General features: G+C 41.0%; 3 protein-coding genes and 1 non-coding gene across 21 annotated transcripts; 3 read left to right on the top strand and 1 right to left on the bottom strand.

The window, feature by feature from the left end:
* Positions 1–12,257: 12,257 nt before the first annotated feature.
* Positions 12,258–64,772, top strand: VPS26C (VPS26 endosomal protein sorting factor C). Its single transcript, XM_007183763.3, has 8 exons — positions 12,258–12,907; positions 49,615–49,758; positions 50,869–51,018; positions 56,645–56,725; positions 58,822–58,896; positions 60,629–60,779; positions 61,063–61,215; positions 64,470–64,772. The coding sequence occupies exons 1-8, from the start codon at positions 12,851–12,853 to the stop codon at positions 64,550–64,552; spliced, it is 894 nt and encodes a 297-aa protein (XP_007183825.1). The 5' UTR covers positions 12,258–12,850; the 3' UTR covers positions 64,553–64,772.
* Positions 64,773–112,572: 47,800 nt separating this feature from the next.
* TTC3 (tetratricopeptide repeat domain 3) lies at positions 112,573–256,711 on the bottom strand. Of its 12 annotated transcripts, none has more exons than XM_007183754.2 (46): positions 256,499–256,711; positions 243,704–243,858; positions 242,916–242,958; positions 242,442–242,592; positions 241,883–241,970; positions 240,631–240,684; positions 239,395–239,515; positions 237,292–237,377; positions 236,127–236,221; positions 234,950–235,012; positions 222,857–222,911; positions 206,920–207,082; positions 205,923–205,968; positions 204,976–205,096; positions 204,366–204,429; positions 201,809–201,869; positions 198,679–198,763; positions 187,051–187,185; positions 186,320–186,400; positions 183,728–183,840; positions 181,144–181,264; positions 178,946–179,068; positions 178,091–178,192; positions 176,337–176,429; positions 175,610–175,674; positions 174,473–174,609; positions 172,612–172,938; positions 170,254–170,505; positions 167,495–167,541; positions 166,452–166,508; positions 165,366–165,439; positions 157,911–158,075; positions 151,667–152,714; positions 150,677–150,742; positions 149,516–149,665; positions 134,299–134,438; positions 131,288–131,356; positions 130,230–130,326; positions 128,460–128,560; positions 124,917–125,007; positions 124,407–124,508; positions 121,887–122,224; positions 119,757–119,883; positions 119,444–119,578; positions 115,241–115,333; positions 112,573–114,088 (listed from the first exon to the last, which is right to left on the bottom strand). In XM_007183754.2, the coding sequence occupies exons 2-46, from the start codon at positions 243,845–243,847 to the stop codon at positions 114,014–114,016; spliced, it is 5,964 nt and encodes a 1,987-aa protein (XP_007183816.2). In that variant the 5' UTR covers positions 243,848–243,858; positions 256,499–256,711; the 3' UTR covers positions 112,573–114,013. The 12 variants fall into 12 exon arrangements, with proteins under 12 accessions (XP_007183816.2, XP_007183819.2, XP_057401582.1 ...); XM_007183757.2 differs by having other exon boundaries at positions 241,883–241,967; XM_057545599.1 differs by having other exon boundaries at positions 256,608–256,700.
* On the top strand, positions 217,798–217,870 carry TRNAG-CCC (transfer RNA glycine (anticodon CCC)). Its single transcript has one exon. It is a non-coding gene; the product is annotated as a tRNA-Gly (tRNA).
* Positions 256,712–256,769: 58 nt separating the features above from the next.
* Positions 256,770–268,374, top strand: PIGP (phosphatidylinositol glycan anchor biosynthesis class P). Of its 7 annotated transcripts, none has more exons than XM_007183751.3 (5): positions 256,770–257,061; positions 257,500–257,603; positions 263,695–263,767; positions 265,758–265,876; positions 268,016–268,374. In XM_007183751.3, the coding sequence occupies exons 2-5, from the start codon at positions 257,522–257,524 to the stop codon at positions 268,144–268,146; spliced, it is 405 nt and encodes a 134-aa protein (XP_007183813.1). In that variant the 5' UTR covers positions 256,770–257,061; positions 257,500–257,521; the 3' UTR covers positions 268,147–268,374. The 7 variants fall into 7 exon arrangements, with proteins under 7 accessions (XP_007183813.1, XP_007183814.1, XP_007183812.1 ...); XM_007183752.2 differs by having other exon boundaries at positions 256,826–256,953; XM_007183750.3 differs by having other exon boundaries at positions 256,909–257,002.
* Positions 268,375–288,358: the final 19,984 nt, after the last annotated feature.

The raw sequence follows: 288,358 nt of genomic DNA, 5'->3' as shown, positions 1-288,358 counted from the left end.
TTGTTTTTTTTAATTTTTGGCTGCGTTGGGACTTTGTTGCTGCACGGGCTTTCTCTAGTTGCAGCGAGTGGGGGCTACTCTTCATTGCAGTGCACAGGCTACTTATTGTGGTGGCTTCTCTTGTTGTGGAGCATGGACCCTAGAGCACACGGGCTTCAGTAGTTGTGGCACCCAGGCTCAGTAGTTGTGGCTCTCAGGCTCGAGAGCGCAGGCTCAGTAGTTGTGGCGCACGGGCTTAGTTGCTCTGCAGCCTGTGGGATCCTCCCAGGCCAGGGATCGAACAACCCATGTCCCTTGCATTGGCAGGTGGACTCCTAACGACTGCACCACCAGGGAAGTCCCAATAGCTTGTTTTTTGTATTGATAAGTAGTGATCCATTGTGTGGATATACTGCTATTTGTTTGTCCATTCACCACTTGATGAATATTTGGGTTGTTTCCAGTTTTTGTCTATTATCAATAATGCTACTATGAGCATGCAACTACAAGTCTTTGTGTAGACATATGTTTTCATTTTCCAGGTAAACACCTAGGAGTGATCATGCTAAGCCATGTCATAAGGGTATGTTTAACTTTACAAGAAACTGCCAAACTGTTTTACAAAATGATTGTTTCATTTTGCATTCCCATCAGCAAGTGAGGGTCCCAGTTCCTCCACAACCTCACCAATACTTTTATAGTCAAACGCTTTCATTTTAGCTATGCTAGTGGTGTGTAGTATATCTCAGCATAATTTTAATTTGCATTTCCATAATAGTTAATGATGCTGATCATCTTTAAGTGTGTTTATTGGCTATTCATATTTTTTTCTCTTGTGAAGTGCCTACTGAAATCTCTTGACCATTTATTAATAAGGTTGTTTGTTAGACAATATAAATCCTCCAACTTTGTTCTTCTTTTTCAAAACTATGTTGGCTATTTTGAGTTCTTTGCATTATCGTGTAAATTTTTAAATTAGTTTGTCCATTTTTACCAAAAAGGTTACTGAGGTTGCTAAATGGGATTGCACTGAGTGGAAGAATGGACATCTTAATAATATTGAGTCTTGTACTCAATAAACATGGAATATTTCTCCATCAATTTAGGTCTTCTTTTATTTCTTTAAGCATAACCATGTTTTTAGTGGCTGATAATTTCTCACTGATTTGAAGGTATAGTTTACCAAACCATGACTGTTTTGTCAATTAGGTTGTTTCCAATTTTTCATGACTAATAATTTGCTGTGAATACTGTGATGTTTAAGTTTTTTTTTTTTTCCAAATTTAGGATTATATTGTTTAGATAGATTTACAACAGTCAAATTACCGGGTCAAAGAATATTAACATTTAAGAAGCTTCAGTATATATTGCCAAATCTTTTTCTACCTTTGTCGTACCATTCACATTACTATTATAAATGAATGAAGATGTTTGTTTCACCTCTTATCTGCCAATATTGAGTATTTTTTGCTAAATTAATCTCTGAAATGGAAGATTTTTACTAGCATTTCTTTGGGGTTTTTTTTTCTTTTAAGTTAAACATTTTTGCATATGTCTGCTTACTACTTAATTTCCTCTTTTGCAAATGTTATTCACATCCGGCATTTTAAAGTTCTTCTTATAGATTTGACAGTCAAAATCTTAAGAATCATCCCCCAATGACCTTCACCCTTGTATAATTTCATCCCTTTTGAGTGTGGGTAGAAGCTGTGAATACGATGAAATATCTCTCCCAGGATTATGTTGTTATGTGTCGTGGTTAACCTTAAAATAGGGAGATTGTCCAGGTGGGCCTAAATGAATATCACAAGCCCTTTAAAAGCAAAAAGTTTTCTCTGGCTAGTAGCAGAAACGGACTTCAAAGAGATTCAAAGCATGAGAAGGATTCGATGCACTGTTACTGGCTTCCAGGATGCAGGGGTCCCCATGCAAGGACCAGAGAGAGATCTCCAAGAGCTGACATGGTCCCTGCTCATAGTCTTACAACCACAAGGAACTGAATTCTGCCAGTAACCTGAACGAGCCTGGACATAGATGCTTCCAGAGCCTCCAGATAATAGCTCAGCCTAGCAGACACCTTAATTTCAACCTTGAGTGACTCTAAGCAGAGATCCAGTTGAGCCCACCAAGACTTAATGACTGACAGAACTGTGAGCTAGTAAATGGGTGTTGTTTCAAATCCCTAAATTTGTGGTAATCTGTTACACAGCTTTAGAAAACTAATACAATCTCTATAATCAAGATACGATCTTTGCTATAATATTTGTTGCATATCTTTCCCAATGTGTTCTTTCCTTTTTATTATGGGTGTTCTCCCTTCATGTATCTTTTTTCCTTTGTGATATTTTCTTATCAGTCAACCTCTAGTTAGAAAATCTTTCCATATCTACTCTCACCATATCAAAGTTTAAAAAATTCAATTATATTTTCTAGCTCTTCTGTGTGGCTTAATTTTTTTTAACCAAAATGTGGGGGGTTTTTTGTTTTGTTTTTTTGGTTTTTTTACTGAACTAAAACATTTACATGGTCCCAAAGTCAAAATTCTATGGCATTCTGTGGTACATTCAGAGAAGTTTACCTTCCCCCCTGTCTCCCCAATCCTGTTCTGTCTTTCCTCCTTATTGAAGTTAAACGTGATTTGGTTGCCTATTACTGTATCACAAACCATCTGAAAACTTAGTGGCTTAAAATAATAGCATTTTATTATTTGTCACAGTTCTGTGGGCTGACAGGCTCAGCTGAGTGGTTCTTCTGCTGGTCTTATTTTGTGTCATTCCTGTGACTGTAGTCAGATGGCAGTGGGGGTGGAACATTCAAGATGGCTTCATGCACCTGTGGAGCCCTTGGGGGAATGGCAGGGAGGCTGGTCTTAGAGCCTGGGGGTTCCTTGTAGCCCCTCAACGTGGTCTCTTCACCAGGGCCTTGGGACTCCTTTTATGGTTTTCAGAGCTCCCAGAGTGCAAAAGCAGAAGTTGCCAGGCCTTTCAAGGCTCAGGCCTGGAATTCCCACCTCATGCTATTGGTTAAAGTGAGTCGCATGTGCAAATATCTGTAAAATGTGGCCTAGGCCTCTCCTTCCCACTTGCTCATTCTTTGTTGGAACTTTTTCGGGCTATTCTTGCTTATTTATTATTACAAATAAACTTTATAATCGATTAGCCTGGCTCCAGGAATAAAGAGAAGATGGTATTGTTATTGGCATGGCTAAAGTTATAAATTAAGTAGGGGAGAATTAACACTTTGATGACATTGAACCTTCTTATCCATGAACATGATATGCTCTTCCTTCCGTTCAAATCTGCCTTTAAGTCTTTTGCAAGACATTAATAGCTTTTCTCATACAGGTTTTTCACATTAAAAAAAAGTCCATGGGACTTCCCTTGTGGTGTAGAGGTTGAGAATCCACCTGCCGATGCAGGGGACACGGGTTCAAGCCCTTGTCTGGGAAGATCCCACATGCCGTGGAGCAACTAAGCCCGTGCACCACAACTACTGAGCCTGTGCTCTAGAGCCCGCGAGCCACAACTACTGAGCCTGCTCGCCACAACTACTGAAGCCTGTGCACCTAGAGCCCGTGCTCCACAAGAGAAGCCACCGCAATGAGAAGCCTGCGCACAGCAACGAAGACCCAACGCAGCCAAAAATAAAATAAAATAAACATTAAAAAAAAAACTGTATAAAAAAAAAGTCTATGCCTAACTTGTTTTATCATTTCCTTTTATTATTATTATTAATTTTTTGGCTGTACTGCACAGCTTGCAGGATCTTAGTTCCCTGACCAGAGATTGAACCTGGGCCCAGCAGTGAAAGAGCCAAGTCCTAACCACTGGACTGCCAGGGAATTCCCTGTTTTGTCATTTCCTGAACTCTTAATCCAACTAATTTTTGGCGGGAGGAAGGGATAGGAGAGCTTATGGTGAGATAGCAAAATCTAAATGAATTTTTCTTCTCACTATCAAGTCATTTAGTCTAATATCATTTGCTGAATAATCCTCTGTTTTCTACAGATTTGTGATAACTCGTTTATCATATATTAAAATCTTATATACTAATATATTGGTGTCTGTTCTGAGCTATCCTGTCCAACTGATCTTATGCCAGAATGATGTGCTTTTAACTCTTATAGCTCTACTTTGTGCTAAGTAGGACTCTTTTCCCTGCAATTAACTTTTTTAAAAGATACATCACTTTTTAGCATTCATTATGTTTTCAGAAGAATTTTAACATACTTTCATTAAATTTCCTCATTAAAAATTATATTGAGGGGAATTAATGAAGCCTAAAAATTAATTTTATAAGATTGGGCATTTTAAAGTATTTAGATATTCTATTCAGAAATACTATCCATCTCTCCATTTTTCATAATTCATATATCTTAATTCAGCCTTATAGCTTTATTCATGTAACTCAAGCATGTGTTACATTCAAATTACTCCAAGTATTTTAGATTTTTATTGCTATTTAGAATACAATCCCCATTTTCATTTTATTTTCTAACTGGTTATTGCTGTTAAATAGAAATGCCTATTGATTTTTGTATATGTAGCTGTTTTAAAATTTACAGGCACAACATATAAATGGCCAAAAAAGTAACAGTCTTCATTTCTCTATAAATTAACCCAGTTTAGCTCTCCAGCAATCATCTCTGCTGAGGGTGGGGGGAAAAATCAATCTTACTGTTCAGATGGAACTCAACTGATAGTGTCTTACCTTCTCCTTTCACATCCCCATTCTCCTTCTTGGCTGGGATGGGAGAGTCGTGTGGTTCAAAAATGCCATGTACCACAAAAACGGAAATATAGATCAATGGAACAGGATAGAAAGTCCAGAGATAAACCCCTGCATCTATGGTCACCTAATCTATGACAAAGGAGGCAAGAATATACAGTGGAGAAAAGAAAGTCTCTTCAATAAGTGGTGCTGGGAAAACTGGACAGCTACATGTAAAAGGATGAAATTAGAACACTCCCTAATGCCATATACAAAAATAAACTCAAAATGGACCTAAATGTAAGGCTGGATACTATAAAACTCTTAGAGGAAAACATAGGGAGAACACTGTCTGACATAAATCACAGCAAGATCTTTTTTGATCCACCTCCTAGAGTAATGAAAATAAAAACAAAAATAAACAAATGGGACCTGATTAAACTTAAAAGTTTTTGCACAGCAAAGGAAACCATAAACAAAATGAAAAGACAACCCTCAGAATGGGAGAAAATATTTACAAACGAAGCAACTGACAAGGGATTAATCTCCAAACTATACAAAGAGCTCATGTAGCTCAATATCAAAAAACACAAACAATCCAATCAAGAAATGGGCGGAATATCTAAATAGACATTTCTCCAAAGAAGATATACAGATGGCCAAAAAGCACATGAAAAGATGCTCAACATCACTAATTATTAGAGAAATGCAAATCAAAGCTACAATTAGATATCACCACACACTGGTCAGAATGGCCATCATCAAAAAATCTACAAACAATAAATGCTGGAGAGGGTGTGGAGAAAAGGGAACCCTCCTACACTGTTGGTGGGAATGTAAATTGATACAGCTACTATTGAGAACAGCATGGAGGTTCCTTAAAAAACTAAAAATAGAACTACCATATGATCCAGCAATCCCACTCCTGGTTATATATCCAGAGAAGACCATAATTTTAAAAGATAGATGCACCCCAGTGTTCATTGCAGCACTATTTACAATAGCCAGGACATGGAAGCAACCTAAATATCCATCAACAGAGGAATGGATACAGAAGATGTGGTACATGTATACAATGGAATGTTACTCAGCCATAAAAAAGAATAAAATAATGCCATTTGCAGCACATGGATGGACCTAGAGATTGTCATACTGAGTGAAGTAAGTCAGACAGAGAAAGACAAATATCATACGATATCGCTTACATGTGGAATCTAAAAAAATGGTACAAATGAACTCATTTACAAAACAGAAATAGAGTCACAGATGTAGAAAACAAACTTATGGTTAAGGGGGGAAGGGGAGGAGGGATAAATTGGGAGGCTGGACTTGACATGTGCACACTACTGTATATAAAATAGATAACTAATAAGGACCTACTATATAGCACAGGGAACTCTTCTCATTACTCTGTAATGACCTATATGGGAAAAGAATCTAAAAAAGAGTGGATATATGTATATGTATATCTGATTCACTTTGCTGTACACCTGAAACTAACACAACACTGTAAATCAATTATATTCCAATAAAAATTAAAAAAACAGAAAAGAAAATGCCATGTGTCTTGGCCAGTGACCCAGCTGCAGTAATTTGCAGTCCATTTCAGCAAAGGCAACACCACGCTAGAGGGCTTCTAGAGTAAGCTTGAGCTCTCTCCACCCAGCCCACAACGCACTCTGGCTGGATCTGCTCATCCTCTGCTCCTTCACGCTCACTCAGCCTCTCTGAGTTTTCCATCATTTTCTGCAGCCCTGTCCATCCCCATCTCCAAGTGGGCTGTTGACTTCAGAGGACAGATAGCCAGACCTCACCCCAGGATCTTTTTTCTCCATTCTCTGTTCATACCCCTTCCTCTAGACCAGACACATTCCATATCTTTGGAAAAGTGCTCTTTGTCACACATTTTTTGATTCAGGGTATAAATTTGATGTAAGGAATGTTGGAGGGCCCTACTAGGAATTACAGGACATAAAAAATACTTCAGCTAATAGTTAAAAAATATTATTCCACTGCATGTATTTATCTTGTCTTCTACTATGGAATTCAAAGATACATACAGAGCAGAGAGATGGTATAATAAAGCTCCATGTTCCCATCACCCAGCTTCAGTAATTACCAACATCTGTTTCAACAATCATCCTGCCCAGTCACAACTCCTCCCTTCTTCCTGCTGCTCCCCCTCGTCCTGGAGTTATTTTATAGCAAATCCCTGATTTCATATCATTTTACTCTGGCCAAATTTTCAAACAATTTTTTTTTTTGTTGGGGGGGCTGCATTGGGTCTTCGTTGCTGCATCAAACAATTTTTAAAATAAATTTTCAAACTCTTTTTCTAATAATTTTTCTTCCTTTGGCTGTATCCCATAGGTTTTGATATGAAGCATTCTTACCTTGTTATGTTTTAGATGGTTATTGTATTTTTATTTACTCCTTGACCTAATGTATTTGGGAAAGTATGTCTTAATCTCCAAGTGATCAAAGTTTTGGTGGTTAAAGTTTCTGTACTATACCTAGTTAATTGAATTTGAGAATGTCTCTGTGGCCTAGTATACAAACAATGCTTATAAATGCATCATGGACACTTGAAAAAGTGAATTCCCTGTAATTCCATCTTATTTGCTAATTGCTCCTCTTAGTTATTTTGTTAAAATCCTCTATGTCTTTTTTTTTTTTTTTTTATAAATTTGTTTATTTATTTTTGGCTGTGTTGGGCCTTAGTTTCTGTGCGCGGGCTTTCTCTAGTTGCAGCGAGCGGGGGCCACTCTTCATCGCGGTGTGCGGGCCTCTCACTGTTGCGGCCTCTCTTGTTGCGGAGCACAGGCTCCAGACACGCAGGCTCAGTAGTTGTGGCTCACGGGCCTAGTTGCTCCGCGGCATGTGGGATCTTCCCAGACCAGGGCTCGAACCCGTGTCCCCTGCATTGGCAGGCAGATTCTCAACCACTGCGCCACCAAATGTCATTGTTTTTTATTTGCTTGATCTCTGATATACTGTGTTGTGTTAAAATCTTTTACTTACTGTACCTATTTATCTTTATATGCCTGAATATTTTTGTTGTATATATTTTGTTACTATATGTTACAGGTTGAATTGTGTCCCCACCAAATTCATATGTTGAAGATCTAACCCCCAGCACCTCAGAATGTGACAGAATTTGGAAATAGGGTCTTTACAGAGTTAATGGAGTTACAATGAGGTCATTAGTGTAGGCCCTAATACAATATGACTGCTGTCTCTACAAAAAGGAAGAATTTGGAGACATATACACATACAAGGGAGAACGCCCTGTGAAAGTGAAAAGACAGAAAAAGAAGACAATGTGAAGGGACACAGGGAGAAGACAGCGGTCTGCAAGCCAAGGAGAGAGGCCTGGAACTGATCCTTCCCTCATGGCCCTAGGAAGGAGCCGATCCTGCCAACACCTTGTTTTAAGACTTCCAGCCTCCAGAACCTAACATGAAAGAAAATTTTCTGTTGTTTCAAGCCACCCAATTTGTAGTACTGTATTTTGTTACAGCTGCACTAGTAAACTAATACACTATAAAATTCTGCCATAGTTTTAATAGTCTTCACTATCAATTGATAAACGACCCCCTAGTCCTTTCTTTAAAATCACCTTTGACTGTAACATTGTACCCCTGCTTGATCTTCACATTTGATTGGCAGTCCTTTGCTCAGTCTTTTCATTAAGATCCTGTGCCTCTCTGCTATAACCCCAGGCCTTTGTTGTGCACACATTTGTGGCACGGTGATTGGTGATTGCATATGTGAGCTCTGGAATCAAACTGGGTGGCTGCCACTTGGTCGCTACGTGGTCTTCCAGTGCCTCAGTTTTTCCCTTTTACGAAGTGAGTAAACAGTACTTGTGCTTGTATCGTAAGACTGTTATGAAGATGGAATAAATCAAAACATTTGAAGTGCTTAGAACAGTGCCTGGCCCACAATAAGTACTTGATAGATATATGAGCTGTTATGAATCCTATTAACTTCCTTCTAACGAAGGTATTGTGAGATCACTTTACAGATGAAGAAAACTGAGGCTCAGAGAAGTTAAGTCAGGAAGCTAGCATGACAGGATTGTTGCAGGAAGCAGGCTCGGGATGGAGATTAATGTTCAGGAAGCATATTAGGGGGTGAGCAACAGGTGTGGAGGGATAGGGTGAAGAACCAGGGTTGGGTTGGGCAGAGGGAGAAGTTGAACTGTCATGCAGTTACAACAAAGGCTCCCCATCCAATGGGAACTAAGTGGTTTAAAATATGTCCACAAATTTTTTGATGCTCCCTTCTAAAGGTAGAGCCAGATTCCCCTTCCTTCAAGTATGGGTTAGATTTAGTAACTCTCTTCTAATGAGCAGAAGAAAAGTGAATGTGAGAAGTCAGGCCATACAAGGCACTGTAGCTCCCTGTTTGCTCTCCCTGTGGGATTGCCTGTTCTGGGAGAAGTTAGCTGCCATGCTGTGAGGACTCTCAAGCAGCCTGTGGACTGTCATACAGAGTGAAGTAAGTCAGAAAGAGAGAAACAGATATCGTATATTAACGCATATATGTGGAATCTAGAAAATGGTATAGATGATCTTATTTGCAAAACAGAGATACAGACGTAGAGAAAAAATATATGGACACCAAGGGGGGACGAGGGGGGAGGTGGGATGAATTGAGAGATTGGGATTGACATATACACACCATTGATACTATGTATAAAATAGATAACTAATGAGAGCCTGCTGTATAGCACAGGAAACTACTCAGTGCTCTGTGGTGACCTAAATGGGAAGGAAATCCAAAACAGAGGAGATATAGGTATATGTATAGCTGATTTACTTTGCTGTACAGTAGAAACACAACATTATAAAGCAACTATACTCCAATAAAAATTGATTTTAAAAAAAAAGCAGCCTTTGGAGAGTCCCACATGATGAGGAACTGAGGCCTCCAGCCAACAGTCACGGGAGGGAGCCATCTTGGATCTCCCAGCCTTAGTCAAGGCTTTGGATGACTGTGGCCCTAACATCTTGACTGCAACTACCTGAGACCTTGAGCCAGAACGACTCAGTGAAGCTGCTCCTAAGTTCTTACCCACTTTATTAACTGTTGGGGTAACTTGTTATGCACAGTAGATACTAATATAGGGAGCTTTGGAGCTGGAACTGTCCCAAACCGTGGTGAGGGAAAGAGGTCTTCATATCCCAAACTGACTAGTCTGTCCCCGCCCCCTCTCCCCCCCCCCCCCACAAGGGACCATGCCTTTGGGCAAAGCAGTTTTCTTAGCTGAGGGCAAGTTTTGAAGAGTGACTTAACTGAGAACTGCTGAGAGCAATACTCTGAGTAGGTCAGGGAACATGTCCTTCAGTCCTGAAAGAAGGTCTGAACAGAGCATCACAGCATCCACTAAAAGATGTTTAGTGGGGCCTCTCCTCTTGTCCCAGAACAAGCACTAAGCTCAAGGCTGAAAACAATATAGTATCCCATCTTCTAACAAAGATGCCACAATTGGAGACAGACACTTTCCCCACGGATTAATAAAAGCTGCAGATCTAGCCCTGCTTCCACGGAATACTTTCTCAATCCTCTCCTTCTCAGTCTATATCAGAAGGCAGGCGAAGGAATGAAAGGAGGTAGTTGGCCTTGGGGAGTGCTTCTGGTGGAAAGTGATGTAGTGGGGAGGCTGTACGATCATCTCTCCGCTATTCTAGGGCCTACTGGAAGGAGAGGCTGGTGTTCCATTTCCTACCTGCAAACCTGTCTAGTCAGCATTCTTGCTGATTTACTCCTGTCTGTGTTTCAGGAGGGAGCAAGAAGATGGAAGAGAGATGGCAGAGTGGAGAGCAGAGGCCACGGGCAGCCTCCAGTCTGGCCCTTTTGTGTGGCAAGGGTGCGTGTTTCTCAAGAGTCAGGTGGACTCTGTGGAAGATAATTCGTCTCCAGCTTTCTTGCTGGACCCTCACCCAGAAGACTTGGTATACTGCTGGGTGCTGTCAGTGGGGTGATGGAAAAGATCAAGCTGAAGGTAGATCTTCCATGAAAACATATGCAGAGGACAAGGCCCATCAGGTCTTCCCATATGTACCCCATGAAAGGAGTTTCAAACAAGAGCCAGTTATCCAGAGAAGCAGGGATCAACTAAGAGAGAACTCTAGCAGTGGCCAGTTAAGAGAAACTTGCCTCAACACAGAAGAAGCCAGGCCTTCAAGAGGATGTTGAGGAAGTGTCTGAGAGCCAGAACCATGACTTGTACCTTAGCACCCTAAGAATCTAGGACCCCACTCAAGCCATGAGATCAACACTCTGACAGGGTCTGATTTTTAGTAACTGAATTGACCAGAACAGTATCACCTAAGGTGTGGTGAAGGGATAGAAAAGACTCAAAAGAGCAGCGATTGGAGAAAAATGGACTGTTCTTATGTTTGGAAGCCATCACACGGAGAGGGTCCAACAAACTGTTTACACTTATAACTGCCGGAACTAAAGCTCTTTGCAGTGCACCAGCATTCCAGAAAGATTGTGTGCAACCTACATAGATGAGTGAAATACAGCACACTTGTCCTCAACGAACAAGAAATGTTCTGTTACAAAATAAGTATAAAGCAGGTTTGCTGAAGCAAACAAGTCTGGAATGTGGTTCCTTGTAAGGTGTTTCTTTTCCTGTTTCCCTGCTTTGTCTACTGAGATGGACATTTTACCATTTGGAAATGATGGGTGAGTCTGGTGGAGAGGGATCCACGTCTTGAACTGCAAATAGACTAGACAGTGATTATTAAGTCCCTAATGAATTGTTTTAGAATTGCTGAGTTTGAGTTGTCAGGAAGGTATCCAAGACCGAGACGAAGCCCCGAGGGCACAGAGGAGCTGAAAACTGAATATTGGGAAACACCAATGTATCAACCTTCAAAAGCAATCATAGCTATAGCACCATCACTGTTGTCCTGTAAAGTACCTTACATTCCCAAGAGAGGCACTCGTGATACTAATTCAGGATACCGTTTTACGGAAAAATTCTCATGTAATCCTAAAAGTAACGCACTTAAAAAAACAAGTATCAGAATCAAAGAATTTTAAATAAACAAAAAGCACTGTATTAAGTCAGCTACCAAAACAATGAAAATTTACCTCTCTGCTTATTAGAAAAGTTCTTGTTTAAAACATTGACAAGGGATTTTATTTCAATCAACGTAGCATGTTGCCTAGCACCGTACTGCTGCCCTGTCTGGAGGAAATCCTCCCACAAAGCAATGTACTCCTTGTGTCTAGTCAGCTCTTGCTGGGAATAAAAAGAACACTAGGCAGGACCGTTTCTGCTTTGAGGTTTTCATTTCCATGCACTGCCGGCACCCAGGGCCTGCGAGCCGCGCCTCCCCACATTCTGCGCGCGAATATGAATATTCAACACCCCATTCCAGGGCGCGCGCCGGGGGAGTACCCACAAGCCCCCGCGGCCCTGCGAGGCTGGGCGAGGTCACCCGCGCTCCCCGAGACCTTGGCCCCCGGCCCGGCGGCGGGGGCGGGGCGGCCGAGCCGCCCGCCAATCCACGCTTTGCAGGCAGGGAGCGCGGGGCCGCAGAACGGGCAAGGAGAACTGCCTAGCCGAGGACGGACACAAGGCCTCCGTCTTCAGAGCCCCCGAAAGAAAGCGAGGGAGGACGAGAGACGACGAGAGGAAGGGATGGGAAGGGAAGACAGCCCCCGGTTATCACCGCCTTAAATAAAGCCAACTCAACAGCGGAACGCCTCTTTGCACCGCACACCCTGACGGGAGCCTCAGCCTCTACGTACAGGCTGCGCCCGCAACGCGCCCCTGACACCGCCCCCTGCCGCGGGGCACGCTGGGAGAGCCGAGTTTCCCCCTCCCTCTAGTAAACGGGCGAGCAGAAGGGTATTTCCGGTGTTAACGACTATCTTTACGGAAGGGGTGGGGTCAATCCTGTCCCGCCCTTCCTGGCCGGCGGGGCGAAGACTGACATTCTTCGGCAAGCGCTAAGGCCCGCCCCTGCACCGGAAGGAGGAAGGCGGGGGAGTCGAACAGGCGTCAGGCGCGGGGTCACGTGTCTCAACTGCTGGTGAAGAGAAGAAAAGGGCGGGACCCCGGACGGAGGGGCGGGGTGCTCTCCTTTCCCTTGGGTCACGCGCGGCAGGAAGTGGTTCCCGAAACGGAGTATTCGAGATGGGGACCGCCCTGGACATTAAGGTTAAAAGAGCGAACAAGGTTTATCACGCCGGGGTAAGTAGGGGTGGGTGTGCCTGCAGGTTCTGTTGTCTCCCAGGTCCCGCATACTTCTGGGTTTTCCTGGGCGGGGCAGGGCGCACCTCCAGGTAAGTCCCGGTCAGGTGCGGACCAACCAGGTGCATCCTTGCCAGGTGCGTCTCGCTTTAGCGGCTGGCTGCTCTGAGAGCGGCCCCCGCCGGCGTCGCCGCCACGGTTGGGGAGGCATGCAGGGCCGAGAGGCTCCCCCAGGGCTGCAGCGCTAACCGTCGGGCCCCTTGAACATCCAGCTCGGCCTTGGGCCCCCCGGGCTTGAGCTGTCGCCATGTGCACTGAGGGCGGAGGAGCTTGATGACCAAACGCCCCGTTCCTCACTTCTAAGTTCAGTGCAAAGGTCTAAGGCCAGAAAGGCAGAATTAACCTTGGAAGCAGAAATACGCACTTTAGGCCGTGCTCAGCTTTAACACCATACAAAAGTTATTTATTTCTCTTGTTTTGTTGTTTTAATAACATACAGAAGGAATAGCATATTAAAATGCAAGTCCAAAAAAATCTTAACTATGCCATTAACAAGTTTTGTGCCACTGGCTACTTAACCTCTTAGGGCGTCAGTTTCCTTATTTGCCAAATGAGGATGCAAGGTTCTAACTCAGGGAATCTCAACCCTTGCTATACATCAGAATCCATCACTCGGGAATTTAAAAATACGCTAATTGGGGTCTCACACCCAGAGACACCAGTGATTCTGATGTGCAGCCAGGGTTGAAATCACAGCCAGCTCTCACACTCTGTGGAATAAAATTGAGAGTAGTGGTTGGTCACGTGAATGCAGGGAGGTCTCAAAAGGGACGCTAAAGCCTTTCGGTGCAAGATATTTGCGGAAACCTAATACTTACACAGATTCAATTGGTCATCTAAAGATTATTAATTACAGAGGGGAAAAGTTACCTTTGTAGTGGAGGAATCTGATAGTCACCATCCTAACCAAGACCAACAATGAATACCACCTTTCCATCACTGTCACCACTAATGAAATTGACATGTTCTGGCATAATAATAGAGGGTTCTGCCATGAAAAACTGAGGATACAACTCACCTAGGTAGCCTTCCTGCCAAAAATGCTTAACTTCCCTCAGTTCATAAGGAAACAGGCATATTCATATTGAGAAACATTCTGTACAGTAATTGGCCTGGATTCTTCAAATATGTCAGTGTCATTAAAAGGAATTTTTTTAGATTCGAGAGATGAAAGGAATTTGAAAACCAAATACAGTACCTAATTTTTGATAAATTTGAATATGGGCTGTATGTTAAATATGAGTTTTGTTTTGGTGTTAATTTTCCCCAGTATGATATTCATATTTTGGTTATGTGGGAGAATACTCCACATGCTGAAGTGCTTAGGAGTGAAGTGTCACAATAACTAAATTTTAAATGGTCCAGCCATAGTGTGTGTGTGTGCACATGTGAGGAGAAAGAAAGCAAATGTGCCAAAATATTAATAATTGGTGACTCTAGTTGAAAGTTATATGGGTCTACTTTGTATTCTATTTTTTTTTTTTTTTTTTTTTGGCTGTGTTGGGTCTTCGTTTCTGTGCGAGGGCTTTCTCTAGTTGCGGCAAGCGGGGGCCACTCTTCATCGCGGTGCGCGGGCCTCTCACCATCGCGACCTCTCCTGTTGCGGAGCACAGGCTCCAGACGCGCAGGTTCAGCAGTTGTGGCTCACGGGCCCAGCTGCTCCGCGGCATGTGGGATCCTCCCAGACCAGGGCTCGAACCCGCGTCCCCTGCATTGGCAGGCAGATTCTCAACCACTGCACCACCAAGGAAACTGTGTATTCCTTATTGAGATCTAATACCATAAAATTCACCCTTTTCAAGTGTACAATTCAGTGGTTTTAATATATTCAGGGTTGTGCAACCATCACCACCATCTAATTTTAGAACATTTTTATCACCCCCAAAAGAAACCCTGTACCCATGAGTAGTCATTCCTCATTCCCTCTCCCTCTTAGCCCCTGGCAATCACAGATCTACTTTCTGTCTCAGTGGATTTGCCTAATTAGGACCTTTCATGTATATGGGATCATACAGTGTGTGGCCTTTTGTGATTGGCTTCTTTCACTTAGCATAATGTGTTCAATGTTCATGCATGTTGCAGCATGTATCAGTTCCTCATTTGTTTTAATGGCTAAATAGTATTCTGTTGTATGGATATGTCACACTTTATGTATCCATTCATCTGTTGATGGACATTTGGGTTGTTTTCACTTTTTGACTATTACGAATAATGCTACTATGAACATTCTAGTACAAGTTTTTGTGTGAACATATGTTTGCGTTTCTCTTGGATATATACCTAGGAGTGGATTTGCTGGGTGATATGGTAACTTTATGTTTAGTTTTTTGAAGACCTACCAAACTGTTTTCCAAAGCACCTGCACAACTTCATACTCCACTAGCGGTGTGTGACAGTTCCAATTTTTCCTCTACTTTGTATTCTCATAACTTTTTTGTAGCTTGGAAAATATCAAAATAAGAATTGGAGGAGGCAGTGACAGGCGATATGTACACTTAACTTTAATACTTATTATTTTCATTCAGAAGTTAGCAGATTCCATTCAAAGATGTTATAGCAGCTGAGATGCTGGAATGTTTTCTGTGGTTTAAGATATGGTACCAGTAATGAAAAGTACATTCGAAACAGTTGAAGAGATGGAATCATCCATTTGACCCAGCTGGAAGTCTTAACGCAGCCAGGACCACTCCTTGTGGGTGGCAGGGTGGAAGGGGGTATTAGCTCTGCCCATCTGGTGCACATCCCTTCATGCCAGGATTAGGAACAAAATCTTCACCTGTTGGCTTATGACAGTATTTCCCAGTCTTCACTTTTACACTTAATGTGTTTTACTCTAAATGCATTTTAAAAGGAGACCTCATATGGCTATTGTGAAAGAAAAGCCTGTGTAACTTCTCCTAAATAGAGGGTTGCTGTGTACAGTTGACCCTTGAACAACGCAAGGATTAGAGGTGCCAACCCCATGTACAGTCAAAAATCTATGTTCCACTTTTGACTGCCCCCAAACTTGACTACCAATAGACTACTGTTGACCAGAAGCCTTACCAATAACATACACTATTAACACATATTTTGTGTGTTATATGTATTATATACTGTATGCTTACAATAAAGTAAGCTAGAGAAAAGGAAATGTTACTTAGAAAATTGTAAGGAAGAAAAAATACATTTACAGAGTATTGTACTGTATTTATCAATACCATAGTTTATCTCTTTACAAGGTGACTCATCTGTCAGTACCTACATCAATATTGTCTTATATGATACAAAACACTGTAGATGCTATATGTATTACTAACACTAGACATCAAAAATCAAGAGATAATGTGAAAAATAAATTCACATTTATTTACAGGTGTAACAATTCATGCCCTGATAATGAATAAGCAGCAGTATGTTTGCTTTGTGGTAGCCTAGCCTATACACCGATGAATGCATCATTAAAAAATTGTTATCACATACAGTATTACAGTCATATTCACAATACAGTATTGGAAACATTGTTACATTAAAAAAAACTTACCTGTTATGATAGGCTGATACACAGTTTCTTCAATTACACAGAGGCATACTGTATGGAAATGTAATTGCTTGAAAGCAAAGTTGTGAAACAGTAAGAAAACTTACACATTAGTTTTATATTAAATATCCCTCACTCACCTTATGCCTTTGTAAAGATAGACTAGTATCTGCATATATTTTATGCATTCGTGACATACCTAACTTTTTCTTAATTTTTTCCATGTTTCTAGGCTATATGGTTTTTCTTGTGAGTTTTTTCAAATCGTCACAAATCTCAAAAACTTCTTCCAATATATTGAAAAAAATCCACGGTGGGCCCACACAGTGTAAACGCATGTTGTCCAAGGGTCAACTGTATATTTTTTAAAGCCAAAAAAAGTTATTAAATGAGTAAATCTAATCACCGGACAAAAATATACACCTGGAAACGCGTGCCGTGACTCATGTGTTGGGTGGACTCCGTCATCTGTGGTTAAGGATGGGTAGAGGAGGCAACCAGCTCTGTCAGCTGCTCCCGGAGCCCCAGGGGGAAGGACCCTCCGAGGTCTCAGTGCCCGCAGACAGCGCGTGTCTCGAGCCCAGCTTGCACCATGGTTGTACAAGGGGGGTCCTGTCTTTCTCACCCTCTCCACTCTTAGCTGGCGGCAGGTGGGACTAATAAATACAAGTTTTCAGTTTTCTCAGTACATCTCAACAGCATTGGTAAAGATTCGGTTGCTATAGCCCGGACTCATCCATGGGCCTGCCAGAGCGCAGCACCTGTAATTGTCCTGGTTTGCTCGAGGTGGCTGCCACCTGTGTTCTCAGGTTTTAAGTGCTTGTCATTCAAGTGAAACATGTTTGTCCGTGTAACGACAGTCTTATGTTCCACCTGAGGGACTCGGGAAACACTGGTGTAGGGTTTTGTGAGCCTGGCAGCATCACTCCCATTTTACTAACGAGGAAACTGAGGCCTAGACAAGTTAAGGAATTTGCCCCAGATCACCCAGCTAATGACAGCCTGGATTCCAATGCAGGTCATCAGATTGCAAAGCGTGTCCAGCCAACACTCTTATTACACCTCCTCCCTAAGAGCGCCCATTTTTGTGCAAAATGGAGGAGCTTTTTATGTAGGAATAGTAGTTATTAGTTTCCTAGGAGTGCTATGAATAGCATTGTAATATTTCAGTTAAAAAGCTGCTGTGATGAGACTCCTCGGAACATGTGCAGCCAAGTCTGTTCCTGTGCTTTTCAGTATCTTAGTTGTTGTGGAAGCATTTGAAAATGGTTTTGATTCTGTGGACACCAGAGAACCTAAGTTATTCTTTTTTTTTTTTTTTAATTTATTTATTTATGGCTGTGTTGGGTCTTCGTTTCTGTGCGAGGGCTTTCTCCAGTTGTGGCAAGCGGGGGCCACTCTTCATTGCGGTGCACGGGCCTCTCACTATAGCGGCCTCTCCTGTTGCGGAGCACAGCCTCCAGATGCGCAGGCTCAGTAGTTGTGGCTCACGGGCCTAGTTGCTCCGCGGCACGTGGGATCCTCCCAGACCAGGGCTCGAACCCATGTCCCCTGCATTGGCAGGCGGACTCTGAACAACTGCGCCACCAGGGAAGCCCCCTAAGTTATTCTTGGGTTTAAAATTGTCATTTGCGTTTTTTTCCTAGAAAAAGATGCTCATTCAAAGTGGTGGTGTTTTTTTAAAAAAATCACAGTTGAATAATTTTTAAAAATATAAACATAACATTTTACAGAAGGCTGGAAAGTGAAAAGTCAAGTTCTTCCTTTTTCTGACCCCTTTTTCTGTCCCTGGACGTATCTGCTGACAGTTTATGTACTATTCCAGACATTTCCTGTGAGTAATAGTTGCACGTGTACGCTGACACGCACGCAGACATACACAAAACTTGTTCTTTTTGCTGAACGGTATATCCTTACCTTGGATACCTTTCCATATCACCACATCTTCATCAACTCATTCTTTTCAGACTGTTATTTAATCAAAACAGATTTATTCAACCAGTGTCTGAATCTCCTTACAGGTCTGGAGAGAAGTAGGTAAAGAGAAAACAAAAGGTGCTAACGTACTTGTGCTCGAGTGGGTGCATCTCTGGTGTGTGAGGGAGCTCAGAGTAAGGTGTAGTCGTTTGGGGGTCGGGGAGGGCCCTTCTGGAGCTTCATTGAGGAAGTGAGGCTCCAGCCTACTTCTGAAAGCTGCGTGTGGGGCCGGGGCCTCCCTCCCCACCTGGCACTGTTTGTTTCCATCGGAAGGAACAGACAGTGCGAGCAAAGTGAGCAGGAGCTGGTAGACGTTTGTGGCGCAGTCTGAGTCCAGGGAATGGCTTCTTTCACTCTATTTCCCCGCCTTTCACTGCGGCTCATGCTCATCTCATTTGACAGTGATTTGTTTTTAATGTTTTTTTTTTTTACATCTTTATTGGAGTATAATTGCTTTACAGTGTTGTGTTAGTTTCTGCTTTATAACAAAGTGAATCATCTATACATATACATATGTCCCCATATCTCCTCCCTCCCACCCTCCCTATCCCACCCTCCCTATCCCACCCCTCTAGGTGGTCACAAAGCACCCAGCTGATCTCCCTGTGCTATGCAGCTGCTTCCCACTAGCTATCTATTTCACATTTGGTAGTGTATATATGTCCATGCCATTCTCTCACTTCGTCCCAGCTTACCCTTGCCCCTTGCCGTATCCTCAAGTCAATTCTCTACGTCTGTGTCTTTATTCCTGTCCTGCCCCTAGGGTCTTCAGAACCATTTTTTTTTAGATTCCATATATATGTGTTAGCATACGGTATTTATTTTTCTCTTCCTGACTTACTTCACTCCGTATGACAGTCTCTAGGTCCATCCACCTCACTACAAATAACTCAATTTCATTCCTTTTTATGGCTGAGTAATATTCCATTGTATATATGTGCCACATCTTCTTTATCCATTCATCTGTCGATGGACATTTAGGTTGCTTCCATGTCCTGGCTATTGTAAATAGAGCTGCAGTGAACATTGTGGTACATGACTCTTTTTTAAAAAAATATATATTTATTTATTTATTTGTCTTTGGCTGCATTGGGTCTTCATTGCTGCACGCGAGCTTCCTCTAGTTGCAGCGAGCGGGGGCTACTCTTCGTTATGGCGCGCAGGCTTCTCATTGCGGTGGCTTCTCTTTTTGCGGAGCACGGGCTCTAGGTGTGCAGGCTTCAGTAGTTGTGGTGCACGGGCTCAGTCGTTGTGGCACACGGGCTCTAGAGAGCAGGCTTAGTAGTTGTGGCTCATGGGCTTAGTTGCTCCGCGGCATGTGGGATCTTCCCGGATCAGGGCTCGAACCCGTGTGCCCTACATTGGCAGGCAGATTCTTAACCACTGTGCCACCAGGGAAGTCCTACATGACTCTTTTTGAATTATGGATTTCTCAGGGTATATGCCCAGTAGTGGGATTGCTGGGTTGTATGGTAGTTCTATTTTTAGTTTTTTAAGGAACCTCCATACTGTTCTCCATAGTGGCTGTATCAATTTACATTCCCACCAGCAGTGCGAGAGGGTTCCCTTTTCTCCACACCCTCTCCAGCATTTATTGTTTGTAGATTTTTTGATGATGGCCATTCTAACTGGTGTGAGGTGATACCTCATTGTAGTTTTGATTTGCATTTCTCTAATGATTAGTGATGTTGAGCATCCTTTCATGTGTTTGTTGGCAATCTGTATATCTTCTTTGGAGAAATGTCTATTTAGGTGTTCTGCCCATTTTTGGATTGGGTTGTTTGTTGTTTTGATATTGAGCTGCATGAGCTGCTTGTATATTTTGGAGCTTAATCCTTTGTCAGTTGCTTTGTTTGCAAATATTTTCTCCCATTCTGAGGGTTGTCTTTTCGTCTTTTTTATAGTTTCCTTTGCTATGCAAAAGCTTTTAAGTTTCATTAGGTCCCATTTGTTTGTTTTTATTTCCATTTCTCTAGGAGGTGGGTCAAAAAGGATCTTGCTGTGATTCATGTCATAGAGTGTTCTGCCTATGTTTTCCTCTAAGAGTTTTATAGTGTCTGGCCTTACATTTAGGTCTTCAATCCATTTTGAGTTTATTTTTGTGTATGGTGTTAGGGAGTGTTCTAATTTCATTCTTTTACATGTAGCTGTCCAGTTTTCCCAGCACCGCTTATTGAAGAGGCTGTCTTTTCTCCATTGTATACTCTTGCCTCCTTTATCAAAGATAAGATGACCATCTGTGAGTGGGTTTATCTCTGGGCTTTCTCTCCTATTCCGTTGATCTATATTTATGGTTTTGTGCCAGTACCAAACTGTCTTGATTACTGTAGCTTTGTGGTATAGTCTGAAGTACAGGAGCCTGATTCCTCCAGCTCCGTTTTTCTTTCTCAAGATTGTTTTGGCTATTCGGGGTCTTTTGTGTTTCCATACAAATTGTGAAATTTTTTCTTGTAGTTCTGTGAAAAATGTCATTGGTAATTTGATAGGGATTGCATTGAATCTGTAGATTGCTTTTGGCAGTATAGTCATTTTCACAATATTGATTCTTCCAATCCAAGAACATGGTGTATCTCTCCATCTGGTTGTGTCATCTTTAATTTCTTTCATCAGTGTCTTAGTTCATCAATAGTTTTCTGCATACAGGTCTTTTGTCTCCTGAGGTAGGTTTATTCCTAGGTATTTTATTTGTTTTCTTGCAGTGGTAAATGGGAGTGTTTCCTTAATTTCTCTTTCAGATTTTTCATCAGGAATGAAGAATGAAAACTCTCTTGCATATATAGGAATGCAAGAGATTTCTGTGCATTAATTTTGTATCCTGCTACTCTACCAGATTCATTGATTAGCTCTAGTAGTTTTCTGGTAGCATCTTTAGGATTCTCTATGTATAGTATCATGTCATCTGCAAACAGTGACAGTTTTACTTCTTTTCTGATTTGGATTCCTTTTATTTCTTTTTCTTCTCTGATTGCTGTGGCTAAAACTTCCAAACCTATGTTGAATAATAGTGGGGAGAGTGGGCAACCTTGCCTTGTTCCTGATCTTAGAGGGAGTGGTTTCAGTTTTTCACCATTGAGAATGATGTTGGCTGTGGGTTTGTCATATATGGCTTTTATTATGTTGAGATGGGTTCCCTCTATGCCTAGTTTCTGGAGAGTTTTTATCATAAATGGGTGTTGAATTTTGTCAAAAACCTTTCTGCATCTATTGAGATTATCCTATGGTTTTTATGCTTCAACTTGCTAATATGGTGTATCACATTGATTTGCATATATTGAAGAATCCTTGCATTCCTAGGATAAACCCCACTTGATTATAGTGTATGATCCTTTTAATGTGCTGTTGGATTCTGTTTGCTAGTATTTTGTTGAGGATTTTTGCATCTATGTTCATCAGAGATATTGGCCTGTAGTTTTCTGTTTTTGTGACATCTTTGTCTGGTTTTGGTTTCAGGGTGATGGTCCCTCATAGAATGAGTTTGGGAGTGTTTCTCCCTCTGCTATATTTTGGAAGAGTTTGAGAAGGATAGGTGTTAGCTCTTCTCTAAATGTTTGATAGAATTCGCCTGTGAAGGCATCTGGTCCTGGGCTTTTGTTTGTTGGAAGATTTTTCATCACAGTTTCAATTTCATGGCTTGTGATTAGTCCGTTTATATTTTCTATTTCTTCCTGCTTCAGTCTCAGAAGGTTCTGCTTTTCTAAGAATTTGTCCATTTCTTCCAGGTTGTCCATTTTATTGGTATATAGTTGCTTGTAATTTTTCATGATCCTTTGTATTTCTGCAGTGTCAGTTGTAACTTCTCATTTTTCATTTCTAAGTCTGTTGATTTGAGTCTTCTCCCTTTTTTCTTGGTGAGTCTGGCTAATGGTTTATCAATTTTGTTTATCTTCTCAAAGAACCAGCTTTTAGTTTTATTGATCTTTGTTATTGTTTCCTTCATTTCTTTTTCATTTATTTCTGATCTGATCTTTATGATTTCTTTCCTTCTGCTAACTTTGGGGTTTTTTAATTCTTCTTTCTCTAATTGCTTTAGGTGTAAGGTTAGGTTGTTTATTTGAGATTTTTCTCGTTTCTTGAGGTAGGATTGTATTGCTATAAACTTCCCTCTTAGAACTGCTTTTGCTGCGTCCCACAGGTTTTGGGTCGTCGTGTTTTCATTGTCATTTGTTTCTAGGTAGTTTTTGATTTCCTCTTTGATTTCTTCAGTGATCTCTTGATTATTTAGTAGCATATTGTTTAGCCTCCATGTGTTTGTATTTTTTACAGATTTTTTCCTGTAATTGATATCTAGTCTCAGCGTTGTGGTCGGAAAAGATACTTGATATGATTTCAGTTTTCTTAAATTTACCAAGGCTTGATTTGTGACCCAGGATATGATCTACCTTGGAGAATGTTCCATGAACACTTGAAAAGAAAGTGTATTCTGTTGCTTTTGGATGGAATGTCCTATAAATATCAATTAAGTCCATCTTGTGTAATGTATCATTTAAAGCTTGTGTTTCCTTATTTATTTTCATCTTGGATGATCTGTCCATTGGTGAAAGTGGGGTGTTAAAGTCCCCTACTATGATTGTGTTACTGTCGATTTCCCCTTTTATGGCTGTTAGCATTTACCTTATGTATTGAGGTGCTCCTATGTTGGGTGCATAAGTATCTACAATTGTTATATCTTCTTCTTGGATTGATCTCTTGATTATAATGTAGCATCCTTCTTTGTCTCTTGTAATAGTCTTTATTTTAAAGTCTTATTTTGTCTGATGTGAGAATTGCTACTCCAGCTTTCTTTTGATTTCCCTTTGCATGGAATATCTTTTTCCATCCCCTCACTTTCAGTCTGTACGTGTCGCTAGGTCTGAAGTGGGTCTCTTGTAGACAGCATATGTACAGGTCTTGTTTTTGTATCCATTCAGTCAGGCTATGTCTTTTGGTTGGAGCATTTAATCCATTTACATTTAAGGTAATTATCGATATGTATGTTCCTATTACCATTTTCTTAATTGTTTTGGGTTTGTTTTTGTAGGTCTTTTCCTTCTCTTGTGTTTCCTGCCTAGAGAAGTTCCTTTAGCATTTGTTGTAAAGCTAGTTTGGTAGTGCTGAATTCTCTTAGCTTTTGCTTGTCTGTAAAGGTTTTAATTTCTCCATTGAATCTGAATGAGATCCTTGCTGGGTAGAGTAATCTTGGTTGTAGGTTTTACCCTTTCATCACTTTAAATATGTCTTGCCACTCCCGTCTTGCTTGCAGAGTTTCTGCTGAAAAATCAGCTGTTAACCTTATGGGGATTCCCTTGTATGTTATTTGTTGCTTTTCCCTGGCTGCTTTTAATATTTTTCTTTGTATTTAATTTTTGCTAGTTTGATTAATTTGTGCCTTGGCGTGTTTCTCTTTGGGTTTATCCTGTATGGTACTCTCTGTGCTTCCTGGACTTGATTGACTATTTCCTTTCCCATGTTAGGGAAGTTTTCGACTATCATCTCTTCAAATATTTTCTCAGACCTTTTTTTTTCTTCTTCTTTTTCTGGGACCCCTATAATTCGAATGTTGGTGTGTTTAATTTTGTCCCAGAGGTCTCTGAGACTGTCCTCAATTCTTTTCATTCTTTTTTCTTTATTTTGCTTCCTGGCAGTTATTTCCACCATTTTATCTTCAGCTCACTTACCTGTTTTTCTGCCTCAGTTATTCTGTTATTGATTCCTTCTAGAATATTTTTAATTTCAGTAGTTGTGTTGTTCATCACTGTTTGTTTGTGCTTTCTTTCTTCTAGATCCTTGTTAAATGTTTTTTGTATTTTCTCCATTCTGTTTCCGAGATTTTGGATTATCTTTACTATCATTACTCTGAGTTCTTTTTCAGGTAGGTTGCCTATTTCATCTTCATTTATTTGGTCTTGAAGGTTTTTACCTTGCTCCTTCTTCTGTAACTTACTTTTGTCGTTTCTTTTTTTTTTTGATGGGTGGTGCTGTATTCTTGTCTTACTGGTTTGGCCTGAGACGTCCAGCACTGGAGTTTGCAGGCAGTAAGATAGAGCTGGGTCTTGGTGCTGAGATGAGCACTTCCAGGAGGCCTCACTCCAACTGATATTCTCTGGGGTCTGAGGTTCCCTGTTAGTCCAGTGGTTTGGACTCAGAGCTCCCACCACAGGAGCTCAGGCCTGACCTCAGGCCTGGGAACCAAGATCCTGTAAGCTTTGTGGCGTGGTTAAAAAAAAAAAAAAAAAGGAAGAAAGAAAGGAAAAAAAGAGCAGTATGATATCAAAGAATAAAGAACAAAATAAAATTAGAACGATAAAAAATATATTAGGAAAAATAAAACTATAGTTGAAACAATTGCAACAAGGTAAAATAAAACCCCAGCAGAAAAAAGAAAAAAAGGTGGGGGGGAACAAGCCAAAAGGAGAGATAGATCACTAACAAAGTATAAAGAATAAAATAAAATTAGAAAAATAAAAGACTTATTAGAGAGAATAAAAATATAAAAGAATCAACAACAGTGAATCAACAAGGTAAAATAGAACCCTGATCTAAAAGAGGAAAAAAGAAAAGAAAAGAAAAAAGCCTTTGTTATGGGGGCAGAGTTTAGGCGGGGGTGGGGGGATCGGGGGGTGGAGCTTAGGCAGGGGTGGGGTTTAAGGTGGGACGGGGCCTAGGCAGGTGGGGGTTGACGTTCGAGCGTGGGGCAGGGCCTCTGCTTAGGGCCTGCCTGGAAGGGAGAGGCAGACTGTGGGAAGCAGGGCTTCTGGAGTGTGGGCTTCCAGAGTTTGGAGGTGGGGCCCTGGTGGGGGTGTGTGGGTGGGGTTTAGGCCCCGCGCATTAGAGGGGGTCTCCGCGTGTAGGGGTGGGGCCCCGGGTAGGGGTGCAGGGGTGGAGCTCGGGTTCTGCCTGGCAGGAGGGAGGCTCCCAGGGCAGAGGCTAAGGCCCAGGAGCCCAAGAGGCTCCCCGGTGCCTAAGTGGATGGGGAAAGCACTGGCCATGTTCCCTTCTGTTCCTTCACGCCCCTCCCCCACTTGACAGTGTTTTGTTGTTGTTTTTTTTTTAATCAGTCATCAATTTTATACACATCATTGTATACATGTCACTCCCAATCTCCCAATTCAGCACACCACCATCCCCACCCCACCGTGGTTTTCCCCCCTTGGTGTCCATACGTTTGTTCTCTACATCTGTGTCTCAACTTCTGCCCTGCAAACCGGTTCATCTGTACCATTTTTCTAGGTTCCACATACATGCGTTAATATACGATATTTGTTTTTCTCTTTCTGACTTACTTCACTCTGTATGACAGTCTCTAGATCCATCCACGTCTCAACAAATGACCCAATTTTGTTCCTTTTTATGGCTGAGTGATATTCCATTGTATATATGTACCACATCTTCTTTATCCATTTGTCTGTCGATGGGCATTCAGGTTGCTTCCGTGACCTGGCTATTGTAAATAGTGCTGCAGTGACCATTGGGGTGCATGTGTCTTTTTGAATTACGGTTTTCTCTGGGTATATGCCCAGTAGTGGGATTGCTGGATCATATGGTAATTCTATTTTTAGTTTTTTAAGGAACTTCCATATTGTTCTCCATAGTGGCTGTATCAGTTTACATTCCCACCAACAGTGCAAGAGGGTTCCCTTTTCTCCACACCCTCTCCAGCATTTGTTGTTTGTAGATTTTCTGATGATGGCCATTCTAACTGGTGTGAGGTGATACCTCATTGTAGTTTTGATTTGCATTTCTCTAATAATTAGTGATGTTGAGCAGCTTTTCATGTGCTTCGTGGCCATCTGTATGTCTTCTTTGGAGAAATGTCTGTTTAGGTCTTCTGCCCATTTTCGGATTGGGTTGTTTGTTTCTTTAATATTGAGCTGCATGAGCTGTTTATATATTTTGGAGATTAATCCTTTGTCCGTTGATTCGTTTGCAAATATTCTCTCCCATTCTGAGGGTTGTCTTTTCATCTTGTTTATGGTTTCCTTTGCTGTGCAAAAGTTTTGAAGTTTCATTAGGTCCCATTTGTTTATTTTTGTTTTTATTTCCATTACTCTAGGAGGTGGATCAAAAAAGATCTTGCTGTGATTTATATCAAAGAGTGTTCTTCCTATGTTTTCCTGTAAGAGTTTTATAGTGTCCCGTCTTACATTTAGGTCTCTAATCCATTATGAGTTTATTTTTGTGTATGGTGTTAGGGAGTATTCTAATTTCATCCTTTTACATGTAGCTGTCCAGTTTTCCCAGCACCACTTATTGAAGAGGCTGTCTTTTCTCCATTGTATATCTTTGCCTCCTTTGTCATAGATTAGTTGACCATAGGTGCGTGGGTTCATCTCTGGGCTTTCTATCTTGTTCCATTGATCTATGTTTCTGTTTTTGTGCCAGTACCATATTGTCTTGATTACTGTAGCTTTGTAGTATAGTCTGAAGTCAGGGAGTCTGATTCCTCCAGCTCCGTTTTTTTCCCTCAAGACTGCTTTGGCTATTCGGGGTCTTTTGTGTCTCCATACAAATTTTAAGAGGATTTGTTCTAGTTCCTTAAAAAATGCCATTGGTAATTTGATGGGGATTGCATTGAGTCTGTAGGTTGCTTTGGGTAGTATAGTCATTTTCACAATATTGATTCTTCCAATCCAAGAACATGGTATATCTCTCCATCTGTTGGTGTCATCTTTAATTTCTTTCATCAGTGTCTTATAGTTTTCCGCATACAGGTCTTTTGTCTCCCTAGGTAGGTTTATTCCTAGGTATTTTATTCTTTTTGTTGCAGTGGTAAATGGGAGTGTTTCCATAATTTCTCTTTCAGATTTTTCATTGTTAGTGTATAGGAATGCAAGAGATTCCTGTGCATTAATTTTGTATCCTGAAACTTTACCAAATTCATTGATCAGCTCTAGTAGTTTTCTGGTGGCAGTTTTAGGATTCTCTGTGTATAGTATCATGTCGTCTGCAAACAGTGACAGTTTTACTTCTTCTTTTTCAATTTGTATTCGTTTTATTTCTTTTTCTTCTCTGATTGCCGTGGCTAGAACTTCCAAAACTATGTTGAATAATAGTGGTGAGAGTGGACATCCTTGTCTCGTTCCTGATCTTAGAGGAAATTCTTTAGTTTTTCACCGTTGACAGTGATGTTTGCTGTGGGTTTGTCGTATATGGCCTTTATTATGTTGAGGTAGGTTCCCTCTATGCCCACTTTCTGGAGAGTTTTTATCATAAATGGGTGTTGAATTTTGTCGAAAGCTTTTTCTGCATCTATTGAGATGATCATATGGTTTTTATTCTTCAGTTTGTTAATATGGTGTATCACATTGATTGATTTGCATATATTGAAGAATCCTTGCATCCCTGGGATAAATCCCACTTGATCGTGATGTATGATCCTTTTAATGTGTTGTTGGATTCTGTTTGCTAGTATTTTGTTGAGGATTTTTGCATGTATATTCATCAGTGATATTGGTCTGTAATTTTCTTTTTGTGATTTTTTTTTTAAGTGACTTTGCTATATTCTCTTCCCAGAATATTTATTTTCTTTGCCTTAGGTTTATTCTGCTCTTCTCCTGTGTTTTTTGTTTGTTTGTTTTCAGTTTTTTTGTTTGTTTTTTTGTTTTGGCCAAGCCTTGCAGCATGCAGGGTCTTAGTTCCCTGACCAGGGATTGAACGCATGCCCCTTGCAGTGGAAACGCAGAGTCGTAACCACTGGACCACCAGGGAAGTCCCTGTTTTCGTTTTTTAGCTTCATAAATTGGCTGTTTAGCTTACTAAATGGTAGCCATCTTTTTAAAATGCAGACACTTTTCTCTAAGTACAACTTTAGTTGCATCCCATAAGTTTTTGTTTTTAATAGGTTGGTGAATTATTATAAAGCAGACACCCTTGAAATCCCACCCAGGTTCTACAGGAAAGGAGCAGGGGACCAGGAGAGAGGGAGAGATTGGAAGAAGTCGAATCACTGCCTGGATGCTGGCAGAAGGTGCTGTTCCAAAAGACGGTGCCGCGGCTTCATGGTTGAGCAGCCTCACGTTTTGTGGGGATGTGGGAAGACCCCAAAAAAAAGCTCCACTGCCCTGTCCCTCGAGATTTGACTCGTAGTATTTTTATGATTGTCAACTTAAATTTCTTCTAGTTTCCATTATGATCTTTTTCTTTGACATACGAGTTGCTTAGAAGTGTGTGTTCTAATTTCTGTTATAAAAACTCTCACTAGAGGCTTATAGTAATTCCCAAATTTAATATTTAAATTTTAGAAAAGTCCTTATGAGAAAAGTAACTTTAACCAGAAAGTGAGGTTGTGATGAAAAAGAATGCCAGGAAATTCCAGTGGTCAGAGAAAAGAAAGACTAACACGGGACTGTTTTCTGTAATTTAGTAGTGACCTATAATGGATTACCAGCATACTTTATATATACCGCAATCATCGCACTAATTAACTTGTGTTGTAATTAATTTGTTCTCTGAGTTGGCGTAACTAAAATAATTTGTTTATATTTGTATTCCTAGACCTTTCAGTACCTGCCACTTGGTAGGTGCTCAGAAACTTTATTAAATGATAGTTGAAGACTTAAAACATAGACTTTAAGCAAAATTTATGACTAATGGTTTTATGAATGCATTGATCAGAAAAGGAAAACTATTGTCTTATAGGTATAGTACAGATTTTGCTTTGTAATTATAAATAATATTCTAGACATAAATTCTAGACAGATGCTGGTAAGATTCTTATTTTGATGTATCCCCACAGCTACACATGACCGCCCCCCCCCCATTACTTGTATTTGCTTTAGGACGGTCATTCTTTTTCTTTAAATAAGTTTATTTATTTATTTTTGGCTGTGTTGGGTCTTCATTGCTGCACATGGGCTTTCCCTAGTTGCGGTGAGTGGTGGCTACTCTTCGTTGCAGTGCACGGGCGTCTCATTGCGGTGGCTTCTCGTTGTGGGGCATGGGCTTTAGGTGCGCATGCTTCAGTAGTTGTGGCACATGGGCTCAGTAGTTGTGGCACACAGGCTCAGTAGTTGTGGCTCATGGGCTCTAGAGCACAGGCTCAGGAGTTGTGGCACACGGGCTTAGTTGCTCCATGGCATGTGGGATCTTTCTGGACCAGGGCTCGAACCTGTGTCCCGTGCTTTGGCGGGCAGATTCTTAACCACTGCGCCACCAGGGAAGTCCCTAGGATGGTCATTCATAAGAGAATGGTTCAAATAAATGTGGGAACAGGGACTTCAGAATTCCTGTATATATGGTTATCTTCTAACTCAGAAATAGAAAATTGTCCAAAATTTGATTCCCCAGAGTCTTTGTCACAATTTGCACAGCTCAGAGACAGGAGACCTTCCTCAGAGCTTGAGCAATGCCACCTTCTCCCTGAGACGACTCATTGAATCCAGAAAGTTAATTTGTGTTTCCAAAGCCCCATATATGATACAGGGCAATCAGGAATGTGAAGAAAAATTCCCTGCTTCAGTATTTCCAGGGAAAATTCCTGGAAATTTTGAGGAAGAGAACACTTAACTGATACTGTTTTATGATAACATGGTACCAGTACAGCCCTTTCCAACACACAGACTGCTTTAATCCTCACAAATACTGAAGAGATGGCATTTCTCTCCCATTTTATGCGTGAGAAGACTGAGGCTCAGAGAATTCAGTGACATGTCAAAGGCATTGATGTAAGAGTGAATGTTTGGAATCACGTCTTTTTATTCCCAAGCCTGGAACTCTGTGTGCCTTCTCCAGGTCTTAATTCTCATCCAGAGGATGGGGCTGATAACTGCTCAGAGGCTTTGTTGTGAGAATTAAACGAGAGAAAGTTTCAAGACATTTACTATAGGTTTGACCTGACGTAGGGGTCAAATGGTAGGTGGTGGTATCCTTACGCTTTTCCACGATCTCAGTTTGCACTTAGAATTGCTCTGTCTGCCTTGATGTTAATCATGTTGTTCATGCACCTTACAAATGATGCACCTTACAAATAGTAAGGGCTTATCAGATGCTGTACAGATTGCTGGATGTCTTCCCATGGTGAACTTGGAGAATGGAGGCCAGGGACCCAGGAGAGCATATAGAGATTACAGCATTTTGGGCACTGCAAGCTGGGTGTGGCTTGGGCTTTGTTATGTACTTCTTTGCTTGGTGCAGTAGATGTGTTCTTGAACCAAAAGTTTGACTCAAATGCATTCTAAATTACATTATATTTTCAATGTACTAGAGCTTATTGGCTAAAAGAACCCTACGGTAAATCTTTTTGCAATGTAAATATAGTTCATTTGTTTTTATAAATTCAGAATGTTTTACATTCTGAAATCCTGGCACATGTACTCACCAAAATGACACTGTTATATATTATGGTCGTGAAAAGTATAAACGGGAGATTTACTGTCCAGCATAGCCAGGTTACAGTGATAAAGGATTTATGCACAGTGGGCTGATTACTGTTACCACAAGAACTTCTAGGTTTGCGTTTTGTCTTGTTTGGCTTTCATGTAATTTCTTGTTTAAAAAAAGAAAAGTTTAAAGAGGAAAAATCCTTTATATGCCAGTTCATTATTATGAAGAAAAATTGCAAAGTTAGAGTGGTATGAAAAAAAGCAGCCTAACTGTTCTACTTTGTTCTGCTGGATTCTTGATACATGAACGGTCAGTTATAGTTGAATGCTGGTGCAAATTCTTAGGGTAGAACTTTGAGCTAGGAGGGATCTCAAGGTAACTTTGTGGGAGGTATGAACCCATTAAGGAACGCAGTCATCTGAACCTTAAGTGGGTGTTTTTTCTCACTAATTATCTAATACTCCTGAAAAGGCTTGTCCCCTCAGTCATAGCCCAACCCTTATATAATGCATGAGAAGTATTTTCAGAGTCGTCCAATGCCGTTTGAACCCTGGGATGCAGTCAGAGTGTTCGTTAGTTCTCCGTTTGGTGTTTGTTGCAGCAGATTCTGTCCTGGCCTGAGCATTAGTGACGCCTGCCTGGCCCCTGTGGGCGTGTCCATGTCTAGACTCGGGACAAGTCTCAGCATGTCAGGGACACCCTTGACACTCCCCTCCCCCTGCAGGCTGCTCTGACTCTGGCAGGGTGGTTGGGTTTTCCTCCGCCTTCTTCTTGATGCCGAGACCACAGTCCAGACCTCTGGCCTTGTGTGGTCCTGGGTTCAGCCTGTGCAGCCCGCAGTGCCCTCTCCGTGGGCCGAAGCCTGCAGTCTTTGACACCACCCACCCCTGCAGTGATGTCCCCCAGCGCTGAACTGCTAGCTGTGCTGCTCGCAGGCTGGAGAGTCTGCAGCACCTGTCTCCTCCCGTCATTCCCCCTCTCTGACCCCCCTCCCCACTGCTGCCCCAGCCTGAGTTGGCAGAGCCCAGCTGCTCTCTTCTACACATGTCCAGTCTAGGTGACCCTCCTTAGAGAGGGTCCCCGCTCTCAACTTGCCAGGAGCTTAATTGCTACTGTCCTGCTTACCTCCCCCTCCCTGGCCCTCTCCCTCCCCACCATCCTCCGGGCTCAGCCAACCAGACTCTCTGATATCCTCCCTGACATCCATCCTTGGCCCCCTCTCACTCCCGCCACTCTCCCTGCACCTCTGCCCCCATGTGCTCTCCAGGCCTCTTGGATTGTCATCTGCCCTCTTAGCACAGGCAGGTTCCAGAAAAGTTGTAAGTTGAAGCCAGTTTTCTATTTGCTTTCCTTTTTCATCTCAGCTCCACTTTGGGAATTTTTAACCCCCTCGCTCTGAATATGTCTTCATTTCATTCAAAGATTTTAATCGGCAGTTGTTATCTGTAAATGCACTTCATTTACCAGACAAATCTGTGACATCACCCCCTCCCCCAGTTAGGGTTCTAGGCTTCGACTTCTTTTGGGAGAACAGACTTACTCGTTAGCCATCGGCCAAGTGGGCTGACCTGCTTCCCCTCCCAGTGAGCACATGAAGCCCAGACTGTTGCAGAAGAGCATTATTAGCAAATCAACAACTGATGGTATTATGCCAACAAGAAAAGCACAACGTTCCAAAGCTCAGAAATAAACTTTGGCCTGTTTGGATGGAGGGTTTAGGGAGAGGTCAGTTCATGCAGTGACTTGCTTTAGGCCTGTCTGAACTCCTGCGTGGGGTGGTAGACCCAGTGAGCTGTACACTGTTGCTCTCTGGCCTTGGGGTCCTGGCTCTTTTCAGATACTTTTCCATATAGGCACAGTCAGGTAAAGGTATAATTTTTGTAAAATACTTTTGTGAAGTGAAGAATGCCTGTCAATTTCAAGTATTGTCCTCTACTTGCACACAGGACTTTCTGGGCACATTTATATGGTGAGAAGCTCTTTAAAAGATTGCTTTATCCGTTTCTTAGAAAGGTACAGTTTCCCAAGACTGAACCAGGAAGAAATAGAAAATATGAACAGACCAATTACAAGTACTGAAATTGAATCTGTGATTTAAAAACTCCCAAAAAACAAAAGTCCAGGACCAGATGGCTTCACAGGAGAATTCTAGCAAACATGTAGAGAAGAGTTAACACTTATCCTTCTGAAACTATTCCAAAAAATTGCAGAGGAAGGAACACTTTCAATCTATGAGTCCACTATCACCTTGATACCAAAACCAGATAAAGATACCACGCAAAAAAGAAAATTACAGGCCACTATCACTGATGAACATAGACGCAAAATCCTCAACAAAATACTAGCAAACTGAATCCAACAATACATTAAACACATTAAAGGATCAGACACCATGATCAGTTGGGATTTATCCCAGGGATGCAAGGATTTTTCAGTATCCACAAATCAATCACTGTGATTAACACATTAACAAATTGAAGAATGAAAACCACATGATCATCTCAATAGATGCAGAAAAAGCTTTTGGTAACATTCAAAAACTCTCCAGAAAGCGGGCATAGAAGGAGCCTACCTCAACATAATAAAGGCCGTATATGATAAAGCACAGCTAACATCATACTCACTGGTGAAAAGCTGAAAACATTTCCTCTAAGATCAGGAACAGGACAAGGATGTCCACTCTGTCCACTTTTATTCAAGATAGTTTTGGAAGTCCTAGCCACAGCAATCAGAAGGAAAAGAAATAAAAGGAATCCAAATTGGAAAAGAAGAAGTAAAACTGTCACTGTTTGCAGATGACATGATACTATACACAGAAAATCATAAAGACACTACCAGAAAACTACTTGAGCTCATCAATGAATTCAGTAAAGTTGCAGGATGCAAAATTAACACACAGAAATCTGTTGTATTTTTATACATTAACAATGAAAGTTCAGAAAGAGAAATTAAGGAAACAATCCCATTTACCATTCCATCAAAAACAATAAAATACCTAGGAATAAACTACCTAAGGAAGCAAAAGACCTGTACTCCAAAAACTGTAAGACGCTGAAGAAAGAAATTGAAGATAAAAGGAACAGGTAGAAAGATATACCATGTTCTTGGATTGGAAGAATCAATATTGTCAAAGTGACCATACTACCCAAGGCAATCTACAGATTCAGTGCAATTTCTATCAAATTACCAATGGCATTTTTCACAGAATTAGAACAAAAAATTTTAAAGTTTGTATGGAAACGCAAAAGACCCTGAATAGCCAAAGCAATCTTGAGAAAGAAAAACAAGAGCTGGAGGAATCAGGCTCCCTGCCTTCGACTATGCTACAAAGCTACAGTAATCAAAACAGTATGGTACTGGCACAAAAACAGAAATATAGATCAGTGGAACAGGATAGGAAGCCCAGAAATAAACCCACGCACCTATGGTCAATTAATCTACGACAGGGCTTCCCTGGTTGCGCAGTGGTTAAGAATCCACCTGCCAATGCAGGGGATACGGGTTTGAGCCCTGGTCCAGGAAGATCCCACATGCCACAGAGCAGCTAAGCCCATGCGCCACAACTACTGAGCCTGTGCTCTGGAGCCCACGAGCCACAGCTACTGAGCCCATGTGCCACAACTACTGAAGCCCACGTGCCTAAAGCACATGCTCCGCAACAAGAGAAGCCACTGCAATGAGAAGCCTGCGCACTGCAATGAAGAGTAACCCCAGCTCGCTGCAACTAGAGAAAGCCTGCGTGCAGCAACGAAGACCCAACACCGCCAAAAATAAATAAAATAAATAAATTTATTTTTTAAAAAATTAATCTATGACAAAGAAGGCAAGAACATACAATAGAGAAAGCACAGTCTTTTCAATAAGAGGTGTTGGGAAAACTGGAAAGCTACACGTAAGAGAATGAAATTAGAACATTCTCTAACACCATATACAAAAATAAACTCAAAATGGATTAAAGACCTAAATGTAAGACCGGCTACTATAAAACTCCTAGAGGAAAACATAGGCAGAACACTCTCTGACATAAATTGCAACAGTATCTTTTTGAATCCATCTCCTAGAGTAAAGGAAATAAAAACAAAAATAAATGGGACCTAATTAAACTTAAAAGCTTTTGCACAGCAAAAGAAACCATAAACAAAAAGACAACCTACAGAATGGGAGAAAATATTTGCAAATGATGCAACTGACAAGAGATTAATCTCCAAAGTATACAAGCAGCTCATAACAGCTCAATATCAGAAAAACAAACAACCCAATCAAAAAATGGGCAGGAGATCTAAAAAGACATTTCTCCAAAGAAGACCAGGTGGCCAAAAGGCACATGAAAAGGTGCTCAACATCACTAGTTATTAGAGAAATGCACATCAAAACTACAATGAGGTACCACCTCACACCAGTCAGAATGGCCATCATCAAAAAGTCTACACATGCTGGAGAGAGTGTGGAGAAAAAGGAACCGTCCTACACTGTTGGTGGAAATGTGAACTGGTATAGCCACTACGGAGAACAGTATAGAGGTTCCTTAAAAAACTGAAAACAGAGCTACCATATGATCCTGCAATCCGAATCCTGAGCATATATCCAGAGAAAAACATAATTCAAAAAGACACATGCACCCCATGTTCATTGTAGCATTATTTACAATTGCCAGGACATGGAAGCAATGTAAGTGTCCATCAACAGGTGAATGGATAAAGAAGATGTGAGATACACACACACAATGGAATATTACTCAGCCATGAAAAAGAATGAAGTAATGCCATTTGCAGCAACATGGATGGACCTAGAGATTATCATACTAAGTGAAGTAAGCCAGACAAAGACAAATATCATATGATATTGCTTATATGTGGAATCTAAACAAATGATACAAATGAACTTATTTACAAAACAGAAATAGACTCATAGACATAGAAAACAAAGTTATGGTTACCAAAGGGGAGGGGTGGAGGGATAAATTAGGAGTTTGGGATTAAAATATACACACTACTATATGTAAAATAGATAACCAACAAGGACCTATTGTGTAGCACAGGGAACCATACTCAGTGTCTTGTAATAACCTATAATGGAAGAGAATGTAAAAAAACAATATTTATATATATGTGTAACTGAATCACTTTGCTGTACACCTGAAACTAACATGATACTGTAAATTAACTATATTTCAGTAAAAATTTTTTACAAGGATTTCCTTTGTCTTTTATTGTCTGTTTTGAAGAGACAGTCTACTCTCTCACTCGTAGGCAGGAGAAAATTCAGGCTCAGAGAAATGGAGCCTTTCTAAAGGTGATGGAAACTATATCTTATCCTTCATTTCACAAACTACAGTGAATGTTTCCTCATAAACAGCTCAAGAAAATGAACAACATTGTTTAGAATAAAGATTCCACTCCTCCCCGCCGCAATTCTAAGCAATGAGACTCTTTTATTAAATGAAATCTTATCAATTAGCATTCTGAAATATTAATCTTAATAAATATAATATCCATTAAAATAGTTCATTTTATAAGCAGATAAAAGCAGAACTTTTTCATTTGAAGTAATCCCCCAACTCTGCCCTCCCTGACTCTTCCTCAAATCCCAAAGTGGCTGCTGAGGCATCTGCACACATCTGAAACTAACTGAAACTAACTACTAGTTGTAGGATGTAATGACTAGCCAGAGCCAACAAGGTTGAAGTTTTTCATATCATCCCATTTTATTTGATTTTATGCTAAAACTTACAGGCTCTGTTAACTTTTTGATATAACAGTGCATGCAACCAGGCTTAAAACATTTTGCTTTTATTTATTGGAGGATTTAAGTCAAAAAAAGGTAGGCTTCTAACTCCATACAGATCATAGACCCACCATCCATGAGTACCAAGGTTACCCATGGACTGACCATCCTTGGTTAGGCTTCTGCCAGTTTCCTCCTTGAAACCTGCTCACCTGGGGTTCTTGGGCCAGTAGACCCAGCAGAAGCTGATGGAGTCTGTCCTTCACTGTTCTCCCTGGTGTTTAAACTCATCCTGGGAAGGGTAGTATGAGATTGTAGGTAGCCTTTAACTCTTGATGGGAATCTGTACCTAATTAATCTATTCTGACCTTGGATTTCTGATGCCCAGAAAGAGCTTGCCCCTGAGGAACTGGCAGGGTTACACCAGCTGTCCTCCCAGCTGTTGGCAGGTTCTTGTGTTGTATGACATTGGCACTCATGCTTTCTAATGACGACTGGGTTCCATTAATCCTCACTACCCTGTCCCACCATGATGATATTCTTACTTAGGCTTACAGTTGTACTGTCACACACTAGGCATGACGTCAACCAAAAACTGGCCCTTCCTTTGTTTCATCAGAAGAGATCGTTTAAGACCATTACTCTAAAATGCAGATCATAATCTTTGGGAAAGGAGCACAAGTCCCATCAGTGAGGAAAGTAAGGGGTAGATGGGCAGAAATTCCCCTCTTCAATAATAATCAGGAAAAAAAACTTTTTAAAAATTAAAAAAAGATATAATAGTGTCCATTTGTTTTGGATATTTCAAAAGAGTTTATATTTGTTTTGTACATTAAAAAAAGTTTTCTTGTAACTTGCTGAGAACATTCAAGTAATAGGAGGGAGTATCAGATGAGAAGTAATATTCTGTGTCCCCCCTTCACTGCTCTGTATGCATTTCCCAGGACTAACGCTCCACACTCCCAGCCTCTGCTGCGGGATGGAACGGTGGCCCTGGGAGCTGCCGGGCCAGCCTGAAGCAGGGAGGCTGCACCTGTGCTGGGCAGCACGTGACTGCCCTGAGCTCTCCTGTGAGCTCCTGCTTTCAGCAGCCCTTGGCGTGGCCTAGTTTGCTTCAGGGCTCACCTCTCGCCCTCTGTTCCTGGAGTTTGCCTGTGCCTTGGATTTGGATGATGCACTGTCGGTCTCACTCATACTTGAGTTCCCTCTGACTGGTATTCAGTTTGGTGGTGGTGGTTCGTTATGTAAGTGTTGGGCTGGCTACTCAGAGCATTTTCTCTGGCCATCTGCCTGTATTCCACGGTCATTACTTTGGCCTGTAATCAGGCCATCTCCCAGACGCCTCTGCGGTCAGAGCTCCCCTAAACTCTTGGGTTTATAGTCTGGAGTCTTTGCATTCACTGAGGCCGATAGTGCCAAACAAGTATCAACACTATAAAGTTTCTGTGAGTTTTAATGTTATTGAAATCTGAAATCTAGTCATCTGTGTTAACTCATAATTTTGCTAATATGTAGTATCTAACACCTGAAACCACACAGCACACCAAGATTCGATTTTAATATTCCTGCGCTAAAGACCTCATATTTACTTACTCTTATTAATTTTTATTTTTCTGACTAGTGTTGGCAATCTCATTTTGCCCCTTTCATCTAAACTTTTATTCAGGGGCTCAGGTTTCTTTTCCAGACTCTCGAGAAAATTTCAGAACTAGGAATTTCAGAGATGGCTCCATCAGACAATAGCTGTGATCTTTGTCCGCCCGTTTTACCGAGTATCCAGACCTATCCTTGTGCTCTACTGACATAGAAGAAACCTGCTTTGTTTTACCATATTAGTACGCCATCAGAATGCAGTACTGAAATGTAAGCCCGCTGAGAACAAGGGCTTTACCTCTTTTGTTCACTGCCCTGTCCCTGGCGCCTGGAACAGTATCTGATGCATGGTGTGCATGCCGAAAATATATGTTGACTGAATGATTATATTATTTCTACTGTTTTGGCAGTAAGTGTATGTAAGCCACACAAATTAGTATCTCAGTATTTTGTTACAGTTCCATTGCTAATGAACTGCTTGATTTTTACTTAAATATTAATCACTTTAAGAATATGACCCTGTTGTCAACAAGGTAGGACAATTGTTTTCCTTTCTATACTTGATTATCTTTGTGAGTTTCTTGATTGAGGTATATCACATACAATAGATTGCTCTTTTCATTGCAAGTTTCTCTGAGACCTTAGCCGCCATCACAGTCAAGATATGGAACAGTTCTGGGACTCCCCCAAATTCCCTCGTGTCCTCTGTACTCAGCCTCTTCCCCCACACCCGCCCCAGCCTCAGGCAAGCACTGATCTGGTTTTAACCCCTATAGTTGGCCTTTTGCAGAAGGTCACATACGTGACATAAATACGGTTATACGACATGCAGCCTTTTGAATCTGGCCTTACCACTTAGCATAATGCCTTTGAGTCTCATTCAAGTTGCTGTGTGTGTCAGTAGTTTGTTCCTTTTTATTGCTGAGTTGTCTTCTCTTTCATGGATATACCACTGTTCCTCCATTCGCCAGTTGAAGGACACTTGGGTGATGATGAGTGAAGTTACAAGAAATATTTGCGTATAGATTTTTGTGTGAACATAATCTTCGATTTCATTTGAGTAAAATCTAGGAATGGGATTGCTCAACAGCATTGTCTTGGTTTTAATGATAGATTGGAGATGATGCATCTCTTCAAAATTCTCCTTTCTAGAACCTTAGTAAACACCACACAATATTGGCCCATTACTTAATATGTGGAGAAATATCTGGTGATTGTTCATTCTGTTTTAAAACAAGATGGAAAACAGTTGTTTTACAGAAAAATGGAGATGGGGACACCTAAGAAGTTGAAATCTCCCCAATGGGTCTGATTTCCCTTTTCCAACCAAAATGGGTCTCTCAGTGCCCCTAAGAAGGACTCGAGTCTTTCAACGAGCAAAAGTCCACTTGTGTTTTCCCACCTAGCTCAGTGATTTACCTTGTGATTTTTTTTGTTAGTGAACTGCTTAACACGTTTGATTCACTGTAAATGAAAGGGCAACTCACTCTTGGGGTACAGGATCTCTAGACCAATGTGGTATAAGAATCCCAGGCGGTTCTAAGAGTATCGCTGAAACGTTAGGAAGGAAGGACTTGTTCAGAGACTCAGAGGACTCCTGGGGACAACAGTGGCTGTCGAGGGTCCTCATGCTGCTTGGGACCATCAGAAAGGAAAATATTAGAGAGAGAGCGGCTGAGGCATTAACTCAGAGACTTTTACTTCGCTAGCAGTTTTGTTCAAGTCCAAAGTAAGAGGTAATCCGGAGAATGGGACTTTCTAGCGTACAATCTTTAGATCTTTTCCTGAGGAAGACCACTGTGCCCTTGGGTCATCAACATTTAAGGGGCTAGAACTTTGTACATTTTTACACTTAGAGGTCACCCAGTCTGGGATTGATCTTATTTTAAAATTGATATGTTATGTTACCAGTTAACATCAGTGCAGATGGTTTAAAACTCATGAGTTCCAGAATGGATGCGTCTGCCCTCCTTTGTCCATCAAGGTCCTCTCCTATGGGGCAACTAAAAGCTCTCGATTTCTCGTCATTTCTGCCAAAGATATTTTATGCATATACAAGTAAATATATATAAATGTTCTTTTTCTCCCCATTTTTCACAATGGTGCAACATGCAGCCTTTAAAAAAAAAGAACATCTATGCATATATGTACTAATATGAATATCTCCAAGATATTAAAGGGAAAAAACACCATTTTCTTATTGTTGGAATTTAGGTTGTTTACATTCTTTTGTTATTACAAACAATGTTGCAATGAGTAACTACTGTTCATAATCATTTCAACGTGCAAATGTCTTTGAGGAAAATTCCTAAAAGTGGTATTGCTGGGCCCAGGTGTTTGTAAAATGTTTTCGGTTTTGCCAAATGGCCCGTACAAGATTGTGGTATTCTCAGCTACCCTCAGCAATGTATGAGCGTGCCTGTTGCCCCCTCCTCTACCATAATATGATCATATATTTTGATCTTTGCTAATCTGATTAGGTGGAAAATGGTACTTAGGATAGTTTTAATTATCATTTATGTTATCATTGATATTGAGCATTTTTTCATGGGCTTAGGAGCAATTTGCTTTTCCTTTTCTGTGACCTGTTTTCATATCATTCAATTTTGCTATTAGGTTGTTAGGTGGTTTTTGTTTTGTTTATTTTTTAGGAGTTCTTAAAATATTAGAGAAATTAGCCTTTTACCTGTTATATTAAGTTGCATTATTTTTCTAGTTTATCATTTATATAAGTGATGTTGCTTATAATCACCTTTATGTAACAAACTATTTTTGGTTGTATTTGTAGTCATTTATTATTCAGAGTTTTGAGTCATTCTTAGAAAGGCCTTCCCCACTTTGATATGATAAAAATCATTCTCTGTGGTTCTAAAATTTTGGTTATTCAATTTTTACATTTAAGTCTTTGATGCATTTAGAACTTTTTACCTGCAAAGGTTTGCAGTATGGATCCAACTTAATTTTTTTTGCCCGTTTTCTGGATAATTTTTCCCCCCAGATCTCTGGCTGGTTTTCCAGTATTATTTAGTGAATATTCCAACTTTTCCATCTGGATTTAAAATGCTTCGTTTATCTTCTATTAAATTCCCATATATCTGGGTTTATTTCTGGAGTTTCCCTCGTTCCATTGATCTTTCAGCCTGTACATGCCCTGCACCACACTTTGTAAGTTATTGAGGTGTTATAATATCTCATAGGGCTAGTCCCCCTCATTTCTCCTCATTTCAAAATTTATTTATTATTCCAGGTGAGTTTTAAAATCAGCTTGTCTAGTCTGTCTCACCCCAGCCCACCTGTAAAAAAGAAAAAACAATTCTGATGTTGTTTTCTTTGGATTATGTTACCTTTATAGACTGAAAGTAGACACATAAAGGGTGTTTTTAAAAACATGGTGTGGCTTTCCATTTGTTTCTTTTGTGCCCTTCAACTATGTTTTAAGTTTTCATCTTCTAAGGGATTTAGACATTTCCTGTTAAATTGATTTATAATGTTTTAACTTTTTGTTGGTTTTAAAAAGAAAGTATTTTCTTCCAGTGTATCTTCTCATTGATTGTTGTTATGTACATGTTGCCTTATTGATTTCTGTATATTAATTTTGTACCCAGCTATCTTCCTTCCTGAAATTCTCTTCATGTTGATAGTTTTCAGTAAATTCTCTTGGGTTCTTTCAGACATGCAATCATGCCATCTACAAATAATGATAATTTTGCCTCCATTTCAGTCCATACTTCTTTCTCTGGTTTCATTGCATTAACTAGTACATATAGTACGTTAATAGTGATGATAGGGGTCATCCTTGTTTTATTCCTGACTTAAATGCAATGTATTTCATTTCCCATTAAGTTTGATGCTGGCTTCTGGGTAAGGAAATATCCTTCTATTCTTATTTTACTAATAAGAATTTTATCAAGAATGGATATTAATTTTAGCAAGTGACTTTTTAGCATCTATGGAGATGACTATACGATTTTTCTCTAGAGAGCTATTAATAGTGAGTTGTAGGGCTTCCCTGGTGGCGCAGTGGTTGAGAATCTGCCTGCTAATGCAGGGGACACGGGTTCGAGCCCTGGTCTGGGAAGATCCCACATGCCGCGGAGCAGCTGGGCCCGTGAGCCACAATTGCTGAGCCTGCGCGTCTGGAGCCTGTGCCCCGCGACGGGAGGGGCCGCGATAGAGAAAGGCCCGCGCACCGCGATGAAGAGCGGTCCCCGCACCGCGATGAAGAGTGGCCCCCGCTTGCCGCAACTGGAGAAAGCCCTCGCACGAACCGAAGACCCAACACAGCCAAAAATAAATAAATAAATAAATAAAATCAAGTAAAACTTTAAAAAAAAAAAAAAAAGACTGCATAATCTCTTTAAAAAAAAAAAAAAATAGTGAGTTGTATTAGTAGTTTTTCTCAACAGTTGAGCTATCCATACATTCCTGGACTAAATCCCACATGCTTATGGTGTAATATTCCTTTAAGTTGCTACTGGATTGTATTGCTAATATCTTATATAGGGCTTTTGCACTGGTATTTATAAGTGAGAAAAATCTAGTTTTCTTTTTGTATGGGTGTGTTGTGTGTATAGATATTGTCTTACTGTGGTGTCACTGATATATTTGCTTTATTTTTTAAAAGAAATTCTTTACTTTTCTGTGTTTTGGAGTAGTTTAACATTGGAATTTTCTGTACTTTACACATTTGGAAATGATCTGTGAAAGCCTCTGGGCCTGGTGCTTTGGGGGGGCTTATGTATAACTTTCTCTGATTTTTCTATGGTGATTTATTTGCTTAGCTTTCCTGTCTCTTTTGGAGTTAGTTTGGGTAAATTACATTTTCCTAGAAAAGTAATTCACTTTACCAACTTTTCAAATTTACTTATATGCAATTGAACAATGTGTTCTTTTATTCTTATTTTAATTACTGCTATATCTTTGATATTTTTTATTTCTCCATTAGATTAATAATTTGCTTTGCTATTTTTTTCCCTAAAGAAAGACCTGTTGGACTTACTCCATTCAGGGGGTGGAGGTCAGCATGTTGTATATTGAGTTCAATTAGTTATACTTTATTGATGTGTAACTAAGGTGCTTATATCTTTTCTTCTTTTTGTCCTCTTTTCCATCCTGGCTAAGGGGGGTAAATTAACATTTCCCACAATGAATGTGTTTTACTCAGTTTTCTCCTTGTATCCCCTGTGGTTTTTGCTCTGAGTGTTGATGCTGTGTTATTTGATCCACAGATAGTGATGCCACATGTCTCTCCTGTGGGCTGTACCCTTTAAAATCATACAGTGCCCTTCTTTGTCTGGTTTAATCCTTCTTTCTCAGAACTCAGCCTTGTCTGATATTAAGATTACAGCCCGCGATTTATTTCTTCCATTTGCTTCATATACCTTTGCTTATCCTTTCTTCCTCAACCTTTCCAAATCCACCCTCACCCCTGCCGTTTTTAGGTGCTCCTTTGTCGTACAACATAAAATTGGGTTTTGCTGTGAGATAAAATCTGAACGTCTGTTTTTTAATAGGTATTAATTTAGCCTGTTTATTAATATGACATGTTTGGCATTAATTCTGCCACTGGTGCTATGTTATCATTTGAGGGATTGGGTTTTTTTTAACATTTAAAAAAAATATTTATTTTATTTATTTATTTGGCTGCGCTAGGTCTTAATTGCGGCAGGCAGGCTCCTTAGTTGCAGCTCTCCAGCTCCTTAGTTGCAGTATGCGTGTGGGATCTAGTTCCCTGACCAGGGATCGAACCTGGGCCCTCTGCATTGGGAGCACAGAGTCTTAACCACTGTGCCACCAGGGAAGTCCTTGGGGTATTGTTTTTTAAGTAGCTTTTAGAACATCTGCCTCTCTACAGTCTTATTTGCTTTATGTTGTTTGTATGATCTTCTAATAACTTGGAGTTTTATTATCATTCTTATCCTTACAGCTTTTTATTGTACCCTAAATCTTCTCTGTTTAGATGTTATTTATTAATTCTCTACTATGAACAATGATGAAATTAGTATAGTTCCTCTTCTTCTCCCTTCTCTTCTACCAACTGATCTTAGTTATTTACAAATATTACCTTTATTGGTGTTCAACTTGCTAACTTTATTTGTACAACATTATTTGATTTATTAACTTTAAATCAGCACCGTGCAGTAGAACTCTCTGTGAAGATGTGAATGTGCTGTTTATCTGCCCTGTCCGTTGTGATAGCCACTAGCCATAATGTGGCTTGCAAGCAGTTGAAATGTAGCTAGGGCAACTGAGGACCTGAACTTTAAATTTTCCTTAATATTAATGAATATAAATTTAAGTTTAAATAGCCACATATGGCTAGTGGCTACCGTATTGGAGAGCATGGTTTCAATGATAACGTTTTTAAACCCCAGCTGTCAAGGACAAGGAAACCGCGTACATTGTACTGCCTCCCACTTTCTAGCCCCTTAGTTGCCCACCTGGTGTTATTCAAGTAGTTTCTGCAGTGTCAGGACGTGTATTTTGCACTCTGCTCTCACCATGAGCATCACGTACCTCTTCGTCTTATTCTTTCAGTTGAATGGATCCAGTCCCCACAGTTGGTTCTTTTGATGCAGGGTTTCTCTTGAAGAGTTATAGTTCGCTATCTAATCAGTTCCTCAAGAAGGCTTTTTATGCAGTGCTCCTTGGGGTTTTGTTTGTTTGTTTTTGCACATTTACTACTTCTTTTATATGTGAGCAACTGTTTAGGTAAGTATAAAACCCTAGTATCATCACGCTTTGTTTCCTTGAGCATTGTAATGAGTATTGCTGTACTTTCATTTTGAATTGTATTTTGCTCTGAAGAAGTCTGCTTTTCCCCCTCTTGTAAGTGACTTTTCTTTTGCCTGACTCCTAAAGGATTCTTTCTTTTTTTAAGTAGAATAGTTTTACTAGAGTCTATCTTTTTCTTAACTGTTCCTAATCCATTTGCTTTTTCAGTATTTAAAAATTACATCAGTAAATATGTTGTGTTCCATTATTTCAGTTTTCTTATTTGGGAACTTCATTGTGCATATGTTGGATGTTCCTCATGGTCTCTTGTATTTATCTTTTTCTCTGGTGATTCTTTTTAATTCTTTCTTAAATTTTCACAAGATTTGTTTGAATTTTCTCATTTCTGAGAAAATTTTGAGCCCCTTTCAGTTTCACCTCCTTTTCTGTGATGGTTTTGTTTTCTGAGCTTTTTTTATATTTTTTATCTTTTTCTCACCATCTTTTTTCTCACCATCTTATCCCTGAACTCTCGTAGCTCTGTCTTGTGTTCATCCCTCATAGAAGCAATTGCATCATTACATTTAAAAATTCACGGTGAAATGCATGTTCAGAGTTTCCATCTGCTTGATGATGCTGTTTTTTTCTGGTGGGGAGTCATTTATTCATTTGTAAACATCGAGTGCCTGCTCTTGCTGTCACTCTACCCTTGTGGAGTTTACATTCCAGGAGTACAGATGATAAGTAAAATAGATAAGCACTTATGGAGTATTTTAGAAGGCGACAAGTGCTGCAGAGCAAAGTTAGGGAGGGGGGATAAGTGAGTGTTGGAAAGGGGGTAGTGCAGTTTTAATAGGAGTGGTCGGGGAGTCCTCATGAAGATGCTGTCATTTGAGCACCAACTTGATGGAGAGGAGGGAGCGAGTGGGAGAGAAAAATTATCCATGGTCCTTGTTGAAGATGGTAAAGCAGACTTTATTCAGGGGGGAACTGTTGCGATAGATGTAGGGACCACTGCAGTGGGGTCTTGCAGAGGGGGAAAGAGGCTCAACTCTGAGTGTAGTGTAGGCAAGTGGGAATTATTGCCAGGGAGCAGAGTGGTGGGGGGGTCGCTGGATGGAAAATCACTGAGAAGAAACATCAGGAGGGTAAAGGAATAAACCAGCTCACAGGGTTCTTGCTGAAGGCAGGCCAGGTCCATCAGCCGCCCCCCGGGGCCAGGAGAGGTGGAGAATGAGGAACCTGGTCAGGTGTTGAGGGTGATGGATATGGAGGATGGTTAAACTGACCTAACAGAATTCTTGCTACAATCGGACAATGCAGAGAGGAACACGGAAATCAGAAGCCGAGGCCTAGTTGAAAAAGAGCTCAAGAGAGGCTGAGTAAAGTTTGGTCAAGGAGAGGGTCTTTGTCACGAGCCACGTGGGTTCTGGAAGAAGAGCATCCAGGTTGGGGTGGAGGGGTAGTGTGTGCATGTGTCCCGAGGCTGGATGAGCAGCCAGGAGGGTAGAGAGGAGAGGCTGAGGGGGAGGGTTTAGAATCCTTGCATTCCTGGAATAAACCCCACTTGATCATGGTGTATGATCCTTTTAATGTGAGGGGAGGGCTTAGAGATGAGGTCGCACAGGTGGGGCCGTGGAAGTGACTGGCATTTACCCTGTGGAGTTCCTGTATGTAGAAGAGCCACGTGGTCTGCGCTTTGTGTGTCCAAGCACCTCTGCTGGTTCTCTCAGTTCCTCCTTCTTGAAGGAGATGGTTTATTCCTGGCCCGAGCGGGCTGAGGTTTGACGTGTGAGTCTCTCTAGCCTTTACCCCCGCCCCCCGTAGGTGAGAAGCAGCTGGGGGGCGGGTCACGGCTCCTGCTTGCCGCGTGGGGCGTCGGGAGGCTCCCTCCCAGGTGCCCGTCACCTTCCAGAAGCGGCTTTTGACTGCGCGGCCCCTGCTCATCTTCACCTATTTCACGGCACTTAGCCGTCTCCTTGCTTCACCGAGAATGGCGTTTGTGGGTTTGTATCTTGTTCTTGGGTGATTTCCAGGAGGCCGGGCGGGGGCGATGCTGACTCGACGCCGCCGTCCTGCAGCCCAGAGCCCTAATTGTGGGTTTGGCATTGGATTCCCGAGAACAAAGAAGAAAAGAGCTGTGGAGTTCGCTAGCGGCCTCTTCTGTTTAGAGAATACAAAGTTACAAGCCGCAGCCTCTCAGCCCCCTCGGGAAGCCTCGGCGGTGGCTTCTGCGGAGAAAGCCGGCGGCCCGTCAACCGGGGAGAGCCGGAGCCTTTGGGCGCCGCCGCTTCTGGTTTGGCTCTGGTGCTGGGTTCCAGGCCTTCCTCTGGCCTCGGCTCCTCCGGGCAGAGCCTGGAGCCCCCCTGCTGCGGGCTGGCCGCGGGCGCCGCGCGGGACGCACCCCCCCCCCCCCAGGGCCCGGCTTCTCCCGATGCTGGTGGGAGCGTGGCGTCTGCGGGTCCCCTCTGAGGGCCACACGGGCGGGCATCTGTCTCCTCGTGTCGGCTGCACGCACACGAGTGCGGGGCCTGCGTCTCTCTGTGTTCCTTAACCTTTCTCAGGGCAAGGGCCTCCTTGCTGATGTGACAAAAGCCATGGCTCTTCTCCCCCCGAAAATCAGCACACACTGTACATTGTTTCCGGGGGTCATTGTCATCCTTACGTCCAGGAGGGGCTCCTCTTTGAAATCATGGCCCTCAGTGAGGGACCCCCACTTATCACGTCACGGTACCAGCGAGGTACCCTCGCTCTCCACGGCCCTGATCTTCTTTTCTCCCTGTTGAGCCTTCTAGGTGGAAGTCTGAGCGGGAAGTTCTTGGTGAGGTCTTGGGTTCTCCTTAATTTCAGTTATACAAGTTATCCTCTCCTCTCTCACCAGGATTAACCAAGAATTGTCTGGTACACCTAAAACAAATACAGTGTTGTGTGTCCATTATACCTCAATTTAAAAAAACAAAAAGAAGTGTCAGTCGTCTTCTTACCATGGGTCTAAACTCTTTGTTGAAATATCTGTTTTAAAATTCTTGGCTCCATGGGCTGTACTTGGACTAATTCTTTACCTTCTTATGTTGGTAGGAATTGAATGGACCTGTGTATTGTTAGAATGCCTAATTTATCTGCAAATATTATATTAATTTTTTATTCTCCCTACTATATTTCTTAATTGAAATCAAGGAATGACAAAAGAATCATAAAATATTTACTCTGCTAATTTCCAGGGTACTTCAATGCTTTTTCCTTCTTATGCCATAGGGATTAAGGAAGGAAACAGTTCTATTGATGTCGTGGTTATAATATGGTATTCAGTGGTCAGCCCAGATCCTGTTCCCATGAGATTAACTGAATACCTTACGATTAAATAGAAGCAGAACCAAGTACTATTGTGTTGTTTAATTGATAAAGTTCATGAAATTGTTTTCTCTGATTTTAATTCTGGGACATACTAGTAAAGCGTATTTCTTAAAATATACTAGTGGATTTCAATTCTTAAAAATTAAATTTTTAAATTTCATTTAGGTTGTACAAAAATTAATAGAATTAATTTTAATTAAATTTAAAAGTAAAATTAGTATTTCAGAAAGGTTTTCATTTAAATTCTCTTACGAGCTTCTTATGTTAAGAACAAAATGAGTTCTACCCCTTGAATTCTGCTTAAAAGGGAGCTGAGAGTGTTTGTTTAATTTAGACTTCAGGGTTTTGGGATGGGGAATGGGAAACAAAGCCAAAATACTTAGCATATTTAAGGGACATAGAATAGTCCCCGCTCCCAAAATTTCACATAATATGAGAACTTGGTGAAAGTTTTTTCACCAGATGACTAGAGAAAATAAAAGGTAAACAGATTTAAACACCAGGAGGACAGATTTTTTTTAATGCTTTGATCTCTGGGGCCATTTTTAATTTTTGTTGTTTTTCTTTTTTTCGTCTTTTTGTCAACAGTTCTTCCATCACATTACCATTTGAGAACAGTCACAAACCGTTTCTCGAGGTCATTTCAGAAACAAGTTGTTTTGTATTTATTGTGGATTTCCTTTGGTGGGTGCTAGTTAATCTCCTCAACTTCCTGCTCCACACAAACCCCAGTTGCAACTTGAGACCATCAAGTCCACGGTGACAGGAAGGAATGTAGTTAATGTCCATATTCTATGACTCAGTGATTATCTCCAGAGAAGTGAATGGATGCTCTGTTGTGAAGTCTTTCTTAAATGATTCATGAACCAGGGAAATCTGGGCTCGACTGTCCACCAGCGGGAAGCAGGACACAGAGGGGCTGGGGGGCTTAGTGAAGGGCCATGTGGCCATCGGGTGGTATGTCCACAACCTCCAGGCCCCCCACGAGGCTCTCTGGGCAGAGGACACCCGGCCAGCAGCCGTGCTCAGTTACTCATGCGTTTGACAGTGTGTTATCATCTTAGTCAGCAAAATTGAGAAAGAACCTAAAGAAAAGGGTCTTATTGTGTCATATTCCTTCTGAGGAGATCATCATACACGCTCCTGTGTAATGGTCTGTGAATCTGCCATTCCCCCAGGCCCTTCTCTTTGCCCTTTTGAAATCAGACATTTGTTTGGATTCTCCAGCGGGAACGAAGGTGTGTCTGGAAGGCGGTGATGGGATGAGATTCCTCGCCCCCGCACCCCCAGGACCCCCCAGGGCTGGCCCTTCCCCATCCTGGCATCCAGGCATCTGGTCTGTGATAAGCACTCAGTGAGTGTCTGCATCTTTGAACAAATTGATGGTTACGGAGGCTGACTTTGCTAGTAAACCAGGTGGATGAAAGAGCCGTGCTAACGTGTTGGGTGGCTGTCTCCCCTCCCCCAGGAAATGCTCTCTGGGGTGGTGGTCGTATCTGGGAAGGATTCGGTCCAGCACCAGGGAGTCTCCTTGACAGTGGAAGGAACCGTGAACCTCCAACTCAGCGCCAAGAGTGTGGGTGTGTTCGAAGCATTCTATAATTCTGTTAAGGTAAGAATGCTTGCGTTGCACGTTTTTAGTTCGTTTTTCAAATGTCTGTGGTGGTTTTCACTTGCTGTCTGGCTCGTTATTTGTCGCTATTTTGCAAGGAATGGTGGTAGTCATACTTTTACTATTTACTAATCAAACTGAAAAAACATTCAGATGTTTTGATTTTGAATATGTTCTGTTATTGAAAGTCTGCTTGTTTTTATTCCCATTAGATAGGATTAGGGGGACTTTAGGGGGGACTAATTTCAGCCATTAAAGAGAGCAGAGCTCTCTGAGAAGTTGTGCCTGGGCCTTCTGGCATTTACCTTCCTAAAACAAAACTGTTATTTTAACTGTTATTTTAATCCAGCTGCTGTTGGATATAGCATTCAGGTAAGATGCAGGTAGAGCCATTCTTTTCTGTCACTTAAAGTTCTATGTTCTAGAAAATGAACTCTTTTTTCTATACTTATAGTTTCCTTTTCCTGAAGGACATATTATTAACTCTTTAAGTTTTGAGGGGGAAAGAGTTGAGAGGAAAGAAAGGTTCATTAAAAGTATTCAGATTCAGGGCCTTCCCAGGTTTTTCCACAGTTTTCTTATTTTCTTCCATCGACACTTAGAGACTCACTTCAGAAGCTGTGGATTTTCTCAAAGTGATTGTAAATCAATGGCTTAGAGTACCTTAACTAAGTAAGGTGCAACACCTGCCTTTTAGGCAGGTTCCAAGTGTGAGTACTGTTTCCCTCCCAGGGCCCAGCCAAGGAGGCCTGCACGGGTGCCCAGGGCTGCACGAGGGCCCCGCACCTTGCCAAGTGCCGTGCACGTCTGCTTCACTCTGAAGGTGGAGGTGCCCGCCGGAAGGGTCGTTAGGATAGTCAACTGATATATTTCGCGATAAGGGATGGAAGTATATCAGTTCACTTCCTACTGTGCACCAAACACCTAAGCATCCAATCCTGCAAATGAACCAGAGATCTTGGGCCGACTCACCGCTGACAGGGCACCAGGATGGTAGCGGCCGAGGGCTGGGGTGTGGTGTCTCAGGAGATTATTTAATAGACACAGTAACGTGAAAGAAAGTACATCCAGAAGTGCTTGTTGATGGACTGACTTGGGTTTTCTTTACAGCCCATCCAGATTATCAATAGTACCATCGAAATGGTGAAACCAGGAAAATTTCCCAGTGGCAAAACAGAAATTCCTTTTGAATTTCCTCTGCACGTGAAGGGTAACAGAGTTCTGTATGAGACTTACCACGGCGTGTTTGTCAACATTCAGGTGAGAGTTTCCTCATCCTGTGTAGCTGACTTCACAACTTTTCTTCTGCAAAACAGCTTGGTCTTTCTTTCACTGAAAGTTCATAGTTGGACCCAAGAATTTAATACTGTATTTATTGCTGAGCCCTCCCATGTATATTCTCTATTGATTTCTCACTTTGCCCTGCAGAACATATTTTATGTATGACCATTATCTTTGATGGGGATCTAGGAGGACCCAAGCTGTAGCTTCTTTCCAAAATTCCGTTGTTTCTTTGGGGCTCAGTTCAGGCCACACTGACACTCTAAGGGGTGCTTTTATTGTTGGTAGTAGACATGCTCTCACTTCTCTCTGGCACCCACACTAACTCGTCTATTTTATACGTATAAATATCTCTTTGTTTCATACCCAAAGGCTCCCGCTCTGACATAGGCTTGTATTCTTTATTGAACAAACCTTGTAAATGAGGGGGAAGTGGATTTATGACTTCCCGTCTACCTCCGCTGGTTCAGGGTTCTTTCACAGTCCCTATTGTTGTCTCAGGCGCAGTTTGGAGTCATGACTCAGAGCGAGAGAAAGAGAGCCTTTCCTTTATTCAGCAGAAAGAAAGGTACTTTTGTGATATCAGCCTTGCAGCGGTTCCCCTGCTGGATGAAACAAAAGTATTTTGTCTTATGTATGTGCAAGAGGGCTGGCAGTTAGGAAATTTTTTGATTTATTAATTTTTAGCTGATAATTTGGTCTTGGTAGAGACCATTCCCCTGCTTAAAATATAGCACTTTTAAAATAAAAATCCTCCAAACACTTGTGAGAGTTCAACCAAAGGTTTGTCTGTATGTGAGTTTTATGTATGGCCTAAGAGATCGGTCAAGAAGAAACTCATGTAGTATGATGTACTCTATCGCAATAAATACCTTTCTGTAAAGAAAAACTTTTCTAGTCCTTTGTTATCGGTGCACCTGTTTCAGGCAGTAAATATACTGAAGGCTTTGGGCAGCTCATAAGAAGTAACAGTAAAGTGTCTAGGTTCAAAGGAGACCCCTCGCATAGACATACAGATCGCTGCTGTAGAGACCCGCATCCTCTGACCAGCTTTCTAGGTTGGGAATACTTTCACCATGGAAGAAAGTATTGCCTTTTTACTTTTTAGCAAGACTGAAAATATCTCAAACGTTGCATTTTCAAAATTATTTTTATTCTCTTGCCAGAATCAGCATCAACCTGCTTTACCCACACAGTAGTTCTTTGATGCTGCTTATTTAGTAAAAGAAGCATATATTCATTAGAAACTGAATAGAATAACATCAGATTTTCTGTGGTCATACTTCTTACTTGCCACTTTCTTTTCCTGTGCTTATCATTCTTGTTAAAAGATTAATTTGTTTAAAATAAAATTGGAAATCTCACGCTTTTCCAAATATTGCCAAGAAACCAGACAGGTATACATACAAAACTTGGGTTCCTGTGTAGCTGTGTGTAAGTTGGAAACTAGTTAAAATGCAAAAGAAGAGTTAACATGTGGTTAATTCTTTAGTAAGGTGAATAATCACCCCAACCCCCTTTATTTTGGTCATCAGATTTTACCACTTTGAGGGTTAACCTCAGAATGCTACAACTTGGAATTCTGCACCTCCCCAAATATCTCATAAATTTCTGAAAACGTAGAGATGTCTTCTCAACCTCAGATTTATAAGAGCTTGTCACCTTAACACTTACCACTAGATTCAACATTTATTAGAATTTTGCCACCTTGTTTCATCTGTATTTATTTTTTTTCTGAATCATTTCAAAGTTAGTTACAGAATCTTGACAATTCATTTCAAAATACTTCAATATCTATCACCAAAAAATAGGGACATTCTTCTACATGATCCCAGTTAACTATTTTCACACCTATCAGAATGAATAAAAATTCCCCAATATCATCAAATTCACAGCTCTTATTCAGATTGTCATTGCTTCTTTCGAGAAATATACTTCTTGAGAGAAACTAGGATTGTAGCATCTTGATCTCTTTTTCATTCGTCAGTTCACTCATTCACTCAGTCTCTAGATGGGGCTTTTTCTAGCCTCCCTGTTGGACAGTGGAGCAGGTGCCCTGCAGAGAGGTACCACACAGGGCGTCGCCTTCTCAGTGCCATCGCTTATCGAGCTTCCCGTGAAGAGTCCCGGGTGCGTGACTTGCGATAGAACGTGTTGTTGTTGAGCCCTAATAACATCTTTCTCAAATTATACGGGTGCAAAGACATTTTACATTTATCCTCTGAATTGTGTTGTAGTAACATAATGTAAAAACAGGAAAAGTCATAAGACAGAATAAAGGATTTAAAATGTAGCCAGTATTAAATTGCCAACTTGCAGGGGCTGGTTTCCTTGTAACTTCTTACAGGGCTTGATCCTGTTTGCTCTGATCCTTCTTCTCAGCCACGTTGCCTCCATCTCTCACCGTTATGAGTAGATAGAGCGCACAGGAGGCTGTCAGCCTTTCTGGTCGTCCTCTGTGCAGCCACTTTTTCCTTTAAAAGTTGTTTAAATCACGGGGAAGTTTTATTATGGTTGTTTTGCTCTTGTGGCCATACTAGCAAGGTTTTATACTCTAAAACACAAAACACAGCAGTACCAACATGTCTGCTGAAATTGTGTATTCAGAATTAAATGACGGAGATGCTCGTCCTCCTTATTCACAGTGGAAATATCCTTTCCAGGAGTCTGCTTTAAATCTGTTGACACGTGTTTTCTTTCCTCGTTCCTGTCCTGTGTTTACTGACAGTCGAAAAAATCAAATCTTGAGAGTTCCCTGGCGGCCCAGTGGTTAGGACTCTGTGCTTCCACTGCAGGGGGCACAGGTTCGATCCCTGGTCGGGGGGACTAAGATCCTGCATGCTGCGCATCCATAAAAAAAAAAAAAGATCGAATCTTGCACCTCCTTTTGGAGCCCTGCTCAAGTCTGACCCTCCTGACCCCCTCTGACCTCCTGTAGCTCACACCATGTAGATCACTCCTTAATAACTGGGAAGGATCATGATAGAGCGAAAAGATCCAGGGCTTTGCAGCAGACAGATCTGGGCTGGAGTTACAGTATTGCGTAAAGATTCAGAGGATGGGTTTCAGCAGCAGGCAGGCAGGTGTAAATTCAGATCCCACCTCTGTGACCCCAAGCAGCCCTTCATGACCCCTCTTCCTGGGGGGTTGATGAGGCCTTGGTGTGAAGTACTTAGCGTAGTGCCTGGCACATAGAACATGCCAAGTAAATATTTTCTGAATGATTAAATAAATGAATTAATGGTGACTATCCTTATATTTTGTCAACAGTTCTTACATTTGATTTGTATTATCAGAATTAATTGAGAAAGTACATGTGAAAGAACTTAACGTGGGACTTCCCTGGCGGTCCAGTGGTCAGGACTCCACGCCTCCACTGCAGGGCCCACGGGTTCCATCCCTGGTCCGGGAACTAAGATCCCACAAGCTGTGCTGTGTGGCCAAAAAAAAAAGAAAAAAAATTTAAGAACTTAACACAATTCCTAAAACATAACCTCAGTGTTTTTCCTCTTTTCTCCATCTTTCTCTCCTTCCCCTCACTTACCACCAGCTGCCTTATATTACTAATTATTGCTTTCACACTTAAAAACCTTCGGTGACCAAACGTTGGTGCCCGTTACTCACACTCTCTCATCTGCAAGTTATAGAAATCCAGCTCAAACTGGCTTAGCTAAAAAAGGGGTATTGGATCATGGAACTCTCAATTCCAGGGGACCGTCTAGGCCAGGGCGGACACCGGTCAGCCTCCAGCTCGGTGTTCTCGGGGGCAAAGCTGGTTGTTGGCCGGCGGCCGCAGGCTTACACTCTCCTGGCCTGGCAGCCCCAGCAGAAGGGACTGTTTCCCGTGGCCCAGCAGCAGTCCTGCCTTTCTGGTCACTTCCACACTCCCGTGGGATGGGGGGAAATCAGCCCTGCCCAAAGCCTTGAGACTGAAAATGAGGAAGGGACGTTCCCACTGGGAAAACGATCAGGGAGACCAGGCAAAGCCCGAATAAAATGCTGCCCGTTCTAGGCAGCGTGTGGGCTGTACAGGAGAAAGACAGTGGACATGCATACGTGCATGTATATATTGTGCATTATACACACAAACATAGCATATACATATATGGTACAGCCCTCACTGAGCTTGCCTGGTTGGGGAGACCAGATTGAAATCTCGATAGAGAATATCTATATCTATATCTCTGTATATATATATGAAGGCCCTTGCAGACAAAGGATGATTCTTTTTTTTTTAGTGTTTTAATCTCCCAGGAGTACCTTGAATACATAGCAGCTTCTTGTTTAACGTGGACAGATTGGTCATAATAGTTGTAGCTTCTTGTCTCAACTGTGCATATAGTTCCAGTTCTACAAATTATTTTAATGTTTTTCTCAGATGATTAAAACAACAGCTCACTTTATCAAACATATGTTCTGTGATTTTTTGTTTAAGATTAACTTTAAGACGGTGATCGTGCTGTAGAAGTTTGTTACCACACAGTCTCTCGCGGACAGGGCTGTGAAGGAACAGTCTCAGGTGAAGCCGAGCTTTCGGCTCGGGGCCCATCGCAGCAGGTGCACCGGCAGTGGCTAGTTAGAAGGGCGGCACAGGGACAGCAGAGGAGCTGAATACGGCCAAGTTCAAAGCAAGCGTGATGCTCCGTCCCTTTGCTGTCCACGTTCTCTTGCTCGCAGGATACGTCTGTGCTGGCAGATGGGGGAGGGCCGAGGGGAGGAACAGGACTGGCCATTGGGGAAGCTGGCTAACGGACTCTGGGGCTTCCTTATACGCTTCTCTTTACGTTTGCATACGTTTGAGTTTTCTAAAATGACAATTTTGCAGACACTCTCCCCTCTTTTTTCCTCCTGTGAGGAAGAGCTCATTTTGAGATGCCCTGGAGGCCCGAGCTCAGGACTCTGAGCCCTGTCACTAGCACCGCTTCTCTTCCCCACGTGGAGCACAGCTCTGCCCTTGCCCCGGCGCCCAGCGCGGTGCTGCCCACACAGAGAACCCAGCGAGTGAGAGCGACCTGGGGGCTGACCCACGTCTCCCAGGTTGGCCTGTGAAGTCTAGATGCCGTCCAGGGCTTTGCAGTCCTGCTGCCTGTGTTTTCTCATCCTTACTACAAAACAGCGCCGTTTTACCCAGAGCTGCTGTGTGCCGGGCCTTGGCTTATCACACTTTACCTCGTTGGGGCCTCACTAAGGTAGTGTTAGAGAGCAGGAAGCAGAAGCTCAGAGAGGTTGTGTTACTTGTCTGGGCTCACCCAGTAAGGCCGGCGACCGGATGTGAGCGAGCTTCTGCTTCTGCAGGCCTGCTTTTCCTGCTCTGCCTCTCTGGTCTTTCCTGTGTTCCAGGTGAGACTCTGCACCTGTGTTCCAGGGGGTCCAGCTACAGGGTGGCCATGGGAATGGGCTGCAGAATAACCTTAAAGTGTTTTTTTTAATAGCAGTGTTTTTGTTCTGAGCATTAACTCCCCCTATTATGTATATTAATTTCATATAACACATTAATTGGACAAAGTTTCCCTAAATATGTTGACTGACTTGCCTCTTTGTAAGTAATTCCAAGATGAAAGCAAACCATCTAAAAGGACGTATCCTCCTCTGCCTTTCCCTCCAGTATACCCTGCGCTGTGACATGAGGCGGTCCCTGCTGGCCAAGGACTTGACCAAGACCTGTGAATTCATCGTTCACTCTGCTGTAAGCTGCACTCGGGGGCTCTGGGCTCAGTAATAGGAATCTTCTGTGGGGTCTGGGACTGGACCCCACTTACAAGCAATAAGTTAGCCTGGTAGTGTTTCGTGCATGCTGGGGAGAGACTCGGGACTCCTGGGTTAGAGACGGGACTGTATTTCTCCCGGCGTGGCCGGTGTCAGCATGTGTGTCATTCCCCTGGGCCAGAGCCCTGTGGGGTGATGCCACGGGCCCAAAGGGGCGCTGCACCTGAGGGGTTTTTTGCCGCAGCTGCGGAGCCCCGAGCTGGGGAATCCGCCTTTGTTACAGCAGGCAGTGAGCAAGCCTGCTCTCTGTCCTGGAGGGAGACATCACCTCGTCCCTCAAGGCAGCTTCAGCAAGCAGCTGGGAGAAATGGCCCAGCCCAGGGAAAGAAGGCCAGGGCCTTGCATTCTCGGCCTGTGCAGCAAGAACGTGCAGGGATGCCCGGGCCGGGCTGGGGAGCCTCTCCCGACACCTTCTGCTAGTACTTTGCAGTGACAAAGTGTCCTTAAAGATCCCTCTCACGTGCCAGTGCTGCAGGTGACATGTGGTGGTGAGTAGTCATGCCCACGGCCCTGGATTCCTTTGTGTCTCAGCCTCTCCAGGTCCTTTGGGGCAGGGCCTTTTACACTATTATGAAACGTCCATGGGTATCTTTTAGTGATGATTAAGTGAAAATGTAAGACAGGTTTCTTGTGCATAAGATCGGCAAAATCACTGATGCACTTGCATCATTTTTGTGACTTTTTAGGATTTCCAATATTTGTAGTTTCCCTGTTTATAAATTTTTAATAATCATAGTGTTAAGTATTTCTTTTAGCGATTCAGTATTTTATGTAAAATATGATGAAAATATTTATCCTTTTTGGAAGTTAACTTGATTTAGATGGATATTTTCCTTTTTTCCATCAAGGGTTTTCAAAGTGAAGCAAAAAAACTTTTTCTCATGTAGATTATCCCCTAAAAAAGTCACATACCATTTTATGTGCTAAATAAAAAGTGAAGAAGAATGAGCCCAAATCCAGCCCCCCACCCAGAGCTGGGCCTGCAGACCCTGGCCCCCGGCCCATTGATGACCGCAGAGCCCGCTTATAGGCCAGCTCGGGCTTCCTCCCTGCTCCTGGGGGTTCACCCACGCTCGGCCTTCAAGAGTCTTCGTGACTGATTTCACTAGAAGCCAAACCATGCTGTGACCTGTAGTACATGAAGTTAACTATTCCTTTATATGCTGTGAGGAAGAATATATTATTCCCTAAAGAATATGTTCATGAACCTATTAGTAAAAAGAATATATTCAAGAAGAATATTTCCTAGAATAAGCTTCTGGTGAGTGAGTGAACTTGGCAAATTGGTCGGTGCCCTTTCTCCTCCACGGCTCCCCTGCCATCTGGGCGTCAGTGGCCTTTTGGCCCCAGCCCGTGAGTAAAAGACACTGGGCAGGCCCCGTGAAGCTTGGCTGCATTGATGGATTCTGCACTTATGTAATGCGGAGATGATCCTTGTTAACTAATTACGGCAACATGTAATTATTTATGTTAACGTATAATTACTTACGTTATAGGTGTGATTCTTCCTGGTAGACAGTTGTACAGCTGAGTGGCTAACAGCACCGGCCTTGGAGCCGGGCTGCCTGGGTTCGGATCTCCACTCTGCCCCGTGCTTGAGCCACCATTTGAGCCCTCTGTGCCTCACTGTCATCTGTGAAGTGGGACCAGGGCCAGTAACAGCTCTGCACAGGGTTATGGTGACGATTCAGTGGCTTTTATTCTCAGAAAGAGGTTCAAAATAAATGTCTCCCAACAACGCTGCTCTGTTTTTAAATTCTGGACCTGAAAGGGACCTTAGAGACTAAGAAACCTGTCCCCTCATCTTACAGATGAGGAAACTGAGTCACGGGGATGAGGACCTTGGACAGCACACAGCCTTGTTTCTTGGCAGAACTGTGTTTAGAATCCAAGCATCCTGCCTCTTAGCGCCAAGGTCTTCCTGGTTCACGATGCTACCTTGTGTTTCCTTAAATGGGGAAAGGCAAGTCTGACCTGTGGACTCTCTACTGATTTTGGTTTCTCCTCCTCTTGTAGCCTCAGAAGGGGAAACTGACTCCGAGTCCCGTGGACTTCACTGTCACACCTGAAACCTTACAGAATGTCAAAGAGGTAACGTGTTCCTTACACGCCAGTGCCAGGGAGGCTTTCTTAGTAACCGGATCCCACTGACAGACAGTCGCCCACCTGTTCTTTACTTGGCTATCAAGTCATCAGCAAGAGGAAATTTTTGTCTCTACCTGAAATAGTCTGTATTTTCAACTTTAATTTCTTTTTAAATTCAGTAACTACTTAGCAGAAGGATGGTTTTTAAAAGAGAGGGTATATGTTTATAATTTTTTACTGTCTTCTCCCAGTTTTACTGCACGGTGGTCAGAGACCCCCTCCCCTGAGCCCCAGGGCTGCCACTGCCTATCGGGGGGCCGCATCCCCTGGTTTCTCAGCTGGGCCCCTGGTCACTTGTCTTTTGTGGACGTGGCTTTTCCTCCCTACCCTAACCCTGCATTCTGCTCCCTGGACCCTCCTGACGGGGGTCGGGTCAAAGGCCAGTTTGGCAGGATTATTGGCTTCGTCTCGCGGGAGGCACAGCTGAGGCGGGGGTGTGTCATGGGGAGCCTTTCAGAAAGTCCGTTGAACATCTCTCCCTTCTCTGGTTTCTGGAGCAGTGACCCCAGTAGGCCAGTCAGATTTTCTTCTCAGGAATTTGAACCTTGATTGGAAACTTGCAGTTGCTTAAGAGAATTTTAATGGGAACTGCTACTGCTTTTCCTTTTTCTAAGCAAATAGCCTCTTTTAGTTTTTTTTAGAATTCTGTCTCGAATCAAGACTTTTTTAGAGTTCTTTGCCTTTGGGGGCCACCAGGTACAGAGCGCCCTTGCCCTTGACCTCCAGTACAGGGCACCAGCCACGCATGACCACTGACCCTTGAGATGGGGCTGGTCGGATCGAGATGAGCTTCAGGGTGAGGTACTGACTGCGTTTCAAAGGCTCGGTATGAAAAAGAGGATGTAAAACATCACTCATAACTGTAAACTACTGATTATGTGTGCAATTGATAATATTTTGGATATATTGATTAATTTTACCTGTTTCCTTTTACTTTTTTAATGTGGCTACTCAAAAATTTTAAATTACACAGTTGCTTCACATTTGTGGCTTCCATTATGTTTCTGTTGGACAGTGGTCTCAACTGTGAATTATCTGCAGTAACTGGGACACAGCCATAGGAAAGACCGCTAGGACAGCTGTCTCTAACTCTTCAGTTCTGTTTTCCCCATGGCATTGTCACTCACCCATGACCATTTTCCTCTGTCCGAAGAGAAAAGGTCCATAGGTTTTTTAGTCAAGCATTGAAGAAAATTGTTCTCTTTAAATTTCCTTGAAATAAAGTTAATGTCTTGGTTTTTCAAAATGGCATAATTGGGAACATTTGAAAATTGATTATCTTTTTAAAACCTCTTTTTTTCCTTTTGGTGACTGGTTGTCCTTAAACACTGTCAGCAACTTCTTTAGACATTTTTATGTTGTGTCCTTGGTGAGCAGGAGCATCCCAGACCTGATCTAGGCAATCAGGATGCTTCCGTGAGAGAGCTGGTCGTTCTGTGCCAGCAACATCAGGTGCCTTACGTCTGTAGATAGCTGTTGAATAATTCAGTCTGTTACTCAAGTTGACAGAAAATGTAAGTACTGTTGTACCTTTTTTCCCATTTTGTAAACCAGGGTCCCAGTGGATTTTATAAAAATTACCTGACCCTGTTTTCAGTTTTTATTTGTACCAAAGTGACTTGAGTGACTTCTCCTGGCGCCTCCCACTCCTGATGTGTCTGCCTTTGTCTTGTTTTAGAGAGCCTTGCTCCCCAAATTTCTCATCAGAGGACATCTCAACTCGACCAACTGTGTTATCACACAGCCGCTAACGGGAGAGCTGGTGGTGGAGAGCTCGGAGGCCGCCATCAAAAGCATCGAGCTGCAGCTGGTGCGCGTGGAGACCTGCGGTAAGGTCCCCACCCCGTCCCCGTCTCCCGTTCTTCCCCCTCCATCCTCCCCACCCCCGCTGCCGCCAGCCCTTAGTCACAAGCTCGCCTCTCGATTCCAAGAAACGTATGTTTGAGGAGCATGGGATGTGGAGGGAGGGAGGACTCCAGGATCCTGCAGAGATGGGGGGAGAGCAGGTGAGTGGGCTGATGCAGGTTCTCCTAGACTCACGCAGGGCCTGTGGCTCAGCCTGTCTGGACGTTTGCTGTGTTCTGACCGCGTGACGCTTTCTCCCTGCTCCAGGCTGTGCAGAAGGGTACGCCCGCGATGCCACAGAGATTCAGAACATTCAGATCGCCGATGGGGACGTGTGTCGGGGCCTCTCTGTCCCCATATACATGGTCTTCCCCCGGCTCTTCACCTGCCCGACACTGGAGACCACCAACTTCAAAGTGGGTACGTGTGCTGCCCTTGGGGTGCCCCCGGGAGGGGTGCGGCCACCGGAGGGGACGGGCCTGCTGGTCCGCTGGGGTCAGATGCAGCCCAGAGCGCCCAGTCCTTCGGTCACTCAACAAAAACGCAGGCAGAGCAGCTGTGTGGCGCTGAGGGTCCCCGGTGAGCAGTCCCGGCTCCGAGGAACTTGTGTCGCCGCCCCCAGGGAGACAGCGTGGGCCGGGTAGGTGACCACGAGCTCTGTGAAGGACACTAAGCCAGGGACCAGCCGGCCGGGCGCATGAGGAGGTCAGGTCGGCTCCCTGCTGGGCTGGCATCTGACGGAGACGCAAGACCTGAGACAGACCAGTGTGAACGGTAGTCTTCCCGCGGGCTTTAGCTCTAGCAGCTGAGGGTGTGTCGGTCGTTTTCCATGAATGCGTGGGTAGATATTTTGACCACAAGATCTGAATCACGTGACAGATGCAGTTTTCTATCCTGCTTTTCCTCCCTTCACTTTATATTATGCACCTTTCCATGGTTTTAAATATTCTGATAAAGTATTTTGATGGTGCATTCATCCTAATAAAATGCTCATGCTTACGAAGTTCAGTGGAGAGCTTACTCCCCACCACAGAGACACAGCAGGACGGACCCTCGGGCCCTGCCCTGGCTGACACGGCCTTCTGCAGACTGACCGGAAGACCTCAGAAGTGTCCCCGGGCTCTGCGTCGTGCGCAGGCCCACTGGTGAAGAGATAGAGTAAGGAGCTTGTGGTAAATGATTGTTTTTATACCCGTTTCATTGAGAAATGGGAACATAGTCCCAAAGGCCAATGTGTTTTCTTAATGTCATATTCCCCCTAAATCTTCTAACATACATCGTTACTAGTCCAGAGACAATCTTTTTTTTTTTTTTTTTAAATTAGACTGTGATTTTACTTTAAATAATTACAAATAATGTAATTTAAAATTGAAGAAAGTAGAGGGAATTCCCTGCCGGTCCAGTGGTTAGGACTTGGCACTTTCACTGCCGTGCCCCAGGTTCAGTCCCTGGTCTGGGAACTAAGATTCCGCGAGCTGCATGGTACAGCCAAAAAAAAATCGAAGTAAGTAGAGTTTCATCACTGAAGTTGAGTGTATTATGCTCTTTGTTTTACGAGAGGGAAAGGTGGTCACACCTGGCATCGCGGGGTGCTGCTCGGACCTTTCTGTGCCCTCGTGTGAGCATGAGCCCCGGAGCAGCGCCGGCCCGGCCGGCTAGAAGCACAGTCTAATACCAGTGGAGCCCTCGAGTGCTTTATCTGAAACGTTATGTGGTAGCGAGAACATAATGGGGTCAGGACACCCTTGTCAATAGAAAAGAGGGCGACAGACCCAGCTGTTCACCGAATACGGAAAAGCACAGCACAGTCGGCTGAAAGATGACATAGGGTCAAACTTGACCCGAGCTAACAAGGTTCCACGTTTTCCCTCAGAAACTGTGTATGGTTATTGAATAGGTAGTATATGCCCACTGTACACAGTCCAGAGGCACCAGGGCCTCGAGTGCAGAGTCAGCGCCTGCAGCCACCCGGATCCTCCTGGCCACAGCCTCGTGCCAGCCCCGCGCGTCCCACCGGGAGTGCTCCCTGCCACGCTGCCCACCGTGTTCTGAAACGGGTGTTTTCTCGGGGGCATACACTGCAGCGCTACATGAGCCGTGGCTGGCTGAATCCGCAGATGCAGAACCACAGCTGAGGAGGAACTGCTGACTAAGGGGCAGCCTGTAAACTCTGTGCGGATGGTCAACTGTGTGCAGGGTCGGCGTTGTTCAGAGGTCGGCTGTACTTGGATTTGAGGTTGAGGAGGAGCTTGTCTGTTGATTTCTCAACTTGGTTTTCCTACCTAAACTTCAAAGAAGGTCCAAAAATTATTTTTTTCTGCTATGCTATGCATTAGGCACCTCTACTTTCTGTGTGTTATATTTGTCAGACTTACTAAGTGTCCACATAAGATTTAATAATGAGGTGCCTGTGATTCTTCCATAGAAATAACACCCTCAGTCCATCAGCCAGGACATCACTGATGCTTTTGTCCTCGTGGCTCCTGTTTCGTTTGTTCGGGGGCTTGTGCAGTGCCGCTCCGTCAGCTGGGGGGGTCCCCCAGGGAGGAGGTGGCCCACGGTCATTGAGCGCCGCAGCCTCTCGTAGCCCTGGGGTTGCCGTCGCGTGGCTGGCGAGGTCGGGCTCCGGGTCTCGGGTGCGGGCAGGGTGAGCCCTGCGTCCCGCGTTAGGCGCCCATCTGGGTGTGCCCCTTCACCTTGACCGCAGGGGGCTTCGTGTGCACGGCCAGGCCTGTGGTGTCCTCCGGCCCAGCTCACGGTGGCCCCCCCCCCCCAGAGAGGACAGCGAGGTGGTTAGAGGACCTGGGGAGGGACGATGCCGGGAAGGGCCAGGGGCTGTTCCGGTGCGGGACCGTCATCGAGGAGAGGAGGGGGAAGGGACAGGGTGCGTGCTGCTGGTGCACAGCTCCTGCCCCGGCTGATGCTGGGCGACGGTGACAGCCACACACGGGGACGTTGTCCTTGGGCCACAGGCGGGGTCCTGGACAAGCTGACCCCAGCCCCTTCCCCAGCTGAGCCCCGTGCTGCGGTGCTGCCCGCCTCACACTTCATGCTGGGGAGGGACCCCAGCTGGACTCTCTTCGGGGGCTCCCTCCTCACACACGCCCCTCTTTCTGTCAGTAAGCTAACCCTTAGCGGCTGGAGAGCTGGGGAGAAGACTCCTGTTTGCTGAAAGGTAAAAGAGGAATGTTTGAACAGGTGTTGTAGGGAAATCAACCAGTATCCAAAGGAACTACAGTTAGACTGCTTGCTGTTTCTGAACATTGTTTCTTGCCTGGGCTGGGAGACGTGTCCCCAGACAGCGGCGGGCCAGTTTGGAGTCCACTCTTCCATTAAGAACTGTAGGAAATGTAAAAATAAAGCCAAAGAGTACACGTGAATTGACAGGATTCTAGAAGATTCTCTGTAGTAAAGACGAAGGACAAGGAGAGTGTTTGGGGAAGCTGAGGCCTTACAGCATGTTCCAAGGTGAGAAGACCAGCTTACTTAGGCAGTCCCGCCAGTGTAGCCGTCTACACTGACTCTCCCGGACGCTTGGGGTGATGTACGTGCAAACCCACACAGCACCCAGTGCTCCCTCTCTGTCGAGAGCTCGCCGCACCCATGGCGGGGTTGGTGTTTGGTTCCCGCTGCTCAGGGCCGGTGGGCATAAAGCCTGTCCTTTCTCTTCCCAGAGTTCGAGGTTAACATCGTTGTGCTGCTTCACCCTGAGCACCTCATCACAGAGAACTTCCCGCTGAAGCTCTGCAGGGTGTAGCCGGGAACAGGTGGAAATGCAGCCGTGCCGACCTACGGGAGCCGAAGCCGGCGGCACCGAACTTGCTTTCTTGATGGTTCTGTATCAGAAATGAGTCTGACCCTTCTTCCTCATTCCCTCGAAGCCCCTCTAGTCAGAGCTTCCCTTTGAAATTCGTCAGAATTTCTTCATGGCGTTGGCAAGATTGTTTCCCAGACAGTAAATTTCCTGTGACTCCTGACTAACCTGCTCCTTTTTAGGTTCAGAGCACAGTTGTAACAGAGTCTGAACTTTGCTGGAAAGTGAGGTCAGGGACAAAGGAAACCGCCTGTCTGGCCGACGGTTGTGGCCAGGGCTCCCGACAGCTCCCCGACCCCGCAGGGTGGCGACAGGCGTGCTGGTTGCTCATGACGTTGGCGGACGCCCACCAAGGAGGGTGCCGTGGGGCCCGCTGCAGATGCGCAGCGTGTTTCCCACTCTGTTCTCTTTTATAACATTTGTCGTGATAACTTCAGAACTTTTGGGGACCTGGGGAGAGTGTGCTTTGCCCTCCCGGGAGTGAGGGGATCTGGTGACCACGGCTGGTGCTGGAGTATTTCTGAATCTCAGGACCTGGTGGGAATTTGCCTGCTGCGTCTTCCCAGAGTCCGTTTAAGTGCGAGGTTCTGTCGGGGATAAAAACACGTGTCCACGCCCGTCGTTGTTGCCTGGGTTCTGAGTGGCAGGGGACCCGGGCCCAGGCCAGCAGTGAAGACCCCTCTGTGCTGGGCGGGACCTGGACCTGATGAACTTGGCCCACCTCCATCTCGCCTGAGGGACCTGCGTTGGTGGGGTGGGGGGAGGTAGTTTGGCCTGAAGCCATTTTCTCCCTCGCCTCCTGTGGGGACTTGCAGTGTACGGTGGGTCTGTTACAACACATTTCTTTCTTCACATCCTGCTGTTGTTTCTCTGGGCCCACAATTAACCTCAGAAGTAAGCCGCGCACTGTGCACGCTGCCTGGCCTTCCTCTCCTGAGGGAATAATTATCACCTGAAGAGCTGCCAGCAGCCCGGCCGCCTTTACCATTTTGTTCAACCTCGAGGGGCCCGGGTGAGGGCCATTTCCTTGCCCTTCTTGGACGGGCACCTCCACCGTCAGTTATTAAGGAAAACTCGGACGTTTGGGTATCTTGGGCAGCAGCAGTCCCACTACTGCCCTGGCTGGAGCTGGGGGTGTCCGTTGTCAGGTTCTGCCATTACAGCAGGGGGAAGGGGAGGTGAAGGAAAGAGGCCGTGAACCTAAAACAGTACGTTTTTTTGGGAAATGCCCGGTTAGGCAGGAGCACCTCTGGCTCTTGGGGCTCCAGCGGAAATGGGGCCTTGCTCTGGTTCTCAGCCACATCGTGAGTTCCACAGGAAAGGTGGAGAGGTCGGTCAGAAATAAAGCGTTCAAAAAAGAAGCCAAAATACCGTGCCTGACTTCACCCAGAGCTCATGTCCCGAGCCCACCTGCTCCGGTAGCTGGGGGGAGGAGGGTCCCTGGTGTCATTTCTGCCTTCTTCGTTGAGGCCCATAATTCCTGAGCCTGAGTCTGAATTACCTTTAAAACCTTTGGGGTAAGACTGCCCCCACCTGCTGGCGGCGCTTTGGGCTGTGGCAGATCACCAGTGCTCTCCACAGTCCCCGCTCTGATTCCCTTCCAAGTTCAGAAATAGAGTTGCATTTCTGTGGAGCCATGCCCACCTGACTGGGGACTGACTTCCAACTCCTTTGCAGCGGGGTGTGGTCATGTGACAGGGAGGACGTGGGCCCCTTCCTGCGGCTGGCCGGGAACAGGCCTTCTCCCCACCTAGACCGTGCCAAGCACAAGGAACATGTGAGCAGAACAGCTGGCCTCCCGCCTGTGTCACTGTCACCGGAGAGGGAAAGGAATGGGTCATCTTCAGAGCACGGGATTGCCGGGTGTCTGGGCTGCAGCAGCCCTGCCCTGGAGCTTGTGACGTAGGGTCTGGTCCCACCCGTGCCTCTCGTACAGCCCGAGGTCCACACGCATGTAGGATGAAGAAATACTCCTTCATCTTCATGCCCACCCTCTGCATCAAGATTCTTAGGGGTCCAGGACCTTGCCCGGGCCCAGCTGGTCAAACACCAGGGCGGGTGTAGACCAGCGCTCCCCGGAGCTGTTGCTGGTCTCATCCAGCCACCCCAGGACCCAGCTGACCCAGCCCTACCCAGTAAAACCTCCCTGACCAGAGTGGAAGGAAAACAGGCTGGTTTTCACTGTCACTAACTGTTATAGAGATCTAAAAGATTTGGTTAGGCTTTCCTGGGAGAAGTGTCAATGCCAAGATAAATTCTGTGATGACAGCTGTGACGCAGCCCTTTCATCCTGTGTTCTGGGAGGAGAGCTGCCACGGGCTGGCGAGTATGGTGCTACTGTTGTCTGGTGCGGGTTCCCACACATCCTTGAAACCTGCAGGAACTGCTTTCTCAAGTGAGGCCGCCCTCCCTGAGGGCCGGGCCGCTCCCACTCAGGGGGCTCCACGCAGATGGTTTGCAGTTGCTGGAGTGTTGATAGATACCGGCCATGTCTGTGCGTCTAACAAGAGCAGCAGCTCTGTGAGCATTCATTGTTATTCTGGATCAGACCCTGTGCTGAGTGCCATGCATGTATTATCTTAATTAATTGTGTAGCAACACTATGAGGAGGGAACTCTTATCCCCATTTAAAGATGAGGGGATTGCGGTTGATGGAAAGACACAAAGACATAATTTGTGCCTGCTTCTTCAAGACTCATCAGATTTGGGGGAGCATCTACTTATTGAAGACCAAGGGCTGAGATAACACTAGAATGTTTGGTTGCTTGTCATCTGGATCAACTGTCCTTTCTCCAAAAGAGGCCTCTGTTTGGTTCCCTTGACAAAGTCCAGTAGTGGCAGGAGGCTCCGTGAAGGTCCACGAAGAAGCAGCTCCAGAGAAAAGGATTTCTGAGAGATGAGGTTTGTTCAGCAAGGGCCCCACAACAGGGGATGTGATCACTGTCTCCCATCTCGATCAAGGATTAGAGTTTTAAGACCACAAACTCTGGGTCTTATGGGACAGAAGTGGGAGGAGCTTTTCTGTCTTCAGATGAGCAGCCACCTGGGGGAGGCTGGGCCAGCAACCCAGACCTACTGCTGCTGGGTACACCAAGAAAGGGGTGTGCTCAGACTTACCTGTGGAAAAGTGGTAGAAAATAGCAGAAAAATAAAATTCTTAAATACTCATTTTTGTTTTAAAATAGCTTCAACATCAGTATATATTAAGAAGACTCAAATTCAAAACCCAGTACAGTGAAAGAGCAGACAAGTTTAAGAATTGAGTATTTACTTCCTAAAATGTTCACCACCATGTTCTTTATATTTTACAGAAAATACATACTTTTCAATCCATGGAAAATTTGCAAAAATCAATGATACGTTCTTGCCACAAAGAAAAAAACTCAGTAAAATGTTAACATGTAGAAATTGCCCAAGTCACATACTCTACCATAATGCAATAAAATTAGAAATTGATACTAAAAGGAAAATCAAATTCAGTATAACCACATGTAAATTTTATAACATTCTTCAAAGAGGAAACTAAAACTTCATTTATGGACCCTTTTAGATTTAATGAAAATGAGTATACTATTTAGCAAGAGCTTTGCACTATGGCCAGTGCTGCAGTCAGAGGAAAATTCATAGCCTTAAATGTTTTTATTATACCAGAGAGAATGAAAACTAATGAGTTAGGCATTCACATTAAAACTCTAGATAAGCAAAATAAATAGGAAATAATCATGATAAAAGCAGGAACCAATTGATATTGATATGAAATTTAAAACACTGGAAATTTATAAATAAGTCCACAAGTTTATACTTTGAAAAGCCTAATTCAACTGGCTGATCTTTAATAGAACAAAATGAAGTGAAGGGAGAAAAATATGTAACACTAGGAACAATTTCATATTAAAAGGAACCTGATAAGAATTATAATATTACAGTATGTGCATTTCCTGCTAATTTGCAAATGTCGATAAAACGCAGAGTGACTCCAGAAAAGATGGGGTACCAGAATAAAATGGTAGCCTATGGAAGAAATTGAAAAAACTGCCAAAGAAGTATCACTGAAAAGGTGCCAGGCCCCAGATGGCTTTACAGCAGGTCTCTATCAAAGCTTTAAAGATTAGATAGTTCCTCTGTTATTTAACCTTTTGCAGGATATAGAGAAGGATGAAATGCCTTCTGATTTATTTTATGAAACCAGCATAGCCCTAATATAAAAATATGACATTATCAGTTAGGATTAGGTTTAGCTGTGAGTAAGGGAGACCCAAAGCGAAGAGTGGCTTAAACAGGACTCGTATAAATGTCCACAGGTAGGTAGTCCAGAGCTGGCATAGCAGCTCAGAGCCAAGATGTTCTTAGAGATCCAGGCTACTTCCAGCTCACTGTGATGCCTTTTCTAGGGTGTGACCCTTGTCTTCATGCTCTAAGATAGTAGCAGCTAGCTCCAGCCATCACATCTGCATTCCAGGCATCAGAATGGGAGAAAGGATGAAGGTGAAAAAAGGTCAAAGGTCAAGTACCAACTCTATTGAGGATCATCTTGATGGATGCCATAAGGTATATATTATTTTAACCTTTTATTTTGGAAATTTCAAACGTATAGAAAAGCACAGAGTCATATAGATTATGTCATACCCAAAAGATGTCTATTTGTTAACATCTTTATTGAAATATAATTCATGGACCATAAAATTTACCCATGTAAAGTACGCAATTCAGTAGTTTTAGTGTACTCACAGAGATGTGGAACCATCACCAAAATCTAAGTTTAGATTATTTCCTTCACTCTAAAAAGAAAGCCTGAAGCCATTAGCAGTCAGTCCCTTCCTCCTCAGCCCCAAGCAACCACTAATTTACTTTCTGTCTCCACAGGTTTGTGTATTCTGGGTATTTCATGTGAATGGAATCATATACATTGTGTGGTCTTTTGTGACTGGCTTCTTTCACTTAGCATAATGTATTTAAGGTTCATTTGTATTGCAACGTTTGTCACTACCTCATAACTGCTTTATTTTGGGGGGGGGGTGGGTAGCATATTTTAAGGTTTATTCAGTCCCATAGTTACTTTCCAAAGTTGTCCAAGAAAACTAAAGAGAAGCAGTTGGGAAGGGAAACGATGAGACGTTTGAAGTTTGAGTCAGTCTAATCTCAGTATATCCATCCCAGCTTAGTTCTAACTCATTTGAAGATAACTGTAGTTTTCCCCTGGTTTAAAATGGCAATTCACAAAGTAAGAATCAATCAAGCTGTTTCCCAGTGAATGACACTGAGCTTCACCAAAAAACTACCCTCAAGGAGCAAAAAGGCTACAAAGTAAGGAATCATTAAACTGACATTCCTGAAATGGGGAATTCCTTTTTAAGGTGAGCCATCCGTACGCTCATTGCATTTGAGGCAGCTACTGACAAATCCTCAACAAACCTAGAAATGAATTACTTAGTTCCCACAGCCAGCCAAAGGACAGGTGCACACTTTGTGCCTGTCTGTGCACCACATACAAATGCACTACCACGTGACAATGTGGGGTTTTACAGTTTTTTCCACAGCAAGACAGTAAGTCTTTCCACAAAGTCTAGAGCAGGGCTTTGGTTTTGGTTCTTTCCGGTACTCTAACATTGATAGCTGTTGGGACATTGTGAATAAGAGGTTAGTATCAGTGCTTTGCCGTGTCACCACGAGCCCGGGTTCAGCCATAGTCGTTCTGGTTCTGAACTGCATGGAGCTGTCAGTACAGGGGTCTCTTAGAGTCCAGTCTCTTACCCTCTGTGGCTCTCTGTCTCTCTTGAGTCTCTCTCTCTCTCACATCTACTTCTGCCTCTGCTGACATCTTGGCATGCTGGCTGTCAAGTGCAGCGCCACCTCTTAGTCTCCTCCCAGCGGCCATGCCTGGACCAGCCCCTCAGCCGCCTCGTGCTCCTTCTGTCTTGGCCTTTCTTTCCCTCCCCCTCCCTCATTAGTTTTTTTTTTTTTTTACATTTTTAGATGTATTTTTAAAATTAATTTATTCTAAGTCATTAATTCCACAATTATTTATTAAATAGTGTTATATGTGGGGCATTGTACTAAGAACTAGGGCACTGAGATACTTATTTCTTGTGTAACCCTAAGCAAGATAACTGAATTCCATAAGCCACAGTTTTCTCATTTGTAAAATGGGGCCAATGATACTACTTATTCATAAGAACATCATGAGAATTAAATGCAGTAATACATGTATATATGTATATTACTGCATTTTATTTATATAGTGTTTGAATATATACATAGGAATACATAAAGTACTTGAATTAAAAAAACTGTAGTCTTAAGTTGTCACTCAGTAGGTTGTTAATTTTAAAAAAATTTTTATTGAAGTATAGTTGATGTACCATATTTTATAAGTTACAGGTGTTTAATATAGTGATTCACTATTTTTAAAGGTTATACTCCATTTATAACTATTATAAAATATTGGCTATATTCCCTGTGTTGTACAATATATCCTTGTAGCTTATTTTATACCTAATAGTTTAGATTTTTTTTTTAATTTTCTGTTGCTTCTTTTTTTTTTTAAATTAATTAATTTATTTATTTATTTTTGGCTGTGTTGGGTCTTCGTTTCTGTGCGAGGGCTTTCTCTAGTTGTGGCAAGCGGGGGCCACTCTTCATCGCGGTGCGCGGGCCTCTCATTATCGCGGCCTCTCTTTTTGCGGAGCACAGGCTCCAGACGCGGAGGCTCAGTAGTTGTGGCTCACGGGCTTAGTTGCTCCGTGGCATGTGGGATCTTCCCAGACCAGGGCTCGAACCCATGTCCCCTGCATTAGCAGGCAGATTCTCAACCACTGCACCACCAGGGAAGCCCCTAGATGTATTTTTAATTAGTGGGTAACGACCATCTTTTATGAGAGGATTCCAAATGGTTAGTTCACACATGCATTTTCTTTATAGAGTAAAAAGCTGGAGATAAGGGTTTGTGATCTACAAATAGAACACTCTTAACTTAAAAAAAAATTCATGTAGTTTCTTTCAGATACCAGAGCCAGATGTTTTTGTTTGGACTATCAAATGGAAATGAACTGCCTGCACTCCTGGGCGTGCAGACCTAAATCCATTCTAGAATATGGATATAAGTATATTCCATGGCAGCTTTTATTTATATTTGAATAGACTACATGGAAGTTAGAAAAATCTTCTACCACAATAAGTATAATAACTTTATTGAGTACTTATTATGTGTCGGGTGTCTTATGCTATAAACTTTACATAGCTTATTTCATGTTGTCATTATCAGAAGCTTGTAAAGTAGATACTATTTTTTCATTAGTCATTTTAATTTTATTTTATAAGTTGGCTGATTTTATTGAGGTATAGTTGATTTACAATATTATGTAGGTTTAAGGTATACAGACAACACCTTTATTCACAATTTTTAAAAGTTATACTCCATTTATAGGTATTATAAAATATTGTCTATGTTCCCTGTGCCATATAATATATCAAGCTTTATATTCTAGCTTATTTATTTTATGCATAGTAGTTTGTACCTCTTAATCCCCTGCCCCTCTTTCGCCGCTCCCCATTTCCCTCTCCCCACTGGTAACTACTAGTTTGTTCTCTATATGTGAGCCTTTTTTCTTTTTTGTTATATTCACTAGTTTTACTTTTAGATTGTACATATAAGTGATTAACATACAGTATTTGTGTTTCTCTGACTTATTTCACTAAGCATAATACCCTCTAAGTCCATCCATGTTGTTGCAGATGGTAACAATTCATTCTTTTTTATGGCTGAATAATATTCCATTGTTCATATATGTGTGTGTGTGTGTATGTATATACACACATCACATCTTCTTTATCCATTCATGTATAGATGGGTACTTATTTGCTTCCATATCTTGGCTTTTGTAAATGCTGCAATGAATATAGGGGCATATATATCTTTTTGAATTAGTGTTTTTGCTTACTTTGGATAAACACCCAGGAGGGAAATTGCTGGACTGTATGGCAGTTCTATTTTTAATTTTTTGAGGAACCTCCATTCTGTTTTCCATAGTGGCTGCACCAATTTACATTCCCACCAACAGTGTACGAGGGTTCCCTTTTCTCCACATCCTCTACAACTTTTGTTACTTGTAGACTTTTTGATGATAGCCATTCTGATAGATGTGAGGTGATACCTCATTGTTGTTTTCTCCACACCCTCACCAATACTTGTTATTTATTGTCTTTTTGATAACAACCATTCTGACAGGTGTGAGGTAATATCTCATTGTAGTTTTGATTTGCATTTCTCTGATGATTAATGACATTGAGCATCTTTTCATGTGCCTGTTGGCTGTCTGTATGTCTTATTTGGAAAAAATGTCTATTCAGGTCTTATGTCCATTTTTTTAATCAGGTTGTTTGTTTTTTTCATGTTGAGTTGTATGAGCCATTTATGTATGTTGGATATTATCCCCTTATTAGTCATATCATTTGCAAATATATTCTCCCATTCAGTACATTGTATTTTCATTTTATTGGTTTCCTTGGCTGTGCAAAAGCTTTTAAGTTTAATTAGGCCCCATTTGTTTATTTTTGCTTTTTTTTCTTTGCCTTAGGGGACAGATCCAAAAATATATTGCTATGATTTATGTCAAAGAGTGTTTGCCTATGTTTTCTAGGAGTTTTATGGTTTCAGATCTTACATTTAGGTCTTTAATCCATTTTGAATTTATTTTTGTATGTAGTATTAGAAAATGTCCTCATTTTATTCTTTCACATGTAGCTGTCCAGTTTTCCCAGCACCACTTATTGAAGAGATTGTCTCTTCTCCATTGTATATTCTTGCCTCCTTTGTTGTAGATTAATTGACCGTAAGTGGGTAGGTTTATTTCTGGGCTTTCTATTCCGTTCCATAGAGCTCTGTGTCTGTTTTTGTGTCAGTACCATACTGTTTTTGAATACTGTAGCTTTGTAGTGTAGTCTTAAGTCAGGAAGCATGATTCTTCTGTTCTTCTTTCTCAAGATTGTTTTGGCTGTTCAGGATCTTTTGTGTTTCCATAAAATTTTAAAATTTATTTGTTCTAGTTCTGTGAACCATGCCATTGGTATTTTGATAGACATTCCACTGAATCTGTAGATTGCCTTGGGTAGTATGATCATTTTAACAATATTAATTCTTCGAATCCATGAGCATGGTATATCTTTTTATCTGTTTCATCTTCAGTTTCTTTCATCAATGTCTTATAGTTTTCTGAGTACAGGTCTTTTACTTCCTTAGGTAGGCTCTTTCCTAGGTATTTTATTCTTTTTAATGTGATTGTAAATGGGATTGTTTCTTTAATTTCTCTTTCAGATAGTTTGTTGTTAGTGTATAGAAATGCAACACATTTCTTTATGTTAATTTTATATCCTGCAACTTTACTGAATTCATTGATGAGCTCTAGTAGTTTTTTGGAGGCATCTTTAGGATTTTCTAGGTATAATATCATGTTACCAGCAAACAGTGACAGTTTTATTTCTTCCTTTCCAATTTGGATTCCTTTTATTTCTTTTTCTTTTCTGACCACTGCTGTGGCCTATGTTGGGTGGGTGGATGTGTGTTTGTGTGTATTTATTAACAATTGTTAATAAACAATTGTTAACAATTGTTACATCTTCTTCTTGGATTGATCCCTTGATCATTATGTAATGTCCTTCTTTGTCTCTATCAGTCTGTTTTGATTGATATAAGTATTGGGACTTCCCTGGTGGCACAGAGGTTAAGAATCCGCCTGCCAATGCAGCGGACATGGGTTTGATCCCTGGTCCAGGAAGATCCCACATGTCACAGAGCAAGTAAGTCCATGCGCCACAACTACTGAGCCCGTGTGCCTAGAGCCTGTGCTCCATGACAAGAGAAGCCATAAATAAATAAATAAACAAACAAACAAACAAATAAATGTATTTAAAAAAAGTATTGCTACCCCAACTTTCTTTTGATTTCCATTTGCATGGAATACCTTTTTCCATCCCCTTACTTTCAGTCTGTGTGTGTCTTTAGATCTGAAATGAGTCTCTTGTAGGCAGCATATATATGGGTCTTATTTTTGTATCCATTCAGCCACTATATGTCTTTTGATTGGAGAATTTAGTCCATTTACATTTAAAGTAATTATTGATATGTATGTTCTTATTGCAGTTTTTTAAAATTGTCTTGGAGTTGTTTTGTAGGCCTTTTTTGTTCTCTTTTGTAGGTCTTTCTGTTTTGTAGGCCTTTTTTGTTTTCTTCTCTTGTGATTTGATGACTATCTCTAGTGTTATGTTTGGATTCTTTTCTCTTTTTTGTGTGCATATCTATTATTTTTGGTTTGTGGTTACCATGATGTTTATATATAGCAATCTCTATATGTATGTGATTGTTTTAATTTGCTGATCTCTGAATTGCAATGCATTTTAACAACCCTGCATTTGTACTCTCCTCCCCTCACAATTACTGGTTTTTTTTTTAATTTTTTTTAATAGTAATCTTTATTTATTTATTTATTTATATTTATTTTTGGCTGTGTTGGGTCTTCGTTTCTGTGCGAGGGCTTTCTCTAGTTGTGGCAAGCGGGGGCCACTCTTCATTGCAGTGCGCAGGCCTCTCACTATCGTGGCCTCTATTGTTGCGGAGCACAGGCTCCAGACGCGCAGGCTCAGTAGTTGTGGCTCACGGGCCCAGTTGCTCCACGGCATGTGGGATCTTCCCAGACCAGGGCTCAAACCCGTGTCCCCTGCATTAGCAGGCAGACTCTCAACCACTGCGCCACCAGGGAAGCCCCCAATTACTGTTTTTGACATCATATTTTACATGTAATTATTTTGTGTATCCCTTAACTGCCTATTGTGGATATAGATGATTTTATTACATTTGTCTTTTAACCTTCCCTACTAGCTTTGTGCATGGATGATTTACTACCTTTACTGCATATTTGCCTTTACCAATGAGATTTTTCCTTTTGTAATGTTCACATTTCTAGTTGTGACCTTTTCTTTTTTGCTTAGAGAAGTCGCTCTAACATTTTTGTAAAGCTGGTTTGGTGGGGGTGAACTCTTTTAGCTTTTGCTTGTCTGTAAAACTTTTGATATCTCCATCAAATCTGAATGAAAGCCTTGCTGGGTAGAGTATTCTTGGTTGTAGGTTTTTCCCTTTTATCATTTTAAATATATCAATCATGCCACTCCACTCTGGTCTGCAGAGTTTCCTTTGAAAAGTCTACTGATTGATAGCCTTATGGGAGCTCCCTTCTATGTAACTTGTTGCTTTTCCCTTGCTGCTTTTAATATTCTCTTTCATTTTTGCCATTTTAATTACAATATGTTACAGTGTGTTCCTCTTTGGATTAATCTTTTTGGGGATGCTCTGCACTTCCTTGATTGGATGACTATTTCCTTTTCCAGATTAGGGAAGTTTTCAGCTATTATGTCTTTAAATATGTATTCAGTCCCTTTCTCTGTCTCTTCTTCTGGGAACCCTATAATGCAAGTAGTAGTATGTTGATGTTGTCCCAACGGTCTCTTAAACTGTCCTCATTTCTTTTCATTCGTTTATTGTTTTTCTGTTCAGCAGCATTGATTTGCACTACTTTGTGTTCCAGTTCACTGATTTGTTCCTCTATAATTTAGTCTACTGTTGATGCCTTCTACTATATTATTGATTTCCGTTATTGTTCATCTCTGTTTGTTTGTTCTTTATATTTTCCAACTCTGTTAAAAACTTCTAACTTCTCTCCTTGTGTATCCATTCTTCTCCAAAGTTCTTTACTCATCTTTCTAATCATTACCCTGACCTCTTTCTTGGGTAGATTACCTGTCTCTGCTTCACTTAGTTCTTCTGGGATTTTATCTTGCTTCTTTGCTTGGAATATGTTCCTCTGTCTCCTAATTTTGCCTAACTTGCTGTTTTTATTTTTATGTATCTGGTGAGTTGGTTATGTTTCCCAGCCTTGGAGAAGTGGCCTTTTGTAGGCGACGTCCTGTGCGTCCCAGCAGGGCACTCCCCTCTGGTCACCTGAGCTGTATGCTCTAGGGGTGCCCCCTCTGTGGGCTGTGTGGGGCCTGTTGTGGCAGATTGATGACTGTGGGTCATCTGCTAGGCTTGCTTGGCCCCCAGTCTGGTTGGCTGCAGGCCCTGTCTTGTGCAGAGGCTGCTGGCCACTGGTTGGCAGGGTCGTGTAATAAATCAGCTGGCTGTGGAACCCCAGGGGGCCTCGGGGCTAGTACTGGCTCACTGGTGGGCACAGGTGGGGTCCAGGAGAGCCCAGGGCTGGTGCTCGCCCTCTGGTGGGTGAAGCAGGTCCTGGGGCTAGCGCTAGTCCACTGGAAGGCAGAGCTGGTCCTAGAGTCTGGCTGCAGGGCCCAGGGCTTCCACAGCTGATGCTGGACTGCTGGTATGTGGGCCCAGGCCCTGATACAGCTGGCAGCAGGATCTGGAGTGTCCTGAAGCTCGTGTTAGCCTGCCAGTGGTGGGTCCAGGGCCCAGCCAGCCCCAGGGCTGGTGCCAGCCTGCTGGTGGGTAAGGCTCATCCCAAGGCTAGAGCAGGATCGCTGGTGGAGAGGCCAGAGATTCTGGGGCTGGTGCCTTGGTAGGTGGAGCTGTGTCCTGGGGGGTCCCAAGTCTAGTGCCTGCACACTGGTTTATGGGGCCAGGTTCTGCGCCCCCTGGTGAGCAGGGCTATGTGTCCAGGGGTGGCTGTGGGGTCAGGGGGACTTAAGGCAGCCTGTCTGCTGGTGGGTGGGGCTGTGTCCCCACCCAGTTAGTTGCTTGGCCTGAGGTATCCCAGTACTGTACTGGTGCCTTCAGGCTATTGGGTGGGGCCAGGGCTGGGTCCTGAAACTAGAGGGAGGATTCCGAAATGATGCTTGGCAGCAGCAGTATCCATGTGGCAGAAGGAGCTCCCCAAACTGCTGCTGCCTGTGTCGGTGTCCACAGGGTGAGCTCCAGTTGCCTCCCGTCTCTCTGGGAGGTTCTCTGAGATCAGCAGGTGGGTCTGACCCAGGCTCCTTTCAAATTACTGCTTCTGCCCTGGATCCTGGAGTGTGAGCTTTTGTGTGTGCCCTTTAAGAGAGGAGTCTCCATTTCCCCCAGCCCTCTGGGACTCCTGAAACTAAGCCCCGCTGGCCTTCAAAGCCAAACGTTCTGGGGGCTCATTTTCCCAGCATAGGAGCTGCGGAGCCCACTGTGGGGCTCAGACCCCTCACTCCCTTAGGAGGACCTCTGCAATTGTAATTATTCTCACGTTTGTGGGTCACCCACCCCAGGGTATGGGACCTGACTGTATTGCAACTCTGCCCCTCCCACCCATCTTGTTGTGGTTCCTTCTTAATATCTTTAGCTGTAGAAGATCTTTTCTGGTAGGTTCAGGTCTTTTTCGTCAATGACTGTTCTGTAAATAGTTGTAATTTTGGTGTGCCCATGAGAGGAGGTGAGCTCAGGGTCTTTCTACTGTACCATCTTGGCTGATCTCCCTAGTACCTTATTACTGTTTATTGCAAAATAATATTCCATTGTATGGACATACCACATTGTGTTTATTCATTCATCAGTTAACAGACATTTGAACTGTTTTCACTCTTTCGCTATTAAGAAAAAATTCTGCTGTGAATATTCATGTACAAGGTTTTGTATGGACATATGTTTTTACTTCTCTTAGATATACATCTAGGAATAGAATTGCAGGATCATATGATGGCTCTGTGTTTAACCTTTAGGGGAACTACAAAATGTTTTCTAAAGCATCTGCACCATTTTACATTCCCACCAGTAATGCACAAGGTTCCAACTTCACATCCTCGTCACCGCCTGTAATTGTCCACCTTTTTTATTGTAGTCATCCTAGTAGGTGTGAAGTAGTATCTTGTGATTTTGATTCTAATTTTCCTAATTACTAATGGTATTGAGCATCTTTTCATGTGTTTATTGGCCATTTGTATTGTTATATCATCTTTGGAGAAATATCTATGCTGATCTTTTGCCAATTATTTAATTTGATTATTTGTCTTTTTACTATTGAGCTGTGAGTGCTCTTTGTATATATGGCGTATGTCTCTTTTCAGATATATGATTTGCAAGTATTTCCCCCATTCTGTGTTGGTCTTTTCACCATCTTGATGGTATAATTTGCAGTATAAAAAGTTTTAAGTTTTGATGTAGACCAGTTTATCTATTTGTTTCTTCTGTCGCTTGAGCTTTGTTTGTTTGTTTGTTTTTGGCCACGCCATGCAGCATGCGGGATCTTAGTTCCCAGACCAGGGATCGAACCTGTGCCCCCTGCATTGGGAGCACGGAGTCTTAACCACTGGACAGCCAGGGAAGTCCCTGTTGCTTGAGCTTTTAGTGTCCTATCTAAGGAACCACTGCCTAATCCAAAGGTCATGAATATTTACTCGTATGGTTTTTTTTAAAAGAGTTTTAGCTATTAGATTTATGTGTATAATCAATTTTGAGTTAATTTTTTATATGGTGTGAAATAGGGAATCTAACTTCATTCTGTTATATCCAGTTGTCCCAGCACCATTTATCAAAAAATCTATTTTTTTCCCCACTGAATTGTCTTGGCGCCCTTGTCAAAAATTAATTGACCATAGGGACTTCCCTGGTGGTGCAGTGGTTATGAATCCACCTGTCAATGCAGGGGACTCAGGTTCGATCCCTGGTCCGGGAAGATCCTACATGCTGCAAAGCAGCTAAGCCCGTGCACAACTACTGAGCCCACGTACCACAACTACTGAAGCCCACACACCTACAGCCTGTGCTCCGCAACAAGAGAAGCCACTGCAATGAGAAGCCTGCACACCGCAACAAAGAGTAGCCCCTGCTCGCTGCAACTAGAGAAAGCCCTGTGCGCAGTAACGAAGACCCAACACAGCCACCTCTTTCCTTTAAAAAAAACAAAAAATTGACCATACATGTGTGGGTTTCTGGACTCTCAAGTCTATTCTTATGTCAGTACCTCACTGTTTTGATTACTGTAGCTTCATAGTAAGTTTTGAAATTGTCAAGTATGAGTCCTGTAACTTTTATCTTCACTTTCAAAATTCTTTTGGCTACTCTAGGTCCTTTGCATTTCCATATGAATTTTAGGACCAGCTTGTCAATTTCTGCCAAAAAAGGTAGCTTGTATTTTGGTAGGGATTACAAAGAATCTGTGGATCAATTTTGGGAGTATTACCGTCTTTACAATATTATGTCTTCCAGTTCATGAACATGAGAAGTCTTTTGATTTATTTAGACCCTGTTTAACTTCTTTCAACGTTTTATTGTTTTCAATGTACAATTCTAATACTTCTTTTGTTAAATTTATAAGTATCTTATTCTTTTTGATGCTGTTGTAAATGGAATTGTTTTCTTAACCTAATTTCAGGTTCTTCATTGCTAGTGTATAGAAATACAATTGATTTTTACGTATTGTTTTGTATCTAGCAGTCTTGCTGACATTTATTACCTCTAAAAGGTTTTGGTGGTTTTGGGGTTTTTTTGTTTTGGTAGATTCCTCAGGATTTTCTACATACAAGATCATGTTATCTGCAAATATAGTTTTACGTTTCCCTTTCCAATCTGGATGTCTCTTATTTCTTTTTTTACCCAAGTGCCCAGGTTAGATCCTCTGGTTTTGAGTAGAAGTGCCAAGGGCAGACATCCTTGTCTTGTTCCTGATCGTGGAGGAAACCTTTCAGTCCTTCACTGTTAAGTATGATGTTAGACGTGGGTTTTTCATAAATGCTCTTATCAGGTTGAGGAAGTTCCCTGCTATCCCCAGTTTGCTGAGTGTCTTTACCAGGAAAGGGTGTTGTATTTTGTCAATTGATTTTTCTGTATCGAGATAATCATGTGGTTGTTTTGACCTTTATTCTGTTAATATGGTATATTACATTAATTGATTTTCAGGTATTAACACTGCACTCCTGGGATAAACTGGCAATGTGTACACTTGGCCCTCTATATCCACGAGTTCTACATCCCATGGATTCAACTAACTGCAGGTCAAATTTGCCATTTTATATAAGGGATTTGAGCATCTGTGGATTTGGGTATACATGGGGCTGGTGGGGTGGGGGCATTGTCCTGGAACCAATGTCCTACACATACTGAGAAACAACTGTATAATTATTTCTTTTTATATGTTGCTGGTTTTGCTTTGCTAGAATTTTGTTCAGGATTTTTTGCATCTATATTTACATATTCAAAGAAGCAATTGGTCATGGCATCTATTCTTGATTTTCAAAAACTCTTATTAAACTAGAGAAATACAGAATTTAAAATATATAAGAGGGCTTCCCTGGTGGCGCAGTGGTTAAGAATCCACCTGCCAATGCAGGGGACATGGGTTCGAGCCCTGGTCAGGGAAGATCCCACATGCCGCGGAGCAACTAAGCCCGTGCGCCACAACTACTGAGCCTGTGCTCTAGAGCCCGCGAGCCACAACTACTGAGCCTGTGTGCCACAACTACTGAAGCCTGTGCACCTAGAGCCTGTGCTCCACAAGAGAGGCCACCACAGTGAGAAGCCTGCGCACCGCAATGAAGAGTAGCCCCTGCTTGTCGCAACTAGAGAAAGCCCGTGCACAGCAACAAAGACCCAATGTAGCCAAAAAGTAAAAAAATAAATACAATTTAAAAAATAAAAAAAATAAAAAAAAATAAAATAAAATATATAAGAAAATGGATTTATAAAAATTAATAGGAAATAAGCTATATAATAAAAAGTGTTAGAGATATCTTGTTAATTTTGAGAGCAAGAGGGTATCTGCTCTCCTAGTAAGTATTCAAATTTGCTGTTTGGCCAATGCAGTAAGATCAGAAAAGAGAGGGATTTACTAGATGCACTAGGAAGCCTCATAGTGATGGTTATATGTGCTTATAAAGAAATAATGTTCACTGCAGCACTATTTACAATAGCCAGGTCATGGAAGCAACCTAAATGACCATCAATAGATGAATGGATAAAGAAGATGTGGTACACATATACAATGGAATGTTACTCAGCCATAAAAAGGAACGAAATTGGGTCATTTGTAGAGACGTGGATGAATCTAGAGACTGTCATACAGAGTGAAGTAAGTCAGAAAGAGAAAAACAAATATCGTATATTAACACATATATGTGGAACCTAGAAAAATGGTACAGATGAACCAGTTTGCAGGACAGAAATTGAGACACAGATGTAGAGAACAAACGTATGGACACCAAGGGGGGAAAGCGGCAGGGGGGTGGTGGTGGTGGTGTGATGAATTAGGAGATTGGGATTGACATATACACACTAATATGTATAAAGTGGATAACTAATAAGAACCTGCTGTATAAAAAAAGATAAAATTCAAAAATAAAAAAAAAACCAAACCCTTCTAATCTGGATTTAACTGATTAGATCAGGTACTTCAACTATGATAACCCAGGAGGGTAGCTCCATCTGACATAGTGATAATCCAATCCAGGACCCCTTCCATGGGTTCATGCTAAGGGAAAAGGATACAGATCTGTTTGCACAGCATGCAGAGATCATGGGGACTGTGAGAGTGGGTGAGGAAAATAAAAATCCCTAGACTTGCCTTGGATCCCAAACAGCTTTTGTCTTCTTGTCTAGATGCATCCTAACAAGTTTTCCACTGAAACTAATCTGAGTGAGTTTCTGTTCCCTATATTAGGTATAAACACTGCAAAAGGAGACATAAAATTACCGTTATTAGCAGATAATGTGATTGAAAACCTTGAAACCCAAGAAAATCAACTGAATAAAAAAACTATTAAACTATAAAGGCACTTCAATAAAATAGCCCGTTACATATATAGATCTGTAAAAATAGCTTTCTAAACAATAGAAGATTTAATTTTATCAATGTTTCCATTCTCAATAGAAATAAAACTATAAAATACAATGAATAATTTTAATTAAACTTGTTAATAAAACATCTGCAACTTATTTAAAGAAATCTATAAAACATTTAGAAATACTTCTTAAAGTTGAGGAAAATGCCATGTTATTATATATAGACTCAAGTGTAAAGATATCAGTTCTCAGATAAATTTTTAAATTTTAACATTTAACTTTGTTCCATGCACAGCTTAATGTAATATTTTCTTTAGATCTAAGGTTCACATGGAAGAATAAATATGTTACGATATTCAATAACATTTTGGAAAAAAAAAAGTAATACAAACCAGATGTGAGATAGTATTATATGAAAATTAAAAGTGTGGTAGTAGTGCCAAAAGAGACAGGTCAATTAAATACATATAAAATCCATAATTGGACCCATGTGTATATGTAAGAATTCAGTATATGAAACAAGCAAGGAATACTAAGTAAAATTGGCATTTCAAACCAGTTGCAGGAGAACTGATAATATTATAAATAGTGTTAAAAAATTATATTACCAGGGACTTCCCTGGTGGTGCAGTGGTTAAGAATCTACCTGCCAATGCAGGGGACACGGGTTCGAGCCCTGGTCCAGGAAGATCCCACATGCCGCGGAGCAACTAAGCCCGTGCACCAAAACTACTGAGCCTGTGCTATAGAGCCCATGCTCTGCAACAAGAGAAGCCACGGCAATGAGAACCCCTCGCACTGCAACAAAGAGTAGCCCCCAGTCGCTGCAACTAGAGGACTCCTGCGCGTAGCAACGAAGACCCAACACAGCCAAAGATAAATTAATTAATTTTAAAAAATTATATTACCAATAAGCACCTCCAAAGGAAGTACATACCAAAGGTATAAAGATATGAAAGTAAATAATGACATCATAATACTGCAAGAAGATATAGATAATATGTAACTTGGATGGTGAAACTTTTAAAACATGACACTGACAAAAACCATGAAGAAAAATATTGATGAAATAAGTAAAAACCTTCAAAACATTACATTTTTCTATAAGTTAAAAGAGAAAAGAGACCAATTAGGAAAAATATCACATAATGACATGAAGTGTACATACAAGAGCACTCACACAGGTCAGTAAGAAAAATAAGAACATTTCAGAAGAAAAATAGGTCAAAATATGAATAGACAATTCAGAAAAGAAAAAATCAGGGACTTCCCTGGTGACACAGTGGTTAAGAATCCGCCTGCCAATGCAGAGGACACGGGTTCAATCCCTGGTCTGGGAAAATCTCACATGCCGCGGAGCAACTAAGCCTGTGCGCCACAACTACTGAGCCTGCGCTCTAGAGCCCACAAGCCACAACTACTGAGCCCGTGTGCCACAACTACTGAAGCCCACACAGCTAGAGCCCGTGCTCCATAAGAGAAGCCAACGCAATGAGAAGCCCACACACCGCAACAAAGAATAGCCGCCACTCGCCGCAACTAGAGAAAGCCCACGTGCAGCAACGAAGATCCAATGCAGCCAAAAATAAATAAATAAATTTATTAAAAGAAAGAAAAAATCATGTGGCCAACAAACTCATGAAAAAAAGGTCAGCCTCATTAATTTCTTCATGTATGCAAACATTTATTAAGCAATACTATTTATCAGCCACTGTTCTGGAATACCTAGTGATAGGGGTAAAAAGCATGATTTCTGTGGGAATAAAATTATGTAAGTTCTTTCTTTGATTCAGAAATGTATGAAATCAGAAATGTGGGAATCTTTTTTTTAAAAAAACTGTAATGCCATTCACATGACCTATAATCCTTTTTCCATTCAAGCTCTATGTTACACATTTCTGTACTTTCTTCACAATAGAAACTAAGAATACAAAGTATTTATAACTCAGGGAAATAAACAGAGAACCTATTCCCAATGAATCAGATTGAAACAAGCAAGGAACACTAAGTAAAACTTAAAACATGGTTCTGCTCCATGATAATCAAATTCTCTGTGGTGTTACTCTTTGCTAGTAACTATTACACATCAGTCAATTAATTTATAGATTAATTAATTAGACAAAAGATAAGTACTGTCTTCCTGCCAAACTTAATCTGAACAATCTTTAAAGACCTTCCAACGTATTCTTTAACTTCTAGGTTTAAACATATTGCTTGATAAAATGAGATATGCTGTCTTTTTCAAATTTTAAATTAAAAAATTAAATAAAATAGTGTTCATTAACTATGTGCTTTTTATTTTTACCTAAATTATAAATAAAACCACATCTTTTCTCTTGCTTGCTTTCTTGTTAAAATGGCAATACTACCCAAAGCAAACTACAGATTAAATACTATCCCTATGAAAATACTCAGGATATTTTTCACAGAACTAGAACAAATAATCCAAAAATTTATATGGAACCATCAAAGACCCAGAATTGCCAAAGCAATCCTGAGGAAAAAAAAGCAGGAGGCATAACTCTCCCAGACTTCAGACAATACTGCAAAGCTACAGTAATCAAAACAGTGTGGTATTGGTTAAAAAAAAAAAAAACAGACATATGGATCAATGGAACACAACAGAGAGCCCAGAAATTAACCCACATGCCTATGGTCAATTAATCTTCGACAAAGGAGGCAAGAATATAAAATGGGAAGAAGTCTCTTCAGCAAGTGGTGCTGGGAAAGTTGGACAGCTGCATGTAAATCAATGAAATTAGAACACACCCTCATACCATGCACAAAAATAAACTCAAAATGGCTTAAAGACTTAAACATAAGACATGACACCATAAAACTCCTAGAAGAGAGCATAGGCAAAACATTCTCTGACATAAATCATGCCAATGTTTTCTTAGGTCAATCTCCCAAGGCAATAGAAATAAAAACAAAAATAAATTTACAAGCTTTTGCACAGCAAAGGAAACCATAAGAAAAATTAAAAGACAACCTACAAAATGAGAGACAATATTTGCAAATGATGCTGCAGACAAGGGCTTAATCTCCAAAATATACAAACAGCTTATACAACTCAACAACAAAAAACCAAACAACCTAATCGAAAAATGGACAGAAGACCTTAATAGACATTTCTCCAGAGAACACATACAGATGGCCAGTAGGTACATGAAAAGATGCTCAACATCACTAATTATTAGAGAAATGAAAATCAAACTACAATGAGATACCAACTCACACCGGTCAGAATGGCCATTATTAAAAAGTCTACAAACAAATGCTGGAGAGGGTGTGGAGAAAAGGGAACCCTCCTACCCTGTTGGTGAGGATGTAGGTTGGTGCAGCCACTATGGAAAACAGTGTGGAGGTTCTTCAGAAAACTAAAAATAGAGCTACCATATGATCCAGCAATCCAACTCCTGGATATATACCCAGACAAAACTATAATTCAAAAAGATACATGCACCCCTATGTTCATAGCAACAATATTCACAATAGCCAAAACATGGAAACAACCTAAATGTCCAGTGACAGATGAATGGATAAAGAAGATGTGGTACATAAATACAATGGAATGCTACTCAGCCGTAAAAAAAGAACAAAATAATGCCATTTGCAGGAACATAGATGCAACTAGAGATTATCATACTAAGTGAAGCAAGTCAGAAAGAGAAAGACAAATACCATATGGTATCACTTATATGGCACAAATGAACCTATCTACAAAACAGAAACAGACTCACAGACATAGAGAACAGACTTGTGGTTGCCAAGGGGGAGGGGGTCAGGGAAGGAAGGACTGGGAGTTTGGGATCAGCAGATGTAAACTATTATATATAGGATGGATAAACAACAAGGTCCTACTGTATAGCACAGGGAACTATATTCAATATCCTGTGATAAACCATAATGGAAAAGAATATTTAAAAAAAAATATTTGTGTATACCTGAGTCACTTTGCTGTACAGCAGATTGGCATAACATTTTAAATTATACTTCGATAAAAAAATTAAATTAAAAAAAAGAAAGGGGAGAAAATAACAGCCGATACCACAGAGATACAAAAATATCCTAAGAGAATACTATGAACAGTTATATGCCAACTAATTTGACAACCTAGAAGAAATGGACACATTTCTAGAAACATACAGCCTAGCAAGATTGAGTCAAGAAGAAACAGACAATTTGAACAGATAAATAACTAGAAGTGAAATAGAATCTGTAATTTAAAAACTCCCGGCAAACAAAAATCCAGGACTGGATGGCTTCACGGGGGAATTCTACCAAACGTATAAAGAAGACTGTATACTTCTCAAACTATTTTTAAAAATTGAAGAGGAGGGAATACTCCCATATTCATTCTACAAGGCCACCATTACCTTGATACCAAAACCAGACAAAGACACTACCAAAAAAAAAAATTACAGGCCAATATGTTTAATGAATATAGATGCAAAATCAACAAAATATTAGCAAGCTGAATCCAACAATACATAAAAAGGATCATACACCATGATCAAGTTGGATGTATTCCAGGATCACAAGGATGGTTCAACGTACACAAGTCAATCAATGTGATACACCACATTAACAAAAGACAAAAGCCACATGATCATCTCAATAGATGTGGAAAAAGCATTTGACAAAATTCAATACCCATTCATTATAAAAACTCTCATCAAAGTGAGTATAGAGGGAACATGTCTCAACATAATAAAGAACATTTATGACAAATCCATTGAGCCAATATAATACACAATGCTGAAAAGCTGAAAGACTTCCTGCTAAATTCAGGAATAAGACAAGGATGCCCACTCTCACCACTTCTATTAAGATAGTATTGGAAGTCCTAGCCACAGCAATCAGACAAGAAAAAGAAATAAAAGGTATCCAAATTGGAAGGGAAGAGGTAAAACTATCACTACTTGCAGATGACATGACACTTTTTATAGAGAACCCTAAAGTCTCCACCCCAAAACTATTAGTACTAATAGATTAACTTAGCAAGTTTGCAGGATACAAGATTAATATACAGAAATCTGTTTCATTTCTATACACTAATATTGAAATATCAGAAAGAAAAAGTAAAAACAAAACAAAAATCCCATTTAAAATCACATTAAAAAAATACCTAGGAATAAACTTAACCAAGGAGGTGAAATACCTATACTCTGAAAACTATAAAATACTAATGAAGAAAACTGAAGATGATTCAAAGAAATGGAAAGATATCCCAGGCTCTTGGATTGGAAGAATTAATATTATTAAAATGGCCATACTACCCAAAGGAATCTACAGATTTCATGCAATCCCTATCAAAATACCCAGGACATTTTTCACAGAACTAGAACAAATAATCCTAAAATTTATGTGGAACCATAAAAGACCCCAAATTACCAAAGCAATCCTGAGGAAAAAGAACAAAGCTGGAGGTATAACCCTCCCAGCCTTCAGACTATATAGTAATCAAAACAGCATGGTACTGACACAAAAACAGACACATGGATCAATGGAACAGAATAGAGAGCCCAGAAATAAACCCATTCACCTATGGTCAATTAATCTATGATAAAGGAGGCAAGAATATATGATGGAGAAAAGACAGTCTCTTCAACAAGGGTGCTGGGAAAACTGCAGAGTTACATGTAAAACAGTGAGATTAGAACATTCCCTCACACCATATACAAAAATAAATTCAAAATGGTTTAAAGATCTAAATGTAAGACATGAAACCATAAAATTCCTAGAACATAGGTGAAACTCTCTTTGACATAAATTGTAGTAATATTTTCTTGGATCAGTCTCCCAAGGCAAAAGAAATAAAAGCAAAAATAAACAAACGGGACCTAATTAAACTTAAAAGCTTTTGCACAGCAAAGGAAACCATCAAGAAAACAAAAAGACAGCCTACGGAATGGGAGAAAATATTTGCAAACGGTGCTACTGATGAGGAGTTAATATCCAAAATACACAAACAGCTCATACAATCCAATATCAAAACTAAACACTCCAATCAAAAAATGGGCAGCACCAACAAGGATCTACTGTATAGCACAGGGAGCACTGCTCAGTACTCTGTAATAACCTAAATGGGAAAAGAATTTGAAAAAGAATAGATACATGTATATGTAAAAAAAAAAGGGCAGGGACTTCCCTGGTGGCACAGTGGTTAAGAATCTGCCTGCCAATGCAGGGGACACAGGTTCAAGCCCTGGCCCGGGAAGATCCCACATGCCGTGGAGCAACTAAGCCCGTGCGCCACAACTACTGAGCCTGCGCTCTAGAGCCCGCGAGCCACAACTACAGAAGCCCGCACACCTAGAGCCCATGCTCCGCAACAAGAGAAGCCACCGCAATGAGAAGCCTGCATACCACAACGAAGAGTAGCCCCCCCGGCAGCAACTAGAGAAAGCCTGCATGCAGCAACGAAGACCCAACGCAGCCAAAAATTAATTAATTAATTAATATTTAAAGAATGGGCAGAAGACCTGGATTGACATTTTCCCGAAGAAGACATACAGGTGGTTAACAGGCACATAACTGGTGCTTAACATTGCTAATTATTAGAAAAATGCAAATGAAAAGCACAATGAGGTATGACCTCATACCTATCAGAATGGCCATCATCATAAGGTCTACAAATAACAAATGCTGGAGAGGGTGTGGTGCAAAGAGGCTCCTTGTGCACTGTTGCTGGGAATGTAAATGGGTACAGCCACCATGGAGGTTCCTTAAAAAACTAAAAATAGAGCAATGACCCAGCTCTATTTGACCATATGACCCAGCAATCCCACTCCTGGATATATATCTGGAAAAAATGAAACCATTAATTCAAAAAGATACATGCACCCCAGTGTTCACAGGAGCACTATTTACAATAGCCAAATGCCCATCAACAGATGATTGGATTAAGAAGATGTGTAATACACACACACACACACACACACACACACACACTGGAATATTACTCAGCCATAAAAAAGAATGAAATACTGCCATTTGCAGCAACATGGATGGGCCTGGAGAATATCATGCTTAGTCAAATAAGTCAGACAGAGAAAGACAAATACTGTATGATATCACTTATATGTGGTATCTAAAAAATAATACAAATGAATGTATGTACAAAACAGAAACAGACTCACAGATACAGAAGATAACCTTGTGTTTACCAAATGGGAGAGAGAAGAGGGAGGGACAAATTAGGGGTACGAGATTAACAGATACAAACTACTATATGTAAAATAGATAAGCTACAAGGATATACCATAGGGTACAGGGAATTATACCCATTATATTGTAATAACCTATAATGGAAAATAATCTGCAAAAATACTGAATCATGGGAATTCCCTGGCAGTCCAGCAGTTAGGACTTAGTGCTTTCACTACCGGGGCCTGGGCTTGATCCCTGCTTGGGGAACTAAGATCCCACAAGCTGCGTGGTGTAACCAAAAAAAACAAAAAAAACTGAATCACTCACTATGCTGTATACTTGAAACTAACACAATATTGTAAATCAACTATACTTCAAAAAAAAAAAGAATTAAAAAAATACAATTTAAAAAACTTTTGGAAGTTCCCTGGTGGCCTAGTAGTTAGGATTTGGGGCTTTCACTGCCGTGGCCTGGGTTCAATCCCTGGTTGGAGAACTGAGATCCTGCAAGCCACGTGGTGTGGCAAAAAAAAAAAAAAAATTTATGGGTTCTAATGCATTGCTGATGGGACTGTAAGTTGGCATATATCTGGATGTGTGTACACACACGTATACAAATACATTTATGGTTCAGATTATGGGAAAAATAAAAAATATCTACAAAAATATTTTTTAAAGGTAAAGTATGCTATGATAATTTTCATATTACATGTGACGTTAAACCTTTGTCAACGTATACAGTTCATCCTGGGATTTATATAAACCTGAAACAAACAAGCCAACAAAACTGAGTAAAGGCTTAGAGAGTGCTTAAAAAACAGAGCTAGAAAAAGGCGTGAGACCTGGGAAGAAGAGATTGTGTAACTCAGAGCATCCTCAGGACTCAAGGATGGTCCTCACCTAGGCGTTGGCCAGCACACCTAAGTCCATGACCATGGGTCCCACCCACCCTGGGCAGTAATATCTGTGTCCAGATAAAGCCTCTCAGGCGAGAAGAGAGGAGTAAGGAAGGCTGCTGTTTCCTTCTTTGTTTTGCTTGAGTCTCTAAAGGTAGGAGAAGCAGAGTCTCTCATGTCTGACATGTAGCTAGTAACAACAGCTAACACTTACCTAAGTGCTTACCATGCACCAGGCAGTGTTCCAGATGCCTTATGTGTATCAACTGCTAATTCTCACAACAAGCCCGTAAAGAGAGTATTCTTATGTCCCCATCTTACAGATGAGGAAACTGAGGCATTGAGAGGCCAGTGTAACTTGCCCAAGGTCACCTAGCGGTGAGTGCTGGAGCTGGCACTCCCAGTCGCTGCTAGTCCCAAATACGCCCCTGACTATGGGAAGGGAGGTGACCAGGCCACTTCTCAAGAAAGCCCTTCCAGGCCTGGTATGCATGTGATTGATTCAGTTGTCCAAGTGGCCAACATCTGCAGGTACCCTGGTCCTCAACCTTGGTTGCATGTTGGAAGTATCCAGGGCAGGGCTTTTAAAAGCCTACAGGCCACAGCTGGACTGATTAAGCACTGAGGAGAGAGCCCAGGCTGGCAGCTGTTGATTCTCATTCGAAGCCAGAGGACCACAGCCTGTGCTGGGGATTCGCTCATTGAAGACAGTGATTTCTGGCAGTTCTAAAACTTCGCCCTCGGATATGGAGCAGTAATTTGGGGGGACAAGGTTTTCCAACCCCACCCCTGGGCCCAGCTCACATCACACAGCATGAGAGGCTTCAGTAAGTCTCCCGGGCCCTGCGTGGGGCAGGTGCTTAACAAAAGTTTGTTGAGGGGCTTCCCTGGTGGCGCAGTGGTTGAGAATCTGCCTGCCAATGCAGGGGACACGGGTTCGAGCCCTGGTCTGGGAAAATCCCACATGCCGCGGAGCAACTGGGCCCGTGAGCCACAACTACTGAGCCTGCGCATCTGGAGCCTGTGCTCCGCAACAAGAGAGGCCACGATAGTGAGAGGCCCGCGCACCGCGATGAAGAGTGGCCCCCGCTTGCCACAACTAGAGGAAGCCCTCGCACAGAAATGAAGACCCAACACAGCCAAAAATAAATAAATAAATTAATTAATTAAAAAAAAAAAAAGATATTCAGTCTTTAAAAAAAAAAAAAAAAGTTTGTTGAATAAGGGCCTGGAGAAGAGCTGATGAGATCACCAACCTGTGGTTAGTACTGCTGAATTGGCCATTGTTTTGAAGAACAGATGAGCTTAAAACCTAAATTAGCTCAACCATATTTAGTTAGTGACTGCATATAATCCCCAGGCCTGCCTCTGGAGCACGTAGAAAGATAAATCAGATCTTCCCTCATCTATGAAATACCTTCCGCCTTGAAGGATTCAAACAGCTGGCACAAGACCCGGCCCCTAACACGTGCTGGGTAAACATGGCCATTGTCATCCCCTCAAAGTGTGCAATGAAGAGGCAGGGACAAACGGAGCAACTTAACCAGCAAATATCTCTTGGCCACTCACCGCGGGGCAGGCATTATGCTGGGGACGGGCCCTGTGGTCAAGCAGATGATCCCTGTTTTCACTGGCCTCTCACTTTAGGGTAAGACAGACTAGAAAATAGAGTTACAGGGTCTGAGAAATTCTGAATTTATATTTGTAATATCCTAAAAATAAATTTTCATTTTCTCCTATTAGTTACTACGTCTATACTAAGGAGTCATGTTCTTTTCTTTTTATTGCCATTGAGAAAAATGTAAAAGCATAAAATGTATTTTCTTCTGCAGCATAATGAGACTAAGTGATTTCATAGTATGCTACTCTGGATCTTCAGATGAACCATTAACTGCTCCACCCAACTTTAAGAGGGAAATTCTCAGAGAAGGAAACTCATAAGATGCTGGTGGATGTAATCAGATTAAGACCAGGAAATTGATTCCAAGATGAGAGGATGAAAGGTGGTCCTGATATTTTAAAGTAAATATTTGGCTTAGTAAGAAAAAATGGCATTTAAAAAGTTATTTTACATGGTAGGAGATATTTTCTGGAAAGGCCTTTACCTTGGAAAACAATCTGAAGGCATCACCGAGTTTTCTACAATCAGGGAACTTTTGGCGTGGCTTTCACATAAAAAAGTGAATAAAGCAAATTATCTGTCCCAACATTCGAGACCAGCTCTCGTTTCTATCCTGCTTCCAGACAGAGAGGGACTTAAAACCTAAATCAGGGCCCTTCCTCTGCTGCACGGCCTCCAGGGCCTTTCCCCGCCTCCAGCACAGGGGAAAGGATATTCCTTTTAATAACTAGTACTTTTTATATTTTTACTTATAACCAATATCTACATGATTTGCAATAGTTTAATATTAGTTGAATATATTTAAATATCTCCTATAGTAACCTGATAAGAAATGAACACATAGTATAAGCCACCTACGCACATAATTTTTAAAAATCAATATAACGTTCAACTATAACACAAAGAAATAAAAGTAATGTGGTATAGGGACCTCCCTGGTGGCGCAGTGGTTAAGAATCCACCTGACAATGCAGGGAACACGGGTTCGAGCCCTGGTCCAGGAAGATCCCACATGCCGCAGAGCAACTAAGCCCATGCACCACAACTACTGAGCCTGCGCTCTAGAGCCCGTGAGCCACAACTAATGAGCCCATGTGCCACAACTACTGAAGCCTGTGCGTCTAGAGCCCATGCTCCGCAACAAGAGAAGCCACCACAATGAGAAGCCTGCGCACCACAAGTAAGAGTAGCCCCCGCTCGCCACAACTAGAGAAAGCCCACGTGCAGCAACAAAGACCCAACACAGCCAAATTAATTAATTAATTTAATTAAATAGAAAAAAAAGTAATGTTATAAAATAATATATATATTTCAACAGGTAGATGCTTAGACATAGATAAACTAGAAGACATCAAGACAGAATACTGAAATACTCAGTGCCTATACACACAGGTAGGATCACCATGAACGCGACAGCTACAAATGTAGCTGATTCAGGTGTGTTGTGCTGATGGATGATACCACTTTCCAAACTGGTGAACAACTCTTGGTAACATTCAGAGAAAAAAGTAGAGTCAAACCTCAAACCTCGGGAGTTCCCTGGTGGCCTAGTGGTTAGGATTCCAGGCTTTCACTGCTGTGGACCCAGTTCAATCCCTGGTCAGGGAACTGAGATCACGCAAGTTGCAAGGTACGGCCAAAAAAACCCAAAAAAAACAAAAACCCTCAAACCTCTATTTGCATGGTAACACGTTCCTGGAAAATTCAAGTACATAAAATTCAAAAGGTACTTGATATTTATATACATAAAATGAAGTTTTAGGGTCTCAACCGGTACTGTCCAATTCATAAGCCACTAGCCACATGTGACTGTTGAGCAGTTGAAGTGTAGCTACTCTGAATGTTGTAGGCTAGATTTAGAATTTTTAAAAAAAGGACATAATAGGGCTTCCCTGGTTGCGCAGTGGTTGGGAGTCCGCCTGCCAATGCAGGGGACACGGGTTCGAGCCCTGGTCTGGGAAGATCCCACATGTCGTGGAGCAGCTGGGCCCGTGTGCCACAACTACTGAGCCTGCGCTCTAGAGCCCACGAAGCACTACTGAGCCCACGTGCCACAACTACTGAAGCCCGCGCAGCTAGAGCCGGTGCTCCACAACAAGAGAAGCCACTGCAATGAGAAGCCCGCACACCGCAACGAAGAGTGGCCCCCGCTTGCCTCAACTAGAGAAAGCCCGTGTGCAGCAACGAAGACCCAACACAGCCAAAAATAAATAAATAAATAAAATTTTAAAAAAAGGACATAATATATCTCAATAGTAACATATATAATGTTTATATTGGTTGAAATATTATTTTGGATATACTGGGATATACTGATATATATCTTATTTTGGATATACTTGCCAAAATTAATTTTAATTGTTTCTTTTTACTTTTTTAATGTAGCTACTAGAAAATTTAAAATGTGATATGTGACTTGCATTATCAGACAGCAGCACTGATGTGTAGACTGAGCTTGGTGGGACTTTGGAAAGTTGCTGGGCAATGGGCCAATCCTCACTCTATGGGATTACCCAACTCATTGCACAATATCCCACATCCCTGGTCTTCCCCACCTGACTCCCAATCACTGTTAACAACCATAAACATCCTCACGTATCTCCAAAACACCCACCCTGCCCTACAGGATGAAGCTCCCAGGGCCTGCCCACCGCCCAGCCGCCTCCCACTCTCAGCTGCACACTCCATGCTTCCACGTCCCTGAACTCCTTGGACACCACTCACACCCCAATTTTGCCCCTGGATTCATCTTTGATGATGTTTCAAATCTCCCTCTGGCAGCACAGACTCAGGTCACTTAGTATATTTACCAACATGGTTCAAAAGCTGGGCCATAAAACAAATCTCAGTACATTTAAAAGGATTCAAATCATACAAAGTATGCTCTCAGATCACAACTGAATTATATTAGATCACAGTAGTTCAATATAATTGAATATCACAGTAAGATATTTAGAAAAACTTTAAATATTGGACACTAAATATACTTCTAAATAACCCATGGATCAAAGAAGATATCATAAGGGAATTTAGAACATATTTTGAACTGAATAAAAAGGAAAACACAACACATCAAAATTTGTAAGATGCAGCTAGAGCATGATTTAGAGGGAAATTTACCATTTAAATGCATATTAATAAGAAAGACAATAAGTTTAAAACAAATTATCTAAGAAGCTAGAAAAAGAAGAGCTATAAACAATAGAAAAATTTAACAAAGCCAAAAGTTGGTTCTCTGAAAAGATGAGTAAAATTGATAAACTGGCAAAACTAATGAAAAAAAAAAAAGAAAATACAAATAACCAATAGTAAGAATGAAGAAATATCTACTGGTCCTTTACATATTAAAACGATAGTAAGGAAATATTTAAACAACTTTATCCCAACAAGTTTGACAATTCAGATTAACAAAAAATTCCTTGAAAGACACAAATTACCATAACTGATTCAAAAAGAAATGGAAAATGGGAATGGCCCTGCACTTTTTAAATATAATCACTATATAAAACTTTTCCACAGAGAAAAGTCCAAATTATCAAACATTTAACAAAGAATAATACCAACATTATGCAAACTCTTTCAGAAAAGGGAACACTACAATTCATTTTACGAGGTCAACAAAACCCTAATACCACATCCTGACAAAGACATTCCAACAAAGAAATTTACAGACTGAACTCCCTCATGAACACAGATGCAAAAGTCTTCAACAGAATTTTATCAAATATAATCCAGCTATACATCTTGAACAAATAGGGGTTCTTGAAGGTTCAACACTTGAAAATCAATGTGATTTACCACATTAACAGAATAAAAGAGAAAAATCATATGATCACTAAAAAAAAACTGACAAAATTCAACATCTATTAATGATTAAAAAAAACCCAACAAAACCCTCTCAACAAACTAGGAATATGAAGGAAATTTCCTTAACTGGATAAAGGGCATCTAATGGAAAACGTACAGCTAACATCATACTAATGGTGAAAGACTAAATTCTCTTCCCCTAAAACTGGGAACGAGGTGAGAACGTCTTGTACCAGAGGTCCTAGCCAGTGTATTAAGAAAAAAGTAAAAGGCATAAGATTACAAGGGAAAAAGTAAAATTGTCTCTATTTGCAGACATGGTTGTCTACATAGAAGATTCTAAGGAATAAAAAATACTACTAGAATTAATAACATTTATCAAAGTTGCAGGATACAAAGTCAATATATAAAAATTATATTTGTGTGCCAGCAAAAACTTTTTTAGAAAATAAAGTTTAAAAATAGCATTTCCAGTAGTATCAAAGTACATAGAATACTTAGGGATACATTTAATGAAAGATATGAAACACCAGACTGAAAACTGGTGTCTCATCAATGAGAAAAATTTTAAATGATATAGAGAGAAAAATTGATGAGAAAAATTAAAAACGATATAAATTAATGGAGAGATATATTGTGTTTAGAAATTGGAAGAATCCATATTGTTCAGGTGTTTAGTCTTTCAAAATTGATCCATAGATTCAATGCAATCCCAAAACCCCCAGCAGGCTTTAGACAGTCTGCTTCTAAACTGTATTCGGCAATGCAAAAAACCTAGAAGAGCCAAAGTTATTATGAAAAAGGAAAAATGCTGATGCTGGATTGTGTTCATCTGCAAGGGCTGCCATAGCGAAATATCACCAATGGGCTGAGTTAAACAAGAAGCTTATTCTCTCACTCACAGTGCTGGGAGCTGGAAGTCCCAGATCCTGGATCAAGGCGGCTGTGGGTTGGTTACTCCTGAGGCCTCTCTCTTTGGCTTGCAAACAGCCTTCTCACTGTGCCCTCACAGGATCCTTTCTTTGGGCACGTGCATCTCTGGTGTCTCTTCCTTTTCTTACAAGGACACCATCCTATTGGATTAGGGTTCTGACCTGATGGTCTCTTTTAACCTTATTTACCTCCTTAAAGGCTCTGCTCCCAAACACAGTCACACGGGGGGTTATGGCTTCAGAACTTAGGGGGACACAAATCAGTCTATCACGTGGCTATCACCCCTAAAGAGTCAGATTTAGTTGGTCTGGGAACCCTGGTCCTGAGATGCTTCAAGGCTTCCAGGGATTCTAATGAGTAGAACACAGTGAAGAAGCACTGGGTGAAGACTAAGGTCTCAACCTGTGGATGAGCTGAGCCCACAGGCTCCCCCGGGCCCTGCAAACTCCAGCTGAGTGACGAGAGCAGCTGGACCCACCCTGAAGGATACCCTGTGAACAAGTCTGTGACAGGAAAGGGTTCTATTTCAGACACTTCCTCCACCTTGCATGGTCCTGGGATCAGCTGTGTAATGTACTCACAGCCCAGAGCGAGGCCCACTAAATAGAAGCCACTAGCCAGGCATTAAATGCCCATCTGCTCCACTCCAAGATTCTGACTCTTTCCACTAAACCCTAGTGATCTTCAGGCTGTGAGGAAGCACAGCAGTAAAAGAGGAGGGAGCCGCCTGTATCACTTAGCCCCAGTGTCTGGATGTTAGTGGGGCTCATTCATTTTAGGGGGGCACCGGCCGAAAGCCGTTCAGTGTCGGCCTGGCCACCTCTTGCTTCCTCCTCCACAAGCACACCCCCTGGTCAGGGGCTTTGACAGCCAGCCCACGTAACAGACACGGAAGGGTTAAAAACCAACCAGCCAATTTCTCCTCTAGTTGCTTCCTCAGGATTAAAGAGACTATTTTTAGGATTGATGTGGTGACAACTGGCAAGACACGTGGAAGGAGTTTCCAGTATTCGCATCTCCTTTGTCTGAGCTCCGGGCTCATCTCACCCCTTGTACTGTCCCCCCCTTTTTTTTTTTTAACATCTTTATTGGAGTATAATTGCTTTACAATGGTGTGTTAGTTTCTGCTTGATAACAAAGTGAATCAGCTATACATATACATATATCCCCATATCTCCTCCCTCTTGCATCTCCCTCCCACCCTCCCTATCCCACCCCTCTAGGTGGTCACAAAGCACCGAGCTGCTCTCCCTGTGCTATGCGGCTGCTTCCCACTAGCTAGCTATTTTACATTTGGTAGCGCACACACATCCAGGCCACTCTTTATATTTTCTCTCGGTGGCAACAGAGGTCTGCAGGTTCCTCCCGCCCCTCCCCCCACTCCCGTCCCAGCAGAAAGTGGCTCTGCCTCCTCAGACTGACAACTTAGGGCGGCTCCGCAGGCCCTACTGCTGCCCACAGAACAGCTCCCGGCCTGACGGGCCAGCACGGGAGGCAGAAGTTGCTGAGACAGCAGTGGGAGGGTCAGCGAGAAGACAGGAAACCAGGGCCGCCACAGAGCCCCAAAGCCAGCGCCCCAGGCCCCCGCCTCCCCGAGACGGGAAGGCCATATTAGGGCTCTTTGGGCTCCACATTCACAGGCTTGGTCCCCAGGCTGGCAGAGCCTCAGGGCTTTGGTCAGAGCAGCAGGCATGTGGAGACAAGCTGTAGAGTCCATCCTGCACGATCATTTTCCTTTCCTCTCCTCCCTGTCCCCCGAGGCCCTTGTCGGCCAGCTGCCGTGTCAAGGGAGCACAGGCCCTGCCAGGGGCGCCGCTCCAGACGCCTAATGACCTGCCTCTGGGGCGGTCAGGCTGCCCTGACATGCAGAAGCTTTTTTTTTTTTTTTTTTTTTAAATAAATTTATTTATTTTTGGCTGCGTTGGGTCTTCGTTGCTGCATGCGGGCTTTCTAGCTGTGGCGAGCAGGGGCTACTCTTGGTTGCGGTGCGTGGGCTTCTCATTGCGGTGGCTTCTCTTGTTGCAGAGCACGGGCTCTGGCGCATGGGCTTCAGTAGTTGTGGTGTGAGGGCTCAGCAGTTGTGGCTCGTGGGCTGTAGAGCGCAGGCTCAGTAGTTGTGGTGCACGGGCTTAGTTGCTCCGTGGCATGTGGGATCTTCCCGGACCAGGGATCGAACTCGTGTCCCCTGCATTGGCAGGCGGATTCTTAACCACTGCGCCACCAGGGAAGCCCACGCAGAAGCTTCTTGAGACAGAAAAAGCCAACCTCTTTTAAAGTGTGGCACAGGGAAAAAGCGTTAGGATATAAGAGAGTTCACTATTGGAACTTAAATCTAAAATCCTTTGACCACTCGAGAAAAAAAATTACAGAAATATATAGGAAACAATTCTCTTTTGCCTTTGAAGTGAGACCATAAACTCATTCATTTATTTATTGTTTCTATAACTTCTTTCCGTTTTCTAAGCGGAAACCCCTGTTAGGTGCTATGGGGAATATAAAGGTAACTAAGGTGTCGGCAGGATTTCTTGGATTTCTGAGTCAGGCAAGGTTAAGTTGAATCCATTCCTTTTTTTGCCCGGCCTCGTCAAAATCCAAATTTCCCCTCAATATACTGGCAAGTTCCACGGGGATTTCTGTCCTCAGAGCGGCTCTTGCTCCGGGTTTCTGCTGCTCTGACACCTCAACTGAATCATGAAACTCTTCTTCAATCTGTTCCTTCCACAAAACCTTGCCCTACACAGATATGTAATTGCGATATATGTCATGAAGATGTGGGAGGGTTGGGAAGTAGGAGTCTGTATTACAGAAATGCAAACAACTTCAAATGGTGAGTTAGACATCCTGTTTTTTAAATGCCCTCCAGGACTTTCAGGTCCCATCAGAACTGAAGAACAGGTATAGGACCTATTCCCTCACAATAAAAGAATATAAAGCTGGACAAATAGGAAGCAATTGCTTTTGGACTTTGGATAAAAACTATCATAGGACCATGATGACCCTGGAGGAAAGTGGAACCTGAGGTGAGTGCAGACTCACCATGGCTTTCTGCCTGGGGACACTTTCCAACCCGGGGCACAGGGAAGGGGCCTGACAGCAGCTGGGCTCTCCACTGGGGACAAGTAAGAGAGACTGGAGTTCAGGCCGCTGAGGTGGCTGGAACCCGCAGGGCAGGGTACAAGAGAGGAGAAAACCTGCACAGAGAAGGGGCTTCAGAAACTGCCATCGAAGTTCCCTTGCACCTCAGCCAAATGCTAAGCTGTGTGTGTGCGGGACAAGACTCCACAGGCCTGGCAGAGAACAGCTCCTGGGGGCCGCGCGATGAGGGGAGCTTTGGGAAATCACACAGTGCTGGAGTTCCGACCAGCCAGAGCGGAGACACCTAGCCTAACAGCCCGGCCATTTAGTTGAGACTCCTCCAGCCCCAGGACAAGGGCCATCTGTCCCTCACAAAGCCTCCTCACAAGACCGGGACGGTTAAGCTCTATCAGCAACTTAACTGCCTTTCAGCATAAAACTACACATTTAAGGGAAGACAATGAACTACAGACTCTCAACAGTGGAGTATCCACAGTATCAAAGTACATAATCCAAGGGAGTCAGTGTTTAATGGGGACAGAGTTTCAGTTTGAGAAGACGAAAAGTTCTAGAAATGGATGGTGGTGATGGTTGTACAAAAATATGAATGTACAGTTGACCCTTGAACAAAATGGGTTTGAACTGCATGGGTCCAGTTAGATGTGGATTTTTTTCAGTAAATACTATAGCACTGCACAATCCACGATTGGCTGAATCCATGGATGTGGACCCTCACATACAGAGGGCAACTGTAAAATCACACATGGATTTTCAGCTGAGGGGGATGATGATATCAGTTATTCACGGGTCAACCGTACTCAATGCCACTGAACTGTACACTTAAAAATAGTAAAGGGACTTCCCTGGTGGCGCAGTGGTTAAGAATCCACCTGCCAACACAGGGGACATGGGTTCGATCCCTGGTCAGGGAAGATCCCACATGCCGCGGATCAACTAAGCCCGTGCACCACAACTATGGAGCCTGTGCTCTAGAGCCCGCGAGCCACAACTACTGAAGCCCACACACTCTACAGCCCACGTGCCACAACTACTGAGCCCATGTGCTGCAACTACTGAAGCCCGTGCACCTAGAGCCCGTGCTCTACAACAAGCGAAGCCACTGCAATGAGAAGCCAGTGCACCGCAACAGAGTAGCCCCCGCTCGCCGCAAGTAGAGAAAGCCGCCTGCAGCAACAAAGACCCAATGCAGCCAAAAAAAAAACCAGTTAAAATGGTAAAGTTTATGTTATGTACATTTTACCACAATTTAAAAAAATGCCTTCTAAGACTACTGCTTCCAGGAATAACAAGGATAAGAGGTGCTCTCCTGCTCAAAACACTGAAACACCAGAAAAAAAAAAAAAAAGAAACAATGATACGCAGACACTGGGCATCAGGCAGCACAAGACTAATCCTCCAGAAAGGGGAAAAAATGAGGTGAGCCATATAATGTCCCCAACTTACTGTATGGACAGAGTTTCCAGACTATAGTATAGGGAGTGGAAACCCCAATGGAGGCCCGTGGGCTCCCTGAATTGAGGAAATGGAGCTGAGAGTCGAAAGAGGCCAAGGCAGCCAGAGTTGAGAAGGCAGAGTACCCAGAGAAAAGGAAATCATACAGAGAGTCCCAGAGATTTGCAGAGGGTCCCCCTTGAGTCTTCAGCTGAGTACTGATCAACACATGCAAATAAAGAAACTAACAGAGTGGAGAAAGAATCACTCAAAAGGACTGGAGGGAATAACCCCTATGCTTCACTCAGGACCAGGAATTGTCCCAAACAGCTAGAATACAAAGGTTTGTAATTTACAAGGCATCAGATAGAATACTCAGAAGGTACTGCTACAGTAGTAAAGAAAAAAATAGCCCCAGTTAAAATCTACTCTAGTCTGAACTAACAAAGTTTAAAGCAAATGACAAACGTATCAAACTACTTCCAAGTAACTTAACTACACTGCAGAACAAAGCTCAAGAATATTTATAGGTATAGAAAAATATCTGCCATACAATAAGATAAAAGCTATACTGTCAAGCATTCAATAAAAAATTACCAGACATGCAAAGAAGCAGGGAAACATGACCCATAATGATGAGAAAATTAATCAATAGAAACAGACCAAGAAAGAGTATTGATGATAGAATTAGACAAGGACATTAAAAGTTATTATAACCATATTCCAGAAGGTAGAGGAAATGCTAAGCATGTTAAGTAGAGACACAGAAATACTGAAAAGACCTAAAGTGAACTTCTAGACTTGAAAATTACAATGTCTGAGATGAAAAATACATTTGGTGGGATTACAAACAGATCAAACACTGTAGTAAAAAAAATATTAGTAAGCTTAAAGACATACGAATACTACCCAAAATGAAACAGAGAGAAAAAAAAAGACTGAAAAAAATGAACATAATATCATTGAGCTGTAAGATAACTTCAAGTAGCCTAATATTCCTGTAATTGGACACCACAGGAAAAAAAGGGAGAAGAACAAGAAAAAGATTTGACTAAATAATGGCTGAGAGGGACTTCCGTTGTGGTCCAGGGGATAAGACTCCAGACTCCCAATGCAGGGGGCCCGGGTTTGGTCCCTGGTTGGGGAACTAGATCCTGCATGCATGCCACAACTAAGAAGTCTGCATGCCGCAACAAAGACCCAGTGCAGCCAAAATAAATAAATATTTCTAAATTTAAAAAATAAGAATGGCTGAGAATTTTCTAAATTTGATGAAAATCATAAACCCACAAATCCAAGAAATTCAATGAACCATAAACATAAGAATCATGAAGAAAACTAAATCAAAGGCACATCATAATCAAAATGCTTAACACCATTGATAAAGAGAAAATCTTAAAAAGCAGCCAGAGAAAAAAGGTACGTTACATATGGGGAAGCAAAGATAAGAATGACATGAGACGTCACACTGGGAACAAAGTGACCCCAAAGACAATGAAGCAAATATATTTAGAGAACTGAAAACAAAAAGCTATCAACACAGACTTGTATATTCACCAAAGATATATTTCACAAAAAGGTGAAATAAAGAGTTTTTCGGATATTTAAAAGCTGAATGAATTCATCACTAGAGGACCTGATTCACAAAAAATGTTAAAGGAAGTCCTCCGGGCAGAAGTAATACCAGAATGAAATCTGTATCTACATAAAGGAAGAAAGAATACTAGAAATACTACATACATAAATATAAAAGAGAGTTTTCCCCCTATTTAAAAAATCTCCTTAAGAGATCGTTGCCAAAACTTCGAAGTTCTTACCCCCTCCCAACACACACATGTAACTATGTAAGGTGATGGATGTGTTGACTAACCTTATTATGGTAATCACTTTGCAGTATAAAGCTGGGAGGGGGGAAGAAATCATTGAGATGCATAGCCTTACCTATTAAAAAAATACAAATCAAAACTACATGAGATGGCATTTCAAACCCATTAGGATGGCTATAATCAAAAAGATGAGAAATAGCAAGTGCCAATGAGAATGTGACGAAGTTGGGACACTCATACATTGCTGGTGGGGATGTAGAATGGTGCAGCCAGCCACTCTGGAAAACGGTCTGGCGGTTTCTCAAAAAGTTACATGTAGAGTTCCCATGTGACCCAGCATTTCCACTGCTTGGTACATACCCAAGAGAAATAAAAACATATGTCCATATAAAGACTTGAACATGAATGTTCATTCCAGCATTATTCATAAAAGTCAAAAAGCGGAAGCAGACAAAATGTCCATCAACTGAAGAACGGATAAATAAAATGTGGTGTATTCATACAATGGAATAGTATTCAGCAATTAAAAAGAAACAAAGTACTGATACATGCTATAAAATAGATGAACTCTGAAAACATTATGCTAAGTAAAAGAAGGCAATCACAAAAGGCCGTATATTCTATGATTCCATTTATATCAAATGTCCAGAATAGACAAATCTATAGAGACGAAAGTAAATTAGCAGTCATCTAGAATTTAGGAGGATGGAGGAAATGGGAGCGACTGTTAAAAGATATAAAGTTTCACTTTGGGGTGATGAAGATATTCTAAAATTGATTGTGGCGATTGTTGCACAACTCTGCGTATACTGAAAACAATGTAATTATACACTTTAAATGGGTGAATTGTATAGTATGTGAATTATATCTTACTAAAGTTGTTAGAAAAGAGGCAGTTGACTGTTTATAACAAAAACAATTGCAATGTATTATAGAGTTTATAATTTATAGGGTTTAAAATGTACAGCAACAATAACACAAAGGCCAGGAGGGGGAAATGGAAGAATACTGTAGTAAGGTTCTCATAAGAAAACTAGCATGATATTATCCATATTTGAAGGAAGTTAAAAATGCATATTATAAATCATAAATCAACAACTAAAATCAAATAGATAATAAACCAAAATATTTAATACACAATTACTCAAAAATATGGCAAAAAGAGGAAAGTGGGAATGAAAAGATACTACAAATGGGAAACAAATAGCAAGATGGTGGATTTAAACCCAACAATACCAACAATTACATCAAATATAAATGTCCAGACACCCTAATTAAAAGGCATAAATTGTCAGGTTAGCTAAAAATGTAATACCTAACTATATGCTGCTTACAAAATACCTAGTTTAAATATAAAGACAATTAGGTTAAATGTAAAGGAATGGGAAAAGATATACTGTTCCAACACTAACCAAAAGAAAACTGGAGTAACTATGTTAATATAAGACAAAGTAGATGTGAGACCAAAGAATATTACTGGAAATAAAAAAACGGCCATTTCATAATGATAAGGAGTCATTCATCAAGAGGACATATACTAAATATTTACGTACCTAATAACACAGCTTCAAAACACACAAAGTAAAATCTGTTAGAACTCCAAGAAGAGAGAAATCCACAATTACAGTCAGAAGTTTCACACTCTAATTGGGAGAACAAATTGACAGAAAATCAGAAAGTATATAGAAGGCTTGAACAACACTATCTACTAATTTCACTGCTTGAGTGACATTTATAGAACACTTGACCTACCAACAGCAGAATACATATTCTTTTTAAGTGCACATGGAATGTTTGCCAAGTTTTGGCCCTATATCATGGGCCATAAACCAACTCAATAATTTTAAAAGGATTCAAATCATACGAAGTATGCTCTCTGACTCATGGAAATAACAAAATTAATAAATTAGAAATAACAAAAAGATATATGAAAAACCCAAAATATTTGGAAACTAAATAACATACTTTTAAAACAACCCAATGGGTCAAAGAGAAAATCAAAATCAAAATTTAAAAGTATTCTGAACTTAATCAAAATGAAAACACAACAATCCAGGTCCAGATGGGTTTAATGACAAATTCTACCAAACATTTATGAAAGACACAGTACCAATTCTACACAAACTCTTTTAGAAAATCAGAAAGGAGGAATACTTCTAAACTCACCATAAGAGGCCAAAAATAACCCTGTTATCAAAACCAGAGGAAAGACATTACCAGAAAAGATAATATAGACTAATATTCCTCATGCACATAGACGCAAAAATTCTAAAACAAATTAGAAAATCAAATTCAACAATACGAAAAAGGATGGTTAAATGGGATTTATCCCAGGAAAGTAAGACTGCCTGAATATTTGAAAGTCAGTCAGTATAATTTACCATATTAACAGACTGAAAAAGGAAAACTGTATGACCATCCAAATGGACACAGAAGAGGCATTTGACAAATCCAACATTAATTTGACTTAAAGCAAACTCTCAGCCAATTAGGAATATAAAAGAACTTGCTCAATCTGATCAAGGGCATCTATGGAAAACCTACATTCTTAGTGGTAAAATATTGAGGGCTTTCAGAATACGTGGTGGGAGAAGTTTCTGTTGCGGCCTGGGAACCTGAGCTCTTTTGGCTGCAGGGGAAGAAGTGTCCAGCAGATAAATAGCTAGAGAGGCAAGTCAGCCCAGCAGAGCAGGGACAAATCCTGACTCCGACATTTTCCAGCTACGTGACCTTGGGGAAGTTATGTAACCTTTGGGGTTTGTTTCCTCACCTGTAAAACGGGGGTAAGAGTTAGCTCTGCTCTGCAGGGTACTTGGGAGAAATTAAGTGCTGCGATGTGTGTAATCGCTCCGTGCAGTAGCCAGAACATTCTACTACACTTGAGAAACAGTCATTCATGAAAAGCATGTTGGGAGACAGTGAGGGGCAGAGGCTGTGTCTGGGGGATGTGAGGAAGGTTGGATGGGGGCTGGAGGTACCAGATTCGGAGGCCGCCAAGGCCAGTTTGCAGTGGTGGCTCTGACCCTGAACTGGGGTGTTTTTCTAAGTGTTTATTGAGCAGCTAACTCTGTACAAGTACACTCATTAATCCTCATTATACACGTGAGGAAACTGAAGCTCCAAGAGGTGAAATAATTTGCCAGCCACACCACTGAAGGGATGCAGGCAGTGTGGCAGGAAGAGCGGGGAGGTTCCGGTGCCAGCCCGCGGTGCAAGCACTGGAAGGGGGCCAGCTGCTGCGGGCCAGGGGCTACGTTAGGCCCCGGTGTGGGAAGTGAAGCGGGGACGAGGCTGACGACCGGGCGGTGGAGGGTAGCAGTGAATGAAGGGGCTCAGGCCTGGATACGTGGACCCACCGGTGTCCCCAGAGCCCTCTAAGGCAGATCCGCTGAAGGCAGCTCCTTGGGGCCTGACTGGGCCCAGAATTTCCAGTGACTGGAGGGGGATGGGAATGGGGCCGGGACGCCCAGGTTGGAAGCAAAGGTTCAGTCAGGAGGCTGATGGAATGCAGTTGAAATGGTATCAGAAACGCCCCCTGCCTGGCCTGGAGGCGGTCCTCTGTGACTCTACGTCCACACGCAGAACTGAACAAGGGGTCACCTGCAGGCCGCTCTGCCCGCCAGATGCTGACACACAGCCACGTCGGCTGCTCTAAGGCCCAAGACCCAACCCCTGCCCCGGGTGCCCTGTCCCTGCCCTGGGAGCCTCCCACCTCTGCACAGTCCACCAGAGCAAGGGGCAACACTGGCTTCCTGCTCTCCTTAGACGCCAGCGGGTCCCTCCCTGCAGGCTCTGTTCCTGCTGTCTGTCTGCCTGGACGCCCTCCCTTCTCTTTCCTCTGAGCTCCTTGCCGTCTCCTTCAGGGCTGATGTTACCCCTGGCCATTGTCTAGAATCGTGACCCTCTCCTCCCATACACACTGCTTTCTGGCCGCATTTTTCTCCAGATTACCAGAGACATACCAAATACCTACCTACCATCACAGTTGGCGCCGGCCTCCCCTACTGGAACGTCGAGGGCCTGAGGCTGGGCCTCTCATCGCTTCCGTTCCCTGTCGCATCTCCAGCACCTAGAACAGTGCCTGCACGAGCTAGATAGAGATTTGACGCATGAATGAATGGACAGCCCATTGAAATGTCAGGGCCACGTGACTCACCCCCAGAGAGCACAGCAGGGATGAACGGAGGCTCCCTGGGAGACGGGAAGGGGCGACAAGGCCCCTGTCCCCCAGGAGAGGTCCACAGTGGGGACAAGGAGACATAGGCTCAGTCGTCTCATACGGGCCCAGGAAACATGTTTGATGGCCACGTCCCTCACAGGGAAGGGGTGTAGCAAGTGCTAGGCCTCAGCTGTCAAAGGTCTGGCCAATTTAAAGGTTGTGGTAGTTTTGAAACTGGAAGCAAAAGCAATGTGGCCTCCAATGAGGCCCCAATAAAAGCCTGAGCCCTGCTGGCACTGGGACAGCAGAGAGCGTCAGGAAGCATAATGTCGATCTGTTCAATTGCTTTCTTTTTTGGGAGGCTGTTGGCTCACCCCGCTAGAACGGGGTGGCACTTCAGGACACGAAGCTTGGAGCTAGTGACAGGTTTCTTGGAACTGGCAGCAGGGAGATCTAAATTAAGACCTTTCTATCACACCAAATTAATAGTAGCTGAAATAGAGCGCTCAAGAAGTAGGCAAAATGCCTTTATACATAACTTCTGAAAAGTGGAGAGAAAAAGTTATGAAAACAGAATGGTATTTATTCACTCGAATCCCAAGGTATTTGCTGAAAACAATGACACCTCTGTTTGACACAAAAATACATGTGAGAAAGAGCAAGGCTTTCTCTTTGAAGTGTCCTGCCACAGAGGCCCGGGCACTCAATACTAACTGCTCTGCTGTGCAGGCTCTTGTGGCATGCCGAGGGCTGGCCCAATTTCAAGGGGCGGGCAGATGCGTCAGTTGCCTCTGGCTTCGAGTTGTCCTCGTGGTTGTTTCTTGTTTGACCCTCCTGAAGCACACCTGCTCCGGATCTACCTGCAAGCTCTCGAGGCAGGGCGTCGCCAGAGGCGAGAAGGGGGCCTTCCTTGGTTTTCAGCAGAGGAGGGCCTGCAGCAGGGCCGGGAGAGATGGGGGAGCAAAGCTGCTGTGGGCGAGGCTGACGCGGTGACGGACTCTGGGCCTCTGACTCTGGTCCAGCACGTCCTGGGCACTGCGGTGAGCAGCGTCTTCTCCCCAGGATGGGGCCAGGGTGGGGGGCGGCAGGAAGCAGCCACGGCAGTAAGAGTGAAGACCTCCACCAAATGGAGTCGTGGGGAGGGACTCATTCAGCCTGAATCGCCTCAGAGGGCTTACGTGTTAAAGTCCCCTAATCACCAGGTCAAGTGTGAAATGAGAAAGACACAAAGGGCAACTTCAGTGCCATCAGACAGGCTTTTTCTCGTACAGACAAGACTCCTGCTTTCACAAATTCTTTGCGGTGGGTGGGGCCCTTATATGTAGCATTTGCCAATTTCTGTGGTGTAAATACTCCCACCATAGCCAATTTCAAGCCGTCTATGTGACACCTATGTAATTTCTAAGGTATCTATGTGACACCATTGAACAGAGTTGGGAAGAGATGCATAGAATCCCATTACGTAGTATTTCCACCCTACAGACACTATATACATCAGTAACCAGCAAAAGCATGAATAATAAACTGTAGTAATTAGGAAGTAATTGCTTTTGTTTTCTATATAATTAATTTTAAGTTTACGTAATTCAACTCTTAAGAGTAGTTTGTGTTTAACAGCCAGCTCACAAAAGTCCTGAAAACCTAACAACTGGCTCTTGTTACTGGGGCCAGTTTGAGCAGACTCCAGCACCCCAGACCTCACCCACGCCAAGGATGCCAGCACCGGTTCTTGCAAAGGGGACGGTCCTCCATGCTAGTACCAGGCAACTGCAAGAGGACTGGCACCACATTCCCAGCAAGGTGTGGTCTGGCTTTCTTCCTCTCAACTCGGCAGCAATGACGAATTTGGCATCAGGCTCACTTCCTCACCACCCGACAGAGCAACTTCCCGAAGGCCCGCTGGCGGGCTGCGGTCCCTGCTGGGAGGCTGCAGGAGTCGGCAACCCAAGGAGGGGGCACCTGTTCCACGGTGGGGCGTTCAGGTCACTCCAGGCCTCTGGTGGGAATGTAATCTAACAGCTGTGAGGGCCATGCACCCAGGAGCAGGACCAGCTTTCCCATGAGCTTCGCCAGGGACCACATACTCACTATGCCTCTGGGGCCCAGCTGTATCAGCTTTGTCTTGCTTTTTACACTTGCTATTCAGTTTTACTGAAAACAACAGAAAAGTGCACGCACTTTTCATGTACCGCTCCATGAATTTTCTCAATGACTCCGGTCAGCACTGCTCAGCTGAAGACTGCAGACCATTTCCAATGCCCTCTCCCTGTCTGCAGCATCACCTCACAGGTAAGGATGCTGACCTCTCCTACCAGTTTCCAGTTCTCGAAACTCACATAAAGGGAATTCTATTTTGTTTTGCTACTTTGGCTCAGTACTGTTCGTGAGAATCATCTGTGTAGTTTTGTGCAGTAGTAGTTCCTCCATTTCATTGCCGAGTATTCCATCATGTGAATAGGCCATGATTTGTCCATTCTATGTTGAGGGACATCTGGATGGTTTCTAGTTTGAGGCTATTATGAATGAAGCGAGTATTAAAATACTTGTACTACGGCATGCATTTCTGTTAAGTGCGTGCCTTGGGGTGGGACTCTGTCATAGGGTTCTACAGTATTAGCCGTCAGTCTTTTTTTATTTTAGTCAGCCTGGTGGGCATCTATGTCACTGGTTTTAATTTGTATTTCTCTGATGATGGATATTGAACAAATTTGGCTATCAAAATGCCTATTAACCATCTGGGTATTTGTGAAGAGCCCATTCAAATCTCTAGCTCATTTCTAAATATACCACCTTTTTCTTAACATCATTTTCTTTTCTCCTTAACATTTTAAAATATATTCCGAAGCCTTTGTTGGAAGTATTAAAAATTTCCTCCACTTCATAGCTTGACTTGATAGAGTTCTTAATTGTAATGATACAAGTTATCAGATTTTTATCTTCATGGTTAGTGCTTTTCATGTCCTAATAAATCTTTGCCAAGGCCAAGAAGACTGTGTTTTCTGCAGAAGCCTTATTATTTTACTTTTCATATTTAGGACCACTGGAATCCACTGGAATCCATCCATTTGGAATTGATGTTTATATATGGTTTGAGGTCAAGCTTCATTTCTTCCCATATGTATGCCCAAAATTAGTGTTCTTAATGCGGCTAAAAACTTTTTTCTGATTATTGATGGTTGTCTCATTAGGATTTTGTTGTTTACTAATGTTTAATTTCTGGATTTTGGCTGAATATCTTATCTTTTTTTCTTTCACCTTTAAAGGGTAAATAGGAAGAGACAATATAAACTGGAGGTGATGGTAATAACAGCTCTCCCCCCACACCGGGGAGCTGGGACCGCATGCCTCCTCCACTGGGGTGAGCCTGCCCAGGCCTCTCCCGTGCTCCAGTACAAACCCCCAGCCGAGCCAGGCATGGAACTCTGGTCCTAAAACCAAACTGAACGGAAAAGCTACCTCAAAACTGCTCATCCAGGTGATCTGGGAAAGCCACAGGTGAAATCATCCTTTGCTACAGAATCATGAGGTCACCAAAGTCAACTCAGGGAGATTTCAGGAACAAAGCTGTTATTGTTTTTTTTCAAAACGACTTCGAGGTGATTTGATCTCTTCTCGCTCTTTTCTCTACTTGACTACGTTCCACAGTCTAGGCTACACTGAGGAAATCTCCTAATCTAACAAAGCTTTTCTTACACAGGACCACCAAGCTCTCTCCCTGTGCAATTTCCAGGCCCTGACCTTAGTAACAATCACTGGCTCCCCTTTATCGCAGGTTTATGTGCTAGGCACTAAGCTAAGTACTTTACAGGAATTTTATTATTAATCTATACACCTTCCTTGATACTTCTTTAAAGCCCTTCTCAGCACCTGAAATTACATTCTAAATTTGTTTACTGTCTGTAACTGCAAGACAAATTTCACAGTCCTTGTCTCTCCTTCACTGCCCTATCAGGATGTCGAGCGCAGGGCCTAGCGCACAGGAGATGCTCAGTACACATTTGTTTTCACTGTTGTCCAGGGTTGCCCACCCTTCTCAGCAAATCACTGAAGGTATATGGCTACTTGAAGGTGGACGTGTCCTCTAAGTAGATCATGTCAGGGTGAAGAGGAGAAAAAGGGATTAGATACAACCGATGATCCATTCTTCTTACAGTTATTTTTTTAATAAAGTTTGATGATTAACGTTTATTAATCAAGTTTGATGAAAGTTAAAACACCTGAAATGTATTTCCTATTTCTTCACGAAGGGTCATACTGGAGATGGTTTTGGTCCTCATTCAGACAAGCCTTTCCATCTACGTCACTGTCTTCCCTTTTTATCAGCCTCATCAGCAAGTACCTCATATGTTGATGAAAGAAATTTCCACCTTGCTGTTGTCTCTTTTACCTGTTTCCTTTAATCCATTTCTCCAGAGAGCGACATCTGATTGAAAAACTACCTAAAATAATTTTGTTGCTTCAGTTTTGTGGTGTGATCACTTTTCCCACCTGTTTCCACTCTACAGTCTTTGAAATTACCTTAAAAGTGTAGTAACATTTTGCAATGCTGGGTACCACTTCAATTTTATATTGGATTATGCATTATTTATAGCATAGATTAAACTTTTCAGCAGGGAAAATAATCCAAACTCTTAGGAACAGTCACTGTTTTAAGTTATACACTACTTTCAATTAAACGCTATCGGAGTAAAGACACAGACTGATAATATTGGCTTTTTTCAGTCATCTCTTAGTGCTCAGCACACCAGAAGGTCCTCTAAAAGGGAAGCCCTTCTCATGAATCCACAAGGACCAAAAGGTCCTTGAAATCTGGCCCCATCTAAAACATCCATAAGCATATTTGGTCCATGCCAAATGGTTTTGGACAGGACCAAATATCAAGGACATTTTGGTGTGGACCAAATGTCTCCTACCCATCCACAAGTACCTCAAAAGAGTCAATACTGAGAAATGCAATTTGATTAACTTTAACATTTTCACGTGTATTCACGTGAAAAACCTCTTGTTCTAGCCTAAACAGTAAACTCTACCATCTCTGTATAATCTTTGCATTCACAAATTTCAACAGCCAGTCTTGTGAACTCGAGTTTAGCAACCTCTGTTTAGGCACAGAGGATGTGTTCGATCCGGGCTCTAAAACGTCCCGAGACCTCTTGGTTAGACTCCTCAGACATACCACGGCTCTTCTTTCCAAATGAAGTCCCCTTTTAAAATGTCAGCGTAATGTATGTCTTGAATTTTCAAGTAGAATACTTTAAATTATTTGACAAAGAACAGATAACACGACAGTAAACTGATGCTATTTTAGAATGCTTTTTATTTCGACACTTACAGGATGTGTGTAAGGCATGTTCACAAGTATTTGTTTGAAGTTATGTACAAAACACGTTCTCTCTCTCTCTCTCCAGCTGCTCTTCTTTCCCTTTGTACCTGCTGCTACAAACTGGACCCTGTGTATCTTCATATCTACAAGTCCTCAGTTATTTTGAACATGCAGACAATGTTTTAGGGACCTGCTTCAAAATATGGAGGAAGCTTCTATGCACTAAGTCACTAAGACATCAAAACTCACAGGGAACCAAGGCAGAGGGAAGCGACCAAATCAGCTCATGAACTTGGGGCTGTGAGCTTCTAGGGGGTAACAAAGAACACACGGAAAAACATTTTTTGACCCTTCCTGTTTGAGAGAAATGGAATGTGTCCACAATTCATGTTTCTGTATTTACTACTACTGCCTATGAAGTCACTAAAGAGAACTAATTTTTTAACAGTTTCTAATGCAGTTACAGGTTTGTTCTCAGGCCACAGTACAAGAGTGCATGCATTACTCTACACAAATGTCAAACACCGAACAATTGTAACAGGGACACCTCAGGACTGTCTAATTACACAAGTGTCTCTTTTTGGTGGTAGGATAAGGAAAGTGCCCACTGTGTGCTAGACAGAGACACCCGAACACTTGTCTAACTCATAAAGAGGGACAACATCACTCATGAGAACAGTGAAGTATTCAGAGTAAGTTCCCAGTGTGGGGCTGGGATAATGAATACGGAGCCTCAATTTTAGGGGTTAAAAAAAGTCTTGGCTGATGTTAATAAGTTTTTTGTGTGATTTTCAAAAATCATTATGTCTTTAAAAGATGAAAAACAAGCACTTATAAATCTACTGGGGAGAAATAAAATAATGAAATGAAAAATCAAAATCACATGAAGGGGAGATCTGAATCTTTTGGTCTGAATCAGCCAATATTTTAACATTAACCATTCAAATGTGGTTTGCTTAAGCCCATTTTTTAAAATGCAGAATCCTTAAGGAAAAATGTAGGCATCTGTTTAGGAATACTGATCTCAAAAAACTTCACCGTGGGGCACCGTAACAGGTCGCGGACGTCCACTTATCACTTCCGCCCTGCTCTGGGGCGCCCCCCGCACTCTCCTTCCGTCGCAGAGCGCGCCTCTGCAGCGGCCCCAGCAACGTGAGGGTGCGGTCACACATAACGTCATCAGCCACCATCTGGCAATTAGTACGTGGCTAGTCAGAGTTGGGAAACTACTTACTGTCAACTATATGAAAGATCTCCATTTATTAGCGCTGTGACACACGGTGCAAAGAATCTTCACATGTTGCTTTTTATGTCAAAGGTAGTATATCGTTATTCTTCCAACTCAACAAACAGTACATACTCTTTAGTGAATTGTAACTACCTAGAATAGTGGGTGGGCCTCTTCCGGAAGGGCAGGCTACTCTTCTGACAGGAGATCACGAGCCAGGCAGGCTGGGCAAGTGCTCTGCTCCTTAAGCCACCGCTTGAAGCACTGAAATGAGGAAAGACAATTAGCCAGTGCCTCTAGGAGCACATGGACCCTCAGCCCTCCCGGACCGCTCACCTCAGCAGACACGGCTCACCTCACTGTGACACCTGGTAGGGCCTGGGGCCACCCAACACCCAGGGACACCAGAGCCTGCTCAGGGTAGGGGTCTGGACCAAGCTCCAGGAACAGAGAAACCCAGCTCAGAATGTGACCTGAACACTCAGGGTCTGACCCTCGGGCATGGCCTTGCCCTCCCATCCCCCCACACCCTGCTCCAGTCTCGTGCTTCAGCCGCCCTGACTTCTAGAGGCTGGCCCTTGGACTCACCCTGTCTGTCTGGTCTTGTTCCTTGCCCATCCCACCAGCCTGCACGCCACACAGCCTCACTGGAGCCTGTCTACCCAGCGTGCTCCCGGCTGGCCTGCTGCTGCTACAGAGCCGAGTGTGTGTGTAAGTTCGAGAGCCCAGGCAGGATACCCCTTCCCGGGAAGGAGGAAGAAAGCAGGCCACGCGGGAGACAGCAAGCTGTCTGGACTGTTTCTAGCGAGTATACTGTGTGTATCCCTTTTCTCAGGGATTCCCTACACTGACAGGGCAGAGACCTGATCTGCTCTAACCCAGCAGCAGGGGTGCAGGACAAATGCTCACAGCACCCAAAACACCACAACAGTTACCACAGATCTTGGAAGGGCACAGGCCAGAACGTCCCAGGATCAGGCACAGTGCACCCAGTTAGGCTTAGTTTCTCTCCTCTAAAATGTTAAACTGACTTCACATACTGCACTGAACTGACAAACTGCTGCACTGTGTGCCTGTTTGACCAGGCATATAAGAAACTGATGCGTATAGAAAACTGACTTCTAAGGAACTAGTATTGCTTTGACTTTCAGCAACTGATGGAGCCAACTGCTCTTTTCCACTCATGACACAGAGGAGAGGACAGTGTGCACAGCGCACGCTGCGGGGCCCAGGAATCCGCACCCCTTCCTGCAGCATCGCTGTCTGGGGGGGAGACAATCATCACAGACATGAGGAGCTTTAGAAGGTGCTCTGAAAATGCAAGTACTGAAGCCTAGAAAACAAAGTCCCTTTTTATTTTCAAAATACTCCATAGTCAAAAGGCATGACATGAGGATGGCCAAGGAGAATTCTTACCCCTTTGTGAAACTTGTGCCCACATTTCAGCACACGTACATTTTTGGATTTGAATACTTCTAGGCATATTTCACAGGAATTTGCACCGGACACCTGTGGAAACAAATGCATCTCAATAGTAAAGAATAACTAAATTTCTTCTTACTACATGAGCTCTTCTTACAAGTGGCCTTCCAGAACTTTCACAGCTAAGGTGGCAAATTATTCTCAATTATAGTTAAGGAGACTGAGGGAACAACTTATTAATAACATTTCTTAGGAAAAAATAAAGTTTTAATTTTCTCAGAGAAAAAAATGTTTTATGTGGTTAACTCATTCCCAGCTAAAATACTACAAATATCTACTTACCCCAACCCATACCTAAAGTATGGTACTAGCTGAATATTACAAATTAATTGTTCATCTAATTATCTAACAGTTGGAGACAGTAATAAATTATGACATCTCTACACTATGGATTATCATGGGGCTGATTAAAATCATGACGGAATTCCATAATCCTTGACGTGGAAAGTTAGTCACAAAAACTCTCTGAATAAAAGTAGGCTACAGAACAGTATGTATCGTATGAATATATAATTCAATTTTTTAAAAATAAAGAGAATGTGTATATATAGAGATGCCTAGAAAAGAGTCTGGAAAGATATAAAATGTTAACAGTGGTTACTGGCTACTTTTGGTTGAGAGATTTAACTTTTTTCTTTGCTACTTTTCTAAAGTTTCCATGAATGTGGATTACTTGTATAAATCAAAACAAAACGAACTGATGGCTCATTCAGCAAACATCCATGGTCAGGGATTGTGCGGGGCACAGTGACGCAGAGATGAATGGGAGGGCTTGCGGCCCTAGCCGCTCACAGTCTGGTGAGCACAGACAGCGTGTTCCGTGTGAAAGCAGAGTGCCACCCTAGAACACCAGGCATGAAGCTCTCCCTACAGCTCACAGCATTCACCCCACACCGCATCATTAACTTCGACTCTCACTCCCCGTCTTAACTCTGAGCACCCTGAAGGCAGGAAATGGCCTTGCTTACCTGTGCTCTTAGCAGCTGGCAAGGAACCTGGCCCCAAACTGAGACTCCATAAACTGTCAAGAAAGTGAATGAATGCAGCCCTGGCAGTGGGTTAAGGTCAGGGAGTACAGCTGGGGGCAGTGCCTGAAGGCTATGAAACCCTGAACTGCTGCACGGGGTTTTCTGTCTTTCCCATGGCACTGTCGCCGCTGCAGCAATGGGACAGATGTGCTCTCACTCCTCTCTGCGGCCCCCCAGGGAAGGGTCTGGGAGGAAATGGAGGCGTCAACCCTGGGGAAAGGGCAGGTTAAGGCCTCTGCAAAGTTCAGAAAAATCCACGGTTAACTTGACCATTTCCTAGTATGGAAAAGTGGGCACAATATATTTCTAATTGAAAAAAAAAAACCACAAATATATGTACAGTTGACTAAATTCACATATACACACAGATACAAAAGAGTTTAGAAAAATATATACTGATGTGACAGCACTGGTTACCCTTAGAGGGTGGGTTTTGGGGTTCTTTATATGCTCTTTTTATTTGGATCTTCTATTATGAACCACAAAACTTTTGTAATTTAAAAATACAAAGCAGGGACTTCCCTGGTGGTGCAGTGGTTAAGTATCTGCCTGCCAATGCAGGAGGCATGGGTTCGAGCCCTGGTCCAGGAAGATCCCACATGCCGCGAAGCAACTAAGCCTGTGCACCACAACTAGTGAGCCTGTGCTCTAGAGCCCGTGAGCCACAATTACTGAAGCCCACACGCTCTAGGGCCCACGAGCCACAACTAATGAGCCCATGTGCCACAACTACTGAAGCCCATGTGCCTAGAGCCCGTGCTCCGCAACAAGAGAAGCCACCGCAATGAGAAGCCCGCCCACCGCAACAAAGAGTAGCCCCTGCTCACCGCAACTAGAGAAAGCCCGCACACAGCAACGAAGGCCCAATACAAACAAAAATAAAATTTTAAATTAATTAATTAATTAATTTTAAAAAATACAAAGCAAATTACTTCGAATTTTTTAAAAACTACCTATGATTAGCAAATTAAGTCCCAGTTTCAATACATATTATTCTTTTTTTTTTTTTTTTTTAAAGTTTTACTTGATTTTATTTATTTATTTATTTTTATTTTTGGCTGTGTTGGGTCTTCGGTTCGTGCGAGGGCTTTCTCCAGTTGCGGCAAGCGGGGGCCACTCTTCATCGCGGTGCGGGGACCGCTCTTCATCGCGGTGCGCGGGCCTTTCTCTATCGCGGCCCCTCCCGTCGCGGGGCACAGGCTCCAGACGCGCAGGCTCAGCAATTGTGGCTCACGGGCCCAGCTGCTCCGTGGCATGTGGGATCTTCCCAGACCAGGGCTCGAACCCGTGTCCCCTGCATTAGCAGGCAGATTCTCAACCACTGCGCCACCAGGGAAGCCCAATACATATTATTCTTATAAGTCAGCTTTTACACCTTTATTACTATCAACATCAACCATGAAGTAGAAAGCAATCTCTTTCCAAAAGGTGATTATGGTCTATCTTGGGATGGCCAACAAGCACACAGACGCACGCGTGCGCACACACACACACGCACACAAAGGAGTTCACACGCACACTCACACATCAATGAGAATGCCAAGAAGTTGACCTGGTTGTTCGACCACAGAGCACGTGACCAGCAGGAACACCCCTGAGAGAGGGAGGGGACTCCAGCCAGGCCCTGCAGGAATGCTCTGCATGATCATAAGCTTTCCCTTTGGGGTGAGACCCTCTGGGACCTGAGTGTATGTGATGCAGAAAGTCTCCAAAGGGTAGCGGAAAGTGAAAATGTATGGGAGGCATAAAAACGAGTTCACAAAAAAGATTCATTGCTTAGCTCAAGTCAGCAAACCAGCGCTCTTTGTGCAGTCTTGCACTGCTGACTCCACTATGGGGCCTGCAACTCTTCTGATTTCAATTTCACCTGAACTGTGATACTATAGTTGGACAAAAAAGGGAAATGTGCTCTACACCAGAATTCAATCTGGAGCCCACGGCTGTGAGCCGCCCAGGTGACCACCTCTCTTTCAACCACACGTTCAGTCCCTAATGCACAGTCCCCAGCATGAGCTGGTCAGTGTGTTGAGGACGCTGCGCTCCAATCGAAGGAAGGAACACTGGCAAGATGCGTGCGTCACCTGTGCCTCGGATTCCTCATTCATAAAGACAGTTATAACGCCCTATCAACTGACACCACAGACAGAACAGTACTTTATAAAAAGTTCTGTGGAGCTTCCCTGGTGGCGCAGTGGTTGAGAATCTGCCTGCCAATGTAGAGGACACGGGTTCGAGCCCTGGTCTGGGAAGATCCCACATGCCGCGGAGCAACTGGGCCCGTGAGCCACAATTACTGAGCCTGCGCGTGTGAAGCCTGTGCTCCGCAACAAGAGAGGCCGCGATAATGAGAGGCCCGCGCACCGCAATGAAGAGTGGCCCCCACTTGCCACAACTAGAGAAAGCCCTCGCACAGAAACGAAGACCCAACACAGCCATAAATAAATAAATAATTTAATAATAAAAAAAAAATTCTGTGTAACTGTAACATTCTCATTGTCTGAGAGGACAACAAACAATCTAAATCAGTGTATCAAATTAAAGGCAAGTTAATTTAATGGGCTCATTCCTGTGTGCCCCCTGCGCTCCTTGAGGGGAGAGAGAAGGGAAGCAACCAGCCTTTCCCAAGCACAGTGCTTGACTCTGCCTATTCTACGGCAGCACTTCATCCCCACAACGACCCAAACAAGCAGATATGATTCGAGCTCACAGTGTTACTAAGTGATGGAACCAAGTCTGTGTTATTCCAAAGCCCATGGTCACACATAGAAGAAAATTATCCAAAAATCAATTTTTCCAACTATTCACACTTGATATAAAAAGTGAATTTATATGACCATTCACAGGCCCAGTTCCCACAATGTGGTCACAGCTCTTCTTGTCACTACACGCAGGGGCCCCGAGCTACCCGTAAAAATGGAGAGACAACCTCGCCATTCACTGGCTCTCCTAATGAAACACTCAAGTACGTCTAAACTTGGTTTCCAATTTCAAGATCAAATAAATTCAATCTAGAAAAATGGGGCTAAATCATGGATTAGTAGTTCTGTTTCCTTCTTGTTCTTCATCAGAAGAACAGCACTGACTCTACGGTCACACATGCAACACTCACAGGGACGTCGTCTGTCCTCTGCCCCTTGCTTTTGGGTGATGATCCAACAACCACGGAGGGCGGGCCCTGGGTGGCCCTGGTCACAGAAGCAGCAGAGCTGGGCTCAGATGGCCTCCTATCCTTTCCTGGATTTGGCTGCAGCAAGAACATGGAGCAGGGAAGCAAGTTCAGTTACCCAAAAACTTGACCCTCTTCTGTCTACTAAATTGCTCTCCATTTTGGGGTTGGAAGCATTTTTTCCCACAATTCTCTTATTTTATAAATAAATAAGAATAAAGTGGAACATTTTATTGAATCTAAATGAAATACTGACCTTTTTCTTTTTCTCTTCATCTAGAATGTGTTCTGTCACTATTTGGACAATTTCGTCAATACTCAATCCTGAGAGCGAGTTCTTGTTTTTGTTTCTCACTTTTTTAATAAAACCAGCAAGCTCGGTGCTGAAAGGGAAAGTGGGGATAATGTCAAGAGAAAGTTAAAGTTTTCTGCTGCAAAGAAATATTATGGGCCAATATTAACCCAACAGCAAAAAGAAACAAAATCAAATACACACAAATAATTCATTTGTAAACAACAGTTACTACAGAGAGCAGCAAAATCACTCTTTCAAAGCACTATGAAAATTCCAATATTATTTCTAAATATTTGTTCTAATAGACTTTCAAAGTAACGGTGTATCTGATAGATCCATTTGAGATCTCCATCTCTACTTAGAAACCTGACTTCTTACAGCCTGGATATCCTGTAGCTTTAAGCAAAATCAATGAATGATCAGACGCCACTGGATCTGACTTGAAATCAATAAAATCTCTTTCTATCTAAGAACAAACTAGTTTTGTTGACTTCTTCCCTTTAAAAATGTAACCAACAACAAAGTTTTCAAAGCCTGAGTTTTTCATAGGTAGCAGTGGATGTGATTTATATCGTTAATCAGTAGGAACTTGGTATCTGTAGCACTAATACCTCATATGCTTTAACATGAAGAAAATTAGGATGCATATCTATTTGGTGGTTTATATTCTGCCAGATTTAGTCAGGATTGCAAACAATTTTATTTGTAATGTACTTTTGGTAATTACAACTTGACTATTTTTACTGATTTGCATGGTAACTGCTATTGAGAGAACTTACAATGTTTATCAAACTTAGGCAGGGCTAAACATGCCCATGTGCAGACAAGATATACTTATTTCCAAATGGGCAGGGCTACACTGACAAATGCAAAACATCAAGTTTGGCCGTTAACTACTGTGTTTCAAAAGTATAATCTCAAAGACTGTGACTAATATTGTGTCAAAGACAGAAATAACATGGAAGGTGCAGAGGGTCATTCCTGAATGTGGATTCCTCTCTTCTGAGCTGTATCCCAGAGACATTCCCTCCACTTCATCTTCTCTCCAGGCAGAGACCAGGAGTACCTCTGTCCCCTCGCACCAATCTGGAGTGAGGTCAGAGGCTGATGCAGAGGCACTGCTGAAGTGCCTGAATGACAACTCTGGCTGACTTAGTTAAAAGCAACTCTCCCCATCTGCAGCAACGTGGATGGACCTAGAGGCTGTCATACTGAGTGAAGTAAGTCAGACAGAGAAAGACAAATATATGATATTGCTTATATGTGGAATCTAAAAAAATGGTACAAATGAACTTATTTACCAAACAGAAATAGTCACAGACATAAAAAACAAATCTATGGTTTCTGGGGGGGAGGGGATGAATGGGGAGACTGGGCGTGACATATACACACTACTATATATAAAATAGGCAACTAATAAGGACCTACTGTATAGCACAGGGAACTCTACTCAATGCTCTGTAATTACCTACATGAGAAAAGAATCTAAAAAAGAGTGGATATACGTAAATGTACAACTGATTCACTTTGTTGTACAGCAGAAACTAATACGCCACTGTAAATCAACTATACTCCCCCGACCCAACCCCGCCAAAAAAGCAGCTCTCCTCACCCTCATAAGGATCCCTTTGTAACATGCTCACACACCTGACTCACTAGCAGATTACATCTAGCCTTGTCAGCCTCACACCTCTAACAAATCAGAGGTGCTGTCCAACGAGGTGTAAGTTGCTGTTGCCTTCTTTGCTATATGTGAGATTTTTTTTCCCTGAAATAATGTAAAACTAATGTTTTGCAGTTCATTTAGTGATTCCCTAACTAGTGCTGGAGAGTTACTGAGTTCATCAAAATCTTAGCAAACTGCCATGGGTTCTGATGAGTGTTGATTAACCAGTGTTCAATGTTTTCAATCTATTGTTTTGAAACTGCTCACTTCTATGTCTACAAAAGGAAAAAGTGCAGCGCTTGTCTGAGTAAAACAATTATGCAGTCCTTTCCACTTCAGCCCCTAATTGGCTGTAACGTTATCTAATCAGGAAACCTCAGTTCAATAAAGCACTTAACAGAGGTGCAGACATTTTAGATTCGTACCTGCTGTGACACGGGAACACCACTGACAGGTGCTCAATAATACTATTGAACGGCTTCTTTGGAGACTGGCTTGAACGGGTGGCACGTCCTGGAGCAACAGGTGACTTCCGATCAGCCACCGGGCTTGGCTCTGACCGCGCTGCCTGGCCGGGGCTCTCACACTCTGGCCGCCGGCCGGCTTCCGGCTCACAGGAGGGCGACTCCACTGGGCCATCAGTAGCAGAGACCAGACTTGATTCCTCGGGAACTGCTGTTCGGTCTCCAGTCCTGTGACTCGTAGAAGTGGAGGGGCCTTGATCCTCATGGTCTGAAGACTCAGCAAGTAACTTAGGCTGAATCTACAAGGAACACAGCACAGTGGCTGGATCACTAAGCGTTACATCCGTGAACAAAGACTAACGATTAAGCACAACTATAATGAAACCTGGCTGCTCAAGTGCACAGGATCTGAATTACAACAAATTAAACGTCTTGTCCTTAAAAATTGCTGGCCACCTTCTCTTTCTCAAAATGAGCTCTTCATGGCTCCACACTGCTGGCTTCCGTCCCATCCGCTGGGCCCCTGCTCAGCTCTCCCCGCAGCCCTGCCGCCGTCCACGCCTGAAGTGCGGCTGCCCCTCATGTTGTCAGAGGTGTGATCTCCACCCCAGCCGTGCTACGCCCTCTCGTGCCTCGCTGACTGTGTGCTCACTGAGGATAACGCCCACTGTTTTTTTTTTGGCCGCGCAGTGCCACATGTAGTATCTCAGTTCCCCGACCAGGGATCGAACCCATGCCCCCTGCGGTGGAAGCGCAGAGTCCTAATCACTGGACCACCGGGGAAATCCACAATGCCCACTTTCAAAAAGATTCCAGTCTAGAATATCTTCCTGAGATCCAAATCTGCACATCCAAACTTCCTAATGGGCAGATCCACGTGGGTGACTGAGTCCAAGGCCACTCAAGCCCTATGTCTTCAAACCCCGCCTCAGGGCAGTCCCCCTCACCCTGCCCTTCCTCCGGTGCCACCTCACTGACAGAAACCCAGAGTCATCCTCGACTCCCCAACATACTCACACGGAGCCCCAATCTCACAAGCAGCACCATTCTTTCAACTGACCTCCTGCACACCCCTCAAATCTGTTCTCTTCCCTCCAGCCCCGCTGCCTCTCTGAGCCAGGACACGGCTGGGGACACTGAGCTGTAACTGGTTGGCTGGAAATCGCTCACTCAGCTCCCTCTCCCACCACATCTCCACACTGCAGTCAAGCTGATCGTCAAGTACAATGCTGATGTCGTTCCCTAACTTGAAACTTATACTGGCTTCTTAGTGACCTGAGGGAAAGTCCACACTGCTGAACACACCTTACACCTTAATAAGGCTCCCTTTGTTCCGGCCCATGGGTACGATATTATAATCTTTCTCCCTATCGTCCCCTTTGTCATCGTGGACTTCTTTTATAGCTATGAAAGGAGGGTATTCTCTTTTTTTCTAGCCTCCAAATATGCTGCTTCTTCCACTTGGAACACTCTGACCCTGCAAACATCACACCACACACCCCTCCTCAAACACACACCCCCTTACTCCTTTTGCCTGGTTAATTCCTATTCCAGATCTCTGACTCACGGAGACTTCCAACAGCGGAGCTTCTGCCGAGGCCTAGGCCTCTGGGTTAGGTTAGTTCCTCCTAATTTATGCTGCCAGAGCATTCTATGTTCCTGTGAAAAATCTTGGCACATTTTGCTTATAATTATAGGTTTAAAGTCTCTCTTTCTTAAACCCATATGCACTTTGAGGGCACAGACCACATCTAATCTTGATCACCACTAAATACCCAATGAATGAACAGCAGGGAAATGACACACAAAGTAAATCATTTTTAGGGGTACTTATTACTCAAGCTCCTGGCACACTGAGAGTTCCCAAGGTTTTGAATTTTAAAATTACATAAGCTAGAGTTAAAAATTAATAGTAAAATATTCTATTGATATCTAATGCTTTTCCCCCTTCCATATCTGCTATAAGAACTTGGAAACACTATAAATAAGTGATCTTTAATTCTAAATAAAACTCTGTTTCTTACTCAGTTCAATGGAGAGAAAAAACTTTTTCTATGGAGAGAAAAAAACTGGCGCTCAATAGAAAATTTAATCAGTCCAAGGTGGCTAATCTTTTTAACGTTTTAAACCATTTTTTTTTTGCAGATGAATCCACAGTAAGTATGAATGCTTAGTGTGCAAGGTATTGGGGAGAAAAAGACGCTCAAGATGAGGCTTCTGACTGCAGCTCCAGAGCCTACAATCTAAGACGCTGAATGCATTGACCGAAGGGTCACAGGGTGAGGGGCAAGTAAGGGCAGCCCTCACAGGGCTTAACCTAGCACTTAATGAAAACATTAAGGCAACTGTTAATCCATCTCATGCCCACTCCCAAAACAATAACAACAAACTACTTTTGGCCAGTTAAGAAAGAAATTGTGCTTCACTCCTTTTCTGTTCTCTTTCCTTCAAAAAAAAAAAAAAAAGATGTAATAGACTTACTGTGTTACAGGCAGGAAACGAAAGCTCAGAAATCTGCACTTTAGAAAGTTCACTGAGCCGAAAACCATTTTTAATTGCTTGAATTTGTTCTTCAAACTGAGACTGTAGGTAGAAGGAAAAATGTTAAGTTTTTCTAACAAATTCCAAGAGAAAACCACAACTGTCAAATAATATTTTTCCCCCTTACTATACATGTACATAACAAATGCTCAACCGTTTTCCAAGAAATATAACTGAGTTGCAAGGAAAGAAGTTCAAAATAAGTCCTTATTAATCAGAATGCTCTACAGCCTCATAAAACATAACTTTTCTAATCTTAACAATCAAGGGCTGAGTTTAAAGAGAGTTAAGAAGATAGCATTTCTTTCATGAAAAATTCTTAATTACAACAAAAAATAAATATTGTCTTGAACAGCTCAAAAAAGAAATAGTTTTAATATGACATGACCTCCTTAGAATTATAACCATCAGATAGATTTTGACAGAATTATAAAATACTTTATAACTTACCTTTGCTTTCTCAATTTCTTCTCTAACATTAGAAAGAAATGATTCCCATGAATGTATGTCATATTCCATGACAGGATATGCTGCAGAATCACTGAGAAAGTAGAAAAATTTATAAAACTGCTAATGTCCACTTAAAAATTTTTTTAAATTGAAAGTACTAAAGTACAAATGAAAATAAACATTTACACACGAGAGAAACATGATCACACACAAAAAAACAACTATTTTTCAAGAACTGTATATCTTACAAAGTCACTACACTTTAGGAAACTTTAACTGTTGATCTAATCCAAATCCCAAAACTGGTAGGCAGAGAGCAAATAATCTCCTGAATTTTAATTTCAGTCCCCAAATTTGAAGATCAGACACTCTTCAGCTGACATCTTCATATTTAACATCAAAGGCTATCTTTGTATTGAAAAACAAACCAAAAAAAAGGCCGCCTGGAAACATCCCAATAAAACCCTCATCCCCACCTTACTGTAAAATACAGTGGTGGGTGTCTAACAGGCTGTGAAACTTCTCAGCACCTCATGAATCTGCTCCACTGAAAGTGACAGACAAGCTTTCTACTCCTAATTGAGAAGATCAGGAACACTACCAATCCGCGATGGTGTCAGTTCTCAGTATACATCTTAAAGGAAAACCACAACATTGCTTTTATGGCTTTCCTCTTTTGCTATGCTGTGGTGGAATGAGCAGAATTAGCACAGACTCCCTAAGAAAAATCGCCGTGTACTGTGAGGCTTAATAAGGAGTCAATACCATTAGATAAAATGAGGCCTGAGATGTCTGTTTCCCAGATGCACCACAACGCATAGCCTACAGTTGTGCTGCATACTGGCAACTGAACACCACGTGGTCTCAACCTCAGCTGTACTAGTCCTGTAATCTGAATCAGCATATCAATTTACCTTTAATCAGAAAGGTTTTCTCATGTGAAAAAAACTTAATCTTGAAAAATGAAGAAATAAAGAACTATACAATAAAACTGTTTTTCCATAACCCACAGAATCTCTGGTTCAACACTGAGGGTTTGAAATTTAAATCAAAAAGCACTAGGAATTAAGAAGTCAAAATCCGTGTGTGGTCCCATTTGTTTATTTTTGTTTTTATTTCCATTTCTCTAGGAGGTGTGTCAAAAAGGATCTTGCTGTGATTTATGTTACAGAGTGTTCTGCCTACGTTTTCCTCTAAGAGTTTTATAGTGTCTGGCCTTACATTTAGGTCTTTAATCCACTTTGAATTTATTTTTGTGTATGGTGTTAGGAAGTGTTTTGCAGAGCAAAGGAAACCATAAACAAGATGAAAAGACAACCCTCAGAATGGGAGAAAATATTAGCAAAGGAAGCAATGACAAAGGATTAATCTGCAAAATATACAAGCAGCTCATGCAGCTCAATATCAGAAAAACAAACAACCCGGGCTTTCCCTGGTGGTGCAGTGGTTAAGAATCTGCCGGCCAATACAGGGGACACAGGTTCGACCCCTGGTCCGGGAAGATCCCACATGCCACAGAGCAACAAAGCCCACGAGCCACAACTACTGAGCCCGCGTGCCACAATGCCCACGTGCCTAGAGCCTGTGCTCCGCAACAAAAGAAGCCATGACAATGAGAAGCCTGCGCACCACAACGAAGAGTAGCCCCCGCTCGCCACAAACAGAGAAAGCCCGTACGTAGCTACGAAAACCTAACACAGCCAAAAATAAAAACAAACAAATTTATAAAAACAAAACAAAACAAAAAACAAACCCAATCCAAAAGTGGGCGGAAGACCTAAACAGACATTTCTCCAAAGAAGATACCCAAATTGCCAACAAACACATGAAAGGACGCTCAACATCACTAATCATTAGAGAAGTGCAAAACAAAACTTTAGTGAGGTATCACCTCACACTGGTCAGAATGGCCATCATCAAAAAATCTACAAACAATAAATGCTGGAGAGGGTGTGGAGAAAAGGGAACTCTCTTGCACTGTTGGTGGGAATGTAAATTGATACAGCTACTATGGAGAACAGTATGGAGGTTCCTTAAAAAACTAAAAATAGAACTACCATATGACCCAGCAATCCCATTACTGGGCATATACCCTGAGAAAACCATAATTCAAAAAGACACATGCACCCCAATGTTCATCGCAGCACTATTTACAGTGGCCAGGACATGGAAGCAACCTAAGTGTCCACTGACAGATGAATGGATAAAGAAGATGTAGCACATATATACAATGGAATATTACTCAGCCATAAAAAGAAACGAAATTGAGTTATTTGTAGTGAGGTGGATGGACCTAGAGTCTGTCATACAGAGTGAAGTAAGTCAGAAAGAGAAAAACAAAAACCATATGCTAACACATATATACGGAATCTAAAAAAAATGGTTCTATTGAACCTAGGGGCAGGACAGGAATAAAGATGTAGACGTAGAGAATGGACTTGAGGACATGGGGAGGGGGAGGGTAAGCTGGGACGAAGCGAGAGAGCGGCATGGACATATACACACTACCAAATGTAAAACAGATAGTTAGTGGGAAGCAGCTGCATAGCACAGGGAGATCAGCTTGGTGCTTTGTGACCACCTAGAGGGGTGGAAAAGGGAGGGTGGGAGGGAGATGCAAGAGGGAGGGGATATGGGGATATATTTATATGTATAGCTGATTCACTCTGTTATACAGCAGAAACTAACACACTGTCAAACAATTATACTCCAATAAAGATGTTTAAAAAAAAAAAACCAAACCTGTGTGTGGAATATGATAAAAGGACCAGATGAAAAGTAATCCCATGTGCAAAACTCTATATAGAAAAGTGCTAAATGCTAGACTGAAGGAGACCCTCTAGGATTCCCAGGTAAACCTTATTCCAAAAACAAAGCAAAAGAAAGAAAAACAGATAAAGATTACAGAGGGTTGAAAAAAAATGACCAGATGTAAATATCTTTTGAAGTGACATTCCCATACGCTCCCATTAAGACTGTTAAGTAACTATTCTTACAGAAGGCAATTGTTTAAAAAGCCTTAAAAATGTGATCTTCATTCCAGAAATTTATTTATTGCATGGAAATGACTAATAATTTAGCTATAAGGATAAAACTTTAGTTATAAGGATACTTGCTACAGTACAGCTTTTATTAACAATATGTGCAAACAACCCAACTCTCCCACTACAGTGGTATTTAATAAATCATGACACGTTTGTACACTGGAATACTATTTAACCTTTTAAAATTAGGTTGGAGAAACACAATTATTGATATGAAAGGAAGCTTCCTGTACACTACTTAGTGAAAACTATATATAAATTTTTTTTTTCAAATACTTAATGGATTTACTGCAAAATATTAGCTAGTTATAGCTCAATTTAGAATTAGGATAATTTTTATCATTTTTGTTTACATGTTTTGATTTTTCTATAATTGAATATGTATTAACTATATTAACTATTAAAAATAAAGTAGTCCTAATGTAAGTTTTTTAAAATCAGCCCTAACCTTTTTTTACTCATTGACACTTCTGGAAAGACACCTGCGACATCACAATACCTGCTCATTAGCTTCAGGTTCTTAAGAAACCCTTCGGCTTGCGACTCCATGGTCTGTAACTTATATACTTCCAACTCCTTCCAGTTTTCGAGCACAGATACCTACCATTAGATTCAAGAATGTAAGTATTTTAAAACTAAAACTATTTTAAGGTTGTTAAAACAAACATTCTAAACCACTTTCAAGTTTCTCCTTAAATCACCAGAACTTAATTATGTTATAATTTCTCTGAGGTGAACATGAATTAAAACTTTTGGATTTGAAAATAGAATAACAAGATGACAGTAAAATTATATACCTAAAATGATACTTTTCTCAGATATGAAACTTTGCACATGGTTTACTGCTTAAGCCATATACAAGCACAGAGCTAGGTTACCTACATGTATATACCTGGTGTGCATAATCTATGGTCCTGTTCATGGTGAGCAGAGGGCCAGGACCCTGCAGAACAACCCCAAGGCTGAACCCTACCTAATTTAAAGGCCTGAGAAACAGACTTGTGGTTGCCAAGGGAGAGGGAAGGGGGGGAATGTGGTGGGAGTTTGGGGTTAGCTGATGCAAACTATTATATATAGAATGGATAAACAAGGTCCTACTGTATAGCACAGGGAACTATATTCAGTATCCTGTGATAAACCATAATGGAAAAGAATATAAAAAAGAATGTGTATATATATATACATATGTATAACTGAATCACTTTGTTGTACAGCAGAAATTAACACAACATGGTAAATCAACTATACTTCAATAATAAATACATAAATAAATAAATAATTACAGAATAGCTGCATTAAAATAAAATAAAATAAAAGCCTCAGAGAAGCTGTTATCAGAAAGGGCATCAAAAGGCTCTAGGGCATGTTTTTAAAACTTTAGACTCTCTGGCTCCCCGCACAAGCTAACTGGCCATTTTTGTAAAAGTCACTGCAGGAAATGTAGACCTGCCTTGTTTTAATCCAGGTGTCAGTAACCTTGACAGGGCCCACCAGGCAAACCTGTTTGCCAAATGGTAGTAAATGGGAACTGAATGACTTGGGAACAGAGATGCAGGCATAGTATCCTCAAAGTAGAAGTACTTGGACTTTTTTTTCCTTCCTCTCTTTAGAAAAGCAGTTGCATAGCTGATATTTCACTGAAAGACTCATGTTTACAGACTGCATAAGCTAAGCTTTTCCTTACTCTCCTAGAATAATCATAGACACATACACTAATAAATAACATTTACTTCTCAATTAGAAAAACAAAGACAACCATATTTCAGGAACTAAATAAAATACAGCCAGAGGTCATTATTATTATTTTTGTCTCAGTAGTTTCTCAAATAGTATACTGACATTGGTATATATTCTTCTGCAGGGAGAAGAGTATATTCTTAATAAATGGATTATTTTCAAGTTCCTTTTCTAGCATTGGCAAATAGATTTTATGGTTGGCTACTTCATGGTACATCACTTGATTAAATATGATGAAGCCATTAAAAGTGTAGAGCATGGAAAATGATTGAATTATGTTAAATAAGCAGGTTATAAAATGTGGTGTACACTATGAGTACAGCTATGTAATAAATAAGCACAAAGGTAAAACATTTTAAAGCTACAGGCAAGGAGAGAGTGGCTGTTCCAGGGAGGTAGGATTATGGGTGAAAGGATATCCCTCAGCCTCCACACCTCCCAGCAGTGCTGTCGTGCCTCATGTGTAATTAAACACAAAGTAAACAAATGATATCCTGCCATATCTGTCAGTCACCAAGTGTCCTGGACTCACCTCTGCATCCACAGCCCTTTGAAGACTCTCTTCATAATGCTCTTTCTCTTTCTTTATACGCTCCTCTATTTTCATTTTCTCATTCATAAATGTCTTACTGCAAATATTAAAGAAAAAAAAACTTATTGAAAATAACTTAATCAGTGAGATCACAAAGGCTGAAGCCAGGTTAGCTTTTATGTCATGCCACAAAAAGACACAACATCTTCTAGAGAAACTTCTTGCCTAATATTTGCCTATATAATGCAAGACTCACATGTGCTCTTTGCACTTTACAAATGATCGAAGGAAGATGTGAAATTAAAAGTGAGTACTGGTGGGACTGCTGAGAAACTGGTTCACCATTTTTATGAGGTTAGGTTAAGTCTAATCTGGCTACTGAGTCAGAAATTCTATTTTGACCCACATTACAAGGTAATAACCCAAAGGAAAAAAGTGATATGCACAAAGCTGTTCATGGCATTACATTTATAACAGCTTAAAAACAAAAACAAAAAACCTGGCACAGACTATGATGTAAATGGAAATATGTGTATGAAACAATATTAAATAAGAAAAGCAGAATACAACTGCTTACTACTGAATATACTGGTTACCAGTATGTACAAACACTTCTATTAATAAAGGTTAAAAGGAAACTTTTTATAGGTTCATAATAAAAATTCTTTAATAAAATCTTTAATTGTAGAGCAAGAAACTACCGTAATATAGTTTGTACTGTTATTTCAAGTAACAAAAGTTTTTAAAACACATTTTTAGTTTCAGGTTAATTCAAGGGAAAAGAAGAGTAATCTACAATGATAAATTCAGGACCTTTTTTACACCGACAATGTGAAACAAAAGGAGAAACATCATAAAATAAAAATACTTAAAGAATAAATTTATTTAAATATTAATTTAAATAATAAAATAGAAAGAGAAATTTTTTAAAAGAGAAACATAATTATTTAAAAGAAACAGACAAGTAAAAATATATTTGGATGTCTAAATATGTGTAGACTGTGCCTCCAGTATTAAAAGTATAATAAGATGTTAAAATAAATTTAAGCTTAATTTGCCTGATTTCAAAGGACTGGTCCAGAAGTAATTCACGTTCCTTTTCCTTTCCAGCATTTTCCTGGGTATACCTACAAAAGTATAATCACCAAATTTTAATTAATTTTCAAAGGATTTTAAAAACACGATCTCACACAGTAAATTCCTATATCCATGCAAACATTTCTTGAATTCTTTACATTTATTTTTGTTTCATTTCTAATATCTTCTAAATAGGCAAAGAATTTGGACCATTTTCCTTTTGGGAAAATTTCCTTCTACACCTGCAGGGCAGATCACCTTTTTCTTCACTCTAAGTCGCATGTCTGCAGCAAAGATCCCCTGTCTCAGTCCTCTGTCAGGAGCACCTCCAGGGGCTTCAACACGAGACAGAGGAGTAAGGTGTCAGATCATCATCAGTTTAACAGTGGTTCTCACTCAGAATGAAAACAGCCTTCTATTCTTTAAAACAGAACCTCAAGTCCAACTGAACACACACACACACACACACACACACACTCGTATGCACACAGTGGGACAATTCTTCCAAAGTGTGTAAATCTTTGATACTTATGCAATGTCCTGTAGCAGGTGGGTTCTGCCTCTTCTTTCACGCTCACCTATACACCTGTTTAGTCATCTCTACTTGCTAAAAAACCCACATTTCCACTAAGAACCAGGATAAATGCCATTTCACTTCTTTTTTTTTTTTTTTTTGAAACACTTAGAGTTGAAACTCTTTATTAGGTACAACTCTTATGATGTTCCTTTTCTGATAATCTTAAATATCCAGTCAATTGTAATCATCAAAGACATATTTGAAACAGCATGACTTGCATATAAGTACGAGTAAGCATGGTGCCAAGTTCAATAAATTGTGCTGTTATAAAACCACCACCTGACAGAAAGGAGACATGCCAGAAATAAGCCAAAAGCTGTCTACACATAAATCTCCTACTGTACTGAAATTCTTATTCTTGTTGCTGAATTCAAAACAAAAAGGTGCTTTGAACACATTAAGGAAAAGCATTAGGAAATCTCAGAATCTCACTTTTATTTTCTTCTCATTAATTCAATGCCTTAAAATCCGATTTCCAGCTTTATTTATTTTTTGAAACTCTTCTAAGATCATCAATGGCATCTCACAAAAAAGAGAAGAGGTGCCAGAAATCTGAAGAATACCGTTTTTTCATTCCTGATTTTCAACAAAGAGCAGAATATGAGTTTTATAAAGCCAAAGAGGTAAGGTAAGCCCACCACTGATTCTAGAAAAAAAATTCTAGAATCAATTATTTTAAAGATATTAAGATAGCACAGGGAACTATATTCAATATCCTATGATAAATTATAATGGAAAAGAATATGAAAAAGAATGTATATATATATGTATAACTGAATAACTGCTGTACAGCAGAAATTAACACATTGTAAATGAACTACAATAAATTTTTTTTTTTTTTTTGGCTGCGTTGTGTCTTCGTTGCTGCACAGGTTTTCTCCAGTTGTGGCGAGCATGGGCTACTCTTCGTTGTGGTGCGTGAGCTTCTCATTGCGGTGGCCTCTCTTGTTGCGGAGCATGGGCTCTAGAGTGCAGGCTCAGTAGTTATGGTGCACAGGCTTAGTTTCTCTGCGGCATGGGAGATCTTCCCGGACCAGGGCTTGAACCCATGTCCCCCTTCATTCTGTGCCATGTTTCCACTCTGGTGAATGTACGAATGGATGACCTCTTGCCTCACTTCCTTAGTAGAATACTTGCACACGTGCATTTCACACTCAGCGCAGAGTAGTCACAGCTTCACCTGGTCACCGAGGATCAGCCAATCACAGCTGTGGGAAGGCATCCACGATTCGAGTCCAAGCTCACTCTGCTCCTGCAGGACAGGCTAATAAATCAGGAGACGAGGTGCTGAAGCAAGGAATACGACTTTATTCCGAAAGCCGGCAGAACGAGAAGATGACAGACTAGTGTCTCCAAAAAACCATCTTCCATTTCACTTCTTTTACAAAATAGTTCCTCTAAGTTCTCAATACTGGGTGGCTTTTCATGGAATTTCTGCCTTCTTTCATAATTATCTCTGGCTTCTGCCACTGCACCTGCAACTTGCTCAAAACAACAAAATGTGGCAGAAGTGACGCTCTGACAGTTCTGGGTCTGAACCTTCAGAAGGGCAGGCAGCTTCCACTTCTGCACTCTTGGAAGCTCTTAGCCACCACATCAGAGGTCTGGCTACCATGATGGAGACCATATGGACAGATCAAATAGACAGAAGAAGCCACATGGAGAGAGAGAAGGCCTGAAACTGCATAGGAAGAAAGAGGCCAAGTCACCCCAGCATCCCAGCTGAGCCCAGCCACAAGAGGAACCACTGACAAGACCAGCAGAAGAATGGTCCGGCCAAACAGCCCAGACTGCAAGAGCAGGATCAAATAAAAATTAATTTAAGCCACTATGTTTCTGGTGTTTTGTTCAACAGTAGTAACAATTAAGCTGAGGAATCATACGACATATCACTGGTTTAGGGAAAGAGGAGTTAGGAGGGATCACAGAGAATCTTGAAACAAACCTGGCCTATCTGACAATTGCCTGAATGTATTACCAAATCTTTCATATTACAGAACCAAATTTTAATAATTTAAAGATTCAGGATGAAAGTAATAAATAAAATGATCATCACAGAATCTTAGTGCTGGAAAGAACCTTAGATCTAGACAAGCCCCCTCATTTTACAATAAGGAAAAGGGGTTAAAGGTAATGTTCACAGTAAGAGGTGGTGTTCAGACTGGAAGTCGGTTCTTTGTTGATTTGCAGTCTTACCTTTATGTAATTTATCTGCAAACATGGTAGGTTTATAAAAAGTTTTAGGTGCAATAATTCCCCAACGGATGTTCTTTAAAATGAAATGAAAACAATACCTAAAATTTTCACTTTACTTGATATAGCTTGAAATTGAATATCAAAAATGAAAAATAACCCAAAATGTACCCCAATAATACATAAAGAAGTAAAAATCATTGACTTTCAAGTGTTACTTACATTTCACTGGCATTTAAAACCTTTTTCATCTTCTTCTTCAGTGCCTTTAGTCTCTCTTGGATTTCTTTTTTCTCCTGTTCCCATTTTTTAATTTCCTTTTCCAAATCTTCGAGGAACCAATCTAATTCTGTCTTTGAGATCTAAAAACATTTTAGAAAGTACCTAAATAAATGGGAAGATGTACTTTAAAAAAAAAAAAAAGAGCCTGAAAGACTAGAATTGTGGCGGTGTGCTACCTTAACCAATGACTCCAGTTCCACAGGACACACACTCAGGACCTGGCTGTATGTGCTACCCTGGCCAAGGCTGGGACATCAAGTCGCACAATGCACAGCTTCAGCCCTTAAACAAGGACGGAGAGACACATGACAGACTATCTGGTACTTGGGAAGGGCTTCTCAAAATCAGTGATATCTGATCTCTGTCTTCAAAAATGGGTCTGTCACATGGAGAATGGATTCCAAGTAGTGGCAACTGGTGAGGCAGAAGGTTGAAAGAGTAAGGCATGTCTGTGCAAAAAAGCAAGAGGTGCTACATGGCTGGAGGACGAGGTGGGTGTTCGGAAGTCAGGGCACGGAGAATGGCATCTGAGGCACCTTGGGTTAAAATGATCAAGGGCCTTGTAAGCCATGCTAAGGAGTGTGGACTTTATCCTGCAGAAAACAGGAAGCCAGTGAAGGCTCTTAAGCAGGGTTGTGAGATGATGAGATTCTTATTTTAGAAAAATAACTGAAAGACAAAGAGGTAGACTCGGGGTAAGAGGGTACATGAAAGACGAGAACAGTGGCTTTCACATTTTCTTGACTTTCTCTGACACTTTCTTATTGTGACCCACAATAGCAAAAGCATTTTAATAATGATCTACAGCATATGTATATACATATATATGTATGCATGTATATACACATAAAACTGAAAAAAAATTGCCCTCATCTTCTGAGATGTTTTCTGATATTTCTATTCTATTCTACTATTAAAAACAATTCTAGTCACCATCATTAAACTGACTTCATAGCCCATTATGAATTATAACCTTTAATGTTAAAGACTATATTAGAAGAAGGTAAAATCTCACTGCAATAGCCCAGGTGAGAGACAACGAGGATGACAGTGGTAACTGTAGGGGTGATAAGAAGAAATAAAGGGAACTTTAGAAGACTAGAATGGGTAAGACCATGTGTCCGACTGGATATATGGTAAAACAGAAGGTGACAGAGTTAAAGATAAGTTTCTACCTTGGATGAATAACTAAACAAAATGCCATTAACAAAAAAGGAGAATATGGAAGATGTACAGGAAAGAGGGAAATTAACCTAGATATGTATGTTTAAATAAATTTATGAGTAAACAATAAAATATATATAAGAACTTAATAATTTTGACCCTGCAATCATTTTGATGGGACAGAGTAGAAATTTATAAGTGTTTGACAAAGACTACAAATCAAAGGGATAAAATTCTGAATTCAAACAGTCTTCCAACATAGCCACACAGAAAGGAATAACGTATTTCCAAGTTTTGTTGATTTACACATCTTCTAACAGGCTATTCTAGAGTGAGTTAGCACACCATCAAGTCAGGTGTGTTCTGCTCCCCAAAGAACCTTTCCCAATATGGGAAACTCCAACCCCATTAATATACTACCAACCAAAAGTCCATTCACCAATTAATTAGTTGTAACTTGGAATGCATTTCCCCATAAGAAGCCTTGTTAGAAACATCAGTTAAATAGCCAACACTTCTCTTCCAAGAAGCTCACAGTTACAGTGGTAAGCTGAATAAAACGAGGTCTACAGTGTTAAAGAAGGCAAGTTTCCAGACCATGAAGAGTCTGTTTGACTGCAGAAGAAATAGTCTCAACCGGGGTTCTGGGAGCAGAGACATGCGGTGCTGGAAAGACAAGGAGGGAAGTTAAGACCCCCCTCTGAGAGAGTTTTGAAAAAGACTCTCGTCTGTCTTCAGCAGCCTCCTGTCTTCCTTTTGGCAGTGGGTTCCGCCCTCTGGGGGCCCTTCCTCCCTCAACACCCTCAAGTTTCTCTGGACCCCCGACTTAAGCCCACCCCCAGCTGAGGGCCTGCCAACTCCCAGGCATACTTCCAAAACGTCCTTCCTCTCCTTCCCTTCCCATCCCTCACCCCGAGAGTGCCCGACTGCAGCACGGTGCTCAGGAGCAGCACTTCAACCGGCCTGGAAGTACCCACACTTCACTCTTCAGCCTAAATGATTCTCTGATCTACAGGGAGTCTACACACATGTTTTATTTGGCAATTCCAGTACTTTTCGTTTGCTTTTTAAAATATAAATGTGTTATCTCTGCCTGGCCACAAAGGCCTTTGGTTTGCAATACCTGCCAGAATTTCAGGCAATATGACAAAGAGAAATGAAAAGCTGTTCCCTTGATGCTCTGGACGGTTAGGTACAACACCAGTTGAGACAGCATTCTTGGTCAGCTTTCTTATGCAGGTGTTGCCTTTTGAAACTTCTTCTGAACCTACAAATTCTCTGAAAGTTTTATGTCATTTTTCAACGTGTCATCTCTTCAATGCCAGCAGATATACAGGCGGTGCATATGCTTGTAAGATGCCAGCCACTTATAAATAAACACGCTACAGACTAATATTTCTAACAATTACTGTGTGAGTCAGAATGGAGCAATACTTACAAGAGACTAAAAGGAGCACGTGTCAACTTTACTCTTTTCCAGTTTGAAATTCTACTAGCAACGACGACTGCTTAATGAAGTCCCAACTTCATTTCTGCTTAGGGAGCCTTTCATTTTCCACCTGTGACCAGGTTCCCTGTAGCCTGAACTTCCTGCTTAGGCTTAGAATGTGACCAGGTCACTGAGACATGGGCTCAGCTACAGAAACTTGGAGCCTCCTCCTTCAGAAAAGATGGTGTGGCCTGAAGCCAAGTTACAGACTCCCTGTGAAATACGGCTCTCTAGTCAAAAGAGGCATCAACTTACAAGGACATTTCTCCCTCATCAGCTTTTGACAGCAAGGTTTCGGATGTTCCTGGGAAGCAGATTTGCTAACCAGTCCAGGTGCTTAATGACTTTAAAGTCCCACCGCGGGAGTAGGGTTGACCTCAATGGCCTTGAGATGTGCAGGCCAACTGTTCTAAGGCATCAGAGGTTCAACAGCTCAGGGACATTCCCTCCATCATGCGGACAGTTGAACTCACATTTCCCTTTTGCTGCAATCTTGCTGATCCTGAATGTGCTCAGTCATTACTGTGACGGAGGTGACCACCATGCCTACTAGGCTTACAAGATCCTGTATTCTACTGCCATGACCAATGTCCATATGCACGCCTTGCTGCTGACGGCCAAGCCAAACTTGTTTCTTGCCTCTATTCTAAGCCAATGATTTCACCTAGGATTCAGCCCTTTGGCTGGGAGATGACGTACAACCTCAAGGTTATACTGGGACATAAGAACCTACTTGGCAACAAGTACCTAAAGCAGTTCAGGTATCAAAAGGCACAAAGTATTATAAACACAGACACACACCCCTACAGCTCAGCCATGAAAAATGCTACATGAGTTCATCTGCCATTTGTACTCACCACCCTTTAATGACATAACTGGCCTAGGGCAGCTATCATGAGCTTGTCTCTGACTACATGAAAAAGAATAATCTGAATGCTTTTCTTTGAAACATTGGAATAGGAGAAACAACAGGCTATATACAACTGCATCCTGTATTTGTACAGTTCACTGACATAATTATAAACACCTCTGAAAGTCTTTTTCTCAATTAGAGAGCATTTGGTTTTTATACCTCTTTTTTTAAACCTCAACTATGTTTTAAAATAAATATTTGAAGTGCCTTCAGTAATATATATAATTTAAAAAATACAAAATAAAAAAGAATGCTAAGTAAAGAAAACAGAATAAAAAGATAAGAATGATTATATAAAAACAGAGCCAGAGTAATATAAAAACAAATGGCATGAGGTGCTAACCATTCTTCAGAAACAGTATTAAAACTTTCTGGCAGTCGAAGTCAAATAAAAACAAGCCCACTGCACAAAGAAACCCAGGTAGTAAAAGCAGAGAGGAATGACTTCTCAGGGCCTCATAAAGAGGATGCTACATAAAAGTCCTGGAAGGTCAGCACAGAGCCTGGCACTTAAGGAGCATGCAATAAATATGTGTCAAATGAAAGAATGGCTAATATCCTCAACTACATACTAGCAGTAAATAAAGCAACAATCTTCACAGAACGTCCAGGCCTGATGGCCTTTCATGTAGGCTGACAGAATATGAAGACACAATTCACTAAACCCAGTTCTTCAGGGGCCTAAGTACAACTGTTTGATAACATCGGCAGAGCTCCTAGTCTGTACACTGAGATCCAAAGATGGCTAAGAAACAGTCCTCACACAGAAGGGGGCAGCGGCCCCTGCATCCAGCCCAGCGCCCGCACCAAGCAGGTACGTGGAAACCCGGCCGCGGCCACGAGAGGGGAGCATCACGTCCATTTGGAGAGGATTCTCCATGGGCTCTGGAGCAAAGGTGACACAGGAGGAAGAAGGCAAAGCCAGCTGCTCCCCAGCAAACACACGCCCAGGGGTGTGTTCCTTACGTCCCCATCAGTGTCATCTTTCTGGTTCTGGTCCTGTCTGTCTCTTCCTACATTTTTATGATTACTTAAATATTTACGTACAAGGTCTGCGATTTTGAAAGCCAATTCTAAACTTAAAAAAAAAACTGACGTGAGACTCAATGCTGGGGGGCGGAGTCAAGGTGCCGTACTAGGAGGACGCGGATTCGCGTCTCCGCACAACTAGGGCGCCTACCAGGCACCGGTGGGGGACCACGGACACCTAGGGGACGGGAGGAACCCCCAGCGACCGGTTGTTTCAATTATAGTTTTATTTTTCCTAATTTATTTTTTATCTTTCTAACTTAAAAAAAAAAAAAAAAAGAAACAGTCCTCACTTTCAGGGAGATCACAGTTTGGTGGGGGAAATATGCATAAACGATAATTACTACACCATACACAAAAATTAACTCAAAATGGATCATAGGCCTAAGTGGAGAGAGCTAAAACTATAAAACTCTAGAATACAGGAGTAAATCTTGGTGCTTGGTGATCTTGGATTTGACGGTGGTTTCTCAGCTACGACATCAAAAGCATAAGCAACAAAAGAAAAAATAGAGAAAGCGGACTACACTGAAATTTAAAACTTGTGTGCTGCAAATGATACCATCAAGAAACTGAAAAGACAACCCACGGAACAGGAGATAGAAGAAATAAAGTTGCAAATATGGAAGATGGGAGAAAATATTTCTAAATCATATATTTGATAAGCAATTTGTACCTAGAATACATATATATGAAAACTCTTAATTCAATAATTAAAAAACAAATAATGAAATTAATAAATAGGCAAAGGATTAAAACAGACATTTCTCCAAATTTTCCAAAGATATAAAAATGGACATTAAGCACATATAAGATGCTCAACACCATGAACCTTTAGGGAAATGCAAATCAAAACCACAATGAGAAACCACTTTATACCCATCAGAATAGCTAAACTCAAAAAGATAGATGATAATAAGCATTAGTGAGACCATGGAGAGACTGGATCCCTCATACACTGCTGGTGGGAATGTAAGATGGTGTAGCTGTTTTGGAACAGTATGGAACTTTCTCGAACTCTTAAATATGGAGTTAGCATATGACCCAGCAATTCCACTCCTAGGTATATACCCAAAAGAAATGAAAACATATGTCCACAGAAAAACTTGTACTCAGATGTTCATAGCAATATTATTCATGACAGTCAAAAACTGGAAAGAATCCAAATGTCCATCAACTGATGAATGGGTAAATAAAATGTGATACAGCATACAATGGAGTATTATTCAGCAGTAAAAAGGAATGAAGTGCTGATACATGTTACACGGACGAATGTACATGGATGGACCTTGAAAACATTAAGCTAGGTGAAAGAAGGCACTCACAAAAGACCACATAGGATATGACTCCATTTATATAAAATGCCCAGAACAGGCAAATCCATAGAGTAAATTAGTGGTTGCCTACAGCCGGGGGAGGGAGGGAGGAGAACAGGGAGTGACTGGTAGTGGTTATGAGATTCCTTTTTGGGGCGATAAAAATGTTCTAAACTGAAGATCGTGGTGATGGCTACAACAGCGTGCATATACTAAAAACACTGACTATATACTTTAAATGGGTGAATTTTATGATATGTGAATTATATCTCAATAATGATGTTAACAAAATGATAATTACTGGATAATATAGTGTGAGGCACTCATTATCACCACTGCATTAATAAGGGCGTTTAACCAAGCCTGAGCTGTCATCAGTGACTGCTTTCTCAACAAAGTGATGCCTGAGTTGGACCCAAAGGGTGAGGAGGAGTGAGCCAGGCTTGGGGAGGAAGAAGGCCACTTGAAGCAGAAGGAACAGTGCTGGGAAAAGGTCCAGAAGTGAGCAAATCACATGACAAGCACTATCCATTAGGTGAGGAAGAAGGCAGAAGATGGAGTTAGATACCAATCACAGAAGGTCTTTTAAGCTCTTGGTAATTACTGAGCGTTAGTGAATTACTGGTGCTAACCTACTGTGGCAGAGGGAAGGCATTTACAGCCCCATCCTTCACCCCTCCCCATATCTACACCCTTTCTCATGGGACCTTGGCATTCCCTTCACTAAAGAGGCAGTCTCTCTCACTTTGTCACAGCTAGTAGGTCTGTGTCTTTATTCCTGTCTTACCACTAGGTTCTTCATGACCTTTTTTTTTTTTCCCTTAGATTCCATATATATGTGTTATCATACTATATTTGTTTTTCTCTTTCTGACTTACTTCACTCTGGAGAGAGTGGCATGGACATATATACACTACCAAACGTAAAATAGCTAGCTAGTGGGAAGCAACCGAATAGCACAGGGAGATCAGCTTGGTGCTTTGTGACCACCTAGAGGGGTGGGATAGGGAGGGTGGGAGGGAGGGAGATGCAAGAGGGAAGAGATATGGGAACATATGTATATGTATAACTGATTCACTTTGTTATAAAGCAGAAACGAACACACCATTGTAAAGCAATTATACTCCAATAAAGATGTTAAAAAAAAATCTAAAAAAAAAAGAGGCAGTCTCTTTTCCCCACCCCTTGAATCTGGGCTATGTGACTTGCTTTGCCTGATGTGATATTAGCAGTGACTGTCCTCGCTTGCCCTTGTACTTACTGGAAGATGAAAGACACATGGAGCAGATCTAGTTGTCCCTGTTGTCCCTGCTGAGGCCATTCTAGCACAGCCAAGAACAGCAGAGCCCTAGCTGACCCAAACGTGAAACAGTCTAGCCAAGCCCAATGGGGATCAGCTAACCCACAGACTCACACATTTAATATTTATTGTTATACATCACTGAGGTTTTTGTGGGTGGTTGTTACTCGGCATTACTATGGCGTCGATTAACTGACAGGCTGCTCATGAAATGCTGAGAAATGTTTTTCAACTGGTTGTGGAACTGACATTCTCTTAAGGGAGGACAAATGCAAGGTATTTGGAGCCTGACACTCACCACCTGTTCTCCTGCTTAGTACTGGTGTGACTTGGAGCAAGATGCATTAGCAAGTCTGGCCTCCTTTTTCCTTATCAGTAAAATGGAGAGAATATTACACACTATACTGTAACACTAGTACACTAGGACTGTTTTGAGATTAAATAAAATAATACATGTAAAATATTTATAACTCAGTATGGCACATAACATGAGCTCCATACGTGTTAGATTAAAAAAAATGCTGGTGAAACTAAGGAGCCCGCCTGCCACAACTAAGACCCAGCACAACCGAATAAACAAATAACTAAATAAATAAATGTTAAAAAAAAAAAAAAAAGGCTGGGGACCTCCCTGGCGGTCCAGTGGTTAAGACTTCGCCTTCCAATGCAGGGGTTGCAGGTTTGATCCCTGGTTGGGGAGCTAAGATCCCACATGCCTCGTGGCCAAAAAAACCCAAAAAAACATAAAACAGAAGCGATATTGTAACAAATTCAATAGAGACTTTAAAAATGGCCCACATTAAAAAAAAAAAAACCTTAAAAAAAAAAAAAACCAAAAAAGGCTGAACTTGGCAAGGGCAATAACTGAACAGGAGAACCCCACCTCTATGCAGACGTGAGCTGAGGAAGCTCTGGCAGGCAGGGGCCCAAGATTCTGTTGAAACAGGACAAAGTTCCAAATTCTACTCCATAAATTATTCTGGGCCAAAATTATTTTGACTGTGTTTTAAGAGTCAGTGTCAACTAAATACCCATCTTAGCTATAAGCAAATCTCATTAAAGCACCTTAAGAACATATGACCTAGGAGAGATGGGGAGTGACTGCTTAATGGGTACAGGGCTTCTTTTTCTTTTTCTTTTTTTTAAATTCCTCTACTTTTTTTTTTTTTTTTTTTTTATGGGTATGTTGGGTCTTCGTTTCTGTGCGAGGGCTTTCTCTAGTTGCAGCAAGTGGGGGCCACTCCTCATCGCGGTGCGTGGGCCTCTCTCATTATCGCGGCCTCTCTTGTTGCGGAGCACAGGCTTCAGATGCGCAGGCTCAGTAATTGCGGCTCACGGGCCTAGTTGCTCTGCGACATATGGGATCTTCCCAGACCGGGGCTCGAACCCGTGTCCCCTGCATTGGCAGGCAGACACTCAACCACTGCACCACCAGGGAAGCCCCAAGGCTTCTTTTTGGAGTGTTGAAAACGGTTCTGGATTAGATGGTGGTAATGATTATACAACATGATGAATATACTGAAAACCACTGAACTGTATACTTTATAGTGGTTAAAGGTGAATTTTACCTTAATAAAACAAGAAAGAACATATGCCCTTGAGCAATATGGCAACCAGTTATAACCTGCTGGTTGCAGGTGAGACGTACATTAAAAACAATAGGAGACTCTGGCTTTAGAATTGCTATTTTCCTCTGGCAGGGAATAGAGAATGGGCCCATCTCTAGCTCATGATAATCAAACTCCATCAGCTATATGCAATAGCTGGCCCAGATTTTTACTGATGCTTTGTAAACGCTCAGTGCTTTTCAAATGCTTTGTAAATAAGTGATTTTTCTCAAAGAGGGCATGACAGCATTCTGGGTGGGACAATTCTTCCTCCTTCTATACTTATCTCTGGCCATTCCCCATCCCTTTCCAACCACCCCTGTGAGTCCTCACAAAACTATGAAGTAGAGATTACATTATTAATGAGGAAACTGAGGGTCGAAGAGATTGAGTAAATTATTTTAGGTCACAAAGCTATTAAGTGGTGGTGCTGGGGTCACTAGTCAGGCAGTCTGACTCTTATTGCCCAAGTTTTTTTTTTGTTTTTTGTTTTTTTATTTTTGGCTGTGTTGGGTCTTCGTTGTTGTGCATGGGCTTTCTCTAATTGCAGCGAGCAGGGGCTACTCTTAGCTGCCGTGCGCGGGCTTCTCATTGCAGGGCCTTCTCTTGTTGCGGAGCACGGGCTCTAGGCACACGGGCTTCAGTAGTTGTGGCACGTGGGCTCAGTAGCTGTGGCTCGTGGGCTCTAGAGCACAGGCTCAGTAGTTGTGGCGCAAGGGCTTAGTTGCTCTGCTTGCCTGAGTTCTTTTTTTTTTTTTTTTTTTTATTTATTTATTTATTTATGGCTGTGTTGGGTCTTCGTTTCTGTGCGAGGGCTTTCTCTAGTTGTGGCAAGCGGGGGCCACTCTTCATCGCGGTGCGCGGGCCTCTGACTATCGCGGCCTCTCTTGTTGCGGAGCACAGGCTCCAGACGCGCAGGCTCAGTAATTGTGGCTCAGGGGCCCAGCTGCTCCGCGGCATGTGGGATCTTCCCAGACCAGGGCTCGAACTCGTGTCCCCTGCATTAGCAGGCAGACTCCCAACCACTGCGCCACCAGGGAAGCCCTTGCCTGAGTTCTTAAACGTGATTTGTTACTGCTTGCCTCTCTGTTCTCTATAAGGGGGAAGGGCTGTTGTATCTAATATATCCAAATGTGGGATCAAGAACCTTAAGTAAGTATTAGTTCATAACCTCAGTGATCTAAGAGAGTCAAAGGCCAAGGGAAAGATCAACAAAAGGGGAAATTTCTTTTTACATTTATAAAAGATTTTCCACAAGTGAATTCTGAGTACAGTCATGATTAATAAAGAAGTGGCCACAACTAAACCTCATTTGCTCTTGTGCAGACAGCAACCTAAGGATCTCAGACAAGCAATTTATCCTGCTAGGAAACGGGTATACATTTTACATGGAAAGTCTAATAACCTAACTGGCCTATAATTTGAGGGACTAAATAATGGCTCTTTTTAAAAAATGGACTGACTACTCTTAAGTACAACCACATGGAACCAGACCCAGAGCCTTAGCAAAGTTAAAAAGCAGGTCAAGAGCCCAAGCCCACCAGCCAAAGTTGCTGCTCTCTCACAGCCGTCCTCCCTGGGTGCTAATTTACTGTACATTTCTTGGTCAAGTGTACAAAGAAGCCTTGATGAGCTGCACAAATACAGGACCCAGTCAGACCAGCAGTTTATAAAGCTGGACAAGCCTCTGCCAGAAAGAAAGAAACCTCACTCACCAGATGCCCACCTAAAATTAAGTGGCTGAGTCTGCAAATCTGCCCTCAGCACTTAATCGGGTGAACACAGGCATTCCCACACGGATTTATTAAAACTGAAAACTGAATTTTCCTGAGGCAATACAAAGTTTACAAAAATACTTTGTTTTGTTCAGCCCCCCAAGTAGCTTATCCAAATTAGTGTTCTGTGAGCCACTGGGCAGGGCTTTACTTTTGCTCATTTTTCCCTCTTCGCAATCAAGAAGACTTCATTCAACTGGGCAACTGAGCAGAAAGGCTGGTTCCTTCCAATTCTTCTCATTCTTCAAATCTCCCCAGTCTCATCCCAAGTAAAAACATGTCCTAAGGAATGTTATAACAGTAACCTTTACATACCAACCCTTTTCTTCTGGGCATACTTAAATCTCAATAAATGGGTTTATTGATTAAGGTCCCACAGCTCATTTTCTTCTATTTAATATGTGACGTCAGCTATTGACTCAGACTTCTGGAACAAATTCTTCCTTTCTTAAATGGACTAACAGCTCTTTATTACCTCTGTACAAAAGACCTCAGTTTTTACAAGCTGATTATAAAATGGGCAGAAGACCTGAAAAGATATTTTTCCAAAGAAAACATTAAGATGGCCAACAGGCACATGAAAAGATGCTCAACATCACTCATCATGAGAGAAATACAAATCAAAACTACAATGAGGTATCACCTCACACCTGTCAGAATGGCTGTCATCAACAAGAACACAATAGGACTTCCCTGGTGGCACAGTGGTTAAAAATCCGCCTGCCAATTCAGGGGACACGGGTTTGATCCCTGGTCCGGGAAGATCTCACATGCTGTGGAGCAACTAAGCCTGTGCACCACAACTACTGAAGCCTGCACACCCTAGAGCCAGCGCACTGCAACTACTGAAGCCCACACTCTCTAGGGCCCGCATGCCACAACTACTGAACCCGCATGCTGCAACTACTGAAGCCCGTGTGCCTAGAGCCCATGCTCTGCAACAAGAGAAGCCACCTCAGTGAGAAGCCCACGCACCGCAATGAAGAGCAGCCCCTGCTCGGCACAACTAGAGAAAGCCCACTTGCAGCAACCAAGACCCAATGCAGCCAAAAAAAGATTTAAAAAGAGCACAATAAATGCTGGCAAGGGGGCTTCCCTGGTGGCGCAGTGGTTGAGAATCTGCCTGCCAATGCAGGGGACACGGGTTCGAGCCCTGGTCTGGGAGGATCCCACATGCCACGGAGCGGCTGGACCCGTGAGCCACAATTACTGAGCCTGCGCCTCTGGAGCCTGTGCTCCGCAACAAGAGAGGCCACGATAGTGAGAGGCCCGCTCACCGCGATGAAGAGAGGCCCCCGCTTGCCACAACCAGAGAAAGCCCTCGCACAGAAACGAAGACCCAACAAAGCCATAAATAAATAAATAAATAAAATTTTAAAAAAAATGCTGGGAAGGATGTGGAGAAAAGGGAACCCTTGTACACTGTTGGTGGGAATGTAAATTGGTGCAGCCACTATGGAAAACAGAATGGAGGTTCTTCAGAAAACTAAAAATAGAGCTACCACATGACCCAGATATTCCACTCCTGGGTATATATCCAAAGAACATAAAAACACTAATTCAAAAACATATATGCAGGGCTTCCCTGGTGGCGCAGTGGTTGAGAATCTGCCTGCCAATGCAGGGGACACGGGTTCGAGCCCTGGTCTGGGAAGATCCCACATGCCGCGGAGCAACTAGGCCCGTGAGCCACAACTACTGAGCCTGCGCATCTGGAGCCTGTGCTCCGCAACAAGAGAGGCTGCCATAGTGAGAGGCCCGCGCACCACGATGAAGAGTGGCCTCCACTTGCCGCAACTAGAGAAAGCCCTCGCATAGAAACGAAGACCCAACACAGCCATAAATAAATTAATTAATTTAAAAAAAAAATATATATATATATATATATGCACCCCAATATTCACAGCAGCACTATTTACAATAGCTAAGATACGGAAGCAACCTAAGTGTCCATCAACAGATGAATGGATAAAGAGATGTGGTATATATACACAATGGAATATTACTCAGCCATAAAAAAGAATGAAGTTCTGTCATTTGGAAGAACATGGATGGACCTAGAGGGTATTCTGCTAAGTGAAATAGGTCAGACAGAGAAAGACAAGTACTCTATTTTATTGCTTATTTGTAGAATCTAAAGTATAGAACAAACGAATGAATATAACAAACCAGACTCACAGAGAGAACAAATTAGTGGCTACCAGTGGGGAGAGGGAAGGGGGGAAGGGCATGATAGGGGTAGGAGGTTAAGAGACACAAACTACTATGTATAAAATAAATAAGCAGCAAGCATATATTGTACAGCACAGGGAAATATAGGCATTATTTTGTAATAACTTTAAATGGCATATAATCTATTAAAAATATCAAGTCACTATGTTGTACACCTGGAACTAATATTGTAAATCAGCTATATTTCAATTAAAAAAAAAGACCTTAGTTTAAAAAAGAAACGTACCATGATTTCCTCACATCTATAATTCCATTTTCCCACTAATTCAATTGGGCCTTGCCATGAATCAGTATTACTCCAAGAACCAGTCACATGTAACTGAAGGTCAATCTTAACTAATGGAATTCAAGATCAGTAGACTCAACCAAGATACTCTGGGTGAGTTTACAGTTCTAGTATGCCAACCCTCCATGTGCAATTTTTATACTTCCTGAGTAGTAAGATGAAGATGATGATGATAGTAGTAGTAGTAATAATAGTGGCAGGCAACACTTAGAGAGCTCTTACTATGCACCAGGCAACGTTAAGTACAGTTGGCCCTCTGTATCCTCAGATGCGGAACTCTCTCAATACTACACCATTGTATACAAGGGACTTGAGAATCTGTGGATTTGGGTATTTCTGAATGGGTCCTGGAACCAATCCCCTGCCGATACCGAGGGATAACTGTACTTTACAAGGATTAATCTAACCCGGCAAATGGGAGCTACTGTTACCCAAATTTTCCAGATAAGAAACTAAAGCACAGAGATGTTAAATAACTTGACCAAGATCAGAACTAGTATAGAACTAAGCCTGGATCTGAATCCAGTCAGTCTGACTCCAGGCCTCACACTCTGAACCACTATTGCTACACAGCCTCTCTCACTATAAACAAGAATTCAGGGACTTGCCTGGTGGCACAGTGGTTAAGAATCCGCCTCCTAATGCTGGGGATGCAGGTTCGATCCCTGGTCTGGGAAGATCCCACATGCCGCGGAGCAACTAAGCCCGTGCGCCACGACTACTGAGCCTGCGCTCTAGAGACTGCAAGCCACAACTACTGAGCCCACGCGCCTAGAGCCCATGCTCCACAGCAAGAGAAGCCACTGCAATGAGAAGCCTCCGCGCCTCAACGAAGAGTAGCCCCCGCTCGCCACAGCTAGAGAAAGCCCGCGCGCAGCAACAAAGACCCAAGGCAGCCAAAAAAAAAAATGCCATGAATTCAGAACACAATGATAAAAAAATTTTAAAAATACTAATAATTTAACTTGGAGCTTAGTCTCCAGAAAATAGTTTTGGGGTTTTTTTGGTATTTATTTATTTATTTTAACATCTTTATTGGAGTATAATTGCTTTACAATGGTGTGTTAGTTTCTGCTTGATAACAAAGTGAATCAGCTATACATATACATATATCCCCATATCTCCTCTCTCTTGCGTCTCCCTATCCCACCCCTCTAGGTGGTCACAAAGCACCGAGCTGATCTCCCTGTGTTATGAGGCTGCTTCCCACTAGCTATCTATTTTACATTTGGTAGTGTATACATAAGTCCATGCCACTCTCTTACTTCGTCCCAGCTTACCCTTCCCCCTCCCCATGTCCTCAAGTCCATTCTCTATGTCTGTGTCTTTATTCCTGTCCTGCCCCTACGTTCTTCAGAACCATTTTTTTTTTATTCCATATGTATGTGTTAGCATACGGTATTTGTTTTTCTCTTTCTGACTTACTTCACTCTGTATGACAGACTGTCCATCCACCTCACTACAAATAACTCAATTTCATTTCTTTTTATGGCTGAGTAATATTCCATTGTATATATGTGTCACATCTTCTTTATCCATTCATCTGTCGATGGACACTTAGGTTGCTTCCATGTCCTGCCTATTGTAAATAGAGCTGCAGTGAACATTGTGGTACATGACTCTTCTTGAATTATGGTTTTCTCAGGGTATATGCCCAACAGGGGGATTGCTGGGTCATATGGTAGTTCTATTTTTAGTTTTTTAAGGCACCTCCATACTGTTCTCCATAGTGGCTGTATCAATTTACATTCCCACCAACAGTGCAAGAGGGTTTCCTCAGAAAATAGTTTTAGTTAAGCAAGCAAACTGAATTATGATATATGAAAATTCAGATTCACAGCCCTTTTCTTAGACTGCAACTTGTAGAGCTTTAAAGCACTGCAAAAAACAGTTACTTTAATATGTCATAAAGAAATTTGAAATAGGCAACGAGAAAGAATCCTTTTGTTTAGCCAACAATGCAGCAGCTCAGCTAATTGAGGCTACACAAGCACAATTCTCCTAATGATACCGCATGCTATTAAAGAGGGTTTCAGATAGGATTACCTTGTTTTCTTCTAGGTGCCTTTTCAACTTTTCTTCCAAATCCTTGGTTTCTTCTGAGCCCTTGATATTTCTCTGCTCATAATTTTCACATGCTTCCTTAAACTGCTCTTGTAAAACTTGGTACTCCTTTTCAATCTGTGAAATACTCCCCTAAAAGTATAATACAAAATTATCTATTAAAAGTAGTTTTAAAAGCCTATTTCTGATCTTGTTCTGAACTCTCTTAAAATAAACAAAGGAGAATATATGGCAGATGAAAATTTACAAGGGAAACGTCACAATAATTCAAGAATTAAAAACCCGTTACACTGTATATCAAAGCCAGCTCTTTATTTATTTATTTCTTTGGCTGCATTGGGTCTTTTCTTTTAATATAATTTGCAATGGGTTGTTTATATATGGAAAGGAATTTTATCCAATCAACCTTCTGAATTACCTTACGTTTTGGTATTGGGTTTTCGGTTGATCACTTTGGATGTTCCAGGGACACAGTCTTAGCCTCTGTAAAAAATGAGACTTATACCTCCACCTTTAAAATCTTATTTTTTTCTCTTATCTGATTTTGTCAGCTAATATCTCCAGGATAATAATAAATATTAATGATGATATATAACCTTTAAGCAAGATGACGCATTTGGCTTAAGAAAGATACAAGCATGTTGAAAAGTATTCATCTATTCCCATTTGATTATGAGTTTTAGTCAAGAAAAAAACTTGAATTTTTTCCAATACCCTATCAGCAACTATGGAGTTGATCAAATGACTTTTCTCTTAAGATATATTAACACAGTAATTATATTAATAGATTTTCTAATTGAATCATTCTTAAAGCGGTGAAGGTTTTTATAATAATTTCTGTATTATTCATGTGAAGAAGCTTTTATTTATAAATTAATACAGGCTCATTATACCAGTTAAAACAATAAAGCCGTTATACTTCACAATCAGTAAGCTAGAAAAAACTTACCTTTTCCTCTGCCTCCCCTTCCCAAATTCGAACAATAAAAACAAAACAATAATTTTTTGTTATGTTCTAAAGCTTATTCTATAATGTTTTGTATGGAATAACTAGCTTCAAAATAGTTCTAAGTTCGTCATTCCCATCTAGTTAAAAGTAATGAAAATTAAACCTTTAACAAGTTTAATACGATTTTGACTCACCTGTTGTGCCTCAAAAGGATCATACGGCTCAGTATTGACTTCTTGATGCTTTATATTCCAAGACACCTATGGGGCAAAACAAACACATTCAATCTATCTCAACTGCTCTAGTAAAATAAATCCATCATGTAATAACATTTTGAAACATGCCCATAACTTTTTCAAGGTTTCTTTTGGCCAGTTTAGATAATGTTCTATGCTTTCTACAAATATTTGTAACAGGAAAAAGTGATTATTTATAATTAGTACAAGTGAAAATGATTTTGGTTCATTACTGTTAACATAATTCTTCAAAGCTTTCTAGAAAGCAAAAACTTTAATGAGTAGGAGGATAACCAATAAGGGTTTAATGACTTCATGCCTTATGAAGTGAACTACAGAGAAACCTTAGCTTATTCTCGTGCTTGTTAGGAAGGAACTTTTATTCACATCTCTCTTGTTTCTCTCCATCTGGTCGTGTCTTTTAACTCCCTCCCTCCTCCCCTGGTTTGGTAGGAGAATTGGGCATGTGCAGCCCAGACTCTTCCTTTTTTCTCTTTCTTGGGAGCTGCCCATGCAGAAAGCACGTTTTCCCCTTCCCTCTCCAGGCACTATGTCTTAGGGGCAGGCACGCAAGTTAGGAGGCCTTCTAGTCCAGCACTGCTGTAACTAGGTGGGAAGCTGGTATGTCATGGGCTTCACTCTTAGGACATGCACTCTCTACAGAAACAGCCACATCTTCCTGCCACACTTTTTATTAATTATCAAGGTGATGTTTTGGCTCCATCTGCTGGTTCCACTATCTTATTTCTCAACTGGTGCAAAACTTGGATAGGAAGAAGGACGTTATTTACTAAACCCAAAAATTCCTTCTGGCATTACCTGTCACGCCCTACAAAAGGGTTCATAAAGTCCATCATTTTAAAGAATTTTAGTAAATATAATGGGAATGAAAAATAAAGAGGAAAATTTAACTTTAGTATTAAGAAGACTTTCTATTTTCAGTCTTACCTGTACGGCAACCATTTGTATATGTGGAACATCTGTTACTTCATCGGTGCTTTCTGGATTTACTTCCTGCTTGGCAGAATTTCCACAGTGGCCATCATTTCTGTTAGACTCACTTTGGGCTGTATCAGCACCATCCGTGATGCACTGTGACTTTACTGATATTTCCAAAGATTCCTGAAGGATCTGTGTTTCAGAGGCAATCTGGTTACCAGGGGCATTCTCAGCACTGAAATGATGGCCCTCAAAATGCACTTCTGTTATGTCACTGGCTACAAAAGACGGCACCACTGGTATTGATCTTTGCAACTGATATTCAGAAGAAACTCTGGCCAGAGGTGCGTAAATGCTATACTGGGGCAAAGTCGGTAACACATTTATAAACGCTGGTGGTGTCTGGGTAATGTCAAATCCCCGAAAGGGAAGATACGTACAGTATCCTGTGACCAATTGGGGTTGAGTCCAATAGGTTGGTTTCACATCCTCAGGAACTGGTTTGGGAGAATTAGAGGAGACATGCTTGTGACTTGTCTCCTCGGAGACTGGTCTGGGTGAATCAGAAGACACACCTTTGGGCTTCTCATCCTCAGAAACTGATATGGAAGAATTATCGGAAATTAGTTTCGGCTTCACAGCTTCACAAGGTGACTGGGGAGAATTAGCAGATGTAAGGTGGGGCTTCACATCCTCAGAAGCTGGTGCTGAAGGTAAGTCAGACACTGGTTTGGATTTCACATCTGGTTTAAATTCCCTAGCAGTTGGATTCAGCGGTAGTTTAACTCGTAAATACTCTCCTGTTTTCGAAATTTCTTCTACTTTTGCCTTAATGTTTTTCTTCTTTCTCTTTTTCTTAAGCCGTAACGCAACTTTCTTCAATGCAATACAGTTGTCAATCACAACAAAACGAGGACATCCCAGGAGAAAAGATTTCAAACCTCCTGCTTTTTCTAGTATCTGTCGAGTTTCTTCTGGGAAAAACTCATATTCTTCAGAAAACATCTTGTTACTCATGTCCAAGGGACCATGTTCCTCTAACAACTGAGAGAAATAACTTGGAAAAAATTTACATAAGTTATTATAAGGAAGTACTTGTACATGTTTATCTGAAAAAAATATTTCCCAAAATTTCTCCCAAAGCAAAATACTACTTCACTTCTCACTGATCTTGACACCTCCCAACAAATATATTATATTCATATTAAATCTGAGAAAGGCTAACTGTAATCAATGATACTATAAATAAAATTTTGTTTACCCCTCAGAAAATAATCCTTTAAAAAATCTTGGGGAAAAAAACAAAAGGAGATTAAAAAGTTATTTTTATAAGTTTCAGTTAAATAATTATTCAATATATTTTAAAAAACAATGAAAAGCAAAGAAACTTATTCAAGAAAATTAACAAGGCTATCAATAACAAGAACATCAAATGAAAAAAGGAAATCAAATTTCAAAAAAGTCCTATTGGAATTTACATATAGTAAATCTATTAACATTTCTCTGTTTAGGAATATACAATGATTCAGAATTATTGAAATCAATTAGGTCTGATCAATAAACCACCACAGTGCAGGATCAGATCCACAGTAATGGGGCCGATCCCTTAACCTGCCTCCATCTGTGGACTGGGTTTGTTCACTCCAGTTCTGGGGCCATGTTCTTTTGCCATTCTTGTGCCAGGCTCAAAGAGGCTTCCTCTCCCATTTGAATTTGGTATTCAGTCTGTAACAGTGGCACAGCTAGCAAGAAAGACACATACCATGTACACTAAGAAGGCTTCTTCAAGAGCAAAAACCTCCAAAGGAATATTCTTAGTAAATTAAAGCTAACCAGGAAGATAACTTATTCAGGAGGAAGGTAAAAACAATACTTCTTTGAAGCAAAAGTAAACCACCGTATGTGCAGATGCTGCTGCACATAAATGCACAGGACAATTACAGGTGATTAACCCCTATTCAAGGCAACTGCGATACTGAAACATAAAGACCAGAAGCCACTTCTCTTTGTCTACACTGCTGACCTAAATACTTAAAAGCCGTCAGTCTCTTTTAAAGTGTTTTTTGATAAACATTTTCCCCTTAGAATAAGCTCTGCAATAGAAACTCCCCTACATACATGTTGTTTTGCAAGGTAACAGGTTAAATATGCCTTTGCCTTAAGATTCTAATCAAACTTCATTTTTAAATGAGAAATCTCTAAAAGCAGATACTGTTGAGGGTGGGTAATAAGGTAAAAAGAAGCAAATCACTGTAGCCTCAGGAACAATATAACCCTTGCTGAGGGTTCTGGCTGATTGGTATAAATAACACTGACCCCACAATCTGTCCCAAGAGAGACCTTTCCAGTTGGTGTTTAGCTGCCACAAACAACAGCAGATAATTCATCAGTGGTGTATGTGTATTTACTTTTTGCTCTCCGTGATGAATACTAAAGAGAATCATTACAAAATGAAGCTTTTCTACCTGCATTAAAATACTTAAATCCAAAATGGGATCACTAAAGAACAGAGACCACAGGAAAGAAAACCATTACCAGTAATTCAGCAAAGAGCTTTTCAAGAGTTCACAACATGAATGATGATATAGATATGGTGATCATTACTGAGTAACTAATAAAAGTCAGATTCCTGAAGAATACTTAAGGATACAAAAAAATGCTCACCATGCATTTTTAGGTGAAAAGGGCAAATGACAAAGCTGAGTGTATAGTTAAATAACAGCTTATAAAGTCCAAAACATATATTTCATACATATAAACATTTTAAAAGTCTGGGGACTTCCCTGGTCCAGTGGTTGAGACTCCACACTTCCACTGCAAGGGGCATGGGTTTGAGCCCTGGTCGGGGAACTAAGAGCCCGCATGCCGCACGGCATGGCCAAAAAAATAAAATAAAAAGTCTGAAAGGATACACACCTTTTTTTCGAAGAAACAGAGCCTCCATGTTTTTTCCACTGGCTAAATAGCAATGAATTTTTCATACATTCAAACAGAACAAAATTTAATTCAACAAGGGTCCCTAGCCCAAAGAAAAATAGTATTATAACCACATTGTGAATAAAATTTTTAGTTATTGTTATTTGAAATGAACACAAAATGAACTTTAACTCTATTTATATGCTTTTCTAGCCTTGAAAAATAGTCTCTGTAGATAAACATGGGGCCCAAGATAGCACAAATATGATTTCTTCATAATCCAGACTCCAATAGGGACAGTGTTCTTGCACTTCAGAACCTGAGGCAAAGACTGGCCATGCTGTGCTTCACAGGAGTGATAAAAATAATAATAAAGTTAATTTTACCACAGATAACAATAGTTGCTATATTATATACATGTACATGTTTTCATTTTTTAAGGAACCTCCATACTGTTTTCCATAGTGACTATACCAATTTACCTTCCCACCAACAGTGAACAAGGGTTCCCTTTTCTCCACATCCTTGCCAACACTTGTTATTTCTAGTCTTTTTGATAAAAGCTATTCTAACAGGTATGAGATGGAGATGATAGCTTATTGTGTGTTTATTTTTAAACTGAAGTATAGTTGATTTACCATATTGTGTTAGTTTCAGGTTTTACAGCAAAGTGATTCAGTTATATATATTTTTTTTTCAGGTTACTTTCCATTGTAGGTTATTACATTATTGTGTTTTTGATTTGCATTTCCCTAATGATTAATGATGCAGAACATCTTTTCATGTACCTGTTGGCCATCTGTATGTCTTCTTTGGGAAAATGGCTATTCAGGTCTTCTGCCCATTTTTTAATTGGACTGTTTGGTTTTTTTGTTATCGAGTTGTATCAGTTCCACATACATTTTGGATATTAGCCCCTTATCAGATATATGATTTGCAAATATTTTCCCATTTGCAAATGTGTATATATATTTTCATAATTCAATGATGATCATTAGTGTCTTAAATGGTCCTTGATGGACTGTCACAGGGCTAGTGCATGTCACCGTCAGAACAGGGGCAAGGGATAGGAATGGGAAAAATATTTCCAAAAGCATTCCCATCCTACTATTCTGGTTGTGCCCCTTTGAAAAGTCACTGTTTTCTACATGCTCATGATTCCTTTTTCTTTTTTTTTTTTAAAGAAATAGATTAAGGATGAGGACCCAGTTCCCCCTTTCTTGGAAGAGAGAATGACAAGTAAGCAAGAACCACATTTTCTTTTTGGTAGGCAAAGACTGATAGGGAGAAAAAACCCGATTCTTATTGCACAAAGTCATTTTTATTTGCAATATACTGTGATTCAACCAATGATCAATTCTGCGCTCCTGCTACTTGTAAGCTGCATGATAGAACTACATTTTCTACTTTTTCTGAAATCTTCCCCAGTGCTTAACCTTAAGTGGTTAATAAATCTTGACTAATTAACACTACTAAAGAGGTGTTAGGAAAAACTGAATGCAGAATGCCACCTATTGAAATTTATTTTGCTTCAACTATGTGTATCATAAAATGTTAGAACAAGGTGGAAGTCACTGAAAAAAAATCAGTCCAACCCCCTACTTTAAACTGAAATACTTACATCAAGAAAAAGTTAACAGCAGTTATCACAGTATTCTTGACTTCTTGTCTAATATGTTTCTACTCTACACTCTTTTCATATACAATAGTTTTATTTTTCTTTCTCTTACCCATTGGCCACTAAAAATATCATTCTTAAGCCAATCATTACATGTTTACTTTTGAAAATTCAAGGAAAGAATTATGTTTTGAGGTATGACTTCCTGTAACTTCTTGACTTTCTCCTATTATAAGATATAAATTCTATCTCAAAATACACAAACAAATCAGCTTATTGGTGTCTCATAAAGTTATTAAATTTCTTCCCACTTAGAGTGGTAATAAATTCTTTAAGAAGCAAGCTCCTGAAAACTACAGTTTAGCTTCAGTTTTGGATGCTTGAAGCAAAGTCCAGCATGTTTTAAGAAATACTAGTATAGTGTATAGTTTTATAGCTGATTCCAGGTTGTCATCCAGTTCTCTGAGAATATGATTTGCTCAGCACTTCAACTCTGAAGAAAAACCATGAAAAGGGATCCAAGAGGATATAACTAGAATGAATAGGAACAATGCAACTGAGAAAAATAGAAGTAACAATATCCAAATTATAGATGAGTGACGGGTTTTCCAGGAGTTCATTTTTTTTTTAATTAATTTTTATTGGAGTATAGCTGCTTTACAATGTTGTGTTAGTTTCTACTGTACAACAAAGTGAATCAGCTATACGTATACATATATCCCCTCTTTTCTGAGACAGGAGTTTGTTTTCAAATTAATTTTCTGTTGCAGATCTTTGCCCCTCAACTTCTTTTCCTGAGGAAGGCATCATGCACAACTTATTAATGCCAAGCTAAAAAAAAAAAAAAAAAAAAGGCAAACGCTTCCTAGATTTTCCTGAACTCTTTACTCCACTACTGTATCCACCCCACAAAGACCTGACTTTAGTGTTAACTTCTTTTTTCTTTTTTTTGGCCATGCCATGTGGCATACAGGATCTTAGTTCCCCAACCAGGGATCGAACCCATGCCCCGTGCAGTAGAAGCGCTGAATCATGGACCGCCAGGGAAGTCCCCTAGTGTTAATTTCACATTCATATTTTCAATCCAAAAGTAATTCAGCCCAAAGTTTCTTTAAAAGAAAAGTCTGTTTCTCTTTTCTTAGATAAATGTTGGGAAGTCAAGTTTTCAATACAATACAGAGATACAGGGTTCTATATGTATTCTATACCATCACAGCTGGACAACTATCTCAGCAGAAGTAATAACCAGATCCTGGTATCCCTTCCCCAATAAAAGGGCAATACTTCACCAAGCTACATTAATTGTCACTGGACTTAGAAGATGCCAAACAACTGCATCATCAACATAAGGACAATGAGATCAAATAATCATACTATTCCTTGTCAAATGTATATACTTTGGAATTCATGATAAAAGATTATGGCTGGAAACTTTGTTTATCAGTCCTATCAGGACATACCAGGACAGTTTTGGAAATAGAATCTACATTAGCAGCTCAAACTGACAAAACTAATAATCATTAGGATTCTAAATGTAATAGTTAAAAATCCTCAATTAACTTTGTGTAATACATGACAAAAGCCATAAAAACACTTTTCTTCCCCAGAGTTTGTGAGCCAATCAGTGATTCCTTTAATAAAAGGGACACAAAGTAAACAACTTAAGATCTTTAACTGGCAGCCTCAGTATAATACTTGTAGGAATGTTAAACTACTTACTCATATAGAGTTGAACATTTTTGTTTTGGGTTAATGTCCCACAGCTTCTTATTACGGACAACATATTCATTACTATGCTGTTCATACAGAGCTTCAAATTCTTCTACATCGTGACGAAGATGGTCAGGCACTACAAATGGGCCTGCAGAATTTGAATTGCGTTTGCTGATAAAAAAAAAACACACAATTTTGTGAATAATTAACTTTCAGGTGGCCCAGAATAACATTTAAATTGAAATAAAGACAGTAACATATTACTCAACTTCAGGATGCAAAAAAACACTACCAGAGAATTTAATGCAGAACAGTTACCTTTCCACAATTACAGTCAAGAGATACCTGACTACTGAGTAAGGTACGAGATACCTGACTACTGAATAAGGTACAAGATACCTGATTACTAAGTAAGGTACAAGAATACCTGAGTACTTTTAATTACTTACTCTTGCTACCAAGAGCAAATTTTTTTAAAATTCTGGTTTTAAAACAAAATCAATGTTGCATTCATTGTAACCTGTTAAAGAGAAAAATGAAAGAGTTTATTATAACTGCTATCAATTTAAGTTAAGGTGAGATTGAGACTGGTAAAAGGTACTTAAATAAAAAGATTTTTAAAAAAACAGTATAGGATTCTAGCACTCTAAAAAAATGTAATAGTTTGAGTGTGGGCTCTAAATCAGACTGCTGATTTAAATTCTGGCTCTGCTATGTACAAGCTTTGAGTCCTTGGACACTCAACTACACTGTGCCTGAGTTTCCTTATCTGTAAAATGGATATAATAATACTACTTATCTCCTAGAAAGAAAAGTGGATTAAATGAATTATACATAAAAAGCTCTTAAAATAGTGACTGGTACATAAGTGCTATCAAAATATAGGCTACTATTATTTTAACTTAAAACAATTCCTCCATTCAAAGAATCCATGGAAATGTGCAAAGCCAACTGTTATTACAACTCATTTAAGAAACGTGGAGGAAGAGAGAGATTGGTTCAAGATGGCCGAGTAGGACGTGCGCTCACTCCCTCTTGCAAGAGCACTGGAATCACAACTAACTGCTGAACAATCATCGACAGGAAGACACTGGAACTCACCAAAAAAGATACCCCACATCCAAAGACAAAGGAGAAGCCACAACGAGACAATACAAGGGGCGCAATCACAATATAATCAAATCCCATAACTGCTGGGTGGGTGACTCACAGACTGGCGAACACTTACACCACAGAAATCCACCTACTGGAGTGAAGGTTCTGAGCCCCACGTCAGGCTTCCCAACCTGGGGGTCTGGCAACGGGAAGAGGAATTTCTAGAGAATCAGACTTTGAGGCTGGCAGGATTTGATTACAGGACTTCAACAGGACTGGGGTAAACAGAAACTCCACTCTTGGAGGGCACACACAAAGTAGTGTGCACATCGGGACCCAGGGGAAGGAGCAGTGACCCCATAGGAGACTGAACCAGACCTACCTGCTAGTGTTGGAGGGTGTCCTGCAGAGGCAGGGGGTGGCTGTGTCTCACCGTGAGGACAAGGACACTGGCAGCAGAAGTTCTGGGAAGTACTCCTTGGCGTGAGCCCTCCTGGAGTCCGCCATTAGCCCCACCAAACAGCCCGGGTAGGCTCCAGTGTTGGGTCGCCTCAGGCCAAACAACCAACAGGGAAGGAAGCCAGTCCCACCCATCTCCAGACAAGCAGATTAAAGTTTTGCTGAGCTCTGCCCACCAGAGCAACAGCCAGCTCTACCCATCACCAGTCCCTCCCATCAGGAAGCTTGCACAAGCCTCTTAGATAGCCTCATCCACCAGAGGGCAGACAGCAGAAACAAGAACTACAACCCTGCAGCCTGTGGAACAAAAACCACATTCACAGAAAGACAAGATGAAAAGGCAGAGGGCTATGTGCCAGATGAAGGAACAAGATAAAACCCCAGAAAACAGCTAAATGAAGTGGAGACAGGCAACCTTCCAGAAAAAGAATTCAGAATAATGATAGTGAAGATGATCCAGGACCTCGGAAAAAGAATGGAGGCAAAGATCAAGAAGATGCAAGAAGTGTTTAACAAAGACTTAGAAGAATTAAAGAACAAACACCTAGAAGAATTAAAGGACAAACAAACAGAGATGAACAATACAATAACTGAAATGACAAATACACTAGAAGGAATCAATAGCAGAATAACTGAGGCAGAAGAACGGATAAGTGACCTGGAAGACAGAATGGTGGAATTAACTGCCACAGAACAGAATAAAGAAAGAAGAGTGAAAAGAAATAAAGATAGCCTAAGAGACCTCTGGGACAACATTAAACGCAACAACATTCACATTATAGGGGTCCCAGAAGGAGAAGAGAGAGAGAAAGGACCCAAGAAAATATTTGAAGAGATTATAGTTGAAAACTTCCCTAACATGGGAAAGGAAATAGCCACCCAAGTCCAGGAAGCGCAGAGAGTCCCAGGCAGGATAAACCCAAGAAGAAACACGCCGAGACACATAGCAGTCAAACTGACAAAAATTAAAGACAAAGAAAAATTACTGAAAGCAGCAAGGGAAAAATGACAAATAACATACAAGGGAACTCCCAATAAGGTTAACAGCTGATTTCTCAGCAGAAACTCTACAAGCCAGAAGGGAGTGGCATGACATATTTAAAGTGATGAAAGGGAAGAACCTACAACCAAGATTACTCTACCCGGCAAGGATCTCATTCAGATTCGATGGAGAAATCAAAAGCTTTACAGACAAGCAAAATCTAAAAGAATCCACCAAAACAGCTCTACAACAAATGCTAAAGGAACTTCTCTAAGTGGGAAACACAAGAGAAGAAAAGGACCTACAAAAACAAACCCATAACAATTAAGAAAATGGTAACAGGAACATACATATCGAGAATTACCTTAAACGTCAATGGATTAAATGCTCCAACCAAAAGACACAGGCTTGCTGAATGGATACAAAAACAAGACCCATATTACATGTTGTCTACAAGAGACCCACTTCAGACCTAGGGACACATACAGACTGAAAGTGGGGATGGAAAAAGATATTCCATGCAAATGGAAATCAGAAGAAAGCTGGAGTAGCAATACTCATCAGATAAAATAGACTTTAAAATAAAGAATGTTACAAGAGACAAGGAAGGACACTACATAATGATCAAGGGATCAATCCAAGAAGAAGATATAACAATTATAAATATATATGCACCCAATATAGGAGCACCTCAACACATGAGGCAACTGCTAACAACTATAAAAGAGGAAATCGACTGTAACACAATAATAGTGGGAGACTTTAACACCTCACTTACACCAATGGACAGATCATCCAAACAGAAAATTAATAAGGAAACACAAGCTTTAAATGACACAGTAGACCAGAGAGACTTAATTGATATTTATAGCACATTCCATCCAAAAACAGCAGATTACACTTTCTTCTCAAGTGCACACGGAACATTCTCCAGGACAGATCACATCTTGGGTCACAAATCAAGCCTCAGTAAATTTAAGAAAACTGAAATCATATCAAGCATCTTTTCTGACCACAACACTATGAGATTAGAAATGAATTACAGGGAAAAAAACGTAAAAAACACAAACACATGGAGGCTAAACGATATGTTACTAAGTAACCAAGAGATCACTGAAGAAATCGAAGAGGAAATCAGAAAATACCTAGAGACAAATGACAATGAAAACACGATGATCCAAAACCAATGGGATGCAGCAAAAGCAGTTCTAAGAGGGAAGTTTAAAGCAATACAATCCTACCTCGAGAAACAACAAACATCTGAAATAAACAACGTAACCTTACACCTAAAAGAACTAGAGAAAGAAGAACAAACAAAACCCAAAGTTAGCAGACGGAAAGAAATCATAAAGATCAGAGCAGAAATAAATGAAACAGAAACAAAGAAAACAACTGCAAAGATCAATAAAACTAAAAGCTGGTTCTTTGAGAAGATAAACAAAATTGATAAACCATTAGCCAGACTCGTCAAGAAAAAGAGGGAGAGGACTCAAATCATTAAAATTAGAAATGAAAAAAGAGAAGTTACAACAGACACCGCAGAAATACAAAGCATCCTAAGAGACTACTACAAGCAACTCCATGCCAATAAAATGGACAACCTGGAAGAAATGGACCAATTCTAAGAAAGGTATCACCTTCCAAGACTGACCCGGGGAGAAATAGAAAATATGGACAGACCAATCACAAGTAATTAAATTGAAACTGTGATTAAAAATCTTCCAACAAACAAAAGTCCAGGACCAGATGGCTTCACAGGTGAATTCTATCAAACATTTAGAGAATAGCTAACACCCATCCTTCTCAAACTCTTCCAAAAAATTGCAGAGGAAGGAACACTCCCAAACTCATTCTATGAGGCCACCATCACCCTGATACAAAAACCAGACAAAGATACTACAAAAAAAGAAAATTACAGACCAATATCACTGATGAATATAGATGCAAAAATCCTCAACAAAATACTAGCAAACAGAATCCAACAACATACTCAAAGGATCATACACCATGATCAAGTGGGATTTATCCCAGGGATGCAAGGATTCTTCAGTATATGCAAATCAATGTGATACACCATATTAACAAACTGAAGAAGAAAAACCATATGATCATCTCAATAGACGCATAAAAAACTTCTGACAAAATTCAACACTCATTTATGATAAAAACTCTCCAGAAAGCAGGCATAGAGGGAACCTACCTCAACATCATAAAGGCCATATATGACAAACCCACAGCAAACACCATTCTCAATGGTGAAAAACTGAAAGCATTTCCTCTAAGATCAGGAACAAGACAAGGATGTCCACTCTCACCACTATTATTCAACATAGTTTTGGAAGTCCTGGCCACGGCAATCAGAGAAGAAAAAGAAATAAAAGGAATACAAATTGGAAAAGAAGAAGTAAAACTGTCACTGTCTGCAGATGGCATGATACTATACATAGAGAATCCTAAAGATGCCACCAGAAAATTACTACAGCTAATCAATGAATTTGGTAAAGTTGCAGGATGCAAAATTAATGCACAGAAATCTCTTGCATTCCTATACACTAATGATGAAAAATCTGAAAGAGAAATTAAGGAAACACTCTGATTTACCATTGCAACAAAAAGAATAAAATACCTAGGAATAAACCTACCTAGGGAGACAGAAGACCTGTATGCAGAAAACTATAAGACACTGATGAAAGAAATTAAAGATGATACCAACAGATGGACAGATATACCATGTTCTTGGATTGGAAGAATCAATATTGTGAAAACGACTATGCTACCCAAAGCAATCTACATATTCAGTGCAATCCCTATCAAATCACCAATGGCATTTTTTACAGAACTAGAACAAAAAATCTTAAAATTTGTATGGAGACACAAAAGACTCCGAATAGCCAAAGCAATCTTGAGGGAAAAAAATGGAGCTGGAGTAATCAGACTCCCTGACTTCAGACTATACTACAAAGCTACAGTAATCAAGACAATATGGTATTGGCACAAAAACAGAAATATAGATCAATGGAACAGGATAGAAAGCCCAGAGATAAACCCATGCACCTATGTGCAACTAATCTATGACAAAGGAGGCAAGGATATACAATGCAGAAAAGACAGTCTCTTCAATAAGTGGTGCTGGGAAAACTGGACAGCTACACGTTAAAGAATGAAATTAGAACACTCCCTAACACCATACACAGAAGTAAACTCATAATGGATTCGAGACCTAAATGTAAGACTGGACACTATAAAACTCTTAGAGGAAAACATAGGAAGAACACTCTTTGACTTAAATCACAGCAAGATCTTTTTTGACCTACCTCCTAGAGTAATGGAAATAAAAATAAAAATAAACAAATGGGACCCAGTGAAACTTAAAAGCCTTTGCAAAGCAAAGGAAACTACAAACAAGACGAAAAGACAATCCTCAGAATGGGAGAAAATATTTGCAAATGAATCAACGGACAAAGGATTAATCTCCAAAATATATAAACAGCTCATGCAGCTGAATATTAAAAAAAAAACAACCCAATCCAAAAATGGGCTGAAGACCTAAACAGACATTTCTCCAAAGAAGACATACAGACGGCCAAGAAGCACATAAAAAGCTGCTCAACATCACTAATTATTAGAGAAATGCAAATCAAAAGTACAATGAGGTTATCACCTCACACCAGTCAGAATGGGCATCATCAAAAATCTACAAACAACAAATGCTGGAGAGGGTGTGGAGAAAAGGGAACCCTCTTGCACTGCTGGTGGGAATGTAAACTGATACAGCCACTATGGAGAACAGTATGGAGGTTCCTTAAAAAACTAAAAATAGAACTACCATATGACCCAGCAATCCCACTACTGGGCATATATATACCCAGAGAAAACCATAATTCAAAAAGACACATGCACCCCAATGTTCACTGCAGCACTATTTACAATAGCCAGGTCATGGAAGCAACCTAAATGCCCATCGACAGATAAATGGATAAAGAAATGTGGCACGTATATACAATGGAATATTACTCAGCCATAAAAATGAGCAAACTTGGGTCATTTGTTGAGACGTGGATGGATCTAGAGACTGTCATACAGAGTGAAGTAAGTCGGAAAGAGAAAAACAAATATCGTATACTAATGCATACATGTGGAACCTAGAAAAATGGTACAGATGAACCGGTTTGCAGGGCAGAAATTGAGACACAGATGTAGAGAACAAACGTATGGACACCAAGGGGGTAAAGTGGCAGGGGGGTGGTGGTGTGATGAATTGGGAGATTGGGATTGACATGTATACACTAATATGTATAAAATGGGTAACTAATAAGAACCTGCTGTTTAAAAAAAATAAGTAAAATAAAAAAGTGGATAGTAATAATATAACTTAAAAAATAAATTTAATTTAATTTAAAAAAATAGCAATGTGGGGGGAAAAAATTTTGTGGGTTTTTGGTCCATACAGGAGTATGATATAAACAGGTCACTGCTTCTCACTAGTTTTATTTCTTATGTCTATCTGTCTCTTGAAAACTCAGTTTCAACAACCAGCTACCACTGGAAATCACTAACATCTAAGGTTAAACCACAACATCATTTATAGCCTCCAAAACATCTTCCTAGTAATTATCAATAGGACATTCTCTTCATTGAACATTTTAAAGAATATTTTCTAGGATCTTCTCACAGTATCTTGCACATAGTAGGTTCTCAAAGTTATCAAATGAAGGTCATCAGCCCTGTGATTTTAATGCAATTTATATGAATTCTTAACACTGACAGGCCACACTATAAATTCAACCATGAGGGGTCACATCAGGTTGTCATTAATAGATGCACATCTTTAGAGAAGTTAGGGAAATAAAACACAAGTTTAAAGTACATTAAATTAATACCACTTTTAAGTTCAAATAAAGCAAAAATTTTCAGACTGTACTTACTTATGGTCTTCCCCTGAAGTGACAGTCTCATTATTTGGTGCGACTGAAGTGGTTCCAGACCCAACTAACACAGGCTGGTTTAAAAGACAGAAAAATGACAGGGATTTTCCACCTTAAAATTACCACTAAAACTGACGAATGCTTACATAAATAAATATACATACAAACTACCAATATATATGACTGATCTAAATTTTCTTGTGAACAGGAACATACAGTAATAAAACTTTCAACAGCCAAAAATAGGCACAAATTAACATTTAGGTAGCTTCTAACGCTCTAAAAATTTCTAAATTATCACTGTTTAAACTCTCATTTTAGATAAACTAAAGACATATAGTCAAAGATAAAAAGAAAAGTTTTATTGGAACTTATAAAGCTGCTCTCATCATCCCCTAAAATTTGTTCACTTTTTCAACACCTGCCCCCTACTTGATCCCCCAAATACATGAGAGCCACGAAGAACCCACCATAAGACTTAAAAATAATGCCCTAGTTATCTCATGTGCCTGAAGCAGAGCTTTAGGAGAGAGGAAGGAAGGGAGCCTTACAATTCTGAGATTCTGTCATGATTAGTATTCAGTATCTTTATTTTGAATATTTTAGATAATAATTCTATTAGTTGTTAATAAAAGGTATCATGTCTTGTCATACAGATAATGACACTAAGGCACACGGAAGTCAAATAACTTGCCCAAGGTCGCACAGATAATAAAAATAATAACAATTGGTAGAACCAAGATAAGAACACAGGTCTGCCTGATCCCAAAGCAGCCTTGGTCACATTGCTCTATGACCAGCCATACAAAGTCCTACATTATGACAATGATTTCACTAGGAAATATCTAGAAAATAAAAAGGACAATAAAGATAGAGTCTCTTTCAAGAATTACTTATACACGACATGAACCTTAAACTTCCTCAAAATGTAGAAAACTGCCAAAACATCTTTAGACGAAAGCCTAGAAATTCTTTCTCTACAAAATGCTTCAAAATATCCCAAGAATTGGTTAATTCTTATTTATATTTATTTATATATTCAATTAATTATTTTGGACAAGAATCAATACAGAAAATACTCCATACCTTTGAATCTTTTGGCTTCTTTTTCTTGCCTTTGTTTTTTATCTTGATAGAATTAAACTGAAACATAAAAAAAAAATTACTGAACACTCATATAACAGCATTATGAAGCTGCCATATATTATAAAGATACCATACTGATTTTCATAGACTAGTCCTAAGCTGAAGTACATGAAATGTTTAACAAAAATTAACACTATAGTGTGTTAAGCCCTAGTGTTTTGATTTATAATAGAAAATAAGAAAAAGTTAAATGATACCTAATGCTATAACTGAAGTTAAATTGTTCCAACCTAACATGTTGTACTCATTTTCAACAAGGTTTATGTCATTGCAAGTAATTAATCAGACTTATTAAGTAATTCCAGTTATATGGTGATCATATTTTAATGATTTTCCTTTTACTAAACCAAACTCAACATTCTACAGCTGGCCAGACGCCAGGGCACAAACAGTGAATTCAGAAAAAGCATTTAACTTCCCATGGGGTATGTCAGCTGTGTTTCTGTAGTTAGCCAGACAGTGTCTGATAGAGTGGACTAAGACAAAATTTCAAGTATAGATGACTTGATCCTAAAAATCAGTAAACAAGTATCTTTCTGATTGAAAACTGCCACAAACTACTATGGAAGACAACTCTGGAATTATTTTAACTTAAGCTCAATTGTAAGCCACTCAAAACAAAGTCCATTTGTTTTCCTTACAGAACAAAACATTGCAATTTTAATCATTACAGATAACGTTTCATTTTTATGCCAGCAGATGAATCAAGAACTCCTTTCCTATATCTATGATTAACATTTATAGTTGTGAAAACTTATGGACATTGTCTAATTTAAACCTCAGAGTGTGCTGACTGTTGTTCCAATTCCAAGAGGAAGACGGGGATTAACTTTCTAAGGAAATCGTACACGTTATCCAGAAGTCCTCAAGATGTGGTTCTGGAGCGCCTCTTGTGATGTAAACAAACACTGGCGTGGGTCCTCCTCTCTTCCTTTGGCTGACACGAGTTAGAACACAACATTGAAAGTGATCAAATAACTTACCAGCACATCACCGCTGTCCTGTTTCCTTAACACAGTGCAGCGGCTGTCTGTAGGAAGATACAGATGGTTTTGTGAGGAAACAAAATGTTTATATTGCCATAGGATACACTAAAAGCCTTAAAGAAAACCACCCCAGATACTACTAACATCCACTATGTTCTACTCCTTATTTGGCTTTGACATAAGTTTAGCTTAGAAACCAACAGCAAAATGGCTAACTCATCGGAAAACCAACTACAAAGAACCACAAAATTTCAATCCAATTCAGCATAATTTGACTGCTTTCTAGGCACCAAACTCTATGCTAGGTGCAGGGAATACAGAAATGTATAAAGAAGTCCCTGCCATCGATAACCTCATGTTCTGCAAGCTACACAAAGAGGCAAACACCCATAGCTCAGTGTGCTAAATGCCACAGCAAATACAGTGGAAACAAAGCTGATAGAATAATGAAGTCTTCAAGGGGAGTGGCCTGAGTCAGGGGTCAGGGAGGGATGTGGGGAGGAGGGGACTTGAACAAGTTAGACTTGAAATGAACAAGCAAAGGGGTGGTATGTGAGCAAGGAAAGCACAATGCAGGTTTGGACACAGTAGGAAGTGGGGTGTATATTCAGAGGGCAGATGGGGAGAGTGCTGATGAACCCAGACAGATAATGTGAATTCAATTTGTAGGCAAAATGAAGCAAGTGCTTCCCAAACAAAATACTTATAGGATCAGACAGATGTTCTAGAAAAGTCACTAACAGCAACATAAGAGAAAGATTTGGAGTAGGAGGGTCAGAAGCATGGAGACCAGTTTGGAGGCTACTGCAATCATGGAAAGATTATTAAGATCCTGGCCTAGGGAAGCGGAGGTAGACAGGGAAGGGCAGATCAAAAATAAAGCTTATTTGAATTGGCAACAAACTAGACATGGGGCAACAGGCAAGAGGATGGGTGGAGACCAATTTCAGAGTTTCCTGCTTAAAAACAATATATAAAACGTTATTATCTGAGATAACTAGGAAAAACAGGTCTCTAGAGATACAAGTGGCTTAAGCCATATTGCTCTTAATGGGTCTCTTGGCCATCTACACAGAAATTCCAACAGGGAAATACGCATGCAGGATCCAGGAGAGTTTGGGTCTCCCAATTATCACGGCATTGGTGATATTATTGAGTACCCTTATTTACAAGATCAGTGGATTCTGAAGTTTTAAGAAATACAGTCATTCCTTTAAATGAAAGGAGACAAAATTGAAAAAGTCTGGGATGAGGGTGAGAGGCACAAGTAGTGAACTTGAAAATCTGCTGGCTGGTCATTTGGCTGGTGGCTTCCAACCCTATGACTAAGAGCAGAGAAAGAGTCACAACTGGATGGACTGTATATTTTAGGTATAGAACACAAGAATCAGGGAAAACACATAATGAGAGGGTTGTGTCCTTTTTAGTTATCTTGTGTGATCCAAACATGCACTGAGTTTTGTAAGCTCAGTCCCAGGACAGCATTTTATTACCAGCAGCAGAAAACTGATGGCAATAAATTCAGGCTATCAAGAAGCATGTCAACTCCAGTCATGAAGCAGTGTCCTAGGAAAATAAAGCCACCTATATTTGAGAACCACAACAAAAGTAAGCTTTTCAGTTCCTTATACTGCATTTGAACTTCATAATGCATAACATTTCTGTACAAGGCCAGACCTTTTCATGTACCCTTTAAAACAAATGGCACAAAATTTGAAAGTCTAACTCCTGACAATATATAAGCAGACTTCTGATGCTAAGGGAAAAGGTGGGGGGCAGGGGTGAGGCGTTATCCTAAGAGATACATGCAGTACCAAAGACAAGAAATTTAAATTAATCTAGAATCTAAGAATATTAAAATTTTGAACAAAACAGAATCACACAGATCACTGGCTCCAAATCCTCATTTTAATGGTGAAGAAACTAACATTCAAGAGAAGCTAAAGAATTAACTACTAGTTATCCTATTCTGCCAAACTGGACTCCATGCCATTATCCAAGCAGCCCCCTCAAGTCCCCTCCACCCTGTCTCTAATTCTGGACGTCACCCTGTCAAATTCCACCTCCATGTTCAAAGCTGGACTTGGACTCTACCCCTGCACCAAGGCTTTCCTCTTCCCCGAGGAGAACCCCTCAGCACATATTACAGTTATCTGTATATTCATTTTACTGCCTTTTCTGAAACATAACGTCCTTGAGGGCAGAGACTAGCGTAAGCATTTCTGAATTCCTTGTTAACACCTAGCACAGGGCCTTGAAGCAGTAGTAAAAGAAAGTTTCTAATTAATTGAGTTAGGGAAGTAGCTGGGCCATAGCCTACTTTTCTTGACTCCCAGCTCTAGGCTCTTCCCACTACAATACATATTCTATCTGTTCTAGATTCTGCAAGCATCGCCTACTTCTGCAGGCCAATGTTTTCTTGAATGCTACAGATCAAGCCATTTCCTAAGAAATTCCATCCCTATGATATACAATCTCTGCCATGACACTGTCAAAATACCTACGATGAGAATAGTCTGGTGTATAGTCCGTGTAATGTATCCATCTGAATATCTCTACAACACTTAACTCCACAGAGTAAGAAGGTTTTATGACATAAAAAAAAAAAAAATCACTATTCTTAACACTAATTTCCCCAAATAACCCAGTTGTACCATAATAATTTTCATTATTTTCTTTGTTAAGTATTTAAGTAAGCTAGATCCTTTGGAGATTTTTTCTAAGATTAGATATAAACTGAAACTCAGTCCACATACCCATTATATCAAAGAATTCATCCAAAGCATTATGCAGTGCTGGGAACTTGTCTCTGTGTTCTTCCAGCAGCCATATTAAACATCGCGCTTCCTTCAATGACGCTGGCTCACAGAAATAATCAAGCTGCTTTCCTTCTATAGAGCCTAGTTTATGACCATATTTCTCATTCCAGAGAAAAGTCATGATGCTAAAATCAAGCTCCTTAAGAGCAGCCCCATAACGAGAAAAAAAAGGTCCTGTGGCATCTAAGCCTATAATAAAAACAAAACCCAAGTCAGAAGAAGAGGAAAATTATTTGCTGTAAAATCACATTCATTTTCACATCTCTGAAAGCAGTTCTACTATAGTTTGCTTACATTTTCAGTGAAAACATTCAAATAATTGAGAACAAACTTGTTCAAGCTATTATGCATTTTAGAAACACTATTTCACATTAATATGCTAACTATAATAATTCTTATCTATTAGTTGAAGAAGGTAGGCCAAAGGTTTCTATTAATATAGTTATTTTTATCAGACTTAGGAGATTAAATGAATTAAATGCCTTTAAAAGGCATTTTTAAAGGCATTAAATTCCTTTAAAAATATTACAATAACTTTTTCACTACTTCGTAATGATTTGCATTCCAATTAGTACAAGCTGGCAAGATTTTACAATGCTTTTCTACATATACTCCGTAATAACAAAATATCAGTAATATACAGAACTTCCCAAGTGCCTATAAAACAGAAAATGGGCAAACTCTTCACCCAACACCTCCAAGAACTACACCTTATCCCCCAAAATATCATGGCTCCTTACCCTCCTCACAAGATGCGAGCTGGTCACTATTCCCGCTTTTATTCCTCCCTTCTCCAACTCAGAAAGAGGGGTGGCTGCAACCTCACACGCCACTACTGAAAGGTGAACACCTGCTACCTACTAACACAGCCGCCAAAACGCAAGGATTGGCTCTGTTCTCTCCCCCGACACGCCTCTAACACAGGACGGACCACAGGTTCTCAGTCCGCAAATGAAGCAGAGATTGCCAAGTTAAAATTACCCTGGACAGCTGTTTCTTCCAGATGAAATAGTTAGCTTTGCAGAAGTCATGTTACATGAAAAATTAGGGTATTTAAACACCAGAATCAGGGATCACATAAAATACTCATACAAGGTTCAAGGGAATCAGCAATGAAGAAATATCACATTCACATCTCCATCTATGGCTCACATCAAAGCATGTGCTCGTTAAGGGGAAGGGAGCAGATCACACCTAGTACTGAAACGTTAACCCCCACTCCCACTGCATTTAAACTAAGCTCTTTGTTAAATATAGCAGGTTAAAGTAAGATATAACTTTATAATTTACTTGTCTGATTGTCAGTAGACACTAATAGCAATCATCACTTAGGTGAAATTGTCTGGGGCCAGAAGCCCATGGAGATGTATGCTCAACAGAGCAACACTTAGTTATCAACTACACCAAGTCTGCTGCCATCTTACTTTGTTTCTACTGACAGAAACGTATCAGTATATTCTCTGAAACCCTGGAATTCTATCAGCTCCGTGTCTCTACGGCGGGCCAGGCAGGCGCTCTCTACAGACCGCTGCTGAAAGGGCCTGCCCTGCCGTGGCCCCCACTAGCCTTTCACCCGACAGGCGCCAAGCGAATCGTCCACGGCACTAGGCAGCAGCCAACCTGGTCACCAGGACAAACAAGGCCCTGGCACCAGAAGAGATCACCACCTAGTTTGGTCAACAACTCTCTCTGCAGCTGCCTTCTGCAGTCCTTGGGTGGCTTTGGTCAAAGAGCCTGCTTCGGGGGTTCTTCCTCAAGCGAATTAGGAAAATCAGGGCAGAGTACCAGAATTTTATGACCCTGTGATTCACAACACTGAAGGTCAAGCCCAGGGTATTTCTCTCTCAATCCTTAGATACAGATTTGCCTCAGGTGATCCTAAGCAATTAGTTCCATCCACTCTTCCCTGGAAATTCTTCACTAAGGAATGTGACTACTAAACTGCACAATCCCAGAGGGCACTCCCCACAGCTGACTCCAGGGGGTGCTATTTACCCATGGTTGTACCCAGTATTCACGTAGTTTACACAAGGACAAATAGTTTTGCATAACATAGGACTGGATTTTCTTACTGACTGAACTTTCCTGTGTTTACACCTTATACAAAAGCATATTGTAACCCATCCATAAAGTAACCTAAAAATTGTGAGTTGGGGGAAATAGCATTTTTAACCATACAAATTTGTGGTTCTACATTTTAAAAAATCATAAATGATGATAGGAAAATGAAAAAGGATTCAGAGGCCTACGTTTATCCTTCCTATGAAACTGCATCTCTAGAATTAAGAGACATACCAAAGCTATTAAGTTTTTGGATCCAGGTGGCTAATTTTGGTTCCACTTCTTTAAGTTCACTCAAAACATGCAGAAACACCCTTGTCTTTACTCTATTCTTTTCTTGAACCAAATGACAAATGACATAGTCCACTGCTTCATTCAGAAAATTTCTGCTAGAAAAACAGGTTGTGTAGTCTTCTGTGGTTAAAACCTTCCAAGAAAGCAACTCTTTGAGAAGCTTGGAAGTATTCAGTATCCCGGACTTAATCTTGTCAGCATACTGCTTTATGCACTGCAGAATTCTGTCATCAAGGAACTGGCAACTCTGAACACTGTCTACAGTTTCTACGGATAAATAACAGTGGTCAGTAAAAAGGAGAAAGAGGACCAATTTGCAAAAATATAAACTCAGAAAAAATTAACATAACATTACATAGCAATATAAAACATGACTTCAGATGTATTCTTTATATTGTTTTAAATAGCCTAAGAAATTTTAAATTAGGAATAAAATATTTAACACCTTTAAAAGGTATGAAAGTTCACATTAAATCGAACATATCAAGTACCTTATTGCCTTCACTTGTACCACTCATCTAAAAATCCTAACTGAGCCTCATCAACTACCCAAACTTTTATTCAGTAAATATGTTTCATGCATGAATGCAAAGGGTTTTTTCCTGGAGTTGAAGGGATCATTTCTTCATGTATAAATACAATAAACATTTGGTAGTTACTGTATGTTATTCATCTTATTGTTGAATCCTAAATCATAGACCTGTGGAGTCGTTGATTCCAAGCTGGAAAATATCTCAGAAGTTCATCTTCCCACCCAGGCATTTCCCCCTAAAAATGGCCATTTAGCCTCTTGAAGCTAAGACAATAAATTAAATACAAATATATATATATATAAAATAAGTAAATAATGTTCACTAAAAATTTTTTCAGTAGGAAAGATAATTGTGATTGATTTGTGAAACATTAATGGAACACTAGATGAAAAATAAAGACAGCAAGAGGAAATATTTCATTCTGGGAACAGCCATCATAGTAGAAAATGAGAAAAACGTACTTCAACTCAAAACTGAAAGCATACCTGGGGCTATAATGTACAGTATGGTGACTATAGTTAATAATACTGTTTTGCGTATTTGCATGTATATCTTGAAAGTTCTCATGAAAAAAAAAAATTCTGTAACTATGTACGGTGATGGATGTTAATTGGACTTACTGTGGTAATCACTTTGCAATATATACAAATATCAAATCATTATGTTGTACACCTGAAACTATACCTCAATTAAAAAAAAAAAAAAAAAACCCAAAACCTGAAAGTAAATATGTCCACAGAAACAGTAAATTACCGAGACCACTCCCATGTTGATCAGGGAATGCTGACAAGACAGGTGTAAAACAGAAGGCTGGACTAGGTAATCTCTCTGGCACCTAGTATGAACTGCTTCTTTATTTGAACTCAGCATATTTCAGATAATCAGTGGCTAATTTACAGTTCAACGTTTCAAAACTTAAATCTGTGTAGCAGGGTTTACAAAGCACTGTCAAACATACAGTAGGAATTTCAGATATTATTCTCACGTGCACTTTGGAGATCAGGAATCGGACAGTGTCAGTTTGCCCTGAGTTAGTGGCAGGGTAGCGTTTTCAATCCCTGTATATTGCTTCTAAATTCAATGTTCCTTACACCAACCCCCTCCCCACCTCAGTGTAATCAGAAGATGGTGATAAAATCAAAATGCCAACGGAAATCTAAATTTCAACTCAATAACAATTAACATAAGGCCCAACAAGATGAATATTTATATTTATACTTTTAAGCAAGAATATATTATTCTTATCATGCCTTGGACTCCCAGCATACCTTTCTGCTCTTCAATTTTAGGTGGATTACTTTCCCTTAGGTCCTCTTCCAATCTTTCTTGTGCTAATTTTTTTGCTTCCTTTTTTTGGATCTTCCGCTTCAATTTTTTGTCTTCTTTCAGCCTTAACTTCTCTAGGCTGATAAATATTTACAATTAGTCATAACTCACCTTTGTTATAAACTCAATTAACTATTTTCCTTTGCCTATTGTAGTAACCATTCACCAAACAATAAGTTAGAAGTTTCCTTTTTTAGTTAAAACTTGGCCTATATCTTCTGTTCAATATCAAAAACTTTTGAGACGTGGTCAGTTCAGTCAAAACAAGTGTACTTGTTTCATGAAAACAAGAACCTCAATGACTGAGTGACTTCTAATTAAGGATAGCATGTACAGATCATGCAGATGTTATTTCCATATATATGAGTTACTGCTTAGGGTAAACAGGAATAGTAAAAATGACTCTGCAAGGTAATACATGTAAATACTCATTTCCACAGTAAAATATTTTCACAACCCAATAATGGCCCACAACACCAGAATTTGGTCAATATGGTTACAACAAATTCTTCTCAACAAATAATTCTGTTCATCTTTTCTTCTGCTCTTTCCTGGTCACCAATGATGAAAAAAATCACTTCTTAAAATGGAAAGCAAGAAGCAGGACCAAAAAGAAAAGAAAAAAGAATTGGAATTATTTGATCTGAACAAGATGCAGAAGTGAATAATTTTGACAGTTCACTGAGTATTTCAGGGTGAGAAATAGTCACTGGTTCAAAATGTTTGAAGAGAGTAAAAGGAAAGATGCTTTTGGAATTAAAGTTTCAACAACTGAGAGCTAAGTATATAATTTTTATCCAAATGCCAAATCTATTGAACATGTCATTTCATAGTTCAATTTCATAATTTTACTTATAAAGTCAACCACTAAATAATGCTTCTTATTCAAGTTTTTAGCATTTAACCATTCTAGGCTAGTTCCCTTGAAAGTTATAAATATCCATAAAATTCATTTAAGAACCACTTATCTGGATATGTGTGCAGAGCCAATTTTAAAAACAGCATAATTTAGAAATCTGCATTTAACAGAATTATATTCTAATAGACATTATTAAGCTACTGATTATTAAAAATCTTACCTAGAACATTTCTGTTTCAGAATAGGTCTTGGAGGAACCTTTTCTTTAATGACCTTGTGTTCAAACTTTAAATAAAACAGACACATCCAAAATTTGTCTCATGCTCCCATAACATAAAGCACAAAACCACAAGCAACAAGCATTTCAGAAGCACACACAGTCAATGTTCAATCTGATAGGGAACAGTGACGATGTTCTGACCCAAACAAAAGCCCAGAAAACTTTAGCAAAACAATTTACTGAAAAGAGGAACAAGAGAGTAGACACAATTTAGGAAGCTTAAAAAAAAATTAAGAGTAAGCAGAAGATCAAATAAACTACAGATGTCACTACAACAACCCACTCCTGCCAACTCCCATACAGGGAGGTTAAAGGCAATCCCTCAAGACACTCTCCTCCCTCCCTAAGGTCCCCCACCTTGCCAACACCCAAACGTTTACTGGGAATTAACAAAATAAGGTTATTAAAAAGAGTAAAAACAGCAAAACTAAAATGTAAAAGGTCTCCTTCTACTTTTAGGAGATAAAAGAATATGAGAATCCTTCAATGCAAAGAAGCATTCTCACATCCTATTACTTCCTATAATTTCTTATATCAAGTAACTGTTTCTTTCCTGGAAAACACAAGATCCAAATAGTACAACTTCCACAAATTTAAATCATATTTTAAAAGGTATCAACAATTTGTTTATTAATTTAAGGAGACTTCCCCTTTATTAAATACTTACTTCACATTTAACCTGACCACCACTGCTGAAGATGATTATCTTTGAAATGATTCCTTCACAGTCAGGAGTAAGACAAATTCCTTGTAGAAAATCCTATTTAAAAAAAAAAAAAAAGTGCTCCATCTCAGCATAAATCTATACATGTATACCATTTTAACCATCAGGAACAGTCAAAATGTGATCTAGAACCTCCTTCAGGGACGCGCCGTAAAGTCCCTGCTCGTTGCCACCTGACTCCCAGAGCCCCCAGCTGTAGGGGTGACCACGGGACTTGCTTTGTTTGTGTAAGGTGAGCTGACATCATATACGCTACACCCATGCACAAGCTTTAAGAAACACTGAATGGACTGGTCATTGCTCTTTTCCCTCGGCCATAAGAACATGTTGCAGTCACTCCTCAGCCTCAATTCAGAAACAAAGAACACAGCCACACAGACTGGAGCTGCCACAGCCCAACCCTGGACAATGAATGCGAAACTTCAGGACAAGTGACGCAGGCAAGGAACGAGCCTTTCTTACTGTAAGTCATAAGATATTTGAGTTACTTCAATACATCCTAGTGAAAGCGAATTTACAGAGGGTATTTCAACCCATGGGAATGGTAAGACCACTAAGGGCGAGGGCACAGCTAGAGAAGCCCAATTAAGGTAGGACAAAGATATAGCAGAAGTGACTCAATGGCAGCAGTTACTTGGTCACATCATTACACCTCTAGTTAACTACATGATAATGTGTAAAATGTGTGAATTTATTTCTACTAAACTTCAATAATTCCTATTGCTAACATTCACCTAGCACAACCACCTTATTTTTTTTCCTTAATAAGGACAGGGGTTTACATGAGGCTAAGCAGCATAGAAAAAGGTTTTCTTGTTTTAAGTCCATAGCTTATATGGATCAGAAACAAATTCTATCAATGCAAACAAGATTATTAAACTGTGACTGCTCTCAAAGTATATCTGGCTAATGGTAATTAACATCATTACCTTGTTAATTAAGAGAAAACCCCAATCAGATGTGGCAGTACAAAATTAAGTTGATTTCTTAGTACAAATTATCTCATCAAATTTTTTTAGAAAATATAAAATTTGAAGCCCCAATTCTACATCATAACATTAAAATCAGACATTTAAACTTTTATTTTTGATCATAATACTTCCAATGTAAAAGGGGTTCAACAATTTATTAAAAGCCTCTATGGTTACTGCCTTTACACTTGCATAAAATAAAAACAAAAAAACTGGTCTTCCCTGGTGGCACAGTGGTTAAGAATCCGCCTGCCAATGCAGGGGACATGGGTTTGAGCCCTGGTCTGGGAAGATCCCACATGCCGTGGAGCAACTAAGCCCGTGTGCCACAGCTACTGAGCCTGAGCTCTAGAGCCCGAGAGCCACAACTACTGAAGCCCGCACGCCTAGAGCCCGTGCTCCACAACAAGAGAAGCCACTGCAGTGAGAAGCCCCTGCACTGCAACAAAGAGTAGCCTCCACTTGCCGCAACTAGAGAAAAGCCCGTGTGCAGCAACAAAGACCCGATGCAGCCAAAAATAAAATAAATAAAAAATAAATACGTTAAAAAACAAAAACTGATTTTCTAACTTTATCATTAAATTTTTAATTTAATACTTTCTAATTATGTCTCATGCACAGGGAGGAATTCATATCCTCTTAAGACTTTTCCTAAAGATTCTTAGGGGAAAAAAATCAGCATGCAATAAGCATACTGAAAAATCCAGACAATCTTGTTAGCCTTACCTTGTCAATTTTATCATTAAAGGTTGTTGTCTTTAACTTCTTCCAACAGTTCATGTGGAATTCTATTTTACAGTACTGGCAACAGCTGATTCGTATAAAACCCTAGGGTTTAAAACAATTTTTAACTCGCATTTGAAAGATGTCTACACACACTCTCTCTCTCTCACTCACAACACATATTAAGATAGAGCTGTCTGCATTTTCCTGGCAGACATAACTAGATGTCACATTTCCTCCTGGGGGAGTATAATACTTCCGTACCCCAGACTGCCTAGTGCTGGAAATACTGAGCTTAACTGACATATTCATTTCCACACTTTACAGCTGCGTTCTCCTTTACAATATCAAATATTTTATAAACTTATTTCATCTGATCTACTAACCAGGGACAGCGAGCAGCTTGTATCTTCCTGAACAAGCTTAAAGCCCAGGGTCTTACTCACTCAATTCACTGCCAGACTCGGTCTCAGACTTAGGTCTCTAGGAGTTAATTCAGTGATCAGAATGGCCTTCAGATTCTTGGACTCAAATGTTACAAGAAATTGGAATTGCAACAAATCAGGGGAACTAACCTCACTTTGTTCCCTGAGGCTCTAAAAATAGGCTAGAAAGGGGAAATGGAATCAGCTAACCTGCCTTCTCAGGTCACCATCCCTGCTCTCGGTGTTTATTTCAGTGGCTCTGGGCCCCCATGTGAGATGATGTAGACTTAAGTCCAGGGGATGGGGAGGACAAGAGGACATAAAACTGCTGACAAGTCACAGAACTCAGGTGTCTCCAATTACAGAATTTGTTCTGAATCCATTTTAAGGCACAATTCAGCAAGTTAATGACCTAGTACACACTCATTAGTACCTTAAAGTCTGGATCAGTTATGTATATCTGGATTTTGGAATATCCACGGCACTTCTGATAGCAACAAATGGCATCCGGCACTGGAGGGAACCTGCATTCTTCAATAAATTTCTCTAACAGCATCTAAAACGAAAATAAACAAAAATGATACTACTACAACACTAATTCAACAATAAAATGTTTGTGATTTCAATAACCTCTTGCCATCAAAATATTTTCAGCATAGAAAGGACCAAATGCCTTTTAGCCAAGAACTACACACAACTTTTAAAGTTTTTCCTTCTAGAGAGAGGCTGATACAGAGACATGCCAAGAGACAAAGATGGGAAAAAAGGGCTGAGCAAAAAATTTTCAGAATTTCAGACTCTGAATCAAAACCTTATCCTGTGTAATAATCATCAAACCTCATTTTACACTACATACCTCTTAGAAACCTCCTCTAAGCATTCACAGGGAGTCAAATGAGGTAGAATAACCCTTAGGGCTCTACTGTTCTCCTCCTTCTCAATGTCATTTCACCTAGGACCCCACCACTGCCATCCATCTACCTCCCTGAACCCCAGCCACCTGTGCCTGTTCATCACCTGGAGAATTACACCACTGCCACTGAGGCCCCCAAGACTCATGCCACGCTTCCAGTGCTGGCTGTTCGTTGTCAGTAGTTCCTGTGCCTCCACTCCAATCCAGTATAAAGAGAGGGAAATCCAACAATCCCTATGTTTAGTTTTATTTTTTATACCAGCTTTGTTGAGATATAATTCATATACCATACAATTTACACACTTAAAGTGTATAGTTCAGTGGTTTTTTAGTATATTCGGAGTTGTACAACCATCACGATAACCTAAAATTAGAACATTTCACCACGCAACAAGAAACGCCATACCCATTAGCAATCCCTCCCCAACCTTCCTCAATCCCCTAGCCCACTAATCTACTATCTGTCTTCACATATAGATTTTCCGATTCTGGAGATTTCAGACAAACAGAATCATACAGTATGTGGCCTTTCGTGTCTGGTTTCTGTCACTCATATTCAATTATATGGATATACCACATTTTATTTAACCATTCATCAGTTGATGGACACTTTGAGCTGTTTCCACTTTTTGACTACTATGAATAATACTGCTATGAACATTCATGTACAAGTTTTTGTGAGGACATATGTTTTCCTGTCTCTGTACATACCTAGGAGTGAAACTGCTAGGTCATATGGTAACTCTATCTTTAACCTATGAGGAACTGCCAGACTGTTTTCCAAAGCAGCTTCATCATTTTACACTTTACAGCAATGTATGGACGTTCTGATTTCTCCACATCCTTGCCAACACTTGTTATTGTCTGCCTTCTTGATTACAGCCACCCTAGTGAGTATGAAGTAGTATCTTGTTTTAATTTGCATTTCTCTGATGGCTAATTGTTGAACACATTTTACATGCTTATTGTCTATTTATACAACTTGTTAGCAGATACACCTATCCAGATCTTTTGGCTACTTTTAATTAGTGTCTTTTTATTACTGAGTTGTAAGAGTTGATTCCTGTGCTTTTAAAAGCTTCAGCCAAAAGCAAGTTCTGAGTAAATGCCAGGGTTCATCACAAGTAAAGGCCCATCCAAGTCAATTCACATACTTTAGTCTTTCTAGAACTGGCAAAGCATCCTACGCTTCTGGATATGAGACTAAATTTGTATTTTCAGTACCATTAATACCATTTGTAAATTTGTATTTTCAGTACCATTAATGGTACCATTTCAAGTACCATTAATAACCATGATGAAAAAACAATGCTATACCTTTCTCTAAGTACAACCAGTACGCCATGCTGCTTAACAGTGCACATTCTGGTCAGAATGCCTGGATTCAAGTCCCAGCTCTACCATTTCCCAGCTGTTTAACCTTGAGCTCAACACTTAACCTCTCTAAATGTAATCTTCCTCATCTGTAAAATGGGAATAATCATAGTGCTCATCACACAGGGTTGCTATAAGGGTTAAAGGTAATGATAAATGGAAGGTGTATGACTGGCACACAGGAAACATTCAATAAACGCTGGTGATTCTCACCAGTCTTTCAAGGGGAAACGCATGTGAGGACAGAGTGCTCCTACCTGTCTTCTGGTACCTGAGTCGGAGCGCAGAAGCGCAGATGAGCTTTTATGGTTAGTAAGATGCTCTCTAGAGAAATGAACGGTTACCTTTATTTTCCCTGGCTGAGTCTCTTCAATAACCACATTACTTGTGGGCCAAGTTAACACTCCAGGAAGACGACAGATCAAGGTTCTTGCTTTCTCGAAATGATTAAGAGCTTCTAGAAATCTAAAGTCATAATTATGAAGAAGGTATTAAAGATGTGACATGAATTTTCATTCCCCACAACAAGGCACAGAAATTTCAAGCTTACTAGGTAAGAGTACATTTGACAAATCACTACACAGAAATATTCAATGTAACCCATATGTTCTTTAAAAAACCAAGACATTATCACTGTTTGCTACAAAGGTAATATAAATTAAACACTAATCTACCTGGACACTGGCTTTATTATGGTAGGTGCACACTAGTCCTTTTAAAGTTGCAATTTTTTTTTTAAGTTTTCAACAATTAAAACAGAAAACTGAATAAATTATGGTTGTTCCATTTTTATTTCATTTACTAATCTAATTAGATTCTTGTAGAGCAACAGCAAAGCTCCACTTCAACTAATTAATCATAAATAGGGAAATTTTTTTAACTTGACTCATTTAGAACATCTATAGTAAAACCGCTTTGCTGAAAAATTTTTAAAGAAATCGTATATTCTGGACATCTTCAACTATAAAGCAGTGAATTATTTTAACAGAACAAATGTGTATGTAAACTATTTTAACTATAAATATGAAATCTTTCAGTTCCAATTTATGGTTTAAAAATTAATCTCAATAGATTCCCACAGTCCATTCAACAAAAGAATACTGGATCATAAGGTTATCCCAGTCTTTATTCTTCTCTTCAGACTAGAGAATAGAGGGTTCTCTGCTTTCTCCAATCTTGAAATGATTTCCCAATTGAAGAAGTCATTTTTGCCTTTGGGTACAGAAAACTTCACCTGCAGAAAAGCTAGACCAGCATCCACCATAAGACAGTTATAAAGAGCAGGACTTTCAACCAGACACTGCACATTGCAACAGCAAAAAACCAGCTTACTGGACATTGAAACACAAACCGTATTATTGTGAAACTGAAAGTTAAATGGCCTTCCACAACATTGTAAATCAACTATACTTCAATAAAATAAGTTTTTAAAAAATTTAAATGCCTTTCAGAATGGCAAACACGTCTTCATTTACTACAATCTCCATGATGCTACACATTTATGTTACGTTCCCAGATCTTGTGAATATCTGCATGTGGCCACTGCATTAAACAGGTATGTCCCAAACAACTTATGCTAAGTTGGAATTAATTTCATTTATTACCATAGAGGTGACTGCTAAATCCTCACCACCCCTGATTCTTGAAAGAGTTGAACTGGTCAGACAGTAGCTTCAGGAAGTAAAAGAACTTTCTTTAATCTTTAAAGATCTTTAAAGAAGGTTCTAGGCACCCCCTAAGATTGGGTTCCCAAGAATACCAATGGTCTGATAAAACTCCCTCTAAACAGTTAGATGAAAATTTAAGGATAATTAAAAGTTATGAATGATATTCAATCAGTCAACAATTATTTATTTATAAAAGTAATCTAACATACCTACCACTATATTGGCTGTACTTCTATTGGCTGTACACTATATTGGCTGTAGATCTTTGTTTCTAACTCATAATGTCCTTGAACATATATATATTTCGTATTAGGGACTTCCCTGGTGGTGCAGTGGTTAAGAACCTGCCTGCCAATGCAGGGGACACAGGTTTGAGCCCTGGTCCCAGAGGATCCCACATGCTGCGGAGCAACTAAGCCCGTGTGCCACAACTACTGAGACTGAGCTGTGAGAAGCCCACGCACCACAACGAAGAGTAGCACCTGCTCCCCACAACTAGAGAAAGCCCACATGCAATGAAAACCCGACACAGCCAATAAATAAATAAATAACTAAAAAAAAAAAAAAGAACACATCCTCATACAAGTTTTTTGGGGGAAATAGGTATTTAACCAAAAAATTATATAATCACACTTGTAAAGCATTAATTTATACCAATTCAGTCGCCATTTATAAATGACATATACTAAAAGATAAAACATAAAATCCTTTGTGTCAAATTACTCTATTATTTTTTTAAATTTATTTTTTACTTATTTATTTTTGGCTGCTTGGGTCAACATTGTTGCGCATGGGCTTTCTCTAGTTGCAGCGAGCAGGGGCTACTCTTCGTTGCAGCGCGCGGGCTTCTCATTGCGGTGGCTTCTCTTGTTGCGGAGCACGGGTTCTAGGTGCACAGGCTTCAGTAGTTGTTGCACACGTGCTTAGCTGCTCCACGGCATGTGGGATCTTCCTGGACCAAGGATCGAACCCATGTCCCCTGCATTGGCAGGCGGATTCTTAACCACTGTGCCACCAGGGAAGTCCAAATTACTCTATTATTGATTTTCCTATTACATTCAAAATTAGAAAGCACTGGGAACTGAAGTGATTGACCTTACTTTAATAATTAATATTCAAATGCCAGTCCTCAAAGTAAACACAATTATCATAGTGTGCCACAGAGAAGACACCAAAATAACTCCAGAAAAAGGATCATCATCACATTAGATTTGAAATGAGTAACCAGCCTAGAGCATAAAGTAGTGTGGTTTCTACTAACCTGTTTTTTTTCAAATACACTTTTCCAATTCCACAGTAGGCCAAGCAATCAAGTCCCTCATTGGGGTAGTGTTCAATCATCCTCTTAAACTGGTTTTCAGCTTCAGATAATTCCTTCAATAGCAATGAGAACAGTGATCACTTACACAAAAAGAGAAATACTGGATCCGATTTTACCTGAAAGTTGATTCCTTTTGTGTAATATTAAAAACAACCGTATATCCTAAAATTTCTATGGCAAAATTATACATTCTGCACTTCATTTTCTTAACAATTACATAAAATTTGACCATATGGATACTCAAGAGACACAACCAAAATGATCCAGCTCCAGAATGAAAAGTTGCCACTGAAATCAGACAACCAACCAAACGAGCATTTACTAACACACAGGGGTCCCAGTGTGTGCTGGCTAACCCTAAAAGGTGTGAATTCTGGGTAAAAGAGACTGATTTGGATGCAAACACGCCATAACATATATCCTAGTAAGTGCTGCCCCCTTGGGATCACAGGAATTCCAATGATGTTGCCACAATGTTTTGTGACATCAGACAGACAAATGCTCTGTCTTAAAAACAGCTCTTTAGTAAACTTTACAGAGCTTAGAGTACATTCTTTTGAATATTCTCAACAGTGGAAGCCTCTGGGCTTTGAATGAATATTGTTTTGGAAAAAATCCAAAAGACACTTAGCTCAAAGCAATACTGGCCACTCCACTGTGGGTGAAAAAGGAAATGTCAGTACAAAATGGAGTTAATAAGAAGCTTTGAGGCCAGAGAGTTAATAAGAAGCTTTGAGGCCAGCTCCAAAGGAGGCATGCCAAAAATGTTTCAGCAAGGGCTGTTCTGGAGTGAATACTTCCTTCTGGGGACACTCTGAATGATGAAATTCTCTTAAATGTCCAAGTTCTAGCATACCTATTTAGTTTTTTTTTTAAACCAAAAGTAAATCAAAGTAAATAAAAAATGTAATAAACTATTTCTTCAGTTCCGGTAAGGCAAAACATGGTAAGAAGCTTATTGTTACTCTGCCAAGAATAGAAGAATGGAGATCATACAGTCCTGTCTCCAACAATCGACTAGAAAATAGAGTTAGAGATTCCCTAATGAAAGACACTCATCTGTCACATCAAGAACAAGAAAGGGGCTTCCCTGGTGGTCAGTGGTTAAGAATCCGCCTGCCAACGCAAGGGGACATGGGTTCGAACCCTGGTCCGGGAAGATCCCACATGCCACGGAGCAACTAAGCCCGTACACCACAACTACTGAGCCTGCGCTCTAGAGACCGCGAGCCACAACTACTGAGCTCACGTGCCACAACTACTGAAGCCCGTGCGCCTAGAGCCCGTGCTCCGCAACAAGGGAAGCCACGACAATGAGAAGCCCGCGCACTGCAACGAAGAGTAGCCCCTGCTCGCCGCAACTAGAGAAAGCCCACGCACGGCAACAAAGACCCAATACAGCCAAAAATAAAAACAAATAAATAAATTAAAAAAAAAAAAAAAAGACCAACAGCATGTCACAAGGAAAATGAACCTCAGGCTCTTTGGACCACTCAGAGAGCAGAACATAAAACAACCTGATCCTTATTAGGGAGCAATTAGGGTTAAGCCTCACCTAGCCTAGGAAGCTTGGGGCCCAAGTTCGTAGAAAGGATATATTATTCCTGAGGTAATTCTAGAGCCATTTCAACCTTTATCAAAAACTCGAAGCCATGGAAAGCAAAGTATAATGCTGAGCAGTGCAGGTAAGTAAGCTTTCCAGGAGAGCACTGAAGGACCATGAGAAATGGAAACCATGTGTGCTGACACCCATGCACTGACTGCATGTGGTTATGGGAAGCCTGAACTCTAGAAGATAAAACACCCAGGTACTTACTATCCAGAACTAAGAGCTATTAACATTAGCATTCTTTTTATGATTTAAAAAATAAAAAGGCATGACACAAAGTTGAACTCTGCTTTTTTAACCTTCCAAGTCCCATTCCTTTCTTCTATCACTAAATGCAACCATTATCTTAAATTTGATGTAGGGCTAGTCCATGTTTCTTTTTACTTTTGCAAGATTCACAGATAGCCATAAACAATATACTACTGTCCTGTAAGTTTTCCAAATTGCACATAAGTGATATCACGATGTTTACTACATTCTCCAACTTGCCTTTTTACCTCAACATGTTTCTGAAATTTTTCATGATACATCACGTCCTTTACTTTTTATACAAATAAAACGTAGATTCCCACTGGTGGTCTGGCATAACTTTTCTAACGGAAACACAAACTAAATTTTCTTTTCAAAAAAAATCACAAACTAAATTTAATTTAGGTATTTCAGAAAAAATTATCAAGAAAGTACACAGACAGTGCTCATTAAACTACTGTGATAATCATTTAATGATATACATAAGTCAAATCATTATGCTGTACACCTTAAACTTATACTGTGCTGTATGTCCATTATATGTCAGTAAAACTGGAAAAGCAAAAAAAAAAGTACCCAGAAGGAAATAAGCCAAAATGGAAAAACTATTTTAACATACCTTCTAAAATTAATGACATATTTTAATTGTTTATTATCTCTGTTACAAATCTTACCTCAGGTTGTCCTATTCCAAGCAGTGATATGGCAAGTCCATAGACTACTAAGACGTAGTTAATCATGGCCAGGTTCAGTTGCTGTCAATTAAAATGCTCCAGTTAAACATCTGAACATAATTCTGCCCAATGTGCATCATACTAACTTGTTAGCCACAACAGTATAAAAGAAGCACAAAAATATCTTACTAATCACTGTGGGACAAAGACCAAACAGAATTAGAAAATACATTTTGCAAAGATATGCAGTTATCTTGCTATCAAGTATCTAAAACACAAAATCACTGTCTCAGAGTTCCCTGAAGGCATGGTTCATGACAGATAGAATAACTGATGTCATATTCTTTTGCATATTAATGGAATGAGTAACAGACTGTTATTTGCTCTCTTACAACCTTGCATATTTACCCAGCTAATAGTTTCTTTGTGGATGAAAATATGTGACTAAAGTGAGTCCAAATCCTTGACTTAGTACTCTAATAAGATAAAAAGCCAAGAGTTCTAATGAACACCAACTACAGTGCAAGGAGAGAGTCTAAACTTGGCTTCTATAACGACTGCAACCACAAAGGCTGAATCAGAGCGTTATCTGCTTCTCACAACCTGGAGTAAATTCAGCTGATCTCAGCAAGATGATACATTAGTACAATGAAGTCAAAGTGCTGGTTCCCTTCTACATTCATCTGAAACGCATTAGCATCGGTAAACAAGTTACCAGGAGGCAATTTCACCTTTATTTTTTGAGGATCTAAACCATTGAGCAACTCTGTGAAGGCCTGGGCAGCACTGCGGCAGCGCTGCTCCAACAAAGCCGTGTAACCATCCTGGATTAAGCTTCTCAGCATTTTCATTATATTAGCGAAATCCTGCAAAAAAGAAATTCTTTTTCAGTAAACCAGAGCTACACCTGCTTAGTGTAAAACTTAAGATGCCAACGTTCATCATCGGGCAGTTACACTTTATAACTGATCATAAAACATGTAAATACCCAAAGCCACCCTTTACGCGTTATACTCTTTTCTCAGCACAGCACCATTAAAGTGGAAATTGAAAGGTACTGCTTCACCATCTTAATCCCAACACTTCTAGTGCTGCCCATGACAAAGAAGGGTGGTTCACTTTACACTACGTGGTGCTAAGCTGTACTCACTTTTCCAGGCTAACCAGGCAGTATTTGGATGTTTTAACAGCTCAAATGGAGAACATCAGCCATCATTTAAATAAGTAAATTGTTTGGCCGAGACTAGAACAACTAGACAAATAAGAACAAGCTATCAATTTCCTGGTCACTACCAGATTTTAACAACTGCCCTCATGCCCTGGAACAAACCTAAATTCTCAGCAAGAAATGGTTATTTCAATCTGTAGCTCTACTCCTGCCTAACACGTACTTGAATATAACTAGATAATATTATCGGGAGAGATATTACTAGGTTAAATGCAAAGACAAGAGAATAAGGAAAAAAACTGCTATAATGTACCCTGAAATAAAGCGAGAAAAAAACTTTATAATTTGAATATACATGAGCACATACATTATAATTTGTATTCAGATTTTAGTTACATGGCAATAGCTATAGGCCACAAAAGTTCCATAAAGACTGGAGAGGCAAGCCTGGAGGCTAAGCTAGATCTCCCCACACCTTGCCATACATGCGTACACCGTTCAAGAGAGCAGAAAATGTAAATATTTGCGTGACATTCCTCACTGTTCCTAATGATAAGGATCCAAAAGGAGACCCCACTGCACAAAACACAGAGGGAAAAGCAGTCTGGTCACACATAAACAAAAGCTGCCTAGTGCTTTTCGTCCAATGAATCAAAGTTTAGGAGAACTTTCCCCCCAGAAAACACATGGAAAAGAGCAGCTCTCAAGTAAACTTGGTATTTGCTATACAGTATTTAAAAAGCTCAACGATCGCCACATCTATGTTAAGATAAGAATTTTAACAGTTATAGAAGATGACGTGCTATCCTCACACACACTTGTTTATTATTTATTATTCAGCCTTGGATGAACAGATTCCATTCTAATCTCTTTCATTCTAGAAAACAAATCCATTTGCCTCATGTTTCCATTGGAAATTATTTCTCTCAAAACAGTACAAATAAATGGCCTGCACTGAAAGCTCCATGAGAGCGGGCTGAATGGCAATGCCAGTCTTCAGCGTATGCAAGGGCCTAAAGAAAAGTGTGTTAAATGAACAAATCAAGGCTCAAAAATAACCATCATTTTTATTTAAATACTCTTTTGTCTTTACAATTTAAGTCCATCACAGTTTTTAGAATCAGTAAAATCAACATAAAATGACAATTTTAAAATCACCAACTGTTAGAAATTCTAAAAATGCTTTTATGCAACTAATTAGAAAGCTGTTGAAACCAATTAGGAAACTGATTAAAAATGCTTAACATGCTTCATTCCAATAGTCCTTAATAAGGTATCTGTCATATATACCTAACATAGTTAACAGAATTTTAAAATGACCCAGATAGGGCTTCCCTGGTGGTGCGGTGGTTGAGAGTCTGCCTGCCAATGCAGGGGACGCGGGTTCGAGCCCTGGTCTGGGAGGATCCCACATGCCGCGGAGCAACTCGGCCCGTGAGCCACAATTACTGAGCCTGCGTGTCTGGAGCCTGTGCTTGGCAACGAGAGGCCGCGATAGTGAGAGGTCCGCGCACCGCGATGAAGAGTGGCCCCCACTTGCCACAACTAGAGAAAGCCCTCACACAGAAACGAAGACCCAACACAGCCATACATACATACATACATACATACATACATAAATAAAAAGAATGTAAGCAGACAAGAATAGCATTAAAAAATATATAAAAAATTTTAAAAAAAATGACCTAGATATTAAAATGAGTGTTGTGTTTCATGTTAATATACATTTTTGGGGGGTGAAATTTAAATCCAACATTTTATTTTAGAAGAAATAGAACTGTATTTACATAAAGCATTGAAGTGTCAAAGCAGACTCACATGAATCACATTTAACCAAAAGAAACAATCTTTCACTGATAATACATAGTCTACAAGTATTCAATGACTGGAATAGTGATTAGCCATGGTTCTATAAATTCTAGATTCTGTAGGTTTCTATTTCTTCTTGAGTTAGTTTTTTGTTTGTTTGTTTGTTTTTAAATATTTTATTGATTGATTGATTGCTATGTTGGGTCTTCGTTTCTGTGCTAGGGCTTTCTCTAGTTGCGGCAAGTGGGGGCCACTCTTCATCGCGGTGTGCCGGCCTCTCACTATCGTGGCCTCTCTTGTTGTGGAGCACAGGCTCCAGACGCGCAGGCTCAGTAGTTGTGGCTCACGGGCCTAGTTGCTCCGCGGCATGTGGGATCCTCCCAGACCAGGGCTCGAACCCGTGTCCCCTGCATTAGCAGGCAGATTCTCAACCACTGTGCCACCAGGGAAGCCCCCTTGAGTTAGTTTTTATAAGCTGGATTTTTCTAGGAATTTGTTCATTTCATCTACATACTTTTTCAAATTTCCTGGTATAATGTTGTTCATAATAGTATTTTGATATAGTACTTGTAATATTGAAGGGTCTGTAGTAATGTATCCTTTTTCATTCTTTTTTTAAAAATATTTATTTATTTATTTATTTGGCTGCGCTGGGTCTTAGTTGCAGCATGCAGGAACTTTAGTTGTGCTGTGTGAGATCTAGTTCCCTGACCAGGGACTGAACCCGGGCCCCCTGCATTGGGAGCACAGAGTCTTAGCGACTGGACCACCAGGGAAGTCTCCTTTTTCATTCTTGAAATTGTTTTATTCTGTCTTCTTTTATTCCTTTCTTAAACAGTTTACACACTGATATGTAAATTTTATTTAGATTGTTAAAGAACTTTTAGCTTTGTAGATCCTTCTTTACCAGTTGTTCCATTTTCATTATTTTCTTTTTTGGAATTTTATTTTTTTATACAGCAGGTTCTTATTAGTTATCTATTTTATACATATTAGTGTATATATGTCAATCCCAATCTCCCAATTCATCACACCACCCCCCTCCCCGCCACTTTCCCCCCTTGGTGTACATACGTTTGTTCTCTACATCTGTGTCTCAATTTCTGCACTGCAAAATGGTTCATCTGTACCATTTTTCTAGGTTCCACAAATATGCATTAATGTACTATATTTGTTTTTCTCTTTCTGACTTACTTCACTCTGTATGACAGTCTCTAGATCCATCCACGTCTCTACAAATGACCCAATTTCGTTCCTTTTCACGGCTGAGTAATATTCCATTGTATATATGTACGACATCTTCTTCATCCATTCATCTGACGACGGGCATTTAGGTCGCTTCCATGTCCTGGCTATTGTAAATAGTGCTGCAATGAACACTGGGGTGCATGTGTCTTTTTGAATTATGGTTTTCTCTGGGTATATATATGCCCAGTAGTGGGATGGCTGGGTCATATGGTAATTCTATTTTTAGTTTTTCAAAGAACCTCCACACTGTTTCTCCATAGTGGCTGTACCAATTTACATTCCCACCAATGGTGCAAGACGGTTCCCTTTTCTCCACACCCTCTCCAGCATTTGCTGTTTGTAGATTTTCTGATTATGTCCATTCTAACTGGTGTGAGGTGATACCTCATTGTAGTTTTGATTTACATTTCTCTAATAATTAGTGATGTTGAGCACCTTTTCATGTGCTTCTTGGCCATCTATATGTCTTCTCTGGAGAAATGTCTATTCAGGTCTTCTGCTCATTTTTGGATTGGGTTGTTTGTTTTTTTAATATTCAGCTGCATGAGCTGTTTATATATTTTGGAGATTAATCCTTTGTCCGTTGATTCATTTGCAAATGTTTTCTCCCATTCTGAGGGTTGTCTTTTCGTCTTGTTTGTACTTTGCTTTGATGTGCAAAAACTTTTAAGTTTCATTAAGTCCCATTTGTTTATTTTTGTTTATCTTTCCATTACTCTACGAGATGGATCAAAAAAGATCTTGCTGTGATTTAAGTCAAAGAGTGTTCTTCCTATGTTTTCCTCTAAGAGTTTTATAGTGTCCAGTCTTACATTTAGGTCTCGAAACCATTTTGAGTTTATTTTTGTGTATGGTGTTAGGGAGTGTTCTAATTTCATTCTTTTACATGCAGCTGTCCAGTTTTCCCAGCACCACTTATTGAAGAGACTGTCTTTTCTGCATTGTATATCCTTGCCTCCTTTGTCATAGATTGGTTGCCCATAGGTGCGTGGGTTAATCTCTGGGCTTTCTATCCTGTTCCATTGATCTATATTTCTGTTTTTGTGCCAGTACCATATTGTCTTGATGACTGTAGCTTTGTAGTATAGTCTGAAGTCAGGGAGTCTGATTCCTCCAGCTCCGTTTTTTTCCCTCAAGACTGCTTTGGCTATTCGGAATCTTTTGTGTCTCCATACAAATTTTAAGATTTTTTTGTTCTAGTTCTGTAAAAAATGCCATTGGTGATTTGATAAGGATTGCACTGAATCTGCAGATTGCTTTGGGTACTAGAGTCATTTTCACAATACTGATTCTTCCAATCCAAGAACATGGTATATCTCTCCATCTGTTGGTATCATCTTTAATTTCTTTCATCAGTGTCTTATAGTTTTCTGCATACAGGTCTTCTGTCTCCCTAGGTAGGTTTATTCCTAGGTATTTTATTCTTTTTGTTGCAATGGTAAATCAGAGTGTTTCCTTAATTTCGCTTTCAGATTTTTCATCATTAGTGTATAGGAATGCAAGAGATTTCTGTGCATTAATTTTGTATCCTGCAACTTTACCAAATTCACTGATGAGCTCTATCAGTTTTCTGGTGGCATCTTTAGGATTCTCTATGTATAGTATCATGCCATCTGCAAACAGTGACAGTTTTACTTCTTCCTTTCCAATTTGTATTCCTTTTATTTCTTTTTCTTCTCTGATTGCCATGGCTAGAACTTCCAAAACTATGTTGAATAATAGTGGCGAGAGAGGACATCCTTGCCTTGTTCCTGACCTTAGAGGAAATGCTTTCAGTTTTTCTCCATTGAGAATGGTGTTTGCTGTGGGTTTGTCATATATGGCCTTTATGACGCTGAGGTAGGTTCCCTCTATGCCCACTTTCTGGAGAGTTTTTATCATAAATGGGTGTTGAATTGTGTCAAAAGCTTTCTCTGCATCTATTGAGATGATCATATGGTTTTTATTCTTCAGTTTGTTAATATGGTGTATCACATTGATTGATTTGCATATACTGAAGAATCCTTGCATCCCTGGGATAAATCCCACTTGATCATGGTGTATGATCCTTCTAATGTGTTGTTGGATTCTGTTTGCTAGTATTTTGTTGAGGATTTTTGCATCTATATTCATCAGTGTTATTGGTCTGTAACTTTCTTTTTTTGTAGTATCTTTGTCTGGTTTTCATATCAGGGTGATGGTGGCCTCATAGAATGAGTTTGGGAGTGTTCCTTCCTCTGCAATTTTTTGGAAGTTTGAGAAGGATGGGTGTTAACTCTTCTCTAAATGTTTGACAGAATTCACCTGTGAAGCCATCTGGTCCTGGACTTTTGTTTGTTGGAAGATTTTAATCACAGTTTCAATTTAATTACTTGTGATTGGTCTGTCCATATTTTCTATTTCTTCCTGGTTCAGTGTTGGAAGGTGATACCTAAGAATTGGTCCATTTCTTCCAGGTTGTCCGTTTTATTGGCATGGATTTGACTGTAGTAGTCTCTTAGGATGCTTTGTATTTCTGCGGTGTCTGTTGTAACTTCTCCTTTTTCATTTCTGATTTTATTGATTTGAGTCCTCTCCCTCTTTTTCTTGATGAGTCTGGATAATGGTTTATCAATTTTGTTTATCTTCTCAAAGAACCAGCTTTTAGTTTTACTGATCATTGCTATTGTTTTCTTTGTTTCTATTTCATTTATTTCTGCTCTGATCTTTCTTTCCTTCTACTAACTTTGGGTTTTGTTTGTTCTTCTTTCTCTAGTTCTTTTAGGTGTAAGGTTAGATTGTTTATTTCAGATGTTTGTTGTTTCTCAAGGTAGGATTGTATTGCTATAAACTTCCCTATTAGAACTGCTTTTGCTGCATCCCATAGGTATTGGATCATCATGGTTTCATTGTCATTTGTCTCTAGGTATTTTTTGATTTCCTCTTTGATTTCTTCAGTGATCTCTTGGTTGTTTAGTAATGTAGTGTTTAGCCTCCATGTGTTTGTGTTTTTTACGTTGTTTTCCCTGTAATTGATTTCTAATCTCAGAGTGTTGTGGTCAGAAAAGATGCTTGATATGATTTCAGTTTTCTTAAATTTAATGAGGCTTGATTCGTGACCCAAGATGTGATCTATCCTGGAGAATGTTCCATGCGCACTTGAGGAGAAAGTGTAATCTGCTGTTTTTGGATGGAATGTGCTATAAATATCAATTAAGTTTCTCTGGTCTACTGTGTCATTTAAAGCTTGTGTTTCCTTATTAATTTTCTGTTTGGATGATCTGTCCATTGGTGTAAGTGAGGTGTTAAAGTCCCCCACTGTTATTGTGTAACTGTCAATTTCCTCTTTTATAGCTGTTAGCAGTTGCCTCATGTATTGAGGTGCTCCTATGTTGGGTACATATATATTTATAATTGTTATATCTTCTTCTTGGATTGATCCCTTGATCATTATGTAGTGTCCTTCCTTATCTCTTGTAACATTCTTTATTTTAAAGTCTATTTTATCTGATATGACTATTGCTACTCCAGCTTTCTTTTTTTTTTTTTTTATAAATTTATTTATTTATTGTTGGCTTTGTTGGGTCTTCGTTTCTGTGCGAGGGCTTTCTCTAGTTGCGGCGAGTGGGGGCCACTCTTCATCGCGGTGCGCGGGCCTCTCACTGTCGCGGCCTCTCTTGTTGCGGAGCACAGGCTCCAGATGCGCAGGCTCAGTAGTTGTGGCTCGTGGGCCCAGTTGCTCCGCGGCATGTGGGATCTTCCCAGACCAGGGCTCGAATCCGTGTCCCCTGCATTAGCAGGCAGACTCTCAACCACTGCGCCACCAGGGAAGCCCTCCAGCTTTCTTTTGATTTCCACATGGATGGAATATCTTTTTCCATCCCCTCACTTTCAGTCTGTATGTGTCCCTAGGTCTGAAGTGGGTCTCCTGTAGACAGCATATATATGGGTCTTGTTTTTGTAATCATTCAGCAAGCCTGTGTCTTTTGGTTGGAGCATTTAATCCATTGACGTTTAAGGTCATTCTCGATATGTATGTTCCTATTACCATTTTCTTAATTGTTTTGGGTTTGTTTTTGTAGGTCCTTTTCTTCTCTTGTGTTTCCCACATAGAGAAGTTCCTTTAGCATTTGTTGTAGAGCTGGTTTGGTGGTGCTGAATTCTCTCAGCTTTTGCTTGTCTGTAAAGCTTTTGATTTCTCCATCAAATCTGAATGAGATCCTTGCCGGGTAGAGTAATCTTGGTTGTAGGTTGTTCCCTTTCATCACTTTAAATGTGTCATGCCACTCCCTTCTGGCTTGTAGAGTTTCTGCTGAGAAATCAGCTGTTAACCTTATGGGCGTTCCCTTGTATGTTATTTGTCATTTTCCCCTTGCTGCTTTCAATAATTTTTCCGTGTCTTTAATTTTTGCCACTTTGATTACTATGTGTCTCGGTGTGTTTCTCCTTGGCTTTAACCTGTATGGGACTCTCTGCACTTCCTGTATGTGGGTGGCTATTTTCTTTCCCACGTTAGGGAAGTTTTCAACTATAATCTCTTCAAATATTTTCTCTGGTCCTTTCTCTCTCTCTTCTCCTTCTGGGACCCCTATATAATGTGAATGTTGTTGCGTTTAATGTTGTCCCAGAGGTCTCTTAGGCTGTCTTCATTTCTTTTCATTCTTTTTTCTTTATTCTGTTCCACAGCAGTGAATTACACCATTCTGTCTTCCAGGTCACTTATCTGTTCTTTTGCCTCAGTTATTCTGCTATTGATTCCTTCTAGTGTAGTTTTCATTTCAGTTATTGTATTGTTTATCTCTGTTTGTTTGTTCTTTAATTCTTCTTCTAAGTCTTTGTTAAACATTTCTTGCATCTTCTCGATCTTTGCCTCCATTCTTTTTCCGAGGTCCTGGATCATCTTCACTATCATTTTTCTGAATTCTTTTTCTGGAAGGTTGCCTGTCTCCACTTCATTTAGTTGTTTTTCTGGGGTTTTATCTTGTTCCTTCATCTGGCACATAGCCCTCTGCCTTTTCATCTTGTCTGTCTTTCTGTGAATGTGGTTTTTGTTCCACAGGCGCAGGATTGTAGTTCTTGCTTCTGCTGTCTGCCCTCTCTTGGATGAGGCTATCTAAGAGGCTTGTGCAAGTTTCCTGATGGGAGGGACTGGTGGTGGGTAGAACTGGGTGTTGCTCTGGTGGGCAGAGCTCAGTAAAACTTTAAGCTGCTTGTCTGGTGATGGGTGGGGCTGGCTTCCCTCCCTGTTGGTTGTTTGGCCTGAGGTGACCCAACAATGGAGCCTACCCGGACTCTTTGGTGGGGCTAATGGAGGACTCTGGGAGGGCTCACGCCAAGGAGTACTTCCCAGAACTTCTGCTGCCAGCGTCCTTGTCCCCACAGTGAGCCACAGCCACCCCCCACCTCTGCAGGAGACCCTCCAACACCAGCAGGTAGGTCTGGTTCAGTCTCCTTTGGGGTCACTGCTCCTTCCCCTGGGTCCCGATGTGCACACTACTTTGTGTGTGCCCTCCAAGAGTGGATCTCTGTTTCCCCCAGTCCTGTCAAAGTCCTGTAATCAAATCCCGCTAGCCTTCAAAGTCTGATTCTCTGGGAATTCCTCCTCCTGTTGCCGGACCCCCAGGTTGGGAAGCCTGACGTGGGGCTCAGAACCTTCACTCCAGTGGGTGGACTTCTGTGGTATAAGTGTTCGCCAGTCTGTGAGTCACCCACCCAGCAGTTATGGGATTTGATTTTATTGTGATTGCACCCTTCCTACCGTCTCACTGTGGCTTCTCCTTTGGATGTGGTGTATCTTTTTTGGTGAGTTCCAGTGTCTTCCTGTCGATGACTGTTCATCAGTTAGTTGTGGTTCTGGTGCTCTCGCAAGAGGGAGCGAGAGCACGTCCTTCTACTCCACTATCTTGAACCAATCTCCTTCACTATTTTCTACTTTGTTATTTCCTTCTACTTTCTTTGGGTTTTTTTCCTTGCTCTTGGAATAAATGTATCACTAATCTAAAAGTCTTTATTCCTTTAATACATACATTTACCTTGATAAATTTCCTTCAAAGTAATATCAAAGTTGTATCCCTTGCATTTTTTTATTGAGAGAGAAGTACAGAGATTCCATATACCCCTTTGCCCCTTACATGGATAGCTTCCCCCATCATCAAAATCACTCCTCAGAATGGTATATTGGGTTGGCAAAAAAGTTCCTTCAGTTTTTAAGTAAAAATAAAAGACATTTTTCATTTTCACCACGAACTTTATTGAACAACATATTCACCATTTTTTTCCACTACCTTCTGCCATTTTTCAGGCAACTTCATAATTCCATCTTCCCAAAACTTTTTATCTTTTTGAGCAAAAAACTATTCCAGGTGCCTTTTACAGTCTTGCAGGGAATTGAAATTTTTTCCATTAAGAGAGTTTTGTAAAGACCAAAGTAAATGGAAATCCAAAAGTGCAATGTCTGGTGAATATGGCAGATGAAATCAAAACTTCCCAGCCAAGCTCTAACAGTTTTTGCCTGGTCATCAAAGAAACATGCAGTCTTGCGTTATCTTGATGGAAGATTATGCATTTTCTGTCAACTAATTCTGGACACTTTTTATCGAGTGCTGCTTTCAGTTGGTCTAACTGGGAGCAGTACTTGTTGGAATTAATCGTTTAGTTTTCCAGAAGGAGCTCATAATAGAGGACTACGTTCCAATTCCACCGTATGCACAACATCACCTTCTTTGGAGGAAGACCAGCCTTTGGTGTCGTTGGTGGTGGTTCATTTCGCTTGCCCCACGATCTCTTCTGTTCCACATTACTGTACAGCATCCACTTTTCATTGCCAATCACAATTTGTTTTAAAAACAGAATGTTTTCATTACGTTTTAGTAGAAAATCATATGTGGAAATATGGTCAAGAAGGTGTGTTTTGCTTAACTTATGTGGAACCCAAAAATCAAAGAGATGAAAATAACCAAGCCGGTGCAAATGATTTTCAACGCTTGATCTGGATATTTTCAGTATGTCGGCTATCTCCCATGTGGTATAACGTTGACTGTTCTCAATTAATGTCTCAATTTGATCGCTATCAACTTCAACTGGTCTACCCGACCATGGAGCATCGTCCAACGAGAAACCTCCAGCACAAAACTTCACAAACCACTTCTGACATGTTCAGTCAGTCACAGCACCTTCGCCATACACTGCACAAATCTTTTTTGCATTTCAGTTGCACTTTTACCTTTCTTGAAATAATAAAGCGTAATATGCTGAAAATGTTGCTTTTTTCTTCCACCTTCAATATTAAAATGGTTACACAAAAATTCACCAATTTTGAAAAGTTTTTTTTAAATGCACACTGATATGACAGCTGTCACATACAATCAAAACTGTTTTGAATGAAGTTAAAGACAACTAAGTGCTACTAGAGCCATCTTACATAAAAAACCAAATAAGGGACTTCCCTGGTGGTGCAGTGGTTAAGAAGCCGTCTGCCAATGCAGGGGACCTGGGTTCGAGCGCTGGTCCAGGAAGATCCCACATGCCGCGGAACTAAGCCCATGTGCCACAACTACGGAGCCTGTGCTCTAGAGACCGTGAGCCACAACTACTGAGCCCGCGTGCCACAACTACTGAAGCCTGTGCACCTAGAGCCCATGCTCCGCAGCAAGAGAAGCCACCGCAATGAGAAGCCCGCGCACCACAACAAAGAGTAGCCCCTGCTCATTGCAACTACAGAAAGCCCACGCACAGCAACGAAGACCCAACGCAGCCAAAAATAAATAAATAAAAAATATTTAAAAAAAAATGTTTGCTCTTTAATGGTTCTATAGTAAGTGTAATAAAACCGCAGGTGCTTAAACCTTTTAAAATGATTTAAACCTTCTTAAAATATTTAACTTAAAAGTTAACACTTTGGGAAGACTTGCTTCTTCCTTTTAAATCTATGGGAAACAAACAATTTTGTATTCAGTATTCAGTAAACATTAGTTAAATCTCTGGTTCACACACTTACCAAGTTAAAACATAAATTAGTGACGATTTGGTTTCTTAGCAATCATCTATTAAATTATATGTTCATAACTAAAATTATTAAAAAATAAACTTTAGAGATGTACACGATTAGACTTAATTCATGTGAAAAATGTTATGTTCAAAGAGTTTGCTTTTCCATTAGAAAAGCCTTTGCCTTTACCTGGTGTGCAGCTCTGGAGGATTTAGAAAACTGTTTCTCCAAGATGTTTTTCAAATCTACTGGTAAACTCCCTTGTGAACCAGAACTAAAAGAGAAAAGCACTGTTTTGAATTATTTTAAAATAAAACAATCCTGCTTCTTATATAAAGAAAAAAATACTTACTGAAGGTCATTTTAAACACTTAGTAAATGGAGAGTCACAAGTTCCTAAATAGAAATATTACCAAGATGCCAATTCTCTCCAAATTAATTTCTAAATCCAATAAAAATCCCTATAAATTTACTGGGGAAAGGGGACCAGATGAACTGATTATTCAGATGTTATAAAAGAACAGCTTTAAAAAAAAAAAAAAGAAAGAAATTGGGGGATTTACACTGATTACCTGAAGTTATTACAAATCTAAAGTCATCAATAACAACAAAGTCATGAAACAAGAAATGTGCCCCAAAACACTGCAAAGATGATCCATTTCATATGAAAATCTGTTAATAAGATATAACCTTTTCAGAAAGTCTGACCCCCAATGCTGGTGAGGGTAAGGAAGATTCAGGTACTCCAGGTGGTGTTTTCTGACACCACATGTGTGGGTTTCTGACACCACATACCTGTCATGTTTCCACACCGATTCTCCAATACCAACTGAGTGTCCAACAATTCAATTCTGACACCAACTCTGGAGTTAAGAACTCAGGCCCCACAGGTTAAAGGCTCAGTCCCACAAGACTGCCCTCACTTCAGCCACAATGGGGTACCCAGGCTACCCATACTTCTGCCCTGTCAACTACAAATTCAGGGGTTCCCGTGACTACCCTTTGGGTTCAACTACTCCCCAGGACAACTCACAGAACTCAGGAAAGCGCTCTACTTACCATTACCAGTTTATTGTTAAGGATGTAAGTCAGGAGCAGCTCAGTGGAAAAGATGCATGGGAAGGTGTAGGGGAAGGGGGTGCCTCAGAGCTTTCACACAGTCCCAGAGCGCACCAGCGCCCCAGCATCTCGATGTATTCACCAACCAGAAGCTCCCTGAGCCCCTATGTTTAGAGGTTCTTACTGACGTTTCATTACACAGGCATCAATGATTTAATTACTGGACATTGGTGACTAAACTCAATTTCTTGCTCCCTTCTTCTCCCCAAAGATCAGGGGTGGGGCTGAAAAGTTCCAACCAATCACACGCTTTATCTTTCTGGTGACCAGTCTCAATCCTGAAGGTAGGGACCCAGCCTTGGATCACTTTATTAGTATAAACTCAAGTAGAGAGGAAGGGGCTCATTATAAATAACGAAAGACTCTCTCATCACTGAGGAAATTCCAAGGGTCCTAGGAGCCCTGTGCCAGGAACCGGGGACATAGACCGAATATATAAATATTTTTATTATACCACACCCTCTCATAGCTTAGTGGGAGTGTGAACACTGCTTATTTTTTGAGAGGAGAATTTGGCAGTATCTATCAAAGTTAAAATTACACATCCCCTTTGACAGCAGTTCCACTCTAGAAATTTCTCCTTCACACACATCTATACTAGGCAATATCCTGCAGTCATGAAAATGACGGATGTAGATCTCCATGGTCTGACGTGGAAAGGGAGTCAAGGCATTTTGAAAGAGATAAAAGCAAGCTGTAGCCAGAAGAGTTCCAACAACAATGAAAACTATAGTGTTAACAATAATGATAGTTAAAGTGTATTGAGCATTTACCATGTTCCAGGGCTCTAAGTATTTCCCATTTAGTTGTTAAATAACCTCATGAAGTAGACATAATCAAGAAGAGCATTCAGTTTGAAAACAGAAACAAAATATCAGGAAAATAAATTTATCTTTAACACAACAGGTTAAAGTTATAAAACTGTGCATTCAAAGAATGAGCATGTATTGGGTTTTGGTTTCCTTTTATGATGAGGGAAGGGGGGCAAGGAGGAAGACTCAGGACTTTTCTAACAAATAACAGAACAACAAAAGGCACTATGGCCTTGCTTTGTATTTAACTTTTGAGGCACCATCAAAAAACGGTCACTTTTTAAAAACAGGGCTTTACTAATTTCTCTTAGTGCTTTGATATTCAAAGCATTCTCCTTTAAGCACCTAGCAAGTAATCAGCCTTAAGAAATGAAGAGAAAACTGAAAACTAGTGGAACTGTGGCAAAAATGGCTTTGCAGTTTCTCCAGCACCACTTTCATTGATTTCATGAATTTCTGTATCTGTTATAAGATTTACAATTTCACTTTGCAATCAATTTACATCTTTGTAGCTAACGGGAGATTAACTCTAAAGATTGGTGGCAAGAGTTCCTACTGCTAATTTGGGGGGGATGTTTGGTAGAATGAATTTTCTAAGTGGTCGGTTCATTAGTAAATCCTTGCCTATGAATATACAGATAGCCACACCTGTGTATGCAAAGTTAAGTTCCCAGATGGCCAAGAAATTGCTAACAGCAAGTTTCTAAAGCAAGGCACTAGAGAAGGGAGTCAGAGAGAGGGGAAATAAAGCAAACAGGGAAGGAGACTAAGTTTTCACTTTATACTTATCTGAATCTTTTTTCCTCTTATGAGCCTGTATTTTGGAATTTTAAAAAATTAGAGCTTCCCTGGTGGCGCAGTGGTTGAGAATCTGCCTGTCAATGCAGAGGACACGGGTTCGAGCCCTGGTCTGGGAAGATCCCACATGCCGTGGAGCAACTAGGCCCATGAGCCACAACTACTGAGCCTGCGCGTCTGGAGCCTGTGCTCTGCAACAAGAGAGGCCTCGACAGTGAGAGGTCCACGCACCGCGATGAAGAGTGGCCCCCACTCGCCGCAAATGGAGAAAGCCCTCGCACAGAAACAAAGACCCAACACAGCCAAAAATAATTAATTAATTAATTAATTAATTAATACTGATATATCTCGGATTATATGACTTTCAGAACTCAGTATTAACACAGGATTAATACTCCTTTAGCCAAAAATGACCCTCTCCTAATAAAGACATGCCGTGCTATTTGAAAGGGATTTTTATTACTTATCATAGTACACATATGTAAAGGTAGCTACTACTAGAAAGAGATTTATTTTTCCTTTTTTCTTGGGAGGAGGGCATTACAGAAACGAAACAAAACAAAAAAAACCCCTTACATTAAAAAACATACCTGAACTTCTCCAATTCATTGTTTCGGGATTTTTGTTTTCCTTTATATTTTGGAGGCTGACCTGCGAATACAAAAGTATTTGTTCCTGAAATCTGTACATAAAAATCTACAAGCTTGAAAGTAAAACAATTTTTAAAAATGTAAATTGGAATAAGAAAGCAAAGGAGGCAACACGGTATGTGAGTCTAACTATAAACAGGTAAGCCAAAAAAAAGAAGCTACTGATGATGTTTCTCTATGTATGCTATAAAATTATTATAAAGATAAATTATAATGATGATTATCATTTAGTCCTACAGTAGATATAGAAGAGATACAGGCTGTAGTTCCTGTTCTCAGGTAGTTTACAATCAGATGGGAAGAAAAGACAGTCACTTCACCAATTAAATAACAATCCCCATTAAGAAGAAAAGAAGATGCATTGTTACTGAAATATTTATTCCATAGTAACTGCTCTTGTAACTCCTAGAAGGGAAAAATCACTTAAGCTGAAGTGGCTGGGAAACGCCTTAGTGGGGATGCAGCATTTGTATTTAGTTTTAAGGAACAAGTAGGATTTGCAAAGAATGGGCCAAATGAAGTTTTATTTTAAGAAACACTAAGTAAACCTGTGTGACTGGGCGAGTTAAGTAAGGATAGGTTGAAACGGGCTGCAAGCCAGGCAGGCTGCTATGAGTGTTTACAGGCCCAGGGCCTCTGACTCCCCAGCTTTGCGAGCTCAGCCTTCGTCCCACTGAAAGGGGGAGAGAGCCACTGTACGCTTTGGGGCAGGGGAGTCACACGTGCAAAGTTGTGTAGAAGAGAGCACAGCAGTAGGGACCAGGTGTCTCTGAGGGAAGCTTTGGGAGAGATGGCAGAGGCAAGTCAGAGCCTATGTATTAGGGAGGGGATGAGAGCCTGAGCTCTGATGGTCTCAGAAAACAAAAGAGGCTTCTAGAAAGAAAGAAGAGTTCTAGTTTGATTTCTACTGTGTGACCTAGGGCAAAACTATTTAACCTAACCCTGGGACCTCAATTTTTTTGACTGAATATAGATGCGGAAGTATGGATGGTATTTAAATTATTTAAATGTGCTATCTGATAATAATGGTCTAAGAAATACCAATCAATTAAAAGCTGTTTTCAAAAAAACGGTGTTATTCTCAAAGGTTTTTCACGTGCTATCAAGTCACATCAGGTAAGACAAACACCTGCGTTTCCCCCTCTCTGTAACTGTGCTGAAGTGCTAACCAGTAGTTAAGTGGTTGGATACGCAGCACTGGAGCCTAAGAGAAGATAGAGCTGCAGGAAGAAAAAGACAGAAATGGCTGCCAGAAGTAAAAACACTGAAAAAAATAAACAAATGAACCAAAAAACAAGTGGAAGGAAAAGAGAGCAACAGGATCACTAACTAGAAGGTCAACAATCTCACCACAGTAACTCTGAAAGGAGCACATGAAAGCTTGAGATAAGTAACCTGTGTGTAACAACAACTTTGAGTTGCTGAATTCTCTCAAACTCTGTTTTAAAAGGCAGAGAAGAATAACCCACTTAGAACGATTTCTCTCAAAAGCTGGGAGTGGGCTTCCCTGGTGGTGCAGTGGTTGAGAGTCTGCCTGCTAATGCAGGGGGCACGGGTTTGAGCCCTGGTCTGGGAGGATCCCACATGCCACAGAGTGACTGGGCCCGTGAGCCACAGCTACTGAGCCTGCGCGTCTGGAGCCTGTGCTCCGCGACAAGAGAGGCCACAATAGTGAGAGGCCCGCGCACCGCGATGAAGAGAAGCCCCCGCTTGCCACAACTGGAGAAAGCCCTCGCACAGAAACAAAGACCCAACACAGCCAAGAATTAATTAATTAATTAATTAATAAAAAAAAAAAAAAAAAAAAGCTGGGAGTATAAACGGAGACTGAGAAATAAACGAGGCATGAGTATCCAGTTCTCTGGAACCCTTCATTTCCCAAAGATGCCAAGTAGACAAGGTCTGGCTGTGTGTCTGCGTATTTTCTAGATGCATAAATAAACATATGCACTAAGCACATACAATTTAAATAAACTAGTATTAGGCTAAAGCATCCATTCTCAACAGGGGTGACATCAGCCCCAAGAGAGTCGTAACTGGTTATTGGAAGATGAAAAAAATCCATTTTTATATATAAAGCACACATGTACATACAGTACATAAACAGATAAACAGTATCCGTGATATTAAAGTTTCACGAGGGGAGGGTAATTAGGGGAAAAAAGTGTCTAAAAAGGCTCTGGGAGCAGGGGGTAGATAATGAAATAAAAGTTGAGAAACACTGGCCTAGTGGAAATTAGGTAGCAGACTAAGAAGAGCGCCATTTTTCTTCTCCATTCCTTTATTTGGTTTTCCAAAATTAAATTTATTAAACAATATGAAAAGACTGAGCGTTGATTTCAAATAAACATTCAATGTTTTCTCAACACAGAAGCATTGTAAAGTAAAAGGAGAACAACAGCAAATATAAGTGAGGCTTGTGAGAATTTTAGGGCATGGAAGTTGAGGCAACACTACGCTAATTCAGCAACAATTTACATATGGGAAAAAGACTCACTTGATGGTGGTAGAAATTCAGGATGACAGTCACAATCATCTACCTTCAAAGCTTCATCTGCCACCTACCATGAAAATAAAATTAGTGACACTTTCAAAAAAATAGAGCCATGAACAATTCAATAGCTAAATAATAAAACTGAGTAGCAAAGAATTTATCCCAGTGCCTAGAATACTCAGCTTTACCAAATGAATAAACAAACTGATAACTACTGAACAATTAATACTATCACATCTTTCCTTATTCTCTTCTCCCTAACTGAATACAGCTTCTTTGAGACTTTCATTATTAACAACAGAAGGACTTTACAGCAGGTTGGGAAAGTTCCCTTCAATGCGTACTACATATCTAACCCGAAAACACCAATTCCCTTTTTTCCCCTCAAACCCTGGAAAGAAATATAAATGTGAACTTGGTGATACCTGCTGAGCTCTGAGTGCACTACAGTTCAGGAAAACTCAGACACAGGTCATCTGGGACACTGATCACAGAGCCAGGCTATAGGCTTAGAGGTGCGTACTGGTTTCCATTATCACAAAAATATTATTGTAAAAATATAAGACTACCTATACTTGAAATAATTCTAATTTTAGTTTTTAACTGAGCTTACCTTTGGATTCTGATTACCACCGTTTGCCATTTCGTGGTTAGTTTTTCTGGAATTTTTTTCAGTCTCCACAAAGTTAAGTGAAGTACTAAATGCAGGTGCTGATAAACTAGGTATGTAGGCCCTGAGTGGTAATAAAAGAAATAATCATTTTTAAAAAATTATTTTTAAAAAATTATCCTTCAAACAAAGAGGTTTCAGCAAGTAAAGCCTTTTTACCTTGAAAGCAAGGTAATACTGTTTCAAAAAGAATCTCTACCTGTGAGATTGGGTTTCATACATAAATATTACTTTAAATTTTGGTATTAAAAACTCCAAATAGATTAAGAACAGTTCAAGAAATGTATTCTGGTTTCTAATTTTAAAATAAGTTAAGTCTCCCTGCTATAAATTTAACAGCTTCAATATCTTAGGCATTTAAGCATGTGGGAAAAGCTTAATCTATTTTAAGTGCCAAGTGAAAAACGTAGAATCCTGGCTGCTATTTGTTTTCTTATGAGCACACTCAAGTCCATCTGCTGCCTATTTCTAACAGAAGTGTCTCGGCCTTTGGAAAGACATCAGGAGGCTGGAAGCAGATGTTTCCAGGACAGAGGTGAGGGGTAAAAGGCACAGACTGAGCCCCGCTCTCTGCTGCCAGGAGCCTCGTGGCTAAACTGATGCCACTCAAGCGCAGTAACGTCCAGTTAACATTTCACGCCTCTTCTCCCATAGGCTTAGGCTACGGCTCTCCGATATACACATATGCAAAGAGTTCAGCCAAACAGTAAGCAAAACAAATCAGGCCAATCACAGGTCGCCTGATCTTACAAACACTTTAAAAACCTTTCTCATCCTTCCATCTCCAACTTTGTTGTGGTGGCTATTATCTACTAAAGCATCAAAAAGCAATTCTTAAACTCAGAGCAAAACCATTCCAAGTAACAGCTACTGATCTGATATTAACTCACCTGCTTTCATAGAAGGCTTTAATTGGATTCCTAGTTGGTGTTCGACCTACAAAAATGAATCACACACACACGTAGTAATCAGTGGATTGGCAACACATATTTTAAAAGATTTTCACATTTCTTTTAAGCTGACAGTAAGAATATCAAATTTAGGGAACTGAAAAATAAACCTAAACAATTTTACACTTCTGGATGTTTTTAGTTTTAGAATGATGTCAACAAAATGTTACACAAACCTTATCTGACATCTCATTTTATGTGATCATTGACTAGATGCAGCAATATATAAATCTCCATCAGAGACAGTACCTGTCTTCAAGGAGCTCACAATCTTATAATCATGTTCTGTTGGATGACAACATCTGCTAGTGAAATAGGACTGCTCAGCTCAGCTTCATAAGACACTAACTACCCAAAGAAGAAATAACAGGAAAGATCTATATGCTGAAAGCACAGAATGAAAGCATTCAGGTACTGTGAACGCAAAACGACTTAGGAGAGAAAACAAGGGTAAAATGAAAATCTGGAATTCCTAGCCTGCACACTAATTTATGATGTACCTATGTATATATATACATTCAGCATGCTACAGAATTAGCCACAAACTTGGTGCAAAAACATCAAACAACTCTATTGAAGGGCCTTTTCTTTAGGAAATAAGTATAATAATGGAGAAAAAAATCTTAAACTTTGTTTCAAAAGGCTTTACTTCATTCAAAATTTCAAGAAAGTGTATTTTTCTACGGAAGAATAAATAATAATTTGTTGCTGTTTCAAATAAAAAGTACAAATCATTTATTATTACCTATTGGAATACAATACTAACAAAATTCTACATGAATAGAAATGAAAAACTTAACTGAGTTAACCGAAATAACATAAAGGAAGTACAAATCATCTGAGAATTGATTTATGGTCCTCCATTAATCCAAGAAACCCACCTTCAAAAGTTTTAAAGGGAATTCGACTGTAACCAAAAGAATCTTAGGTGAAATACCTTGCAGGTCTTCTATTTGTTTTTGTAACTTTACATGCTGCTGAATTAGATCCTTGATTCCCTCAGGGTCATTTTTACAGAGTTTTTGAGCTTTTATGTTTGCTTGCAGGGCCCAGTCATATTCCCCCAGCATAGAAAGAGCAGCACAATAACGATAATGACCCTGTTCCAAAAAGATAAATTCAATTTTTTCTCAAAAATATGCTCAAGTTAAAGAAAATAGATAAGGAAAAAATATTTTGCTTGAAAACTGATTAGTTACTTAAAATGTTAGATTAGGATCCTATCAATAAAAAAAAATAAACAAAAATGTTAATACCTCTCAGGAAATAAAGTCACCTAAATGAGTTAAATGAAAAGCTACGAATAGTATTCATAATAATTTTTAACAACTGACTAGAGATCAGTGTTTCTGCTTAAGAGATTTTTGTACCCCCCACAAAGAAAATAATTCAACCTTTACTGTACGTAAGAAAGAAATACACTATTTTTATGCCAAATTAAGTATAAAAATGATGCATTATAAAAAACTTAATTTTTTTCAAAATACTTTTAGGCAGTAATAGTCTCTAAGTCATTACACTCCCTACACTTCTGAAGTCAAAAGAGTTAGAGCTGGGAGGAACAATCAGCCTCTGCAGTAGTTTTCCAACCCTGCTGAAGAGCATGGGCACAGATAAGGGGTGCATCTATTAATTCCATCTTTCTTAATCAGCTTTTAATTATTTTACCTCTAAGTATAGAGTTCTTGGCTTTAAGAAAAGATCCAAAAACCACTGATTTACTCTTAATTCCAATGACCAGGTTGTTTGTTTTATTGCTACAGAACCATAGTCCTGGCTGGTCCCATTTATGCGTTCTGGGAAATCTTCTATATCAAGCATGAACATTTTAATCTAGAAAGCTAATATTACCAAACCTGGGGCTAACTCAGCCAACCCCTCTTGTAGCTACTCCCAAACCAAACTCCCATTTTAGGCACAGTATCTCCATTTAAGAAGTGATTTACAAGTGAGAGAGGCTAGAAACTGGCCTAATGCCACATTTATTTAGAGCCAAACCAAAGAACTTGTATCTTAGGACTCCAGGTCCAGAGCTCTTTCCTCTTTACTACACATTTTACAGAGAACATTCTGATTCTACGAGAAAATATGAAATCAGAAATAAGTGGTCCTTTTAAGAAAGATGCGACTTTCACTAAAAGAAGCCAGAAACAACCAAAGGACCTCTGTTTATGCAGGTTTAGAGCGTATATAATCCTACTCTGGTGCACCAACCCAACCTGTTCCAGGGCATTTCTTAGCCAGGCTCTTTAGGCTCAGATCAAAGATCCCAATTCAGATTGCATTTGGTTAAACACTGCTTTTCCTCCAAAGGCATAAGATAAAGAGTTCTCACAGATACGCTACAAGACCAAAATTCTATCCACTAAGCATATATCAAATTCAAAGTTTAAATAACTGCATTAAAAAAAAATCACAGCATAGGAAATTATGAGAGATTATAAACCTTACCTGCTAAATTTGTAGAAAACGCTTCATTTCTTTCTCTTTTCCACTCACCTTTCTCATCTTTTACTGGGTCCTTTTCCCTAAACTCTGTAAAACCCAGTGTAACTTCTATCAGTTGAGAAAGGAGTTTATTCAGATCTCTCTGCTGAAGTTGTCTGAATGAAGCTTAAATTAAAGGTATCTCAGAAAGTTTCTTGAACCCAATTACAAAGGAAGTTTTGCTCTTCTCTGACATTATCTCATTCTCTATCACATATACAGTTCATCTGACTAGCATCCCCTCCTCCTGTGGGCCATCATGTCCCTACTCCACACAGTAATGCCCCCACTAGTGCCCCCAGCTCAACAATGGCTGGCAGGGTAGAAGCATAGCTGTGACCCAGGAGACTGGCCAATCCAAATGCACCACTTCCCAAGTCACAGTAATTGATCCACAGGTGGGCACATGGCTCAACCAGGATCAGTCTGAGGCATTCCACAGTCATACTACATAAATACTAACAGAGGCTCTCTCTCCACTAGAATAAACAGTTACTAGGATATCAGTTATTAGGATATCACTTTTTCAAAATGAAGCCAAGAGAGCCTATGCTCTAATTACCACTTGTGGTCAAGACGGAGTAACAGGGATTGGATATACCCTCTTGCTTAAAACAAATGAGGACAAAATACATGAAACCAAGGTTTGCAAGACACTGGATATCAGGCAACAAAAGAGAGTGATCCCTGAGAGATAAGAAACACAGAAAGCCCTATGATTGCTCCAGCTTACTTAAGGAGAGATTCTAAGCCATAGCACAGGGAGAAAGAACCCAGGGAGAGACCACAGTCTCAGTGAAGACAGAGCCAGGAGTCCAGGAAAGCCAAGGCAGCTCAAGTTCACAGGGCAGAGGACCAGAGAGGAGACAGCTGGACAGAGAACTCCAGAGATCTTCAGAGGGTCTCCCTTGAGTCTTCAGCTGAGTATCAATCAGTACATGCATGCGGGGCAATTACCCAAGCCAGGGAAAGAACCACTTGAAAGACTAAAAGGGAACAGTAGTCAGCACTGACACAGGGCAAGGAATAACTCCTGTTCCCACTGACCAATGCGGAAAACATCGTAATTCATGGAGTATTAAGTAGAGTACTCAAAAGAGTTTTGCCTCAGTTGTGCAGAAAAAATTAACCCTAGACCAAATACCACTATGATTATCACCCAACAGAGCTTAAAACAACACTCCAAAGAATCTGTTTCCAAGTAACTTTAATGCACCCCAAAACAAAACTCAAAAGTATTTACAGAAATACAAAAATATTAGTACCAAACAAGGTAAAATTCACAATCTCTGGCATCCAATCAAAAACTACTAGGTATGCAAAGACGGGAAAATGTGATCTATAATGAAGAGAAAAAAAATCAATCAATTGAAAACAATCCAGAAATGACACAGATGATAGAATTAGTAGACAAGGACATTAAAACAGTTATAAATATATTTCATATGTTCGAGAAGCTAAGGGAAAAACTGAACATATTAAGAAAAGACATGAAATATGTAAGAAATACTCAAACTGAAATTCTAGAGGTGACTGCTATAGCATTTAGATGAAAAATAAATTGGATGGAAATAAAGGCAGATTAGACATAGCAGAAGAAAAAGACCAGTCAACGTGAGGACAGAGCAATAGAATCTAGGTGAAATGAAACAGACAGAGCAAAAAGAGAAAAAAGATTAAAAACGATGCTAACAGGCAAGCACCACTGAGAAACTGACAGAAAAATGTGTACAGATCTGGATCCGACCATGCCTGAAGCTGACCCCCTTGACTTTTCAATTACACGAACCAATAAATTCCCTCTTCTACTTATGAGTTAGGTTTTGTCACTCCCAAACAAAAGGATTCTAATACACTCCTCAATATTAAAAAGTTCTTGAGGACATTTGTGAGGCTACTGGTTTGTATCCTGTATAACATCAAAAGATAATGCACTTGGAAATGTCAACAATTATCTGTTGACTATACTGTAAAAATTCTCACTCTTTGGGATACGACTCACCCTCTCTTAAGCCTAAAAGTACGTATAAGACTTACATAATATTGTAAATCAGTATACCTCAATAAAAAAAATAATGAAAATTAAAAATAAATCATTTTAGGGGGGATTAACCAAGATGGCGGAGTAGAAGGACGTGCTCTCACTCCCTCTTGCGAGAGCACCAGAATCACAACTTGCTGCTGGACAATCATTGACAGGAAGACCCTGGACTTCACCAAGGAGGATACCCCACGTCCAAGGACAGAGGAGAAGCCACAGTGAGACGGTAGGAGGGGCGCAATCAGAGTAAAATCAAATCCCATAACTGCTGGGTGGGTGACTCACAGACTGGCGAACACTTATACCACAGAAGTCCACCCACTGGAGTGAAGGTTCTGAGCCCCACGTCAGGCTTCCCAACCTGGGGGTCCGGCAACGGGAGGAGGAATTCCTAGAGAATCAGACTTTGAAGCCTAGTGGGAATTGATTGCAGGACTTTGACAGGACTGGGGGAAACAGAGACCCCACTCTTGGAGGGCACACACAAAGTAATGTGTGCATCGGGACCCAGGGGAAGGAGCAGTGACCCTGGGGGAGACTGAACCAGACCTACCTGCTGGTGTTGGGGGGTCTTCTGCAGAGGCGAGTGGTGGCTCTGTTTCACCATGGGGATAAGGACACCGGCAGCAGAGGTTCTGGGAAGTTCTCCTTGGCGTGAGCCCTCCCAGAGTCTGCCATTAACCCCACCAAAGAGCACGGGTAGGCTCCAGTGTTGGGTTGCCTCAGGCAAAACAACCAACAGGGAGGGAACCCAGCCCCACCCATCAACAGTCAAGTGGATTAAGGTTTTACTGAGCTCTGACTGCCACAGCAACAGTCAGCTCTACCCACCACCAGAGGCTCCCATCAAGCCTCTTAGATAGCCTCAACCACCAGAGGGCAGACAACAGAAGCAAGAAAAACTACAATCCTGCAGCCTGTGGACCAAAAACCACAGTTACAGAAAGATAGAGAAGATGAAAAGGCAGAGGGCTATGTACCAGATGAAGGAACAAGAAAAAACCCCAGAAAAACAACTAAATGAAGGAGATAGGCAACCTTCCAGAGAAAGAATTCAGAATAATGATAGTGAAGATGATCCAGGACCTCGGAATAAGAATGGAGGCAAAGATTGAGAAGATGCAAGAAATGATTAACAAAGACCTAGAAGAATTAAAGAACAAACAAACAGAGATGACCAATACAATAACTGAAATGAAAACTACACTAGAAGGAATCAATAGCAGAATAACTGAGGCAGAAGAACGGATAAGTGACCTGGAAGACAGAATGGTGGAATTCACTGCTGCGGAACAGACTAAAGAAAAAAGAATGAAAAGAAATGAAGACAGCCTAAGAGACCTCTGGGACAACATTAAACGCAACAACATTCGCATTATAGGGGTCCCAGAAGGAGGAGAGAGAGAGAAAGGACCAGAGAAAATATTTGAAGAGATTATAGTCGAAAACTTCCCTAACATGGGAAAGGAAATAGCCACCCAAGTCCAGGAAGCGCAGAGAGTCCCATACAGAATAAACCCAAGGAGAAACACACCGAGACACATAGTAATCAAAGTGGCAAAAATTAAAGACAAAGAAAAATTATTGAAAGCAGCAAGGGAAAAACGACAAATAACATACAAGGGAACTCCCATAAGGTTAACAGCTGATTTCTCAGCAGAAACTCTGCAAGCCAGAAGGGAGTGGCATGACATACTTAAAGTGATGAAAGGGAAGAACCTACAACCAAGATTACTCTACCCGGCAAGGATCTCATTCAGATTCGATGGAGAAATCAAAAGCTTTACAGACAAGCAAAATCTAAAAGAATCCACCAAAACAGCTCTACAACAAATGCTAAAGGAACTTCTCTAAATGGGAAACACAAGAGAAGAAAAGGACCTACAAAAACAAACCCATAACAATTAAGAAAATGGTAATAGGAACATACATATCGAGAATTACCTTTAACATCAATGGATTAAATGCTCCAACCAAAAGACACAGGCTTGCTGAATGGATACAAAAACAAGACCCATATTACATGCTGTCTACAAGAGACCCACTTCAGACCTAGGGACACATACAGACTGAAAGTGGGGATGGAAAAAGATATTCCATGCAAATGGAAATCAGAAGAAAGCTGGAGTAGCAATACTCATCAGATAAAATAGACTTTAAAATAAAGAATGTTACAAGAGACAAGGAAGGACACTACATAATGATCAAGGGATCAATCCAAGAAGATATAACAATTATAAATATATATGCACCCAACATAGGAGCACCTCAATACATAAGGCAACTGCTAACAGCTCTAAAAGAGGAAATCGACAGTAACACAATAATAGTGGGGGACTTTAACACCTCACTTACACCAATGGACAGATCATCCAAAATGAAAATAAATAAGGAAACAGAAGCTTTAAATGACACAATAGACCAGATAGATTTAATTGATATATATAGGACATTCCATCCAAAAAGAGCAGATTACACGTTCTTCTCAAGTGCGCACGGAACATTCTCCAGGATAGATCACATCTTGGGTCACAAATCAAGCCTCAGTAAATTTAATAAAATTGAAATCATATCAAGCATCTTTTCTGACCACAACGCTATGAGATTAGAAATGAATTACAGGGAAAAAAACGTAAAAAAGACAAACACATGGAGGCTAAACAATACGTTACTAAATAACCAAGAGATCACTGAAGAAATCAAAGAGGAAATAAAAAAATACCTAGAGGCAAATGACAATGAAAACACGACGAACCAAAACCTATGGGATGCAGCAAAAGCGGTTCTAAGAGGGAAGTTTATAGCTATACAAGCCTACCTAAAGAAACAAGAAAAATCTCAAGTAAACAATCTAACCTTACACCTAAAGAAACTAGAGAAAGAAGAACAAACAAAACCCAAAGTTAGCAGAAGGAAAGAAATCATAAAGATCAGAGCAGAAATAAATGAAATAGAAACAAAGAAAACAATAGCAAAGATCAATAAAACTAAAAGCTGGTTCTTTGAGAAGATAAACAAAATTGATAAGCCATTAGCCAGACTCATCAAGAAAAAGAGGGAGAGGACTCAAATCAATAAAATCAGAAATGAAAAAGGAGAAGTTACAACAGGCACCGCAGAAATACAAAGCATCCTAAGAGACTACTACAAGCAACTTTATGCCAATAAAATGGGCAACCTGAAAGAAATGGACAAATTCTTAGAAAGGTATAACCTTCCAAGACTGAATCAGGAAGAAACAGAAAATATGAACAGACCAATCACAAGTAATGAAATTGAAACTGTGATTAAAAATCTTCCAACAAACAGAAGTCCAGGACCAGATGGCTTCACAGGTGAATTCTATCAAACATTTAGAGAAGAGCTAACACCCATTCTTCTCAAACTCTTCCAAAAAATTGCAGAGGAAGGAACACTCCCAAACTCATTCTATGAGGCCACCATCACCCTGATACCAAAACCAGACAAAGACACTACAAAAAAAGAAAATTACAGACCAATATCACTGATGAATATAGATGCAAAAATCCTCAACAAAATACTAGCAAACAGAATCCAACAACACATTAAAAGGATCATACACCACGATCAAGTGGGATTTATCCCAGGGATGCAAGGATTCTTCAATATACGCAAATCAATCAATGTGATACACCATATTAACAAATTGAAGAATAAAAACCGTATGATCATCTCAATAGATGCAGAAAAAGCTTTTGACAAAATTCAACACCCATTTCTGATAAAAACTCTCCAGAAAGTGGGCATAGAGGGAACCTACCTCAACATAATAAAGGCCATATATGACAAACCCACAGCAAACATCATTCTCAATGGTGAAAAACTGAAAGCATTTCCTCTAAGATCAGGAACGAGACAAGGATGTCCACTCTCACCACTATTATTCAACATAGTTCTGGAAGTCCTAGCCACGGCAATCAGAGAAGAAAAAGAAATAAAAGGAATACAAATTGGAAAAGAAGAAGTAAACTGTCACTGTTTGCGGATGACATGATACTATACATAGAGAATCCTAAAACTGCCACCAGAAAACTGCTAGAGCTAATTAATGAATATGGTAAAGTTGCAGGATACAACATTAATTCACAGAAATCTCTTGCATTCCTATACACTAATGATGAAAAATCTGAAAGAGAAATTATGGAAACACTCCCATTTACCATTGCAACAAAAAGAATAAAATACCTAGGAATAAACCTACCTAGGAAGACAAAAGACCTGTATGCAGAAAACTATAAGACACTGATGAAAGAAATTAAAGATACCAACAGATGGAGAGATATACCATGTTCTTGGATTGGAAGAATCAACATTGTGAAAATGAGTATACTACCCAAAGCAATCTACAGATTCAATGCAATCCCTATCAAATTACCAATGGCATTTTTTACGGAGCTAGAACAAATCATCTTAAAATTTGTATGGGGACACAAAAGACCCCGAATAGCCAAAGCAGTCTTGAGGCAAAAAAATGGAGCTGGAGTAATCAGACTCCCTGACTTCAGACTATACTACAAAGCTACAGTAATCAAGACAATATGGTACTGGCACAAAAACAGAAACATAGATCAATGGAACAAGATAGAAAGCCCAGAGATTAACCCACGCACCTATGGTCAACTAATCTATGACAAAGGAGGCAAAGATATACAATGGAGAAAAGACAGTCTCTTCAATAAGTGGTGCTGGGAAAACTGGACAGCTACATGTAAAAGAATGAAATTAGAATACTCCCTAACACCATACACAAAAATAAACTCAAAATGGATTAGAGACCTAAATATAAGACTGGACACTATAAAACTCTTAGAGGAAAACATAGGAAGAACACTCTTTGACATAAATCACAGCAGGATCTTTTTTGATCCACCTCCTAGAGTAATGGAAATAAAAACAAAAATAAACAAGTGGGACCTAATGAAACTTCAAAGCTTTTGCACAGCAAAGGAAACCATAAACAAGACGAAAAGACAACCCTCAGAATGGGAGAAAATATTTGCAAATGAATCAACGGACAAAGGATTAATCTCCAAAATATATAAACAGCTCATTCAGCTCAATATCAAAGAAACAAACACCCCAATCCAAAAATGGGCAGAAGACCTAAATAGACATTTCTCCAAAGAAGACATACAGACGGCCACGAAGCACATGAAAAGATGCTCAACATCACTAATTATTAGAGAAATGCAAATCAAAACTACAATGAGGTATCACCTCACTCCTGTTAGAATGGGCATCATCAGAAAATCTACAAACAACAAATGCTGGAGAGGGTGTGGAGAAAAGGGAACCCTCTTGCACTGTTGGTGGGAATGTAAATTGATACAGCCACTATGGAGAACAATATGGAGGTTCCTTAAAAAACTAAAAATAGAATTACCATATGACCCAGCAATCCCACTACTGGGCATATACCCAGAGAAAACCATAATTCAAAAAGACACATGCACCCGAATGTTCATTGCAGCACTATTTACAATAGCCAGGTCATGGAAGCAACCTAAATGCCCATCAACAGACGAATGGATAAAGAAGTTGTGGTACATATATACAATGGAATATTACTCAGCCATAAAAAGGAACGAAATTGAGTCATTTGTTGAGACGTGGATGGATCTAGAGACTGTCATACAGAGTGAAGTAAGTCAGAAAGAGAAAAACAAATATCGTATATTAATGCATGTATGTGGAACCTAGAAAAATGGTACAGATGAGCCAGTTTGCAGGGCAGAAGTTGAGACACAGATGTAGAGAATGGACATATGGACACCAAGGGGGGAAAACTGTGGTGAGGTGGGGATGGTGGTGTGCTGAATTGGGCGATTGGGATTGACATGTATACACTGATGTGTATAAAATTGATGCCTAATAAGAACCTGCAGTATAAAAAAACAAACAAAACAACTAATACTAAACTTTCATTGGGTTATTTATATGGAAATATGTTAATATAAATGTTTCAGACATTACATGAAATTTCTAAAAATCTTATATTTGTATTTGTATGGAAATATGTATGGAAATATGTTAATATAAATGTTTCAGACATTACATGAAATTTCTAAAAATCTTATATGTTCTGGTATAATGTTATAAGTAATAATCCTAGTTATTACTTTAAAATGTGTATCTCAGAAATAACTAATTTTCTTGTCAACTGCATTATTATGAACTTTCATCAAATCTTTAACCGTGGTCATTTTTAAGTCTTTTGTCATTTACAGACAGTTCTGGGTGTACTCTGATGATTTTGCAAATATGTTCCTATAAAAGGGTTTCATCTTCAAGAAATTCATGGAAAAGACTCTGACAAGTACAGGTTTCTGGTAACTGTACTGCTGAACTGAATGAATAAGCATTTTCAGAACTCTAATGAAAAACTGATGAACTCATAAAAGTGCTAACAAAAGATCAAGATGAAAAAAAAAAATTAATTACATGGGACTGAGTGAACTGATGAGGATGAGTATAATTTTTGTGACTTTCTGTCTGAATTTAAAAAAAAAAAAAATCCCACAAGGACTCAGAGGCAAAAAATATACAAATCAATTTTCACTGCAAAGTAAAGGAGCTGTTACAGTGGAGGATTACTGGACTGAATGTCAATATTATGACATAGTATGAGTGTGTTTCATGTTTGGTAATTGCAATCATTGTTGCTTTTGTTGTGGTCATCCATGTACAATGCTTGGTGTCAGTCTATTTATCTCTTGTAAAAATAAAATACAGTGTGTGTGTGTGAAAAAAAAAAAAAAAAAAAAAGTATATAGTCTGGAGGCCTTTGGGGAGCCCTGAGGCCCTTTCAGAGAATCCATGACAAAAAACTTTCGTAACAATACTAACATGTTATATATCCTCTTTATTCTCATAAGCGTACAGTGGAGTTTTCCAGAGGCTCCAATAACATGTGACATCCCAACAGACTGAATGCAGAAGCAGATAGGAGAATCCATCTGTCTCTATTAAGCCAGACATAAAAGAGGTTCGAAAAATGTAAAACAATGCTATAATTCGCACTAAATCTTTAAGGAAAATAAAGATTTTTTTAAAAAATAAAAAATAAATAAATAAATCATTTTAAAAAGTAAAGTATGTCTACGACAGCTGACACTGTACCAGTCTGCTCTACCTGGAAAGAAGGAAGAAAAAATGGTCCACCCTCACACAGAAATCTACAGAGTACCTTCCTATACAGGCTTATATCCTAGAGGAATGACTCAATAGACTCAGATTCATAAAAGAACTCATAAAAGAATGGGGAATTCCCTGGTGGTCCAGTGGTTAAGACTCTGCACTCCCAATGCAGGGGGCCCAGGTTAGATCCCTGGTCAGGGAACTAGATCCCACATGCCACAACTAAAGATCCCATGTGCCACAACTAAGACCCGACGCAAGCAAATTAATTAATTTATTTATTTATTTTAAAATATCTATTTAAAAATTAAAAAATAAAAAATAAATAAAAGTAAAGAATGCACCTTGCACAGTCTACTTTTGTTTTTGAAGTTTAAAATATCCTTCAATGAGCATTCCTTTCTGGTAAAATAAAATGATAAATGACCTCAATATATAGTTACCAAATTTTCTGAATACTTACTAAGAGTTGTGTTTTTCATCTACACAAATACTTTTGCAACCATCAAAAAAAATCCCAATTTAAAAAAATGAGTGAACCCGCATAAATATAGTCAACTGATCTTTGACAGAGGACAAAGTCCATACAATGGAGCAAAGACAGTCTTTTCAACAAATGATACTGGAACTGGACATCTACATGCAAAAAAATGAATCCAGGGACTTCCTTGGTGGTCCAGTGGTAAGGAATCCGCCTTCCAATGCAGGGGACGCGGGTTCGATCCCTGGTTGAGGAACTAAGACCCCACATGCCGCGGGGCAACTAAGCCCGCATGCCGCAACTACTGAGCTTGCGTGCCTCAACTAGAGAGAGAAAATCCACAGGCCACAACTAGAGAGAAGCCCACACGCTGCAATGAAGAGCCCGCATGCCACAATGAAGACCCAACGCAGCCAAAAATAAAAATTAATTAATTAATTTAAAAAATGAATCCAGACCTAAAGCCCTTGACAAAAATTAACTCAAAATAGATCATAGACCTAAAACTCCTAGAGGATAGCACAGAGGAAAACCTAGATGATCTTGGGTATGGTGATGACTTTTTAGATACACGAAAGGCATGATCCATGAAAGAAATCATTGATAAGCTGGACTTAATTAAAATTAAAACTTATGCTTTGTGAAAGAAATGTCAAGAAAATGAGAAGGCAAGCCCCAGTCCAGGAGAAAATATTTGCAAAAAATACACCTGATAAAGGACTGTTATCCAAAATATACCAAGAACTTTTAAAACTCAACACTAAGAAAACAACCAATTAAAAAATGAACCAAAGACCTTAACAGACACCTCATCAAAGAAGATACACAGAACTTCCCTGGTGGCGCAGTGGATAAGAATCCACCTGCCAATGCAGGGGACACGGGTTTGATCCCTGGTCCAGGAAGATCCCACATGCCGCGCGTGCCACAACTACTGACCTGCGCGCCAGGCTCCGCAACAAGAGAAGCCACCGCAAGGAGAAGCCCATGCACCACAACGAAGTGTAGCTCCCACTCACCACAACTAGAGAAAGCCTGCACGCAGCAACGAAGACCCAATGCAGCCAAAAAAATTTGTTTTAATTTAAAAAGAAAAAAAAAAAGATACACAGTGGCAAATAAGCATATGAAAAGATGCTCCACATCATATGTCATCTGGGAAATGCAAATTAAAACAATAAGATACCACTACACATCTATTAGAACAGCCAAAATTCAGGATACTGACAATGCCAAATGTTGGCAGGATGTGGAGCAACAAGAACTCTCATTCATTGCTGGTGGAAGTGCAAATGGTGTAGCCACTTTGGAAGGTTTGGCCGTTTCCTAAAAAACTAAACATATTCTTATCATATGATCCAGCAACCGCACTCCTTGGTATTTACCCAAAGGAGTTGAAAATGTATGTCCACAAAAAAACCTGCACATAGCTGTTTATAGCAGCTTTATTCATAATTGCCAAACCTTGGAAACAATCAAGATGTGCTTCAGTAGGTGAATGTATAAATAAACTGTAGTATATCCAGACAATGTAATATTTTTCAGTGCTAAAAAGAAATAGCTATCAAGCCATGAAAAGACATGCAGGAACCTTAACTGCATATTACTAAGTGAAAGAAGCCAATCTGAGAAGGCTATACATTGTATGATTTCAACTATAGGACATTCTGGAAAAGGTAAAACTATGGAGACAGTAAAAAGATCAACGGTTGCCAGGAGTCTGGGGGGAAGGATGGATCAGAGGATGTCAGGGCAGTGAAAATACTCTGTATGAACCATAATGGTGGAATACATGTCATTATACATTTATCCAAACCCATAAAACACGGAACACTTAGGGAGTGAACCCTAAGGCAAACTATGGACTTTGGGTGATTATGATGCGCCCACGTAGGTTCATCAGTTTTCAAAAATGTATAGCCCTGTTGGGGGATGCTGATAATGGGGGAGACTATGCAAGCATGGGGGCAGGGAACTTACAGGAAATCTCTGGACCTTCCTCTTAATTTTGCTGTGAACCTAAAAATGCTCTAAAGAAAATAAAGTCTTAAAAAAAAAAGAGTGAATATTTTGTTTGATAAGTTAAGCCAGGAATAAACATTCTACATAAAGTCCTCAATGTAATTAAGAAAGTTCTGAATTTAAGACATATGAAAGATAGCATATGTATTGTGTATATCTAACGGCTGTTTCAAAAGAATAAACTGGGAAGGAGGCAATATTCAAATGATTAAGGGTGAAAATTTTCCAGAAATGCTGAAGGACATGAACCCTCGGATTTTAGAAGCCAAGCTATCCCAATTACGATGAATTTAAAAAAAATTCCTCATAGATACATTGCAATGAAATTGCCAAACGTTAAAGACAGCGAGAAGATCTTTAAAACACCCAGGAAAAGAAAAGATTACTTACAAAGGAAAAATAGTAGACTTGTCAACAGTGGCAAAAGAACGTAGACTCAAACATCTGCAAAGAATATTATACCCTGCTGAATTATTATTTAATAACTGGGATAAAATAAAGCCATTTAAAAAAATACAAAAAAAGAAAGTTTTAGTATATTTTTTCTAAGTTGATAATAGATTGAAATGGCAAAAGTTATCCCTGGAAAACCAGTATCATGGTCTGGGTTTCAGTATTATGAACTCTATCATCCATTTGTTCCGTAAATTAATTTATACAGCACCTGCCAAATGATCAGCAGAGGTTATGTTTCAAGTACAACAGCAACTCACGATGAACATGGCAACAAGCTCATTGCCTTCAAACAGAAGCACAGCCAGGGCTGGATTCTCAATTCAATTTTATCTTTTACTTGCAATGACACCTTGCAAAAAAGTCACTTTACCCTTCCGGGACTCAATTTCTTCATCTATAACTGAGGCATTTAAAAGTGACTCCAATATTTGGAGGCAGAAGTCCACCTGGAGAATTTTATAATCCCCAGACTCTAATACACTCCTAGGCCAACTGAATCACAATTTGGGGGCTCTAAAATTCTATGATTCTATTCACACTGGCTTATAAACAAATATGTAAACACTTTAAAATCTAAATATTGGTAAGCCAGTTAACTCATTTCAACCCATTCATTCAACTCATTCATTAAATCAACAAATACTGACTATGAGTGCTTGCTATGTGCCAGGCAGCTCGTCAGGCAGTCCAGATTCAGAAGTGAACCAACCTACCAAAAACACCTGTCCTCAGGGAGTTCACAATGTACTGGAGCACACACAAAAAACAACACAACTTAAACAACATATATCATATGTTCAATGATGATAAACGCTAAGAGGAAAAAAAAGTAAAGCAAAGAAAAATAGCAAATGTCTAGGAAGGGGCAGGTTTTGCAATTTAGTAATGTGGTCAGGGAAGGTTTCACTGAGAAGAGAACTTTCAGTGAACAATGAAAGGAAGTAAGAGGGCTAGCTCAGGCTCTGGGGAAAGGCATTCTAATTCTAGGCAGAGGGAAGAGCAAGTACAAACTGGGAGTGGACCTGGCATGTGTAAGGAACAGTGAGGAGGCCAACGGGCCAACAGAGTGGACAAGGGAGAGAGCAGCAGGAGTGAGGTCGGAGAAGTAACGGATGTTAAAGACAGGCGGCTGGTCAGATAGATCCTAGTGATAACTTTGATCAAGCGAAAAAACCACACTCATCCACTGCTTTATTATATACCTAAATACTTAGGTATTTGCAGTTCTGCAAATACTTAGGTATTTGCAGTTCTGTGCCATTAAAACAATACCACAGTGACCAATCTTGTACATCTCACCAGGTGCACATATGCCAGAATGTTTGTGGGGTACACACCCCTGGAATCAACTACGGCATACACACATCGTAGTGCTCTCCAAGTTGGTTGTGACAAATTCACACCCCACTGGTTTACTGAGAGCTCCTGTTAGTAAACACACTACTGACACTCAGGACTATCGGTCTCTAACTTTTGCTAATCTGAAGGACTCAACATCACATTGTTTTTCACTTGTGGGTGTACACATGGGTCTGCTTGGAGGCTATTAGGCTCTATTAGGTTTCTATCTCTTTACAGTTTTAATTACTAGGAAACAGAATATACCTTTTTCTATCGCCCATTCAGGTTTCCTCATCTCTGAAATGCTTGTTTATTTCATTGGCCTGTTTTCTACTGGGTTTCTTATTTATCTTCGTTCTTTGCATATTCTGAATATAAATCCTATCAGTTATATATGTTCTATATATGACAAACTATCTCCTCCCAAATTATTTCATTCATGGTGTCCTGACATACAGAAATTTTTAAGTTTGAGATAGTCGAATTCATCAGAGTTTTTTCCTTCACTGACCTGTGCATGTATGTTATTTAAGAAATCCCTTCCCAGCTCAAGGCTATAAAGCTAGTCTCCTACGGTTCCTTCTGGGTTTTAAGTCTCATTTTCCACAGCCAGTCCTTAATCCATCCAGAACTTGTGGATGCCGTCACCTCAACCATTAAGGGATGCTCACGATCCCTGGGTGCTGCTTGTTCTCCTCAGACACATGTGGCCCTTACTGCTGGGCTGCATCTCCTCTCTGATCATGGAAATGAAGATTCCCCCGCCACATTCCTGAGCTCTGCATAATTTTATCCAGCATTTTGACATACAGATTTACATTCTGTAAACAGATTTTTCACAAAGTTGTATGGCACTATTTGTCCAATGTAAATAAGAAAGAAACCTACCTTTGTCCAATTGTTCTTCAGAATAATAGCTCTCTTTCCATCACCAAGTGCATTTCTAAAAAAAAATAAATAAATAAATAAATAAAATATTCAAACTAAAGGCACTATATATTGTATATCTATTTATACTATAATTTTCCATATATAATCTAGTTTTTAAGTTTTTTAATCCACGTAATATATGTCTATTATAGGAAATTTGGAAAATACAGAAAAGTAAAACAAAGGGAAAAAGTCACCCAGAGTCACAATCACAATTACCCAGGAACAGCTACTTTTAATATTCCAGAGTACTTCCTGCACACAACTATTTACATCTTACCTATGCCTAACTTCTTGTTATTCTTTGTACGGTTTTTTTTTTGGTACTATTTTTGCATGTCAGCAAGACTTCTGATCTCAGAAAATAAAACTTCCAGATCTTTCACACAACACATCGGCTAAGCTATAGTGGACAGAGCATGAAAGTTGGGATATGAGATGGGGATTAAGTCCAGCTCCATCACTGATTCTCACTGGGGCTGTGAAGAAGTTATTAACCTCTCTGGGGCCACTTTCTCCTCTGTAAAATGAGGCTATAACTGTTCTTCCTGTCTTCAGATACTATGCTAAAGCACAGTGCTTTGTAAACTGTCAAGCACTAAGGTCTAACACCTAGCCTCAGTTTCCTAGCTTCCTTACATTCAATGACCTCCTCCTCTACCCCAGCTCAGCCGCCCACCACCGCCCTCCCAGGGAACTTTATCGCCACTCAAAACTGTTCAAAGCCCAAAATCACTAATTCAGGCATCCCACTCTTTCCCCCATAACCTAGCTCCTTCTATCGTACTTGTTCAACTGTTCCTACTATCTCCTCAGGGTGCCCAACTCACTGACTTACGCACTTTCTCTTTTTTTTTAACTTCCTTATTTATCTAGCTTAAGATTCGTTGGTTCATCATTGCATATTCCCATGCATACAACTTGTTTATACTTCTTTGTCCCTATGTTTACATCTTGCTCTATGGCAACACCCAACACTGGATCAACCCTGCTTCCTGCTTTCTCCATGACTACATCTAGGGAGCCAAGTACTGCTGGAGAAAATTACACAGCAGAGCACACAGGTAGTGCTACTCCTCAGGATTCCAACAACCCAAAGGGACCTTCAACATTGTTAACAATCATTTCAGATCAAATCATTCTCTAACTTTGTAAAATGATCCTTTCAAATCTTACATCCTTTCCTCAAACTTCCAACTCCCCTTTCTCTCAGCAGATGAGCTCTGCTTCTATTTCAATGAGTAAACTAGAGCCATCAAAGAGAACTCTCTCCATTTTCTACAACCAAACTTAAAGACAAACCCACATCTGGCCCTGCCTTTTCTCTTTCACAATAAAAGTGTCTTCTTCTTCCTTATATGGCCAATTTCTCCACTTGTGCCATATAACTACCCATCCTTACAATACCAATTATCCCTTCTCTCACCTGTAAAATTACCCATTCCTTCTCAAGAATCTACCCCATCAATTTTTTTTATTGTGGTAAAATGTACGTAACATACAATTTACCATTTGAACCATTTCAACTGTAAAGTTCAGTGGTATTAAGTACATTCGCATTGTTGTGCAACTTCCTATCAACTTTTAATATGCTCAGATCTCTCTCATCTTTAAAAAGCAAATAAAAAAATAAATGTCTTAAACCCTAAGCAAACACTGTTGGTAATCTATCCAGCAGCTATGCCTTCCTCGACCTGATTACTAGACATCCATCCTGAGGGTCTACCTCACTACTACAAGATTCAGAGATAATTCCTAATTAGTTTAATTAAACCAATCATGCCGATCCTACTCTCCTTTCCATTGACAGGTTTAGGGGTAGTCAGGTGACCCAGACCTGAAGGAACTTATCACTCTTAAAAAGAGATTACAAAAAAATAAATAAATAAAAAGATTACAAAGGAGAACAAAACTAGGTAACTTATCCTACCAAATAGCAATACCTACTAAAAGGCCATATATACATTTTTTTTAATAAAAATTAAAAGCTGTCTAAAGACAGATGATCTAACAAACAGAATAGGATATAGAAATCAGAAACAGATCTTTACACATAGTCACCTGATCTATATGACAAAGATGACACTGCAGTGCATGGAGAAAACATACTCTTAAAAAATGGGGCTGGGTCAGCTGAAGGGGGTCTCTTCAGAACCCCTACAACTAGTGCAGAGCCTGCTATGTAGAGATGCTCACTGGTTATACGTTCAAAGAATGAGTGAATGGATGAATGAATAAATGTGTCCTCCACATACACAAGCCAGAGGCAGAGCAGAGGCAGCAGCACAAAGAGGGTGGGGGGCTGCGAGCAAGTGGAGAAGCTAGAAAGGCCTCCTCCTCCTCCTCCTCCTCCTCCTCCTCCTCCATCCATCCATCCATCCACTTACTTCTTGTGCATCTACTACATGCCGGGCACTGTGTTATGGACACAATGTGGACAAGCTGGACATGGCCCTGCCCTCTTGGGGCTGACATTCTAACGGGGAGACAATATGGGAACAAATAACTAAGTGATTTCTAAGCCACATGAAGACTACTGAGGTGGAGAGTGAATTTTCAGGAAGAAGGGTCAGGGCAGGCTTCTAGAAGGAGGTGATATTTGTGCTGCAACTCAAATAAAGGGATAGAGGGAGCCCTGTGATGCCAGGGAAGAGCGTCCCAGGTAGAGGGGACAGAGAGTGCACAGGGTCTGGGGCCGAAAGGGGGGCAAGCAAGCAGAGGGGAGGGGTGACAGCGGAGGCCACAGAGGTAAAGAGGGGAGGGGGCAGGGATGGGAAGGGTTCCTGGGTTGGGGGCCTGAGGGCCTGCGAGGGCTGGAGGTGAGGGCAGAGGCCTGTCGGTCTCCAAGGGCAATGCTGACGGATTCGGGGCAGGAAAGAGAAATAAGAAGGCTGTCTCATCAGAGCTGGCTTTGGAAGCCTCAGGGCCACAGGCGGTACTGCGGGAGAGGACCAGACCCAGGGGAGGGGGCTCCAGAAAAGCAGCCCAAGCAGCAACGGACGGGCAGGTTTGAGGAGGTGGGTTCACTGTGGTGGGAGCTCAGAGTAGGGGATCCTGGGAAGCAGAATTAGCTGCAGGTAACGCCAGGATTGCAGAGAGGTGAGAAGCGGACTGATCCCCACTCGCAGGCTCTCCGAGGAGCCTGGGGTGGGAGTCGGGGTGTGGGGAGGGCCCTATTCTGGCCTGGTCCCTCAGAGGCAGGGATGCAGTGGGAGCCCCGCTCGCTTGCCCTGGGATAGCAGCCCCACCAAGGCTGGCCCTGGCATGGGGGGCGGTCTCGGGCCCAGAAAAAAAGAAAAAAAGAAAAAGAAGGAAAAAAAATGGGGCTGGGTCAACTGGACATTCATATGAACCCTGAACCCTACCTCATACAAAATACAAAAGCCAACTCCAAATGAACAACAGATTTAAATACCAAAGTTAAAAAATCAAGCTTTTAGAAGAACAAAGAACATTTTGTAGAGTAGACAAAGATTATAATCAGAACACAGAAAGTGCTTACCACAAAGGAAAAAACTGATAAATTGTACTATATTAAAATTACTACTTCCACTTGTGAAAAGAAAACATAAAGAGCAAAAGGGCAAGCCACAGAGTACGAGAAGGTATTTGTAATACATATATTTGACCAATGACTCATATCCAGAATTTTTTTAAAAAAACCTCCTACTAATGAATAAGACATTCAACTCAAAAGAAAATAAAATTAGCAAAAGACTGAAGATTCAAACAGGCACGTCACAAAAGAGAATATCTGAGCGGTCAATAAGCATGTCAAAAATGTTCAACTTAAATCTCCTAAATCAACTTAAGGAAATGCAAATTAAAATCACAGCACTGTATCACTACACACCCAGCAGAATGTCTAAATGAAATGACACAAAATAAGAAGTGTTAGTGAGGATGTGGAACTAAAACTCTCATATGCTGCTGGCAGGAGTGTAAAATGATACAACCACGGGTGTGCTTATGTTCAGTGTGCTACAGCTGAACATAAGCACACCCTCCTATCCCAGCAGTGCCACTCCTTTATTATATACTTAACAGAAATGAAGACATGTGTTCACAATGACACTATCTAAGTCAAGTACTAGAAACTACCCAAATGCCCATCAACAAGAGAATGGATAAAATGTGGTATATTCATGCAATAGATGAACACTTTACAACTACATGCAACAATATGGATCTCAAACACAATGCTGAAAACCAGACATAAAAGAGCACATACCACATGATTCTGCTTATATTGCACAAAAGCAGGCAAAACTAACCTATGGTGTCAGAAGTCAGGAGAGGAGTTATCCTGGGGGGAAGTGGGTAGTGACAGAAGGAGGAACAAGGGTGACTTCTGGGTTACTTGGGTTGTGATCTGGGTGCTAGTTATGGTTGTTTGGTTTCTGAAAATTCAACCTATACACTTATGAACTGTACACTTCTCAGTGTATGTACTAAGGTTTTAGTTTTGAAGATTACAAGTCATCCTTCTGCTGGAGGCTGTAATGTCCAGTGTGGTATCTGAATTACAGTAGCCATCCCGCCATCCTGAGGGGGCAGCCTGAGGTCCAGGTCATACAGTGGGGCTGGGAAAAAAAAAACCTAGGTCTTTGATGACATAAACACACAACCTTAGAATCACCTTCTTCTGGAACTCTTGAATAAGGTAAGTTTTCTTCACCATTTAAACCAGTTGAATAAGAGACTTCTGCTATTTGCAGCCAAAAACCATCTTAATGCAACGGCAACCCTCTTCTGCTCTTCACTGCCCCTCCCCCAGAATACTTTAACAGCTGCCTGTGCTAGCTGGCCCCATTTCCTCACCCCCATTTCTCAACCCACTCCAGCCCAGCATCTGTTCCAAGCTTCCCACTGACTGCTCTCCCTATGGAAACTAAAAGAGATCCATAGAACTGAATGCAAATTCCAAATGGCTTCTCAGCAACAGGCAGTGCTGGCTACTCTTCCACTTGCTTCCATGATCCCACACTTACTTTCCTCCTACCTCTCCGGCCACCTCGTAGAAGTCTCCCGTGCAGGTTCATCCTTCTCTAATTGGCCACTGTTTGTGTCCCTCAAAGCTCAGTCCTACTTCCTCTTCTAATCTCAACCCTGCCCTCTCTAGACTAGTGGGTCTCAAACCTGGCTGCACATTAGTACTACCTGGGGGGCTTCTAAAAGCCCAATGCCCAATTAATTCAATCAGAACTTGGACTGTAGCCTACAAAACCCTCCTTGGTCTAGCCCCTGACCACCTCACCCCCTCCTTCTCTGTATTCAGACACACTAGCAATTCCATGAACGCAACATGCTGTGCTGGCTTCGGCAGAACATACTAAAATTGGAATGCCACGTGCTCCTTCCCACACTGCTGGCCCACTGTCTAGAACGCAGGGACTATGTCTGGTTTTGCTCATTTCTAACATACCAGTGTTTAATGTTATTTATTATAATAAACAATACTATAATACCTGTAATATATTATATTGCTATTATAATTATAATCACGTTATAAGTATATTTATTAATATATCAATGTATATTAACATTTTCGTATTTACTAGCATCTGACCACATTCGTCTACGAAAGCAAAGTGGGTGGAGTAAATTACGTCGTGTTACTGCTCATCCAAGTCACTGTAGCCCAGGGTCTAAACACTCTGGAGGGCAGGACTGACTTTAGCAGCAGCAATACCCTGCACAATACATCTATGAAAACAGGAAAACCCAAGAGATGCAGATGGTTTTTCACTCCTGAAGACTGTGTGACACAACAGTAAGTGTACTGAACAGAGGGTAAGAAACAGAGCTCTAGCAGAGATGCTCCAATTTATTACATGTTACATGGGAAAGTGTATTTCTCCAGTCCCTAGCCCTATCTAGTTCCTCACACACAATATGTTACACTTTGCCCTAAATTATGTTATGAAAAAACACTTATTCCCCCCTCCTCTAGCTTCCATGTGGATTGGCTAGATGAATCACTAGCGAGCTCTCTCCTCTCCCCAAACCTCACTAACTTTTCCCCGAGGGAATAATAACTTATCTAATGGTGGGGGAGAGGCCTCAATCCTATGGGGCTTAGCCTCTTCTTTTTCCTTCTTTGGGACCTTATCTTAAACAGCAACATAACACCAGATTCCCTTCTCCTCCAAGCTTAAAGTTCACAAGGGCCCTGTTGCCTGGTTCTGTCTGTGACATGGGTGAACTAATAATAAGTCACTTGGCTATCAGACGTAAGGCCCGGTTCTCCAACAACTTTATTAGTAATGGAGGCGAGACTGCATCACCAATTGTCTTCTGCTTCCATCTCTTAGCTCATTCTGGACTTGGGAGGGGAAGGAGATGCCATTAATTGACTCTCTCAAACCACAACATATAAGTATGTAAGAACTTTGAATACCACAAAAGAATTATTTCTCCCCCTATTGTAAATCATCACTTTCAGGGCCTGACCAGACCACAAAGAAGTAACAGTATTACTCCCCAAGGTTCTCCATCTTACAATGAAACAACAAAAGCAGGATTCAGATGTAATGTCAGTTACTGTCAAATATGCAGTGACTATTAACCATTGACTGAATAAACACATACATTTTAAATCAAAAGTTAGTGTCTGGAATTAAAATTACATACGCTCTTTCATCCAAGTAAAATAAATTTTTATCAGGAATTTATCCTACATATATATATACTTGCATCTGAGTGTAGAATGTAAGTAAAAGGATATTCCTGTATATAATTTTTAAAACTGGAAATAAGCTATATTCTAATACAAACTAATTCACTGAGTAAAATACTATGCAGCCATGAATAAAAACTAGGGTAGATCTCTATATTCACTGATATGCAACAACTCCAAGATTTAAACATTAAAAGAAGCAAGACGTACAACAGGGTGTATAATATGCTCTTACCCATGTTAAAAAAAAAAAAAAAAAGGGACATATACATTACACTGAACCAAACAAAACTGCCTTATTCTGATTTATAAAAGCAACTTCATTTGGTTCAATGTAGTAAGTGCTAGTATAGTCATGAAATATCAATATCATGGAAATACACAAGAATCTAAAAGAAAGGAATTAGGGCATGGGTTTCAGCTGGGCAAGAGTTTTCAGCTTATCCTTTGGTACTCAACTTTTTATGATGTGCATTTGTTACTGCTTTTTAAAAAGGGGATGCACCCCAAAGAAGAATGAAAAAATAACTCTTTCCTTCAAAAGCAAATTCAGCAGCTTTTAAGCAAAATAAAGAGACCACACAAGGAAAAGAGTGAGGAATAATTCACCAACCAACACGTACACTGAAGCTCCCCACATACATTAAGATTTTTGAAATTCTCACAGAAACATACAATTGACTTGATTTACACCTCAGGCCTCAGAGAAATTCAGAAAAACACACACACATACACACATAATTTAAAGTCTATCCACCTGCTATTAATCACAAGTTGGGAGCTAATAGAAGGGAATATCATATAACAGGTAGATAGTTAAATCCCAAAAGGTCAAAGTAAATATCAAGTTTTAAAATTCCATCGTTTGGGGCTTCCCTGCTGGCGCAGTGGTTAAGAGTCTGCCTGCCGACTCAGGGGACACAGGTTCCAGCCCTGGTCCGGGAGGATCCCACATGCCGCGGAGCAACTAAGCCCGTGCGCCATAGCTCCTGAGCCTGAGTGCCACATCTGCTGGGGCCTGCGCGCCTGGAGGCCGTACTCCACGGCGGGAGAGGCTACCAAAATGGGAGGCCCGCACATCGCAACGAGGAGTAGCCCCCGCTCGTCGCAACTAGGGAGGGCCCGCGTGCAGCAATGAAGACCCAACGCAGCCAAAAATAAATAAATAAATAAATAATAAAATTCCATCATTTTCCAAAGTAAATTTAAAAAAAAATCCAAGGCTAAGCTTTCCCCTTTTCCAATTACATTTCCCATTACACAATTTATCCCATCCCACCAAAGAATTCGAATCTTCACATATGAGTCCCACAAGAATGAATTAAACAGTAAGCCTAATCATATACCTTGCATAATCATTGTAACTATAGACGCTATAGATGCCTGATTGCTTTTTCTAGATTCCCCTCTAATCTGAGAATTTCTAATTACTTCAATTAAAACCATCACTCTAAAATGCCCTCTAATTCTCAAATTATACTTAAAAAGTGAACTTACAGAAAACCAGAATAAAAAGGACATGTCACCCCAGCCAGGCATTCTGGGATACACTGCACGCATTCCTCAGCTTGAAGGATTCAATAGGGAGAAGCAGTGGCAGGAGGGAGCATATTTCCACCCACCCCTCCCTAAGCCCAACCCCATTCCATGTGCTTCCCCAGGGCAACATCTGCAGACCTGGAGGTGCACACCTCTGGAGAGTGGTAAGGGTTCTTTCTGACTGACTCCGGGGCTCCCCTATACCCACCCAAAGGTGGCCAGACTTACAAGTATAGGCTATTACAAGTGGGGCTATTCGGCATTAAAACCTCCACCACTCTCTGACCATTTCTGAGTGAAGCATTTTCCCCACACATACTTCACCTCAGGCTCCCAACCATTGGTCTTAAAATACTTCTATTTCTCTCTTTTCAAGATTACTTTCCACTTATTTTATCCTTAATGTTTGATGTTTTTTCTTTCTTTCATCTTATGCGCATTTTAAATTACACTTTGTGTTACTTTTTTATCAAATATACATAAAAGTACAGAGAATAACATTAACATAATCAACACCCATGTACCGGCTTAGCAAGATCTTAACATTTTGCCGTATTTACTTCAGATCTTTTTGCAGAGGTCTGTTACAGCTGACGCCCACTGTGAACCATCCTTCCCAGCTCCAGTCCTTTACCCTCCCTCCCTCCCTCCCCAGAGACAGCCACTCCCCTGGTGTTTAACATGCCCATGCACTTTAAAAACATTGTTAATACATACTATGTATTAATTACGGATATGCATATTATTTTGCACATTTTAAAACATCATATAAATGGCATCATACCGTACAAATCATTCTGCAACTTGCTTTTTCACTCAACATTGCATTCATTTTAACTGCTGCACAGAATTCCATTGTATGAATATACCATAATTCATTTTATCCATTCCCCTATTGATGGACTTTTAGGTTGTTTCCATTTCTTTACTCTTAAAAACCACGCTCTAATGAAGGCTCGTACACATCTTCTTGGGTAGCCCAGAAGTGGGCGGCAGAGTACGCACATCTTCACCTTGCCAAATGGCTCTCCACAGTGATTGCACCAATTTACACTTTTCTCCAGCCGAGTATGAAAGTTTCCTTTGTTCCACATCCTCTCAAACACTTGGTGTTATGAGGTTTTTAAATTTTTGCCAATCTGATGGGTACGAAAGAGAGACTCACAGTTTTTAATCTGCACATCCTGTAAGGATAATCATGTTTATTGACTATTTAGACCATTATTTTAATTTTTAATTTTTTTCAACTTTCACATTGTTGTTTGATTCTATCATCACCTTATGGTGATTAACAGTAGAGACTCTGCATCCAGGCTGCCTGGGTTCAAATTCTGGCTCCATCACACCCACCTAGTGTCTGAGGACACTGCCTGACCTCCCCAGGTCTCAGGTTCCTCACCTGTAACGACACAGCAGCACCTACCTCACGGGGTTGTGAGGGTTTTATGAGCCAATACACGCAGCATGCTCAGAACAGTGCCAGGGAGGTCGGATGCTTCACCCTCAGCTGTTCCTGCACCTGCTCAGCCAGAGTCCCGTAACGGACCTACCAACCCTCAGATGTGAGAGCTTCAGAACACCTCAGTCTCGGTAACCCAGCTAAATGGCGAGGGTCCTCCTGAGTCAATGGCACGTCTGAATCACTGGCAACATGTTCTTTTCTGAAGTCGTATCAACTACTCACTTGGTCGGGAGTTACGTGTATTGCAGGTTCAGAAAACATTATCCCTACGTTACTGAGCAAGTCATATAAACAATGAATGAGGTGGGAAACAACAGTGAAACCAACGTGGCATAATGCTTCTGACATTAAATAAGCATCCAGCACATATTGGTGATTGCCTAGTAAGGAAATGCTGCTGACCTGCCTCTAAAGAAAACTTCATTGGTGTTGAATCACAAACCTAGACCGGCAGGAAGAGGTACAAGGATGGATGCACAACCCTGCTCTTGACCTGGACCTCACCAGGCTACCTGGCTTCTGTACTTCTACTTTGATGCACCTCCTTTACAGCAGAGTTTTAGCAGGATCCTGTTTGAGTGTCTAGCATTCAACACTCATGAAAGAGGGCAGAAACCCCTGGTTTGCCTCTCAGCTCCCGGCGATCCCCTATGCAGAGGGGATGACCTTCCACCCAATCAAGGTTTCAGATAGGCGCCTCGATTTTCACAAGAGGCTAGCCAAGTTGCCCAACCTATTCACCTTGAAAGCATACAGATTGACCTTCAAACAGCACAGGATATCTGCAATTCTGGACCTAGCCAGAAGCAATAATCTAAAGACATCTGCAGCTCATTTCTTGTCAGAACCAGTTGAGGACAGTGGTATTGACGGAAGACTGTGTCAAGCCCATCCATTCCTCTAGACTAGATAGCCTCGGTTTATCCACGGCTTAAGCCATCTAAAAGCTGCATAACGTTAATACAGCGGTATTCTCCGAGGTGGTGATTTTATTTTCTTCTTTTTAAACTCTTGTATTTTCCAAATTTTCTACCATGAGAAAGTGTTCTGTTTATAATAAAAGAAAAACATACAGGTTATTTTTAAAAGCTTCATACTTGGAATATACTATAGTCCCCACTCCCACCTCCCAACATAAGTGCTTTCCCTGAAAAACAACTGATATCATATTCTCTGCTTTCATGAGAAAACTTAATGAAAAAATTTATTGATGAAACCCAAAACTGTACTCTCAGGGAGTTTTTTCCTTTGAACAGGAATGTTGCTGAGGTTCTTCTCTACTCCACCACTCAGTTCACATTACTTCTAAGCCATATATGAAACTTCTTCCAGAACTAAACACCAGGAAAACAGTTTCACCTGAGCAACTGGTGTCCTCTTTCTTCATGGTCAGTGAGAATTATGTAACTTGTCGGGTATTCTCTTTATATTTTGGGCAACAGAAAGGTCAGATGCAAATATGAATTATAATCAATCACTAAGCAGGACCTTATGCCTATGCAGCTTTATTCTAAGGATCCCAGGCTCTAACTTGGTTTTTTAGTTTGTTTTGTTTTTAATATTTTTCTACTGAGTGGATGTATTCTTGAAGCAACCCGAAACCCTTCTTACAATAAGGTAGAACACAGTTAAATATAACTGTTGTCTACACTGCTCAACATTAATGCTTAATATTTAAGTCCTAAAAAATTTAAACTGAGACAATAAAATCATGGTACAGTGTCAACAATCTTTCTCAACTAATAAATAAAAGCTTAGTTGAACACGAGGAACTAAGAATTAATTATGATTTCACTCCCAGAGTTAAACCATTAAATTTCTTTTCCTTCACTTATGAAGGATATTTACTTAATTTTTTCATACCAAGACAGAGGAAACAAATACAGCAAAAATTCTTCCAGAACTATACAGATTAGTTAATAGAGCAAAAGAAGGTAATATAGGTGTTATAAACACAGACTTTGACATCATCAGATAAGATCTGTGTTCAAATCTTGGCATCACTGCATCATAGCTTGAAAAAAAATGGGGCAGGGTAGAACCAAATTCACAATTACTAATTACTAATGGTATGAGTTTGCCCAAATGTAAAATGTGGAGAATAATTATCTATTAAATGTGTTGTGAGAATTAAATAACCTATATGAAGTGCTTAAAATTATGCATAGCATGTTATCCACTCAATCAGAATAGCTGTTTCTGTCACTGTTGTTTTTATATATAAAGCCTAAAGAGCTCTCTTCTAAGCATTTAACTATTTCTGCCGAAGAACTACTGAAGGATTTTCTGGCGTAACTGCAAAACAGAAATACTTCTCAAAGATAGGTATTTAGCCTAACAATTCAGTGATTAGGCGCTTTAACCAACTTACCTAAATTGTCCAGTGCGAAGAAAACAAAGAGCTCGGTTACCATAAAGAAGGTGATTTTCAGGTCTTTAAAAGAAAGAATGTTTCGTCAGTAAAGAACATTACATACAGAACAAACAACACAGAAATCATAAGGCATGAAATAATTTTCAAAAACTTTACATCTGTGTGGCAGAGCAGAAAGAATATAGTTCTTGTTCCTTCACTACCTGAGTAACTTGTTCAAACCAACTTAAACTTCCCTGTATTCAAAATGAAGATTAAAAAGTTCTACTTTTTCTGCCTAGCTCATAGGACTGCTGCAAGGATCAAATGAGACATATTAAAAAACTAGCAAACTACAAGTATGCTGTAACTGTAGAGAACAGAATACTTATGTAAGTCAGAACTGTACCACCTTCACAAAGAACTCAAATAAAGGAAGCCTGTAAATTACAACAGTAATTTAAATAGCTTCATTTCAAGTTTTGTCCTCTTTGGTTTTATCTTACTGTTCCTCTACCTCTTCCTAGAAGAACAGAGTAGCAGGCTTTCAGATGTGGTGTGCTACCTGGATTCACTCATTCCCTGTGGAGACGGGTAAAACAGCAGAGAGAGTAGCTGTCTACAGCCCACCCTCCTAAGGCTGCTACAGTATTAGGTGGGCCAGCTAAGATGTCAGTAAGAGCCAGGTGAGGCACACTTGCAGGAATGCTACAGAATTCTAGCAGCTGAGCAAACAGAAGACGAGGTAGAGAGAACACATGCATTCTCTCAACAATTCCAACTATTACCCTTTAAAAATTCCCTCATAGAAAGCACAAATCCCTGAATGGGTGACATCTTAAGTACTAGTAACTAACCCTTTGTTATCAGTTAATAATTTGGAAGGAATTAGTTGAAGGGAAAACAAGACCAAGAAAGAACAGATGACTCTGTACTGGAAAGCTTGGGAAAAAAGTGGGGCAGGGTAGAAGCAAATTTACAATTTCATCTGACTCGCTTGGGTTATACAACTTGATTAGTAAGTTCATCTACTCAGGTCATCTCATGCTTCTAATACCTACGGGTGAGAAAATATATTCTGCATAGCAAATCGATGATATTCTCCAATTCCTCATCTTGCGTTTCTTTCTAATGACTAGCATTCTAACTTGATCTGCCACATAAAAAGGGTCTCATTGTTCTATTTTGCTCTTACCTACATTCAATGGCTCTGGTGTAATAGATAATAGCTATATCGAATCTTTCTTTGGAAAACTCTTCATTTCCTTTCATTTTCATTAGTTCTCCTTGCTGAGAAATCAAGGTAAAAGAAGACCCATCAATTAAACGCAAAGACAAGCAGGAACCCCAATATTTAGGAAAAATGGTTCTGGGTTTCTATCTCAGATATCAGAAATAACCTGGGGGATTACTTAGGTAGAAAATGAGAATTCAATACCCAACATTTTGGAATATACATTTAAAGAAACCTGTCTGCCTCTAATGACTCGACGCTAACTTTGATAAAGGGATATTAAAAAGTAAACAAAGCCATCACATTATGAATAACACTAACAATTTACCCCTTGTGTACCGTATCTGGCAGGCCCACTTTTAAACAGACCTTGATATGCCTGCATATGCAGAAAAGAAATAAGATCCAAGTAGAATTTTAATTTTAGGTTAGAAAATGTGATGTTATTCAACAAACCTGAGTGCTTAAAAAATAATATATAAATCAATAACATATAGGCACTGTTGATTAGACTAACTGCCCCCCCCAAAAAAAATGAGGTGACCTATAGCAAGGATGAAATAAAAACAAAAAAAAAAACAACCAACAACAAAAAATGAAATCAAAGATGCTACAGATATAACTAAAACTTTTCACCTCAAACCTTCACATTTTCAAAATAAACAAATTAACTATTATTTACTGGATTATATCAATGGCTTTAGCTAGAGAATTAAATAGAATATTAAATATTTTCCTAAATCCCTTTCTAAAAATTTAGTTAAAATCATATTTCCTATGAGCGAATTGTATGGCATGTGAATTACATGTCAATAAAGCTGGTGGCAAAGAAAAATCATATTCCCTCAACTAATTAAAAGCCTTTTAATTTAAAAAAAATCAAATTTCTATTTTCAATTAACTCTTAAAATCTATAACATTAGAAAATTCTGATCAAGATGGCTTCCTCTTCCAAAATAAATATTCCAATCAAAATTTATTAAAAATTTCCCTCAAATATGTTATCAAATTTTATAGTAGTTCCTTGTGTATTGACAGCAGTTTTACTGAACTTTCCTCTGAGTGTTAATAAAAGTTCTAACAAGCAAATCTTAAAATATACTTACAAGTAAATATTTATTCTCACCTCTAGACACTCCGCACAACTTTGAGTTTTAAATTCTTCAAGCAAATTGCAGTTTTCTGTTACAACTTTAGTAATGTGATACTTGTCTAAATTTTATTTTTAGGAGAGAGTGAGAGAACATTTGTTTAAAAAAAACAAATTGGTATTGTTAATGTTCTAATTCTTAGGCTACGTAGGTTGAGTATGTTATACTTTCTAAATAATGTTTCTTATAATCTTTTACATGTATCAATAATATATTTTTAATAAACAGCTGATAAAATGTTTCAGAGAACATTAGATTCATTGCGTGCTAAGAATCTAATCTGTTTTATTTCTAGCATTTAAAAATCTTGTTTATTATTACTCTAGTTCTAATTGTGGTTAACAGTGCTCTGTCATAACACATTCCAAATAGGCCTCATAATTACTCAAGTCAATTCAACAAACATTATTGAGCTATGGTGTACCTGGCACAAAGTTTAACTAAAATTTCTGAAAACAAAAACCTGAGAAACTACTTTCTAAAATGTGTTTAATATTAAAAAAATGAAGAATTTAAAATGTCTCAATTCAACATTTTGACTCTCATGAATGTTAAAATTTGACATTTTTTGAAATATTATTCTCATAAAAATTTAATGAACTAATTAAAATGCAGTAGGTAATAACCGAAATTTATGTTAAAAGTTTATCAGACCTCATTTTCTGTATTTTAAGCTGTTCTATAAAAAAGATTTTAAGTGGTGAATAATAATTTTATTGCAACAAAACTATAGTTACGCTTCTAGCCAAACATATTCATTTCCAAGGCAAAAGCAGTATCTAAAATTTAAGATTGAAGAAAGAATTTTGGAAGGTGACCAAATAAAGTAAACTAATACTAAAGGGACAGAATAAGATTATAGAACAAAAACCCGGACTTTGAGATCAGAGAGACCTGACTTCTCATCTAGGTTCTACTACTTAATAGACTAAAGAAATATCATTTAACCTCTCAAAGTTTGCTCATTTCTAAAATAGGATCACAGCATCTACCTGGCAGAACTATTATAAAAAGAGAGAACAGAGAGAGAGAGTCAGAAACGAGCCCAAATGGGTGCCCAGTACATGATACTGGTCCTTTACTTCCACCATAAAATCTAGGCTATAATTAAAGGCTTCCAAAACAACGAAGAGAACAACCTCTATCAACGTAATACAGCCCACCGTCCAATAAACATCAGGAAAACCTGTCTTGGGGCTTCCCTGGTGGCACAGTGCTTAAGAATCCACCTGCCAATGCAGGGGACACAGGATCGAGCCCCGGTCCAAGAAGATCCCACGTGCTGCGTAACAACTAACCCCATGCGCCACAACTACTGAGCCCATGTGCCACAACTACTGAAGCCCGCATGCCTAGAGCCCATGCTCTGCAACGAGAAGCCACCATAATGAGAAGTCTGCACACCACAACAAAAAGTAGCCCCTCTCCCCACAACTAACCAACACAGCCAAAAATAAGTAAATAAATTTATTTTTTTAAAAAAAAGAAAAACCTGTCTTCATATTTAAGCTTAATTTCTCTCTAACACTCAGGTCAAGAGTACAAAATGTGCCCTCTACTCAAAATGGCAAATGGAAATGGCAAATTATCAGTCATTATCAACTAAAGAGCCAAATACTTCCTGTTTCAAGATCCCTATAAAAACAGTTCTAACATTCAAATATTTTAGAGAAAAATATTTCACAAGGTAAAAAATATATAAGGCAGCTTCATCATATATAAGAATAACAAATTCATCAGAGAAATGAAAATTATAATCTTAGCTCAGTTACTTCTCTTATGAATGAGAATACATGAGCCCCAGTGTGGTCTCTTTGGGTATTATATATTAATAATTTATGGCATCCATTTGCTAGGATGTTTAAAAAGTATTAACATCACAGATATCATCATGACAAGAAATACAGAATATAATTAGCTACAGGGTTAAAGTTCTCTTATTCAGGCTTTTACTCATAAGAGAAAAACATTTTTTAAAATCCTAAGATAAACAAGAAATCACAGCTACACGTTCTATTTTCCAAAATAATACCTTTATAAAACTGAGTCAAGTAACAATTTAAAGCATTTATACTTACATTCAGTAAAGAAAATACTTAACATAGGCCAACAATTGTCAACTGCTCCTAACCTAGGTAAAATTGTTACATCGCCTGTGTATTTCACCCAATTCAAAGCTTCTTCCATTGCCAAGATTTTCTGTTTCAAAAAGAGGGATGAAATATGTGATTTGTGTATTAATTTTAAGTTTACATGTGGCATTATAAATTTATCTTATATAGTATTTCAGATTCTTATTACAAAACTTGTACAAGCTCATGTTTTCATTACTATAGCATGTAACCTAGAATAGCTAGACCCCAACACACAAGTTAACAGAGACCACAGACTCACATATGTTATATCTTCAGGTAACCTCAGGCCACCCTCAGAGCCCAGGATGCTGCTGCAATGATTAAAGACCTGGAAGTTGAGGTCTACAACCTGGCCAGAGGCTGCCCTAGGTAGCAGGAGAGTACAGTAACACAAGGTGAATAGGGGTCTCAGATCTCATCTAAACTAGGACTTCCATCCTTACCTTAAGATTAACGGTATCTATTAAGGTTCACTAAAGGGACTATGTACTTTAAATGGTCTGTGGCAAAGAGAAGAATAAGCATATAGGCAACAAGAGGAGGGCATGGTTGGGCAAATGAGCACTCAGTGCAATGACCTTCACGAAGGGTCCAGAGTTCACAGAAGTATAATTCATAGTTCTCGTGTCGGAAAAGATTTCAGAAATTAAATAATGAAGTCATCAACGCTGGTGTCAACATGTTAAGGGAAACATGTACATGTTTATGTCACCAGTAGCATTAAAAATTGGTTTATTGGGAATTTCCTGGCAGTCCAGTGGTTAGGACTCTGTGTTCTTACTGCTGAGGGGCCCAGGTTCAATCCCTGGTCGGGGAGCTAAGATCCTACAATGTATCTGGAGATCATCTAGTAATTGTGTATCAAAAAATGTTCATACCAGGGGCCTAATAATTTCATTTGGGAGAGAACATATGCCAGGTAAATAATCTAAAAGAGAAAAAACAATCAACTTGTAAGGAGGCTCAAAATTACACTACATATATGGGGAAAAAAATGATAATAATGCAAACCCCCCAAACAAGGAGATTGCTTAGGCAAAATATAGAAAGCAGTACTACTAAATGTTACCTATAAAATGTTGACTCTGTGGGCCTAGTATTGATACAGGGGGCAATGAGAAGTGAGAAAACTGCCACTTATTCAAAATGGTTGTATCGTATTCCCATGTTAACACTTACATTTTCTATTTTATAACCAATTCTCAATAAGCCTCCAATAAAGAATGAATCATTCTGCAAAACAGAAAAGACAAAACATTTTTTTCCTTATTCGGCCAATCATACTTTAATTTTCTAGTGGAAAAAAAAATTCTACATTTTAGGAATACTACTGTATGTACATAGTAGTCCACTTTCTACAGCACTTTCATGCGCAATTTACCTCTTAAGGACCCTAAAACAAGTCAGAAATAGTCTTACACAGGGTTCTAATAATAAAATGATTTAGTTTAACTTTTAGATGTATGGATTTTAAACTTTTAGATGTATGGTTCATTACACCTAAATTTTTTTATAAAATTACACTGGCTGGGCTTCCCTGGTGGTGCAGTGGTTGGGAGTCCACCTGCCAATGCGGGGGACACAGGTTCGAACTCTGGTCAGGGAGGATCCGACATGCCGCGGAGCTGCTGAGCCCGTGCGCCACAACTGCTGAGCCTCCACTCTGGAGCCCACGAGCCACAACTGCTGAAGCCCGTGCTCCGCAACAAGAGAAGCCACTGCAATGAGAAGCCCGTGCACTGCAATGAAGAGTAGCCCCCGCTCTCCACAACCAGAGAAAGCCCGTGCGCAGCAACGAAGACCCAACGCAGCCAAAAATAAATAAATAAAATAAAATAAAAATTACACTGGCTGATATAAGTTGCCGCAGAGGATTAATCTGCAGGAAATAAATATCAGAATGCCCTTTCTAAATTTAAGTTTGCAATCAGAATTATCAAGAAAAACACTTGGCTCCATAACCAACTGAAATGAGAAAAATTATTAAATGGCTTTCAAGGGGAAAAAACCCCTCCAGTGTAGTACAGGGATACCTCCTCAAACCTGACATGATAAAGTTTACCCCAAAGAAAAAATATTTGTTGTGATGGTGCTAACAGTGGCATGATTTTACATTACAAGATAGAACCCATCACTTTTAGAACCTGCAGCAAAGGTTTCTGTGAACCAGGTGCACACTTCCATTTGTGACAAATTCTAATGTCTATTTGTTAACGACAAGGAGCAGGCCTGGTTCTCATCATGTCATGTCAGAACCATGAAAACAGCCATCTACCTGATCTCTCAAATACCCAGCACAAACTCATGGATAGCAGAATAAGCTCAGGTTAACCATTACCCGTTAGCCACTATAAATTAGTAACATGGGCCTAATACCATATAAATATCTATATTCTTGAAATGCGGGAGAGGAACACATTCTATCACTTACCGCAGCTTTCTTTGCCAAATCCACAATATCTTCCATCAACTCAAGATGTTGTAATTTCTTCAAACTTATCTCAGAAGCATGAGAACTGCTTAAAGATAAATTTATTTTTTAAAAGATTAGGGTCTCATATATAAAATTTATTGAATCTTACACACAACTATATGCTATACCTCAATTTAAACTATTTGAATAAAATTAAGTTCTGTTAACTTCACTCTAGGTAATAATAAGTTGTTTATTAGGTAGACAAAATACTACACTTTTTTCTTTCTTCTGTACTATAATACTGGTATTTATAAACAAGCATATTAATTTTTCCTTATTCAGCTTCAAATCTACCATCTAACGCTCTTCAGAGTTTCATTCATTATAATGTTACCATGATTATTCATTCATATCCAAATCCCAAGTATTAACTTTTTCCACTCCATTAAACAAAAGTAGAGTTGAACAGTATACAAGAATGAGACATAAGCCTTCCATTGCACTTGGCATTCCTCAGTACTGGACAACACACTCACACTGTTCATACAAAATGGGTTAACAAGCAGTAACTTACTTCGCCTCCACACAGGGGTGCAACCGTGATATTACAGAACTGTGTTGACGTTGAAACAGAAGTGGCCAGAAGACGTGTATTTTAATGGCATCACAGTAATCTTGCAGGATAGAAATAGGTTTACTACACCACATAGTGCAGATGTCAAACTCTTAATTAAAAAGAAAAAGTTTTAAATTAATATTTTGTGCCTCATTTTGGAATGAATCAACACTGTTAAGGGAAAAGACAAAAATGGATATGGAAAGGTAAGAAATGAATGGATAAAATATTTTAACCTGTCAGATGTTAAGAATATCTAAGTGTTACCTAAAACTCTATTTTAACAAAGAAAGGTTTTTTACTTTCTAGTGAAAAAGAATAATAAAGAATAAACTTTGTAAAGATATATAAGTCTGTTATGTTGATGTGAATGCATGAACCTCCCTTGATAACTGTTTCAACAAATTAAAATTAAAATACCAAAGTACTCACCTAAGTTTCCCTCACTTTGGGTATAATCTTTATACTGTCTACCCTGAAAAAGAAAAAAATTCTTTTGACTTGTATCTGGTAAATGCAAAAGTAACAGTCCTTGATTTTTAATGTAAGGGTTATCAACACTAAACTAAAAACTTACAGTACGTTTACTTTTACACTTTGAATACAACATCTTCAACCAATGAGTCTTTTGGCCTTTTCAGTGTTTCCCCCAGTCCGTTTCTATGGCTCTCCCTGAGAGCCTTTAGTCTCATCTCCAGTCAGAAAACAAGCTTTCACCAGCACTGCACATTCTCCTTGTTGAGGCACTGCTTACTTTTCCGTCTGAAATGACCTCTTCAAAACCCATACACATCTCCCTATCAAATCTCGTGTAGCACAAAAATGTCTTTACTCAGATAGCTCTATACCACAAAACCTTCAAGAAGTAAATCTTAAAGGTTCTCATAAGAAGGAAAAAAAATGTGTAACTATGTATGGTGATGGACGTTAACTAAACTTATTGTGTTGATCTCATGACATACACATATACTGAATCCTTATGTTCTACATCTGAAACTACTGTCATATGTCTATTATACCTCAATTTAAAAAAAAAAGAAAACTTTAAGAATACATACTGTTAAAAACAAAAAGTTAAGGGGACTTCCCTGGCGGTCCAGTAGTTAAGACTGCACTTCCACTGCAGAGGGCATGGGTTTGATCCCCTGGTCAGGAAACTAAGATCCCGCATGCCACGCAGTGCGGTCAAAAAAAAAAAAAAGGTTAAGAAATCTACTTACCACCCCGTCACAGTAAAGTTGAGTCACACGAACATAATCATTGGACATAAATTCGGAGGCAAAGACACAATCATCCACAGAAGGGCACTCTTCTAACAAGGCATAATCTGCTACAGTGAAATTTCCCAGGGCAAAATCGTCCATGGTGCACCATCCTAAGGACACAACAAAACCCAAATCAATAATTAAATCATTTGAGGTGATATGAGAAGCAGTTTTCCTAGCTTCTATGGTATATCTGAAAAATACTTGGAACTTACGCCCCAAGTGACCAAGTTCTCCAATGAGAACATTGAGCTCTGGAAGATTCTCATCCTCATTCGCTAGTCTTTCCGCTTGACTCTCCTCGAGTATCAGTTTAATCTATTTCTTCTTTTTGTCAGGTTCAAAGAATCACCATCTCTACCCTGAATTTAACTATTTACATATCTCCTTTAGATGGAAGATAAGGGCATCTTATTCATCTTTGTATGTGCCTAGATGAATGAACAAAAGACATCTTTCCACTGCTGCCCTTTTACCCCAACTGCTTTTACTGCCTCTGTGAAATATGCTGTTTCATCATACAGAAACTCTGCCACATTCTCAACCTCCTGGCTGGAACTAAATCCTGACTCCACTGAGAAAACGGTTTCCTCTCAGCTGTTCATATTCTCCTATCCATGCCTCAGTGTGTGTGTCTGTCCCGGGCAAAGGGGCAGAGCTGAAGTGGTACAGGGAGAGTATGTAGCCTCCTAACCCCTCACAGCCGCATCCAGACCTGCCATCCTCCCAGCAATCGCTGCTCCTAATGCTCTCACAACAACTACAGCACATTAGGCTGCAGCAGCAGCAACGCCCCTTACATTATCAGCGACCATGCTCTTAAAACAAGTACTTCAGTGGGGGGAAGGGGAATTAGGGCTAGAGTTTCAGACTAAAGTGTGTTCCCCTGAAGAAAGTTCAATAACAAAAATGCATAGCTATCAGTGAATAGCTACAAAACCTAAATATCACTGGAAAATGCAGCATTTTATTACTTGTAACTCTTGCCCAAGTAGTGGCTTTCTTTTCCTATCATCACCAGCACCACCATTAACACCATTTTTTATACCTGTTCACTTCACCACTATTATCCCACTACTGTTATGATAAACCAAGTTTCTTTTTTCCTAAGCAAGACCACCATCAGTCCTTGGAAAACACATCTGTTTCTTTAAGTAATCCTTCTTCTTATGCCCAATTTGCTGTACAACAACCTCACAATATCAGAAGCGAAGACCAATGACCACCTTCCTAGCAAACTGCCGGTACCATTTGTCCTATGTTGTACCAGGCGTTTTATGCGTACCATCTCACCGATCCTCACAGCAATTCTTTGCAGGCCCAATTATTATCATGGTCACTGTACAGATGGAAAACATGCATAGCAAAACTGAGTAATTTGCTCAAGGTCACCAAGCTAGGCAGGATTCAAACCTAGGTCTTCTGATTCCACAGTTTCCTCTCAAACACTGTATTTCACTAGATCTACGTTTCGTTGTCACTGCCGTCTAGCTGCCTCCTGGCTGTTGTCACGTTTAAGAACACGGGCAACTAGTTCACAGTGTTCCCCTCTTTCCTCCAATCATCGTTCCAGCCACACCAACGTCCGTGTGGACAACCCTTCAGGACTCTAGCCTTGCAGTGCAACCACCTTCTCAACTAAAATGAAATTCGCGGCCCACCTCACCTAGGCTCTTCCTTCACAAGGCCACACCTTGGACCACTGCCCAGGTCTAAACCAGTTTTTAAATCTTTAACTCTGATTAGCTCTTCTCCCACCACACCCAGGAATCATTACGACTTACGTCTCCCCTAACTCCTACCACATTCTTCAACCTCATCAAGAATTCTTCCTTTTCTGCCATTCAAATCCTCCATTCTCGTTTATTTTCACTTTCCTAATATTGGGTTTCCACTTCCACCATTTAAGGGAAGCTGCTTCAGTAAAGCCGTTAGCGACCTTTTCCAGTAGACCGGGTATCTACAATGTCCGGAACCTGACCTGTTCTAGATGAACAATACTTCCAGAGTTTAGAGAATTTAACTCCAAAAGTAAACAATGATTGGAAAAAATAAAAAGACATTTTAGCACCCAAAGTATGGCACATAATATGGGACATATGCTATTCTGGGAAATATATACACTCTTAAACTCATTTGTCTTGCAAATGTTTTTTGTATATAAATACAGAAAGAGCCAAGAATGGTCTGTCACAGTCCACACATCACCATCGTGGCATCAGTTACAATACAATTAACGTGCTCATACCTGGCAGACTGAGCCACTGTGACACCATGCTGGTCGGTCACAGCCTGGCATATCTCACTGATACCATGCCCTACACCAACTGTACCGTACTTACGACATTGGTGTTACTTTTATTTTCTGTTTTGTTTTAACCAGAGAGGCGATGCGGCATAGTGGTTAAGAGCATGGACTCTGGAACCAGACTGCCTGGCCTTGAATCCTGGCTCTCCCATTTCCTGAGTGTGTGATCTTGGACAAGTTACTTAACCTCTGTAGGCTTCAGTTTCCTCACTTAATCAAATGAGGACAGCAACCCTACCTATCTGATTAATCCATTAACTCATTTAAAGTGCTTTTAATAGCACACAGTATATAGGAAACACTACAAATATCAGCTATCATTAACATATTAGATAAATGTTTTTTTAATCTGCTATTTGGATGCCTCTAACTAAATGGTCTCCCTTAATTGCTAATTCCAAAGAGCACTTTTCAGCTTACAACTTACTTGACGCTGTTGACCACTTCCTCCTTCTCAGAACTCTTCATTTGGACTCCAAAGACCATCTTCTCCTGGTTCTCCTCCTATTCTTCTGGCTGCTCTTCCTCAGTCTCCATGGGCTCTTCTTCTCCATTCCCCGCCACCCAAATGTCAACTCTCTTTTCTTCTCACGCTTACTCTCTCCTTGGGTGACCTTATCCACCATACCCATGGCTTAAAACAGCACTTTCTGAACTTCCATCATTTGCATAGCTTCACCACAATTTTTGCCATTTCCACAGATCCCACGTATTTTATTTACTTAATATTCTCTTCTTTTTGGGCTCACTTGGCCTAAGTGATAATATCCATGATACTATAGGTTTGAAATACAGCTTACGTTTTTCAGACACGTTAAATTCCTAACTATTAAAATTTTTTTATCTGTGTACTACTTTAAATTACCTCATACTCACTGTAGCAAACCACATCTGACATGTCCAAATGCTGAAGACTCTCAAATCTCTCCAGGCTGGGTTGCATCTCATGACTTCTAGACCCTCCCTGTCGACTGCTACTGGGTCTTAACCAAGATGTCCCGCAAGCCTCTCAGATTCAGTAAGTTCAAAAACAAACTTATCTTTTTCCTCAAGAACAAATGAAACCAAGTTCTTTCCTCTTTCTGTATATTACCAGTTAATTGCTCTACATGCCACCTGGTTACCCAAACCAGAAATCTGGAGGTCAATCTAGACTCCCCCAGTCTCCTTCCACATTCCTAACCAACCTAACCATGAAGTTCTGTCCTTTCGACTCCTCTAAGGAATCCAAAATTACCACATACACCTCTTCATGGCCACTGCCAATGCCTTGGTTGTAGCTCCATCTTTTCTCCTCTGAACTACTTAAACAAGCAGTCTCTTAATTGGTGACTTGCCTTCAATCTTGGCATCCCCTAAAACTCTGATCATAACACTTTACTGCTTAAAATAATTCAGCAGCTTCTCATCATCTTCAGGATAAAGTCCAAACTCCTTACTATAGCACAGAAGGCCTTTTGTGATCCTGTTCCTGCATTTCTCTAGTCACTCCGTGACATGCAACGTAGAAGCCAGTCATACTCAGGTGTCTGTCATTTCTAAACAAAGCTTATTCTGCAATCAGAATGCCTACCAGTCCTTAATACTCGATTGCAGGAAGCATTTCCTGAACTTCTCACTACCACCAAGTTTATTTTTGCACCGCTTCTCTGTCAGCCCTGAGCACCCTGCTCATATCTTTTTGACAGCAATTTTCATACTGTTTGGTCATTACAGGTTTCTCTCTGTAGGTTCACTATGTCCAGAGGGCACACTGTGTCCTACTCATCTTGATTCCCTATCTCAGTGCTTCCCAAATTTTAAATTTGCATACCCCAAAGTAGAAAACTTTGCCAAATCCACTTGTCAACTGTACTGTTACCTATTTAATATTTTTATTTAGACTAACTCAAATTTTAACTTAGATGTAAGCTTGTATTAATAGAAAGTTTGTTACCACCAAGAAATCTTAAGTTTGGTAAGACAGAATTTTTTTTCCTAACACAAACTAAAATGAATATACTACAAAAATTAAATACTAATGTAAAGGACTTCTGAGTCCATCAATTATGATGAACTAATGGGGCACTCCATGACTGCAAAACAAAGTGGATGCTAGATTTTTTAAATTTTGCTGAGCTCATAGAAATAGCCAACACTTAAAACCTCCCTTTCCCCCCAAAGCAACAAACCTCTAGCTAGAAACTAAACCTGACAGTCAACAATGATAAATCATAATGCCAAGAGCAATAGTGGGATCATGGGCCAGAAGCAAAGTGAGAAAACTGAAAGGTTGGTCCCACGTAAAGCTCCCAGCCAAAGCTAATACAAATCCTATCAGAAGGAAAGTACCCCCAAATCAGACTCTCAAAATTCCCACAGAGAAATATCAATCAATCAGGAGTTCATAATTGAAAATCTCTAAGCACAGGAGGTGACAATCCACCATAAGGGAGGCAACAGAAAAAACAAGCAATACATTTAGACCCCTGAGGACATCAGACATTGGGATTGCCAGTCTACAGAATATAGATTCAAAAAAATGAGCAAGCAACATCAGACTACAAAAAATGACTGGGTATAGCTAAGAAAAAACCGAGTGATACTTTAAGAAATTAAAAATATAATTGTTAAAAGTAAAGGAAAATAAAACACATGGGTCAAATAGATGATCAGGCACAGGTGAAGAGAAAATTGATGAACAAGAACATATGCCTGATGAAATTACCCAGCACTTTAAGTTCTGGCAAAGATACAAGGAAATGAAAAATATGCAAGACGAAAAATAAGTGATCTGGAAACAGTCTAATACATATATATCCAGTTAAATTTCCAGAAGGAGAAAATAGATAAAATCAGAGAGAAAGTATTTAAAGGGCACAAGGCTCAGAATCTTCTAGACCTCATGAAGACAAAATTCTGAATCAGGAAACACATGTATACAAAATAGAATAAATAAAAAGTAATCATCATCTAGACTTATAAGTGAAGATGTAAACCAAAGACAGAAAATCCAATGCAGCCAGAAGAAAAATAATATTTTCTTCAAATTACCGTAAATAAAACTGGCAGCAGACAACTTTCCATGTAGAATAATATATTTACCATATAAACAGAAAATAAAGCATCAACCTAGAACTGTATACCCATCAAAATTATCCTCAAGAACAAGGGTAAAATAAAAATAATTTTAGATAAAAAAATGAGTTGACCACCAAGAGACCTGAACTAACTTCTAAAAGTACCAATTAAAAATCATAAATTACCTGACTGGATTAAAAGAAAAATCTAGTAATATATTCTTCGTAAGAGATACCTAAAATCTAAGGACATAAGAAAAGTGACATGAAAATGAAGAAAAAGGTTATTCCAGGTAAATTACCACCAAAAGAAAGGTGGGATAGACCAAACAGACCCTAAGACAAAAAACAAAATTAAGCGTGGAGAGAACCACAACATAACAGAAAAGGTTCAACCCACTAGGAAAACAATGTTTAGCTTGCATGTATCTAATCAAATAGTCTCAAAATACATAAAAATGAAAACTGTTAGAACTACAGGAAGTCTGTTAGAAGGTAACAGTGGAAGACTACATCTCTCTCATGACAGGTCAAACAACTGAAAATTAATATAGACAGTCTGAACAACACAATTTACAAGCCTGATCTAACACATACGTAACTAGAGAATACATACTCTTCACAAGTACACACAGAATAGTTATCACAATTCCCTATGTACAAGGCCATAAAGCAAGGGCAAACAAATGTTTTCAGAAAGATAAAATATACAATACATTCTCTGACAACACAATTACGAAATGAACGAAAAGGAAAAATGTTAATAAAGAAACATTTAGAAATTTTAAAGCATATTTTAAAGAAAACTTTAAAACACATAAGTCAGAGAAGAAATCAAAATAGGAATTTTAATAATACTTAAATTTAAAAGTTAATGAAAATACCATAAATTAAACCATGTTACATAAAGCAAAAATGAACTGTGAGGAAGCATATAGCTTTACATGCTGATAGTAGGAAACAGGAATGACTGAAAATTAGTAAGTTAATCATGCAACTTAAGTTAGAAAAATAATAAACAATAAACTCAAAGAAGGAAAAGGAAGGAAATCATAAAGGAGAAAAAAATCGATGAACTAAAAAACAAAAATAGAACAAATTAGGCCAAAAATTCATCCTCTGGCAAGATTAATAAAATAGACTAACTTTTGGCAAAATTAATGAAAAAAAAGTCACACACAAATAATATTCAAAATGAGAAAAGGGAACATAACTACAAGTAAAAGAGATTAAAGAGAATTAAGACAATACCATGAACTTGAAAAAAATTAATGAAAATTAAGTCGCACACAAATAATGAAAAAAAAGTCGCACACAAATAATATTCAAAATGAGAAAAGGGAACATAACTACAAGTAAAAGAGATTAAAGAGAATTAAGACAATACCATGAACTTGATGCCAATAAATTTTTAAAAATAAATAAAATTTTCCAAAACTGACTAAAAGAAATGGAAAACCTGAAGTCCTACTACTATTCAATTGCTAATTATCAACAATTTACAGTCCTCCACACACAAAAAATTAGATCCAAATGATCTCACAGATAAAGGCCACCAAACTTTTAAGAAACAAATCACTCCAATCCAAACTGTCCCAGGGAACAGAAAAAAAGAAACTACTCTGCAAATGGCATAAAGCCAGTGTAACCTGAAAACCAAAATCAGACAAGATAGTCAATAAAGAAAAACAACAGGTGATTTCATTCACAAACAAATACAAAAACCTAAATAAAATACTACCAAACCCCATCAGTTCAAAAAAAGACAGTCCATCAAGGTCAATTTGTGTTTATCTTAGGAACGAATGTAAGAGAATTAAGAATTTTTAAATGTATAAATTGGAATCTATTACACTTAACAGATTAAAGGAGAAAAACCACAAGATATTGTCAACAGATGCAGAAAAGCACGTGACAAAACTGCAAACAAAGATTCCCCTAACTTAATAAAGAGTATCTATAGAAACTCGTAACAAACATTTTTAAGGGGGAAACAATTTTTTAAAATCAGGAATAAGACATGTAGTCTCACTATAATCACATGTATGCTCTCTATAATCACTTCTAATGAATAACCATAATCACATCCACTGAACATAGATCTAAAAGTGTGCCAACAAATTAAGGCAAGAAAAAAAAATTAAGGGAAAATAATTGGAAAGGAGAACCAAAAGTGTCACTATTTGCAAGTGATATAACTGTCCACATACAAAACCCAAAAGAATTACAGAAAATGTATCAGAATAAGAGTTTATCAAGTGGATGACTGAAGATCAATGTAAAAAATCCATTGAATTTCTATTAACTAACAATGAACAGTCAGAAAATAGAATCTAAAAAGCATCATTTGTAACAGCAACAAAACTACTAGAAACCTTGGAATCAACATTTAAAAAGTGTTAGATCTGTAAGAAAAAATTTACAAAACTATATCAAAGGGCTTCCCTGGTGGCGCAGTGGTTGAGAATCTGCCTGCCAATGCAGGGGACACGGGTTCGAGCCCTGGTCTGGGAAGATCCCACATGCCGCGGAGCAACTGGGCCCGTGAGCCACAGCTGCTGAGCCTGCGCGTCTGGAGCCTGTGCCCCGCAACGGGAGGGGCCGCGATGGTGAGAGGCCCGCGCACCGCGATGGTGAGAGGCCCGCGCACCGCGATGAAGAGTGGCCCCCGCACCACGATGAAGCGTGGCCCCCGCTTGCCGCAACTGGAGAAAGCCCTCGCACGAAACGAAGACCCAACACAGCTATAAATAAATAAATTAATTAAAAAAAAAAACTATATCAAAAAACATTAAAAACCTAAATAAATGGAAATACACACCTCAAATCTTAAAGATTTCAAGTCTCCCCCAAACTGATTTCAATCATTCCAATTTATTCCCAAAGAGTTTTTCATGTCACATGACAAGCTGTTAAAGAACAGCTAAGACTCGAGTGCCCCCCCCCGATATCAAGATTTCAGGTAAAGCTGTAGCATTAATAATCACAACAGTGTGGTATCAACACAGAGATAGACAAGTGGACAAGTGGCACAGAAAGGCAAACGAGAAACAGACCCACACACACAGAAATTAAACATGTAAAAGAGGTGGTTCAGCAGATCATTAGTGAACAGCGGGCCAATTCAATACACGGAGTGAGGTCAACTGTAGCCACATGGGGGGAAAAAATGAATGTGGATCATTACCTCACACCATATACAAAAATCAGTACCAGATGGATTATGAACTTAAATGTGAAAGGCGTCATTTAAAAACTTCTAAAGAGAAACACAGGAGAACGACTTTATAATCCCAGGGCAGGGAAAGTTTCCAATTAGATTAATTAAAATTAAGAACTTCTGTTCAGCAAAATACACCATGAAGTGCAAAAAGACAGACCACAAACTAGAAGAAGATATTTACAACGTGTATACTCAATAAAGGAACGATGTTACCAGTTTGTTAGTTTTAAAAGACAACCCAACAGAAAGATGGGTAAAAGATATGACGAGGTATTTTTTTGTGAACAAAAAGGACAGATGGTTCACAGACAAATGAAAAGATGCTCAAACTCATTAGCAATCAAGAAATACAAATTAAAACCACAATGCACATCATTTCATATCCATCTGATTTACAAATATTAAGAAGTCTAACAGTAATAAGTGTTGCAGAGAATATAGATCAACTATACCTCTTACACACTACTAATCAAAGTATATAAATTGACAAAACTGCTTGCCAAAGTATAAGCTGGTACAACCACTTCAGAAAACAATTTGGTATCATTTTGTAAAGCTGAACATTCATACCCCATAACCCAGCAATTCCACTTCTAGCAAATAGCTTACCACAGTGGTATTCCAACATTTTTTTACTCACAAACCACACTTTAAAAATTACATATTCTTCACACTTTAAAACGACATCTAAAAAATTTCAGCCCCAAGTTTAAATAATTGCAAAGGATGAATTTCTAGAGTATCACAGTGACATTTTAAAACTGGCATATCATTGGTTTAAAACATCATAATTATTACAGCATAGAGTTGATCAAAAAATAACTAGTATATATGCTGATAATTAAACATAAAAGTTACATTTTATTGGAAATGCAGCTCTTGAAGAGATGGGAAGTGTCTGGATTAAAAGAGGTGTTCCCTAACACTACAGCTGCATGTATTTTAGATTATCCTTTTGTTTTCCATGGAGAGTTTTTCAACTGGGACACTACCCTGGTAAGATCCCATATGGGTGAGCGCTATGCATTCCTAATTTAAGGCAGAAGTGCTACTGTGAGAGGGAAGGTGAGAAAGTAGAACCAGGAGGAAGTTTCTGTCACAGGCTTCAGGCATTACCAGTTTTACAAAAGGGTACACATGGAATTTAATGATCACAAATTGATTCATTAATATTACCTGTGCCCAAGTACTCCTCAGAAAATCTTTATTACTTTCCCAGAGGTCATATACCCCAGTGTGAAAAGTAGAGAAATTCTTGCAACTATGTACCAGAAGATATGTACAAGAATCTTCAAAATAGCAAAACCTAGAAACAACCAAAATGTTCATCAACAGAAGAACGCATACACTGTGTTATATTCACCCATAGAATATTACACAGCCGTGAAAATTAATGACTTACATCTATACTGAATATCAGTGACTCTTAGAAACATAACATTGAGTGAAATAAGCAAGACCCAGAAAGCTGTATCCAGTATTCCTTTTTTTAAATTCAAAAACAATAGAAACCACACAATACATTGTTGAGGGATGTATACATATCTGATAAAATTATTTTTTAAAAAACAAGGAATGACACACACAATTTAGGATAGTAGTCACTCTGGAGGTGAGCACATTCAATATCGGTCATTTTGATTTCTGGATTGATCATTTTGATTCTTGGATTGAGTGGTGGGTTGATAGGTGTTCATTTTATTGTTTTGCTTCACAACTTGCATATATGTTACATATTTTGAAAGTATCAAATATTACATTAAAGAGGAAAGAAGATTTTTTTAAAACCGTTCATCATATGCAAAAAAGTAATTAAATCACCTCACCTGCTATTAGAGAGGTACATCTAACATACCATGGAATTATCTTACATCAACCATTGGAACTGATACATTAGGTACAAAATAAATGTTTACTGGAATTAATCTTATGAGAACCAAATGAGATAAAGACTGAGCCAGTTAACTGTGAGAGATGAACCCATAGGCTGACACAGGGCTAGAGCAGAAGCCAAGGTGGCTACAAGCAAATTTAGCCGCAAGCTAAAGTTATAAGGAAGCTGGTCAGTAAACAGAAGGCAAAAATGTAAAAGTCAGGTAACATACAGTGTTAGCAAGGCTGTGACAAATGGGTGTCTTCACTCAATACCAGTGAGAGTGAAAATTAGTGCAACCACTTTGAGAGCTTCTGTGATATTTAGTTACGTTGAAGTTGCATATATCCTAGTATAGAGCAAATCCACTACTAGGTGTATTTTCTCGAGAAACTTCCAAACGTGTGCACAAAGCAGACAAGTACAAAGATGTTTATTGCAGGATTGTTTTTAGAGTCAAAAACCAGAAACAAAGCCCATCAACAGGAAAACGGATAAGTAAATTATGGTATATTCATACAATGGAATTCTATACCAGCAATTAAAATGAATGAACCAAACACAATTATCCAATTTATTCATATGTAAATCTGAAAATGTGATGCTGATCAAAAAAAGCAAGTTGCAAAAAGACACATTGTTTAATACCATTAAAGTTTAAAACACACAACCCTATATATTGTTTATGGATTCACCGTGATCAAAGTATAAAATATGCAAGAGAATGATATACACAAACCTAAACACAGTGACAACCTCTACGGAAGGAGGGGCAGGAACTGAGAGCACCTCCATATTTTGCAATTTTAGTTCTTTTAAATTAAAAAGAGGATCTGAAGTAAATTCGGCAAAATAATTACATCTGTGAATCTTAATCATGGATTGGTTAGATACCCCTCTGTATTTTATGTGTGAAATCTTCCAGAAATTAAAAAGAAGAAAAAACCGGAAAATTAGGCAAGAGTAAGAAAATTGAGCAAATGAAACAGACACCAAAACGCAGCCCTTGAGCGCAGAGCACGAACCTTTGAGCAAGAGGAGGAGTAGTTGGGTCTCTAATGGGTAATGGGTCTCTAATAGGATAAAATGCACATTTCCTGCAATACAGAATGTCCTAACTAGAGCTGTAATTATGAGGAAACTGCTCCCAAGGGAGGAGAAAAACCTGTACGGTGTCTACCTTGTTTCCCTCGCCATGACGCTAGGCAGAATCAAGAGAGTTAATTCACGTGAACGCCATAAAACACTATATGAACCGTTAAGTATTATCAAGAACGCCCAGGATCGGCTAAAAGGTATTTGCCCAGGTGTCGTGTACATATTATTTTGAAAGGAGTCTGCAATCGAAGGTCTTTGGGCGTGTAGGGCGCCTCTGAAAATAGTACGCCACACTGGTACCAACCAACATTCACCTATGCCTTGACTCCATTTTTGGCCCTTGGCCCCCTTATTCCGCCCCCAAAACAGGCTGGCTCGACCGGCCACACCTGACATCGTAAATATTACGGCGCAGCTGGCCAGACCCGCTGCTGTCCCCCCTTCCCATTAGCGCTGGGGGAGGAAGTATGCTCCGAAGAGGCGCAGGGGACGGGGGAGCACTGCACTGATTTCTCCCTCCCCGTCCCCTCCCTGCGCTCGGCAGCCATTCTCATGAAAACAGGTGGCGCAGATGTAGGAAACACAAGACACAGAGGAGAGGCATGCAAGAACGTTCACGAACACTCGCGAACGACGACCTGATCACGCACCCGACAGGACCCAGGCGCGGCTCGCGCGCGGGGACACGCGAGGACGCACCCCCGGGCGGGCAATGCTGCAGGCGGGGGTCACGACTACAGGAGGCGCGGCCACGCGCGCGGAGAACGCGCATCCCCGGAGAAAGGCAGTAACACAAACGGGGGCTCCCACACCGCCGGGGCGCCACGCCGTCGCCGGGAAGAACCAGCGCGGACACAAAGGAGCCGGGAGGGGACACACGGGCGCGTGCCCACCCGCGCTCAGGCCGGCGGACCCTCCGCCTAGCGAAGGTGACACCCGCGCACCGACTGCGGCGAGGGTGCGCGTGCGGCCGGGGGATGCGCACACAAAGGGGCTTCTCCCACCCTCGCACAGAAGCCCGGAGGGGGCCACACTTAAAGAAGGAGGACACCAGACAAAGGAAACACACCCACTGAGACCGACAAAAGCGGCCACACACTCCCCCCCTGCACCGGCACCCAACCAGCGCACACACACCGCGGGCGCCACGGCCAACGACGCGGGGCGACGCGCACACACCCACACTCACCACACACCCACGGAGGGGGTGTGTAGGGCCCCTCTCCCCGGGCATCTCGGCTGCAGCGCGACAAGGTGACACATCCGGGAGCCCTGCCGCGCGCCAGGTGTGCACTCACCGGGGCCCGCAGCCCGCGAGCCTCGGACGCGGGCCGCCGCCGCCGCCGCCTCAGGCCCTCCACGTCAGCCAGCGGGCGGGCAGGAGCGGCCGGCGGCGCAGGCGGCAGACGCGTCACGTGGGCCGCAATGCACATGCGCCGTCGCGCCGCCACCCCCCCGCCCCCAGCGGCAGAGAGCTGACCGATCCCTCCAGCCCCCGCGCTCGCGCGCTCCTGCCGGACGAGGGTCGCGGTGCGCCTGCGCCCGGGCAGGGGTTTCCTTGGCAACTCGGCCCTTCTTCGTTTTCCCTCTCTCGCCCCCCTGCGGCTCCCTGGTCCGCGCCTGCGCAGAGGACTCGGCACGGAGGTGGCCGAACTGTGGGGAGGGGCCGGAGTGGGCGCATGGAAGACCCAAGGTCGAGGGCCAATCCCAATCCCCGGGCTCGAATGAGAAACGGACCCCACGAGAGGGCAGGTCCGGGCCCCGGGCGCCGAGGCCCAGGCCTGAGGAGGCCGCGCGGGCCTCCTGTCCCTGCTTGCCCTTCCCTTTTCGCACGGAGGCGAAACCTGCAGAGCTGGAGTGGCGTCAGTCCCTCCCCTGCTCCCCCGTGGCCTCGCCCGCTCCCCCCTTGCCTCCCCCCACCTTATACTGCGGGAGGTGCGCGCTGTGGCGCGTGTGCTTGTGTGCGCGTGCACGTGAGGTTTGGGGGCTGGCTGCGCCTACAGGCGAGGTATGGGTGCTTGTGTGCACGTGTGCAAGCAGGTGTGTGTTGGAGGTCTGTGCGCAGGTTGCCCGTTGGCAGTGATTTAGGGTGGGAAAACTGCGGAGGGGCTGTGCCCGTAGCAAAGCGATGAGGTTATAATAGGCCAAGGGTGTGAATCACTGACAGATGATTGTGTTTCTTTCCCACAGATTATCTAAAGCCACAGGGAAAATGGTGGAAAATTCACCGTCGCCATTGCCAGAAAGAGCGATTTATGGCTTTGTCCTTTTCTTAAGCTCCCAATTTGGCTTCAGTAAGTACTTTCCTGATGGATGGCCAGGGCCTTTCTCTGGTGTTCAAGGACAGGAAATTATTGCATTTGTTTGTAGCATGTGCACATAGGAACTGTGATTCTTTCTACCTTTGTCTCTTTTCGAGAAAACCTGGAGGGAACTCTTGTCTGTTAAGAGTGTTCTATGTGCCAGACATGAGCCTGAAAGATTTAATCTCAACAAATCTTTAAAATGCAGCACCAGGCAAGATTGCAAAGTGAATGCAACTTGGTCCCTGCCTTTAAGGACGTCATGGTTTTGTGGACAAGACAAAGGAGTAAATCTACAATTCTCACTCAGTGTGATAAGTGCCATGGGCAGCCAGTGGCGAGACAAGAAATCAAAATGGAAAGTCAGGGAATTCCCTGGGGGTCCAGTGGTTGGGACTCTGCGCTCTCACTGCCAGAGCTCCATTCCTGGTCCCTTAGGGGGAACTAAGATCCTGCAAGCCACGCAGTAGCGTGGCCAAAAAAACCCTGGGAGTCAGAGTGAGCTTTCTCCCAGGGACTTTGTCTTCACCGATAAGAAGGAAGAAGTGAGAAGGCATTATGGGGTTTGGAAATGAGTAATCTGGCGTGGCCCCGGTGCAGCCTGTGGGAGGGACAGGAATCAGGTTATAGAAGTCAGCTGCACTTTACATCCTGGGTCTCAGTCAGTCCCCATAAGGTCTCATTTTACAGATAAGGAAACTGATGTTCACTGAGACATGATATTCCCAGAGTCACACAGTGGGCCCCATGTCTCTCCCCAAAAGGATTTGAGAATTAGGGAGAAAAGTGGGTGCCCACAACTTTTTAGAATTTTGTGGAAACGAGAAAGATGGAGTGGTAATGCTTCTGAACCCTAACTGCATCAGTATAGCCAACCAAGCTGTTGGCCAGGGGAGTCTATGGAGTGAAGAAGTTATAACTTGAGTTCAAATCCTGACTCCTCCACAGATTAGCTTTGTGGACGACCGTTTAGTTAACTTCTTTGGGTCTTCAGATTCTTCCTCTGTGAAAGGGTGGTGATGTTTATCAAATGCTTATGAAGCATAAGACAGTCCTGTGAGATAGATATTGTCATTACTGTCCTCATTTTGCAGATGAGAATACTGAGGCACACGGGGCTTAAGTAATGTGCTCAAGGTCACACAGCCAGTAAATGATAAAGCTAGAATTTGAACCCAGGCACGCTGGGTTGACTTCACTATGCTGCCTCTTATGTCTGTTGTGAAGATTACTGGCCGTAATTTATGCAGAGCACTTAAAAGAATGCATAGGAACAATAAGTACGGGTTTCTCCCACGATCCGGAAGTAGAGACCATTCCTATGAAACCTTTCGTGAGCAGAAATGGTGTAAAGCGACGATTACCTTAGGGCACATCTTGCTAAGCAATGCACAAGGTAAATTGAGATAACGCACTCAATTTGATAAAGATACTCAGTTGAGATCAAGATGCTCACAGACACAGTTCAAAGCTATGGCAGTTTGATGCCGAGATGCTGAATGTAGCTCTGGGGAAGGAGCCCAGACGTGCCACTCTCCCTGCTCTGGGTGGGCACCGCCTGTATCACGGCTCCCTGCAAAACAAACACTGAATGCTTTTTAAGTAAAAGCAAAAATCCTCTTCAGATTTGCTTTGGTTTCCGAAGACAGTTACTAACGTAGGTCTTTCGTGAAAGCGAAATGGCTTAAAGCGAGCTTTCGGAAAGTGGGGATACCTGTACTTACTCAGTGTTAGCTGCTGCTGCTATCGTTATCATCAACATCATCATTTTTGTAAATCCCTGTCGTACAGAGTTATTTGAAGGGTTAGAAACTATATATATAAATAAAAGCAATGACTTTAAGACTGAAATCTAACAGTACCCACAAACAGAAATTCATTCTGCAAATTTTTCTTGCGTACTTACCATGTGCCAGCCACTATTACAGGCAAGGGAGGAGCAAAACAGCCCCCAACTTCCTGCTTTTCACAGTTTTCATTCTGCTAGGGGGAGATTGCCAATGGACAAATTAAGTAATTAAACATACAGAATGTCAGATGATAATGTGTACCATGGGGAGAAATTAAGCAAGAAAGGAGGATGAGGAGTGGGAGGGCGTTGCCATCGTAAATACAGCAGTCAGGTGGTGCCTCACTGCGGGGTGAGTTGTAAGCACAGCCGCGAAAAGTGAGAGTGAGCCATGTGGCAATCCAGGGAAAGCGCCTCCCAGAGAAGAGCCTGTGCAAAAGCCCGAGGAGGCCAGTGGTTTCAAGGAACAGATGGAGGTCAGTAAGGTTGAAACCTGAGACAGTGAGGCAGAAAGTAATAGGATAGAGGAGGTCAGAGGCCAGTACCCAGCAGTCATAATAAAACTAGGTGGTGGGTACGCAGGGGTTACATGAGTCTCTCCGTACATTGAAATAGTTACTGATTTAAAAAGCTAATTGTCTTAATCTGTTCAGGCTGCTACAACAAAGTACTGTAGACCGGGTAGCTTAACCAGTAGACATTTATTTCTCACAGCTCTGCAGGCAGGGAAGTGCAAGCTCAGGATGCCAGCATGGCTGGGTTCTTGGTGAAGGCCCTCCTATGGTTTGCAGACAACCACCCCCTTGCCATATCCTCGCATAGTAGAGAAAGAAAGGACACTAATCCCATGATGGAGACCCCTCCCTCATGACCTCATCTATACCTAACTGCCTTACAAAGGCCCCACCTCCAAATCCATCACATTGGGGATTAGGGTTTCAACATATTAATTTGGGGGTGGGGAACACAAATATTCCGTCCATCACAGTAGTTATAGATTGTGGTAATAGCTTTGAGGGAAATAAAGGGAAATGACGGAGTAATGAAGGTGTGGTCGGTGGGACACAGCTGGGAGAGCAGGTGATTGGGGAAAGCCTCTCTTAAGGTGACATTTGAGCTGAGACATAAAGCAGGCTAAGGAACCACCTGCATTGGAAGAGCCAAAGGGAGATCGTTCCAGGCAGACAGCACTCGCTGTAAATGCAGTGACCCTGCGTCCGGAAGGTTGTTTGAAGCACAGAAATGAGACGCTGTCTGGAGCTGGAGCGTAGTGCGTGAGGGCTGGACATTGGAGAGGCGGGCCGAGCCAGGTCGTTCCAGTTCTTGCAAGCCCTAGGAAGGATTTTAGATTTTATTCTAAGGGCAGCGAAGGATTTGAACTGGCAAGTGATAGGGTCAGATTTGTATTTTTGGAAAATCTCTTGACGCTGTGTGGAGAACGACTGCTCCAGTATCTCTTTCTTCAGGATTGGAATGACTAGGTCCCACTCTGAAAGCCTGGGAGTCGTCTTCACTTGTACTTTTCCTTCTCCCCCAACTCATTCATCTGCTGCTGCCACTGAGCTTGCCAGGGTCTCACTTCTTCCACAGATTGATCCTACATGCAGCCGTCACAGTGACGCACTTGAGATCCAGACGTGAACTCCCCTGATTAAAACCTCTGGTTGGGGCCTGGATGGTTATACCTCTTGGTAGTCTGCTGTAACTGTAAAGTTACCAACAAAATGTCCAGTTGTTCCCCTTGCCCAGAGCATAAAGTCCATGTTCCTCGTCCAAGGTCTTCCATGATCTGGGACCTGTTCATTTTCCGGCTGGTTTCTCCCTGCTCAGAGCCTCGTACTTTATGCCCGAGCCACTCCACGCTGCCTGGGGTTCCCCCAAATATGTCGCCTCCCATTCATGTCGTTTCCAATGCTCTGACTGCTGCTTGTAAGCCCAGTGCAAAGACGGTGCTCAGGTTCTCATTCCAGCTCAGTAACGTTTAGCTGTGAGACCTCGGGCAAGTTATTTACATTCCCTGAGCCTCAATTTTTTTCACCTGTGAGTAAGGACTACTCGCACACACCTCAGAGGGGGTCTGGGGAGGGTCCAGTAAGATAGTGCCTGGGAAGTTCCTGCCACTACATTTGACTCGTTTCTCTCTCCCACACTACTTTGTGAGAATAGAGACCATGTCTCATTTATCTTTATAGCCTCGACCTTTTCATAGTGCCTGGCATATGGCAGATGTACAGTAAATATTCATTCAGTTAATTAAACTAAGCAAGTCATTTCCATTTATGAATTTGCATTTGTTTCCCCACTGTTTGTATTTCTTTTTTTTTTTTAATTTATTTATTTATTTATTTATTTTTGGCTGCATTGGGTCTTTGTTGCTGCACGGGGGCTTTCTCTAGTTGCGGTGAGCAGGGGCTACTCTTCGGTGCGCGGGCTTCTCACTGCGGTGGCTTCTTTTGTTGCAGAGCATGGCCTCTAGGCACGTGGGCTCCAGTAGTTGTGACACGTGGGCTCAGTAGTTGTGGCTCGCGGGCTTTAGAGTATAGGCTTGTGGCGCAGGGGCTTAGTTGCTCCGCAGCATGTGGGATCTTCCTGGACCAGGGCTCGAACCCATGTCCCCTGCATTGGCAGGCAGATTCTTAACCACTGCACCACCAGGGAAGTGCTGTTTGTATTTCATTAATCTTGAAAACTCAAGCTCCAAGCCAGTTCCTTGCCAGCTTTTCCCTCTGCCATCTACCACACCAGTTCTCTTCAGACCCCCAGCGCTCTCTCTGTGGATGGGTGCTGGGAACACTGTTTTCTCGTATTTCCTTCCTTCCTCTCATCTGCAAGCCCAGCATTTTCATCTGGCTAACCCCCCTATTCATCCTTTAGGCCCCAATTTAATGACTTCCTCCAGGAAATCTTTCCTAACCACTCACATCACCACCACTGTGGGCTGAGGGCCTTCTTATGTGTTCCGATATCCTCTTTTGTTACTCACTCATTAGCACTTATCAGAGTGTATTGAAAATACCAATTTATTCTTCTCTCTTCCTTGCTCAATTTTAAGCTCGGGGAAGGCAGAGGCCATCTCTTTCGGGTTCACCATTGTATCACACACTCCTGACATAGAGAATTCCGTAATACATATTTGTTGATAAAAATGTTAATCCTTCATTATCATTGAGACAGGCTTGAAATTTCTGTCTGCCACTTACCTTGGACAGATGATGCAACATGTCTAAGACTCCAGTTCCTCATCTGTAAAAATGGCTTAATACCTCCTAGGATTGTTTTGAGGATTAAATGAAATAATGCATGGAAAGTGCTCAGAAGTGTGCTTAGCCACAGTGAGTGCTCAGAGGTTGGCTGTTGTTATAATAGAGAGACAACAGGAAAGGGTGCCACAGAGACCTGGATTGAGGGAGATAAGATTGTGCTCTAGGAGATAAGGCATGTTGTGGATCAGAACAAGGGTAGATAAATTCACCTTTATGCCCCTAAATGTCTGTAGTTATTTCAACCCTGTGGGGATGAAGTGTTGAACACCTACTACGTATAAAGCAAATTGCTAGGTGCTATAAGGATTACAACAATTACTAAGGCATGATTTCTGCCCTTAAATTGCTTAAAATACAGTGTGAGTAGTGGAAGTTAAGACATGTTTTTTAAAATAACTAAGAAGAGGGGCTTCCCTAGTGACACAGTGGTTGAGAATCTGCCTGCCAATGCAGGGGACACGGGTTCGAGCCCTGGTGTGGGAAGATCCCACATGCCGCGGAGCAACTAGGCCCGTGAGCCACAGCTACTGAGCCTGCGCGTCTGGAGCCTGTGCTCCGCAACAAGAGAGGCCGCGATAGTGAGAGGCCCGCGCACCGCGATGAGGAGTGGCCCCCGCTTGCTGCAACTAGAGAAAGCCCTCACACAGAAACGAAGACCCAACACAGCCATAAATAAATATAAAAATAAATTAATTAATTAAAAAAATAAATAAATAACTAAGAGGAGTTGTTTAATGGGTATAGAGTTTCAGATTCACAGGATGAAATAGTTCTAGAAACCTGTTTCACAGCAATACAAATATACTTGATGCTACTGAACATTACATTTAAAATGGTTAAGATGGTAAATTTTATGGTTTGGTTTTTTTTTTTTCTAATTTATTTTTGGCTGCGTCGGGTCTTAGTTGTGGCACATGGGCTCTTTCGTTGCAGCGTGCCAGCTTCTCTCTAGTAGTTTTATCTGAACCTTGATAGATTGGATGCATGCCTTACTGACCTTTTTCCTTTTTTTTTTTTCCCTCTTCTGCAGTACTATATCTTGTGTGGGCTTTTATTCCTGAATCTTGGCTAAACTCCTTAGGCCTAACCTATTGGCCTCAAAAGTAAGTTCAATGTATTTCTTAAATAAAGTAAGAGTATATCAATGCTGTTTTGAAGGATCAGGTTTTTTCTTAAGACTTATGCAAATCTTATATTTATTCTTTTAAGATCCATAAATAGCCATATAGAAATTTAAAGCTTTTTAAAGACGATTATTGATACGCTTCTACTTAAAGATGGTGGGCTAAATGCACATCTTTATCTCTGCTTCCTCCCAAAATCTTGTTAAAATAAGCCCATAGAAAAAAATAATTGTTAAGCTATAAACCCACAGGAGCAAATAACGGGATAGTGGAGGTGTATCAATAGAATCTTGGGAAGTGGATTGCAGATAGGTGAGAGGTAACTGACTGAATTTCCACTTTCCCACATTGCTAAAGCAGGGAAGCCAGCCAGAGCCTCTGTGCCCACAACACAGAGAGGCCCAGACATTGGAGGTACGGATACCGCTTTAACATGGTATTTCCGGGTTGGGCTGAAAACAGTGTTTAAAGAGCATTCGACCCTCAAATCCCCCTCCTCAGCCCTTAAAGCTGGCAGACCAACCCTCCCCTGCAGAAGACAGGAGTTTTATGCTCTGGAAAGGCTGAGTGAGAGTCTCTAGTCTGGGGGGCACTAGGTCTAACTAGGCACGTTACTGAAAACAGGGAACAGTGAAAATCTGCATTGCTGAATAGTGAGATTCCTCCCAAGCACCTTGCCTCACTAGGCTCTCAGGCTTCTGGTTGGCAGGCTTATACCACCCGCCTCCTCCCAGCAAGATAGGAGGGTCCTCCCTGAAGAAGTTGACCAGCTCAAGAGAAAGGGTCTCTAATTTCTGATAATTAGAGGTCCTCCAGTGGAATGGCCAGGTCTCCCATAGTGTGGGTCACCAGTTGGCCATCCCCGCCCACATATGCACAGTGCTTCCAATTAGTTTGTTAGTAGTTCATCTTTATTTTTATTTTTTTATGTCTCCCCGGCCGCCTCCCTGCCTCCCCAGTACTTCATCTTTAAATATGAATAGGCAACTTATCAGACATTAAAAGAAAGCCTCTAAAATGAAATACAAGAGAAAAAAGCAAAAAAAGAAAAGAGAAAAGAAACTTGAAGAAAATGGAGATAATGCAAAGAACAGAAGAAAACTTTAAAATAAAATCCTCAGAGATAAAAAAAGATTATAACTATGAAACAACAGGATGCTATAAAATAGGGAATGTTCAGAGAATTACTGCATTTGGGAATTATAAATATGGTAGCCAAAATTAACATTTTAATTGACGGTTTAGAAGAAACACCAAAAGTAATCTCCAGAAAGTAGGATAGAGTATAGCAAAATAGAAAATAGAGAAAAGATGAGGAAAGTATAACAGCAAAAAATCTCTTAGAAGTTCCAGAAAGAGAAAACAGTAGGGAAGAAATTATTAAATAATGCACCCAATAAAACATGTGAGGTAGAGCATTTGATGTGTTTAACTGTATTAAGAGGCATACTAGACTCTATCAGAGAATTTGAGGATGGAGTATTGATAGGTACATGGGAAACCAAGCAAACAGACAAAAAGTAGTAATTACTTAATTTCCAGGAAAAACAAAAAAATGTACAAGAAGACATATAATAATAATACGTTACGGTGCTCAGTTGCAAACATTATTTATATATACATCTTTATCTCTATATTAGGATGTTCAGAGAAAATGTCTGAAGTTTAAAAAATCAAGAAATAATAATAGGAGTATGTTGTGTAGGAAGGTGGAGGTAAACACCAGAAGAAACAGCTTAGGTGCTTTAAGTGTTCCCTACTGGGAAGTAAGACTCCAGGGCTCAAACAGGGGTACAGGATAGCAGCTTCACTGTAGGCCAGTAGAACTATTGGACTGCCTTTTAGGTACATGTTATTATTTCAGTCAAAGCTAAAATTAAGTTTAAAACTGTATTAACTTGGTGATGAACTGTAGAGAACTGCAACTTTTTAGGAAGTCTGTTACCTACTTTAATATTCTTTTCTGCAGATACTGGGCAGTCGCACTGCCTGTGTACCTCCTCATTACTGTAGTGATTGGTTACGTGCTCTTATTCGGGATAAACATGATGAGTACCTCTCCACTCAACTCCATTCATACGATCACAGGTAAATTTATATCAAAGGAAAGTGCCGGGGGATGGAGGAGTCGGGTATTAACACTTTTGTCAAGAAAAGCAGGGACTTCCCTGGTGGTCCCGTAGTTAAGACTCCGCGCTCCCAGGACTCCCCTGGTGGCGCAGTGGTTAAGAATCCTCCTGCCAATGCAGGGGACACGTGTTCGATCCCTGGTCTGGGAAGATCCCACATGCCATGGAGCAACTAAGCCTGTGCACCACAGCTACTGAGCCTGCACTCTAGGGCCCAAGGGCCACAACTATTGACCCCACTTGCAGAAACTACTGAAGCCCACGTGCTCTGGGGCCCATGTGCCGCAACTACTGAGCCCACATGCTGCAACTATTGAAGCCCATGCACCTAGAGCCCGTGCTCCACAAGAGAAGCCACCGCAATGAGAAGCCCGTACACCACAATGAAGAGTAGCCCCTGCTCACAAGTAGAGAAAGCCCGCACACAGCAACAAGGACCCAACACAGCCCCAAAAATAATAATAATAAAAAATAAACCTAGATCACTTAAAAAAAAAAAAGCCTCCACACTCCGAGTGCAGGGGGCCCAGTTTCAATCCCTGGTCAGGGAACTAGATCCCGCATGCCACAACTAAGAGCCTGCATGCTGCCACTAAAGGAGCCCACATGCCACAACTAAAAAGATCCCACATGCTGCAACTAAGACCCAGCACGGCGAAATAAATAAATAAATAAATATTTTTTAAAAAGGAAAAGCAACAAAGAACAGGCTGCAGTAATTGACACACATCAGCATAGTAAAAAAAAACTGGGAGAAATAAATACAATTATACCAGAGGAAATGTTCACATGGCACAAATGAGCTCTCATGAATATGCTGTTTATTACACTAGTTAACAGGTGTATTTACTCATAAAAACCACAAGTATGTAATATGTTCCTTGGCAACTTTGCCTGAGAGAAACTTCTTTTATCCTAAACAAGCTGTGTTGATCAAGGGATGACAAAGAAGTGCATACAGACCTTGTCCGGGAGGAGGAATTTGGGGGTGTGTATCCCCAGGATCACTGTGTACACCTGACTGCAATTAAGCGGATAGAAGAGCCACAGCATGTTTTTTGTAGTTGTTGTTGTTTTTAAGTTCTTTTATTTCAAGTCTAAAGATTAAAGTAGATTCCTGGGAGTTCCCTGGTGGCCTGATGGTTAGGATTCCCCGCTTTCACTGCCATGGCCTCGGTTCAATCTCCTGGTTGGGGAACTGAGATCCCACAAGCCGCGTGGCATAGCCAAAATTAAAAAAAAAAAAAAAAAAAATTAGATGCCTGAACTTGCTTGGATTCTAGGAAGCAAAGTATTTTTTAAGTTCTGGTATGATTTTTTAACTTTTAGATATTGCTTTTCTGATAACCTACTGTGTTCCCTGCATACTTGGCTGGAATTACAGCAAATAGACAGTTTGTACAAAGAGGGGAAATTGTTAAGTTTGCATGAATGATTGTACCAAATGATTGGGGTGTTGATATAATTCTGTTCCTATGAGAAATGTACAAATGGGGCTTGAAAAAAAAAAATGGGTCTTGAATCATCATTGTACAGTTGAATGAAATATTAATTTCTTTTTCTGTAATTTATTTTTGGCTGCATTGGGTCTTTGTTGCTGCACGTGGGCTTTCTCTAGTTGTGGCGAGCGGGGGCTACTCTTTGTTGCAGTGCACGGCCTTCTCATTGCAGTGGCTTCTCTTGTTGCGGAGCATGGGCTCTAGGCTTGCGGGCGTCAGTAGTTGCAGCACATGGGCTCAGTAGTTGTGGTGCGTGGGCTTAGCTGCTCCGCGGCATGTGGGATCTTCCCAGATCAGGGATCGAACCCGTGTCCCCTGCTTTGACAGGCGGATTCTTAGCACTGCGCCACCAGGGAAGTCCCTGAAATATTAATTTATTACCCAAGTTAGAGGTTGCAGAAAGTACTTGGCTGATTTTTATCCTAATTGGGACATTTCTTCTAAAGAGAGAATTTAAGGGGCCTTTTAATTATGTTAAACATGGTATTTGTCATTATCCAAACATTAGCCTAGTAAACTATGTGGTGGGTCTCCACAAACCACAGAGAGTGTTGAAGAAATTGCTTGGGTAAACAGAGCCTTTTGTCCTCTTCTTACAGATAACTATGCCATAAACCAACAGCCGAAGAAATACCAAGAAGAGGCCATCCCAGCATTAAGAGATATTCCTATTAGTGAAGTAAACCAAATGTTTTTTCTTGCACCCAAAGAACTTTACACCAAAAACTGAATTGTACATAGACTAATACCAAACATTTATTACAAATTTTTGATGGAAGAATTTCGACCATAGTAATTTTGACTGTCTTTCTGATTAATATCCAGTATTGAAATGTTAAAAAAAAAAGAAAGAAAAATGTAAGTTGAACTTCTCTTAGATTAAGTTCTATTAATATTATAAATGTTATCAAATAGTAGTTACTAATGGACAGAGTAAATAAAATACTGCATTACCGTATGGCAAGTGTCCCTCCAGAGAGGCATTCATGTTGTAACTTTTAAAGGGCAATTGTGTACTTCCCACTGTTTGTTCTTAGAAGCCCAGAATTCAAACTCTTAGGTTTAGGAGAAGGGCACATTTAATGTGTGTCTTTGCCATCAGATTCATGTCTCAGGGACGACTGCTTTAGATGGGGCAGTCGACGAAAGCTGCTGTGAGGAGGCAGTTGGGGTTGAGGTTTGATTAGCAAAAACAGGAGCCATCACATAAAGATTAGAGGGTCAGCAGGGAGCTTCCAGTACCGAGCAGGCAGGACAGAGACCTTGGGTGGGAAGAAGGGAAGGAGCGTGGTGTGTCCTAAGGCCAGGAGGCCAGCAGGGGGCCTAGCGCTTGCTGCGGGAGGGTGTGAGGGTTGTGTGGACCAGTGTAAGAAGTCTGGGTTCACCTGTCAGTGTGATGGGTTTGAGGCACTTCACATACTGAGCCATTAGGAGGCTTTGAGGAAAAGTGTGTCACGGCCATGATCTGTGTTTTTTAAAAGCCACTGGGGGGAGTTCCCTGGCAGTCTGGTGGTTAGGACTCTGCACTTTCACTGCAGGTTCACTCCCAGGTTGGGGAATTAAGATCCCACAAGCTGCTCGACTCGGCCAAAAAAAAATAAAAAGCCACTGGGCGGTGGGTGGAGGGTAGGTTGGGGAGGGGGAATTGGGGACGGGGAAGAGTGTGGAAGTAGGGAGACCGGTCAGGAGGCGATTGCATTAGTCCAGGCAGGAAATGCTTGCCGCATAGAGCAGAGTGGTAGCTGTGGAGCTGGGGAGGATCGCGTAGCTTTGCAGCATTTGTTGGAGACACTGCTGCCTGGGTAGATGGATCTGATTGTACAGGGTAGGCAGGCTACTGAGAGGAGTTGTGATCAAGAGTCATTCCTAGGTTTATTTGAATTACTGAACTGAGGAGATGATTGCACCTTCTACTGAATCAGACAGATTTGGGGAAGTGCAATTGAGGGGGTTGGAGGATTTGGTAACTAACTATGGATTAGTTTGAGCAACGCTGCCATATTAATATCTGGGTATGTCTCGTGTAAGATTAAGAAGCTTAGATAGAAATAAGTTTAAAAGAAACAAGCCACCCATAACTTAGCAAGAGTATACCCACAGTTGGCCAGGGGGACCAAATCTAAATTCATCTAGCACTCAATGCCGCCTGTCTTTTGATAACTTAAAACTCTACCCAGGTTTAGAGCCACACATTTTAATTTATGCAAATTTAACTGTATTTTCTGTATTTAAAAATAAAAAAAGGAAAGAAAGAAAAGAAAAAGAAACTAATAATTTTAAATAGTTGGGAAAACTAGGACTTCCATTTCAATAACCATATCCCTGCCCAGTAAGCATGAGATGGATAACGTGAGTCTGCTGTTTCTGTTCCCTAATGAGTCCCACCCAGTTCCTGTATTAATTTAGGGTAAGGGCACGTCACCACACTGAAGAGCAGTTTGAGGGGACCAGCCAACTCTATCAAGGGTAGAATGGTAAATAAATTGTGTCCTGTTTATACAATGGAAAACGACACAGCCATGCAAACAAGAATGAAATTACTGCTCTACCTAGCAACGTGAGTGAATTTCACAGATACAATGTTGGGCATAAAAAGCCAGACATAAAGGAATATATATATATATATATATATATATATATGTGTGTACTGTATGATGCCATTTATGTGAAGTTCAAAATCAGGAAAATAATTTTTAAACCTATGGTGATATATATTAGAATAATGGTGTTAACTAGGAGGCAGCATGAGAGAATCTGCTGGTGATTTGGAAATGCCCTACATCTTGATCTGGGTGGTAGTTACCTGGGAATAACGTATGTTTAAAAAAGTAGTTATTATCATTAAGATTTGTGCTCCTAATGTAAGTTATACATCAATAATGAGGTAAAGAACAGTACTATGCCCCATCCCCAGAAACTTTGATTCATTGGTCTGGAGCGGGGCCCAGGCCGGGGTAATTTTTAATGTCACCCAGATACTTATAACAGGCAGCCAGGGTCAGAACTTCTGCCTTCATTGATTGGACTTAACTGAGCCTGTGGTCAACCAGGGGAGTGGCCATTCACTTTGGAAGAGAAAGTGGCAGTTAATAGAGCTGTCCTCTTCCCACTAGACTGGGGGCTGCAATTCCTTTGAAGGTCATGATCAATTTAGTGCAGTGATTCTCACCTTTTTATAAATCTCAGGACCGCTTTATACGCATAAAGAGTAAGAGACCCTGGGCTTCCCTGGTGGCGCAGTGGTTGAGAATCTGCCTGCCAATGCAGGGGACACAGGTTCGAGCCCTGGTCTGGGAAGATCCCACATGCCGCGGAGCAACTAAGCCCGTGCGCCACAACTACTGAGCCTGCGCGTCTGGAGCCTGTGCTCCGCAACAAGAGAGGCCGCGATAGTGAGAGGCCCGCGCACCGCAATGAAGAGTGGCCCCCGCTTGCCGCAACTGGAGAGAGCCCTCGCACAGAAACGAAGACCCAATACAGCCAAGAATAAATAAATAAATAAATAAAAGTGAAATTCTTTAAAAAAAAAAAAAAGAGTAAGAGACCCAACGAGTTTCTGTGTATGTGGATTATATTTAGAAATGGAAGTAGAAATTTTAAAAATATTTGTTTATAAATAATAAACCTGTTACATTTTGTTGTATTTAAGTAACATTTTATGAAAAATAACTATATTTTCCAGAACAAATTTAGTGAGACAAGTAGAATTGTTTAACATTTTTGCAAATCTGTTTAACATCTGGCTTAAAGGAAGACAGCTGGGTTCTCATATCTGCCTCTGCATTCTGTTCTGGTACCACATGCCACAAAGCCTCTGGAAAACTCCACTGCATACTCACAAGAGAGTGAGTGTGAAGAAGACAAATAGCATCTCATTATTATTTCGAAGGTGGTTTTGACCTCAGAGACCCCCTGAAAAGACTACGCTTTGAGAACCACTGGTTAGTGGGCCTCAACTAGAGTGTATGTGTGTGTACTAGAGTAGAATACATTATAGCAGAGCACATTGCACTTGGTGAATATCTTGATTGAACACCTTCTGTGGTCCCACCTGTCCCACCTTCTGTGGGTCCTCTCTGTCCCACCTCTTACTCCAGCCACTGATGCTGCTTTGACCAGGTCCACACAGGTGCCCCCTGCCAGTGCCCCCCTGGAAGCAGGGGGAGTTAACACCATAGGACACCATGGGCAGGCGTTAAGCTCCCAGAGAACTGGTTCTGAGCTGCCTTTCCTGAGCTCCAGGCAGGTCTTAGGAGCTTGAGCTGTGGTTACCATGGCAGCGGTGAACTCAGTATTGGCTCCTCGTCTTTGTTTTGCTCCCTTGCTTCCCACTCCTCCCTAGTGTCACTTTCCAAATAAACTGCCTACACAAGCCTTTGTCACAGGCTCTGCTTTCAGGGGAACCCCGGCTGACAGGTTTGTATTTTGTAAAAATGTTGCTTCGCTTATAGGGCCCATGATGTCTGATGCACTTCCCTGCTGCATCTCATAATTTAAGAAAAACACTTGAAAGACATTGTGCTTTGCAGTGAGCCCAACTAATAGCATAAAGTACTCCAAATAAAAAATGTCAGTGATAGAAAACTTCCAGTTTTAACAAGATCCCCCCCCAGTAATTAGATTCTCAGAATTAAAAGTCCAAATATGAAACTATCTATGAAAAGCCAACAGAATTCAAATCCAAAATTCTGCCCTCCCTCATTTCTTATTTTTTAGTTGTTTTTTTTCTTTTCTGCTCACTTCTTTTTTTAATTTATTTATTTATATTTTATTTCTGGCTGTGTTGAGTCTTCATGGCTGCACACGGGCTTTCTCTAGTTGCGGCGAGCGGGAGCTACTCTTCGTTGTGGTGCACGGGCTTCTCATTGCAGGTGGCTTCTCTTGTTGCGGAGCACGGGCTCTAGGCGTGCGGGCTCAGTAGCTGTGGCTCGTGGGCTCTAGAGCGCAAGCTCAGTAGTTGTGGCGCACGGGCTTAGTTGCTCCGCGGCATGTGGGATCTTCCAGGACCAGGGCTCGAACCCATGCCCCCTGCATTGGCAGGCGGATTCTTAACCACTGTGCCACCAGGGAAGTCCGCTCCCTCATTTCTTTTTCTTTTTTTTTGAACATCTTTATTGGAGTATAATTTCCTCATTTCTTGACCTGCCCTCTTTTAGTCAGAAGGATCTCAATCAAGTGCCTGGATTTTCTCAAGAAGCTGCTCCCTAGGCGTCCATTAGAACAGGTGTCACTCCTTAAGCAAATGGATTCAATCAAAAATGTCTTGTAGGGGCTTCCCTGGTGGCGCAGTGGTTGAGAGTCTGCCTGCTAATGCAGGGGGCACGGGTTCGAGCCCTGGCCTGGGAAGATCCCACATGCCGCGGAGCGGCTGGGCCCGTGAGCCACAACTGCTGAGCCTGCGCGTCTGGAGCCTGTGCTCCGCGGCGAGAGAGGCCGCGGCGGTGAGAGGCCCGCGCATCGCGATGAAGAGTGGCCCCCGCTTGCCACAACTGGAGAAAGCCCTCGCACAGAAACGAAGACCCAACACAGCCAAAATCAATCAATCAATCAATCAATCAAAACATACGCATCTGATTCAAGATCCTCATTAAAAAAAAAAAAAAAAAAAAAAATGTCTTGTATATCGCACTTTTTCAAAGAGTCGGTAGGACACACAATATCATATTATCAGCCCTGTGCCTTAGAAAACCCAACCAAATCAACTGCTACAGCAGTTATCCCAGAACATGATATATTGAACAGTACAGGCCCCTACTAGTCAGTAACTGCAATGCAGCTGCGTGGAACATGGGGAAAGGGCAGCAGAAAAGGAGCGGTTCTTGATTTGTCTTCCCAGCTTACAGGTCAGGCTGGGCAGTTGTCAAGATGCTCAGATCACTCAGTGTAAAACCTAATTGGGTTAATTGTGGCCCTATTAATTAATACTACCTGGGAATGGGGAGAAATTTACTTATCCCACCTCTTCTAATCAGGATAGTCTAAGTCAAAAGGCAACAAAATTTCATTTTTCAAAGAACAAAACTTTGAGATAGCCACCAAATGGGGCCATGTAGAAAGGGACAGCCGGTGTCTCGGGTCACCTGTATGGACTCCTGACCAGGACTAAATGTTCTCTCGCCCGCCATGCCTTGTAACCACAAAAGTCTCAGTGTGCCAGAGATGTGATGGAAACCTCAGGGACCAAAGGAACCATGGAGTCAGAAATGACGGCATTATAGAAAATGCAGTTGTAATTCCTGAACAAGGGCATTTGTGGGCCAAGATTTATTATATCTGTTTCCCATGATACAGAGGAAAAACCCTTTCCAATAATGCAGTACCTGTCTCCAGGTACTTCTGCAAATCCAGAGTACCCAGGCTCTGCTTGTGTAGGTCACAGTCACAGAGGGTCACGTGGCCAGGGCTGGATGACGCCAGCCTCACGGTGACTCACACATCAGTTGCACCACTGGCGTTACTAACTAAGCCTGTTCACGCGGCCCCCCGCACGTCAGAGGCAGCTGTGAGTCAGCCCGCATCAGCTGCTGCGGGGCTTCAAGGGGCCCCTCCTGCCCTCTGACATTTCGGCTTCCAGCACCGCCTGTTCTCACTGTTCTCAAGTGATAACTCCTAGGGAGGCATGCGGGAGGCACAATCATCCCTCACCACCCTTCTGTGAAGGAGAAGCGCCCGACAGGAATTAAAATACAGTGTATATTCACGTGATAAACCTGAAGCTCAAAGCAGGCTTTGTTCCCTAAAGCTGATATGAGGGGGGCTGGGCCTGCCGATCTGGAGGCTCGGCGGGACCTGCTGCATGCACGAGGGAGTGTGCTGGGCTGCAACCTGGGAGGTCCGGGCAGAGGGCAGACAGCTGGCGAGCAGTCAGTCACCTTTGCCCGTTTCCACCCGTGGGCTAAATTTCACCTGTCCCGTGAGGGTAAGGAGTAAGGGGTAGAGAGAATAGCAGAAACCTCTTGCCCAGGACTTCCCCAGGAAGGACACTCAGTGTTCTATCTCAGTGTTTCAGCCACTGAGATAGAAATGAGGAGAAAGACCACGGTTCCCCCGCACTGGCCACTTAGGTTGTCTCCTGTGTTTCCCTATTTTAATTAATCAGTACAGCAAACATCTTTGTGGAATTGTGTCCCGGGGCTAGGTTCCTTACATTGGAATTATTACAGGGTCAAAGGGCTTGAACTTTTTAAAAAAATTTTTGTTGGAGTATAGTTTCTTTACAATGTTGTGTTAGTTTCTACTGTACAGCAAAGTGAATCAGCTATACTTATACATATATCCCCTCTTTTCTGGATTTCCTTCCCATTTAGGTCACCACAGAGCACTGAGAAGAGTTACCTGTACCATACAGTAGGTTCTCATTAGTTATCTATTTTATACATAGTATCAATAGTGTATATATGTCAGGACTTCCCTGGTGGTGCAGTGGTTAAGACTCCGAGCTCCCAAAGCAGGGGGCCCGGTGTTCAATCCCTGGTCGGGGAACTAGATCCCACATGCATACCGCGGCTGAGAGTTTGCATGCCACAACTAAGGATGCCACGAGCCACAACTAAGGAGCCCACCTGCCACAACTAAGACCCAGCAAACCAAATAAATAAATTAAATAAACAAAACAAGAAAAACTGGTTTAAAAAAATAGTGTATATATGTCAATCCCAATCTCCCAATTAATCCCACCCCGCCCTTTCCCCCTTGGTATGCTTGAACATTTTTAAGACACTTCATATGATTCCAGACTGATCTCCAAAAAGATTCTATCAACGTACACATTCCCTGTCACTCACTAACATTGGGTACTACCCTTATACTGGTGTGATGGTTAATTTTTTGTGTCAACTTGACCAGGCTAAGGGATGCCCAGACAAATGGTAAAACATTATTTCTGAGTGTGTCTATGAGGGTGTTTCTGGAAAAGTTTAGCATTTGATCAGAAGACTGAGAAGATCTGCCCTCCCCAGTGTGAGCAGGCATCATCCGATCCATTGAGGGCCCATATAGAACAAAAGGGCAGAGGAAGGGCGAATTCTCTCTCTCTCTCCTTGAACTGGAACATCCATCTTCTCCTGCCCTTGGACGTCAGAGCTCCTGGCTCTCAAGCCTTTGGACTCAGACTAAATCATTCCAGCTGCTTTCCTGGTTCTCCAGTTTACGGACGGTGGATTATAGCACATCTCAGACTCTGTAATCCTTGGAGCCAATTCCCATAATAGATCCCCTCTGATGCTTCTATGTGCGTCCTCTTGGTTCTGTTTCTCTGGAGAACCCTGACTAAGACAGCTGGGTGTGAGATGTTCCTCACATTTGGACTATACGAAATGTCACAGTGTTCCATTTTTCCAAATCTGACTAAAGTGTTTTGATTTCCCACTCTCCGTTATTGACAAGAATTTCAGAATCATCTGTTGGGGGCCTTTCTCACTCTCCCTCGGGTGTTAATGCTTATTCTATCCAAGAAAATGGGAGAAGATACTGGCTTTTAGTCCGTGGTATTTGCCATCCCTGCCGTTGTTCCACCCTCTCCCTAGCCCCACACAGGAGACCCCAGGCTCATGTGGCTTGTGCTCAGTGCCCACGTGCCCCAGCTGGCCACCCCATTCAAGGCCTCCACCCTGGGTGCTGCAAGACCACTCACCTCTCCCTATTTCAACACGCCCAGGCATCACCGCTGGGGTTGGGCACCCACCCTGTGGCAGGAGTTTCTACAACCCCCAGCTCCCTTTGCAATGGTTTCCACGTGGTAACCTAGAATAAAGCTCCTTCTCCCTCACAGCAAGGCAGTGCGGCCTCGGTTTTTTCTGGGCAGTGCCCTGGATGGAAGGGGAAGGAGGGTGTGTAACTTCAGTAAACTGCCTTTCAAAGGAGGAGCATCTCTTCTTCATCCCTCCTCATTCCCGCTGCCCAGCGTGTGGAATTAATGACTGGAAATTGAGGTGTCCCCTTGGACTGTGAAGTGACCCAAGGAATAGAAGCCACACAGCAGCAGAACAAAAGGGCAGGAAGAGGTCAAACCTTGACACCATACTAGCCCTGGATGGCCTACCCCTGGACTTGGATGTGCGGAGATTTCCTTCCATCTTGTTTTAGCCATGGTTATTTTGGGTTGTCCAATCAGAGCCACACCTGAACCTGCCCATACATTTCCCTTCAGGGTCTAGACACAGAGACGTCATCTTTACCTGCTGGGGTAGTCTGGTAATTGCCAGAATGGGCGTGGATGTCTATTCTCAACCTTTGAAGGGGCCAAGAAAACTTAAGGGGCTGCTAAAATGCCGGTTCCCGGCTCTAGTGAGTCTGGAAGTCCTTGGAATCTGCACGTTTAACAGGCATCCTTGGAGAGTCTGATGGGAATAGACCATGGACCACATGTGGAGAGATGCTGGGCCTTTGAAACGAAAAGCCTGGTTAGGGATGGTCTCCAGGCTACAAAATCTCTTCTATCTGCACAAAAACCTCCGTCTTCCCTCCACACTACCTTCCCCAGACACACACGTGCGTGCCACACGCACCAAAGGAGACCTCCACTTGTGATGGTCTGTTCTTCCTGGGCTAGGAAGGAAAGACACCGTATTTTTCCTTTGGTTACTCTATAGCAGCAAAAATCAGCAAGATGCCCGAACATGGCTCAGAAATGACTGCTTGTCCTACTTTTGTTAATACAGAAAATAAAGGAATAATATGTAGTTTTAATTTGTAAATTCGAATACTAATAAAGTTCAACATTATATACAAACGGGGACTAAATATACATTCAAATGGCCAACTTCCAAGAAGCAAAGTAAAAAAATATGGGCTTTGGCACCAATCAGCCCTGAGTTCAAATCCCAGCTCTACCATTTCCAGCCAGAGTGACCTTGGGTGTGTTACTTGACCTCTCTGAGCCTCAGTTTCTGCGACTATAAAACAACACTAATTTTATAGGCTCTAGGGAAACACGAAGTATATAACGTACTTAAAACCATGCTTGGCACACAGTAGGCCCTTTTTTAATAATAATCATGATTCTACCTCTTGCTTTTCCTCATGTTGATCACTGCCCTGACTTGTGCTTCATCTCCACCAATTCTTGTCATCATTGTATAGTGGCTGCCATAACAAATCACCTCAAGCTTAGTGTCATAAATCAACAGAAATGTATTCTCTCCCAGTTCTGAAGGTCTGAAATCAGTTCTCTTGGGCTAAAATCAAGGTGTCAGCAGGGCTGAGCTCCCTCCTGAAGCTCTACAGGAGAATCTGAATCTTGCCTTGTCCAGTTCTGCTGGCTGCCAGCATTCCTGGGCTTGTGACTCCAACCTATGAATCAATGGTCACATGGTGTTATGGAATGAATATTTGTTTCCCCCAAAATTCATATGTTGAAATAACCCTCAATGTGACAGTATTAGGAGATAGGGCCTTGGGGAGGTGATGAGGTCATGGGGGTGGAGCCCTCACGAATGGGATTAGTGCCCTTATAAAAGAGACCCCAGAGAGCTTTCTCACCCTTCTACCATGTGAGAAAAGCAGCAAGACGGCTGTCTATGAATCAGGAAGAGAAATCTCACCAGACACCAAATGTGCCATTGCTTTGATCTTGGACTTCCCAGCCTCTGGATCCATGAGAAATAAATGTTTGTTGTTTAAGCCACCCAGTCTATGATACCCTGTCATAGCAGCCTGAACAGACTAAGACACTTGGCCTTCCCTTCTCCATCGATCACATCTCCCTGGGCCCGTCTCTTGTAAGGACATTTGTGATTGGATTTAGGGCCCACCTGGATAACCAAGGATCATCTCCCCATGTCATGATCCTTAACTTAATCACATCTTCAAAGACGCTTTTTCCTTATAGGGTGACATTTAAAGATTCTAGGGATTAGGACCTGATATCTTTGGGGGCCGCTATTCACCCTGTTCCAATCATTACACATTGAAGTATGACTTAAAATGTATCTCAAAAAACCGATAAAAAAGCAGTATTTCCTCAAGCCTGAGGATGAAAGCCAACAGGCTAAGGATGACACAGCACAAGGAAGGAAACCCTGTGTCCTCCACGGCAAGGTTGTGCCACTGAATACCCCAATCCTGGGGGCACTCAATGCCATAGTCAGACTGTGTTTGATAATAAATCCCTATTGTGAAACAGAGAGAGACCAACATGCTCACACATAACTAATCACTCTGCTGTCTCCAGGCCTGCTCCCTCTCCCTTGGCCCTCACCTGCTCCCCTGTTGCCCCTGCTTGGCTGGGCTACCTCACTCATGGGGGACCTTTCTGACCTTGCTCCTCTTCTCGGGAACAGAGCCTGCATAGTTAAGAATTTGAGCTTTGTTTTTTTAATTTTTTTTAAATTAATTATTTATTTATTTTTGGTGAGTTAAGTCTTCGTTGCTGCACGCGGGCTTTCTCTCGTTGTGGTGAGCGGGGGTTACCCTTCACTGCCATGCGGGGGGCTTTTCATTGTGGTGGCTTCTCCTTGCGGAGCACGGGCTCTAGGCACGGGCTTCAGTAGTTGTGGCTCGCGGGCTCTAGAGCGCAGGCTCAGTAGTTGTGGCGTACGGGCTTAGTTGCTCCGCGGCATGTGGGATCTTCCCGGACCAGGGCTCAAACCCGTTTCCCCTGCATTGGCAGGCAGATTCTTAACCGCTCTGCCACCAGGGAAGTCCCAGAATTTGAGCTTTGGATCAGAGCCCATCTGGACACCAGTTCTCAAGTCCTGGCTTCACCTCCTACTTGGTGTGGGGGGCCTTAGAGAGTTCACTTCCTAAACCTCAGTTTTCTCACCTGTTAGATGGACAGAACTGCCTCAGGATAATCCTGAGGGTTGAATCAGGTGGAGTGGGGGAAACCCCTAGAATTCACAGAGCCTGGTCCACAGCTCTCACTCCTGCTTCCAGCCACACCCCAGATCTGCTTCCATCTCTCTCTGGATGTCCCCTATGCTAGACACACTGGTCCATACACATACTTTGTTGTGTTTATTTTTCTTCTCGGGGACTTGTCTGATTCATCTTGGGTCCCCAGTTCCTACCACAGAGGAGTATAGAGTTGTTAAATGAAAAGGGAAAAGCTCAAAGACTCCTATTTGGAATCATCAGAAGTGTTATAAAATTGTTTTGAAAGTGCAATGAGAGAGATGCAAACTTCTTTTCATATTTTACGGAGTCAAGTCATTTAAGAACCTAAATATTTAGAATGATCAATGTGGAGATCTTGTAACAACCTTAAATTATTAGAAAGCCATTGTTTCAAACTTTGATGAGCCTTTTAAGATTTTTTTTTTTCTGAAGTTACTAAAGTTTATGAACCTAGTCTGGCAGCTACTTCAGACCAAATTCCCAGTCATCACTGAATGTGAAGATTAAATTTAATGTGTGTGAAAGATAGATGAAAGGATGAAAAGGCAATTAGAAATAATGGCCTCTGACCATGCAGGCACACAAATTAAAGAATTGTCAACCCAGGACAGAGATTCTATCAGTGATGAATCTGTCGTTTCACTTGACTACTGATCTAGTACAATTATGGGAAAACTAACAGAAATGACCTGAGTGAACAGACTGGGGCCATTTGTTTCTTAAGTGAAATTTCCAGGCACCCAACTCCAGCCTTTGCTTTTCCATCACCACTGAGTGGCAGTTGGCAGAGAGCGGTGACCTTTACTTAACCTTGAGAATAACTCTACCCCTTCCTGGCCAAAATGAGGAATGTATGTCAATGCTTATTGACAATCCATTTGCAGAAGTTAGTGAATGTTTGGTCTAAGTCGATGATATCTTTGCCTTTTTGAACTTTATTTTACAAAATAAATATCTTTCATAGGTCATCTTAGAAGTCAGAGAGGGCCACATACCAGGTACAGATGCATGACCAGTTTAAAAGGTAACTTTTATGTCTTGTTTTGCTTTGAGGGTTTTTTTTGCTCAAACATTCATCTCAATGAATATAGAGAAATAGCCAAGTTTCGCCTGCCACCTTCTTACTGGGAGACAATCCACTTTCATTCCTCTAGGTATTTAGAAACTGTTTATTGTTGTCAACAGTCCAATAGTTAAGTGATTCCAAAACAAATCCTAAATCAAGCACTGCTTCTAGACTTAACTCCTTCCCTTCCCAAACATCCCCGTGTAATGATTTGTTCAAAGATCTGAAGTAAACGAAATCAGATCAGATATCCAATCCCTCAAAGAAAATGGTCCCAGTGAAGTTAAATCCCAAAACTTGCCCTCATTTTCACCTCTCCGACCCATCCTTATCAGGAGTGTCTTGTCACCAATAAGATTAGTGGTAGTTAGTGCATTGGGCTAAGTCAGATTTTTCATGTTGGATTAATCATGAAAATGCTATGAGCCAAATAACTTACATGATTGAAAGGTACAGAAGAGCCCATCAACCACACATTCTATGGATCAACAGACTATGTCAGACATACCCTTGATTAAAAGTCTTCAAGATTTTGGCTAAGGTTATTTCACGATTATAGAATTTTTAATCTATGTAAGTAATGAATATGGAGTGGTGTCTAATGACTGATGTCAAATATTTTCATTGTTGTTTTTAATAAGTATCACTTATTTTCAAAGCAATACATATGCATTGGAGAGAATTTTAAAACTACAGAAAAAAACAAAAAAATTAAATCACCCATAATCCATCACCCCAAAATAATTACTCTTAACAGTCTGTATAAGCCCTTCTAAGGATACGTGTATGTGTGTGTTTAACAAAAAAAAGATCATGCTGTAAATATAATTTTGCTTCATTTTTCAAATAACACTGTGAGCATTTAACAACTGCCTAATACTGTGTCATGTGGAGGCACCATAATTTATTTTACAAATTCCCTATTATTGACTTTTAGGATGATTCTAAGTTTTCATTTTTGTAAATATTATTATAACCAATATCTGTGTATAAACATATACGCCCTTATCTCTGATTCTATCCTTAGGAAATATTTATAAAAAGGTAAGGGCTATAAAGTTTCTTAAAAGCTCTTATTCCCCATGTATTGCCAAATAGCTGGGGAGGTAGCCTCAATTTTACACTCCCACCAGCGAAGTGTGACTGTCCACTGGTCAACATCATGTATTGAGAGCCTATTCATTTATTTAATGTGCATTTTAAGCTTTATTTAAGAAAGTGATAATGGGTCTCCCATGATCATTTTCAGAATAATGAAATAAATTCAAAGAAATTACAAAGTGTGGCTTGGGTAGCTGACAGGAATTTACTTAGACTTATTTAATAAGCAAACTTCAAAAAAAAAATAAAGCAAACTTCTATGAAGAGAGAACAGACTTGTTGTTGCCAAGGGGGAGGGGGGAGGGGAGGGATGGAGTGGGAGTTTGGGGTTAGCAGATGCAAACTATTATATATAGAATGGATAAACAACAAGGTCTTACTGTTTCAAAACTCCTGATTCTTGCTCACCTCAGGGCCTTTGCACAGACTGTTGCCTTGCCCGGAAAGGTCCTTCCCCAGCTCTGTGCCTGGATGGTTCCTCCTCACCCTTCAGGTCCCATCAAACACTACCCTCCTTAGACAAGGTTTCCCCATTATTCTCCTTCATGTTCTTCATGGCATGAATTGCAATTTATAGTTTAGAGCAATGCTTCTCCAAGTTTCTGGAATGTAGGATGAATTTTTCTAAAAAAAAAAAATGGAAAAAAAGACAAACAAGGGGCCTCCTTTTTTTTTTTTTTTTTGTAAACTAGACTCAACAAACATAAAATTACTCAGTCAAAGTGCTAGAGAAATTTCTAAAAATTTCTGTCAACTTCAGTGCTACCTTGTCTGAGCCTAGTAACACACAGGTTGTGGCCCGGCCTTGTGTCCACAGACTCCACTGAGAGAATCACTGGTTTGTCCCCACTAAACTGTGAGCTCGAAGGGGGGAAAGGACCTCATCTGTCTTTTCACCACATGTCTCTAAGGCGTAGAATGGTACCTGGTATATAGTAGGTGTTCAATCCATTTTTATTGAATGACTTGAGTGGTTGAACAAATGACCAGTCACTAATAATAAAGGAGGGTGTGGGACTTCCCTGGTGGTCCAGTGGTTAAGAATCTGCCTTCCAATGCAGGGGACACAGGTTTGATCCCTGGTCGGGGAACTAAGATCCCACATGCCACGGGGCAACTACTGAGCCCGCGCGCCACAACTAGAGAGAAGACTGCGCGCTGCAACAAAGAGCCCAAGCGCTGCAGCGAAAGATCCTGCATGCCACAACTAAGACCCAACACGGCCAAATAAATAAATATTTTTTTAAAAAGATGAAAACTCAAAAAAATAAATAAATAAAGGAGGGTGTGTAGCAAAGAGGGGTCCACTGGGTGATTTGGCAGGTTGGTCACCGTTGGCCGAAGGGCTGGGTGCAGGTGGTGAAGTCTGCAAGCATCACGGGGGACCAGCAGGGGCCCAGGGGTGACTCGGGAGTACTCTCACTGCCCAGGCCCGTGGAGGTCAAGAGAGGCCCCGGCAGCGGCCTTTGCCCATGCGGCAGCCACGGTTTATCCCAAAACAACTCGGCTTAGCCTGCCCTCACCGCTCTGCCTGGTGGCCCCTCTGATCTCTGACGAGACTTCTTTTGAGGATCCAGGGTGGAAATTCTATTCAAGGTCCACTGACCTGGGTGCGGGTGGGGAGCTCCCCGAGGGGAGACTCAGACAGACTCTGGGGGCCCAACTTAGGTGTGATGGGCCGGCAGTCATCAGCCCTCTGCTAGTGAGTGGTACTTCAGCGACATGCAGCCTAGACACAGGGTCCCAGAGAGAGGCCAGCAGAGACTCAGGCCTGAAACAGAGAAAGGATCTGAAGGGCTGGGGGCAGGAAGGGGCCTGGGGCAGCAGAGTCCAACTTAGGTGGGCTTCCAAAGGTTGGCCCCTGCTGTTCAGGGATGTGTGACTTCAAGAGAGAGCAGGCTCAGATGTAAACCCACAATGCAGATAAGGCAACGGAACTTTTTCTGGACTTATCAGCCAGGAGAAATGTTGTGGGCAAAACACACAGGACAGAGAGGAATGGGCTAAGGGGAGGGGGCCGGACCCAGGGGCCTCAGGACAGCAGGAGGAGGTGATGGCAAGGTCAGGCAGGAAGCACTCTTTCTCCTGGTGCAGCGGGAGGGGCCGAGGCAGGACCACGAGGTAGCCTCAGGATAAAAGCACAGCAGGCAGGAGAGAGAAGGGGGGAAGCAGAGCCGTGAGGACGCAGGCTGGGAAGGCACTGGGAATTCTCCGAGGCTGGGCCTGGCCCTGGCTACCATCTGAGCAGAGCTGTCTTGTCCAACATCCAATCAGAGTGGGTGGAAACCTTGGGAGACATCCTTAAAGCTCATTATAACAAAGGGCCCTGGGAAAGGCAGACCCGGCCAGGAAAACTCTCCTGTACAATCACTAGGGAGTCTGTCATGTGTCCAGTATATTCATGTATGTCTCTTTCTGCTTATTTTCCTATTGCGATTAACAGTAAGATGTTTCACATAAAAAAGGCCTATTTAGGTGGGCCTATGTGAAAGTGCCATTTTTGTAAGTCAAAAATGGTCAAATACCGGCCATTGCATGCGGTTCCGCCAAGTGTAATTGGGTCCAGGACAGAAAGCGGTGGATGCTAAGGAGAGAGGCTTCTTCAACCAGTTCTGGGTGTGGAGCTGATCCGATGCCTCAGAGACCAGAAAGGGGATGGATCTACGAGGAGAGAAAATGGCTGCATCGTCAGGAACAGAGCGAAAGGGGCCCGTGACCAGGAGAGCTGGTGCGGAAGAGCAAAGGATGGGGCGGGGGGCGGGGGGTTCTTCTCTGGCACAAGGGGTCCCCGGCGGGGGGGCTGTCCGTGGTCTACAGCTGGACTGTAAACACAGCAGTGTAATGTAGGAAGCGTAAGTCTGTGTTGGTTTTAATCAGGTTACTGAGTTGTTTTCCTCGCCCTGATGTCCCTGGCAGCCCAACACTCAATATCCAGCCACCCCCGCCCGGGGTGATGAGTCTACCCACTCGGGTAGAATCAACCACACTCAGAGCCCAGAGAAGAGAGAGTGCCCAGTGTCACCACCCAGAGCCGCCTTGGGCAACGGGACACCTGCCCGAGCCTCGGCTATGGCTCCTTCTGAGGCCTGCCCGCAGGAGTGCCAGGGGAAGGGGCCAGATTTCCGAGGGATGGCTCCCTTGGGCCCCACTCCCCCTGCCAGTAGCCCTCGCCCCGGCCTGACGTGGGAGCAGCCGTAACCTGGCATCCCTCTCAGGCTCCCGATCTTCCCTTTCCTCCCCACTGATGTCAGGATGGCGGGTGGCAGAGGGAGGAATGGTGATGCTACAGCCCTACCTGGGGAAACACTAGTTCACCTGGAGGTGAGAGGACACGCTCTGTTCCACCTGAGGGACCTCCCTCAGGCTAATTCACGGCCGTGGGGCCCTGCTCCCCCCTCAGCATCTTCCAGCAGGGCCACCTCTCCTGCACGCCACCAGCAGAGCCCTAGACTCGGATGCTGGCCCCCAAGTGTCCCCTGTGAGAGTTGGACAAGTTGTTAATTGCTTACATCTCAGCTTACGGAGCTGTCAAAAGGGGACAGTAATGATCGCTACATCACAGGGCCCTCGTGAGAATGAAATGAGTGAAAACACTTGAAACATCGCCTGGCACATGGTAAGGGTCCAATAAGCATTACATAATTATAATTATGTATTATTGTCGTTATTGCAGACACAAGAGTTTCTCATGCCGCTCGGGACAGGCATGCAGCTGGGTATCAGGAAGGCGATGGAACCAAGAACTAGCCATCCAACAGGACTCACAGCTGGTCGTCTTTGTCCTTCCAAACACGTCTGGTTCATTTTGTGTCTCTCCTCCTTCCCTAACCCCGAGTCCACGTCACCAGACGTGTCCACTCACAGCTCTACGTGCTTGTGTTCTAGGCTCAGCCATGTTCCTAGGTGGCTTCTCTTGTGAACTGGGGGATGGTCCCCAAAGTAGAGGGAAGTAACTGTGAGCTGGACTATCCCCCCAGAAGTGTCTGTTATAGGAAGAAAGAGAGCATGAAAAGGAATTCTACACACATTGATGTCAAAATGGCAGTTAAATTTCTGTCCTTTCTGGAGAAGTTGCAACAGCAAAAAACTATTGTGAGCGTGGATATCACTACCAATAGAATTAAGTCAAGGTACTTCTTTGACTAATCAAAACAATGTTTTCTTTTCTTCGGACCTGGATTATGAAGGGATTGCACTCCAAATAACAACCAGGGCAGACTGTGATCAAGAGAAGGCACAGCCCTGATTCCTGGGGCCTTGACTATTTAGAAGTCATTTTGAAACTTTTCATGTTACTTTTACTGTAGTTCATGTTAACTTCTTGTCACATTTTAAATATTGTGTTGAATGTGTGAAATAAAGACAAAAAAGACCATTGTGACAGCTTTACTGAGGTGCTTGGCGAAGGTCCATACTCAAAAGTACTTTGACCATACTCAAAAGTACTTTGGGGAATTAATGTAACTGACACAGGCATACACTTAAATAAAAGAGCTAAAATTAAAAATAGTGATAATACCAAATGCTGGCAGGAATGCAGAGAAGCTGGGTATTTCATGTATTGTTGGTAGTAATGTAAATGTACCACCACTCTGAAAAAGATATTAAACTTACACTTACCATATGACAACTATCACACCTCAGAGCTATCACACCTCTGGACATTTGTCCCAGAAAAAATGAAACTTATGCTCACACAAAACTCTAGACATGATAGTTTATAGCAGTTCTATTTGTAATAGCCAACATGTAGAAATAACTTAAATGTTCTTTGGTGGGTGAAAGGTTAAACAAACTATGTTGCATGTATACCATGAATAATATTTGACAATGAAAAGGAATGAACTATTAAAAAAAAAAAAACTTGACACATGAAACAACTATTAGGACGAGCTTTGTGTCCTTCCCCTGTGAGCAGAAAATAATTGTGCTCATTGTCATGCTTGATTAAGGAAATCTTCCCTGCATCTCCTATTTTATTTTTATTTAAAAGAGCTAGCGAAGAGCAAATAGAAGAGGGAGAAAGGGTAGTGGTTTTAGCAATTCATTTGAACAAGGGAACAAATGCCATCTGCTTCTATTTGGATTCAGTAATTAGAAAAGCGATACACGTGGAGCATCCAATGTGGGGCTAGAATGCTTTCCTCTGGCAAAAACCAAATAAGCATACAATCATAGACCCTGTTTACAGTTCTCTCATAGAATCTATGCCACTCTTGGAAAGGACTGTCTCATGTTTATGGAAAACAAGATTACAAGGCTGGGATGAACTTTAAGAAGCTATCCAGATTCATGGCAGTACTATTTACAGTAGCCAAGACATGGAAGCAACCTAAATGTCCATCAACAGATGAATGAATAAAGAAGATGTGGTACATATATACAATGGAATATTACTCAGCCATAAGAAAAAAGAATGAAGTACTGCCATTTGCAGCAGCATGGATGGACCTAGAGATGATCATACTAAGTGAAATAAGCCAGAGAAAGACAAATATCATGTGATATCACTTATATGTGGAATCTAAAAAAAAAGAAAAAAATAATGAACTTATTTACAAAACAGAAATAGACTCACAGACATAGAAAACAAACTTAGGGTTACCAAAGAGAAAAAGGGGAGGGGAAGGAGTACATTAGGGGTTTGGAATTAACAACATACACTCTCCTATATATAAAATAGATAACCATCAAGGACCTACTGTGTAGCACAGAGAACTATACTCAATATTTTGTAATAACCTATAATGGAAAAGAATCTGAAAGAGTATATACATATACATATATATATACATATATATGTATGTATAACTGAATCACTTTGCTGTACATCTGAAACTAACACAACATTTATAAGTCAATTAAAAAAAAAGCTATCTAGAGAAACAACACAAATGTCCATGGACAAACAAATGGATAAACAAAATGTGCTCTATCCATACAATGGAATATTATTCAGCCATAAAAAGGGATGAAGTAGTGATGCATGCTACAACTTGGATGAATCTTCAGAACATTATGCTGAGTGAAAGAAGCCAGTCACAAAAGTCCACATGTTATACAATTCCATTCATATGCAAGTATAGAATAGGGAAATCTATAGAGACCAAAAGTAGATTTGTCGTTGCTTAGGGCTGGGGTAGGGGAATAAGGGGTTGATAGCTAAAGAGTACGGGGTTTCTTTTTGAGATGATGAAATGTTCTAAAATTGACTGTAGTGGGACTTCCCTCGAGGTCCAGTGGTTAAGACTCCGTGCTTCCAGTGCAGGGGGCGCAGGTTTGATGGTCGGGGAACTAAGATCCCACATGTTGTGCAGCAGCCTATATATATATACATAAGAGAGAGAGAGAGAAAGGGGGACTTCCCTGGTGGTGCAGTGGTTACGAATCCACCTGCCAATGTAGGGGACACAGGTTCGAACTCTGGTCTGGGAAGATCCCACATGCCGCGGAGCAACTAAGCCCAGTGCCACAACTATTGAGCCTGCGCTCTAGAGCCCGCGAGTCACAGCTACTTAAGCCCGCACGCTTAGAGCCTGTGCTCCACAACAAGAGAAGCCACCGCAATGAGAAGCCTGTGTGCCGCATCGAAGAGTAGCCCCCACTCGCTGCAACTAGAGAAAGTGCGCGCAGCAACGAAGACCCAACGCAGCCAAAAATAAATTAATTAATTAATTAATTTTTAGAGAGAAAAAAATTGTGGTGCTGGTTGCACTTAGCTGTGAATATACTAAAAACCACTGAATTATACATTTTAAATCAGTGAATTTAGGGTATGTGAATTCTATCTCAGTAAAGCTGCTTTAAAAAAAAAATGAATGGATTGATGAAAATTGGTTTTAAAAAAAAAAAAGCTGTCTGAGTCATCCACATTTAGGTCATTCCAAACAAAACTGAGAAGTGCTGGTTGCTTGGGTTGATAAAACCCTTTCTTTCTGTG

The sequence above is a fragment of the Balaenoptera acutorostrata genome, chromosome 4, assembly GCF_949987535.1.
Source record: "Balaenoptera acutorostrata chromosome 4, mBalAcu1.1, whole genome shotgun sequence".
NCBI classification, from domain to species: Eukaryota; Metazoa; Chordata; class Mammalia; order Artiodactyla; family Balaenopteridae; genus Balaenoptera; species Balaenoptera acutorostrata.
This window is presented reverse-complemented; position numbering and strand designations above follow the sequence as displayed.

What these genes read in the sequence shown, in the direction of transcription:
- PIGP (XM_007183750.3), top strand. An exon ending in AAGCTCCCAATTTGGCTTCA is followed by an intron (nt 257,604 to 263,694) that starts GTAAGTACTTTC and finishes CCTCTTCTGCAG; the next exon opens with TACTATATCTTGTGTGGGCT. An exon ending in CTAACCTATTGGCCTCAAAA is followed by an intron (nt 263,768 to 265,757) that starts GTAAGTTCAATG and finishes TCTTTTCTGCAG; the next exon opens with ATACTGGGCAGTCGCACTGC.
- VPS26C (XM_007183763.3), top strand. Translation starts at nt 12,851, where the DNA reads ATGGGGACCGCCCTGGACATTAAGGTTAAAAGAGCGAACAAGGTTTAT. An exon ending in AATTCATCGTTCACTCTGCT is followed by an intron (nt 56,726 to 58,821) that starts GTAAGCTGCACT and finishes CTCCTCTTGTAG; the next exon opens with CCTCAGAAGGGGAAACTGAC. An exon ending in GGTGCGCGTGGAGACCTGCG is followed by an intron (nt 60,780 to 61,062) that starts GTAAGGTCCCCA and finishes TCCCTGCTCCAG; the next exon opens with GCTGTGCAGAAGGGTACGCC.
- TTC3 (XM_007183754.2), bottom strand. Translation starts at nt 243,847, where the DNA reads ATGGACGATTTTGCCCTGGGAAATTTCACTGTAGCAGATTATGCCTTG. An exon ending in TAAAATTGAAGAGCAGAAAG is followed by an intron (nt 172,939 to 174,472) that starts GTATGCTGGGAG and finishes ATTTATCCGTAG; the next exon opens with AAACTGTAGACAGTGTTCAG. An exon ending in GGCACCTAGAAGAAAACAAG is followed by an intron (nt 134,439 to 149,515) that starts GTAATCCTATCT and finishes AAATGTTTTTAG; the next exon opens with ATCTCAAAGACAGAATTAGA.